Genomic DNA, 261,125 nt, shown 5'->3' on the forward strand with positions numbered 1-261,125 from the left:
GCTCCTTGGAAGGAAAGTTATGACCAACCTAGACAGCATATTAAAAAGCAGAGACATTACTTTGTCAACAAAGGTCCATCTAGTCAAGGCTATGGTTTTTCCAGTAGTCACGTATGGATGTGAGAGTTGGACTATAAAGAAAGCTGAGCGCCGAAGAATTGATGCTTTTGAACTGTGGTGTTGGAGAAGACTCTTGAGAGTCCCTTGGACTGCAAGGACATCCAACCAGTCCATTCTAAAGGAGATCGGTCCTGAGTGTTCATCGGAGGGACTGATGTTGAAGCTGAAACTGCAATACTTTGGCCACCTGATGCGAAGAGCTGACTCATTTGAAAAGACCCTGATGCTGGGAAAGATTGAGGGTAGGAGGAGAAGGGGACAACAGAGGTTGAGATGGTTGGATGGTATTGCCGACACAATGGACATGGGTTTGGGTGGACTCCAGGAGTTGGTGATGGACAGGGAGGCCTGGCGTGCTGCGGTTCACGGGGTCGCAAAGAGTCGGACACAACTGAGCGACTGAACTGAACTGTTTTCTTAAAAAAGAATTAAGAAACTTTCATTTTATAGAAAATATTAATATTATATTATTATACTAAAATACATTATTATATTAAAGTATAATATCCAATAATACATAGGTTTATATAATTCAATACATTATATATACCATAATGATAATGTTTATAATATGTTTGTGCTAAGTCGCTTCAATCATGTCCAACTCTTTGAAACCCAAAGGACTGTAGCCCGCCAGGCTCCTCTGTCCATGGGAGTCTCAAGAATGCTGGACTGCATTGCTGTGCCCTCCTCCAGGGGATCTTCCCAATCCAGAGATGAAACCCATGTGTCTTACGTCTCCTCATTAGCAGGCAGGTTCTTTACTGCTAACACCACATGGGAAGCCCAATGTTTGTAATATATATAATATAAAGCCCAATATTTGTAATATATATAATACAAATATATATTATTTGTATATATAAAATCTATTAGTTCTTTTAATTGGGGGAACCCTAACTAATACAAGAATCTTTCACTCCTCTGACTGCATCACATTTCTCTCGCACTTTATCTCTGTACAGATAAATATAGAGAGTGAAGGAAAGAGAGAGAGATTTATTTATTCTAAGGAATTGGCTCATGTGATTATGGAGGCTGAGATATTTCATGATCTGCCACATGAAAACTAAATACCCAGAAGGGCTGGTGGTGCAAGTCCCAGTTTGAGTACAGAAGACTGATATCCTGACTTGAAACCAGTCTGGCAAAGAGAGCAAATGCGTTCTTATGCTACCTTTTGTTCTAGTCAGGCCTCCAAGGAATTGGATGAGGCCCATCCACACTGGTGAGGGTAATCTTCTTTACTCAGATTAACAATTCAAAGGTCAGTCTCATCTCAAATACCCTCACAGACACACCTACCTACAATAATGTTTAACCAAATATCTGGGCACCCGTGACCCCATTATGTTGACACATAAAACTAACCATCAGTGTTCATCAGAGAGCTAACCCTCTTTTGCTGCTGGACTCTTTCTCCATCAGGTAAACAAACCCAGGTAAGCCTGCTGGAGGCTGAGAGACCACACGAAGGGACTGCAAGGCTACCTGTCTCAGCTAACATCCCAGGTACATGAATGAGATCCCCCTCAACAAAACCAAAGCAGACTGGCCCGCACAAACATGACAAACAATAATTGCTTGAAATTTAAACTATTAGGTCTTGAGATAGCTTTTTATACAACAAAAGCAAATCAATTTGCTAATTGGACACAATTTTATTAATAAAAGCTGATGTCACACTTAAAACCAAGGCCATATTTTAATCTATGCTTAATAAATTTCAGTCTAAGAAAATTCTAATCTATACCTACTGCTTGGACACAAAACATTTGAAATATGTAAAGCTACTTTCATTCTTTGTTATTAGCATCAAATGATTTATACAATTTTTTTAAATAACAGATCAAACTTTTCAAAAATCATAGTTGAGTAGTCATATAGAATGAATCCCAAGATTAAGTTACGAAAAATGGCAAGAAGCAAGTTAAATTTCATGTGAGTATTAAAAATATTGGAAATACCATTTCAGTTCTAAAATAATGACATAAACATTAACTTTAGGCACATTCAATATCAAATAGTAAAAGATTTTGTGATATAACTCATATTCTATAAAATTCACTACAGAGTACCATTCAGTGGATTCTAAAATATTAAAGTTGTGCAACCATTGCTACTCCTAAACACCATAATATGTCACCCCAAAGAGAAACCCTATACCGGTTAGTAGACATTGTCCTCTTCTCCCCGAGTCCCTGGCAACTACTAATCTACTTTCTTTCTCTACAGATTTGCATATTTTGGACATTTTACATAAATGGAATCCTATTATTATGTGGCCTTTTATATCTAGCTTCTTTCACTTAGCCTTGTGTTTAAGTTCATCCATACTGTAGCCTTTATTAGTACTTTATTTCTTTTTATTGCTAAATACTATTCTGCTATACAGATATGCCATATTTTGCTTATCCATTCATCAGTTTATGAGCATTAGGTCATTTCCATTTTTTAGTATTATGAATGATATTGCTATAAACATTTGTACACAACTTTTAATATAAATATATATATTGTCAAGTCTCTTGAATATAAACCTAGAGGTGAAAATGCTGGATCATATGTCAACTGTATTTTCAATATATTGAAGAACTTCCAAACTGTTTTCCACAGTGTCTGCACTATTTTTCATTCTGGTCAAGAATGTATGAGGGTTCTTGTGTTTCTTCATCCTTAACATTTGTTATTTTCCTTTTTATATTTTTATTATAACCATCCTAGTTGATGTGAAATTATATCTCATTTTGATTTTGAGTTCCTATCCCCTGATAACTAATGATGTTAAACATCATTTATATGCTAATCTTCCATCTGCATGTCCTCATTAGAGAAATATCTATTCAAATTATTTGCTCCTATTTTAATTAGGATATTTTTGTTTTTATTCTAGAGTTGCAAGAGTTTCTTATATATACTAGATGCAGCATTCTTATCAGATACACAGTGTGTGAATGTTTTATTCCGTGTGTGTGTGTGTTAGTCACTCAGTCATGTCCAACTCTTTGCGACCTCACGGACTCTAGCCCACCAGGCTCCTCTGTCCATGGAATTCTCCAGGCAAGAATACTTAGTGGATTGCCATACCCTTCTCCAGAGGATCTTCCCAACCCGGGGATCAAACCCTGGTCTCCCGCATTGCAGGCAGATTCTTTACCAGCTGACCTACAGGGACATCCTATGTTTTATTCCATACTGTGAATCATTTTTTCACTTTCCTGATTTTTTGAAGCACAAATATTTTTAATGTTGAGGAATTCCAATCTATTTTTCATGTTGTTCCTGCTTTTTGTGTTACATTTTTTGAACTATTGCTTAAACTAAGATCATGAACATTTACTCTGATGTTTTCTTCTAAGAATTCTATTACTTTAGCTCTTAAAGGTTTTATTCATTTTGAGTTAATATTTGGAGATACTGTGAAGCACAGTCCAATCTCATTCTTTTGCATGTGAATATGAAGATGTACCAGCTTCATATGTTGAGAACACTATTCTTTCCCTCATTAATTTTCTTGTCAAAAGTCAATTGACCACAGATGTGTGGGTTTACCTCTGGACTCTCAGGTTAAATGCTACATGATCTATGTGTCTATCCTTATGCAAATACCACAACTGTCTTTTTTACTGTAGGATTATAGTAAATTCTGAAATTAGGAAGTGTGAGTCTTCCAACATTGTTTTATTTTTTCAGGATTGTTTGGGCTATTCTAGGTCCTTTACATTCCTATGTGAATTTTAGGATTTGCTTGTGCATTACTGTAGAAAAGGGAGTTTGAATTTAATAGGGATTATGTAGATCACTCTATGGAGAAGGCAATGGCAACCCACCCCAGTGTTCTTGCCTGGAGAATCCCAGGGGCGGGGGAGTCTGGTGGGCTGCCGTCTATGGGGTCGCACAGAGTCGGACACGACTGAAGTGACTTAGCAGCAGCAGCAGCAGCAGCAGATCACTCTAAGGAATACTGCCCGTTTAACAACAGTAAGTCTTCCCAACATGAGCGTGGGATGTCTTTCTATTTATTAGGTCTTCTTTAATTTCTTTCAACAATAATTTGTGGTTTTCAGTGTATAAGTCCTGCACTTCTTTGATAAATTTATTCATAAGTATTTTATTCTTCCTGATGCAATTGTAAATAGAATAATTTTCTTAATTTCATTTAGTTTTTTTATTGCTAGTGTACAAAAATACAATTAAATTTTGTATATTCATCTTTTATTGTAAGCTTCAACTTCACTAAACTCTTATTTGTTCTAATACTTTGTGTATTTGTGTGTGTGTATGTGTATACTTAGTATTTTATATGATATACATTATCTTATATATTTATGATAATGTCATCTGCAAATGGAGATGACACTTCTTTCTTTCCAATCAGGAGGCTTTTTGTTGTTTTTTCCTGGCTAGCTGCCCAGGTTCATACATCTAGTACAACGTTGGATAGAATGGATAAGAGAGACATCCTTGTCCTGTTTTTTATCTTTCACCTTAACTATGATACTAGCTGTATCTTTCACTTCTTTCCTTCCAATCAGGAGGCTTTTTGTTTCTGTTGCCTGTCTAGCTGCCCAGGTTCACACATCTAGTGCAAAGTTGGATAGAATGGATAAGAGTAGACATCCTTGCCCTATTCTTTCTCTTTCACCTTAACCATGGTACTAGCGGTAGGGTTTTGCAGATGCCCTTAATAAGACTGAGGAAGTTCCCTTCAATTTCTAGTTTGCTGAATGCTTGACCCTGCAATAGTGTAGGATTTTGTCAAATGTCTGTTTTGTCAGATGTTCATCTTGAATTTTTATCTACTGTGATGATCATTTTTTCTTTATTCTCTTAATATGGCATATTACACTGATTTTCATATGCTGAAACAAATTTGCATTCTTGGGATAAATTTCACATGGCCATGGTGTTCACTTTTTATATATTTTGGACTAATTTGTAGGTTTCTGTTGAAGATGATGGTATATTTATTCATAAAGGACATTGGTCTGTAGCTTGCTTTTCTGTGATATTTTCTCTGATTTTGGTATCTGTGTAATACTGCTCTCATAGAATGAGTTGGAAAGTATCTCTCTTCTTTTTTTTTTTTTGAGGGGGATTATGTAAATAATTGGTGTAAGCAATATTTTAGATGTTTGGTAGAATTCACCAGTTTGCTTGATATTACTGAGCTAATTTTGTAAAGGCTCTGTTCTTTGTCATGTATGGCTACTGAAGTCTCTGTTCATTTATTTTAGGAATCAGTTATGATTGAGCAATTTTTTAAATTCCTGGAACCAATAAATCTACTATTCTTTACTGAGGAACTTTGTACACACGTTAAAATAACCTCCAACATTCAGTTTAGAGATGTCTTAGCTTCTACTTCCTGGTTGGCTGCTTCAAGGCCAGCCAGAGGTGAGAGCTTAGGACTTTCTCAGGTTCTTTCTGAGAATGCACACAGCTCTACACAAGTGCATGAACTTTTAGATTCCCAGGAATACATCCAAACTTTCCAAAGCCCCTATGGACACCTCATTTTCTTTTCAAGCTTTTCTGGTTAATCTGTTGTTTGTGTCAGCTGTTAACTGTCACCTCAGGCACTACGGTTTTGAAACATTTGCCTGTAAATATTTTCCATAAATGCCCCTTGAGGAGAGGCTTTTAGCACTGGGCAAGCTTGAGTCAGATCAAATACGAACAAGCTTTTCCAGTCAGAAAACCATCCAACACATCAAATAAGATCAATTCTTTGGAAATGCAGCTTTGAAAGAGCCCCAGCTCTGTCCTGCTTCCTCTACTATCGAGAATGCAAGCTCTTCTTCTTCAAGGCTACTGCTGAGTTGGGGAGTGGGAGGTTAGAGTTGCTATCCTTATCAATATTCGGTAATTTTTCTTGAATAAATGCTTCATAGCTTGCTACAAGCCTTTGGTTAATTTCCAGAGTTCTTAAAAAAAAAAATGATTCTATTTCATCAGTCTGTTGTTGTTGCTATTGTTGCATTTATGGAGGGATACATTTTTGGATGTCATTTTCACTGCACATCACCATTAAATTAACACTATCAAAACTTAACTAATATAGTACAGGCAGTTCACCAGTAATAACCTGTTATTTTATAACACTTCAATCTTGCACATTAACAGAGGGAATAATAAACTATAATTGATTAATTTAAATAAACAAAAATATGCTAGTGTGAATCAGGGTCTAAACTGTGAAACATGACTGCAGACAGTGACATAGGAATATCTTCTGCAAATATGAAGAACAATTAAATATAAGCTACTTGGGTGACTACTTAAGAAAAATCACTATCCAAGGGCAGGTCCAGGACCTTTAAGAATAAGTCAGAATTTTTAAAATTAGGACAACAAATTATAAGGAGCAGTTAATAAATTCAGAGTAAATTCTACTTGTAGAGTTAACAAGATGAAAATAAAGGCTCTTTATTAGAAACTGCATGCATAAGAACATTAAACTCACATTGTACTTAAACTCTCATCAAGGATGATTGATGATAGAAGAAAAAACCAAGAAGAAACATATTTTGGTGACTGTACTTCTATTTGCTGACACTACAGAAAAACCAAATCTTTACTACACAAAGAATGAGTTCAGAATGGAAAAACACTGAAGCATCTAAATTTGACTGTCTACTGTACTAAGTCAAAAACCAACTCAGAAAATTCTCTACATGAAAACAAAGTTGTTTGCTAATCATCATATTGGCAATTTTGCATTTTATTTCAGCTAGAGGTTTATTTTTAAATTTAATCTCCCCTGATTGAAATGAGGTTTTTTAAAAATCATATATTTCACATTTGTCCTCACAGCAATCGATGAAGTAGATGAGATAAATAGAACTATTCTGGGAGACACAGAATTCTAAATTAAATGATAAAATAGGTCTTAAAATGACACGGACTAAGTGCTCGTTCAGTTGGATCAGTATCTAAGAGGCCACTTTAATTTGATACCTTTGGGGGTACAGACAACAAAGACACTTAGTTAATGACTGTGCATCATTATAGAAGACAATGTAGAAGTGTATACAGAGCTAAATCTTACCTATAAAGTCATCCCAAACACCTAGCTTAACCAAGAGGACTGCGATCATCCTTCAAATTGTATCACTTGGCTTTAAAGAGCGGACGTCCCTCTGAGAGTTTGACTTGTCTCATGAGAGTGGATTAATTTTAATCTCACTTATCTGACCTCCCATGGCAATTACAGTCACTTCTACAACATGAACAATTTATTGTCCATTATTAACAGTTTTCTGTGTTTCAACATTGTCTTCATATTTAGATAATATGTTCCAGGAGTTCTTACATTTCTATGTCACCTTTTCTTTCCTCCTCTTCTCTCCTCTTTCACTCATGAGGTTTCCTTATTCCATTCCATGCCAGCTCTTTGCTGGGCGAAAAGTGCCTCAATGTTTCTCTCAAATAGAGCAATTCATTCAAACAGTTTTGAAACCCTACAATCTTACCTAATTAACTGAAAGAAACATTTCAGTTTTACAATGTTTCTATCCTGTCTAAATATGATTTTGAGACTGCCTCCTATTTTATTCCTCATTTTCAAAACCTCATTGTCCAGTCATGTGTCAAGAGAGGGTTGCCTGTTTTACCATCGCCATCCCTCACTGAAATACAGATTCTATCTCAACTATGCCACTGCAACAATTCACACTTTAAAGACTTCATCCAATGGGAAATTGCTGTAGCACTTGAAACTGACCACACTCGCTTTATTAAACATTTTTTCCCCCTTTGGCTTCCATGATACTAAATTGTCTTAATTCTTCTCAGCCTCCTTCTCAGACCCACCTCATACACTCAGTGCTTGTTTTCGTCTCTGATCTCCTAAAGTCTCTTCTGTTGTTATTGTATATACTCTTTTTTTTTTTTCTTTTTTTTTAATTTATTTTTTTTTTCATTTATTTTTATTAGTTGGAGGCTAAATACTCCACAACATTGCAGTGGGTTCTGTCACACATTGACATGAATCAGCCATGGAGTTACATGTGTTCCCCATCCCGATCCCCCCTCCCACCTCCCTCTCCACCCGATTCCTCTGGGTCCTCTTAATGGGTGATTTCATCTCTCCCTTGGCAAAACTTTGTAGTTTCAAATTTATGATTCCCAAGTAATCTTTAGCCAAGAATTTTCTCTAGGGCTTCACATCTCCATAATCAACTGCCTTCCGAATGTCTCCATTTCTATGTTTGATAAGATCCAAAATGTAATCCACTGAAAACTGAACTCACTTTTAGTCCCATCATTTCTACTTCCCCTCTCGCTGTCTGTATCCCAGTGAATGCTGCCACTGGACAGCAAATGTAACTGGATGCCTGCTCGAGTCCATCCTTGCCCTTTCCCTCCTTCTCAATAAAATCACAAGTTTGTTCCAGATTTTCACCCTCCTCCACTAGACCCCTGGGCTCTAGCTGGTGTGTCTTGATTGGTTAAAATGACTTCAAATCAATAATGATAGAATCATTTCCCTCGCCAATAAGTAGGTTTGTGTGAGCATGTGATAAAATTCTGGCCAATGAGACAAGAACTGAAATGCACGGGAGTTGTTTTCTGGAAAAGGGTTCTCATTTAATACAAGATACAGGAAGAAACTCCCCCCTTGGTTGCCCTTGAACTGTGTTGCCATGGATTGTTACCTGAAACTGCTAGGCATCCTGTGTTTCCAGCCAGAATTTGCCTAAGAATTTGCCTGAGGACAAACACATGATGCAACAGAAGACAGAATCAAAAGAATGGCAAAGAAGCAGAACTAGAGTCACATTCCTCAGACTGCTCTTCTCTCTCTCTCTTTTTTTAAACTTTTTCTTTTATATTAGAGTATAGCTGATGGATAATGTGACAGTTTCAGCTGCACAGCAAAGTGACTCAGCCACACACACGTATCCATTCTCCCCCAAACTCCCTTCCCATCCAGGCTGCCACATACCATTAAGGTTGCTTTTCTCTCGAATGGTGATTCAAACCAGTGGTTTTGGTGATTCAAATCAGTGGTTCTCAAACTTAACCTGCAAAAACTTCTGAAATAGATACTGCTCAATTCCAATTCCAGAGATTTTCATTAAGTAGGTATACAAGTGGGACTCAGGAATTCACATCTCTAACATGCTCCCAGCTGATGCTAGTGCTGTTTGTTCAAGAAATGCACTTTAAGAACCACTGAGTTAAAATCACTGACCCACGTTTCCGACCATATGCAGCCAAACACAGTTTAATGGATAAAGCTATGCACTTCACTGTCAAAATCAGAACCCTGTGTCTCATTCTAAGCTCTCTTTTCTCCACACAAACAATCTATCCCAAAATGTTATTCATTTTACTTTCTAAATATTTCCCATATTTGCAGGCTTCCCACCACGGTGAACATTGTTTTCTAGTTCAAGCCATTATCATCTCTCCCTTGGATTAGGGCAGTACTTCAACTAGCCTCTAGTCCCACCACTCTGTCCCCTTTAACAGTTCACCACCATCAGGGGAAGTTTTCAAAAATGCAAATTTTGTCATGTCTCATTTGCTGAAAGCTTCACAGAGGCTTCCCAGGCCTTCCAGTCCTGGCCCCACATTCCACAGTCTCACTCCTGGTCACTCTGCTTCTTACACTTGCCCACAACAGCTTTCCAGAATGTCTCTAGTTCCACAGAGTCTTGAGTTCACTGTGCTCTTGACTCCTCTGTACCTTTCATAGGCGCTTCTGTTCTCCTCCACCCTGGGCCCTTCTCTATTTGCACTGCACTTATTTATTTTGAATTAAAGGTTGTGTTCAGATATGTCTTTCTCAAAAAGTTTTCCCATGATCTCCCAAGTGTGGGTCTGAGATACCTCCCGCAAGCTCACACAACACTCTTTGCTTCCTCTCCGACAGCATGTTTCTTTATTGCCTTGTAGTGACCTATCTCATCAGCACATTTTTAGAGATCAGGGACCATGTCTATCTCATCTGCTTCATAATCCCTCACATAATGCTTAGGACCACACTGTCATTATCCTCAACCTCATCTTCTTCATCGTCTTCACCATGTCATTTTCCTTCTCCTTATCTGGCAAACAGACAGTAAGCTAAGGGCCTTACATATTTAATGTTCTACCTGCCATATTTTCCCATAAGGAAAATTAGGTTCAAAGACACAAAGCAATTCACTCCAGGAGGCAGTGAGCAATGAAAAAGCACAATTTGGACCCAAAAGGAATCTAATCCTAGAATTCCCCCTCCATTCCTCCTTCTTCTGGTAACGGTATGACGATGCCTGATTTTCTTCTAGAAAATCACCCCTTCTCCACCTCTTCCCCACCTCTCTTGCCAGAGATTTCAATTCTTCTATTGTCAACCATCTCCCCACCCCCAGCAGCATACCCACACCACATGTCTAGTGGCCTGTGAGAAGAGGCTTAATTGCAATTTGCCAGATGGGTGCAAAACCTGTCACTGGTCCCATTCCCAGTTCACCCAGGTAGCTCTTCACCACTTTCTGGGGAATGACTGGCCAGTGATCCTTTTCACTACACAGGTAAGACTGGGCATATATTGGAGAGAAAGGGCCATCCTTTCAAGTATTTAAGTCGTATGCCCAATCCAAACTCTGAAAACTCTAGGTTCTAAGAGGAAAAATAAGTGTTGACAGGCTTTTTAGGCTTAATAAATTAATAATGCTAATAGAAAAACAAAAAAATATTCTGAAATACAAAAATGAAAAATCCAGCTCTTCATAAAGCCCATCTCCAGGCCACTCCTAACAATAGCACACACATCAGTGGCTAATCTGTCTGGCTCTATGGCTTATGACAAATTCTGTGAACTCTTGAGTGCAAGGACTGTTTTTCATCCCTGGATGCCCATCACTGAGAACAGTTACTGACATAATGGTACTCAAAAAAAAAAAAAAAAAAAAAAAATGAGAAAGCTGTTGTGCATATAATCCAATGTTTTCATCAAAGGTCTCTTCTGTCTCAGCAAGATAGTTTTAAAGAGAAATTTGGTTGCATAATTTTGAACTTGAGTTTTAATCTGTCTGACCAGATGTTAGTGCTAGTATTTCAGAATTGAAATGAAAAGTTAAGTTGTCCTCGATTCTGTCACCTCCAGTTCTCTTGAGGCAGAGAGATTTACATAACTGTCACCCTGCCCATAGTCCAGCCAAACTTCATTTTGCTACCATGCGTGGCCCCTCTGACCCTGGAGTAGCCCTCTCTTATGCCTCAATCCACTTTCTTCACCCTGGGGCAGCCTGTATGCAGCCTCTCATTTTCTGCACAGGCAGGCATCTTGACCCCATTCAACATTCTCTGGCGCCAAGGCCACATATGATAGAGCAGCAGGAAGGGCAAGGTGAAGGACAGACCCCAGGGCTGGCCTGCCATCACTCCTGGTTCCTTAGCCAGGCAGCGGCTGCCCCGGAGAAACAGCGCGCAGATGCCTGGCAGCCTACTGGAACAATCTATTCTTGACACTGATGAATTTTTTTCTAGTCAGCACTATAATGAGCAGACTCAGAGCCTCAAAATTAAAGTTCCTGAGAAAAGAATATCCTGAAGATTGTTTGCCCTACATTACTGAAATTCGCCTTAATGGGTAGTGACTCAACCTTCTTTGTTCATTGCAAATGTAAACAGGGCTGATTTTTTAGGGTGTGCCTGGTTAAACATATTGTAGACACCCTCTTTATAAAGACTAACACCTGGTTAGAAGCTGCAGTTTATTTTGTGGAGAGTGTTTAGTTTTCACATAGAATAGCAATCGAGAAAGAGGTAGTTAAATGAGACTGACAGATGCAAGATCATGAGTGTCCTTCTAGAGCCTTCATTTTTACTAAAAAGGACATTAGCAGGACATTTGGCAAAATTTTGAGTGCAGTATGAAGATTAGAGGGAGGTAATGTATCATTGTTAATGTCCTGATTTTGATGGTTGTATTATGGTTATCTTGCGCATCTACCATATGCAAAAAAATGGTGAGGTGCAGAATAAAAAGGACAAAAATTGTCCCAGGTTGCTTACAGCCTAACAGGACAGATATCAGATGCATGTAAGATGACAGAAAATACAAAACACAATTCCATAAGGACCAAATATCACACAAGAACAATGGTTCTTGCTATTTTCTCCACCAATGACATTGATCCTAATACTCCTTCAAACTTTATGGAGGTTGAGACCCAAGTCACTGTGAGCTGGATCCAATTCCACTCCATTCTCCTCCATTAAAGGAGCAGGTGGCTTCACATTATTCTAATACTGGTTTTTAATTTATTCTAATTTAATTTTAAAAGGTAAATGAGGGACTTCTCTGGCGGTCGAGTGGTTAAGACTCCACTTTCCCAATGCAGGGGGTCTGGGTTCAATCCCTTGTCAGGGAACTACATCCCACATACCACAACTAAGAGTTCTCATGCTGCAACTAAAGATTCCACGGGCTGCAACTAAGACCCAGTGCAGCCAAATAAATAAATAAATATTCTTAAATAAAATAAAAGGTAAATGATTCACCATCTTGAGGACATCATCTCTAACTAATTCATCTCCAAAACAGTTCATTATTATCTCTCAGATTAACACAAACTAATATTTTTTTTGAGTATGGCTAATTGTTAAATGTGCTTCCTAGGGGGCTCAGTAGTCAAGAATCCACCTGCCAATGCAGGAGACTCAAGAGGGCTAGGTTCAGTCCCTGAGTTGGGAAGATTCCCTGGAGGAGGAAATGACAACTCATTCCGATATTCTCTCCAGGAAAGTGCTATGGACAGAGGAGCCTGCCAGGCTGCAGTCCACAGGGTAACAAAGAGTTGGACATGACTGAGCACACACACAATTTTTAAATGAGACCACAAGTACAAATCCCACCCTTCCCACTGTCCCCCCACCATTAAGAAGTATTTCCTGCCCACTCTAAGAGCAGCAACCACAAACCTTACCTAGTATAACAATTTGGGAATCTTAACACCTGCCACTTTCTCAATAGCTCTTTGCTATTGCTATCTACCAATAACACTGTGATAATAGATTCATGGACAACTCACGTTTACTGCAAAATTGTGGAGTGTGCTAGGTGGTGAGAGGAATACAGTTCCTCAAGATGCTTGTAGTTTAGAATAGGGAGATGATCAATATGACTGAACTCTTTAATACAGGCAGACAAAACATGTACAAAGTCCCTTTCTCTCCCTCATACTACAAGATTCGGAATTTTTCATCTCACCTTCTCTCTCCACTGACTTGTAACAGAATGCCACTCTCTCCCAGCAACCCCACTCCACAAACAGGCAAATTTCACTTCCCTTGTTTGGGAAAGTTCATTTTTCAGGGGCCAGGGAGACGTACTTTGTGGAGATAGCAGTTTTCCTTACTTCCCTGAGTGTATTTCCACATGTATAAGCCCAGGACATGCACACCCACCGGCCGAGTCTGGAGACAGGATGAAGTGTGATCATGCACATGGACACACCTGCAGTAGAAGGATTCCTCCCGGCTGTCTTTGCTTCCTCAGGATGAATAAGTCTGGGTCTAGGAATGCAGGGGACAAGTAAAAAGAAACTGGTGATGACAAAAACAGAAAAAGAAGGGAAGGTTAAAGACTCCTCTCTTCCACCACAGCTTTTTGCGCTCCTAACCCAAGTTCATTTCTTCAACTTCCACTCTTGGAGAACAGATAAGAACCTTCTGAATGCCTAGTCTTCTGTCTATGCAACAGAAGTATCAGGCCACCTGCTCAGGTCCTTTTCAGTATCATAGCGCAGGAGAGCAGGCTCACTGAAGTTGATGTTGATCTTCCTCCTGGGGACCTACAGATTTCTGAATTGATATCTTCTCAGAATCCTCCATATTCCTTATCTCAGCACCCTCCAGTGCTGGACCCCAAGCCATGGTCAGGTGCAAGAAGAAAGACTCCTCTGTACTTCCTGTCAAGCCACCTCAAGAGCCTGGAGTCCCCCAGTACATGGCCACCTGCTTGTCCCAGTGCCAACTATAGCTCTGAGCAGGATGGATGGATGGGCTGGATATTGGGACTAGGTGGAAAAAATGATGATACAACTATGTCTCATCTTTCCAAATTCATCTGCAAACTCTCAGTGATTCTCAGTTCTTGAATCTTCCTTTCTCTTTACCCACTTTCACCACACATGAGAGTTACTTGTATGACTTTCCCAACTGACTGAACTGCCTGAGCGCTTCTCACTCTTCTTACCTCACAAAAGCTAAATGAACCCTCCTTAGAGAAAGGCATAAAAGAAAAGGAGAGAGACACGGAGATGAAACCAGGAAGAAGGTGAAAGCTGGGAATATTCATGCAACATCAAATTTTGATTCATCAGAAGTGTACCTCTCCCTCTCCCTTGACTTCTACTAACATCAACCCCAGATCCCCACGTAACCACAGACTAGTTCTCCATTCTGGAGGAATGTCCCACCCCCAGAAGGACAACACCAGGAAATAGTTAATAAATTTCCGAGAAATCATTTTCAATGAATCAGATGGAGAAGGAGTTGATCAAGGACTTATATTTGCCTTCTTCAGAAGTTTCTGGGCATCACCTCAGGCACTCCTGAGAAAAGCCTTTATATAGTTTCTGAGCCAGGGTTTTTCTATGGTCCATTAGAATCTTTCCTCAGCTGTTTTAAACCCTTGATTCTGTTATTTTGGGCTATTTTGAGAGACTTAAAGTGTTTGGTTTGTTAAGTTGGGAAAGAAAATCTCACCTACTGTATTTTAGTGGTACTTTCCCCACAGCTTATCAGTTATTCCTTTATTTACCTTGCTTTTCTAGGAGAAATGTATAGAATTAAAACAAACTAAAGGACCAGCCTGTATAACTATTTCAGGAACCTCAAATTTAGAGCCAAGGCTCCAATCCTTACTCTATTAATAAACTACTTGCTGTGCAAATTTTGGGAAACAGTGACCTGTCTCTCTCATGAGGTTGTCCTGAGGAGCCTATTAGATGATATGTAAAAGTAGGTTGACAAAATATAATATGTGGTGTAAAAATAAGGTGTCATATTTAAAGAAGTTACTAAAACAAGAAGATAAATGCAAAGCCTATATGAAAAAAAAAAAACACATGAGACTTCTTTTTGCTTAGAATTGCCTATTTTCGCTAAATACTTTAAAAGACTTTTGGAGTAGGGGAGAGTTTCTGAATATTAAGTGCTTCTTTAAGAGATCTAAAGGGCTTCCCTGGGGCTCACACAGTAAAGAATCTGCCTGCAATGTCAGAGACCTGGGTTCGATTCCCGGGTTGGTAGGAACCCCTGGAGGAGAGCCTGGCAACCCACCCTGGTATTCTTGCCTGGAGAATCCCCATGGACAGAGGAGCCTGACAGGCTACAATCCATGGGGTTGCAAAGAGTCGGATGTGACTGAGAGCCTAAGCACAGCAAAAAGAGGTAAAAGTCCTCTGCTACCGTGTGACATTTGGATTGCATTTATAAGCAAATTTAACCTAGTAGGTGCTAGACTATGTTCTTTGGTGGTGGTGGTGGTTTAATCACTCAGCTGTGTCCGACACTTTGTGACCCCATAGACTATAGCCCGCCAGGCTCTTCTGTCCATGGGATTTCCTGGCAAGAAGACTGGAGTGGGTTGCCATTTCCTTCTGCAGAGGATCTTCCCAACCCAGAGATGGAACTGGGGTCTCTTGCATTGTAGGCAGATTCTTTAGCAACTCAGCCACCTGGGAAGCCCATGGTTTTCATTACTTGGCATAAATGTCCAAATCAAAAATTGAAGTGAAACTCTTCTCTCCAGACAATTTGATCAATTATTTCTTAGAACTATTTAGAAGTAAGGTATGACATAACCAAAAGACCAACTGGCTATGACTAACAGACTTACATCCTACATCAATGTAGGAAACATAATTGATTGAATAACTTGGGCTCAGAGTGGATATGAGAAGGTAGACTCTATTCATTTTTTTCTGTGCACAGAGCTTAGTTCATACCTCAGAATTTCACAGCACTGAAGTCACTCACAAGAGAATAAGATTCTTACTCAAGTGCTTAGGACTTTGTTCCTGCATCACAGCATAACCATGTAAGTCTTACCTCTCATCAATATATCCTTTTATCTCATACAGCAAACCCTTACATTTATTATCAAAAAACCACCATATAACACCCTTTATTCTATGTTGCTATTTTTTAAATGTGATGCTTATATTCTCAGACAGAACTACTTATTTTGTAGCATATTTTTACAAAAGTAAAAAAGATTGAAAACTTGTTTTTGGTGTATATATTGAAGACAAGTTCAATAACGTAGTATAGAGTGGACGCGTTTTCTAAAAGATTTCTTTCATATGTTCTTTGCAGACTGCCCAAGAAAACAGATAAATACTCCACCAAGTCACATCATATTATGAGTGATTTGATCACTGGTAGATTCGTCTAGTCAAGGCTATGGTTTTTCCAGTGGTCATGTATGGATGTGAGAATTGGACTATAAAGAAAGCTGAGTGCAGAAGAATTGATGCTTTTGAACTGTGGTGTTGGAGAAGACTCTTGAGAGTTCCTTGGACTGCAGGGAGATCCAACCAGTCCATTCTAAAGATCAGTCCTGGGTGTTCATTGGAAGGACTGATGTTGAAGCTAAAACTCCAATACTTTGGCCACCTGATGCGAAGAGCTGACTCATTTGAAAAGACCCTGATGCTGGGAAAGATTGAGGGCAGGAGGAGAAGGGGACGACAGAGGATGAGATGGCTGGATGGCATCACCGACTCGATGGACATGGGTTTGGGTGAACTCCAGGAGCTGGTGATGGACAGGGAGGCCTGGAGTGCTGCGGTTCATGGGGTCGCAAAGAGTCGGACACAGCCGAGCGACTAAACTGAACTGGGCTGGCATGCACAGCAGTGAAAATGCAGTTTAAAAAAATTAAATGCTGAACTTGTCGCACCCAGTCACCAGGCAAATATTATAAACACAGCTACTGTGATTTTTACCATAAGGAGGCTATTTGTCTTATTTATTTCTAGCTTCTAGCACAGAGTCTGATCCTAGTAACCATTCAATAAATATCTGTTTAATATAGTCTGGTAAAATAGAAATAGCCAGAAAAAATAGCTGGAAATAAAGATTATGGTAAGTTTTCCTCTTTGCTATGCTTTTCCTTCCTTTCTAGAAGCCAAAAGTGAATTCTTTATAGGTAAGTCACACCAGCAACTCCCTTACAGCAAATTTCCAAGTAACTATAAGTGTCCTTAAAAGGATGCATAGAAAAAGTCCCTGTTCACAGTGGTTAGAAAGCATGTTGATAAGACAGACCGCAGCTTCTGAAAAGGACATGAAGTAACCTGAGCCTGCACAATAGTCTCTTACCCCAGACCACTCTGTATACAACTGCTTCTTACAACACGGTTTGCAGGAGTCAACAGTCACCAAGGAAGAATAAAGTGAACATGCAACCATTTCTCAAAGCAAGTTATTTTATATTCTGTTAGTGTTTGTATAAGAGACACTTTCCAATTGCTCTCCAACTCTTCAACATAAGCACTGAACAATAAACCCTTGTATTTCATTTTCTAAACAAAACGTAGAGACTAAGAATCTATACTGATTGTGGAACTGATTCGTCCAATGACACTGAAATTCTGTCATTTTCTTCCCATCTCCCTACAAAGTGCTATAACCCAAGAAGAATTTTCAACTTGAGCATCATTATAACTTTAGGGGACATGGTAGATACAAATGACAAATCTGAATTAAAATGATAATATAGATACAAGGTCTGAAAAGCATTGTTTGTCTATTTTTAATTTGTTTAAGTGGATGTGCTATATGCTGTAAGGCCAGGAAGGAAACAAGTTATCATGTTACAGTCAGAAACTGGGCAAGTTAAAAGCTTTTGACCAGACAGGTATGGACCAAAAACATCCAGAGGAAGGTTTTTTTTCCGAGTTTTGAAAGTACTGGTGCAAGAAGAAAAGAGTACAAGAAACAACTGAACTAGAAAATTCAAAGATGATGGGTATAAGAGACAGTAATACAAAGAGGGTGTGAGAGAGAATAAGAAGATAGAAGAAAATCAGAGAAATATGTTCATTTTAACGTACTTCAAGAGTTTTAAGAATAGATACTTTGACATGGTAATTGTGTTTCTAGGAGTATAAAATAAAGGAATACTGCTAACTTTGAATTAATTCATAAGTTACTTTAATAAAAAAAAACAGAAAACAATCTTATATAAAGAAGGGAAATATTAAGTCAATTATGAAACACTAACAAGATGGAATATTTAAGATGTTTAATGTCTGCATAGAGTATTTCAATGACCTCAGGAATTATTGTGGCATAACATTAAAAAGAAAGAATAAAATTATAAATATAATATAATATCAACTTTGATATTAAAATATTTTATTTTTCTCAAAAATAGAACAGAAATAAAGTTTGAAGTAAATATTTTTAAATAGTGGGAAAAAAAGAGGTAAATATGTCCATTCCAAAGAGAAATTCCTGGGACCAAAGACAATGGTCCCATCTACTACACGGCCAAACAGTTCTTAGCATATCTTCAGATTCCCAGGAGTTGACCGTCTCATGATTCTTTGTCCCCAGCCCCTGCATCTACTCAAACTATTTACCCCATGTCAACTTAATCTGGAGCCCTCAGGATCAAGCATTATCATCAATTTTCATAAAAAATGACACTCACTTTGAACATTTCTGAGTTGAGTAGAAATCTAGTGATGATCTAAACCAACAGGGATGAATGACAGGAGAATGAATGAAGAGATAGAAATCCACTTCACATCATTTCTGCATTTTACTGGCCTCATTCCATCTTATCTGCTCTTTCTTTTCAGGACTTAACCATAAAATCTATTTTCCTGTCTTCCTGTTTGATCTTAGCAATGCCTCTGAAACCTCTGCACCAGCAATAATTAAGCATCTGGATATATATAGATTGAAGGGAGAGTTGTGGAGACTGACTTTCTACCAATAATTGCCAATGTTTTCTTCTACTTAAATTAAAATTTGAATATCATATTTTCACGTCATTGCAAATAACTTCTTAGGGATCTTATGCAGTCAATAAGATCTTATTTTCAAATAACATTTATGAATACAAAATGCTTATGATATGATAAATGAGGCATAAGGACATATATGTGATATGATAATTTATATAAAAGTTGTATACATTTATAGCCTTAAAAAAACAGAAAAATACAATAAAATATGTAAAGTATTTGGACAGTGAAATTGTATGCGATTATTACTTTCCCTTTTAGAGTCTTCGGTAGATATTTTATCATATGAAGAAGAATATTTTTCATACCAGGAAAAAATGTAACATATTTAAAGATGACTCAGGGTCATACTCAGTAAAATTGTTTTTATATTAAAGTAATATCTGATTAGTTAGAGTTACAGAAAGCAAGTTTTCCTTTAAATGTGAAATATTAATACATACTTCACTTGTCCTTGAAACTTAAGCCACTTGATTCTTTGAGATGCTACGGATTTGACTTCTCCTTGTGGCTTCCCTGCTGGTTTAGACAGTAAAGAATCTGCCTGCAATGCAGGAGCCCCGGGTTTGATCCCGGGGTTGGGAAGATCCCCTGAAGGGAATAGCTACCCACTCCTGTATTCTCAACTGGAAAATCCCATGGACAGAACAGCCTGGCAAGCCATAGTTTATGGGGTTGCAAAAAGTTGGGCATGACTGAGCACCTAACACTTTCCCACTTTGGGGAATTCAATCCTTTCCAGAATTTAAGTGATACACTAACTGAAAAGAAAGGGAAAGAGAAGAAGAAACTGTAAAAATAATATATGAACTAGAGATACAGTTGCATATAATTTTTAAAGTATTTCTTTCAATAAAAATTTTCATTATGAAGGATTTAACCAAGTGTTTTAGTTTGAAGACTTGGCTATGATCCTCTGAGGTTAAGTGAAATGATGGAATTCTACCTGAGGGCCAACTTTTTAAAAAGTTGCTGATAATGATAATGAGATGAATAAGAAAAGTTCCTGTCCTTAAGCACTTCATGTTCTTTTAGAGACACCAAGATGCTGGTAGGAAACCAAAGTTTATACAGTTTCTTTTTGCTTTGAGCCTTTAATTATAATAATGCCTACTTTTCACCTCTGAAAAAATATTGTTACTGCTTTGAAGGAACCATACCCAACTTCCTCCTCCTTCCTCCAGAAAAAAAGAATGTAAACTATCTCAATGATTTTTTTCATTCATTACATGTTGAAATGATAACATCTGAAATATAGTAGAATGAATAAAATACATTATTAAAATTAATTTCACCTTCTTAAACTTACTTTAATTAGGCTGGTTAAATTTTAAAAAATTATATATGGCTCACATTATACACTAGTACATGTTCATTGCACTAAATGGACTCAGTTTATTTCTGTGGAGGAAAAAATAGAGAAGACCACTTTTCAAAGCATATTTGTATAAAACATACTTAACACTTATGCTTCAATTTTAGTAGTCAATTAGGAGTGTCAGCCAAAGTGAAGAAGTACATAAGATTTAGCTAAAAAGGAATTGTGCATGAGCACTGAGAGTCTTTGTGACTATATTGTGATGACTGTATAACACAGTGGAAACTAGTGGCTCACTTCTTTTATCTTTGGGGGTAGAGTGGAAAAGCTCTTTTCCAACTTGGCAACTTGCAACTTGTTTTATAAGATTGAAAACAAGTACTTTATTTACAAAACCCATCAATAGATGCATTCTCACAGGTTCTATAATTTAGTCTTCTTCAAAGGATTATTAGATACTTTAAGTACAAATTCTACATCCATCTAGATATATCTTTATACCAGAGAAGAGCCTCTTATTATACACCCAATGACCACAAACACTGTAAGAATGAAATTAGCCCTTCTATATTCTCAAGAGTTGAATAAATCAAATTCTCTTCCTATTTGCTGTGAGTTAGTATTTGCAGTTTCTCAGTTAAATGTATGGAGTTCAGTGAAATGTCACTAGAAAGTTTAAGACTCACAATGCATTTTTTAAAAAAGACATTTTTGTTTTTCTCAGTATACTTTCATAGACATCAAGAAGGTATGTTTAGAATTAATAAATAAAAATTCAGAATTGCAACTTCTTAGAATTCCTCGCTAGAATACCTAGTTCAAGGCAGAATGACACACACCCATTCTCTTCCCACCTCAGGGTCCCACACACATGCACAGGCTGCTCCTCGCTCACATGTGGGCATTTCCACAAACAGCTCCTCCCTCGGCTGCCAACCCTGAGGTCTAGGAATAAACTGTAGAATTCCTCAGTCTCTCAGCGATTTTCTTCAGATTTCCATCACCTGATGTCTTATAACATTCCAGGATTTTTTGATGAACATATACCTTCACATCTAATATTTGCTAAACATTGTTTACTAAACATCTTTGGTTTTGTTTTAGCTTCTCAGGTGGTGCCCATGGTAAAGACTCCACCTGCCAATGCAGGAGACACAGGAGACACGGGTTCAATCCCTGGGTCAGGAAGATCCCCTGGAGTAGGAAATGGCAACCCACTCCACTGTTGTTGCCTGGAAAATTTCATGGACAGAGGAGCCTGGCAGGCTACCATGCATGGGCTGCAAAGAGTCGGACATGACTGAGCACTCACACACCGATAGCTTTGGTTATGTAGGATTTTATTTCCTTTCTTTTTATGTAACATAAATAATAACATATGTCGATCTTGAATTTGTTTCGTTGCTCTAGAATAAGTTTTGGCAATCTATCCAACTTTACTGTGATTTTGTCCTAAAAAACCATAGATATCATTGTGTATGTCAGATTGAATGTACAACAGACCATATAAATGGAACTCTGACGCACAATCTGAAGCACCCAGCTCAGGAAACCAACCCCTTAGCTAGAGTAACCAGTCCAGAAAGCCAGCCTGCTATCTGTAAGTCAACCTTGTTTGTTGTTACTTGTTGAGCTGCTAAGTCGTGTCTGACTATTTTGCCATTCCATGGACAGTAACCCACCAGACTCTTCAGTCCATGGGATTTCCCAGGTAAGAATACTGGAGTGGGTAGCCATTCCCTTCTCCAGGGAAGTCAGACTTGTAGGAACCAGCAATCAACTGACCCAGGGAGTCAAAAAACAATCTCTAAAACAGCCCCAAATGGCAAGAACTTGATTCATAACTGACAGCTTCCCTGTTATCCTGGTTTCCAACTTAGGGCTGACTAGAGGAAGCAAATAGGCACTCTTAAACAATCTGGGTGCTTCCCAGCTACTCTGGGCTTCCCCGGTAGCTCAGAGAGGAAAGAATCTACTGCAATGCAGGGGACCTCAGTTGTATTCCTGGTTCAGCAAGTCTCCCTGGAGAAGGGATAGGCTATCCACTCCAGTATTCTTGGGCCTCACTGGTGGGCTCAGATGGTAAAGAATCTGCCTGCAGTGTGGGAGACCTGGGTTTGGTCCCTGGGTTGGGAAGATCCTCTGGAGGAGGGTATGGCAACCCCGTGTAGTATTCTTGCCTGGAGAATCCGCATGGACAGAGGAGCCTGGTGGGGTACAGTCCATGGGGTTGCAAAGAGTCAGACACGACTGAACGACTAAGCACAGCACAGCCAATGGCATAGGATTCCCCAATCTTCTCAACCCATCTACAGCTTTCCTATACCAACAGTCTTCCATCAGAGCACACCTGAAGTCTTCCCTCTTATTCAGTATAAATCTTTCTGGCTCCTCTGCTTGTCTTTGAGTCTCTGCCAGACACAAGTACTGGTAGCCAACTCCTTTGCTATAACAAGCTCTGAATAAATAATCTTTGCTTGTTCTCATTTGGTTAGTCTTTATTCCCACACATAGCAGGCAATGATAGCTTTCATGCTTAATATTATTTATTGTAATGAAGCAGTTGGCAAATTTAACTCTAACACATGTTGGTTAATATTTATTTATTTTTAATTTACTGAATTAAGTAAAGAATTTAACAAATAATTATTTCATGTTTTACCACTAAAATTTCAGTTGGATTTGTTTCCTTTATAGAGCTAGCTGTGGCTCTAGTAAAAATGGAATTTAGATGGCTTAAGGAAAATATTCACAAGGTTTTATTCATTTCCAGAGTTAGCAATAAAAGCAAACTTCTCAACAGTAATTTACCCAGTGAATGACAGATTCTTTGAGTTCTGCACATACGGATGAGTCATCACCAAAGGATGTATCATATAGTGAAAAACAATGCTTATATCTATAAAGACTTTTTACATAATTTGCTTTAAAAAAGAATGTTAAATCTGAATATATAATTGATTTTGTTATTGCAAAAGCATTTGGTAAATGGAAGAAAACAGTGTGATATTTAGAGCGGTAGAATTCCAACTCATCACAGGTTGAAAATTAAAGTTCCCAGATATCTTCTTATAGTAAGCTGTTTATGAGGTCTGTGACATGAAGCTATTTTAAAATTCAGACCATAAATCAGAAGTAGTCATTTTGAAGACAGAAAAGGAACTGGTAAACTCTAATTCCAGTTTTTCTGTTTTCTGCAGATAGTAGCAAAGCATTTCCAAATTGCAACCATCTATTCTTCTCCCCTTCACTGAGTACACGTCTTTCTCCAGTCTCCCAAAACACTCCCAAAGTAATTTCTTCAAACTTTTCCTTCTCCCAGTATCCAGTAATTTCTCAAGGTGAGAATGTGAGATTTTCCATCAGAATCATCAGAAGGGGCCTGTCAAAATAAAGATTCCTGGGCTCCACCCCTGACCAACCGAATCAGAGTCCGAGGGAGTAGGGTCTGAAAAACGTGCATTTTCACCAGCTCTCCAGGTGCGTTGGGAAGATCCCCTGGAGAACGGATAAGGCTCCCCACTCCAGTATTCTGGCCTGGAGAATTCCGCAGACGGTATAGTCCATGAGGTGACAAAGACTCGGACATGGCTAGGCAACTTGCACGTTCACCAGGTTATCCCATTGCACATCTGGAGTAGGGGTTACTGTTTAAAGCAATGTCTACCTCAGAAGTCTCATCAAATCTCATCAAATATATATTAACATAATATATATATAATATACATATATAACATATATATATATATAAACCTTAGACTCATTTTTGAAATTGTTTGTTTCTCTAACTTCTGATAAGCAATATTTCAGCTAAAGAAAAATAAAACCAAATTTGTCATATTTTCCACAAAAGAATCTCCTCAGCTTCTTTTTATCAGTCTCCTAGTTACCAACTATTTAAACACTTAAAAATAAGAGTCACCTTAGGACAACCCCGACAGTCCAGTGATTAAGATTCTGTACTTCCAATCCAAGGGGCATGAGTTCAATTCCTGGTTGAGGATCTGAGGTCCCACATGTCATTCAGTATGGCCCAAAAAGTATTTAAAAAAAAAATCATCTTTGGCTTTTGTCCTCACACTATAAATCAAATTTGTCACCAATCATGTATCTTCTTCTTTCATTAAACATCTGATTATAGCCAGATTTTATCTTTAAGTCAATTGCTATTACCTGAGCCCCTACTATATGCTAGGAAGTGGTGATATAAAAGATCAGACCTGATCCTTGAGGAGGAAATGGCAACCCACTCCAATATTCTTGGCTAGGAAATCCCATGGACAGAGGAACCTGGTGGGCTACAGTCAACACGACTGCACAGAGCCGGACATGACTTAGCAACGAAAACAAAACAAAATAAAACCTGATCCTTGCCTTGATATGCTTACAATTGAACTAGCATGAGAATCCAACAAATAAATAATTCTCTGTGCTGAGTGCGTGTGTGTATGCTAAGTTGGTTCAGTTGTGTCTGACTCTTTGCGACCCCATGGACTGTAGCCTACCGGGCTCCTCTGTCCACGGGACTCTCTAGGCAAGAATACTGGAATGGGTTGCCGTGCCCTCCAGGGGATCTTCCTGACCCAGGGATCGAACCTGCATCTCTTATGTCTCCTGCATTGGTGGATGGGTTTTTTACTGCTAGCTCCACCTGGAAAGCTCCCTATGCTAAGTGCTATGGTGTAAACATGCCAAAACGATCCCTATGGGGTCTGTGAAAGGTCTAAAAAGGGGGAAACGTTTCTTTTCTGAAAGGTAAGTAGGCAGAGAGTGAGAAAAGCCCATTCAAGAGAGAAAAATGGGAGCAAGAACACAGTGATATAAAAAAGTGACATAAAAGTTTATATAGAATAGTTCTTTTTTCTAGTACATGCTAGGGAGTGATTGTGGTATAGCCATAAAGGTGAGCCTTGCCCAAGTTATAGTGTCTTATTTGACATGCCCAACAGTTTGGATTTGTTCTGTAGGCATTGAAAGTCACCAGAGGGCTCCATTTTCTTTGTAATCAACTTATTATATTTATGAAAAATATATATGTAGGAGTTTAAAAGTCATATATTATCACAAGGCTTAAAATAAAATCAGTATGTTCTCTATTCCATCCCTCTCCATCCGCATGTCCTACCTTTCTTATTTAAAGGTGCTACTCCTAGAATTTGCAACCATATTTCAATGTAAGATGGAGCATTGAAGAAATTTCACTGTGAAATAACAAATATCTGTGAAATTACAAACATCAGTATCACTGAGTCTTTTTTTTTCAGCTGATCTCTTCTGCAAGGAGAGGTTTTTCTAGTCGCCTGCCCAAAGGAGGAAGGGGAACCACGCTTGACTGTTAGTTACACAGGCTCTGACTCATTCATCTTATGTTCTACATACTTGACTTTTCTCTGGACAGCAGTTTCTGATGCTTAACATGACCAGAAGACTTCCTTTAATCTTAAGTTATGCCAATTACTTGCTATCAAATAAATTATTACATTAGTTTTAGCTTTATACTTTGAAGATTATAAGTTACCTAAATTATATATAGCAACTGTACCTAGTTTCTATGAGACAGATGAGGAAACTGAATAGAATTGCAGTAAGAGTGCAGACTGGGAAATGCTGAAGTCTTCTAATGCAGATGTCAGTAATCTATGGTCCATAGGCCAAATCTGCTTCAGCACTCACTTTTCTACAGTTCACAAGCTAAGAATGGCTTATATTTTGTAAGTTGTTCAAAAAAATTCAAAGAAAGAAAGAAAAAAGTGAAGTCGCTCAGTCGCATCTGATTCTTTGAGACCCTGTGGACTGTAGCCTACCAGGCTCCTCTGTCCATGGGATTCTCCAGGCAAGAATACTAGAGTAGGTTGCCATTTACTTCTCCAGGAGATCTTCCCCACCCAGGGATCAAACCCAGGTCTCCCACATTGCAAGCAGACACTTCACCCTCTGAGCCATCAGGGAATACTATTTCATGATGCAGAAAAATTATATGAATGTTAGCATTCTTTAACGTAATTTTATCATTTGCCAAGTTTTATCGAAATATTACAATGTTCAATTTTTACATATTATCTGTGGCGCCTGTTATGTTACAACTGTGTATCTGAGTAGTTGTGACAAAAACTGCATGGCTTACAAAGCCTCAGCTATGTCCTACCTGACTCTCTTTACAGAAAAAAATATTTACTGATCCTTTTCCTTGAACAATTAGTTGGAGCAATGTAAAGAGCCTCAGGTATGAGGATTAAGCATAGGTTATCTGGATAAAGAAAATAGATCAGTAGTAGAGAAACTGGGAGGAAATAAATTAAACTTGTTTTCTGCCTCAAGTTTTTTCTTCAATGATTTCTAGTAGTCATCATTCTTCTGGTTAATGTTAAGTCACAGAGCATTGTTGTTGTTCAGTCGCCCAGTCATGTCCGACTCTTTGTGACCCCATAGACTGCAGCAGGCCAGGCCTCCCTGCCCCTCACCATCTCCTGAAGTTTGCCCAAGTTCATGTCCATTGCATCAGTGATGCCATCCAGTCATATCATCCTCTGATGCCCTTTTCTCCTTCTGCCCTCAATCTTTCCCAGCATCAGGGACTTTTCCAGTAAGTTGGCTGTTCGCATCAGTTGACCAAAACACTGGAGCTTCAGCTTCAGCATCAGTCCTTCCAATGAGTGCTCAGGGTTGATTTCCCTTAGGATTGCCTGGTTTGATCTCCTTAACTATCCAAGGGACTCTCAGGAGTCTCCTCCAGCACCACACAGCACTAACCCTGAGCAAATTTAAATCATTAATATTTCTCCATGGAACTCTCCATTTGAGCTCCCCATATCATTACTGTCTATACTACTTACCAATATATCTTTAATTATCTGCATCAGTTCAGCTCAGTCACTCAGTCATGGCCAACTCTGTGACCCCATAGACTGCAGCATGCCATCCTTCCCTGTCCATCACCAACTCCCAGCACTTGCTCAAACTCATGTCCAAGGGCATCGAGTCAGAGATGCCATCCAACCATCTCATCCTCTGCCATCCCCTTCTCCTCCCGCCGTCTATCTTTCCCAGCATCAGGGTCTTTTCAAATGAGTCAGCTCTTTGCATCAGGTGGCCAAAAGATTGGAGTTTCAGCTCCAGCATCAGTCCTTCAAATGAATATTCAGGGCTGATTTCCTTTAGGATGGACTGGTTGGATCTCCTTGCAGTCCAAGAGACTCAAGAGTCTTCTCCAACACCACGGTTCAAAAGCAATTTTCGGTGCTCAGCTTTCTTTATAGTCCAACTCTCATATCCACACATGACTACTGGAAAAACCACAGCTTTAACTAGATGGACTTTGTTGGCAAAGTAATATCTCTGCTTTTCAATATGCTGTCTAGGTTGGTCATAACTTTCCTTCCAAGGAGTAAGCGTCTTTTAATTTCATGACTGCAGTCACCATCTGCAGTGATTTTGGAGCCCCCCCCAAAAAAGTCTGTCACTGTTTCCACTGTTTCCCCATCTATTTGCCATGAAGTGATGGGACCAGATGCCATGATCTTAGTTTTCTGAATGCTGAGTTTTATGCCAATTTTTTCACTCTCCTCTTTCACTGTCATCAAGAGGTTCTTTAGCTCTTCTTCGCTTTCTGCCATAAGGGTGACGCCATCTGCATATCTGAGGTTATTGATATTTCTCCCGGCAATCCTGATTCCAGCTTGTGCTTCATCCAGCCCAGTGTTTCCCATGATGTACTCTGTATATAAGTTAAATAAGCAGGGTGACAATATACAGCCTTGACGTATTCCTTTCCCTATTTGGAACCAATCTTGTTCCAGGTCCAGTTCTAACTGTTGCATATTTACATGCAAAGGACCAGTTTTTCGAACTAACTGTAAAGCTTTTGGTGTTTTTTGGTTTTTTTAAGGGAAACTTCTCTACCCTCTTTCATTTTCTTATATTTCTAAGACCTGGAATGAGGTTCTTATCTACCATGCTCATGAATGTTGAAGGTGATAATGATCTCCTTGTACTTTTTTCTTATAGGAAAGAAAATAAATCCTACAAAAAATATATTTCCAATTATAAGAATTCCAAAAAGACAGACTTTGATGGAGTTGAAACTTTCAGATGAATAGCACAGTCTGGGAATTTGGAAAGTATCCAATAGAACATGTGTTCTTTGGCTGAAGAGTTGATGAAAAGAGACCTTGAAGCTCTGTCTTGATTTCCTTTCTTTGGGACTCCAGCCGCCCCCTAACACGCACACACACACTCTTCAATCATTCCATCCTACTGTATTTGAAGTCAGAGAGAAAACTTTTTGACAGTGAAATGAAAGTAGAGGAGCTTTAAAATGAGCATGCGCTAAGATGTGGAGTGAAAAGAAAACAAAATCCAAAAATACTTCAGGCTTGTGTCTCTGAATTTCACCCAGGATTCTGAGGAAAGAGTGAGCTGCAGTTTTCATTTAATTCAATAAGACACCCATTTGGCAGGGTTAACCTTTTCCCTTTTGTGTCTTCATTGTGACTTAGTTGATACAAATTGCTTTCATTAGTGCATTAACAGGCTTCTGGCTGTAGTCTCAAATGGAACCTGTTGTAGGAGTTCAGTACACAAGTGGTCAGGATGCTGTTAACTGTAGTTTAACATTGGGAAGGAAGAGATGCAGGCTTATAAATGATTGCTGAAAGTGTCTGTCTGAATGGAAATTCTGGAACCTTAAGGGATCAAAACAGAATCATAGATCACACACCTTTCTAGTCTAACACAAGATCACTGAAGACCTTCTCAAACTTTCCTCAAAGACAGCAGCTATATACTGTATATAGGAAGGCCTGGTATATTTGATGCTAATATATTTCTCTAATGTGACCAAGTAAGAGTAAAGTTGGAAGAAATGGAAACAAAATGTGCTACATGGGCTGAAGGATTGACAAACGGAACACAACAGAACGCCTAAGGCTCTGAGACAGACTTTAAGGAGTGATAGGCCAGAAAAACAAACTGGCAATTTTTCAGAAATTATAATAAAGATTAAACTCTCATCATCTCTTCCCCCATAATGCCAGCCGACTGACGATGCAGAGATGCCAAACTGCTTTGGAGACAGTTCTCCTAGCTTGACTCACAAACAGAGGATGACATAGATCCAAGATGTTTGGCACTTTGCTACTAATTTTGGAACTCAGATGTAAGGAAATACTTCTTCAGTTGGCTCAGTAATCCCACTCAAAACACAGATTATAACAATGTATACATTGAGCATCCTCCATCTTCATAACAACTGAATATCCCTCATTATTTGAACCATGTCTAGGCTATAAATTACAATAATGAAGCTGAGAACATGGCATGTGCTAGGCACTTGGTAAATTTCTTTCCAACAAATGTATGGATGAACTACTAGCTAAATAACTGGAGGTCTCAGTATATGGCTGCATAAATCCTGTCAGTGCAGATAAAACAAAGCCTAAAAGAGTTATCACAGATAAAGGTAAATATTTTAAAGATGAGGTCCAAGCAGATTTGCTTGTAGTATTCTATATGGGAGAGTTCTCGGTGAACACATTTCTAATTGTGGTAGAAATATCAGCAGCACATTAGAGAGAAACATTCATTTATTTCTCATCCAGCAGACTTCACCAAATTAGTGTCTGTTCTAATCATTACTGTTTGATAGATCCTGTGTATTAAAAAAAATCAATGATTTCTCCTTGGAAAGAAAGGGATGTGGATATTGCTATGGAATCTTTCTTCTCTTCATTTGGGTAACATTTTTATCTTCTTTGGAATAACATACATCAAGCATCAGTTCAGTTCAGTCGCTCAGTCATGTCTGACTCTGAGATCCCATAAACTGTAGCACACCAGGCTTCCCTGTCCATCACCAACTCCAAACATAGCGTGGAAATATTTTTCATCATTTTATGGTGTGAATGGTACCTAGAATTTGGAAAATATGCTATTCTACGTGAAAGTTGAGGAACTTGCTTGAAGGTACACAGAAGAGTACAGACAGGACAAAATTATGTGTCCCAAGATTTTAATCTGACCCTAAATTCTTTTGCTCAGAATAATGCTCAGCACTAATCCTTTAATTCTGAGGAATAAATACCCATCTAATCTAAAAGCCACCTTTCTGAAATATCCTTTTATAAGCTTCATTAATTATTTTATTTCCACTCCTGGAAAATAACGCTGTTTCAAGCATGACAAAATCAAATGTATACAGGGGCCAGGCAGGTAAAACACATAAATGAAGTGATGTGACCAGTGGTAAGCGACCCTAAGCCCTGGTTTCTGGGAGATGAAGATGATGAGAACTCTGAGAATCTGGAGATTCAAACCCAACGTTGAGGATACAATTTTATAAGAGAGGGCAGAAATTCAGATTTGTGTACAAGGTTTTTCAGTTTCATTGTGTTTATTTGGGGAACTAATTAAAATGTAAAACACTGTCCAGGCCAAAACCGCAGACCAAACTAAGCATGTCTGTGGGCTGCATCTAGCTAGAGGGACAGCTCGCTTCCTTTTTATATTGCCAGATTGAGCTGCTGGGGGTATTTTGCTTTTGGTTTAGATTGGCTTCTAATTTATTGGCAATAAATTAAATTAAAGAAAGCACAGGAATGTATTCAGTAATGCCAACATAGATGGACTTGTACAGCCTCCCAGGATGAATACACAGCAGGAAAACACATTTGAAGTTGAGAGGTAGTGTTGTGTGCTAGTTAAGCATATTAACTCTGGATCCAGCTCTCTGGGATTTTTGACTTACCAGCCATGAAACCTTGGGCAAGAGACGTAATTTCTGTATGGCTCAGTTTCTCATCTCTAAGATGGAGATAATGACAGTTATCATGACAGTTACATGAATACACACACACACACACAGCACTCAAAATCTAAGTTGCGAGAATGCATGCTCAGTCACTTCAGTTGTGTCCAATTCTTTGTGACCCGATGAACTGTAGCCTAGCAGGCTCCTCTGTCCATGGGAATCTCCAGGCAAGAACGCTGGAATGGGTTGCCATGACCTCCTCCAGGGGCCCTTCCTACCCAGGGATCTCCTGCATTGGCGGGTGGGTTCTTTACCACCAGCTCCACCTGGAAGCCCAAAATCTAAGTTAGTGCTATCTACTTATTTGCTATTATTTATGAATCACAAATCATAGCACTGTTGAAAAGTAACAAATGTTTACAGGTCTATGTCGCATTAGACAACTGCTGACTCCACAAGTGGCCTCAGGAAACTTTCTTCCTCAGAACAGGTGTGAGAATCAGGCTGCTTGTGGTAAATTCCCACTATTTTGTCCTTAACACCAGATGCCACCACTTCTTGGAAATGTCATAACTGCATATTTCAATGAGAGGAAGAAAACTTTTGAAACACCAAAAATACTAGCAGTTAATAATATGTTATCTTTTCACTTTTCCCTTTTTTTTGGAGATCACCCATTTTAAAGTCAGAGACATTCTATTCTGTTCCAGAGTTGAAAGACAGAAAAATCAAAGGACTTTATTTTCCTTTTTCAGGTGATTGAAGCATGAAACTTATGACAGATGCTTGAGTTGGATAGAAGTTACCATGCTAATTCATTCAAGACTGTTTTCACATTCTGAAGGTTTTTGTCTTTTTAAAGTGCACCCCCCTCCCAATTTTTTGGAATGCCTAGAAATAGAGAAAACAGAAGGTCACATGATATCTTATCCATGTTACTGAATCAACTATATATTTTTTTTAATTTCTTTCATTTATTTGGCTGCACCAGGTCTTAGTTGCAGCATGCTGGATCTTCAGTTGTGTATGTGAGCTCTCCGCTGTGGCATGTGGAATCTAGTTTCCTGACCAGGGATTGAACCCCAGGCCTCTGCATTGGGAGCATGGAGTCTCAGCCACTGGACCACCAGGGAAGTCCTAATCATATATTTTTGAATAGCAAATGATGACACAAAACTCATTTTGTGCACAAGCACATTTGCTCACCAAAGAAATTGAAGGTACACTACTCTTTAAAGATTGCATAACTTTGCTTTTTATTTCCTATATTCCTGCAAAGAAATTAAAATTGCCAGGTCCACCATGTTTTTCATGCTATCAAATTCTTTCTTCCAAAGGCAGGAGAGAGAAGTGTGAACTCTCAGAAACGATGCTGGCCAAATTTATCAAGACTGAGAACATCTATTTCCACTCTGATCTTCTCAAGTGCTGCTAGGCAGTGGCCTGATGCTCATGTGAAACCCAACCCAGGAGCCAAGAAAAGCAGATGTACCGAAGCACAGAGCCACATTATAAGATGGAAGGCACATTAGAAATAATAGACTCCACACACCACCTAACCCTGCACTTAACAATGAAGTACCAATGCCCAAAGAGAGATGCAATTTACAAATGTGCAGCTAGACATCTGGGGGCTGGCAGACAAACCTAATATTGCCAATTGATTAAAATATTTTTTCTCTCCTATACTGTGTCTACATGTTTCTAGAAGTGTATTAAAATTAGAGATGTATAATGTATAACAACATTAACTGTTTTTCCTCTCAAAACTATTTGAAAATTATCAGTTTTTCTCAAATATGATGGCTGGATCACCTGTATGCAAATCACCTGATGTCTATAGAAATGCCAGATCCCCCAGCTCACTCCAGATCTACTGGGTGAGGAGGAGATTGGCTACGTGCACTTTCAGTACACAACTCAGGGAACTGTTATAAAAAATAAAGTTTGAGAATCGTTGATGTCTGTGATCTGCAATGTACATAATCCAGGTGGGATGGTCAGAATAAGGAAAAACATTCCTACTTAATTTATTCAAAAATTGATACACTTTAAAATCTCAAACTTGAGTGGTTAAACTTATTTAAGGAAGAGCTGTTTTATAAATTCTAAATGTGTTCTCGCCTATGTGTACTTAGTGATTTTTTCATAGTCACTTGCTCACCTGGCTTTGAATTCTGGGGAGGGACCCAAAATGAGTCTTCTTACTCAAAAGTCAATGAAAGCAGTTGGCTCATATTAGGTTGCATGCCGGGGTGCTTAGTTGTGTCCAACTCTTTGAGACCCCATGGACTATAGCCAGCCGGGCTCCTCTGTCCATGGGATTTTCCAGGCCAGAATACTGGAGTGGGTTGCCATTTCCTCTTCCAGGGAAATCTTCCTGACTCAGGGATCAAACTCCTGTGGCAGGTTCTTTACTATTGCGCCATCTGGGAAGCCCTATATTAGGTTAAGGAGTTGTATTTTCCTGCACTTAAAACAGACCTACAGCTCAAATTTAATACTGTTTCTGAAAGTAGAGCGTACATACAGGCCAGGGCATTTCAAACCCAAAGAATGGCATAGGAACTATAATCTAAAGATAATGCTTCTGTTAACACACTGCTTTTTTTTGTAAGTAGAAGTGTTAGTTGCTCAGTCGTGTCCAACGCTCTGCAACTCCATGGACTGTAGCCCGCCAGGCTCCTGTGTCCATGGAATTCTCCAGGCGAGAATACTGCAGTGGGTAGCCATTCCCTTCTCCAGGGGATCTTCTCGAACCAGGGATTGAACCTGGGTCTCCTGCATTGCACTCAGATTCTTTACTGAATGAGCCACCAGGAAAGCCCACTTTTCCTTTTAATTCAGTCCTTCATGTAAAAAGAAACACCGTAATTAAAATTGAACATTAACACAGGTTAGAGTTTAAATTGTATATCAAATTTAGAAACATGACAACTTTTAAAACACATTAAACCAGCAAGTGGCATTTCAAATACAGAAGATTCACAGACCAACTTTTAGAATTCGAACTTAAATTTGGCTCTCTTCTTTGTCCCTCAGCCACTATTTCCCATCAATATCATTCAGAAGAGATTTGGCACTCTATGGGTGAATTAGGGTGGGGGGTTTTTTGACATTCTAATTTAAGACCAAAAATAAACAAATTTTGTTTTAATTTAAAACAATAATGACTGGTAAATCCCAAGGATGTACGCTCAGTGTTTCATTATAAAGGAGCTATTTTTCCTTGTTTTCTGAAAATGAATATAATATTACATTGTTTTGGTATTCATATTATGGTAAAATCTCTCTATTTGTTACATTTCCAGGATGCATAGTTCATTTTTATTATTTCCACATTAAACTAGAGCTGTTTTCTTGATGACAGCTATTCCATTTAGACAACTAGATACTCGGCACTCTTATACCCCTGATATTTATATCTTTTAGGAAACAAAGATATTTAAAACAATAGTCAAAACTAATTTAACAACCATCTAGAAAAATGAAGGAAGTGAAAAGTATCTTTCTGAACTACTGTCACCAGTCCATTTAAGATGATGAATATCTATAAAGTAGGGTTCATTGTGCGCAATTTTCATCACTTTTTCCATGCATTGCTTTTATGTTGTCATATAAAGCTACAGCCATCTGTAATACTGTGACAGTTAGAACTGGACATGGAACAACAGACTGGTTCCAAATTGGGAAAGGAGTATGTTGAGGCTGTATATTGTCACCTTGTTTATTTAACTTCTATGCAGAGTACATCATGCAAAATGCCAGGCTAGAAGACTCACAAGCTGGAATCAAGATTGCCTAGAGAAATATCAACAACCTCAGATATGCAGATGATACCACTTTAAAGGGAGAAACCAAAGAGGAACTAAAGAGCCTCTTGATTGAGGGGTAAAGAGGACAGTGAAAAAGTTGGCTTACAGCTCAACGTTCAAAAAACTAAGGTCATGGCATCCAGTCTCATCACTTCATGGCAAAGAGATAGGGAAAAAGTAGAAAAACAGTGACAGTTTATTTTCTTGGGCTCCAAAATCACTGCAGATGGTGACTTCAGCCACAAAATTAAAAGGTGATTGCTCCTTGAAAGGAAAGCTGTGGCAAACCTAAATGCTGTATTAAAAAGCAGAGACATCACTTTGCCAACAAAAGGCCATCTAGTCAAAGTTATGGATTTTCTTGTAGTCATGTATGGATGTGAGAGTTGGACCATAAAGAGGGTTGGGTGCCAAAGAATTAATGCTTTCCAATTGTGGTGCTGGAGAAGACTCTTGAAAGTCCCTTGGACAACAAGGAGATAAAGCCAGTCAACCCTAAAGGAAATCAACCCTGACTATTCATTGGAAAGACTGATGCTGAAGCTCCAATACTTTGGCCACCTAATATGAAGAGCTGACTCATTGGAAAAGACCCTGATATATTGGGAAGGACTGAGGACAAGAGGAGAAGATGGTGACAAGGATGAGATGGTTGGATGACATCACTGACTTAATGGGCATGAATTTGAGCAAACTCCAGGAGATAGTGAAGGACAGAGAAGCCTGGCAAGCTGTTGTCCATGGGGTTGCAAAGAGTCAGACGTGACTGAGTGTGCACCCATGCATATCTAAAATTTTATTGGGAAATGAGGGGCAGAGGAATTCTATCTGATTGGCTGACATTTAGAAGAATTAAGACCAATAATAAACCAAAATGCAAGGATCCAAACCCTTCCATATCTGAATTGTTACATTAATGCAAAGAGATGACTTGCTGTGAAATTCTACACCTGGGATCACATTTCTGCACCTGGTCAGCCTCACACTTCTAATCAGTAATCTCTCCAAAGTTCATTCCAGATTAGAGATCAAAGCTAACATTTACTGCTACACATACCATTCTGTGGGCCCTTATTTTGTTCCAGGAGTTGTACTAAAGTCTTTACAATCCTATTAGCTTGTTTAATTACAAATCCCATTTTACAGTTGAGAAAACTAAGAGTCTGTGCCCTTAATAACTGTAGCACATAATTGGAAGCATCTTTTTTTGTAAATGTTTTATTTTTTATCCATTTATATTTGGTTACAATTCCTTTTCTTTTACTAAAAATATTACCTAGGTGAATAGACATAAATATATGCTACCATATTGCAGATAAATAATGTGATATATCTCTCTTAGGTTCCAAATGTAAACATCTGTATCTCTCTAGGAATGGAAAGCATGCTTTCTTATTGTTGTTGTTCAGTTGCTAAATTGAGTCTGACTCTTTGCAACACCATGGACTGCAGCATGCCAGACTTCCCTGTCCTTCACTATCTCCCGGAGTTTGGTCAGACTCATGCCTATTGAGTCAATGATGCCATCCAACCAACTCATCCTCTGTCACCCCCTTCTCCTCCTGCCCTCACTCTTTCCCAGCATCTTTTCTTATGTAAACAACTCTAGTGACTAGGAGTGTGATATCTTTGGACTGAGAAAGCATTCCAGTCAATCCTAGCGAGTATTCCTCTACTGCAGAACATTAGTAAGGGCTTGTTGTCTATAAACCCTTAACGTTCTCCAAGTGGACATTTGATAATTCCAATTCCAAGGTAAGCAGCAAAGAGATTATGATCTTTACTTTAGAGAGGAGATAACTGAAAGGAGGGGCTCTCTAGTCAACTGATTTACTCAAGATTATATAGTTAAATAAGGGCAGAGTTTTTTCTAGAACCTTGGCCTTCATGACTCATTCAATGTTTTTCCAGTAGAATGTCCCTCAAATAACATTTAACTCTCTGACTATTCAGCCTTTATAGCTCACAACCTTTAGGGATTTGATAATTTTTCCAGAAATAAACAACTTTATAAAGAATACAAAATTAAGCTGAACAAAAAAAAGGCATGGCAGTACAAAACAAAGATGTAATAAATTCCAAACCTATCATAAACAGTTATAAAAATATTTTCTGGAATATTGGATTTGAGCTGTCAAAAAATTTATTCTACTCTCTGAAGATGCGTTTTTTTTTTTTTTTTTTTTTGCTTATTAAAATCCTTGTTTTTCTGTGTTCTGTCTGTGGTTTTGTATCTATTTCTTTTTTCCTTTCTAAGGTCCTAAATTTTCATATTTTACAATTCTAGCATTGATATTAACCACCCATAGTTTTGTCTTTTAATCCAAATTCTCAGTAGGTATGACAAATATACTCAGTCCTGTCTTTGGGCATGTTTCAATCAGATAATGATAAATAGGGTTAATATATAAGCAAAAATATATAAATAAATATAAATATAAGTAATATATATATATGTAATACCACCGAAGTCCACCAAGTCAGGATAGCGGACGGGCCAGGCAAACACGCAAAACACGTCTACTATATGTTAATAAATGTTTATAGAACATTATCCTTGTTGCTACAATAAAGGAAAACATACAGCATTATGGATGTACATGAAACAACACTTAAACTAGACCAGAAAGCATAATGGAAAGTTCCTAGAGGGGTAATATATGAGCTGAGATTTGAAGGATGAATGGTCAATAAGAGTTCAGAAAAGATAAGGAAATTGTGTGTTTAAAGCAATAGAATCAACATGTACAAAAATAAGATGTATCATAGACTTTGACATCTTAAGGAACTGTAGGTATTGCAATATGAATAAAGCAGAGGTTTGGAAGGGGACAATAATAAGAAATAAATCTGGAGGGTTTAATAGGGACCAGATTAGAGAATATTAGTCAGGATCATTAAGGGGAGTGATTTTATCCAAGAAGCAGTAATACTCTTTTAAGGAATCCTTTAAGGAATTTCAGGATTATTAAAGGAATAATAATCCTTTAAGGAATTTTAAGAAGAGTTATGATATGGAAATGCTAATAATAATGTTAACAATGGCTAACTTTTTTGAGTACTGATATATTTCAGGAACCATGCTAAATGCTTGGGATGTACCATATCAACTAATTATCATAAGAATTCCATAAGGATATTATGAGTATCTGCATTTTTTCAGATGAAACCATTGAGATAGTACTTACTAGCTCAATAAAATCATAGCCTAGAATGAATTTGAGGGGAGCAAGATTAGAGATAGAAAAAGAAGGTATAGGTTGCTGCATGAATCCTAACCTTAGATGACTGGGACTTAATCCAAAGCAACAGAGAAGTGTAAGAAGAAGGGCTGGAGAGGAGAGTGATAAGAGAGTCAGAACCAAGAAGTCATTCAGATTCTATGTGGGCAAAAGGAAAAGAAAGCAGTGGATAAGAACTCCACGTGTAATGCATAAGTCATCTGGGATGGTAATGACGCCAGAAAGAAGCAAATTTGAAAAGAAACACGTTAGGCTTGAGACATCTGTGAGATACTAAGGTAGAAATATCTAGTGAGCACTTGAATATACAAGAAGGGTGCCCAGGAGAGGCACCCAAAAAAAGGTAATTGCTCAAGCAATTGGAAAATATTTCTCACTCACATGAAATTCTAGGACAAGTATTTCGGGCTGGTGGCTGGCTCTTCCTCATGCAGCTATACAGGGGCCCTGGCTGATGGTAGCTGTTCCGTGTTCAACTTGTGGTTTCTCTAGTCGCTCTGCTTAGAGAAAATAGTGGAAGTTTGAGGCCAGATATTTCCTCTTAAGCAAGGAAGAAGTTGAATATGTAACTTTTAATCATCTTCCCCAATGCTAGAACCATGACATGCCCATACCTATTGCAATAGGGCTAGGAAATGCAATCTTTAGTTTAGTGGACACAAAGCAGTTAAAATTCTACAATTGTGGAAGAAAGAACAGCTATAGAAGTAGCTGGAGAGTTTAGCACCATGGAAGTGAGTTAGATTACTTAGGAAGAATGTTTACAGTGAGAGGAAAAGAAGGCCAAGAATGGGATGGACAGATTAATAATCCTTTTCAGTCTATGCAAGAGCCATCAGAGAGATTTCCTTGTCTTTTTGTAGATCTTGAGTCACATTTCTTATATCTTGGCCCCCTGCTTTTTGAGCATTTGATTACCTGACTCTTATTTATTTCATAACATAAAATACTATGGCAAGAAATGACCCCATATTCCGTTACAATTTCAGGTTTATCACCCTCACCACCAACAGTATGCTGTAATCTCAACCATCTGCTTTATCTGTGGAGATCAACCAAAGCATATAGAAAGCATATTATAAAACATTTGTATAACAGATAATTTGTAGGACAATTAATATATTACCTACGCCAGGGTTAAAGGGGCATAAAGGGAATGAATGATGGTCAAATGAAATTTATCTGATGATCAGATGAAATTTCACAGGCAAACATACAACACAGTTTCAAAAAACTAAGTTTATAAGAAAAGAGGTATCAGATCTTGCTTGGCAACAGTTAACATAAAGACCTCAAGCTTTATTTGACTACAAGATCAATATGCAGGAACACTGGGCTACAGATGCTAAAAAAGTAAAGCAATCTTAGGCTTTAGTAGCTGGTTTGGCACACACAACAAAAAATGTTGGTACATAAAACATTTTACACTGCACAATTGGGAGTGCCATGCTAGCAATTACAATGTATATTCACCTTGAATTCCTCCTCTCCCTTCCACTTATATTCAATTAACATCAGTTCAGCTTAGTTCAGTCGCTCAGTCGTGTCCAACTCTTTGTGACCCCATGGACTGCAGCATGCCAGGCTTCCCTGTCCATCACCAACTCCTGGAGGTTACTCAAACTCATGCCCATAGAGTCAGTGATGCCATCCAACCATCTCATCTTCTGTCATCCCCTTCTCCTCCCACCTTCAATCTTTCCCAGCATCAGGGTCAATTAATATCAGGTCCCACCTATTCTACATTTTAAATATTTTTTGATCATTAGGATATTGAATTGGAATTGGAGATAATGAGTCTGAACTCATTTCTATAAATACAGACATGTATACACATAATGCATAGTATATAATTTTATAGGAAGAGGTATAAATAAACAGGCTAGGGCAGGAAAACCATAAAATAAGTCTAGAACTTTTCATTGTACCAGAAAGTACGAAACTATTAAAGTAGGGACATGTCAAAAAAGACAGAGGATCCAGCCTAATGAATATTAAAAAGAAGGGATGAAAGTTTGACAAGCATGAAAATACACAGTTTGAGAGTAATTGCCACAAGTTACTTATTAATGACAAAGAGAAAAAAACAGTAACTTTATAGTAAATTAACCTAAAAACACAAATTTATTAAAGTTATCAAGATTAATGTCACTCATAACAAAGGCAAAAATGATATTATGTGCTTCCTGATGTGATACCCTGAGAAAGACACAACATAACTGCTATGCTATTACAATAAAAAATATGAAATCTGAAGCTGATATCAGGAAATATCAAAGAAACCCAAACTTAGAATATTCTGCAAAGTTATTGGCTTTACTTTTTGAAACCATTAAGACTATGGGAATTCCTTGGTGGTCCAGTGGTTAGGACTGGGCGCTTTCACTACCAAGGGTGCAGGATTGAAACTGCAGAGGAGGAACTAAAAGCCTACAAGCCACGTGTGGCCAAAAAATGAAAAAAAAAAAAACAAAAAAAAAAACTCAAAACACATTAAGACTGTGAAAGAAAAAGAAAGGTTGAGGAACTGTTTAGGATTAAAGAAAAGGAAAGAAACATGACAATTAATACAACAAGTGATCCTGGATTGTATCCTGGGTGAGAAAAAAAAGCTACATTATTTGAATAAGTTGTGAACTTTGAACAAAAAAGTAAGAATTAGATAGAACATTGGACAAATGTTACATTTCCTGATTCTGATAGAGGTACTTTGGTTATGTAAGAGAAAGTCCTTAGGAAACACATATTAAAGTATTTGTGCATAAAAAGAAGATAGATGAAAAGAACAATACTGAAGTAAATGTGGCAAAATATTAAGAATTGTTGAATCTGGGTAGAGGATATAATAAGAGTTCTTTGTAATATGCTTTCCAACTTTCAGTGAGTAAGGAACTGTCTCAAAATTAGAAACTAAAAAAGTAAACTTCTGAATCTGACCCAAGTTATTAGCAATAGATTGTTTTCTAACTGTGATAAATATTTCCAATGCAATCTAGGAGGGAGATTCCATCTGCTATGTACAAAGAAAAAAAAAATGGAAAAGTATATAAAGCCTTTGGTTTACATTAACCCTGTTGTTCAATATGCCTATTAAAACATACCCTGTACCAGGGAAATCATATCATCATCCAGCAATCATCGGAGTAGTCAGCTTTCAATAATGGAATTTCAAAAACTAAGAAAAGTATAAAACTAGATGTAAAAGACTGTTTTAGGACTAAGAGATTTCAATGTAAAAATATGCCAAAGGTGTCACATTTGGGCATTTTCATCTTCAGCATGTGTCTGCTAGAAACAACACTGAATGCTCAAAAGAGAATTCTCAACAGAGTGCTTTTCTCTGTTATAATTCAATGTCACTAGTTACTGGATGAATTTTAAAAGATAGCACTTACATATTTTAGTATATTTGTATTCCTAACGAGGATGCTATGAATAAAATACTATTATCCCACTTTTACAAATAAAGAAACTTAAGCAAAGAGATGTTGACTAGCTTTTCAGAGTTCACCCGGTCTGCAAGAACTTGACCTGGGACTCAAACACTGTAGCACCACAAAAGATGTTACCATTTCTTCTTTCTCCTCTCTACCTCTAGGTAACTGACATAGAAAGACTCCAAAGGGACTTCCTATTGGTCCAGTGGTTAAGATTCCACCTTTGAAAGCAGGAGGAGTGGGTTCCACACCTGGTCAGAGCTCTAAGATCCCACATCCCTCAAGGTACGGCCAAAATTTAAAACCAATATGAATGACTGTCTGTCAAAATATAAATGAGCAAAACTGATGCAAGAAGAGAGAAAATAAAAAATGCTATGAGAGATGAAAAAGATTGTTAAACTTCACCTTTAAGAGAAAAAAAGGCTCTAAAGACACACATGTTCTAAGAGAGATTTTGTTCAGGCATGGTAAGTAGAAGAAAAGCTATATAGAGTTAGCAAAGCTATGCTCTCACCCAAGAGTGTCCAAAAACGTTATTCATACTGGCAAAAATACATTCGAAGCAAGCTAAATGTCCAACAATAGAAATTGCTTAAATGAATCACAGTAGTTACAATGAAATATAACATTTTCAGAGAATGCTAATGATCATAAGAAAATGAATGCCATAGAGTGATCATTAAAAAAGAGAAGTATACAGAATTATTTGAATAGTATGATTCACATATACAGACCTAATATTTAGTATGTGTGTGTGTGTGTGTGTGTGTACACATACATAGGAAAAAGGCTAGAAGGAAATAAATGTTTATCATGATTATTGCAGGTTTCAGAGGTTTACATTTGTGTAAGAAAGTGTTAGTCGCTCAGTTATGTCTGACTGCAAACCCATGAACTGTGGCCCACCAGGATCCTCTGTCCATGGAATCCTCCAGGCAAGAATACTGGAGTGGGTAGCCATTCCCTTCTCCAGGGATCTTCCCAACTTAGGGATTGAACCTGGGTCTCCCCATTGCAGGCAGATTCTTTATCCTCTGAGCCACCAGGGAAATATTTGTATATATTTGTGTACCTTATCATTTTTTCAAAGCTTTCTAATAGTTGTTTCTATTATTTTATAATTTTTAAAAAGCCAATAACCAACACTAAAAATTTTCAATGTAGTTTTTGAGAAGATAAGAAGGACAATCAATAATAGACAAGAAAACCTAAGATTCCTGGGAGACTGAGTCTACGTTCATCAAATAGGCCAGGAAGTGAAACCTAACCAGTTGAGTCCTAACCAATTGTGGGCTCTTTAAAGAAGAGATTTGGCGAGTCACTGACCAAAAGAGAGAGCAAAGAGTATGAGAGAATTTCAGTCTCACAACCACCCTCACGTAGGCTTCCAATGACACTGGTACCATCTTCTAAGTAAGGGATAGCAAAAAAAGTCAAGAAAAGTGTAGTGTATCCACTGTTTATAAAAATATTCAGAGAAAAAAATCAAAACTAATAAGTCTTTGAATTCAGAAATTAAAAAGAAATGAAAATAGAGCCCTGAGGTTATTCTGTACAATACTGTAATGGTGGATACATGGCATTTTGCATTTGCCAAAACCCATAGAATGTACAACATCACAAGTTAACCCTTAATGTAAATTGTGGACTCTGGGGCATAATGATGTGTTAACTTAAGTTTATCAATCATGACAAATGAGTCACTCTAACGTCGATAAGGAAGATGTATGTGTGGAGACAGCATATACGGGAACTCTCTGTATTTTCCACTTAATTTTACTGTGAACCCAAAGCTAGTCTAAGAAATAAAGTTTACTAAGTAAAAAATAAAATTTAAAAAATGGAATTTTCTTATAAAATCCACCTTTCTATGAAACCACTGAAGGAGATTTAATTAGATTGATTTAATTTGAATTGATTTAATCTTGTTGCATTGAATTGAATTTAATTATAATATGTGCCTCTATATTTTATGTCTACATTCCTTAGGAAGTAGGAAAATTATTTTTTGGGTGAGTGTGTACATGTGTGCATGTGCAAGTGTGTGGGCTCACATGTGGATACATAAATGATAGAACTAGCTACTAGAGATAACGAAGTTTCAAGGCAAATGTTTGCCCTTTAAGAAGGTGTGGAGTCTAGCAGAGAGGCAGACATGTAGTCAGGGCCACCTCTACTGATAAACATGCTGTGTATTGCATTAACTCCAGGGGGCTATCCACAGAGCTGACAGGGAAATGACTATTATAACTTGGAATTGCTTGTTTGTCCCACATAAAGTTACAAAACAAAAAGAAAGATGGGCCATGGGGGTATCTGTGACTAGGCACCCATTTCCTGGAGGCAGTGATGGAGGCTTTACAGGCCAAGTGACGTAGGACTTGAGACTAATATGAAAGATGGAGGGAACCTTCCAAGCATAAGCCAAAGCAAAATGGGGCAAGAGAATACAGTGTTCCATGTTTCTGGAAAGTAAAATGAAAGATGAGTAGAAACAAGATATATTGGAGAATTAGTAAGGGACAACATGGCGAAGAGTGAAAATTTTACGCTGGAGGCAGGGAGTGAAGAGATATGAAGAGCTTTGAATAAGGACATGATAAGATTAGGTTTTTATTTTAGAAAATAATCTTTCCTGGCAAGAAAGTGTTCCATACTAAAAGCAGGAAGCCAGTGAACTCAACACTACAATAAAATAAGGGCAAATAATGAAGATCCAAAGTAGGGTGAGTGGTGTGACAGGGAGGAGAGGAGGAAACAGACAAAGGGCTACTGAGAAGGCAGAATCCTGGGTATCTAACTGAAGGTGGTGGTGAAAGAGAAGATACACTCTCCTGGCCATGTGTCTGGAGAGGACCATAATTCAAAAAGATACCGACACCCCAACGTTCACCGAAGCACTGTCTACAACAGTCAGGACGTGGAAGTGATCTAAATGTCCATTAACAGAGGAATGGATAAACAAGGTGTGGTATATGTATGTACAATGGAATATTACTCAGTCATAAAAAGGAACAGAATTGTGCTGTTTGCAGAGATATGGATAGACCTAGAGATCATTATACAGAGTGAAGTAAGTCAGAAAGAGAAAAACAAATTTCATATATTAATGCACATATGTGAAATCTAGAAAATGGTATAGATGGTTTTATTTCAAAAGCAGTAAAGACACAGATGTGGAAAACAGATGCATGGATACCAAGTGGAAGAGGGGAGCGGTGAGATGAACTGGGAGATTGGGATTGACATATATACACTATTACCTATAAAATAGATAACTAACGAGAACCTACTGTATCGCATAGGCAACTCTATACAATGCTCTGCAGTGACCTAAGTGGGAAGGAAATTTTAAAAAGAGGGGATATATGTAAACATATCTGATTCACTTTGCTGTACAGTGGAAACTAACTCCACATTGTAAAGAAGCTATTGTTTAGTCTCAAAGTTGTGTCCAACTCTTTTGAGACTCCATGGACTGTAGCCCACCAGGATCCTCTGTCCATGGGACTTCCCAAACAAGAATACTGGAGTGGGTTGCCATTACCTTCTCCAAGGGATCTTCCCAACCCAGGGATTGAACCTGGGTCTCCCACATTGCAGGCAGATTCTTTACTGCTGAGCCACCAGGCAAGCCCTATAAAGCAACTATACTCCACTAAAAGTTAATTAAAACAATAAATAGAAAAAAAAAAATGAAGACAAACTCTCAAATGACTGCCCTAGCCACCTGGCTTGGTCACTGGATGGGCAATGATAGTCTTTTCTGAGGAGAAGAACATAAGGAAGGAATCATGATCGAGGGAAGAAATGAGAATGTTAATTCTATGACCCACCTTCCAGAGTAATGGAAATAAAAAATAAACAAATGGGACCTAATTAAACTTAAAAGCTTTTGCACAATGAAGGAAACTATAAGCAAGGTGAAAAGACAGCCTCCAGAGTAGGAAAAAATAACAGCAAACAAAGCAACTGGCAAAGAATTAATCTCAAAAATATACAAGCAGCTCATGCAGCTCAATACCAGAAAAATAAATGACCCAGTCAAAAAATGGGACAAAGAACTAAACAGACATTTCTCCAAAGAAGACATACAGATGGCTAAGAAACACATGAAAAGATGCTCAACATCACTCATTATCAGAGAAATGCAAATCAAAACCTCAGTGAGGTACCATTACACGCCAGTCAGAATGGCTGCTATCAAAAAGTCTATAAACAATAAATGCTGGAGAGGGTGTGGAGAAAAGGGAACGCCCTTACACCGTTGGTGGGAATGCAAACTAGTACAGCCACTATGGAGAACAGTGTGGAGATTCCTTAAAAAACCGGAAATAGAACTGCCATATGACCCAGCAATCCCACTGCTGGCCATACACACCAAGGAAACCAGAACTGAAAGAGACACTTGTACCCCAATGGTCATCGCAACTGTTTACAATAACTAGAACATGGAAGCAACCTAGATGTCCATTGGCAGACAAATGGATAAGAAAGCGGTGGTACATATACACTATGGAATATTACTCAGCTAACACAAAGAACACATTTGAATCAGTTCTAATGAGGTGGATGAAACTGGAGCCTGTTATACAGAGTGAAGTAAGTCAGAAAGGAAAGCACCAATACAGTATATTAATGCATATATATGGAATTTAGAAAGATGTTAATGATGACCCTATATGCGAGGCAGCAAAAGAGACACAGATATAAAGAACAGACTTTTGGACTCTGTGGGAGAAGGCGAGGGTGGGATGATTTGAGAGAATAACCTTAAAATATGAATAATACCATATGTGAAATAGATGACCAGTCTAAGTTCAATGCATGAAACAGGGCACTCAAAGCCAGTGCACTAGGACAACCCCAAGGGACTGGATGGGGAGGGAGGTGGGAAGGGGTTCAAGATGGGGACACATGTACACCCATGGCTGATTCATGTCAATGTATGGCAAAAACCACTACAATATTGTAAAGTAATTAGCCTACAATTAAAATAATTAATTAATTTAAAAAAAAGAATGCCTGTGTGGTATCCACATAGAAATGTTCTGCTGACAACTGGATATTTGGATAATTTGCATTGCGCTGACATGGAAAAACCATTGCCTTCAGGACCCTCTCTATTTGCTACATGGACACACACGAGAGGACCATGCAACGTGCAGAGGGAGGTGGTCCTGTCAGCTCGGAGACGACGTTCACCCCAGGAGCAGGGAAAGACTGATGCTGGCCCTGAACCAAGGTCAGCAACATCCTCTCTTTTAAGGCATCCTTCTTTTGCTGCGGGGCTGCTATTCTGGAGCATGCTGGCAGGATAGAGCACGCGTCACCTCTCAGCTCAGAGGGGTACTTAGCTAGTGTCTTCATTCGTGCAAATGATCCTAATGAAGCTGAGTACACACACAGTGAGATTTTAAAACATCCAATGAAGAAAAACAAATAAACCACTTGTTCATCTACCTTGCTATATGAGCATCAAGACACACATTTATTATCAATAATATTACTGAATGAAGCCCTCTGGTAGGCATTCCATAAAATTATTAAACACTGTCCATCATCCCAGAGATTCCAGAGAACAACACTTCAAATATAAAAATGGCAAACAGAAACGCAACCCTCAGTTTTAAAGTTAACCTTAGAGTTAAACATGAACAAATACATAAATGTGTAAGTATGCAGTTTGAAGAATGGGGACCTCGGAGTTGTAGGCAAAATTAAACAGAGAGAAACAGCCACCTCCCTTCCAAACTACTAAGAAAAACTTCAGTAAGGACACAAAACTTTTATGTAGAATGATGAGTTTGGATTTCTGGGACTAGGAGAACTAGCAATATAAAAGAAATCTCCTGGAAGGGTTTGTAGGAAGGGGTGGGACAATCTGATAAAAGGAGAATCATGTCAGTTTTCTTGGGGAGAGATAATATGTTGGATTTCAGAGGCAGAGAGTGGGGATCCACGTTTAAACTTTCAATGGCAAACCATTTTGATTACTGTTACTGACATAATGCCTGCACTTAATAGTATTTGTTAAATTGATCTATATAAGTTATGAGAGTGTATAAAAGTTACCCTATATTGTGGCTTATTTGATAGAAGTAAAATTCAAATTACATCAGTTTTCTTATGCATTTTTTCCCAGGGTTAATTTGAGTGTTGTTACCTCTATTGTTGCAAGTTTCCAGTTTTCAAGTATAATGACAATGTGCTTAAAAGTGCATATTTTAGCAATTAAAAATACACTTCTATTTTAGGTGAGAAAAATAAGCTGACAAGAGGGACTCTTGAACAACAAGGAAATTATTTTCATTCAAATATCCTTAGTAATTAAAAAGTAAAAAGAGACTAAAAGAATTCATAACATGTTCTGTACTATATTTCTGCCACAAAATATTGGTACAATGAGCATTTTTATAACTGCAACCAAAGAACTTTCACCACTGGGAACTATTGGGGTCTTCTCTTGTGTTGTTGGAAGAGGGTGTTTGTTATGACCAGTGCATTCTCTTGGCAAAACTTTATTAGCCTTTGCCCTGCTTCATTTTGTACTCCAAGGCCAAATTCACCTGTTACTCTGGATATTTCTTGACTTCCTACTTTTGCATTCCAGTCCCCTATAATGAAAAGGACATTTTTTGGGGGTGTTATTTTTAGAAGGTCTTGTACATCTTCATAGAACGGTTCAACTTCAGCTTCTTCAGCATTACTTGTCGGGGCATAGCCTTGGATGACTGTGATATCGAATGGTTTGCTTAGAAACGAACAGAGATCATTCTGTCATTTTTGAGATTGCATCCAAGTACTGCATTTTGGACTCCTGTTGACTATGATGGCTACTCCATTTCTTCTAAGGGATTCTTGCCCACAGTAGTGGATATAATGGTCATCTGAGTTAAATTCACCCATTCCAGTCCATTTTAGTTTGCTGATTCCTAAAATGGTGACATTCACTCTTGCCATCTCCTCTTTGACCACTTCCAATTAGCCTTGATTCACATTGCCTGGACCTAACATTCCAGGTTCCTATGCAATATTGCTGTTTACAGCACCGGACTTTGCTTCCACCACCAGTCACATCCACAACTGGGTGTTGTTTTTGCTTTGACTCCGTCTCTTCATTCTTTCTAGAGTTATTTCTCCACTGATCTCCAATAGCATACTGGGCACCTACCGACCTGGGGAGTTCATCTTTCATTGTCCTATCTTTTTGCCTTTTCATACTGTTCATGGGGTTCTCAATCACAAGAATACTGAAGTGGTTTGCCATTCCCTTCTCCGGTGGGCCACATTTAGTCAGAACTTTCCACCATGACCTGTCCGTCTTGGGTGGCTCTACAAGGCATAGCTCACAGTTTCATTGAGTTAGACAAGGCTGTGGTCCATGTCATCAGATTGGTTAGTTTTCTGTGATTGTTGTGTTCAGTCTGTCTGCCCTCTGATGTTGAAGGATAAGAGGCTTATGGAAGCTTCCTGATGGGAGAGACTGACTGAGGGAGAAACTGGGTCTTGTTCTGATGGGTGGGGCCATGCTCAGTAAATCTTTAATACAATTTTCTGTTGAAGGGCGGGGCTGTGTTCCCTCCCTGTTAGTTGACCTGAGGCCAAACCATGGTGGAGGTAATGAAGATAATGGCAGCCTCCTTCAAAAGGTCCCATGCATGCAATGCTACATTCAGTGCCCCCAACCCTGTAGCAGGCACCGCCAACCCACACTTCAGCCAGAGACTCCTGGACACTCACGGCAAGTCTGGGTCAGTCTCTTGTGGGGCCACTGCTCCTTTCTCCTGGATCCTGGGGCACACAGGTTCTGTTTTAGCCCTCCCAGGGTCTGTTTCCCAGTCCTGTATACGTTCTGGCGAAAGTATGGTGGGTTAATGGCGACCTCCTCCAACAAGGGATATGCCATATCCCAGAGCCCCTGCCTATATTCTTTGCAGCCAAAGACAGAGAAGCTCTATACAGTCAGCAAAAATAAGACCAGGAGCTGACTGTGGCTCAGATCATGAACTCCTTATTGCCAAATTCAGACTTAAATTGAAGAAAGTGGGGAAAACCACTAGACCATTCAGGTATGACCTAAATCAAACCCTTTACAATTATACAGTGGAAGTAACAAATAGATTCAAGGGATTAGATCTGATAGAGTGCTTGAAGAACTATGGATGGAGGTTCAAGACACTGTACAGGAGGCAGTGATCAAGACCATCCCCAAGAAAAAGAAATGCAAAAAGGCAAAATTGTTGTCTGAGAAGGCCTGAAAAACAGCTATGAAAAGAAGAGAAGCAAAAGAGAAAGCAAGAAGGCAAAGGAGAAAAGGAAAGATACCCATTTGAATGCAGAGTTCCAAAGAATAGCAAGGAGAGATAAGAAAGCCTTTCTCAGTGATCAAGGCAAAGAAATAGAGGAAAACAACAGAATGGGAAAGACTAGAGATCTCTTCAAGAAAATTAGAGATAACAAGGGAAATTTTCATGCCAAGATGGGCACAATAAAGGACAGAAATGGTATGGACATAACAGAAGCAGAAGATATTAGTAAGAGGTGGCAAGAATACATAGAAGAACTATACAAAAAAGATCTTCACAACCCAGATAACCATGATGGTGTGATCACTCACCTAGAGCCACACATCCTGGAATGCAAAGTCAAGTGGGCCTTAGGAAGCATCACTATGAACAAAGCTAGTGGAGGTGATGGAATTCCAGTTGAGCTATTTCAAATCCTAAAAATAATACTGTGAAAGTGCTACACTCAATATGCCAGCAAATTTGGAAAACTCAGCAGTGGCCACAAGACTGGAAAAGGTCAGTTTTCATTCCAATCCCAAAGAAAGGCAATGCCAAAGAATTCTCAAACTACTGCACAATTGCACTCATCTCACACACTAGCAAAGTAACGCTCAAAATTCTCCAAGTCAGGCTTCTACAGTACATGAACTGTGAACTTCCAGATGTTCAAGCTGGATTTAGAAAAGCCAGAGGAACCAGAGACTAAATTGCCAACATCTGTTGGATCATTGAAAAAGCAAGAGAGTTCCAGAAAAACATATACTTCTGCTTTATTGACTATGCCAAAGCCTTTGACTGTGTGGATCACAATAAACTGTGGAAAATTCTGAAAGAGATGAGGATACCAGACCTCCTTACCTGCCTCCTGAGAAATCTGTATGCAGGTCAAAAAACAACTGTTAGAACTGGACGTGGAACAACAACTTTCCAAATAAGGAAAGTAGTACACCAAGGCTGTATTTGTCACCCTGCTTATTTAACTTATATGCAGAGTACATCATAAGAAATGCTGAACTGGATGAAGCACAAGCTGGAATCAAGATTGCTGGCAGAAATATCAGTAACCTCAGATATGCAGATGACACCACCTTTATGGCAGAAAGTGAAGAGGAACTAAAAAGCCTCCTGATGAAAGTGAAAGAGGAGAGTGAAAACGTTGGCTTAAAACTCAATATTCAGAAAACTAAGATCATGGTATCTGGTTCCATTACTTCATGGCAAATAGATGGGGAAACAGTGGAAACAGTGGCTGACTTTATTTTTGGGCTCCAAAATCACTGCAGATGGTGACTGCAGCCATGAAATTAAAAGACGCTTGCTCCTTGGAAGAAAAGTTATGACCAACCTAGACAGCATATTAAAGAGCAGAGATATTACTTTGCCAACAAAAGTCCATCTAGTCAAAGCTATGGTTTTGCCAGTAGTCATGTACGGATGTGAGAGTTGGACTATAAAGAAAGCTGAGCACTGAAGAATTGGTGCTTTTGAACAATGGTGTCGGAGAAGCCTCTTGAGAGTCCCTTGGACAGCAAGACGATCCAACCAGTCCATCCTAAAAGAAATCAGTCCTGAATATTCATTGGAAGGACTGATGCTGAAGCTGAAATTCCAATCCTTTGGCTATGTCATGCGAAGAACTGACTCATTTGAAAAGATCCTGATACTGGGAAAGATTGAAGGCAGACAGAGAAGAGGATGACAGAGGATGAGATGGTTGGATGGCATCACCGAGTCAAAGAACGTGAGCTTGAGTAGACTCCAGGAGTTGACAATGGACAGGAAGGCCTGCCGTGCTGCATTCCACGGTGTCGCAAAGAGTCGGACACGACTGAGTCACTGAACTGAACTATCAGTGTAGAACAGGTTTTGCAAAGCATAGCTTGTAATCAGAAATTTACCAGGCTAGAATTCTTTTATTCCTTGCAGACGTTAGTGATAATATTTATTTTAAGAAGGACTTAAAAGCGACTTAACTTTGTAAACTTACAAGTCAGAAGAACAACATACACTTGACCTTTAGAATTGAATACGTTTTTAAATCTTCCTCAATCTGACCTGAGAGGGATTCACTTCTTGTACTCCACCATATGCCAAATAAAAATACTAGCAGTAACAAAATTGTTTTGATTGAGCATGTACTGTGTACAAGGCATTGTTCTAAATGTGTTTCGTGGGTGGAGTAATCTAAGTGTCAAAGTCCCAGTGAGGAGGTACCTTACATGATGGTAAAAGTATGGACTATCTAAGGCTTTAGGCCCTGAAACATTTTTACAAAGGTTGCTCAGTCGCTCAGTCATGTCCAGCTCTTTTACAACCCCATGGACTGTAGCCCACCAGGTTCCTCTGTCCGTGGGATTTCCAGGGCTAGACTACTGAAGTGGGTTGCCATTTCCTTCTCCAGGGGATTTTCCCACCCAGAAATGGAGCCCTAGTCTACACCTCCTGCATTAGCAGGCAAATTCTTTACCACTGGGCCACCTAGGAGGCCCCTTTATAAAGGCTAATTAATATGTTTGAAAGTGAAACTGTTAGTCACTCAGTCTTGTCTGACTCTTTGCCACTGCATGGACTGTAGCCCATCAGGTTCCTCTGTCCATGGAATTCTCCAGGCAAAAATACTGGAGTGGGTTGTCAGGCCCTCCTTTATGGGATCTTCCCAACCCAGGGACAGAACCCAGGTCTCCTGCATTGCAGGCTGGTTCTTTACCATCTGAGCTACGTGTTTGGAGTATTAAGTTAAGAAACTCAGAAACATAAGAATGTTTCTGAAGGGATTTCCCTGGTGGCCCAGTGGGCAAAGAATCTGCACTCCCAATGCACGGGGCCTGGGTTCAGTCTCTGTTCAGGAATCTGGATCCCACATGCCACAACTAAAAGATCCTGCATGCTGCAACTAAGACCCAGAGCAGCTAAACACATTAATCAAGGCTTTTAAAAAGAATGTACTACAGGAAAGCCATGGTAATTGTACTTTAAAGATTTTTAATGGAGAGAAGAAAATTTAGCAGATGAAGAGTGAAGAAATTTTACAGCTGAGTCAGATTTGACCTTGAAGAAGAATTCACAAGGAAAAGGATATTGAAAGAAATGGGGAAAATCTGGTAAAAGATAGGGACTAATCTTGCAAATAAAGCTGAAACAACACATGTTCCCTCATAATCCTGGCTTCTTGTTTGTTTCGTTTGTTTTTTTTTTGTCATTCTATAACTTGGGCTAGGCACAGAGTGTGGGTAGAAGAAAGGGTTTTAGACAGAGCATCCAAGAAACTGGGTTTTCATCTTTACTCTGTCATTTATTGACTGTGTGACACTTTACAAGTCACTCTTCTCTGAGCTTTATTTCCTCACTCCTAAAATAGGGGCAATGCTATGTAGGTATTGTGAATATTAAACAGATAATATGCTTTTAAAAGTGTAAAATGCTATACAAATGAAGGATATTCTCTACATTATTTTCAGGTTCAGTTACTGAACATAATTCTTTCTTTTCTTGATCCTTCTTTTCTTGTTGGCGTAACAAAGTATCTTGGCATCAGCTTAGTATTCCGTTATGCTAAGCTTTTGAAATTCTTAAGTAGAAAGGCAGTTAGATGACAGAACGCAAAAGCATTTCTGAGCTGGAGCAGGACTAAATTCCTGAGCCCACACTTCAACAACCCCTTGACTCAGGTCAACAAGTCTCAAGTCAATAGAATTCTTCGGCCAACCCAGTCCATCACCCATCAGGGAATCTATTCTTGGTGGATGGCTCCAGGCAAGGGATAAGCCTGAATTTGGAATCAGACATAATTAAACAATAGGTAGTACAAATGACCAGCTGAACAAGTCTATGTTGTGGTAAGATATAGTTTATTTTCTGATCATAGTATATACCTCTTGGAGCAGTTTAGGTTAATAGAAGCTTACTGTATATACTTTAAAAAGTGAAAAGTGAAAGTTACTCACTCAGTGGTGTCTGACTCTTTGCTATCTCATGAACTGTAGCCTGCCAGGCTTCTCTGGAATTTTCCAGGCAAGAGTACTGGAGTGGGTTGCCAACTCTTCCTCCAGGAGATCTTCCCGACCCAGGGATTGAACCTAGGTCTGCTACATTGCAGGCAGATTCTTTACCGTTTGAGCCACCGGCAAGCTCTAACCCTTTTCCTCACTACCCTGTCCTGATGAACTGAGCTATAACAGTATCCTGAGGTTTGATATAGCACAACAGTGCATAGGGGAAGCAGAGGTAGCCAGTCTGCCTCAGAGTTACAGTGGTGATGGCTGGAATCAGTGGGAAAATATCATATGTTGTGCTCAAAGGAGTGCCGTTACCCCAGAGTCAGAGGTAATGGCAGAAAACCATGTAATGTGTCCACTGGGGCAGAACAAAAGGCTGAGCCAAGATCTGGAATAAAACAGGACAGAGCAACTGAGTCTGCAAGGTGGGAATCCAGCCTAACAGAATTATGATTTGTTGTGCCGACATGCAGTGTAGCTTTACTGAGAGAAGGTACAGCTAAAGAGTATGGTGGTCCGGTGGCTAAGACTCCAAGCTTCCAATGTAGGAACACTGGTTCAATCCCTGGTTGGGGAACCAAGATCCCACATCCTGCAAAGTATGGTCAAAATAAATAAATAAATAAAATGTTAAAATAATGAAAATAAAAAGTTTTTCAAAAGAAAGCATATAACTAGAGTATAATATATGTGTGCGTATTTATTGGTGTTGCTTTCATTTGGTTTTTGGTTTTTTCCTAATGTGTTGAATCAATATCTCCATACATAAAACATTTCAGTAAATAATTAATTATGGATTATTGATAATGCATAAATAACACCAGCATCAGGCACCATCACAGCAACATCACTCAGACCACCAACTGTGATGCTGAACCTTAGGATTGTTACCATCTTTTGAGTTTTCTAGTTGTTTGGATTGTGAGCAATCAAGAGTCCATGCAACATTTTCCAAATTACTGATTTAGAAAATTCATTAATCACAAAAAGTAAATAAAAAGTCAGTGCTAACAAAGGAAAAATCACAAAGGCAGAGATAGTAAAATATTAGGAGGAATGGTGTTTATTCCAGTCCTTGGGTAGAAAATCAACTAAAAACTTTGACAAGTGAAGTGAAATAGGATGAAAATCTGAGAAAAAAGATAACTGACTGCTGGAGAATGGTGAATAAAACCTGGGAGGAAAGTCAAAGTCAAGGTGAGTTAACAGAATATTTGCTATGATGCTGGTTAAAACTTTGATTTTGAATCTTAAAGTTTTCACTGATGAGGTATATCCCTAAATTCTAATCAGAAAGGAAGGGTTGAAGAGTTATATATAAGCATGGGGAACCCTACTCTTCCCACACCCTCAGATGGAGTGCAGAATTGGTGAAAGGCACCACACAAATGTAACTATTCAATATCTTTCTGAGTATCTTCTTTGTCCTTTGGCTCTCTTTAAGTTTGATGATCCACAAGTGAAGAACCTGTGCTTCTTGAAATTGAGCAAAACCCTGTGGGGCCCCTCCAAGTTCAAAGGTCCCTCCATGTCCTCCCCCTCTTACATGTAGAAAAGCTGAGGTCTCCCAAGTCTCCTCTGAGTCACCAAAGAGCGAACTCAAGCAGTTAATGATTAGAACAAGAGAGTCACAGAATCCTTCCATGTTTGATGCACATTCTTGAGTTGTTTCACAGATACCATAACTGCCACCAGAAGGAAAGAACTAACTGCATGATGACCAGACTATAGCTATGACATAGCTGCTCCTTCTGAATCTGTGGCTAGCACAATTCCAAGAAACGGCCTTAAGAGAATGGGATTAACAGTAATCTGTATTTTTGCGGGCATCAAAATAACTGTGGCTTGTACTGCCTGTATATGTAAGCAAACACTAAAACTGCCAGCAAAGAAATGCTGCAGACCCCTGTCAGCATCTTCCACTCTAAGAATATGATGTCCTATGTCAGCATGAAGTTATAGAAGATAGACCTTCACGCATAATCCCATACAAATGTAGTCATGTTTGACTCTGGGGATTTGTAAGCAGCTCTTTGCAGAAGGCTGTCTTGTCACATCACTAAAGCTATATTTTAACTAACTTTCATATAAGATGTCCCCATGCTTAACTAACTTCTGGCCCAAGCACACCTTTCAAATATTTTGCACACACAACGCCTCACATAACCTGTTAATTCTTTTCTTAGATCAAAGAGGTAGAAATGAAGAATAAATGCTTAACAGATGACTACAACTTTTCCCCAGCTTCCTCTTTAGTAATCTGGAGAGCAGACTCTGGGAACAAGATAGCATCGAAAGAAGGCTCACAAGGAGTCAGCACTTGCATGCAATGGCAGATGGCAGAGAATCTGATGCTCTATTTTAACAATTCACTGAGATTATTTTCCCCTTTTTCCTTTAAAAACTTTCATGGCTGTACAGAATCTTTAGAGTTGGTTCTGGGACACAAGCCTGCCTTCTCCCCAGGTTGCTGACCTCCTGAATAAAGCAAATTTTCCTTTTCCAACCAACACTTGCTTCTCAAGTATTGGCTTTTGAGTGGTGAGCAGCCGAAACTGAGTTCAATAACATTCCGTTCCAGGTGAGGTCCAGAGAAACTACAAGCTTCCCAGAAAAGAAAGCATCCACCCCCATCCAGTTGGTGAAGCCAGGAAAACAAACATATCAGGATGTAGGCATGGGAAGGCTGAGAAAGGTTCCCTGGTTTGAGGCTCACAACTGGACAAAGGATGTCATATTAGATGGGTATAGCATGGGCGCTGCTCCCTATAAATCTGTTGATACATGGCTACATCTCAGCAGATGCAGGGAGTAGAGTCAGGCTCCTAAGACCATCTCTTTGTCCTTTGAAAGACTGTGATTTATTTCCTGTGTTGAAGACCTGGTGAGTCAAACCAAGGCTGACAAGTCAACATTTCTCTTTCTCCCCCAGGGCAGCATCGAGAAAGGGGACAAAAAGCAAACACCTTGGAATGACTGAGTTTACAAACTTATGGTTGAAAAAGCCCTTAGTTTACCTGAGCTCCTGAGACTAATTTTCCACATTAGCTTCAAAAAAATGGTGGGTGAGCTTCAAGTCAGAAAATAATTTTATCATTTGAAGATGAAGAACATTTCACTCTCTTATACACCGTGAACTTTGTGTCTGCTGCTATAATAATCACGTTTCAAAAGTTCCTCTTTCATGGATCTCTGTCCCTTTCCCAAATCCGCTCCTGGATAATTATCTGGCTGCCACCAAAGCAACAATCAGAGCTGCATGGTGGCCAAGAAAATCTCAGATCCTATGTTTGCTAATTGGACATAACAATTCATGCTCGGGGGCATCAGGCAAAATGAGACTTACTCTGCCAGAATTGTTTCGGCTCCCATTTTTTGGTTAGCATCAATAGCTCATTCCAAGTTTTTTGATCCCTAAAGCTACTTTCTTGGCAAGTAGCACCCAGTTACCTACCCAAGTATAAGAAACGCTCATTCTGCTATATCTGGAGAGACCAGAACTTTCTGTGGGAGAAGATGAGGATTTGTAGCTGGGTAGATCTTTGTGCTTCTCTGAAACGTGATCACTTTGGAATTAATAAGACCAAGTATGAGAATTAATTCACCAGGAACTAGAGGTTATAAACAGATGACAATAGTATTCTGGCATATGATCTTTCCTTTTAAATATCCTATAAACATAAATCATAGCTTGTAGATCAAATTACTGAGAAACAAATAGGTCAATGATATAACTTAAGGTTTAATTCATTAAAATTTGAAAACTTTCAGTTCTTCAGTTACAAAACAGAGGTTCAAATAATCAGCTCTGCCTGGTCTCTGTAGTAGATGCTTAGGTTATAAAAGAGTATTGGGGGAAAAAAGAAAATCAGATTGAGTCTTTAAAGGATTCTTGAAGATTTCAATTTTTTCCTCTGTATACAAAATTTGAAGCAGAGAAAGTGACCTAAAGAACTTCAGTCTTGTAGAACTCCAAATAAGTCAAGGTTCTTTGATTTTAAGAATAGTAGATTTTTCCTAAAAGAGATTAGTGTGAAGTGTACTGACAAACAAAACTCACATTTCTATTATTTTTTATTTTTTGGTTTTTGTTTGTTAGTATTTACTATCTAATTTGATCTCTATAGTATGTCTCATCTTTTTCCCACTTCACAAAGGGACATTTATAATATGAGGGGGTTAAGTGACAAGCTAAAGGGTTATTTGGCTTGTATTAGAAACAAGAAGGAAGTCCTGCCTTCTGGCCCAGAGCCCATTGATTCATTCTGTCTCAGTCAACTGTTGAATGCCCCAGGGACACAGCAGAGATGAAAACAAAGTCCCTTACAAATAAATGCATAGTGTGTAAGGTAATGAGTAGGCTTGACTTTGCCAGGATTACTTTGGCTTCCATTTTTGGGTTAGTCCCACTCCCTCATTCCAAATTCTCTGACCCCCAGAGCTACTTTTCTGGTGAATCCTCCAGAATTCCCAGTTCTCCACGCAGGTATAAGAAACACCCATTCCATAATACCTGGAGAGGCCAAGGCTTTCTGTGGGAGAAAATGATGGTTGGCAGCGGGACAGAGCTTTTTGTTTCTTTCAAACTTGATTATTTTAGAATGAATAAGAGCAAATATTAGAATTCACAATTAATTAGAATTAAATAGAGCAATTAATTAGAATTAATTCCCAAGAAACTAAAAGTCTCTTCCAAAAAGGGAAAAAAATAAGGAGTCTGGAGCAGATATGGGAAGTACCAGTGTGTATGGTTGTGTGTGTGTGTGTGTGCGCGCGTGTGCACACACGTGTGTATGCATGCACACAAGCACATGTGTGTTTGGCAGGGAGGGAGGGGTGAAACATGGGAATGGATCACATAAATATCTGAGGAAAGAGAAATATTGGCCAGAGGTCGGCTAAATTCAGCTCACCACCTGCTCATGTAAATAAAGTTTTATTGGAACACAGCCACACTCATTCGTTCAGTGTCTATGGGTTTCTGCACTATATTGGAAATGTTGAGTCATTGTGACTGAGGCTGTATGTGACCCATAGAACTGAAAACATTTACTCTCTGGCCCATTAAAGAAAACATTTGCTAACTCCTGGTTCAAGCAGAAGAAAAAACAGGCGCAAAGCCCGTAAGGCACAAAGTGTGTTTGTTGGGTTCAAGGATTAGTAAGAAACCAAGTGGGGTGAAGGTGAGTGAACCAGGGAAGCATGAGATGAGATAAGGACAGAGCGAGCTTGGACCCTGCAGGGCCTTTCTGGGCCACTGCATGGAACTCTGATCTTTATTCAGAGTGAGGTGGGAAACTACGGGAGGAGGTTGAGTACCCACAGACATACTCTGACTTACATTTTAAACTGATCACTTTTTAAAGAATAGATGAAAGGGGGTGAATTTGGTATATACTGAAAAAATCCAGGTGAAAAATTATTCTGGCCTGGACTAAAGCATGAAGTTGGAAATTGTGAGAACTGGTCAAATTCCTAATACATGAATATACTGTCAAGAAAGTTTTGATGGGATTTTTTGGTAAACTTGAAACAGAGATATGTGGTCTGTATGGGTGTGTGGTGGGGGTAGGTAGGGAAGCAGATGATCCAAGATAACTTACGTGGGCCTGTACATCTGGGTGGACAGTCACCATTTACAAAGAGATGATTATGAGGGATATAAACTGTAGATTGTGGCTGGAAGTGAAGAATTCAGTTTGGACAGTAAAATTTTAGATGTCTTTTGAATATTCAAGTGGCAATGTCAAGAGGCATATATGAATCACATCTGGAGTTCAGGAGAAAGGTTTGAAACAGACATACAAATCTGGGAGTTATCAATGTTTAAATAAAGGTGAAGTCACAGGAACAGAATAAGATCACCTAGACAGTACCTACAGACATCCACAGAAATTTATTTGAATAAAATCCTAAAGGATGATGCTGTTAAAGTGCTGCACTCAATGTGGCGGCAAATCTGGAAAACACAGCAATGGCTACAGGACTGGAAAAGGTAAGTTTTCATTCCCATCCCAAAGAAGGCAATGCCAAAGAATGTTCAAACTACTGCACAATTGCACTCATTTCACATGTTAGCAAGGTAATACTAAAAATCCTTCAAGCTAGACTTCAACAGTATATGAAACAAGAACTTCCAGATATATAGTTTGGATGTAGAAAAGGCAGAGGAACCAGAGATCAAATTGCCAACATCCACTGGATCATAGAAAAAGCAAGGGAATTCCATAAAAACACCTACCCCTGTTTCATTAACTATGTTAAAGCCTTTAAGTATGTGGATCACAACTGTAGAGATTTCTTAAAGAGATGGGAATACCAGACCACCTTACCTGCCTCCTGAGAAATATGTATGCAGGTCAAGAAGCAATAGTTAGAACTGGATATGAAACAATGGATTGGCTCAAAATTGAGAAAGTACTATGTCAAGGCTATGTATTACCCTGCATATTTAATTTATATGCAGAGTACATTATGCAAAATGCCAGACTGGATGAAGCACAAGCTGGAATCAAGATTGCCTGAAGAAATATCAGTAACCTCAGATATGCAGATGATACCACCCTAATGGCAGAAAGTGAGAAATTAAAGAGCCTCTTGATGAGGGTAAAAGAGAAGAGTAAAAAAAAAAAACTAACTTAAAACTCAACATTCAACAAACTAAGATCATGGCATCTGGTCCCATCACTTCATGGCAAAGAGATGGGGAAAAAGTGGAAACAGTGACAGATTTTATTTTCTTGGGCTCCAAAATCACTGTAGACTGTGACTGCAGCCACTTGCTTTCTGGAAGAAGTTATGAAGAACATAGTGTATTAAGAAGCAGAGACATCAGTTTGCTGACAAAGGTCCACCTAATCAAAGCTATGATTTTTCCGGTAGTCATGTATGGATGTGAGAGTTGGACCATAAAGAAGGCTGAGCACCGAAGAGTCAATGCTTTTGAATTGTGGTGCTAGAGAAGCCTCTTGAGAGTCCCTTGGACAGCAAGGAGATCATACCAGTCAATCCTAAAGGAAATCAGTACTGAATATTCATTGGAAGGACTGATGCTGAAGCTGAAGCTCCAATACTTTGGCCAACTGATGCCAAGAGCTGACTCATTGGAAAAGGCTGATTCTGGGAAAGATTGAGGGCAGGAGGAGAAGGGGGAGACAGAGGATGAGATATTTGGATTATATCACTGACTCAACGGACGTGAGTTTGAGCAAACTCCAGGAGATAGTGAGTGACAGGGAAGCCTGGCATGCTGCAGTCCATGGGGTTGCAAAGAGTCAGACATGATTTAATGACTGAACAACAACAATTTCAACGTATGTGACAGGTTTTGAGCTAAGAACTTTGTATATTTTTTCTCTCATCTTACAACCCTCTACTTGGGTTTTCTTTTACATATGAGGAAATGAACACTTAAGTGAGCAGTCTGACATGACCTAGCTAGTGACACAAGCCAGGTATGCCTGTCTCTGTGATAGAGTCCTCTCTGCTCTGCCAGGACATAAGGAACAGGAAGACAAGAGTGAGCATCAGCTCTGCATATCTGAATACTAAAGGAGGCATAGAGTTTCCCAAGTAGGCTACCCAGTAACACAAAATTATCACCAGATGGGCACCTCCGCTCTAAGTTTCAACTGCAGTGAGAGCCTTCTTAAAGGAAACCACTAGGCTGGTGAACCACGATAACGCTATCATGGAACTTCCTTCTCAACTTCCTGAATTTAACAAACTCTCGCATCATGAAGAAGCAGAAAATTTCTCGTTTAAGACAGATTAAGAGGCTGACACTGCAGAGGAATGCATGCATCAATGTCATGCACTGCATCATAGGCAAGCTGTGGGTTACTAAGGTTAGATGTTCTTGCAGAACACTGGACAAATCCATTAAGTCACAGGAAAGAAACCTCATGACTGAAAACTGAATATGAACCATTTAAAACAGCACAGAGACAGAGGCTATTACTCAACAATAGATCTGACCCATGATGTTACTGAAATCCTTATAGCATCGTTTTAATCCTCACAAAGAAAAAGTTTCTTGGTTGACCGGTAATCTCAAACTTGATCTTGCTTCCACTGGCCTCACGGAAGTGCAGTCATTCAACTTAACATGGAGCATCATGCCTCTGTCTTCCTACAGGCCTGGGCTGAAAGTAATCATTTATTTTACCCCTACAGAAATCAAAAGAGGTTCACCTCTCCATTTTGAAGGGTGAACAGGAACTAACCTATGTGTGCAAGGGCTTCCACTTACCCTAGTTAGGAAGCCACACCTTGAGGTTACACCCTCTTTATGGTTATGAGGAAACCAAGGAAGGGATGTTGTGTTTTGGGGCCTGCTGAACAAGATTGTCTTGGCAAAAATATTTAGGTCATGCTGGTCTGGATGAAACCTAGTCAGAGGTTTTGGATGAATAATAGGGAACTGAGTGATTCCAGTGTCTTTCCTCCTCCACCCTTCATGTTTTCCAACCCCAGGTGTTGCTTTCACAGAAACCCATCCTCTGGGACAAGGTACCATAGCGATAAGTGCATACCCAATGGGAGGGCATTATTAGTATGGAGGAGTTTGAAATGATATACAGTAATAATCCTCAGGAGTCAAAATATGCATTTGGCATTGATGTCTGTCATTCCTTTTACGGATTTTGCTTATCACTGAACTGCCATCTTATTGAGTGCCATAAAAGCAAGTCTGTCATGTTTGTATTTCCCATAACGCTCAGCAAAGTACCTGTCACCAACTGGGTACAGAGCAAATCTTTGTGAAATGAACACCAGTCATCACCCTGCTGGCAGATAAACAGAAGCACCAGGATTCAGACTCCTGATCCTGTCTTCTGGAAACCGCACCAGGGCAGCACTCTTCTGTCTCTCCCTTGCTCTATAGACTTTAGACATTTTTCTGTCCTCAACATCATGATTATTATCTCTCTGGATGTATTTATGAGCCAGGAACAAACAGAACTAAACCACTACAGTGTACATAATCATGTTTCTTGTTCCTTCCCTGTGAAAAGTATTCTTTGTGCTTCCAGCCTGTTCACTTTTTTTTTTTTTTCTGATTAACTGAGAGGATTAGGTGAGTGTCAGAGAGAAGGGAGTAGATGCTGCATACAAGAACATGTCTAAGTGGATTGAGGAAGGGGGATTTGGAGACAGTGAGTAAGCTATCGAGCAAAGGCTAGGATTTCTAAGGAGAGAGGGATCTGGGGTATTGGAAAAACTGCCATGAGGTGGGGAAGAGCAGCGGGGCATGTATAAATAGGTGAAGAGAATGTCTTGTGCTGAGTGTTTTACCCTCCATCAAAGTTTGTCTTAAGAAATCATTCAGGAAAGATCAAATTCCAAGGCTTCAAGAGCTAGGGATATGTAACAGTTTGTAACATTTTGGTGTACTGACGTGTTAGTAGGTTATTTAATGGGATTCCCAGGAGGTCATTTGTGTGCATGTTGGCGGTGGGGGGACATAGTTGGAGACAGGGGACAGGTAAGGTAGAGAACAAAGCAGTGGGGTTGGGGGTGGAAAAAAATATTAACTTTAACTGCTTTTCAAAGCTTACTCAGTTTCTATAACATATTAAATGTGATTAATTGCATAAAGTACAAACTTTATGGTTAGCTCTTCAGTCCACAAATCACAATATGAGAAGTTATTTACAATAAGATTTAAATCCTAAAATAAGATACTGTAATTAAAAATTCCAGAAGCATTATTTCTCACCTCAAATATGGCCCCATTGAAGGACTATCATTCCCACTGTAGAAAGATAATTTGAAATATATGAGAATTTATTGAGGACCTGATTGCTCAGTGTCTAATTTTTAAGAATCTGACAGTATTTCTCTCTTATATTTCTGAATGCCTCACATTTTCTGTTTAAGTGCTCACTTGGTTCAATTTGTATTGTTTTGCACTTCCCTTGAACTTCAGTTCAGTTCAGTGGCTCAGTTGTGTCCAGCTCTTTGTGACCCCATGAACTGCAGCACACCAGGCTTCCCTGTCCATCATCAACTCTTCGGAGCTTGCTCAAACTCATGTCCATTGAGTCAATGATGCCATCCAACCATCTCATCCTCTGTCTCCTTCTCCTTCTGCCTTCAGTCTTTCCTAGCATCAGGGTCTTTTGCAGTGAGTCAGTTCTTTGCATCAAATAGCCAAAGTATTGGAACTTCAGCTTCAGCATCAGTCCTTTCAATGAATAGTCAGGACAGATTTTCTTTAGGACTGACTGGTTGGATCTCCTTGTGATCCAAGGGACTCTCAAGAGTCTTCTCCAACACCACAGTTCAAAAGCACTACTGTGGGCAAGCCTCCCCTTGAATAAATGGAGTAGCCCACATAGTCAACAGAAGTCTGAAATGCAGTATTTGCATGCAATCTCAAAAACAACAGAATGATCTCTGTTCATTTCCAAGGCAAACCATTCAATATCACAGTAATCCAAGTCTATGCCCCAACCACTAATGCCAAAAAAGTTGAACGGTTCTGTGAAGACCTACAAGGCCTTCTAGAACTAACACCCCCAAAAGATGTCCTTTTCATCACAGGGGACTGGAATGCAAAAGTAGGAAGCCAAGAGATACCGAGAGTAACAGGTAAGTTTGGCCTTGGAGTACAAAATGAAGCAAGGCAAAGGCTAACAGAGTTTTGCCAAGAGAATGCACTGGTCATAGTAAACACCCTCTTCCCAACAACACAAGAGAAGACTCTACACATGGACATCACCAGATGGTCAACACCGAAATCAGATTGATTATATTCTTTGTAGCCGAAGCTGGAGAAGCTCCATACCATCAGCAAAAACAAGACCAGCAGTTGACTGTGGCTCAGATCGTGAACTCTTATTGCAAAATTGAGACTTAAATTGAAGAACATACGGAAAACCACTAGACCATTCAAGTATGACCTAAATCAAATCCTGATTAATTACTGATCAATTTTCTTTCCCTTGAACTTACTGATCTTTGTCTAGGCACTTTTGTATTTAGTTTAATGATAATCTTACAAATAATATTAAATAGTAATAGAGGTAATCCATGGAATAATGAAGCCTCCTTAATATCTGCCTAATCTATTTTTCTAGAAAGGCCAGAGGTTGACAAAGAAGATCACAACATCGTGGATTCTGCTTGTTCCCAGACAAGGCTTGTTTATTTAGCTGATGATATTTGTCCAGTTCACACAGTACAAATGGTAACTGGAATTTCTCCAGAAGTCATAAATGTGGAAATTAAATTGCAACACCACTCTTCTAAGTGCTCAGGCTGAAAATGGGGGCATTATCCTTCCCTCTTCTCTTTCTTTGATACCCTCCCTCATTTCTGTCAGCAAATCTTGGCTCTACCATTAACACATAATTCAGAGTCAGATCCTTTCTCACAGTAACCACTACTTTTAACCGTTCCAAGCCACCATTTGCTTGCTGGGCTACTGCAGTAGCCTGTTAACTGTAGGGAGAATTGTGAGTATAAAGTAAAAAGGGCAGTGAAAAATGGCTACAATATCTCTACATTCCTATTTGGGGCAGGTTGTACCTAAATTTCTGACCAGAATATTTGATTGCAAGAAACAGAAACCTATTATAACTCATGAACACAAAGAAAGAAAATATTGCCAGATTTCCCAAGGAATAACGATTGGGAACTGGAAAGTCAGGAATGGAGACTTTCCACCTCACTAGAGTTACTTCTCTGGTATAGTTTGTGTGTCTGCTCGGTTCTCCTAGGTTCCATAGATGTCTGGGCACTCTCAGCTTTAATCCCAGCTCTACATGACTTCTTAGTTTGAGGCTAATGGACAGAGGAGCCTGGTGGGCTGCCATCAGAGTTGGACACGACTGAAGTGACTTAGCAGCAGCATCTTTATGACTCAATTCCAGATTCCCAGAAGAAGGTGATCTCTTGGCTTGGCTTACTTCAGGTGTCTGCCTTTGAACCAATCAGTTTAGACCAAGACACATGGTCATGGGATCAAAACAGAGGTGTCCAGTTCTAGCATTTTAGCAGGGCCTAGGGGACCCATTCAGAAAAGGGGGCATGAACCGGGCAAACTAACTAATTAGCATCTCTACTGCAATTTACGGATAATTTAAATTCAATATTCTGTTAAATGGTGTAGTGAATCAATTATTGTCATGCACACATCCTTTGGGACTCAATAAATGAAAATTAAGTCAATACAAATGAATGCTTAGCAGGTGAGGTAGACTTTGTCTACCTTCCAGAAAGCTTTTGCCAGTAACATAATTTCTTTTTAAAATATTTATTTTCAGTTTCTACTTTATTCATCTCAATCAGCATCCAGCTGCCCCTGTGAGACCAATAACAGAGCCTTTGTTAGCCTGGTAGCCTTTAAACAAGATAATGAAGATGGGCAGATTCAGCAATGTTATGAATTCTTGGTCTTTGACCTTTCATGCCAAATAATTGAATAAGCTGCCTTTCTTCCTATGTATCAATTTTTTTTTACCTTTTAATTTCTATTGAATTAATTGAATATTGCTTAGAGCTGTCCTGACTCAGCTAAATGTATTAATAATACAGCTATTTATAATTTGTCAGTGGTATGTAGTATTACGTCATCATCTCCTGGTCCATTCTTCAATAAGCAGGTAAGAAAGAATTCCATTTGGGAGAATATCACAGAAAGCCAATGAATTCTCCCAAAGGCAGAAAGTTATTCAATTGTTTGGAATCGATACACTGACTCATTCAAGCAAACAAAACAAGAATAAATAAATAAAATTTTGTTGTGAGATTACTATGGGTAAAACTAACCTATGTGCTAAATTTTTTAACGAATAATATAAATTATTAAATAAATAATTTTTTAGTCATTTTTATTGTAAACTTTAAATTTCTAATTAATTTTAATTTTAAAATAAAATCCTAATTTAAAACCAATTGATCAGTTGAAACTGATAAGAAGTATCATGAGTTTGAGGATCCCTTATTTCATCTTTGCCATCACAAAAGTAGATATTTGGGAGTGTTGTTGCTTTTCACCTAACAGAATTCTAGATATGTCTCTGAAAGAGGAGAAGATGGATTACAAGTGTACAAAGCTAACCTACAGTAGCAGATATGTCAATATTCATCTTAAATTGTTTAAAGTTTACATGTCCTCTAGGAACCAAAGTTTTGAGAATGTCAGGATGAGTTCATAATCTGATGAGAGGGATGAAGTGTAAAAATCAAAACAAAATTCCAAAAGTCCCCACCCCTTAAATTGGTGGGATACTGGCCTAAACTGGTGATCTGTTGAAGTCCCTTTCTCCCCAAGGACCCTGATAGTAGTTTTTCCATTTTACTATGTGTACCTAAATTAGTGCAAACTTTACATTTTTCTTCCCCAGTTTATCCTCCAAAACCCAAAGAAGAAGGTAGTATTAATCTCATTTTACACATGAGGAATCTGACCCTTAGGAAAAGTAAGGAATTTGTCCAAGGTTGCCCATATTACCAACGTCTGGATTGAAATCCATGTCTGGCAGACAACCGAGTCTAGGATTTTTCCACTACTCCACAAAGCCTCTCAGCAAGAAATTGTCCCTTCTCCAAAGAGTTTCATAATCCAGTGATGACAAATCATCCAACAGATATATTTTCAAACTAGGTGAAAAGGTGGATCATAAAATTCTGTGGGGAGGTGATCTCTCTGTTTTGCAATTTACTCCTATGGAGATATACCTATTTTTTTAAAAGCTCTCCAGGTAATTCTGACCCTCTTTCAGCTGGCTTCTAATGCTTTTCTCCCTCCTCTTCACCTAGCCAACTCCTCCTCACCTGGACTCAACTATGATGAGTTCCCCACCTGCAGGTCTTCTCCTGCCTTCTGCTAACCCTCTTCAGTCCCTCTCTTGCATGATTCCCTCAATGAACTCATCACATTTTTTCACAGTTATTTATTTAGTTCAGGTTTGCTCCCATTTCACTGCGGAGCTTGTAGAAAGCTTTGAGTCTCCAGTACCTAGCAAAGTGTTCGACACTCAAAAAATGTGTTTCACAGAACTAAATCAGTAAACAAAAATTTCAGAGCCACTTAGAAATAGCCTGAAAAAATCTTAAAATTTGTTTTTATCGCTGGTTACACCTAGTGAATTAACTAGGTAATTCAATAAATATTCAATAAATGTTAAATTCAATAAATATTAAAACAATTTTTATAGATTTCAAGTGTGAGACATCGTTCTTGGATGCGGAAGTTCCAGAGTACTACATTTCCCGAAATTCCCGAGGCTCACTAGCCACTGGTTTGTTGACTGTTCTTGACAGCCTGTCACATCAACCAATACCCTGGCGAGAATTTCCCTGCACCGAGCGGGAGGCGACCAATCACAAGGAAGAGGGCGGGCACTTCTGATGGTTCAGAAAACCCTCCGTAACTCAGAAGCGTCAGGGGCTGGCAGTTGCTAGCTTTGGGAAAGTGTGCTTCTTCCCACTCCCACCTCACGAATTAGAATTCATCTTTATGGTTTCCAAGCTTTTCTTTACGTTTTTCCTAGTTCCCACTCCTTCCTAATCAAGTACCTCTGCTTCCCATCCGCCTTTCCGTGTTAAACTCACTCTCCGGAAAAGATAACCGCAGCGTGAATCTATCTTTTCAAACTTGAGCTAGGCATTTGTCTGTGAGCATCCAAGTGAGACTGTGACAGTGAAGCAATGGAAAGATTCGAGAGAAAACTTCCTTCTTTCCCCTTTTCTCCATGCAAGAGTGAAGAAGCTACTGGAGATTGCTTAGTGGACAACAGCATTACAGGACTGATTGAAGATTCTGACATGAGTGCCCGCGCTGTTTACTTCTACCCTCGCTCCCGCCCCCATCTCCACCACCTTAGCGTGCGGACTGAATCCAGGGCTGGTGTGTCACTGGTTGGGGCAGACATCCAGCCCTGGAGCCGGTTCCCTTTGGCAGCCTATCCCCTTCTAGCAGCTACCTGCCAGGTCCACGCTTTCATCCTACCAACAGTAAGAGCTTCAGGAAAGAATTCATTTCCCTCCCACTAGGTTCATCTTCTTTCCTAGTACCTTTCTAAGTCTGTCATATTCTTGCATCAGAAATAACCGTTGTCTAGACGCTCTCTTTCCAAAATCCAAATCCAAATTAGTTCAAAACAAAGACCATCAATAAAGCGGCAACAATCACTTTGCAGCCAGCAGCCGGGAGTGTGTGCCTCGTTAAAGGGTGAGAATATAAACCCTCGCTTTAATGACCGATTTTGAAATAAAGGTTTCCTGCTGCTTGGTAGTCATCAACATTTTTACTACCCCAGCTGCAGGAGAAGCAGCTGCATCCTCTGGCAGGGCGATTGAGATGGGAGAAATTTAGCCACGGTCTGGGATTTTCGCAGAGGATAATTTAAGCCCCAGCTCCACTCCGGCGGCGGAGGGGGTGGGTACGCGCGGTGCGCATGCTCAGCAGCCCGGCTCCGCCGAGGCCCAGCTGCCGCCACCGCCGCGGCCAGCGCTGTAACTGCGGCCGCCGCTGCTGCTCGGAGCGGGCGTTGGTGTCCTGTGCCGAGGCGCCCTGTGAGGCGAGACGGAGCGGCCGGGCGGGACTGCGGGCGGCGGCGACGGCGGTGCCTGAGGAGGGCAGCCGGGGCTCTGAAGGAGCGAGGGCGGGCCGACCCAGCCGCGTTGAAGCGAGGCGGAGAGCTCGGGGACCCACCCCGGGCGCCCTGCGTGCGATGCCCGGCGGGCAGCGGCGCTGAGCGGCAAGGAGGCCGAGCGGCGAGCGCGGACGGAGAGCCGGCGACCCCCGGGAGGAAGAGGAGGAGGAGGAGGCGGATCCGGAACGGGAGGAAGCGCTGAGGGACTGCGGGGGCCCGGGCGGACGACGAGCGGCGGGGCCGCGGGCCATGGACGCGGCGGCGGCGGGGGCGAGCCGGGGCGGCGGCGCGGCGCACAGTCAGCCCGCCGCCAGGTGAGGCTGGGCGGCGCGGGCTCGGGGCGCCGCCGCCACTGCTGTGCCGCCGGGCCGCGGAGCGAGGCGGCGGCGGCGGCTGAAGCGGCGGCCTCGGAGCGAGAGGGGTCGCCGGCGGGGCTTCTGGTCGCCGCTGCTCTCTCTCGTCGTCGCAGCATTTCCTGTTCGGATTATCTCTCGCTTCTCCCCAGCTGCCTCCTTCCCCTCACACTCCCACTCGCGCCTGTTCCTCCGCGTCCTCGGTCGAAGCTGCTCTCGGCCCGGGCAGGCTCCCCTCCGCCTGGGGACGCCCCTTACCTCGGCTCCCGGGGTACGGGGGAGCCCCGCCGCGACCATGAGGAAATTCAACATCAGGAAGGTGCTGGACGGCCTGACCGCCGGCTCGTCCTCGGCCTCGCAGCAGCAGCAGCAGCAGCAGCACCCGCCTGGGAACCGGGAGCCCGAGATCCAGGAAACGCTCCAGTCCGAGCACTTTCAGCTCTGCAAGGTGAACGGAGCGCGCAGCCCCGCGAAAATCGGGGTCGTTCTAGGGGCACCTCGGGCTTTGCGCCCGAGTGACAGGGCAAGAACGCCAATAATACTCAATACCGCGAATCAAGGGCTCGCTCCCCCAGCACACATTTGCTTGGTGGGCTATTTTGGAGATTGACATCATCTTACTCCTCTTTTCGTTGATTTTCACATGCGGCAATCATTTCAGGATTGCTTCCAACATACTGACCTTTAATTCGTATTCTTAATCTTAACGACTTTTATATTCAAGCATTTTGATAGATCTTTCACCGACTTCCAAGTTTCCTTTGGGAACAGTGTCTAACGAATGTTGTTTATGAAAAAGCTAGACGTGTTCAACTAGATGTTGGCTCATTTTTACCTTAAAATGTGGTAGGAGACCTGTCACATATGAAATCACAGGGTCTTGCTAGCCTTGTGTTTGGTGAAAAAGTTAGAAGTGGAATTTTTGCCTATTAATGGTACGGCAATTGCCATAGTGATGTGTAATTCAGAAAGAATGATGCAGCGAATTAATTCACCAGCTGCTCAATGAGAAATACAAACTTGTGTCGGTATTAATACCTGCCTTCTTCATAAATACCAGGCGTTCGTAAGTCAGAGTTTAAGTGTGTATATACTTTTTGCTTCAGTGTTCTAAAATTAAGGATTTAATACCAAAATGCAAAAATGGATGCTGGATTTATTTTCATTCTGTTATGGTTGCAACATGATGAGATAGATTTTTGCTAATTCCTTTGCTGAATCCTTAATTAATTATGAAGCGTTTCCTTAAACGTACTTGCATTTAGCATAGAAATAAAGTAAGGATGAAGTTATCACACTTGAAATAAGCATGAGTTGCAGTTTTGAATGAATTTATAGAATTTTGACCACTGCCAACTTTAATCATTTGTTCTCAGACATAATAGTAAAAAGAATGTTAAATTTTCTTCTAAAGAGTACCACTGTGATGAGAAAGTAGAAATGTAACACTGAGATCGATTTTTTTGTTGTTGTTTCAGTTTTTACTTGCATAAGTTTTTATGTGATGTAGAATTGATAGTTTTCATAGTTTTTTGAAAATAGCAGTGCATTTATGTGTGTTTTGTTTCGGTTATAATTGGGTCTTAATTGGTTCTAGGTTCTAATGTCTCTGTTGACTTTTCTGTTTTAAAACTTTGCTTCCTGCCCTGGTTGCTGTGATGTCACTTGCTCATGCCTAGACTGTTCGCCATGGATTTCCCTATCAACCCTCGGCCCTGGCCTTTGATCCTGTGCAGAAGATCCTGGCAGTGGGAACTCAGACTGGTGCTTTAAGGCTGTATCCTTTCATTTAATGTAATTGAACTTTTCCCCAGTCATTCTCTATTGCTGATTAGTTGCTTTTCCTGTGTAATTCCAAGGAAATGGTATGATCAGGTATTAATGTGAAATCCTGTGGTCGTGTTTCTCCCGGTGATGATACATACATTCAGGTTGTGTGTTGCCATGTTGTTTCTTGACTCTCAATTTATACATAGCTAAAAACATGTATCCACAAAAGAGTTCTAAAGGTTTGCTATAATAATTACTGTCTTTGCGAGAGGTAGAAGTTTCTAAGGGGAAATATATCTGCTTATAGTAGTGATCTGTTGGACAGACTGTTGAGGATGAAGCTTAAAGACAGTTGCACAAGGCACATTTTATTTGCTTTTTAAAAATATTGTTCATGGTAGATGTTCCAGTTATGACCTATTTATTATTCTATTGAATTAGAGATTGAATTTGTTTCTGACTTGATCATCTAGAAAAATTAGAAAACAAATGTAAATTTTATGTAGTTACAAAGTGTTGCTGTTTTCTAGAAGTTTTAGAGCATTTTCTTAGTATACTTCTCTATTTGCATTATACTGTCTTGATATGTTTTCCCATCATGGTCTACATTTGTGATGTATATGTAAATACTGTGAGGTTTACTATACTCTGAAGTATTAGTATAGAGAATATTTTTCCTGGTTATGCACGAACTATAATTTTATCATAGCATATTTTTCCAAATATCTACTCATTCTTCAAGATCATTTTTTCAGTCTGAACAACGGAGAATATTTCACAATTCCTCTCAAACTATTTAAACTTGAAGTAAAATTGTGTTTACTTTTACTGTGGCATTTACTTACATTGCCCTTATTTTTAAACTTAAGCCTGAGATTTTAAAAAGAAAATGCTTTGTTCACCATCAGCAGGGTATCTGCTTCCTATATATTAGTGAAGTAATATGTTGGTGATAAATAGGAAAAAAAAAAAAACACCAGATAATAAACAGAGAAGCAAGGAACTGTGCTCTCCACATTTTCAATTTATCTGCCTCCTGAGAAGGGGAGGGGGTGGGAAGCCTGCATTTGATTTAACAAGTATCTTGCACTTCCTTACCTTTCAAAGCCCTCATTTCAAGGTAGGGCTATATATGGTATCAGGATATGCCTCGTTTCCTTTGTGATTGAAGTGCCATGTTCAAAATACTGATAAAAGTTTTCATTGAATTGTGTTACTAAGTGAAGACTCTCATTCATAGTAAATATCAATAGTACACTCATACCTAGTAAAATGGTAATATCTGACCAGGCTAGATCTCAATTTGTGAGTTTCTAAGACAGTATGTCTAAATGGTTCTTGCCCAAATATCTAGTTGGTACTGAAATATTTTTTACTTCATTTGTTTAGATATTCCTATATCCAGTGATCAATACCTTTCTAGTCTAGGGTTCCTATTTTAGTCTTGTGAAAATGGGATTTAAATTTTGGCAGTGTGGGTACTAGTTGTTCAGCACAACTCTGTGTAGTGACAAAAGTAATGTGTTGTTGGATCTAGATGGACTGTTTAGAATGAAAAGCAAATTTTTTTGTTCCCAGAAAGAGTATCACCTGGACTCAAAGGGGGAAAAATGTGGAACTAAATTAGTTATTTTTAGATTATTTTGGTTTTCTTTTCAGTGGGTTTAATTTTTGCTATTTTCCCAATTGAGACCCAATGTGGTCTCAATTTTTTTATGTACATAACTGTTTTAACAGCCAGTCTGCTCCTTTTATAACTTAATATAATAAGTACTGCAAGCAAGGCTGACTTTATAAAACCAAATATTTTTCTTAAACAAGACTTTTTATCCCTAATACATTTGAGTAATTAGCATATTATTAATACACAAAGAGAGGTTAAAGTGTTAGGCCTAATGCTAATTGCCAAATGACAGCAGGGATCAGGTGTACAAAATCATCACTTATACCAGTCTTTTGCTTTTGTATGTGTTTAATAGTTAAATGCTATATGAAAAGTAAACCTATAATTTACATTTATACTTACTTTTTTAAAAACCTTTCTTACTATATTTAGAATGAAATTAAGAAAGGAGTTTACCAAATATATTTCTGCTTTCCCTTTTATGAGATTTATGTGAACATTCCAGAGTGATAAATTGGTTTGCCTACCTAGTCGTTCCTCCTGTTAAGTTTAGGTAGAAGATAAGCTCATGAGTTTTATTATGACTTTGATTTGTAGAAAATGACTAAGATCTTTTTATTCTTATATAATTTCTACCCTATGTCATTTAAATTTTGTTCATTTCTCCATTCTTTGTTTTGAAAGCTGGGCAGCTGTAGTTTATTTCCAAGCCCCTTACTGATTTAATGTGCAGAGTTATTCTAAGTTTGTTCTTTTGCCCTAGCTCTTTTATGTTTTTCACTGTTTTATTCAGTTTCTTTCAGTCCTTTGTAGCCTATAATACATTTGTTCTAAAAGATGTCTTTAGGACAGAAATATACTTGTAAATCAAAGTCTTTTCTTTCATTTAACTGTGGAGCAGAGTAGGAGATTTTGAAAAGTGGGATTGGGCTATTAGAATTTGAATTGCATATCTAATTTAACTAATAGAATATCTTCCTAAATGTTAAAGGACTATATTAAGTTCTGTTTTGAGATTAGGAAAAAAATAGGGAATTTACATCTGATATCTAATGTCTGTAGATAAGAACTGTGGAAATCTGAATCCTTAAATAGTGTCTAACCAATAATGAGGCAAGATAAATTGAATGTATTTGCTGCATTAATGTATAGCAAATGACTGATCTAATTATATAAACATGCTTTTTGTTCAGCCTTCTTGGCTTCTGGAGTGAATATGAAGTTGGAGTGAACTTGCTGGTAGGAAGCAGGAGAGCATAATTTTATATGCCAAGTCATGTAGTAGTGATTTAATTCTCCTCTTGCCATGTAGAAGTGGATGCAGTTTGATTCTTCCAAGTAATCTAGGCATCAGAACTGTTGGGATAAAATAATCATTTGTCCCCAAATGGAATACGTAAAAGGGAGAAAAATGGTTCTAACTGAAGAATGAAGGCATTGCTAGGAATGCTGCTGTTATCCTCATCTAGACTCCTGGTTTACTAGTATAATTTTGAATTACATCATAGTCTGTTGTAACCATGGTCTACCCTCATCTTATTTTTAAGGTATTTTTTTCTAAACACAATGAGGTCATTTTACATATGAATATTTCAAGGACTGTGCCCAAAAATGGAATTTCAAATTTATTGAAGTTTTGTAAAAATTCATGAGTTTTTTAAGTATCAGAATTATCAAAGAACCTCATTTTTGTCTTCCTGACTTGTGGAAAACATGGTCGGCAGTCTTTGCTTTGATAAGTTGTAGTCCTGTCTTTCAGTGTAAGGTTATTGAATGCAGAGTTACAAAAGGCTTTCTGTACATTGGAGTTCATTTAATAAGCACTTATTAAGGGTTAACATTTGATTATGAATTGTGCCCTTGTCTCTTGTTCATGTCTTGCCACTAAAGAATTATGTGTCCTTGAGTTTGGTTTTTGTTCTTTCTTTTAAAATGAAGATGCTGTATTAAATGGTTTCTTCAAGAAATAACTTTTTGATTCTAAGTAGAACTACACATAGTTGAAATTAGAATTATTTAGGGGTCTACTTCCCAGGTGGAGCTAGTGAAAGAACATCCTTGCCAGTGTAGAAGACATAAGAGACGCAGGTTTGTTCCCTGGGTGGGGAATATCCCCTGGAGGAGGACATGACAACCCATTCCAGTATCCTTGCCTGGAGAATGCCATGGACGGAGGAGCCTGGTGGGCTGTGGTTCATAGGTTTGCAAAGACATGACAAGTGTTTTAGCTGCAGCAGCAGCTACTGACATAACACAAAGTGAAACTGCAGTTGAATTTATTGCATTTGACATTTCTGCACATCAGTAGATGAGATTCAGAATGGTAGGAAAGAAGAAGTTGGAAAATTATTCTAGACTAACTGAGGTCAAAAGTAGAGAAAGGAGAGTTATGGTAGTTTGGAGGGATACTAAAGAGACTGGTTGAAATTGTGATCCTAATTGAGTTGGGAGAAATAAGGAACCAGTTGGTGGAAAAACTTGAGTGTCAACCTGAGTTACCTGGGTGTTGTTCAGTAAGGAATCACTGTAACTATGTGAGAGATAGGCTGTCAGGTAGACTTCGACATTTCGGATGATTAACAGGGCAGTGTGTCATGGATGAAAAGAATAGAACCAAGGCAACCTTAGTATGTAACTATTAATCCATATGGGTAGCAAAGTGGAACCCAAGCAGGGGAAGTAGAATGGGAACTGGGCAGGACTTGACAGCTTCTTTGTATCAGATCTTAGAGGGAGTAGCTGCAGATAAAGGTCTCAAATACTGCCCTGAGGCAATTACAAGACAGAAATGGAAAACTTGGTAAAAGAAGGTAGCAGAGTAGTATTGAGTTTGGAGTTATATCATCTTTTAGTTTATTCCTCTTGCCATTTTGAGAAGGTAGCCTAGACCTATTTTAGCTTAAGAAGTTGGTACAGTTTTATATTTGGTTGCCTTTGGGTTGGTCCCCAGTGATTTCTTGGATTTTGTCTTTGAGCCAGGGTTAAATCACTGTGAGCTGTTTGGCTTTGTCCCTTTATTCTCTGTCAGTGTCTCAGTAATGCTAACACTTGGGGCTGGATGATTCTGTGGGTTTGTCCAGCATGTTGTGGTCTGTTTGGTATCCATGGTTCCTACTTACTAAATGCTAGGTTACCTCTGCTGTCCGTGTGGCGACCCAGATGCCCTCACTTCCAGATGCTCCAGAGCAACTTCCAGATGCTCCTGGTTGAGAACCACTGCACTCTTGTCTTAGGTCTTCCACTAGTTAAGTTGGAGTAACCCTCCTAGCTCATGAAGTGAGAATCAGAATTAAATGCAATAGTGTAAATGTATAGTTTTTAAGAGCATGCCAGGACTGTTTCAGTGATTGTTCAGTATGATATTATTACAAATATGGGTTTTTCCTGTGGTTTTAATTTTCACTTCTTTCATTTATTTCAGCAAATGCTTGCTGAGAGGCAGCTCAGTGCCAGGCACTGTGTAGGAAGGCCTTAATTTCATTTACTTTTATAGCTGACACAGCCTTCGAAGAAAAGATCTTAAAGTACTATTTTTGTCTTTTTTAAAATGGTTGTGTTTCTTTCCACTACAGGTTTGCAAAATTGTTATTTAGGTGTGATAAGATAATATGTGAAGATTTGTTACACACAGTAGTTAATAAATGACTGCTTAATGATTTTGTACTATAAGTTAACATTGCAGTGTTTGACTTGCTGCTTATTAATTTTATTTTACAGAACTTAATCACAATGTTGAAAAAATTTGCAAATAGATGTTTGTTCAAAGTAGTTAAAAGTGAAATGGTTTAGCTAGAAACTGTTTTTTAAAAACCACATTTTTATTACTCTTCTTCCCCACCATCCTTTTTGTTCATAGAGGAATTCTAGTCATTTGAAATTCTAGCTGTGGAGGAGAAACAAGGACTTTGAAACACTTTTATTCCTCACCTCTTAACTCATTAAAGAGGACTTTGTATAAAAGGAAGAATGAGTACTGTGTCAGCTGTAGGTTGTGATTCTCAGCATGGATTACGGCAGCAGGAAAAAAAGACACATTGACTTTAGAAACTACCAGAAAAGCTGTCTGCTTGAAAGCAGTTATTTTACAATGAATTTCTTTCTTTTTTTTTTTTTTTTTTTTTTACAATGAATTTCTTGTGGAGGGGAAAAAAGTATGATAGAATGTGAATGGAACTGAAAAGGAGTATGTTAGTTACTGGTGAATCAAATTTGTGGTTGGTGAACACTTTCGTCTTTAAGTAAGATAGGTTTGTTTTTTTGTTATGTATTCTCTTTGTTTTCCATTTGTTTTTTTAGTATAACTTGCTTTTAAAATTATAACCTGACTTTGCCATTCTGGCAAAGAAAGGTAAAGGAATGTTGGAGGAATTACCTTATTAAAAGTTTATGTTCTAGTCTTCAGACTAATTTTGGATAAACTAACTAAAATCTCTAGGCTTTTAGTTTCCTTTTCTGTAAACTAGAAAATAGGGATCTGTGATTTCTAAGAGTTCTTCCAGCTCTATCATCTTGAATTTCTGCGGAGGATTTGGGAATGCTGTGGACCATATCTGTCTAGAGTATCTTCTGATTGTTTGTTCTGAGTACCTGTTACAGAGGGTGAAGTGTTGGACTCACTTCCATAGTGGGTTCCTTTACTTTTTACCCATTGACTGCATTCATAAATCAGCAGATACAGAGTTGTAATCTTTTGTTTACAAAAGGGAGCAGGGAATAACATGTGAAAAACATTTTTTTGTTGTTGTTGAAACAGCAGCTCACATTGAATAAGATGGTGAATTGTTGCTTTTCCTTGTATAATCAGTAAGTCCTCAATATGACATAGGAAAGTTAGGGAATTTTTAAATATTGTTAACAAAGTTTACTTTCCTTTCTTGAGTGTTAGTGGTCAGGTTGTAAAATTAAAATGAGATTACTTAAAAATAATGCTGGGTTCCTAATTATATGATTTTGTTAAATTTTATATAAGAAATTTAATAGAGACTAATTTCATTGACTTGCTAGCATGTAATTTGAATAGCAAATCTGGTAGTTGTATAGTAATTGGAATAGTAATAGCTAGCAATGTACATGTAAATAAGTGAACTATAGGGGTGATTATACTTAAAAAAAAGATAAGCTTTGGTTGTCTTTCTTTGACTTTAACTTCATGCACTGGAAGTGACACCTTATTTACAAGGAGGAAATTAATAATTAGAGTGTCAGCATTGATTTGTAATGTTTAAATGAGAATATCCTGTCCTGATTTGGTGCATTATCATCATTGGAAGGTATATTCGGTATTTTAAGATTGAAGATTAATGAAATGTCTTTGGTTTGAACTAAACAGATGTCTGTTTAAGGATATAGCAAAATGATACAGAGAAAAGGACCTTTGCCTATATACTATCTTTTAAATTTGGGGCTTCCCTGGTAGTTCAGCTGGTAAAGAATCCACCTACAATGCGGGAAGCGCTGGTTCGATCCTGGGTCAGGAAGGTCCCCTGGAGAAGGGATTGGCTACCCACTCCAGTATTCATGGGCTTCCCTGTGGCTCAGACGGTAAAGAATCCGCCTGCAGTGTGGGAGACCTGGGTTCTACCCCTGGGTTGGGAAGATCTCCTGGAGGAAGATTCTTGGCCTGGAGAATCCCCACGGACAAAGGAGCCTGGTGGGCTATAGTCCATGGGGTGCCAAAGAGTGGGACACGACTGAGCAGCTAAGCATACCTTTAATATTTGAATGCCTTTTGTTAAACATAATATAGTACTATAAAACTTTGGAGGAAGTAGAACAGAGTAACTGACTTGATTTCTATTAAATAAGCAAAGAATTCATAAAACTGTCATCGTCAAAGACTACCAAAAGGTACTTGATATATCTCCCTTGCCTTAGTCCCTTGTGAGATAAATCACTCTTAAGAAGAAAATAGTACCTTCAGATTTAAATACTCAGACTTCTTACTATGAAGATGTTCAGGCTTCTGTATAATGTCTTGTACTTTTAATTTGAACCCATTTCTGATTTTTATTTGTAACATCAAAGAAGAAAGACAAGTTAGTTATCTTCCATATATCATTATTACAACTTTTAACATTTTTGAAGAATTTAAAGAGTAGTCATCTACTTCTGGATTTGGTGATCCCAGTTGCTTTAATCTCTCACTCTTTTGCATTCATTTTAAAGAAATTTTGAATTCTGTTAATTGCTCCATTCAATGTGTTACTTTTGTTTTTTGGGGTTTTTTTTTTTTTTGGTGGGGGGGAGTGCTTGGGTGGAAGGAGGGTTAGGGGAAAGAATCATTGACACAGTGACTCCTTACTACTAGCGCTCCACAGTGGTCCATGTGTTTAATGATTCCTTTGATCTAGAATCCTTTTTTTTTCCTGTTAAAATAATTCTTTAAAGCTGAATGCTTTTTGTTTTTGTGATGTGTTTCTGGTTTTAATTTCATCCCTACTTCCACTCATGTAGCCGTCTTTTTCTTAATTCACCATTGAAAATCTAAATTTCTGTATTACTATCCTTTTATATGTAATATCGTGTAGTCATTAAGTATCTAAAAATAGACCTTTAGGAATTTATTAACTGTCAGAAATGTTATGAGAAAATGCAGTAGACTTCAAAGCAGTGCAAATTAGAATCAACCAGTATCCTCTGCGTTATAAAAAGTTCAGAAATTTGGACATTGGTCAGTATACAATTATAAAATCAAAACAGGAGGAACATGCAGATTCTTAAATGATTAGCTTAGTATGGTCTCTACTAAAGATCATATAAAAGATGAGTGTATGTGTGCATACAAATGAAATAATGATCTAAATCTTTAATTCAGGAGTCAGCAGATTTTTTTCTGTGAAGTGCTAGGTCGTAAATATTTTGCCTTTATCATCTCTGACCCAGCTATTCAACTCTCCTAGTGTAGCACAAAAGCAGCCATAGGCAGTATGTGCAGGAAAGAATGTAGATACTTCAGTATATAACTTCCTTTTAAAAATCAGGCAGCGGGCTAGATTCAGCCTGCAAGCTGAAGTTTGCCAATCCTTGCTCTAGTTTATTAGGCTTCGCTGCTTTTAAATTAGGGAGCAATGCTCAGGAAGGAATTATTGGGCTTCCCAGATGGCTCAGACGGTAAAGAATCTGCCTGCGATGCAGGAGATCCAGGTTCAGTCCCTGGGTTGGGAAGATCCCGTGGAGAAGGGAATAAATTCACTCCAGTTTATTCAGCTTCCTTGCTTTTAAATTATGGAGGAATGTTCAGGAAGGAATGACTACAGAGATTTTTATAGTTTTGTAAATTACACTTTCACACTCAATTTAAATTTAATCTTTTAGTCATAAATAGAAAAATACTGTAAAGAACCAATGATACTTGGTACCATTATATACCAAGTTAATTTATTTTCATAAGTATTTTTTTGACCCTGTGAAAGATGCATTATTTTTCTGGTGAATTATAATTACTATGATAATGAAGATGACTTATCAGGCATCCTTTGGGGACAGTTCAGTCATCAGTTCTATTATTGAAGTATTCAGCTTGTTTGAGACCTTTTTTCTTCCTAATTTTAATTTAAAACATATTGATATTTGTAGTTTTTTCTTAATATTTTCATTAATGTTACATTGAGATAAGTAGAAGCATTTAGATACTTTTAAAAATAAAAATGAATGTAAACATTTTGTTAAAGTATTGTGATTTCTTAGATGTCTGCAAATTTTGATGAAAAATAAATCATTTTCATTTGTGGAAGAAAACCTGAAAAAATGTACTAACAACAACTAAAACTCATAAAGCTCTTAGAAGTAAATTTATGTGCATGGTTACCTTCTTTAAGAGTCAGATAGGTTGCTCGCCTTTTCTTGGAATGAATATACGTGGTACTTAAATTAAAAAATTTAAATTTACTTGGAAAAATTTTTCTCGTTGTTCACTGTCTATATAACTTTTCACTAGCAGTAACTACAAACTTTATTCAGTAAATAAAGCTAATTTCTACTTAGTTTTACTTTTCCAACTGATGTTAATCCTTCTAAAGGTTATTATATAAAGACAAATGAAATGATGACATACTGAACATATGTATTTTTACTGGTGCTAATGATTTAAAAATGAACATTGATCTAGAATAACATTCCCTTAATCTGGGCATGAATACAAAGAAAAAAAATTAGCTAATGCTTTTGACTTTAGTACAGTCTTCATTGGGAAATTAGAGCTTTGCTAAGCACATGATGCTATTTGCAAAATAGTGTAGACTTAGAAATTATACAGTAGTTATTATTGAATAATGTTTTTTTTTTTAATTGGGGATGTTTTTATAACACATTTTGGTTGTGTTTCCCTTTCAATAAGGACTGTCTAGAACTTTTGAGCTTTTCCTGGTGAGGTTGTCTTTTAAAGAGTGATTAATCCTACCCTTTCTTGAAAGTACATAATCTTTTGTTGTAATAGCAGTACCTCGGCTTTTTCACAGCAGTACTCTGCCAAACGTGACTTAAATCTAGTGGCATCAACTATTGCAGTACTTTGTGCCAAATTGCTTTCTTTTTGTGCATGTGTGTGTATAATATGTATATATTAATATACATATATATTTTGTCTTTTGAAAGGAACAAAAAGTATTGAAGCAGATTTTCCATACTTGCAGTCTTTGTACTATATTTTTCATAATGTGTTTTATTTTTCTTCTAAAATTCACTTGGGCATACATACTTAAGAACTTAGCCATTAAGCATCTGAGAATGGATGCTGGGATAAAAGATTGTTACTTGATACATGAAAATATATGTTCCTTCTTGTTTCTTTAACCAAGACCACGATTATTTATAACTGTATTTCACAGATGACTGAGCAAGTGGTTCATTTGAAAGTATATTTATGTATCAAAAGCCATTCTAAAGAACTGCCTGTGATAGTAAATATAATTCATTTTGACCCCTTTAGAGATAGTCCTAACTCCAAAGCAGTAAATAATAAGATTGGATATTTTTCAACCACTCTATTCAAAAATAATAAACTCTTATTCAAAATAATAGTGGACGATGTAGCTCGAGACCTATTTCAACCAGTTAATGCTATAATTGGGGCTTCCCAGGTGGCGCTAGTGGGAAAGAATCCACCTGCCAATGCAAGAGACGTGAGACACGGGTTCAATCCCTGGGTCAGGAAGATCCCCTGAAGTAGGAAATGGAAACCCACTCCAGCATTCTTGCCTGGAAGATTCCACGGTTAGCGGAGCCTGGCAGACTGCAGTCCATGGGGTCACAGTCAGATGTGACTGAGCACAAGCCCCGTGCTGTGATTATACTTCATTCTCAATGCTGCCGTCACTGTGTGTGAATGTGCCACTCACAGGAAAAGCAGTCAGATAGCGTTGGACATTTACTGTAAGTTACTAAAAACTGTGTCAAGAAAGTGTTAAATGTTGACCTGTGCATCTTTCATGGTTAATTTTAGCACTTTGTTTTACTGTAGAAATAGTGCACAGTATAGTTTTGCTTAGGTAGCAGACTAGCAGAATGTTAGAATTGTGAGTAAGAAGTAAAAATTAGGTCCACCCTTATGAGAGTGTGGCTAGTTTCCCTTCTTAACGTATTAATTTTTTTGGTAGACTTTACTCTCCAGAGCAGTTTTGGCTTCACAGCAAAATTGAACAGACAGTACAGAGATTTCCTATATATCCCTGTTTTCACTTGGCACAGACTTCCCCATTATCAGCATCCCCCCCAGAGCAATACATTTGTTACAGTTGATGAACCTACACTGACACATCGTCACTCACAGTCCATAGTTATGTAAGGGTTTGTTCTTGGTATTATACATACAGTGGGTTTTGACAACTGGATATTGACACGTATCCACCTTTAGTATCATACTAAAGGTTCACTGCCCTAAACGTTTTCTGTGCTGTACCTATTCATCTCTCTCCTTCCCCTACCTCTTGGTAACCAGTGATCTTTTTACTCTCTCCATAATTTTGCCTTTTTTTCAAAATGTTACATAGTTGGAGTCATACAGTTAGCAGCCTTTTTAGATCGTCGTTCACTCAGTAATATGCATTTGAGTTTTCCTTATCTGTTAATAGAGAAGGAAATGGCAACCCACTCTAGTGTTCTTGCCTGGAGAATCCCAGGGACGGGGGAGCCTGGTGGGCTGCCGTCTGTGGGGTCACACAGAGTCGGACACGACTGAAGTGACTTAGCAGTAGCAGCAGCAGTATCTCTGAATAGTTGATAACTCGTTTCTTTTTTGTGTGAAATAATATTCCATTGGCTGAATGTACTGCGGTTTGTTTATCCATTCACCTACTGAAGGACATCTTTAGTTGCTTCCAAGTTTGGAAAAAGTAGGTATACACATCCATGCATGGGTTTATGTGTGGATATAAATTTTCGCCTCCTTTGGGTAAATACCAAGGAATCGGACGACCAGACTGTATGAGTATGTTTAGTTTTGTAAGAAACTGCCGAACTGCCTTCCCCAGCGGCTGTACCATTTTGTGTTCCCACCCAGCAGCGCGCAAGCACTATTTGGCTGCATGTCATCATCATCATTGTGTTGTTGGTTCTGAATCTTGGCTCTTCTGATCCATTTGTAGTGAAATCTCCTTGTTCTAATTTGCATTTCCTCCAGTGACCTATGTGGGGCATCTTTTCATATGCTTAAAAGCCATCTGTATATCATCTTTGGTGAAGTGTCTGTTCAGGTCTTTGGCTCGCTTTAAATTGGGTTGTTTGTTTTCTTACTGTCAAGTTTTAGGAGTTCTTTATATATTTTGGATGATGGTCCTTTATCAGTTGTCTTTTGCAAATCTTTTCTTTAAGTCTGTGTTTGTCTTATTATTCTCTGATACTGTGTTTCACAGAGCAGAAGTTTTAAATCTAGTTTATCATTTTTTTTTTCTTTCATGGATGGTGCCTTTGATGTATCTAAAAAGTCATTGCCAGATACAAAGTCATATAGGTTTTTCTCCTATAAGAATTTGATAGTTTGGCATTTTACATTTAGGTCTGCCATCCATTTTGAGTTCGTTTTCATGAAGGATGTAAGGTCTATGTCTAGATTAATTTTGGGTGGTAAGGGGAGGGGACGAGTTCTGTAGGCCTGTGTATATAGGTTGTAGTCTTTTTGTGAGCTTGTGCTTCGGGACTGTGAACTTCTCAACTGTTCTCAATTCCCTGCTCCTTCCATCTCCGCCAGAGGAGTTAGGGTGGCTGAAGAGGGTTGAAGTTGATTTCCCTTCCTTCAGGCCAGTTAGGCTCTGATAAACCCCCAGCGGTTTAGGCTCTGTTTATTGCTCCTGAGGGTAGACCGTGTTATGAACAGAACACTCCAGTATATTTAAAAATGGTTGCTTTTCCCTTTCCAAGAGGGCATTTTTCTCAGATAGAACATGGTAGAGCTCTTGGAGGTAAAACTCACAGAAGCATGGGAAATCGCCCCTCCCCATGACTGGGTCCACCTGGGGTTTCTCACAAACTTGTCTACGGTAAGCCTCCAGCAGTTCATCATCAAGTGCAGTCTAGGTTTTCGTGCCCCAGCACTCATTCCTGCAAACACATCTGCTGGCTGGTTCGTTTTGGTATGTTGTCATTCTCTGTATTGGCCTGTCTCTGCAGTTTTGGGAGCAGTCATTTGCCCTATGAATTCCTTTAAGTCTAAGAAAAGTTGTTGATCTTTAGTTTGTTCAACTTTTTATTTGTTGTTAGGATGAAATGACAGCTTGCAAGTGTCTTATGTGCTGGACCAGAAATCAAGTCTGTATTAATTTTTATAGGTGAAAAATACATGATCTTTATTTTTAAAAAGATGTTTAAATTGATGTTTGTCAAGTTGATGAAACTATAAAGTTAGGGGTACTGTATTGTAAAAGTGAAAATAATTGCTATTTGACAAAAATTTTAGTATTGTAAATACATTCAAAGTTCATTAAATATAAAATGAAATGTTCTTCACTATCTTAAACCTTGGTAAAGACTTAAGTTCTTCTTTTGAGCATATGCCTATCACATGGATTAGAACTAGTTCAGATGGAGGTAGCAAATTTTTAGAAGTTTTGAAAAGTAAGACCTATGATGAAATTAAGGGGATTCATGATAATTTTTCAGATTTTCTTTCTTCAAATGGACCAATTTAATTTGTTGTTCTTTAATCACTAAGTTGTGTCTCACTCTTTGTGACCCTATGGACTGCAGCAGGCCAGGCTCCTCTGTCCTCCACCCTTTCCTGGGGTTTGCTCAGATCCTATCTATCGAATTGGTGATGCTAACCATCTCATTCTCTGCCATGCCCTTCTCCTTTTGGCTTAAATGTTTCCCAGCATGAGGGTCTTTTCCAGTGAGTCAGCTCTTCGCATCAGATAGCCAGAGTAGTTATTCATTTATAAATATGCACCTTGTGTGTATGTGTGTGTCCATATCTATATGAATTTCATAGAAGATAATGCTTAATTATTCTTTTGCCACAAGGTTTTCCAGTTTTTCTCAGCCGTGGATACATATTAGAATGATTTGTGGAACTGGGGGGAAAAAATGAAATAAAACAATGCCCAAACATGTGCTTAGATTTCCTCTCTAGATAGAAAATTCTGATTCAGTGAGTCTGGCATGGAGTTTGACATTTGTAATTTCTTTTTTGTTTTAATTGTCCATGGCTGCTTATGATGTAGAGCCAGAATTAAGAAGGACTGGTTAAATGTTTGGTAGACATGCTAGTAGTATTTTTGGTGAGGCAAATGGTAGATAAGAAACACATTCAATACAGTGTACGTAGAGAGGATGTCATTTTAAAGCCGTCATAGCATCTTGAGATTTGTGGTATAACCGTGAGGACACAAGCTGACACTTTGGTTCTGTCATTGCCGTTGGAAACGGTGCTGTGAAACTGATGTCCGAAGTCTTTATGAAATGAAAAGGGACTGGAATTCTGGGTGTGCCTTACTCATCTTCCTAGCAGTGGATCACTGGGCATGAGAAGCAGTAGTTAAAGACCATGGAGTCTGATGAAGAGGTTGAAAAGCCTGGTCTTAGACTTGCAGGTGATCCTTAAACTGACCAGTGAGGGAGGCAGGGGAGCGGTTCCCAGGTGAGGATGCTGCAGCACACACAGGTTGTCTTAGTTATCACGGCTCAGTTTACGTATTTCCCATTTTTTTTCTGGTCATCTGCTACCTTTAGAACTTTCTTTGAGAACAGATTGTATTTATTGTTTGCCCTTTTATTTGTTGCCCCCATTTATTCCTCATAACGGTACAGAATAACAAAGAATTGAAAGCTTTCACGTGCAACGTGATTTATGTTCACACAGAGTAAATAAATAGTAGGCTAAAGTTCATCCTCTTTTCATTTTCAGAATCCTTTTGTCAATATTCTTTGACCACACTATGGTGGTATTTGGAATTTATCTTTGTTATTGAAAAATAATCACATTACAGTTTAAGATTTAGGCCATTAAAAGTAAAGATCATCCACCGACTTTTTATTCACAGAATAGTATGCTGGTTCAGAGTAGACACCTTGAAGGCTTACTGGAATACTTAAAGAGGTATGAATTACCCTGTTTGCTGAAAGTCTAAGGATGTACTAAAAGAAGTGGTAACAGAAGTCAGTGGAAATCTTCTGGGTTTCTGATGGATTCAAATGCTGCTCCTGGGCTTCGTGTTTTTAACAGCGTCAGGGAAGAACGTTTACTCTTAAAAGTGTTTCTTGGTTTGTTGGCAGAATATCTGCTCAAAGTTACACTCACAGAATGTTACATAATTAAACATGGGATAATTTATTAGTGACTGATTTATGAGTTCATGAAAAATACGGTTATCCACATCCTTGTTTTAAGCATATGTTTGCAGCATATAAATGTATTTTCAGATACTGCACGGGATATCAAAGTCCTCCAGTTGCTTTCCAGTGTATTAATATGCCAGTCTTCTGTTTCTGATTGCAAAATTGAATATGTCCCTTCTGTTGCCGTTGGAACAATACTGATACTTTCTTTGACTTTTTCTTTATTGACAAGAATTGATGAACAGATTCTCTAAGAAGATAAATAATTTAAAAGATCTTAATAGTTTACTAAGTACAGTATGTAGCACTGATCATTACCACATTCTTCGTAAAAGTAGAGGTTGTCAAAGCGTGTGTATAGCACACAGTGGCAATGATGGCAGTAAAGTTTGCCGAGGAATTATTCTTTCAGAACGTGTAGACTGGCTGAGGTCCCATTGCCTGCTGCTTTTACTGTTTTTTATTCTATTTTGCTGACAGTACAGTGGAAAAATCCCAGAAGAAAGAAGAAGCAATAAGAGGAGCTATTGCTATGATGGTAATACCGACCTAACAAATGACTGGAAGGTCAAATGAATAGGCTGGAAAGATAGATTTCCTGGAATTTTGAGAGCTATAATCAACCCTAAAGACAATCTAGTCTAGTCTCCTGATAGAAATAAGAACTTTGAACGTGTTTCTAGTATCCTATACTTGTGGTTGACTTTCTGAAAAATGTGCTTAATTTTACCTAAGAAGATATGACAGGATGTAAACAGGTTTCTTAGATTTTATAAAGTCATTCATTCATAGATATTTATTAAACACCTGCTGTGTGCCAAACACTATTGCAGGTTTTGGGAGTGCAGAGATAAGATCACCATATTCCTATTACCTGAAACTCTTAAAAGTTTAGGTAGGCTGTAAGGAAGGCTTTCAAGACTTTATTGGTTTTATGGTATTTACTTGCTACTAAAAGTTACATTTGGTCTGGTTTTATTGTTTCAGACTAGTCTGACTTTCCTGGTCTCAACTGTAAGTGTTTCCTCTATATTCTCAGTTTTAAAATGACTTGAAATAAGTCAGGTGATGTTTAGATGTGAAAATTGGTCCTTTCTTTTGGGAAGTGAGGTTTGATGATGGTGTGTTTGTGTCTGTGTCTCTGTATGTCCTGGAGTTATTAATAGACTGCATAAGTTCAAACCCCAGCTTCCTTACTAACTAGCTATATGGCTTTTGGTAACTTATTTAACCTTGTGTATAAGTTTCCTCATTTGTAAAAATGGTGCTTATAATAGAGGGTACTCTTTGTAAGGTAATACATATATAGTGCTTGACACATTGTTTTCAACAAATGTTAGCTACTGTGATGATAATTATGATGTACTTACCTCTTTACTCCCTCTATTTCCAACCAAATATATATGTCTGTGTGTGTGTGTATAAAACCGTTTAGGCAACTGAATGAATGCTTATTTTGAATTTAAATTTGGTACGGTAGTATAAAAGTTTCTACTAGATCTAGTCATTGTTTTTGCTTATCTGTCCTCTGTTCTTACGTATGTCTTCCTGATTATTCTTCATTAATAGCTAGTTTTATTATATTACTTATTCCTGTAAATATTTCTTCCTCCCCCCCCCCCCCCCCCCCCCACCGCCCCAATTGCTTTCTTAGAGGATTCCCTGCAGGACATCTGGTCCTATCTAAAACATTCATAAGATATTTGGTCCATGCCAAAAGCTTCTTGCATTTGGTCCTGTCTAAAATGTCCATGAGCATACTTGATCTATGCAAAATGGTTATGGACAGGACGCAATTTCAGGAACCTTATGGTGTGGACCCAGTGTCTTAATGGTCATTTGAGACAGGACTCAGTGTCTACTCACCTTGAGGGTCATGTCTAAATTCAGAGATCGTGTCTGTATTCAGAGACCCTGCTCCCCATCAGACAGCCTCATCTTCTGCAGTTCCTCTTCAGGAGTCGTGCTGGTTGGTGCTTGTCTGGACAAGAACCACGAGTGCTGCTGTGCAGGAAGTGTCTGGCATATGTCATGGGTCAGGTATACTGTTGGTTTAATCCAGAAACAAAGATGACTGGTAGGATTAGGTAGATATTAAAGCCTTTGATAGGTAAGCTGTAGAAAAATTGAGACTAAAGGTATCTAAGGTAGGAAGATTGCAACATTTAAAAAAATACATTGGAGTTCAGAATTAGAAGGTAAGATAAATTGACACAAAGAAATATCAATGTAGCCTTATCTCAGCTGTACTTTCTAGTTGTGTGACTTGAGAGAAGTCATTTTCTCTGTGCTTCAGTTTCCTTATCTATTTATGTGTGTGCATGCTGTCACTTCCGTTGTGTCTGACTGTGTGAGACCCTATGGACTCTAGCCCGCCAGGCTCCTCTGTCCGTGGGATTCTCCAGGCAAGAATACTGGATTAAGTTGCCATGCCCTCCTCCAGGGGATCTTCCAGTCCAGGGATCGAACCCACATCTCATGTCTCTTGCATTGGCGGGTGGGTTCTTTACCACTAGCGTCACCTGGGAAGCCCCCTTATATGTTTATATGAGGGATGTTTTATATTCTTCATGGTTGTGAGGATTGAATGAATTAATATGTATACTAAGTTTAATATAATGCCCAAAGTACAGAAAATGCTGTCTGTTTCCTGTTATTATATGGAAATTAATAGATATTTACATTTTAATCTGTATTCTAGTATATTGTAAGAGACTGGTAACATTCATTGGTGACATAACTTAACACAGTTACAAACATATTTATGTGGTTCTTCGTTATATTTTTAGCCTACGGTATTTAAAAATGACACTATAGGAATGAAAAATACTAGTGAAAAGATAGTTGTTTCTAAAAGCTGTATTCCAGATGACATATGTCTACTTCTCGGATTTGTTTACTGACTTGGGAAAAATTGGGTGCTCTATAGATCAACTGCCTTTTCTTTTACTTTAAATGAAAGAAAAAGACTAGGGCCAGAATAAAGTATATTAAATACATGTAGTTTGGTTCTGTACATTGCTGTTTTTAACTTTTTTTTTCTAGAAGAGATAGCTGTCTTATTTCTTTTAGACCCTAAATCTCTGAGATTTCTGACTGTCGACAGAAAGTAGCTGATTAGATTGATGTGTAATCTAACTCTAAATCTCAGCCTTAGTAAATAGCCTGTATTGAATATCAGGCCATCGAAATACTTGTCTGTTGTATAACTTTATCAGTTGCTATAAACAGCCCACACGTACCATAAGCTCCTTAATGAAATCCGTGACAGCTTCGGTCGTCCAGGGGTAGAATGCTACTGCCAGCATGACAGTGGGGCTGCGGTGATCCAGCTCCAGTTCCTGATAAACGAGGTTAGTGAGCTGCTTTGATCTCTCCTGCTTACCTGTGAAATAGGGCCATACCCCATCTTTCAGAGTTCTTGCATGCAATTACATTTTAATATTTGAGCAACACCAAATTTCTTGTAGGCCAGTGCTAATAGTTATACAGTTTAAGGCATCATCATGGACAGTTACATAAATAATGTAAGATGTTTCTGAAAACAATGTTGAAAATAGAATGGCATAAGGTAAGATCTTTTTGGTACAATGTGCTGCATTTAAATTTTATTCCATGGATATTGAAAGTTACGTAACATATAAAAATCTGCATTAATTTTTTTCAAAGATTGATCTTATTATAAATAACAAAATGTACTTCTTGCCAGTGAGTTGTTTTGAAATACAACCAGGAAACCAAAATCCATTAGACACTGGTTATTGTCCAGAGTTCTTGCTGTATCACTTATTGGGTGAAGTAATTGATGCCTTTCTTTGCAATACAGTGTAAAGTTGGGAGGGAACTAGAGATACATCATTTTATTAGCAGAGTAAACAATGTGTCTGCAGGTTTTAAACAAGTTTGAGCAGCTCTGACATAGATGTTTTCAGATGTAGGGACAAGCAGGAAAAGTTGGTCATAGAAGAAAAGCAGATTACTCCAGAAAAGATTCTGCTATACTTGGATATAGGGTAGTTTGTGGGCATTCTTTTTGCCCCTGGATCCTTGGGTTCCATGGAATGAATGTTTAGATGTAAATAAGAGAAAGAAAATACTTTTCTTCATATCAGAGGATTTAAGTGAGGCAGTAGGGGATATACAGAGCTAAAGAGGGTGATATAAAGATTTTAGTAAAACTAAAAAGGGTAATATATTTTAGTAAAACTGTGATCCAAATGATACACAACTGTGTAGGTGTTTCAGGGTCAGAGGAAAAAATTTCAGTATTCAATTCAGTATTCTGTGTAAGATTGAATAATAGGCTTTATAAAATGTTAAGATACACATAAAAAATCACTGTAAAAAGTTGTTGAATCCATGTGAGTTTTTTTCCTTTTTTAAAAATAATTATTATGAAATAACTAGAATGGCCACTAGCTTCAAGATAGAGACCCTATGTACCCTCTCCCCTTTCCCCCGTAGTAATGTTTTACGTAACAGTAGTAAAATATTAAGCCAGGAGAATGATATCAGTACTATTAACTAGACTGCAAGCCTTGTTTCGATTTCACCACCAGTTCCTACACTCTGATTGTGTGTCTGTGTGTAGTTTCGAGCAGTCTTACTGCATACGCACATTTTATGAAATGGCCAACAGGAACAAGGTACAGATCAGTCCCAGCACATAAAGGCGTGCTCTCGGGCTGCCTCTTTATACGCGCAGCCCTTACTGCTCTCAGTCCCTAATACTTGGCAACCGCTCACCTATTCTCCATCTTTATATTTGTGTTAAGATCTTTTTTTTTTTTCCAAGCAATATAAACAACATTGCAAGTTGATTAACTATGCACCTAAATTTGGTCTCCCCCGGTAGCTCAGTTGGTAAAGAATCCACCTGCAATGCAGGAGACCCCGGTTCAAGTCCTGAATCAGGCAGATCCCCTGGAGAAAGGGACAGGCTACCCACTCCCGTACTCTTGGGCTTCCCCTGTGGCTCAGCTGGTAAAGAATCTGCCTGCAATGCGGGAGACCTGGGTTTGATGCCTGGATGAGGAAGATCCCCTGGAGGAGGGCATGGCAACCCACTCCAGTGTTCTTGGCAGGAAAATCCCCATGGACAGAGGAGCCTGGTGGGCTACAGTCCCTGGGCTGCAGAGAGTGAGACACAAGTGAGCAGCTAAACACAGCACGCCTGGGTTTTGGAAATCTTAACTAGTCGATTAAAAATCTTACACTCTTATTAGTTGATTATAAATCTTAATTGATCTTAAATAGTCATTATTCATAATGCAGGATTGTTTCCTGTAGAATTTATCATAAAGTTCTTTGATATTTTACATGTTTAAATGTTACACTTTAAGTACTTGAAAATGACAGTTTTAAAACATGCTTAGCAAAATATGACTGTTAAAATGGGAATGGCTATGGAAATGTGAAAATTGGGAGTAGCTGTTTACTTTCAGTTTTGGAAAACCATTATGTAGATAAATGAGCCACCATAGGCAGTCAGCTGTGTTTTGTCTCTACATCTTCTTTTCTTCCTTGAGATACTGAGATGGGACAAACATCTTGGGAAAGAAGATGACCTGGTCTGAAACTATGGTGGAAGTAAGAAGGAAGAGTACAAATGTTCGAAACTCTGAATCCTTTGATTTTCCGCTTCAGAGTGATGAAGATGCTTTCTAGTGAAAAGGAGAGTATGTGGACTTTTAAGTACTATTGGGGCAACAGGAGTAGTTACCCAATAGAGTAGCCCTCATCGAATTTCAGAGGTGGAAAGAACTTCATGAGATCATTGAATGTAAATCGTCTTCAGAGCTATTTTAGTTCTCTTGGATAAATGAGAAACTCTTCCTATTTTAAAAGAGAGATTTTAAGATTTCTCATCGTAACCTGAAGGATTGGAATTGCAAATCTTTTTTGAAATTAAAATAAGTTCTTCATGTTGCATCTATTGTCTTATGCTCTGTTAGATGAAGACTATCTTCTTCCTCTTTTGAGGAAAAACATTGATATGTCTTAATAAATCAATCTTAGTCTATAGATTTTTTTAATCCAATTCACACATCAAAATCACTGCTGGCTATTTAAAAAAATAAATCTGCAATGGTTCTTGCTCTAAAAATTCTGATTTGTCAGGTCGGAGGTGAGACTGAGTCCCCTGCATGATTCTCACATGGTGCCAAAGGTTTTCTTTTTCAGACCTGATATTGTTTAATAGTTTTGACTATTTTAACTTTCTAAATTAGTCAGATTCTTCAACCCTTGGACTCTGAAATCATAGAGAGCTGAATGCTGTCTTTGTTTTCCACATCATTCTAGTAGAATTATGATATAAGCAGAGTACGTTCATTTGTCTTAAGCCAAATCAAAGTTACTTCATACCATATATTTATCTTTTAGTCAAGGGAGTATGTATGATAAGGACAAAGTAACTTATGGTCTGACTTCTAGTTTTATATAACTAGTTGTTGATAACTATATCCAACTAGATCCTAGTATCAGTTCAGTTCAATTGCTTAGTCATGTCTGATTCTTTGTGACCCCATGGACTTTAACACGCCAGGCTTCCCTGTCCATCAACAACTTCCAGAATTTGCTCAAACTCATGTCCATCGAGTCAGTGATGCTGTCCAACCATCTCATCTTCTGTCATCCCCTTCTCCTCCTGCCTTCAATCTTTTCCAGCATCAGGGTCTTTTCTAATGAGTCAGCCATTTGCATCAAGTGGCCAAAGTATTGGAGCTTCAGCTTCAGCATCAGTCCATCCCAATGAGTATTCAGGATTGATTTCCTTTAGGGTTGACTGGTTTGATCTTCTTGCAGTCCAGGGGACTCTCAAGAGTCTTCTCCAACACCACAGCTCAAAAGCATCAATTCTTTGGTGCTCAGCTTTCTTTATAGTCCAACTCTCACATCCATACATGACCACTGGAAGAACCGTAGCTTTGACTAGATGGACCTTTGTCAGTAAAGATCCTAGTATACTTTTAGTTTATAAGATATTAAATTGCACTTTAGTTAAATTGTTGAAGTTTAAACATAATTTTTATACATCTGTATACACATAATACACTCTTCTACGTCTGCTGCTTAGAATTTGGGTGAGGCAAATGTTTCTCAGAACTAAAGCTAACATTGGCAAAAAGTTTTGAAATTTGAGAAGGAGATTTTTTGGCAGCTCTTTTAGTAGCATTAATGTTTTTAAATATATTCTATGTAAAATATATTACACTTTATTTTCAAGGGAGCTCTTGTGAGTGCCTTGGCTGATGACACCTTACATTTATGGAATTTACGTCAAAAGAGACCTGCCATACTACATTCACTTAAATTTTGCAGGGAAAGGTAAGAATTTCCTCAGTTATTTTATGTATATGCTATTTTATACTTCTTGAAATTTTTTGAATATTATTCTTTAATTTTTTGTGATGGATTTTGTGTACAATCTAAAAAATAATTCAAAAACTTAAGCTGCTATACAGTAAAAAGCAAGTTTCCTTCCTTTTCATACCCATCTTCCTCTACAGAGGTACCCACAGAAATTTCTTTTGTGTCCCTCTAGAACTATATAAATACATAAGCAAAAATCTCTATATATAGCTTTTTTATTTGCATAAAGGTAAGGCATTACATATTCTCTGTGTAACTTGCGTTCATTTAATAAAGCTGATCGATTTTTTTCATGTTGCTGTGTTTAAATCTTCTTTAGTCATTCTTATAACTGCATAATACTTCATTGTATGGAATTGCCATAATTTATTCAGACTGTCTTCATGAATTAGCTGGAAGTTTGATATATCTAAGACTGGGTTTAATATGAATGGACATTTCTATCATTTTCAATTTGTTGTTAATTATGCTCTGTGATGTTACATATTTCTGTGTCCGCTTAGGCAAAGTATATCTGTAATATAAATTTGTAGCAGTGAAATGACTTGGTTATAGAAATCTCACATGACTTGTGAATTTTGTGGGTGATTGAAAGGGCTTTTCACTCCCAATTTTTTGTTAAACATTCTCCCATATTTTTTTAAAGTTCTCTTAAAGCTGCATTTTTGTGCTTAAACTTTGATTCATGTGGAACTTACTTTGGCATGAACTGTGCATAAGGAGTGCAGTCTCCCCTCCCCATTGTTTATGAAGTGTATATTTTGGTGTGTATATGTATTTTTGCTATGCTGTGCTTAGTCGCTCAGTTGTGTCAGACTCTTTGTGATCCATGGACTGTAGCCCACCAGGCTCCTCTGTCCATGGGGATTCTCCAGGCAAGAATACTGGAGTGGGTAAGCCTTTCCCTTCTCCGGGGGACCCTCTCAACCCAGGGATTGAACCCAGGTTTCCCACATTGCAGGAGGATTCTTTACCATCTGAGCCACCAGGGAAGCCCCAAAATACAGGAGTGGGTAGCCTGTCCCTTCTCCAGGGGATCTTCCTGACCCAGGAATCGAACTGGGGTCTCCTGCACTGCAGGCGGACTCTTTACCATTTGAGCTACCAGGGAAGCCCGTGTGTGTGTGTGTGTGTGTGTGTGTGTGTGTGTGTGTGTGTGTGTGTGTGCGTGTGCCATTTGAGCTACCAGGGAAGCCCGTGTGTGTGTGTGTGTGTGTGTGTGTGTGTGTGTGTGTGCGTGTGCCATTTGAGCTACCAGGGAAGCCCGTGTGTGTGTGTGTGTGTGTGTGTGTGTGTGTGTGTGTGCCATTTGAGCTACCAGGGAAGCCCGTGTGTGTGTGTGTGTGTGTGTGTGTGTGTGTGTGTGTGTGTGTGTGTGTGTGTGTGTGCCATTTGAGCTACCAGGGAAGCCCGTGTGTGTGTGTGTGTATATGTGCATGTGTGTTAAGGTTAAGAAATCTGAATTGAGCTAGCGTCTGAATGCAGTGGAGTTAGTGTCAGGCCGTGTCTGTGAGAAGGTAGGCATTAGACTCCACAATCCATGTCCAAGAATCAGGCCATGCCCCTGACTTGATAAATGTCAATCCATTCAGGTTATATAAACTGATCAGTCTGTTTGTGAATTTGGGCTTCTGCCCACAGTGGCCTTCCAAAGTAGACAAGCTAAAGAGGCTGCTGGGAATATAGCATAGACTTTTCTAGCCAACACCAGAGCATATCTGTACTGTATGCCAGACCAGAGCTGGCAGGTGGTCAGTAGCATAGTTAGCTACTGGGCTCATCTTGTCTGGGAACATAAATCCGTAAATGGCTTGGAGTCGTGGTTCTACTACTAGGACAGGGGCAAACATGGTAGAAGAGTTTATGGAAGGAGGGAGCGATGAGATAAGCGAGAAAGAGCAAGGCAAAAGTCAAGGTTCAGTTCTCTCCATCCAATGGGAGTAGAGCCAGCCTGTCAGCTTGCTGGGCAGAGTTTCTTAGTCTTTTTGCCAGTGGGATCTCAGAAGAGGCTCTCCAACAGCCTCAGACGCCATTGGGCTGGTGAAAGTAGTGGTGGGCATCTCAGTACTCATCTTCTTCGTGTCGGTCTCAAAGCACCTGTTGGCAATGGCAGTGTAGGTATATCAGAGTTGTTGTCAACCTAGTGCATTTGTACCCTCCAGAGGGCATTTGACGCTGTCTGGAGACATTTTTTGTACACCTGAATAGTGTTGGGTGAACAGCGCTACTGTTACCTAGTGGATAAAACCACGGTTACTGTCAAACATATTAAAAAGCACAAGACAGTCCCCCACAACAGAGAATTATCTGGTCCAGAACATCAGTAGTGTCAACGTTCACAAAAGCCTGCACTCTAGCACATAAAAGTGATATCATTTGATCACCGTGGGGTGCTCTGCAGGTTCTCTTAATCCACTACCCACTGAAGGGATTCTTCCAGGATTAGAATTCTAGTAGAAGAATACCTCTGATAGTTCATTTACCAGTGGCATGCCCATATTGCTCACTGGGACACAGGAATGTGGCAGTATGTCATCCAAGTTCACAAACGTACACTGCAGGTTATCATGGTAATCTTCATGCAGGAAGGATCAGGCCTCAAGGAGTCCCGGAGTGGTCAGAGTCCCATGATTGTCTGGTATGTAGTAAAGTCTCCTCTGTAGTACCCCTAAGGTTGGTCTCCAAAAAATTCTGATAAATGTGGATAAGGAACCGTAAGCTAGTCGATAAGGTGCCTATAGGCACATATATTGACAAACGGGTGGCACCTTTGTGTGAAATATGAAAAAGTAGCCCTTTTTGGTGGTTACAACTTCAGAGTCCACCATTCCTCTCCTTCAGTTCAGTTCAGTGGCTCAGTCGTGTCTGTCCTTTGTGACCCCATGAACCGCAGCACGCCACGCCTCCCTGTCCATCACCAACTCCTGGAGTTTACTCAAACCCATGTCCATTGAGTCGGTGATGCCATCCAGCCATCTCATCCTCTGTCATCCCCTTCTCCTCCTGCCCTCAGTCTTCTCCAGCATCAGGGTCTTTTCCAATGAGTCAGCTCTTCACATCTGGTGGCCAAAGTACTGAAGTTTCAGCTTCAAAATCAGTCCTTCCAGTGAACACCCAGGACTGATCTCTTATAGGATGGACTGGTTGGATCTCCTTGCAGTCCAAGGGACTCTCAGGAGTCTTCTCCAACACCACAGTTCAAAAGCATCAATTCTTCGGTGGGTGCCATTGTGCAGGGTGCAGCCGATACAATTGTATAGTGAAGTGAAATCGCTCAGTCGTGTCCGACTCTTTGCAACCCCGTGGACTGTAGCCCTCCATCCGTGGGATTCTCCAGGCAAGAATACTGGAGTGGGTTGCCATTTCTTTCTCCAGGGAATCTTCCCAACCCAGAGATCGAACCCAGGTCTCCCAAATTGCAGGCAGACTAAAAGTTACAAATCAAACCAACTGATGGAGTTCCGCCTTTTCAGTTCTGTAATACACTCTGCCCACCTCACCAGTAGAAACTGGTTGGTTCTGATCAAAGTTCAGCTTCCCCTCAGCCTTTATTAGTGCTCTGCCTAGTCGCTCAGTCGTGTCTGACTCTGCAACCCCATGGATGGTAGCCGGCCAGGCTCCTCTGTCTGTGGGATTCTCCAGGCAAGAATACTGGAGTGGGTCACCATGCTCTTCTCCAGGGGATCTTCCTGACCCAGGGCCTTTATTAGGACAACAAAAAGCAAGACACTGTAGCATGGGTAACTTGGTGCTTGAATATTCTCTTTGGATGAAATCCTCTAGGATGCCACAGACTTCTATGAAAGCTGTTGTACCTCAGTGCTGAGAAATGGGCCCAATGCCTCATGGTAGAACTTTGTTGTGTTCTCTTGAGAGTAAGGCTTCCCTGGTAGCTCAGAGGTTAAAGCGTCTGCCTCCAATGCGGGAGACCCAGGTTTGATCCCTGGGTTGGAAAGATCCCCTGGAGAAGGAAATGGCAACCCACTCCAGTATTCTTGCCTGGAGAATCCCATGGATGGAGGAGCCTGGTAGGCTACAGTCCACGGGGTCGCAAAGAGTCGGACACGACTGAGCGACTTCACTTCTTCTTCTTCTTGAGAGTAAAGTTCAGATTTTCTCAAATGGTAAGAAGGGGCGAGGTGGCATTTGGGAGTCTACTATTCTGCAGCATCTGGTTCCAGGTGGGGAGGGGAAGGCATACTACTATGCCTACTACAATTCTAGGAACCTGCCCATGGTGGTAAGACTTATTCTGCCCCTCATCCTGAACTCTGTCATTTACGACTTTTGACTTTTCATCAGTTCAGTTCAGTTCAGTCACTCAGTCGTGTCCAACTCTTTGCGACCCCATGAATCGCAGCACGCCAGGCCTCCTTGTCCATCACCAACTCCCAGAGTTTACTCAAAACTCATGTCCATCAAGTCGGTGATGCCATCCAGCCATGTCATCCTCTGTCATCCCCTTCTCCTCCTGCCCCTAATCCCTCCCAATATTAGGGTCTTTTCCAATGAGTCAGCTCTTCGCATGAGGTGGCCAAAGTATTGGAGTTTCAGCTTCAGCATCAGTCCTTCCAATGAACACCCAGGACCGATCTCCTTTAGGATGGACTGGTTGGATCTCCTTGCAGTCCAAGGGACTCTCAAGAGTGGAGAAGTCCAACACCACAGTTCAAAAGCATCAATTCTTCTGCACTCAGCTTTCTTTATAGTCCAACTCTGACATCCATACATGACCACCGGAAAAACCATAGCCTTGACTAGACGGACCTTTTTTGGCAAAGTAATGTCTCTGCTTTTTAATATGCTGTCTAGGTTGGTCATAACTTTCCTCCCAAGGAGTAAGCGTCTTTTAATTTCATCGCTGCAATCACCATCTGCAGTGATTTTGGAGCCCAAAAAATAAAGTCTGACACTGTTTCCCCTGTAATCTCTGCTCTGATGGAAGCCTTCTGTAGGAGCAGCTGCCCCAGGCAGGAGGAGGGATGGAATCCTATGATTTCCTGCCCATCCTTCCATCTCCCTCATTTGCAGATATTGGTTCTTTTCTTTATATAACTGCTTCGTGTTCCGTTTTTATGTCCATATCAGTCAGGGTGGTCTGGTATTATAAAATACTCTAAAAATCTTAGAGTTCAAGGAACAACAGTTTATTTTTACTTAGGCTATATGTTCTTTGTGGATTTGCTGGAACACTCTTTATTATCATTATCATTTTTATTCCAGAATCTTGGCTGAGGAACAGCCAGTCTTTACAGCATTACCAGTCAGTGTAGTGAAGGGAAGAAGAATATAGAGAAGCATACTTGGCTCTTAAAACTTCTGCCTGGACGTGATATATATATTTCTTCCATTCTCATTTCTTGAGCCAGAGCAAGGCACATGGCCATCCCTAGTTTTACTCATCTAAACCAGAAGAAGAAGAGCTGGAATATTTATGAATACTTATAACTATCATGCTGCTGATTTTTATTATTGACATTGAAGTACAATAAGAAGTAACCTAGTTAGTTTTCCCCTCATTCCACGATGGATTTGGGCTAACTTAATAGTTACTCTATTTCATCTTTATGCTATGTATTTTTATTCTGAAACTAGGAAAGTCAGCAAAAGTATGAAAATTTTATAAATCTATTTTATTACATTCTGGACAATTGTTAAATGCTTCAAACGTGTTATTGTAATATAGTCTTATTTTAATAAATAATTTAAATTTCTACTAAAATAAGAATATTTCATAGGAATTACAATGGTTTAATTGTAATTTTTCATAATGTGGATTTTTTCTGGTTTTAACTTTTTGAAATTATGCTATAATGTTTGGCTGCTAAGTTGTGTCTGGGTCTTTTGCAACCCCATGGACTGTGCTACAATATACATAACAAAAAATTTACTATCTTAACCATTTTTAGGTGCACAGTTCACTTGTGTTAAGCAATCACATAATGTGGATATTTTGATAAGATTTCCCTTTTATGATTAAGAAAAAAATGCAGAAATTGAAGTCTCAAATTTTGGTTTAACTTTATGAATTTAGACATCACATCACTGCTTTGTTTGTTGGTTTTGGTAGAAACTTTGAATTTGACGAGTAACATTCTATCTGGAAGTTGCCTTATCAGACTATGTTCAATTTAGTTTCTGTTTTTTTGTCTTTCCCTTAAAGAAAGTTTAATTGGGAGAAAGTTGTGCGTTTATAGTTAACTACAACTATCTGCTAATCTTTTTTCATTACCTTGAACTATGATGGCCAGGATTCCTTTTTTAAAAAGTTTTTATTGGAGTGTGATTGATTTGCAGCGTTATCTTAGTTTCTGCTGCACAACAGCTTCTCTGTCTACTTACATCCCTCCGTCTAAAACCTCCCTCCCATTTGTCCCCTACCCCATGCCTCTAGGTCATCACAGGGCACCAAGTTCAGTGCCCTGTGCTATAGAGCAGGTTCCCACTGTCTGTTTTACACATGATAGTGTATGTATGAGCGTGACCAATATTCTTAACTACATTTTTTCATAATGGTTTTGAAGTAGCAATATATGAAACATTTCAAGATTAAAGAATAAATTTATATATCTATGCTTTCTTGTGTTGGATCAGTTATTCTCTTAGTGAAATTTCAAAGGCTAGAATTTTTCTCCATAAATATATTAGACACCTCAATAGCCAAGTCTTTATATTGAAACTAAAATATTTGTCTTAAAGATATGTTTTCTTTTATCCTAACACTCTGATTTACAGTTTACTCTCTGATTTAAAGCTTTTCCATTTGATGATAGATATATATTTTTGGAGAATAAAATAAGCATGCATTCTAAGCTAATGGTTAGGAAAACATAATATTATATGGATTGATAATCCATTAATCAAAATTTCATCTTAGCAGTTATCAGTGGAGCATCAGTGACCAAAGTCCTCTAAAGAAAAGAAAAAAGTAACCAATAATAAAGTAACCCATTCAGATACCAACATAGCAGTAGAGAGAGTCGATGCCTGTAATACTTTATGACTGCTGCCATAGCATCGGATTTTGTTAGTAGCATCAATAAAATAATGTAGTGACAACAACTTATTTGTCTCATTATATTCTTATTATAGTATTACCTAAATACTGTTCCTTGCATATTTACGAGGCTTAAACTTTGCTTAGTTTGCACAAGAACAAGGCATGGCTATAAAAGAAAATTTGGCTGGATATCGGCCCTCAAAGTCTCTAGTAGAAGTCTTGCAAATACTTTAAATTAATTCCTTGCACATATTTAATGAGAAAAATATCATAATATCAGAACTGATTCTATACCTGGAATTACAGTTTTTGTGGTAATTGCAAAATATCAGCAAAATATTTTCCTTTGAAAACAGCTTAATGAAAAGTATACATTCTTGGATTTGAGAGCAATTTCGTGAGAGGAAATTCATAACTAGAACAAAGGAATGGAATGAAAGCCAGATCTGTTAGGAAGGCAGGCAGAGAGACCTACCACTCTGGACCTAATTCTAGTCCACAGAGAGAATTGCTTGCTCATATAGAAATGATGAGTCACCTTGGGAATTCTCAGTGTAGAGAACCACACACTGAGACAAAATTTAAAAAGGAAACAGACATTCCCAGTGTGCAGAGAAAAAAACAGTTGTGGACTGGTGACCTTGAGACTGTAAAAGTCAGGAAGTGTTGGATAACTTCCTAGAGTAAATTTATAACTAAGGAATTCTGACAAAGAAATTGAGTCAGCCAAAGAGACTGATCTACTTGCACCAGGGGTTTATAATGTACTCAGGTGACATGGGAAAGAATCCACTTGTCAATGCAGGAGACACAAGAGACTCAGGTTCAATCCTTGGGTCAGGAAGATTCCCTGGAGAAGGAAATAGCAACCCTCTCTAGTATTCTTGCCTGGGAAATGCCATGGACAGAGATGCCTGGCGGGCTGCAGTCCATAGGGTTGCAAAAAAGTCAGACACGACTGAGCATGCTTGCACGCAGTTGCAAAAAAGATATAGAAGGAGAGGATCCCTGTAACAAATACCTAAAAATGTAGAAATCACTTTGGAATCAAGCAGTAGGTAGAGGTTGGAAGTATTTGGGGAAACATGATAGAAAAGCCTAAACTGCTTTGATCGGCTGTTTGTAGGACTCTGGACTCAGAGACTGCTGCCAGAGAGAGCTCAGAAGGAAGAGAGGAACATGATTTCGGAAACTGAAGGAAGAAGTTCATTGTTCTATAGCAGCAGAAAGCTTAACAGAAGTATCTCTTTGTACAATGTTTAAATATTAACTTGTATATTTAGCTGAAGAGATTTCCAAGGAAAGGCTTAGAAGTGTGATCTGACTTTTTCTTGCTGCTTTATAGTAAAATGCAAGAGGAAAGGAATAAATTGAGAGAAAGAATTTTTAAATGAACTAGGACTTGATTTGAGAAATTCTTAACCCTGATCTATTTGGCACAAGACTGCTTCTGAAAGTGTGGCATAGGGAAAAACCTGAGGATGCGGCTGAACAACTTTCCACTAAAAATCTTCTGTAGAACAAAAGGTCACAGTATTTAATTACATAAAAAGCTCTTTTAAGAGATTGAAAGTATGCCTTAATAGACCTTCTCAACCAATCTAGACAGCCTGTAGAAAGTTTGAGTATCATTCTTGGGCCCTCTCAGCAGGAGCCTAGATAGAGAAGGTATTGCCTCCAGAAGATTTGTGGTTATGACTTTTTCTAATGCAGAAAACCCAGTGAAAGGTATTCAAGTCCACAACTTTCTTGAGAAAATTGTATAAAAGAAATATTGCCAGCTTGGACCTAAAGAAAGTACAGAATGAAAGGAGGCTACAGCAAAAGTACTTGGCTGTAAACAAGTGCTACCTTTCATGAGAAAGGATGATTATGAGGGCAGAACTGGGGTACATGGAGGCTTATTCCCAGGCCTTGAAGCCTAAGAAAAATCCAACATTTGGCCAGTTGGACTTCGGAAAGGTTATGGACTCATTTTCACCTTCCTCTTCCCCCCATTTTGGACAGGAATTCCTACAATGGTTATGCTATGCCTGTTAAACCATGAATGCTTGAGGTGTTGGGGGCAGATAGAAACAGGGGAATCTCTTTTCTCTTGAAGGCATGACCTTCCATACAGTTACTGTGTGGGAGATAGGTTCCAACAGGGAGAATCTTCAAATGAAAAAAAACAGGAGTGTTTGCTCCAGGCTAACTTGATATAATCTTTACTCCTCCCACTAATCCAAAACTTGCTAGGTTGTTTGATTATCCTTCAAATGCTATTTGGTCCATAGGTCCATAGCAAAGCTTTTACATTTTTTTTCTTTTTTTGTAAAAAGAGTGAAATGGGATATTTCTTTTTCCTAAACCAGCATGCGTGGGAGTTTAAGCACACTTCAATCTGTAATAATCTGGCAGTGATTTTCAAGATGAAGATGGTTTTATTTTTCATTTTTCTGCCTTATTGTATTAGCAAGAATTTTAAGGACAGTGTTCAATGATATTGGTGACAGCAGGTGGCTTTTTCTTGTTAATAATTATAATAGTACTGCTTCTAGAGTTTTATTGTTAGCATAAGGGAGGATGTTGATTTAAGATAAGAGTTTTTCCCCTTAAGAATTGTTTGTCAATTATGAAAGTTAAAGAATCCACCTGCATTGCAGGAGACATGGGTTTAGTCCATGAGTCGGGAAGATCCTCTGGAGAAGGGAATGGCAACCCACTCCAGTATTCTTGCCTGGAAAATCCCTTGGACAGAGGAGCCTGGTGGGCTACAGTCCATGGGATCCCAAAGTTTTGGATACGACTGAGCAACTAACACTTTTATGGAAGTTGCATTTTAATTTAATACCTTTATAACATTTTTAGATGACTGTGATTTTTCACCTTCTCCCTGTGGATTTAATCTGTGACATTAATAGATTTCCTAACACTAAGTTTTGGAGTTTTTTTGGTGGAGAAGACAGGAGAAAACAGAACAATGGGAAGAGAAGTAATGATCCAGAGGCATAAGTGAAAAAAATTTTGTGGAGTTAAAATATCTGTGTCAGGAGTTAGTCCGTTCAGCCTAACTAGTAGAATTAGAAATACCTTAATGAGCTGTGTTGTAACACTGTCAGCTCAGAATGAACTCAAAAAATTTAATGCTTATCTGACACTAAGCCCGCACCAGTCTCAATCTTTAAGACTGTTGGAAAGCTGTGAAGTTAAATGTGTCTTAAATGTGTAAGAGTTACTGCTAAAATAGAAAATATATAGTATTAAAACCATTAGAGAAGGAAATAAAGAAAATAAATAGGGGTCAGGAAAAGAGATAAAATGTTTAGGAAAAAAGATGTTTAAGGAAAAAAAATTGGTTCAACTAAATCAGTAATCAGAATCATTTAGTATTCAACTAAGTCAACTACTGAAATTTGGGGGTTTTGAGACTGGATTTAAAAACAGCAAAATATAGCCGTTAAACTGTTTATAAAAGATAAACCTAAAACATAATTACACAAAATTTGAAAGTAAATGGAAGGAAAAAGGGAAAAAAAGCACAGATCATGCAACAAAGGTTACAATGTTTATAGAAATACCACTAGCAAAAATAAAAACTTTATTCCAGGAATAAAAGAAAAGTTTTAACAAATGGAAAGCTTCACACTAAGGAATACTCAAGTTTTAAAATGCCACTCATCTCCATGTCTATAAATTCAGTACTGTTTGAATCAGAATTTTAGCAGTGTTGCTCATTGGACTTAGGGTGATCTGCAGTACATTTGGAAAAAAGAAAGTCTCAGAGCAACCAAGACAGTTTTGAAAAAGAAATAATGAGATAATGGGATTTATTTATTAAATATCAAAAATCATAAAAGTAAAGATTACAATGGTTCAGTAATTACAAGGGGAAAACAGATGAATCAAAACACAGTAAATGGACTCCAGAAATTTGTATGTGAAGAGAAAGAAAGATACACACATGCTTGATATATGACAAAGGTGTCATTGCAAAAAAAAAGGGTGCTGCAGTAAGCAAAAGAGATGCTGTGATGGCTTTTATCTAAATGGGGAAAAGTGGTCCCTACTTCATGACTAAAATAAATTGCATGCCAGTTAAAAACCTAAATGCAAAATGAACAAAGAAAATGTAAAACTTGAAAGAGAATGACAGGAAATATCTGTAAGACCTGAGCAAGGTGTCCTTAAATAGCATAAATAAAAAACACAAGCTAAAAATGAAAGGATTAGAAGTTCTGTACAACACACTTACCATAAAGTTAAAAGTCAAACCTCATTCACCAGGTACTGATGGATAAGAACGGGAAATTCAGAACAATTTGTACAGTACTCTTTTTTTAAAACAATGACTCCCTCCCCACTCCAAATTCATGTTGTCTTGTGTGTATTTTATGAACATGGAGCAAAAATATGGAACAATATGCTGTTCCAGGCTATTACTATGACTTACGGAGAGAGTACATTTTAGAGAAGATGAACATAATAAAAAACTATTAAATGATTTGAGATAAGTACATAAATGTACAAATAGAGTAGTATTTATGCACGTGTGTATGCAGATATATATATTTATATAATATTTATGCACTTTTGTGTGTGTATGTATATATATAGAGAAAGAAACTTCTTCAGTAATCAAGCCATAGATTGGAAGATATTTAGAGTATGCCCTTTACTGTTTAAGTAATCTAATATAGAAATGGAAAAGTATAGTTAACAGTTGCACATGAGTTGTTCATTCACTAAGTTGTATCCAACTTTTGCTTCCCCAAGGACTACGGCATGCCATGCTTTCCTGTCCTTCACTATCTCCCAGAGTTTCCTAAAAGTCTTGTCCATTGAGTTGGTGATGCCATCCAGCCATCTCATCCTCTGTCACCTCCTTCTCCTCCTGCCCTCAATCTTTCCCAGCATCAGGGTCTTCTCCAATGAGCCGGTTCTTCTCATGAGTACCAGATAGCTTTTGTTTATCATACCGTTTGTTATATAATAATACTTTCACACCTTCATTCCTAAAGGTGAGTAATACTATTAAAAACAGAACTATAAGAAACCCAGAAACCCTCCATACAACAAGGAACAGTTTTTTTCAGATGTTGTTTGTTATTTCTGTAGTTGACATATACTGTTTTCTATTTGATAGTCACTGTTTTACTTACTGATGCTCAGTTTTTTGACATCCATTGATGATGTTAAGATCTCATTTCACAGGAAGGGTTATTAATAGCATGATTTATTTGGACATATTTCCAAGTTCTTAAATGTTTTGTAAAAATTGAGATGTAATTGATAAAGAATATAGTAAATCAATACAAATGTAAAGTGACCTTCAAAGATCTCTGAGGCTTATTTTTCAAAACTTTTATTACATTTTACTTCTGTGTTACAGATATGATGAAGATTTTTTTTAAAGTAGCTGTGACAGTTTATCAGAAAAGATACGTGGGACTACAAATAGAAAAGAAGTCCTTTGGACAGAGTTATAAATTGCTTTCAGCTGACTCTGCTGTTTCGAGAATATTTGAACATTTCCATGTTCATTAATGCACACTTAAATTTTCATCTAATAACAGGACAGTATAAGGGACAACTGATTTAAGAGAAATCAAATAACATTTGCTTTTTTATTTTCTTTTGCATCAATTCACTTGATAAACAATGGTTAAGATTCTGACTCATGCAAATACTATAATAAATTCTGGAGAGCCATGGAAGTTATAATTGTCTAAGGGAGATGGAATACCTAATTACAATGCAGTGGAAAATGTGATATAAATGTAGTGAAATTTTCTTATGAAATTATAAAGATTAAAATTAACCAGAAAAGGGGTGTATCATCATGTTTGGGGAATTTTAGATAAAGCATTACAAAGGAGCCCATATGAACAGATTTGTAGGGTTATTAGGAATTTTCTACAGTGACAGAGGGGAAAGGGAATTTCCATTATGTTCAGATGTTCTGATTTATAAAGCAATTTCACATGTTTCAGGAACTATATCTTGTTAGACATTGTTAGGTGTATAGTCCATAGAGGATAATTTTGGGAAGATGAACAGTCTACTTCCTGAAAAGCCATGTATGCAATTATAAGAAAGTTATTTTCAACCTTTTTCCAACTTTTAAATCATTAAATGAATAATGTTGTCTGAACAAGATATGTTATTAAGTAGGTATCTTTTAGTCACTTTATACTATCGTATAGATAAGTAGCTGATTAGGTACATCTCTTTGCTGTATTAGCCAGGGTTCAGCATAGGAACAGAAAGCACTGTAGATATTTTTAGCATAAAGGAATTTAAGGATATAACTGTTTATAATATGTTTGAAAGTGTGCTGACACTGTTAAGTTTTAGAACTTACTGTTACTGCCGTACAACTGCCTCTTGCCATGTAAATCTCAGGTATGTTGTTTATGTCCCCGTTTCTTGGCCATGGGGCATATGGGATCTTTGCTCCCCGCTCAGGGATCGAACCTGCACCCTCCGTGTTGGAAGGCAAAGTGTCAACCACTGGACCAGCAGGGAAGTCCCCTGGTCTCTGCCACTCTTAACCCTCTTAGTGCCTCTTAGACCTCAGGTTTCCATGAACATTCTTGTCAGCAGAAACAGCAGCAGAAAAGTGGTCTTCGCCTCACTTCTACCCACAAATCTTACGCACATTCAGTTAGTAGAAACATAATATCATCTAGAATTCCAGCTGCAGGACAGTCTGGCAAATATAAGTTTTAGCTTTCTAGCATTTCAAAGACAAGAAGGCCCATAGGAGGATATGAAGAGGATGCTGAGTAGCAGTTGACCAAATCCAGACTATAACCTCCTTTCTCGGACATTTATACCACAAAGTGTCAGTAAATATTGCCTAAGAAGCATCATGGTAGAAGATAGGAAGCCATTAGAGTCTTTCAAGCAAGATAATGGTGTCTGTGACCTCTCTTTGCTTTGAAAAGATAACTCTTGGGGCAGCTTGGAATTGATTTAACAGTCAGTGGTAATGGTTTAAATTAGGCCCAGGCCACAAGGCTAGAGAAAGAGTAAGTCAAGAATATCTGATTGTTTTGTTAACTAACTTAATAAATTCTCACAACTTTTTATAGTTCATTTGTCCATTTAATGAATATTTGCTGAGTATTAGGTGCATGACAGTGTATTATTTGCAAAGACTGTAAAAGTGATGACATATTTCTTGTCATGTTGGGCTGATGGAATGGTGGTCTAAGCATGTAGAGGAGCTTATTGGCTCATATTTCTTTCTATGGATTAAATTGTAAAGTTGTAATTATCTGTGTCTTATGCCCTTCTTTATGGGTGGTTAATTTCAATATAGGAGGCTGTGTGTGTTCTCCTGTTAAAGAAAACTGGTAATAGTAAATCTTCCTTACAGTGCTTATTGACTACATAGTATTTGACAGATTGCTGCTAAGGATAGTGAATAGAATATTTGTATCACTCCCTAACAGTTAACATATTGCACATTTTTTTAAAGTTCTTCAAGCAAATATAAAAATTGTTGTGTTCCCAGTAATGCTTTGTGTACATTAAATATATCTATGTGTAAGTTCAGTATAGGGAGTTAGAATACAGCTCCATTTAGTGACACACTGCAGGAATTCAACTTTATTATCTGTGTATTTCTAATGTATTAGTTTCATTCACACTTTTTATTTTTTTGGCTCAACTTGTTCATTTTAAAGTTTATTTTCAGCCTCAAGTTAATATGCCATTCTTATATAACCTTATTAGTGTTTACTGAGTTTTAATGTTTTCCATGTAGTCTCAACTATATGTATTATTATAAATTGTTTTTGGTATAACCTTTTCCCTTAATAATGTCAGCACATAAACTTAACTTGGTCTCCTGGTATTAGTAAAAATTGAAGTCACTGTCATTTATTATGATCTTTATCACCTGAAAATAAAAAACCTTTATGATAAAAGTACATGAAAAGCAATAGTTATGAATTTGATTTTAATCACAGATAATGTTTTAGCTTCATGATAAATACACTTAACATTCCTAAAAAGTTTTCCTGAGGCCTTTTTAACATAAATCTAGAGCTTTAAGAATTGGTTTGCCCATGTTTTACGACTTCATTTTCAACTAAAAATTTTAGTTGTATAGATTATATTATGTAATAGACCAATTATCTATTCCTGCGTATCAAAACATCCCAAAATTTAAGAGCCTGAAATAATGATTATTTTGTTTGCGTACCATCTCTGCATCAGCCACTTGTGTTGGTCTTAGCAGGAGTCGTTTTCTCCTGCAGTCGATGTACCACACTCATGTGGTTGCTCTACTGACTTGAGTGATCTAGGCTTGCCTTATTCACATGTCTGATGGTTGATGCTTGCTATGGACTGGGCCATTGTCTCCAAAAGTTTCTTCTGGATTTAATCACATGGCATCTGGGTTCCAAAAGTGTAAGGAAGAGGGAAGCCCTAATGTGCAAGTGCTTTTCCATCTCCACTTGTGGCACAACAGCTAATGTTCCATTGCTCACTGCAAGTCACATTACCAATCCTAGCGTTAGTGTTGGGGAGGCTATGCAAGAGAGAGCGAATGGTGGGTGGAGATGAGATCTTCTGGAGCTATCACTGTCGTATTTTCCATATGTGATATTTGGTTCATTGTTGAAACCTTATTTCCAGCATTTTTCACGTCTTTGATCTGAACTCTTTTGAAATGATTGTTCAGTCCCCTTTGTTTCATGACTACTTTTACTGAAAAAAATTAGATTTCCATCATGGATTGCTTTCTTCAGTCCAGTCACTCAGTCGTGTCCAACTCTTTGCAACTCCATGGACTGCACCACGCCACGCTTCCCTATCCATCACCAACTCCTGGCAGTTGCTCAAACTCATGTGCATCGAATCGGTGATGCCATCCAGTCATCTCATCCTCTGTCATCCACTTCTCCTCCCCCTTCAATCTTTCCCAGCATCAGGGTCTTTTCCAGTGAGTCCTTTCTTCACTTCAGGTGGCCAAAGTATTGGAGCTTCAGCATCAGTCCTTCCAGTGAATATTCAGGACTGATTTCCTTTAGAATGGATTCCTTTTGGATCTCCTTGCAGTCCACAGGACTCTCAAGAGTCTTCTCCAACACCACAGTTCAAAAGCATCAATTTTTTAGCACTCAACTTTCTTCATGGTCCAGTGCTCACATCCATACATGACTACTGGAAAAACCATAGCTTTGACTAGATGGACCTTTGTTGGCAAAGTAATGTCTCTGCTTTTTAATATACTCTATCTAGGTTGGTCATAGCTTTCCTTCCAAGGAGTGAGCGTCTTTTAATTTCATGACTGCAGTCAACCATCTGCAGTGATTTTGGAGCCCAAGAAAATAAAGTCTGTCACTGTTTCCACTGTTTCCCCATCTATTATTTCCCATGAAGTGATGGGACCAGATGCCATGATCTTAGTTTTCTGAATGTTGAGCTTTAAGCCAACTTTTTCACTCTCCTTTCACTTTCATCAAGAGGCTCTTTAGTTCCTCTTCTCTTTCTGCCATAAGGGTGGTGTCGTCTGCATATCTGAGGTTATTGATGTTTCTCCTGGCAATCTTGATTCCAGTTTGTGCTTCATCCAGCCCAGCATTTTGCATGATGTACTCAGCATATTATATAAGCAGGGTGACAACAAACAGTGTTGATGTACTCCTTTTCCTGTTTGGAACCAGTCTGTTGTTCCATGTCCAGTTCTAACTGTTGCTTCTTGACCTGCATACAGATTTCTAGGAGGCAGGTAAGGTGGTCTGGTATTCCCATCTCTTTCACAATTTTCCACAGTTTATTGTGATCCACACAGTTGAGGGCTTTGGTGTAGTCTGTAAAGCAGAAGTAGATGTTTTTCTGAAATTTCCTTGCTTTTTCGATGATCCAGTGGGTGTTGGCAGTTTGATCTCTTGTTCCCCTGCCTTTTCTAAATCCAGCTTGAACATCTGGAAGTTCATGTTGAAGCCTGGCTTGGAGAATTTTGAGGTTTACTTTGCTAGTGTGCGAGATGAGTATAATTGTGCAGTAGTTAGCATTCTTTGGCATTGCCTTTCTTTGGGATTGGAATGAAAACTGACCTTTTTCATTGCTTTCTTAGATTCATTAAATAACAAAAATCTCTCTCTAAATGTACATATCAGACAAGTACATAATATGTGTGTATAGTTTTCAGTATGCCAATACATGTTATTCTTAAGTAACCAATTAATATAATTTTTCACCAATTTAATTATTTGAAAAAAAGCTTCCTTAGCTATATATCTTAATTTCCAGCAGAGAAGACTAAGATTCTTACTTTGTAACAAGGAAATAAGGTCATGTTTGTATAACAAATTTAAAGGACACTAGCCCCAAACCAGGCTTCAGCAATATGTGAACTGTTAACTTCAAGATGTTCAAGCTGGTTTTAGAAAAGGCAGAGGAACCAGAGATCAAATTGCCAACATCTGTTGGATCGTTGAAAAAACAAGAGAGTTACAGAAAAACATCTATTTCTGTTATGTTGACTATGCCAAAGCATTTGATTGTGTGAATCACAATAAACTATGGAAAATTCTGAAAGAGATGGGAATACCAGACCACCTGACCTGCCTCTTGAGAAACCTGTATGCAGGTCAGGAAGCAACATTTAGACCTGGACATGGAACAACAGACTGGTTCCAAATAGGAAAAGGAGTATGTTAAGGCTGTATATTGTCACCCTGCTTATTTAACTTATATGCAGAGTACATCATGAGAAACGCTGGGCTGGAAGAAGCACAAGCTGGAATCAAGATTGCTGGGAGAAATATCAATAACCTCAGATATGCAGGTGACACCACTCTTATGGCAGAAAGTGAAGAGGAACTAAAGAGCCTCTTGATGAAAGTGGAGGAGGAGAGTGAAAAAGTTGGCTTAAAGCTGAACATTCAGAAAACTAAGATCATGGCATCTGGTCCCATCACTTCACGGCAAATAGATGGGGAAACAGTGTCAGACTTTATTTTGGGGGGCTCCAAAATCACTGCAGATAGTGGCTGCAGCCATGAAATTAAAAGACGTTTGCTCCTTGGAAGGAAAGTTATGACCAACCTAGACAGCATATTAAAAAGCAGAGACATTACTTTGCCAACAAAGGTCCGTCTAGTCAAATCTATGGTTTTTCCGGTAGTCATGTGTGGATATGAGAGTTGGACCATAGAGAAAGTTGAGCGCTGAAGAATTGATGCTTTTGAACTGTGGTGTTGGAGAAGACTCTTGAGAGTCCCTTGAACTGCAAGGAGATCCAACCAGTCCATCCTAAAGGAGATCAGTCCTGGGTGTTCATTGGAAGGACTGATGCTGAAGTTGAAACTCCAATACTTTGGCCACCTCATACGAAGAGCTGACTCATTGGAAAAGACCCTGATGCTGGGAAAGATTGAGGGCAGGAGGAGAAGGGGACAACAGAGGATGAGATGGCTGGATGGCATCACCGACTCGATAGACATGAGTTTGAGTAAACTCCGGGAGTTGGTGATGGACAGAGGCCTAGCATGCTGCGATTCATGGGGTTGCAAGGAGTTGGACACGACTGAGCGACTGAACTGAACTGAACTGAACTGAGCTCATTATAGTAAGTCAAGTCTAGTTTGTGTTAACCACCAACTTCATATTTTGGTAACCTACTGATTAAATTGCCCCAAATTTTAGAATCTTGCATTTCTTCGTAAAGCATGTTGATTGACTTGCTTCATTTTAGTAGTGCATTTCAGGGAACCTTAATTTCTTTTGGCCTTTCCCTAAAGCACTGGCCTGGTATTGTTTTGTTTGATTACAACATGGAATTTTATTTTTCTCATTATATTCCTAATCCAACATGTTCGTGAAAATTTGCTAGTTAAGACATTATCAAGTTAATTGTGATTTTAAAAAATTTGACTTTCCCCCTTCTCAATTGACTTAACTAATCATGGTAGTTTTGGAACAGAGTAAGTTTTAAATTTGGTGGGGCATTGTACAAATATATATACCCTTATGGTTCATATTGTTTTTAAGTATACAAGACTCATTCCAGGGATAATATTAAAGTCTTTGTGCCAGATCAGTAAGTAAACATTTTAAGTTCCTTCATAAAATGTTAAGCATTAAGTAGGATAAAGATTAAAAGATAAAGATGCTTAAAATTTCCCAGCAATGTAAGTTGGTTTTATGGTTGACTGGAGGAAAAAAAAACCTTACTATGGTAACTAATATTGAAAAAGTGAGTCTAGGGAAAAACTCTAGATTTTTTTCTGAACAGTAAAGAATTTGTTCTGACTTCATTTCTTTAAATATTTGAGAAACACCTGTAGTATGGTGTTGCTGTGGTAGGAACAGAAAACATTGTATCATATATCCAAAATCTCTACCCTTAAGGAGATAAGTTTAAACTTTGTAAACATATTACTTAAATGATGTTGTTAGTATTAAAATCAAAGGTGGATCATGTAATTGTATTAAGCCAGTAACTACTTTTTTGAAGAGTAATGGAAAATGGCAAAAAAGTACAGATCAGGAAGTTGGATATTTCTGTTTTTGTTTTTTTTTTTAAAGTCCAACTTATGATTTTGGCTTATTTATTTTGAAATTATTTTTGAATTTTCAGAATGTTTCGGCTGTACTCATGTTTCACTTTAGGGCACATTTCACATGAGATAGTTTATGATATTAAACGCATTGTTCATTTTGTACATGGCATGCTATTCGTGTGATTTATTTTCTTCATGTTGTTAAAATTTGCCTATACCTTCTAATTAGTAGAGTAGCATTTAGTTTTTCATAATAATTAGCTAACATTTATTGAGCACTTACGTATGTCAAGGCCCCATTTTAAGCATCTCCTGTGCTTTGTCTATTTGATCCTCAGTCACTGAGGCTCTGCTGCTTAGAAACTGAAGCTCTGAGAGATTGAATGGGTTCCTGAAGGTCATGCTAGTGAGTGTTGGAGCTGGAAGTTAAATCAAGGCAGTTTAACTCCAGAGCTTGTTGCCTAAGTAGTAGAGTGACAATCTTGTTTTCATAATTCCTAAAACCACACAGCTCTGAAAAAAATTTTTATAAAGCTTGATTTAGGTATAATGGACATATAGTAAACTGCACACATTTAAAGTGTTCAGTTTGATAAGTTTTGACACATATGTGTACCCATGAAACTGTCACCATAATCAAGATAATGAACCTGCCCATCATCTCAGAATGTTTCCTGTGGTAATCCCTCCCGTCTTCTGTTGCTGGTCCCTACCCCACAATTCCAGGCAAGCTCTGACTTGTTTTCTGTTACAGTAGATTAGTTTGTATTTTTCTATTGCATATACATTGTATGCAGAACCATGTAATATATCTTTTTTGTCTGGTTTTCCCTCATCTTCAGTACTTTGAGATTAATTGGTATTGTTGCATATATGGTTTATTTTTATTTACTACTGAATAATATTCTAAGTACATAACACATAAAATACTATTCTAAGTATATACGTTTGTTCATTTACCTGTTGAAGGACCTTTGGTTTATTTCCACTTTAGGGCTCTTGCAAAGTCGCTCTGAACGTTTGTGTACAGGTCTTGTGTAGACCTGTACATACGCTTCCTTTCTTCTGATTTAAATACCTAGGAATGGCATGGGCAGTTCATATGGTGGGTGTACATTTAGCTTTTTAAGAAACCACCCGTGATTATAGGTAATAACACTGTGTTATATATTTGAACTTTTTGGAGAGAGTAGGTACTAAACGTCCGCATCACAGAAAAAAATTTTTTACTATACCTGTACCTATGGATGATAACTAGATTTATTGTGGTAATCATTGCATAATATATACATATGTTGAAGTGTTATGTTGTACACCCAAAACTACTTTTATATGATGATTATGTCTCAAGTAAACGCAATTGCCAGAAATTATTCCTCAAAAATAATCAGTGCGTTCACCAGATGTTAGCGCATAAAGAAGCTGCCTGCCAGAGCAGGATATGTAAGAGACATGGGTTCAATCCCTCGGTCAGGAAGATCCCCTGGAGAAGGGCATGGCAACCCCACTCCAGTGTTCTTTCCCGGAGAATCCCATGAACAGAGAAGCCTGGCAGACTACAGTCTATGGTGTCGCAAAGAATCAGACACGACTAAATGACTTAGCACCCACATACTACCATACTCAGGAATATCCTCTGGAGAAGGAAATGGCAACCCACTCCAGTATTCTTGCCTGGAAAGTCCCTTGGACGGAGGAGCCTAGTGGGCTACACCCTGTGGGGTCACAAAGAGTCGGACACGACTGAGCAACTAACACACCACCATACTAGGTAATACACAAAATACTCATTATGTACCTTTCTAAAATGTGGAAAATTCTGAACCCTATGTAGTCCTAAGTTTTTGTAAAAGTACTGTGGACTTACTGCCTGTGGAGTAAGGTGTGTCTGCTTAGTTGCTCAGTCATGTACGACTCTTGGAAACACCATGGACTGGAATCCACCAGGGTCCTCTGTTCATGGGATTCTCCAGGCAAGAATACTGGAGTGGGTTGCTATACCCTCCTCCAGGGGACCTCTCCAACCCAGGGATCAAACCTGGGTCTCCAACATTGCAGGCAGATTCTTTACTATCTGAGCCACCAGGGAAGCCCAAAAAGTAATAAGACGCTGTGTTTTTTTGATTCAGTAGTCATTTCTTTGCTTTGTTCAATTAACACATAAATCCTTTGGAAAGATGACATGCTGTCATATAAAACACTTAACAAAAAATTTAGATGATGAATCTTAAGTAATTACCTATTACCTTTGGGAAATAGTGAGACCATGAATTGCATGTATTTGAAGTGTTTTCATCTTGAAGTTTCAGTGTGATGAAATTATGTTAATAGGAATAACAAATGTTTGGTATGTTACATCTTGTCTAATGCTTAGTGTCAGTTCAGCAGTGATTATCTTCATTGTATATTATTTGAAGGGCTATTCCATTAAAATCTTAAATAGTATATTTTGAAAGACACAACACATTGTCTGAAAAAAATGAGTTTATATGGTTTCATAACATAAAAGGACAAGGTAGGTTCCATTCTTTACCTTGTAATCAATTGAGCTTATATAGAAAATGTTTGAAATTGTTTGAATGATTATAAACTTTAATTCATGCCTATAAATTTTTATAATGTGTCAACGAAGATCATCGGAAAGAGATCGTTTGAACATATTCCAATGTCATTATCTAAGCCTGAGTACAGAGGATCTTTGCCCTCCAGAGGCTTACAAGTCAGTGAGAAAGGTAGACTTTTATAAGGCAAGCCAGATAGAAATACAAAAGTATTGGGATATCAATTTGAATGAAGGTAGTATTTTAACTGGATCTTGAGCAGAAGAAAATTGTGAGCAGGAGGAGCATTTTGCATGGAAGGAATAGTCAGCACAGGTTTTGAGATGGATTCGTGTGTTTAATAACTTCTGAGGAATATGATAGTGCCCAGAAGTGATGAGTGTTAGACTCAGTTTGTGGCTTCACAGATTCAGTTTCTGATGTGCCTGAAGTAACACAGTGGATTTGAAATAGCCAGATATGAAACACATACTAATGTCAAACTCATCTTTTCTCTGTTATGCTATTTATTTCTGTAGTGACTTATATTTGACATTAACATAGAATTAGCATAATTGAATATTAACTGCAGTGAGGTAAATATGATGGTTGTATCTTTTTTGTTTCCTAAATTGTATATATCAGTATTACTTCTCTGACACAGTTAATAAAATTTACCAGATATTTTTCTCATTTCCTTTGGATATATTTTGTTTTGCAGGGTTACATTTTGCCATCTGCCTTTCCAGAGTAAGTGGCTCTATGTGGGCACTGAACGAGGTAACATACATATTGTCAACGTGGAGTCCTTCACACTCTCAGGCTACGTCATTATGTGGAATAAAGCCATTGAATTGTGAGTTTGAGCAAATATTGCATATCTGTTTCTACTCTGTAGGCCTCAGTTCAGCTGCATTCTTACCTGTATGACTTCTTTTTCTCTGAGTAAATATTAATGGAGCTTTTTTTTCTAAGCATAATGCAACTTTTCTTATTTTTGATATGAACTGTAGAATTGAATGACATACCCCAATTGGAGGCTAGAACTGAGTAAAATAAAGATAGCAGTCATTTACTGAAATGTTTTCAACCCTTGTAGATATATCTTGATTTTCTAGTCATTATTTCTGTTGTAATGAATGTGTTGTATGCAATTTTTGGTTGAGAAAAAAAAATCTTAACTTTTTTTCTTTCAGGTCATCTAAATCTCACCCAGGGCCTGTTGTCCATATAAGTGATAATCCAATGGATGAAGGAAAGGTAGATTGTTTCAAATAAATATATTTATTATTTAAATGCATGAATTCCAGTATTTTTTAAGTATTCAAACTATTCTGGAATCACACTTACTCTGCAAATTTGAGATTGCTAACAAAGGTTGTATATCATATAAACAATTTCTTATTTATAGATTATAAGGAACAAGTGAAAGAATTAAAATCACTTACATTTTAAAGAAGAAAACCCTAAAACAAGTAAAATTTAATAAATACAATTAAAGCTTATTAACTTGTTTTTTGCTTATTTGTAATAATTCCCCCGATTCTCTTGATAATCCAGAGAAAACCTATTTTCTTCTGATTTTGAATTCTTTCTTATACTTTGTAGTTATACAATTTTTATAATACTTATCACATAACACCTCTCTCTCCTAAATTTTTCTTCATAAAAATCTCAGGTTAATCAGTTCACTTCACTCACTCAGTCATGTCCAACTGTTTGCAACCCCATGGACTGCAGCATGCCAGGCTTACCTGTCCATCACCAACTCTTGGTGCTTGCTCAAGCTCATGTCCATCGAGTCAGTGATGCCATCCAACCATCTCATCCTCTTTCGTCCCCTTCTCCTCCTGCCTCCAATCTTTCCCAGCATCAGAGTCTTTTCCAGTGAGTCAGTTCTTTGCATCAGATGGCCAAAGTATTGGAGTTTCAGCTTCAACATCAGTCCTTCCAATGAATATTCAGGACTGATCTCCTTTCTGATGGACTGGTTGGATCTCCTTGCAGTTCAAGGGATTCTCAAGAGTCTTCTCCAACGTCACAATCCAAAAGCATCAATTCTTCAGCACTCAACTTTCTCTATGGTCCAACTTTCACATCCATACATTACTACTGGAAAAACCATAGCTTTGGCTAGACGGACTTTTGTTGGTGAAGTAATGTCTCTGCTTTTTTATATGCTGTCTAGGTTTGTCATAGCTTTTCTTCCAAGGAGTGAGTGTCTTTTAATTTCATGGCTGTAGTCACTATCTGCAGTGATTTTGGAGCCCCCCAAAATAAAGTCTCTCACTGTTTTCCCCATCTATTTGCCGTGAAGTGATGGGACCAGATACCATGATCTAAGTTTTTTGAATGTTGAGTTTTAAGCCAACTTTTTCATTCTCCTCTTTTCACTTTCATCAAGAGGCTCTTGAGTTCCTCTTCCTTTCTACCATAAAGGTGGTGTCATCTGCATATCTGAGGTTATTGATATTTCTCCCGGTAATCTTGATTCCAGCTTCATCCAGCCAGGCATTTTGCATGATGTACTCTGCATATAAGTTAAATAAGCAGGGTGACAGTATACAACGTTGACATACTCCTTTCCTGATTTGGAACCAGTCTGTTGTTCCCTGTCCAGTTCTAACTGTTGCTTTTTGACCTGCATACACATTTCTCAGGAGGCAGGTAAGGTGGTCTGCTATTCTCTTTAAGAATTTTCTACAGTTTGTTGTGGTCCACACAGTCAAAGACTATTTTATTAACCAAAGTTAATATTAACCAGAGGCTCATGTTAATAGGTATTTTTGAAAATAATACTTTTTATACTCGAAACCAGTTCCATGCAGTCATTACCTAGCTGTTGTTAATTTAGGTTAATACCCTGAAAAGCAATAAAATTTAGTTTAGGTTCTTTAATACACTAAAAAAAAAACAGTAAAATTTTCATTTCCATGAATCTCTATTTCATAATTTAAACCAGTCTCAGTTCTATTTAATTATGTTTTTTCTACTTATAAAGTTTCATTATAATTAGTTTGCATAAATACCAGGAAGTTAATCACTAGCAGAAATCAGTGAAATGAAACTTCTGGATTTTGTGAAGCAGTTTACTCAGGTTTTTCCTTTCCTTAATTACTGGGAGTGGTGATGTCTATATGTTGTTTTAACACTGTTCTCTTATTTGACACTGGGAAAACAAAAGGATGGCTGTACTGTACTGTTTGGAGCTGACTTAATCATGCCATTGTATGTTTTGAGAGAAACTTTCCATGAAGCAAGTTACAATAACCTGTATCTTCACTTATTTATTTTTGGTATAAGATAATTGTCTGAAAGCCAGCCTTTAGGTAGGTGACCTGGTAGAAGAGTTGGAAACTTGCGTTTCTTTTACACTGACTCAGTCACTGAATCATTTCAGTCCTTCCACTGCAGTGTCTCTTTGCTGTTCAGTCTCCTTCCCACCACTGCAGTTCAAGGCATTCCTACCCAATCTTGAGTCATCTCCAGATCAGTCTTCCTGGAGTGCCATTTTAATCTTGTTCTCCTGTCCCAAAGCTTTCAGTCGTTCTATATTGTCAAACAAACAAAGCAGTGTTTCTGTAAAACATAACCCTGGGTTTCATTATCTTTGAGAACAACCTTACCTGAACACTGTGCTGAAGCAAATAGTTACTGTTGCCCACATGTGAGCTGGTCTTTACTATCTCCATGACTTCTTTATGGAAGACCTTTTGTTCAGAATTCCTTCTCACTGTTCTTTCTCTGCTAAATTCCTACTTACATCTTGAGGCTCAGATTAAAATAACGTATCTTTCATGATAATCTTTCTTGATAATCCTGACAAAATTCTTTCTGTCATTTCTAAATTTATTAGCACCTAAGTTGTGCAAGTTGTACAGTATTTACCGCATATTGCTTTGAATTAGAAATGTGTTATCTCAACTCCCCTGAGCTTGAAGGACTCCTTGAGCACAAAGATAGTATTTATGCAAGTTTATATTTCCTATAGCACTCAACATACAATAAAATAATAACTGTTCAGTATGTTTGTGCTAAGTCACTTCAGTCATATATGGCTCTTTACGACTCTTTGGACTGTAACCCGCCAGGCTCCTCTGTCCATGGGATTCTCCAGGCAGGAAATCTGGAATGGGTTGCCATTTCCTTCTTTGGGGCATCTTCTCAACCCAGGGATCGGACCCACGTCTCTTACGTCTCTTGCATTCACAGGCAGTTCTTTACCACTAGCACTGCCTGGGAATCCTGGTTCAATATGTATTTAATTGAAAAAATTTATGTCATCCTCATTTTTTGAAACGTGGCGTTATATTGTCCTCCTTAGTTCCCAGAATTAATCTCTTTCAGACATTTTTAAGTATTAGGGTGCTAGAACAGATGATATTATCTAACTTTTGGTTTCTAATAGAAAAATTTCCTTCACGCTACTGATTCCTATTTCTAAAGATCTCTTTGACATTGTGTCACTGAAAAAAGAGGTAAGGTGATAGGACGTGTTCTTCCAAAGCTAACCTTATGGTGGATGATGCTGCCACATTAAGCACAGACCCTGGCCCAAGAAAGTTAAGTGTTCATGTCAAATTCCTTACTTAACAGTAACAGTAATAACTACCATTTATTGACCCCTACTTTGTCGGGCCCTGCTTTCCACTTTATGTGCACTATTTTTATTTGATCCTCCCAACAAATCTTAAGTGAGCTGTTTTCCCTGTTTTATAGATAATCAGGCAGATACTTGATCCAGTTACGTATTCTAGAAGTACAAGGCTAGATATTGGTGGAGCTGGGATTTTGAATAGTGATTTCTCTGATTCCAACCTCAGAGTACTCTCTCTCCATTATGCTACATTTCTTCTGTAAGATTTAGATCACGTATTAATGTGAAGAGCTGTATCAGCATACCTGATGAATGCTTTTTATGAGAGAAAAATTCAAAGAAAATTCATCAACAGTACTGTTAAAAAATTAACATTTCTAAGAGTTATAGATTCTAGTGGGAATAATCTTTGAATTTTCTGTTCATAAGTACCACATCCTTTAGTTCTTCTATTTTTTACTGTTTAGGAGATTACAGGGGTTAAAGTCTAACTTGTTGGCACAGATTTCTGATATTTGTAGGAAGGTAGAGCTGGCTGGAGGGGTTAAAGTTTACTATAATCCTCTTACGTTGTTAACGTCTCGATGGGTAACATATTTAAGTTGAATAATTACTGTTGGTAGATCTGGGCCTAGAATGTAAGTTACCTGTGTCCTGAACAATCCAGTATTGTTTTACACTATACATAAAATTCACACTACACATTGATTCTTTTTTTTTTTTTTTTAGTTTCAGAGTTCATTTTTTTTTTTTCATGTTTCACTCACTATTTTTTTTTTTTTTTATTAGTTGGAGGCTAATTACTTCACAACATTTCAGTGGGTTTTGTCATACATTGATATGAGTCAGCCATAGAGTTACACGTATTCCCCATCCCAATCCCCCCTCCCACCTCCCTCTCCACCTGATTCCTCTGGGTCTTCCCAGTGCACCAGGCCGGAGCATTTGTCTCATGCATCCCACCTGGGCTGGTGATCTGTTTCACCATAGATAGTATACATGCTGTTCTTTCAAAACATCCCACCCTCACCTTCTCCCAGAGAGTTCCAAAGTCTGTTCTGTATTTCTGTGTCTCTTTTTCTGTTTTGCATATAGGGTTATCATTGCCATCTTCTTTCTAAATTCCATATATATGTGTTAGTATGCTGTAATGTTCTTTATCTTTCTGGCTTACTTCACTCTGTATAAGGGGTTCCAGTTTCATCCATCTCATTAGAACTGGTTCAAATGAATTCTTTTTAATGGCTGAGTAATATTCCATGGTGTATATGTACCACAGCTTCCTTATCCATTCGTCTGCTGATGGGCATCTAGGTTGCTTCCATGTCCTGGCTATTATAAACAGTGCTGCGATGAACATTGGGGTGCACATGTCTCTTTCAGATCTGGTTTCCTCAGTGTGTATGCCCAGAAGTGGGATTGCTGGGTCATATGGCAGTTCTATTTCCAGTTTTTTAAGAAATCTCCACACTGTTTTCCATAGCGGCTGTACTAGTTTGCATTCGCACCAACAGTGTAAGAGGGTTCCCTTTTCTCCACACCCTCTCCAGCATTTATTGCTTGTAGACTTTTGGATAGCAGCCATCCTGACTGGCGTGTAATGGTACCTCATTGTGGTTTTGATTTGCATTTCTCTGATAATGAGTGATGTTGAGCATCTTTTCATGTGTTTGTTAGCCATCTGTATGTCTTCTTTGGAGAAATGTCTGTTTAGTTCTTTGCCCCATTTTTTGATTGGGTCATTTATTTTTCTGGAATTGAGCTGCAGGAGTTGCTTGTATATTTTTGAGATTAATCCTTTGTCTGTTTCTTCATTTGCTATTATTTTCTCCCAATCTGAGGGCTGTCTTTTCACCTTACTTATAGTTTCCTTTGTAGTGCAAAAGCTTTTAAGTTTCATTAGGTCCCATTTGTTTAGTTTTGCTTTTATTTCCAATATTCTGGGAGGTGGGTCATAGAGGATCTTGCTGTGATTTATGTCGGAGAGTGTTTTGCGTATGTTCTCCTCTAGGAGTTTTATAGTTTCTGGTCTGACATTTAGATCTTTAATCCATTTTGAGTTTATTTTTGTGTATGGTGTTAGAAAGTGTTGTAGTTTCATTCTTTTACAAGTGGTTGACCAGTTTTCCCAGCACCACTTGTTAAAGAGGTTGTCTTTTTTCCATTGTATATCCTTGCCTCCTTTGTCAAAGATAAGGTGTCCATAGGTTCGTGGATTTATCTCTGGGCTTTCTATTCTGTTCCATTGATCTATATTTCTGTCTTTGTGCCAGTACCATACTGTCTTGATGACTGTGGCTTTGTAGTAGAGTCTGAAGTCAGGCAGGTTGATTCCTCCAGTTCCATTCTTCTTTCTCAAGATTACTTTGGCTATTTGAGGTTTTTTGTATTTCCATACAAATTGTGAAATTCTTTGGTCTAGTTCTGTGAAAAATACCGTTGGTAGCTTGATAGGGATTGCATTGAATCTATAGATTGCTTTGGGTAGAATAGCCATTTTGACAATATTGATTCTTCCAATCCATGAACACGGTATGTTTCTCCATCTGTGTCCTCTTTGATTTCTTTCATCAGTGTTTTATAGTTTTCTATGTATAGGTCTTTTGTTTCTTTAGGTAGATATACTCCTAAGTATTTTATTCTTTTTGTTGCAATGGTGAATGGTATTGTTTCCTTAATTTCTCTTTCTGTTTTTTCATTGTTAGTATATAGGAATGCACAGGCCAATATCACTGATGAACATAGATGCAAAAATCCTTAACAAAATTCTAGCAAACAGAATCCAACAACATATTAAAAAAATCATACACCATGACCAAGTGGGCTTTATCCCAGGAATGCAAGGATTCTTTAATATCCACAAATCAATCAATGTAATACACCACATTAACAAATTGAAAGATAAAAACCATATGATTATCTCAATAGATGCAGAGAAAGCCTTTGACAAAATTCAGCCCTCATTTATGATTAAAACTCTCCAGAAAGCAGGAATAGAAGGAACATACCTCAACATAATAAAAGCTATATATGACAAACCCACAGCAAGCATCACCCTCAATGGTGAAAAATTGAAAGCATTTCCCCTGAAATCAGGAACAAGACAAGGGTGCCCACTCTCACCACTACTATTCAACATAGTGTTGGAAGTTTTGGCCACAGCAATCAGAGCAGAAAAAGAAGTAAAAGGAATCCAGATAGGAAAAGAAGAAGTGAAACTCTCACTGTTTGCAGATGACATGACCTCTACATAGAAAATCCTAAAGACTCTACCAGAAAATTACTAGAGCTAATCAATGAATATAGTAAAGTTGCAGGATATAAAATTATACATTGATTCTTAACTGTTATCTTTTTCCATCTCTTTCCTTATTCCTGAAGTTCCTCTCTTATGTCCCCCATCAGAAAATGCCATACACATGTCCAGGATGCTTAGAAGGACTAAAAAGGGTAAAGGAAACAAATACCAGTTTTTTCCCAGAAGGAGTATGTATTACAGATGGTCAAGGAAAGGAGAGTTTATGTTAAGAAAATTAGCTATAGTTCCTACCAAGATGTAAATCTGTTTTGTTAGTTTCAGTGACTTGGTCTTCTGAGTGCCCCTTATATACTGAAATACACTAAGTTACTATTTAGTGAAAATTACTGGGCCTGCCTCCAAATTCATTCATATCTCCAGATTATGTGAATGATTATTGGCTAGTTGCTGATTATTCATGTACTTATTAAACAAATATTTATTGAACATCTACTGTGTGTTAGACAGTATATTAGATACTAGAGATGTCTGTAGAGACTAGAGATGAAAATGCACATATTAATATAGGAGAAGGAGCATCTTTGTCCAGAGGAACTGGGTAGGCTTACCCAAGGAAGCAACACCAAAGGTGGATAAAAAGGAAGGAGGTTACAAGCAGACAAAACACTAAGATTTATAAAATGCAAGTGTAGACAGTAGGCAGTTTGTGAGGCAAGAACATGGATTTCATTTTGGAACTTATTTATTCACAAAAAATGGATTAAATACCTATGTCATATCAGACGGTCTGTCTTATGTTAGAAGTATAGTAGTAAACAAGATAAAACCAATTCTTGTTAAATAAACCAATGTTATAGTCTGCAAGAGAATTCAGATAAAGAAAAGGACATTATTAAATTGTAGAGTGACCTTTCAGGCTAAAAAATGTACAAGTTGCGGTTGGAGCAAATAAGAAGGGTGCTGACTTACATTTGGTAGGTCAAGGAAGGCTTCCAGGAGGAAGTGATAGCTAAAATGACCTGAAGGATTAGTAGGATTAGTCAGGCAAAAAGGATGACTTCAGATGAAGTGGTCCAGTTAGGATGCCAGCATGTGCAGAGGCTGTGTGTAAAGGTAAAGACAGCATGTAGAGGTAAGAGAGCATGACCTGAAAGATACACTGGAATGCACTGGGTGATAGGAATGTGGAACAGCATGAAGCTGAGGGGTTAAGCAGAGGTCAGACCATGATATATCTTGTAGGTCAGATTGTAAACTTTGGACTTGATCCTAAAAATAAGCATAAGGCATTAAAAAGTTTTAAATAAAAGCATACATTACATGATCAGACTTGTATTATAGAACTATCACTCTAGCTACGATATGGAATGAAGTAAATAAGGAACAAGACTAGCAAGTCAGAGAGACCAAAAGCGAGAAAAGAGATCTTTGTGTATTGAACCAGGAGAGATGTATTGGAAGTGGAAAAAAATAAATTGTATGAGTGTAATTTTTAAATTACTTGATGATTTTACCTGGTGGGAAAGACACTAGGATTGAGGTTGATGCCAAAGTTTTTACTTGAGCCTCTTAAAAAATATTTTTAAAAATACTGAGAAAGCCTCTGTAACAGGAAATAGAAGAAAAAGACAGTAGGGAAGAAAGTAATGAATTCACTTATGGATATATTTGCTTTGAGGTTCTTGTGGAATAAATATGTGAACATGTGACCATTGGAATTATAAGTCTGAATCTCACAAGAGAGGTCTAGGCTAGATATAATTTGGAACTAATCAGTAGATGAATAAATGATACTGCCTGATAGTGTGTTAAATTAGAGAAGTTTGTAAACTTTAAAGCACATGTAAATTTTCATTTTTATTAGTACATTAATGAATGGAAATGTGCACTCTGGACTTCAAAATGGTACTGTTTTCATTTTCAATAATCAATTGTATGATGTATGTTGAAATCAAAGGCATATAAATATGCAATGCAGTATTTGCATATGTCATCCATGTAATTAGCGATTAGCAATGCAGATGTTTAATGATGCTATAATTTTGTACCCAAAGCGTATGAATAATAATAGTTATCTTTATTGTCAGCAAGTAAATGTTTCATATGATTAATGTCAATCCTAGGTAATGTAGCATTCTCTTTTATTACAGCTTTTGATTGGCTTTGAATCTGGAACAGTAGTGTTATGGGACCTCAAGTCAAAGAAAGCCGACTATAGATACACCTACGATGAGGTAATAACATTATTTTTGTCATTTCTCCAGTTCAGAATGGCTTCTCTAAGACTTCTTTAATTAATGACTTTAGGCAATCTTTGTAGTTACTGTAACACACAAATTTTTGCACATGTATCATATAATATATTCACATAGCTCAAAAGATACAAAAATGATCTCACCGGCTCCTGTCATTTGGCCATCCAATTCCCTTACCTCATCCCAATGTTAGTTTCTCACGTATTCTTCCAGAGGTATTTTCTGCATTTACAAACAAATTAACAAATGTGTGCTAGCTTTTTATTTTATACAAATGATAGTGTACTGGAAATATTTATAGCTTGCTTGCTTTAGAATCCAGATAAAGATTGTGATTAATAAAAAAAAGATTTTTATTGCCTTCAGATTTCCTATAAGTTGGATGGTTTAGTGAGATGACCAAATTTAGGTTCATTTTTTGGTTTTGTTTTTAGCAAGACTACTTCTTAGATGATGCTGATGCTCTTCTCCCAGATTGAACATTAGTGTCTGTGATATTAGCAGTCAGTTATGTTCAAGGCCTAAATCCATTACCACGTAGTTTTTGCACAGTAGAGAAGTTCTAATTTTATAATTCCTTCTCTATCGAATATCTGGGATACTTATGTAAAGAGAAGCTTCTCACCTGCTCTTTTGATTATGTAGTTGTACAATTTGGATAGGAAAGGCAGGATAAATGCTTATTTCTTCTTATTTCAGTAAAAGGGGCTGTTCTGTAGTAATCTTAATGATAAGCATTTTGATCTTGTTTCCCATTTCACTGTGTACTAAAAGATTTAAACATTATTTCATATGCTTCAGTACACTAAAGTTATTAGCCTTATTGATTTTCAAATTGTCCCATCTTTCATCAGTGAATCTCTTCCATTTGTTTCCTAAGTCCTTTGATAATAGTCTTAGCTAGCTTCCTTGCCATCTGTTATAATAAAGCATACCTATTAAACTTGAATATTTCTGTCCCAAATTTAGAGTATCTTTTTCCTGGAAACTGGGTTCTTTCGGTGAGAAATGGTGTCTGGTGACCATAATTTGGGTACCAGGAGTGTTCACAGTTTTTAATTCAGAGAATAGATCTAGGAAATGTGTAAGTGGTTTTTTTGGTTTATTTTTAAGAAATGTCATGTGTTCATATTGATGATTTCAGTTAGTCAAACAGATTACATTGAGTAACTATAGCAAAACTGGGAATACTTTGTAAATGTCTGCATATTATCTTTATAAGCTTGACCGAAAGAGAATTTTGTTTGTTTCCATAACTGTATACTTTTTTTTTTTTAAAGCCTTTTGGTTAGTAAATACTCTGTCATTTACCAGTCAAGATCTTAAAATTATTTTAAGAGAGTATTTTTAATAAAGAGTTCTTGTCATTTCTCTGGAAGCTTTGGCCTGTAGAACTGTTTCTTGTGTCAAAATGAAAGCATATTTTAAGGATATTTGACTTTTTTTATTTTGCTTTTGTAATTTAAATAGTTTTCTTGGCTTTAGCCACTATTGAATCACAGGGAATTTACCCTCTTAGTTTAAACAAACACACTGGGAAAATATATGTAAGAACAGTTTATAGAAATTAACAGTATAGAACAGGGATTCCTTAGGGGGAAAAGGTGAGCCTTTCAATTGCATTAGCTTATGGTCTGGAGAGATTTTCCAGGTCTCATTCCATGAAGGGAGGTGGGCAAGGGGGAACCTACATTAAACCCAGCAGTCTCCCTGAATTAAGGAAACAGAATTGGGAAATGAGGAAAGATATCCATAACTGATAAGACAAGGTAACAGAATGTAGGGACCTGCCTTGTGAGAGAGTTTTAAAAATCCACAAGGAGCCCTTTACCTTAGTCTTAAGTTGAACTGAATAATGATTAGTGCATGAGTGTGAGGTTTAGAATAGATCCATTGGAAAGGAGTAGGTAAAACAGTTCTCATAGCACACACAGGACTAAGAATAGGTCATATTCCCAACAGAACAGAGAATGCTTGTAATGGACAGGGCATCACGAAGCATACTCAAAAAGGTATTGGCCTTGTCGTAGGGACAGACTAGCCCTGCATTAAAGACTGGCTTAGCTAGCCTAACAGAGCTTAAGCAAGTCTTAAAAAGTCCAGGCTGTTTCCAAGTAATTTAACTACATACCAGAAGAAAAAGTGAAAAGTATTTAAAAGAGTATAATTGGGCTTCCCTCGTGGCTCAGTGGTAAAGAATCTGCCTGCCAATGCAGGAGACATGGGTTTGGTCCCTGATCTGGGAAGATTCACACGTGAGTGAAGCAATTAAGCCCTTGCCCCACAACTTCTGAGCTTGTGCTCCAGAGCCTGAGAGCTGCAAATGCTGAAACCTGCACACCCTAGGATCTCGTGCTCTGCAACAAGGGAAGCCACTGCAGTGAGAAGGCGGCACACCGCAACCAGAGAAAAGCCTGCACCGCAGCAAAGACCAGCACAGCTAAAAACAGAGAGTTTCTTTAAAGCTAATGTCCTGACTTATCAGACTGTTCTCCTAGAGACATTTGATAAAAAATAAGAGTATAATTAATATATACCTACATATCTGCCATTTAGGTATTCTTCATTCCTTTGAGTAGAGCCACATTTCCATCTCATATCATTTACCTTCTGCATGAAGGACTTCTTGTAACATGTCTTATAGTGAAAAATCTGCAAATGATGTCTTCTTTGAGTCCTTTATGTGTGTAAATGTGTTTATTTTACCTCTGTTTTTGAGAAGATATCTTTGATGGATATAATCCTGGGTTGACAGTTTTTTCTCTCAGAACTGTAAAGGTATTATTCAACTGCATTCTTACATTGTTTCTAAGGAGCTATCTGCTGTCATCTTAATCTCTGCTTTTCTCCATTTAACCTGATCCCCTCCCTGTCCCCACCATCTGGTTGCTTTTAAGGATCTCTTATCATTAAAGTTCCAGTTTTAAGCAATTGAAATATGATGTACGTTTATGTAGTTTTCTTCAAGTTTCTTCTGCTTTGAGTTCATTGAATTTCTAAGCTATCTATGTATTCTAGAAGTTTATAGAGTTGAAAGTTTTCATCAGATTTGGGAGACTTTGGGTCATTATTTCTTCCAATATATTTTCCATCCATAGGCTCCCTCCTGAGACTCCTATGACACACATATTAGTCTTCTTGAAGTTGTACCACAGTTCTCTGATGTTCTGCTTATTCTTTGCCCATCTTCCGCATTGAGTAGTTTCTGCTGCTGTGTGTCTTCAAGTTAATCACGCTTTCTTTCTGCTGTATCAAATCTGTTGGCAAACTCATCCAGAGACAATTTTTCATCTTAGACATTTTTCATCTCTAGAAATTCCACTTGTGTTTTTGAAGGCTTGTATGTCTTTCCTCAACATTTTCGTGTTTTCACTTACCTTTTAGAGCATGTGGAGTCTGTTTAAAATATTTGTTTTAATATCCTTGTCTGCTGATTCTCTCATAGGTATCATTTCTGAGTCTGTTTCTATTGACTACATTTTCTTCTCACTTTGCATCGTATTTCCTGGTTTCTTTGCATGCCTTATAGATTTTTGTCACCTGTCTTGAAGTTCAATATGAGGTATTTTCAATCAGTCTTAATTCTAAATCTGCATTCTTGTCTCCTAGAATTTTAGTTAATTTATAAAATTTGTTCTGAACAGTCAATGCAACTAGTTTTTCCAGTAGGCTATTGATTTTATAATTACTTGGTAATTTATGTTTAGTTATTGTTTATTCTAAGAAACTACAAGAATGCATTCTGTTTTCTTGAACTTGTCAATAATACATAATCACTATTATATTTTTATCATGCTCCCTTAAGGAGTAAATAAAATTTTGAAAGTTAAAAGAGTGTTAGAACCAAATTAAATCTCATTTTTTTGGCAGGACAATTAAGTTATGGGAATTTAATGTTAACATATGGACTTCAGCTTGGGAAATAAGAAAAAAGTTGATATGAAAAATTAATTCCAGTTCCAATTATGAACAACTTGGTGTTTAAATAAGTTTTGTTTTTAAAGGTGGAATTCTTTACCCCTCTTCTGTAGGCTATCCACTCTGTTGCATGGCATCATGAAGGAAAACAGTTTATTTGCAGTCATTCAGATGGCACCTTGACTATATGGAATGTGAGATCCCCTGCAAAGCCTGTGCAGACCATAACTCCACATGGTAAGAATGGATCCCTTTTAAACACTACCTAAATTGTGATGGACAGAAAACTGTTTTGAGTTAGCGTTTGGGTTTGTTTGTTTTTGATGACAAGGATGAGTTCTATTTTGAATTTAAAATTTTAATTTAATTTAAAATTGCTATATTTACACATATAGAAATAATTTGTGGCAACTGGGTGAATGAAATCTTGAATAACTATATTTGCAGTTGAGATTGTAAATTTGAGCTTTCAGAAAATGAAAGTTACAAAATCTTCTGAGTAATTTTTCTCCAATAGTCCAGAAAGTTGATAATTTTGTAAGTGAGGTAAGACTTATTTTGAACTTTTGTCATCTTAATATTATCAACTGCAGATTGCTAATCTGTATATAATATGTATTGAACACTTGGCACCCTACAGAAGGTAATTTTATACCTTAAAGTATTGTCTTCAGAATCCCCCAAATGACCCCAAGTTTGATTCACTGGGAATACTCATGGGACTCAGCAAAAGGATGCAAAGTGAAATCAGCAGAGGGAAAGGCACAAGGGATGGAGTCTAGAGGAAGCCAGGCTCAAGCTTCCAGCAGTCTTCTTCCAGTGGAGCCACATAGGAGATGCTTGATTCCTCTTGCAAGGAGTTATTACCACATGTATGAAATGTCCTCTACTAGGACAGCTCTCCTGAACCCGGATGTCCAGGGTTCGCATTGATGTCAATCTATACGCACCCTCTGCTCCAGTTAGCATGTACCAAAATTTCAGACGCTCAGAAGGAAAACAGAGATTGGTCGTAAACCGTATTGTTTGTACAAGTAGTACAGACACCGTGTGCCACCCTTTTCAGTCTGGGAGTGGTGGACGCTGTCCTGGAAGTCAGGTTACCAGTTGTTAACCAGGAGAGCTAATCCTGCAAGCTGCCATTTCTGGGGATAGTGATCTCAAGCTGATGTGTTAACTCTTGGTCTACAAGTAATGTATATAAAATTTCCATGAAAGTTTTATTAGAGTGGCTTCCCTGGTGGATCAGATGGTAAAGAATCTGGCCTGCAATGTGGGAGACCCGTGTTTGATTGATCCCTGGGTCTGGAAGATCCCCAGGAGTCTTGCCTGGAGAATCCCATGGACCGAGGAGCCTGGCGGAAGACAGTTCATGGAGTTGCAGAGTGGGATACAACTGAGTAACTAACAGTTTCACTTTTTATGAATAGTTTATGAAGGACTTTGAATTCTGGATGAGGCCTGGAAATTTGCATTCCTTTATTAATCTGCATTCTCACGATTCTACGCTAAGAAATGCTTAACCAGCAAAGTTAGGGAAATGAACTGTTGGTTGCATTAGTAGCATACAGAAAGAGTATTTTTATAGTTATGTCAGTGTTTCATTGTTCACTTTAAAATATGACTGCCCATATTCTTTAAAAATTGGTACATTCTGAATTATTGCAATGTAAAAAATAAACAGATTAAAAACATACTTTATCTGTAGCAGTATGAGTTTTTAGACTTGCTTGTTTTGTGGTAAAAATAACAATTCTTTTAGCCACATATTGTAATATATTTTACCACTGTGTTTTGGTCACAGTCAGAGACTCTGCTGGAAATGTACTTATTTTATTTTATTTTATTTTTTATTTTTTCATTTATTTTTATTAGTTGGAGGCTAATTACTTTACAATATTGTAGTGGTTTTTGCCATACATTGACATGAATAAGCCATGGATTTGCATGTGTTCCCCATCCCAACCCCCCCCTCCCACCTCCCTCCCCATCCCATCCCTCTGGGTCTTCCCAGTGGAAATGCACTTATTTTAAATTTGCTACAGTTCTGTTTACGTGTACCTCCAGGAGATAGCCCTTTTCATAATAGGTTCCAGTTTTCCCTGATATGTTTTTGTTCTTCCTTCTGTTAGTGCCTAAGTCCCTGATCTTTGTGGTATTCCTGAGTATTTCATACATTTTAGACTCTCCTATCCCCACTGGAATCTAGGAATTCAGAAAACCAAAGAAGTTGATGATTAGTTTAGAAACCTTTAATTTCAAATCCAGAAAGAAGTATAAATAATATTGAAGATAGTAGAAATATGTATATTGGTTTTAAAGTTTTATCTAAATTTTCATCTTTTTTTGTAAGTATAGTTCAAAGAGGTTTTTTTTAACCACCTGAGAGTAAGTTGTCAGCATATTGCTCATCAGCATATTGCTCAATCACCCTGAAATAGTTCAGTATTAGTATCTTACAGAGACATTCTCCTATATCACCAAGTTTTGCCTTTTGTCAAAAGGGTCTATATGCAGATTAGATTTAGCTATCATGTTTCCTCAGTCTGTTTCAAACTAGAACTCTTCTTGAGCCTTTCCTTGACTTTCCTAACTGATAAATTTTGAATGTTGCAGGTCAGTTATTTTATAGAATGTGCTTCCATTTGGTTTTGTCTGATGTTTTTTGCATGATTAGATTCATGTTGCGCATTTTCAGCCGTACCATCTCAAAAGGATTGCTGAGTCCTTTTAACATTGTTAAGTGGAGCTTGTGTTTGATTTGTCATGGTGGTGTCTCATACCCTGATTCCTTGATTAGGCTTCTGTCTACTAGGTCTTTCCATTATAGCATTATTTTTTCCTTTTTGAAGTTAATAATTTTTTTGATTTGTTAACTGTAATCAATAAGTATTTTGATTTGAAGGAAATAGTTGAGACTTTATAAACATACTGTTCCTCATCAAAATTTCTACCCCCTGGTTCTAGCATCTGTTGATGTTTCTTGGATGGATTACTTATTACTGTAATGGTTGCCAAGTGGTGATTTTCCTATTTTAATCTTGATTCTCTTTTAATACTAAAAATGTAAATTCTTGAGAGCAGGCTTTTAGTAGTAGCATAATTAGATTTCTGCAGAGTTTGTAGTATCTTAGTAAAAAAGGCAACCATACACATATATGTGGTATGTAGTTTTTAGTATACTAAATATCTACTCTGATGGATTAAAATTTAGGGATTTTTTTCATTACTATCCATATTGTGGGCTCTTGCTCTTCCTTTCCTACAGGTTATGGTAAATCATGGGGTTTTTTCATATCTAAACCCATGTAATGTAATAATTAAGTATCGTATTCTTAAAAACATTTATAAGCACTACCTTGGTAATTGATTGGAACTGATTGTACTTTTATTCATTCAACAAATATTGGTTCTACCATGAGATAAGTACCATTCTATACCTTGGATCAAGTAAGCAAAATTTAAGTAAATGTACTTGAAAATTATGACATGCTATATACAAATGTGATTATAACAAATGTAAATTTGGATATCTCATTTACTTGGTAGGATAGCACAAAAGATACTTAGATAAGTTTTCCCCAAAATATATTTTATAATACTGTTTCCTATGTTAATGAGTTATTTGGTGAAAAAGCATGTTATGATCAAAGAAGTTCTAGAAATGCTGAAATAAAGTTAAACGTTTTCTTCCTTGAAAGACGTCTTAGATTTCAACGTACACTATGAATTTCTAAGAGGGAAAATATGTATAAGCATACATATGTATATACAATTGACTCTTGGAAAGAGCAGAAAGTCAGGGGCAGTCATTGCTGCATAATAGATAATCTACACATAACATCAAGTCAGCCCCCAGTATCTGTGGATACAAATCCGTGGATTCAATCAACCACACACAGACTGTGTAGTCATCTAGTATTTACTACTGAAAAAATTTTGCCCTTAAAGTGAACCCACGCAGCTCAAACTCCTGTTGTTCAAGGGTCAACTGTATATTAATTATTTGTGTCAGTTTATATATTTTATGTGGCTTTTCCTAAATTTACTTGACTCTAGCATCTTTTATTCACAGAACATCTTACAGTACTCTAGTGTTCCTCAAAATAGCACTTTGAGAAATGATGGCCTGGTGCTTGAACTATAATTGAATTATAGGTTCAATATTCAGTTTACTCTCAAATGGAATCATTCATTGCCAGAGTTGTTAGATAGTGGATTCTTATTCTGAGGGTCGTGACAGTTATCTAGACAATGATGATAAAATGGCCAGGAAAGGAGAATAATTTGAATTCACTTAAGACAATTTTCTGATATAATGTTGGATAATTTTATGTGTATCAAGATGGTTGACAGTTGTATTTTTTCAGAAAGTTTCTATTTGGGTGTCTGAAATTAATCAACCAGTGGTTTTTTTACTAAAACAAAAAATGATATTTCCCTTTAATCTAGTTTTTATGATTATCAAAGAACACTTTCCCAGTAATCAGAAATCTGGAATGTAATTCTAGCTTTGCTGTTTGTGAAATACTTTGTAGAAATAATTACTGTTTTCTGGGACTTAGTTTCATCATATGTAAAATGGAAGGATTGAATGGGTGATTTTTAAGGTATAAGTTTTTTGATTATGTGGAAATCAATGAACCAGGATTAGAGAACTTTTATTAAGGGTTGCTAAAGGGAAAAATAAATTCATACTTCACATAAATAAAAGTGAATTTATAATATTCTAAGGATGTGACATATTAAAAATTATATTAATCTACTTTTAAGATTTACTTGAAGCCTAAAACACTCAATGAATCATTAATCCATACTGCAATTCCTTAATGTATTAATAGTTCATTACAAAAGTTTTTTCCCCAGTTTTTATATTTTTGAAAGAATTTGCCAGACTCCACAGAGTATACTCAAATAAGGCTTTTGTTTAAAGGCAAAGGATACTGTGCAGCAAGAGAAAAAGAATGTGTGTGGCATTCTAAGAGATATCCCCTGTGAGTCTCCCACCCTGCTCACAAGGACTGTGCTCCAGCCCCCAAACTCTGGCTTCTGAAGAACTCCACAAGAAACTCTCAGAGTGATCCTTTAAATGAACAAGCCAGTATTGCCGGTTAGGCCAGTTGCCAGCCATCCAAAACTGCTACACCGAGAGTCACCAAGGGGAGTTTGGAGAGTTTTGGATCTTGAAGAAACACATCATAAATCCCACTGCTCTTGGCCATGATCCAAAAACCCGCTGGTCATCCGTCCAGCTATAAATCAGCTCTCTCCACACTCGTCAAGGAAAGAACACCTTCCCCATTTCAGATTAATGTTATTAACAATGTGATTCTCCAATTTGAATCATCTTATTTTCTAGAGCATCATTGTTCAGTAGAAATATGAGATCTGCATGTGTAATCTTAAATTTACTAGTGACCATACTAATAACAGTAAAGAAGTAAAATTAATTTTAGTAACATATTATTTACCCCAAATATGCAAAATATCACTACTTCAGCGTGTACTCAGCATACAGAATTGAAGTATTTTGCATTCTTCCTTTGTACTCTTTGAAACCTAGTGTATATTACAGCACATCTTAACGTGGAGTAGCTACATTTCAAGGGGTCAGTAGCCATGTGTGAGTGGTGGCTGGCTCTCATACTAAGTAGCCCACTCTTGAGTGAGCCTATAGCTGCTGTGTAACAACAAATGTGTTCTACATTCTAAGTGGCATTCTACTTCCCTAATTAGAAACTAGGGAAGCACTTGTTTTTTTGACAGCGATCCTCATTAATTTGTTAATGCATCTCATTCATCCGTTCATTCATTCAATAGACATTTATTGAGCCCCTCCTCAGTACCGGAGGTTAAATACTAGAAATATATTGCTCTTGGAGAACTCATAGTCCAGTGAGTGAAAATGATATATAAACTAAAATACATACAATGAGTGCTGATAAAGGCCTGCATAGTATGATGTAGAAACAGAAGTAATGAGTATGTTTTAGGTGAAGGCTATAGGAAGATTTCACAAATTCAGGCTGGATGAACTTGGTCTTAAAAGGATCAGTGGGGAGTTATAAGGGCAGAACAAGGTTATTTTAGTCAGAAGGTACAAAGACATAATCAAAAGCAAGGTATTTTTGGAAAACCGCTAGTTTAATATGACCAGTATTTAAAATTCCTTTGAGTGAATTAGTCAGAAACTAATAACTGCATACAGAGGCAAAAATATGCATTATAGTATGCTAAAGAGTTTGGACTTCATGAAGGGAGACCTAGGAAATGATTTCACAGTGAGAAACATAAAATTTATATTTGGAAATACCGCTTTGATGGTAGTGCATCAGATGAGCCAGGAGTAGAAAAGAGAAGCCAGTTAGGGTGCTATGTCAACAATAAATAAGGACGACTTCAAATATGACTATAAATGGAAAAAAGTGGATATAAAGGAATAAAATTCCGGAGTTAGAATCAACAGGACTTTGATTGTGTCTGAGTAGTTTTGGGGATGTGAGAAATAGGGCTTAGTAAGAGACATGAAGAAATCACATGTTACATGGAGATTTGTATGATTTATTAAGTCAAGTTTTATATTTAACCAGATCTTTTCAGTGATTTATCAAAGTAGTTCACAGGTAGTTGAAAGAGTAAGTACAAGTTTTTCTACTGAGGTGACTCAGTAGTTAAGAAGTCAGATGACAGTTAGTGGTGAAATCCAGTGATCCTCTAAATGTCCTTTAGTTATACGAGCTTTGTAAAATCTTAGCTAGTGCCTTATTACTTGATTTGACTTAGAAAATGGTTAGTCTAGGATTATCAGTTCAGTTGCTCAGTCGTGTCCAACTCTTTGTGATCCCATGGACTGCAGCATGCCAGCCTTTCCTGTCCATCACCAACTCCTGGAGCTTGCTCAAACTCATGTCCATCAAGTCGGTGATGCTATCCAACCATCTCATCCTCTGTCGTCCCTTCTCCTCCTGCCTTCAATCTTTCCCAGCATCAGGATTATAGATGAATAATCTAGAACATGAGCAATAATCAGTGACATAATTTTAAAAACCTGAGTTAAAAAAAAAGATCAGAGTATGCAAATCAAAAGAACTCACTAATTTCCAAGTGAGACTAATGAAGGAAGATCACTATAAAAACTGCAGCATTTTTACTTTACAAAGATAATGAAACTACTCTTAACATCCATGCAGGTGGTGACAGAAAGTATTTAAAGAATTAAAAATCAGGCTGGCTTTACATTTTATTGTAAGTATAAATATTGGACACAATAAAGTAATAACAAAAGACTATTGAGCAAGACAAAAGTTAAGAATTTTGTACCTGGCTAGGTTTTATGCAAGATATATAAGCTCAAACTTAATGAAGTCTCACTAAATATTCCACCCAACGCCTGCCCTTTTTTCAGGATTGTTCCAGCCAGTGAAAGATTGCTGGTGAATATTGAAGTAGATTAAATTGAGTGATATCTGAATGACTGTTTTGCTTCATAAAATAAAATGCATGCAAGGTAATTTTTTTAAATAAATGTAAAAATTTTACTTCTAATCTCAAATTATATCAGTCTGCCACTCCTACTAGAACTTTGGGTGGTAGAGGAAGGCTGAAGGTCTGATGGTGGTCTTCTTCAGAACAGACTTTTAAATTCCTCACTGAAAGGCCATATATCTCTCAACAGATTGAAATAGAGGTTGGAATTCTCAGTTTGTTCCTTGTACAGCACAAAGGACTAGTTTTCAGATTTAAGACTCCTTTTTCCCACACCTTTTTTATTTCCTCATTCTCTCTCCCACCTCAAAAATCCAGTCTTCTCCCCTGGCAGTCCTTTCCAGCTTCTTGATCTGATGTCCTCTGCGTAACTCTCTCACTAGTCACTTGGTTCTAATAAATTAGGATGCAAGAGGCTCAAGGTTCCATTGCAACATTATTTTCTGCATAAAGAGGGGAAGAGATGTTTCCCTAGGATCTTAAGGCAGGAGTAGTATATGCTCTAAGACCAGTTGACCGGTGTGTATTTATGAAAACTTAATGTAATAAAGGTGAATTTCACATTAGTGGAGAAAGCTCCAGTGGTTCAGTGAGAATGCTGGCATTTTTTGTTGTTTAGTTGCTAAGTTGTGCCTGACTCTTTTGTGATCCCCATGGACTGTAGCCCGCCAGGTTTCTCTGTCCATGCCATTTCCCAGGTAAGAATGCTGGAGTGGGTTGGGATGCTTCCATCTTCCCGACCCAGGGATTGAACCCACGTCTCCTGCATTGCAGGTGGTTTCTTTACCACTGAGCCACCTGGGACACCAGTGCTGGCAGACACATAACGATATCACAGCTCATCACGTTATACACTTCAAATACTTGGTCTTTATTGTCTGGCAGTTGCAGGTCAATAGAACTACACAAATAGTGCTGAAACTATTAGAGAAAAAAATCTTTCCTTCACCAAAGTATACTTCAGAAAATTAATGTAATAAATGAAACTATAAAGCACTTATAAGAAAATGCTTCCCAAAGTTGTAATGGTATTTGTGTGGGAAGAACTTCCTAACCGTGAGACCACAGAAGTAGTGACCAAAAAATGATAGTTTTTTATACACATAAACATACATACATATATCATTGTAATAAACAGGATCATATAATACCAGCCTCTTCTCCATAAACCTTCCTCTACATTAGTAGCCCCTTCCCCTTTCCTGCCTCACCAGATAAGCTATGTCAAAAATCTTGCAGATGTTCTTCCAAAATACATATATTTCTAAAATCATACATATTTATAGGCACATATAAGAGCATATGAGATTTTTTGGTCGTTGTTTTACATAAAAATAGAATTACATTATTCTTTCTTGCATCTTGCTTTTCTTAATCCTCTGTACTTGAGGAAAATCCCTCCTTTCATCTGGCATAGCTCTCAATTCCTTTATTTTAATGCTTGTGTATCAACCAGTTGTTTGTCTCACAGTTCTTCATAATTTATTCAGCCATGCCTAAATGATGGATCACTACAAATTATGCTGTAGTGATAAATTTGAGACTTTGAAGCTGTATTTTCAATTTCTGATCACTACAAATTATGCTGCCTTTACCTTTCTTGTACATATTCAATAGGAATTGATCATTTTATTCCTATGGAATAAATGCGTAAGAATAGAATTGCTGCTCCTCAAAATGGACTAGTTTTATATATTTCTGTTTTTCATAAATGCTCTCAGCCTGCTTTTCAAAAAAACTGTACCCTTTGCATTTTTACCAGCCATTTTATCTCTGTTCCATTGTTCTTGCCAGCAGTGGTATTATAGCTTATTTTACTTTCTGCAGCGGTAGTACAGTTCACTTTACTTTTCTTACTTTTTTTTTTTAAACTTTGAGTTTGCTCAGGGTCTGAGAGTTGGCCAGAGATGAATGACAGGGGCCTTTTCCTTTCCCAGGTCTTTCCTGGGCATGCACACTGCCTTAAGTACAGCCTGGAGTATGTCTAGTTCTTAAGGATTTTTTTAAAAAAATTCCTGCCCAGCCTCTTATTTGCCTCAACTAAAACCACAGCCTTAGCCAGGTACCTACCATATTGCCAGCATATTATTTCTGTGATGCCTGGAGGTGGGGCTTTTGGTCTCCCTGAGCTGATGTCTGTTGTGTGAAATGAAATTGCCGCAACATTTTGGGATTAGAGTTTTTCAGGAAGCTGCAACTGAGGATAATGTACTGATTGGGCTCTAGGGAAACTGGTTTTAATGGAACTGCAAATAAACTTCAGTCCTATCTCTTGGCTGATGCTATGGCCTTTTTATGGCACCATGCCGTGAAGCTGAGGAGCATAGGGGATGGAAATAGCCCTTCATCAAAACATCCCGGGCCCGCCCCCCCCACCCCGGGTCTTAACAAGGTTCGGTCACTTCCATTGAGTAGACAGTGTTGTGCTCATTTTGTGGCTTCAGTTCTGAAGTGATTACCCTTAGTTATTTTGCTAGTATTTCAATTTTACTAAGTGAGTGGGTTCACAGAGGTCTCACTTGGTCACTCCAGAAGTCATCTCCTTTTCAGTTTCTTTAGCAGTTCATAGGCATTGAGTCTGTTGTGTGAACTTTAAGGTCATTTTGTCAAAATTCAAGTACAGCTGTTATATTCTAATTCCATTAAATATATAACTTAGTTTTGGAAGAAGTGCCATTTTAGGATTTTAAGTTTTCTTAAATGGAAGCATGATTAGAACTGATAGACTCAATTATTTAAATGTACACTTCTATGCAATTTTTTTTAAATGTCTTAGAATTCACAAGTGACACTAGGAAAAGTGGTTGCAACATATGGACACAGTGTTAATGAACTTTGAATGTTAAATTTATTTTTAAATATAAAGAAGATAAAGTATAACCATGGGTAAAAGGTATAAGCTATTTTTAAAGAAGAAATACAGATGACTAGAAAGCCAAAGAATTTTCACAGAGATTAAACAATACACTTAGCAAATCAGAAAAAAATAATAGCGTTGTTCAGGAAAGGTAGGACAAAGTACTCACACGCTTTCTTCATCCTTTCTGGAATACAGTTCTATCTAAATATCTCTTTTCTTGGAATTAATCCTAAAGAAAAATCATTTTATTCACTTATTAAATTGTTATTGAGTGTCCACTCTGTGCCAAACAATGTCACCATGGATACATAAACAAAAAAGACATACACACTTAAAAATCTTTGCTTTCATGGAGTTTACATTCTTGTTGGTGAGGCAAACAGCAAACAAAAGAAAATTAAAAATACATTAGAATGAGCTAGTTCCTGGGAGGAAAAAGCTGGGAAAGAGGATAAGAAGTGTTGGGTTAGCAGTGTGTGTTTGGGACCTTCACTAATAACATAATGGTGACACTGTTTAAGAAACAGGAATTAGTATATCTTATTTTCTTTTAACTTTTTCTGAATTGTTAATACAGTGAACATGTAAAACTTGATAATAAAAATCAACCTTTTTAAAAATAATCAAAATTCTTTAACAGTATGAGTTTGACACATTTTACAGAGATTGGTTTACTTTAGCAGTCTTTTGGACATTACAATGGATGGATTTTACTTTAAGAGAGTAAATATATTTGACTTTATTAGCAGAGGGATTAATTTTGCAGCCTGTCACTTTGGGTGAAAATATGATTTAGACTTATTTTCCTCAAATAAGCTATATTAAAACTTGAATTCATTTAGAAAATTGAAATCCTGTTTTCCATATCTCTAAAACATTGCAAATACTGAGTTTCTCTTACTAGAATTTTATCACAAATGTTGACAAGTTATTCATTGTATTTACTTTTTAGCACTGGATTTTAGACACTAAACTGATCATTTAAAATATCTTATTTTGTATTAAATACTTCTTTCAAAATCACTTTAAAATATTTCATGGTGGATTTCATTATATTTCATTTTATAAACTATCAATGTATAAGAATTTAGAGTAACTTAGAATTTTAGAATTTAATGCAGGAAACTATATTTTAGGAAAACAGTTAAAGGATGGGAAGAAGCCAGAACCGTGCAAACCTATCCTCAAGGTGGAATTCAAAACGACTAGATCTGGGTAAGATTTTATTTCATTGACAATATTCATTGTATACAATTACTGAAATAGCACTGAAGACTGTCATTACTTTTAAAAGCCTGCTTTAGAATGGTCCAATGAGTTTTTAAATTTTATTCTTGCTTTATTTAACAAAATAACTAAAAGGGATAATTTCAGGATAAAACATTTCATGTGTTCTCTGTCTTTAGTAGTTTTACAATGTATCTTGGAAAGCTTGAATTACTTTTCTTGTCAAACTTCATATGTTCTGTTAGTCTTCAATAACAGTGTTTATTCACTAGTGAAAATTGTGGAATAAGCAATGAAGAAAAAAACTTAAAATTTAGCCTGTTAATACAATATGTGTTAATTATGTAATTTATATGTATTCACAAATTAAACCTTATTTTAAGAATATTTGACAATTTCAATAATAAGTACAGCTTAATATTAAAGGAAGAGTGTCAGTTGTATTTGAATAGATTAATTGACACTGTGACTCAGGGATAAGATTTGTATGGTTTTTACAATTTACATATCTTACACATAGTTTTTTGTATATCTGTGTGTGTGCATGCTCAGCCGTGTCTGACTCTTTGTGACCCCAGAGACTGTAGCCCTACAGACTCCTCTGTCCATGGAATTTTCCAGGATACTAGAGTGGATTGCCAGGGGATCCTCCTCCAGGGGATCTTCCCAATTCAGGGATCAAACCTGCCAAATGTTACATTTTAAAATATAATAATGAAAACAAATAAGCATTTCTTTAAAGATTCTAACCCCTAAAGGAGACCCTTTATGTTCAAGTTTTCTAGGAAAAGTGTATGGTTTTATAAATTACTAGAACTGTGTAAGAATTTAGGTAGTGTATATAGTGCAGTGGTTCTCAAACTGTGACCCCCTGGAGCAACAGAGGGCAGCAGTCTTGGATGCTAAGTCGCTTCAGTCGTGTCCGACTCTGTGTGAACCAATAGATGGCAGCCCACCAGGTTCCCCCGTCCCTGGGCTTCTCCAGGCAAGAACACTGGAGTGGGGTGCCATTTCCTTCTCCAATGCATGAAAGTGAAAAGTGAAAGTGAAGTGGCTCAGTCGTGTCCTACTCTTTGCGACCCCATGGACTGCAGCCTACCAGGCTCTTCCGTCCATGGGATTTTGCAGGCAAGAGTACTGGAGTGGGTTGCCATTGCCTTCTCCAGTCTTGAATGAGAACTCATTAGAAATGTACATTTTCAGAATTCACCCCAGATCTCTGAATCACAAAGTCTGTGTTGTGTGGGTGGAGCCCCGCAGGTGGTGTGGGTGGAGCCCGGCAGTTGTTGGGGGTGGAACCCGGCAGTTGGTTCTCACTAGATCGGCAGAATGCACACTTAAATTTAGAACCACTGGGACATTTTTTTCATATGCCAGTTTAGAACCACTGGTTATTATAACTGGCTGGCTTTTCTTTTTAATCTGTTCTTTTCTCAGTCTAATTCGAGTCGACCTTTCTTCTCGAGAGTTCAGTTCAGTCACTCAGTCGGGTCTGACTGTTGGCGACCCCATGGACTGCAGCACGTGAGGCTTCCCTGTCCATCACCAACTCCCGGAATTTACTCAAACTCATATCCGTCGAGTGGTTCATGCCATCCAACCATCTCATCCTCTGTCGTCCCCTTCTCCTCCCGCCTTCAATCTTTCCCAGGATCAAGGACTTTTCAGATGAGTCAGTTCTTCACATCAGGTGGCCAAAGTATTGGAATTTCGGCTTCAACATCAGTTCTTCAAATGAATATTCAGGATTGATTTCCTTTAGGATGGACTGGTTTGATCTCCTTACAGTCCAAGGGACTCTCAAGAGTCTTCTCCAACACCACAGTTCAAAAGCATCAATTCTTTAGCACTCAGCTTTCTTTATAGTCCAACTCTCACATCCATACATGACTACCGGAAAAACCATAGCTTTGACTAGAGGGAACTTTGTCAACAAAATGTGTCTGCTTTTTCATATGCTGTCTAGGTTGGTCATAACTTTGCTTCCAAGGAGTAAGCGTCTTTTAATTTCATGGCTGCAGTCACCATCTGCAGTGACTTTGGAGCCCAAAAAAGTAAAGTCTGTCACTGTTTGCATTGTTTCCCCATCTATTTGCCATGAAGTGATGGGACTGGTTGCCATGATCTTAGTTTTCTGAACGTTGAGTTTTAAGCCAGCTTTTTCACTGTCCTCTTTCACTTTCATCAAGAGGCTCTTTAGTTCTTCTTCACTTTCTGCCATAAGGGTGGTGTCATCTACGTATCTAAGGTTATTGATATTTCTCCCGGCAGTCTTGATTCCAGCTTGTGCTTCATGCACCCTGGCATTTCTCATGATGTACTCTGCATATAAGTTAAATAAGCAGGGTGACAATATACAGCCTTGACGTACTCCTTTTCCTATTTAGAACAACTTTGTTCTTCCATTTCTGGTTCTAACTGGCTTCTTGACCTGCATACAGATTTCTAGGAGGCAGGTCAGGTGGTCTGGTATTCCCATCTCTTGAAGAATGTCCCACAGTTTGTTGTGATCCACACAGTAAAAGGCTTTGGTGTAGTCAATAAAGCAGAAGTAGATGTTTTTCTGAAACTCTCTTGCTTTTTTGATGGATGATCCAACAGATGTTGGCAATTTGATCTCTGGTTACTCTGCCTTTCCTAAATCCAGCCTGAAAATCTGGAAGTTCATGGTTCACGTACTGTAGAAGCCTGGCTTAGAAAATTTTGTGCATTACTTTGCAAGTGTGTGAGATGAGTGCAATTGTGCGGTAGTTTGAGCATTCTTTGACATTGCCTTTCTTTGGGATTGGAATGAAAACTGACCTTTTCCAGTTCTGTGGCCACTGCTGATTTTCCAAATTTGCTGGCATATTGAGTACAGCACTTTCACAGCATCATCTTTTAGAATTTGAAATAGCTCAACTGGAATTCCATCACCTCCACTAGCTTCGTTCATAATGATGCTTCCTCAGGCCCACTTGACTTCACATTCCAGGATGTCTGGCTCTAGGTGAGTGATCACACCATCATGCTTATCCCAGTCATGAAGGTCTTTTTTGTATAGTTCTGCTGTGTATTCTTGCCACCTCTTCTTAATATCTTCTTCTTCTTTTTTTTTTTTAAATTTATTTATTTATTTTATTAGTTGGAGGCTAATTACTTCACAACATTTCAGTGGGTTTTGTCATACATTGATATGAATCAGCCATAGAGTTACACGTATTCCCCATCCCGATCCCCCCTCCCAATATCTTCTTCTTTTATTAGGTCCATACCATTTCTGTCCTTCATTGTGCCCATCTTTGCATGAAATGTTCCTTTGGTATCTCTGATTTTCTTGACGAGATCTCTAGTCTTTCCCATTCAATTGTTTTCCTCTCTTTCTTTGCATTTTCTCAGAGTAGAATGAAGAATCTTAAGATTGCTGTTATTTCTCTTTAATCCTCTTCAGCCTTCCTCTGGGACCCAGAAGACGTACTGTGCTCAGACAAAAGGTTGAGTGACCTCCAAGAGGAATAGCATCTGTTTAATTGACTCTGGCATCCCTCACTGTGTGACCTTTGGCACTGAGTTCTTTGACTTCTTTGTGCTGGTTTCCATTTAGGACATAGATGTGATAATAGGTCAAAAGTTTGTTGTAATGAATTGAGTGAGATTATCGCGTATTCAAAACATTTCACACAGTGCCTGGTACATCATAAACTTGCTATAAGGGGTTGCCCTTATTTTTTTGGGAAACCTCCTACCACCAGTTGCCTTTTTTTTTTTTTTTTGCTGTATTTGTCTTGTGGCAAAAGTATGTGAATAGACAACAAGACAGCGATGGAGGGTGGGGTGGGGAACCAGAAAAAAAAAAAAACCCTGTGCTTGTAATACAACATAAAATGAGTTGTCTAAACATTTAAACTAACAGTGCTGCTTGTCCTCTGAATTATCTAATCATGTTAACAGCTGTGGTTTGGCAACAGAGGCAGACATCCTGGGAAGATTTTTCTCTTTGTGTGTTCTACCTGTTGCCACGTTCATTCCTGTATATTGGGAGTATTTATAAGTTCCTGATTTCTTCAGGATGGCAGGGATAATTCTCCTTTCATAGGATCAGACACAGAAGGCAGTCTGACCCTTTTATATGCATTCACAGTGGTGGTTTAGTCGCTAAGTCATGACTAACTCTTTGCAACCCCATGGACTTTAGCCTCCTCTGTTCATGGGATTTCCCAGGCAAGAATACTGGAGTGGTTGCCATTTCCTTCTCCAAGGAGTATTCCCAACCCAGGGATCAAGCTCAGGTCTCATGCATTACAGGTACTACCAGTATGCATTTGTAGGTGCTGTTAATACAAGATAAATCAATAGGGTAGCCATCTGGTAACAGTTCTCTCCAGCTTTCCAGTGTCTTTTTCCACCTGGGATAAAATTTTCAATAAATTACATGAGCTCTTTCCTTGACTCCCTGACTCGTTTCCTTGTGATAGCTCCCCAGAATTCCAGTATGTACCCCACACTGAGAACTGCTGTACCGAGAGAAGGCTCACCTCCTTTAAGCAAGCTGGGCAGCGCTCAGCCTTTCCTGTCCCTGGCAAGTGTCTTGGGCAGGTGCCCACAGAATATGTTCTGTCAGTTTATGTTGGCCAATCACCAGATTTTGTTAGAAGGGCTGTCCTCCCCTGCTCCGGATCTTCCATGTCGTCTTCTCTTTACCTGGAAATAATTAGAGGCTGAAAGATTCCCTCACATCCTCTGTAACTCCGCATGCTTGTCACTGCTTTTCAGGCTGTCTTGGCCATGCGGACTGGATCACGTCTGCTAGTAATTACTCTCAAAGCATGCTGTATTTTTTCCTTTCTAAAACTTATATCTGTCATTAGTGATGAAATTATTTACTTAACGCATGCCTTTCCCGTTAAGTATTCCGCTTGATGAAAGCACAGGACATAGCTGTCTCACTTTTAATTGTCCAGGCACAGCACTACTGAACATAAGGCAGAAGATAGGCAGGTGTATAGAAAAGTGCAGCCATGAAGAATTAGCTGTTATCAACGATAAGTGCTAGCTGTTACTTTTAAAAGTAAACTCTGACAGAAAAATGAGTCAAGATGTTGTGTGCCTTTTATTTTTCTAGTAAAGCATATATTACTCCAGGAGAGACAAGATTTTTCCCTTACATAGAGAACAGTGACAATTTAATTAATGTAACATTTTAATAGCACTTTTATTAAAGACATGCAGCTGTTGTTTACATGTGCTGTGCTTAGTCACTCAGTCGTATCCAACTCTCTGTGACCCCGTGGACTGTAGCTTTCCAGGCTCCTCTGTCCATGGGAATTCTCCAGCAGGAATACTGGAGTGAGTTGCCATGCACCCCTCCAAGGCACCTTCCCAACCTAGGGATCAAACCTAGGTCTCCCACAGTGAGATGGATTCTTTACTGTCTGAACCACTGCCCTCGACCAGTTCTAAATAAAATTTCAGAAGTTAAATGGTAAGTCAATTCTGTTGAAGTTATTTCTTTGAAAATCTAATGTGACTCAGGTGTGAAGTCGTGCAGCCAGTGGTGCTTGACCGGTGAGTGTGAGTGAGCAAGCTCTTGAGCCAGACCTCCTGGGTCCAAGTCCGGCCTCAGCTCGCCACTGGCGTGCAGTCATCAGCTAGGCTTCCTGTGCTTGTTCTTTCTCTGTAAGATGGGAGTAATGGTAGTATGTATGTCAGAATTGTTGTGAAGATTAGAGACTTCCCTGGCAGTAGAGTGGTTCGTACTTTGCCTTCCAAAGCAAGGCATGTGGATTCAACCTCTGGTCAAGGAGCTGAGGTCCCACATGCCTTATGGCCAAAAAAGCAAAACATAAAACAGAAGCAATATTGTGACAAATGAATAAATAGTTTAAAAATAATTAAATTTTTAAAAATTTTATGAAGACTAAACAACATATATAAAGCACCATTCATAGTACCACCAGGTTGCGGGGAAGCTTCTCTTGTTAGGGAACCTAAAAGTGAATATTACCACAGTCAAATATGGCAGTTACATTTGGAGAAGCATATCTAAGAGATTAATTTAATCCCTTTTGTCATAACACATGCTATGACCAGCCTTTTGTGCACAGGGCCAGAGAGTAAATACTTCAGACTTTACAGATTGTTTGGGTCTCTTGCAGTTATTCAGTTCTGCCACCATAGTCCCAAAGCAGCTGTGGACAACTCATAAATGAATGAATGAAGAAGTGTTACAATAAAACTTTACAGACTTGAAAATTTGAATTTCACATAATTTTCACAAAAATTCATTATTTTGTGTGATTTTTTTTTTCAACTTTTTAAAAGCATAAAAACCATTCTTAGTTTGCAGGCCATACAAAAACAGACAGTGGGTCATGGTTTGATGACCCTTGATAAGCACACATCCACACACATGATATATTTGTTAACCTTTAAGAAAAAGTTGTTGGGATTTTGTGTTTGATTATTCCCTTACTCTTTCCCTCACTCCCATTCCTGGTGCAAGAACGTATTTTCAAGTAGTTTTGTAGGTATGGTGATTTAATTTACTGAGTGGGCTAAAAGCTGTAGGTAGATTACCTAAATAATATAAAATACCAGATTATAATAAAAACTCAGGATACACTGGTGATATTCTGGTTCTAAAAATATCTAAAAATCTATTTTGGTAACTCCCACAAACTTGATACCACGGAGTGCCACTGCTAATAAGGCTGTGTTTCTGATGAGAGAATCCTAATTCTGTGAAGTCCCAAAACAAACTCCTTGTGCATGAAGTAATTTCTCCAGAACACGGGCTCACTTTTTATGATTTTTAATCCTTCCAAACTTTTTTTTTTGCTGGAAATTGATTTTATTATTAATAAGTCACATGATACAAAAGGATAAGGATATTCAAGTGGAACTTAGTAAAAGGGCAGGCAGAAAAAGTTAAGGCACAGTGGAGGCATAGAAAACTGGAAAAAGAGGCTGCAGAATCAAAACAAGTAATTTGTGTACACACACATACACCCCCCACACCCCTCAAGCCCCCAGCCCATCAGATAAGAATTCACCTGGCATTAAAACAGTGAGTGGGGCCAGATCACCTGAGGGCTGAGGCCAGGGAGTACTCCAGGAGAGATTAGCTTGTTCTTAAATAACTACATCTGTTAACACTCATACTGGTCTTACTATGTGTGTGCTGCCCGACACTGTTCTAAGTGCTTTACACATATGTATTTAATCTCAGCAACTACCCTGTGAGGTAGGTATTATCTTACAGATGAGGAAACTGAAGCAGAGAGGTTGAGTAACTCACCTAAAATCATAGCTGAAAGAACCCAGAATTAAGTCTGTACTCTTAACTGTACTGCTGCCTACTCTGTTTGCATTAATGGCCAACCCCCACAATCATACTTTACAGATAGGTTGAACACTGAGAACAATGTTTTGGGATCCAGGTATGGTAATAGTCTTTCAGTTCAGTTCAGTCACTCAGTCATGTCCAACTCTTTGCGACCCCATGAACCACAGCACACCAGGCCTCCCTGTCCTTCACCAACTCCTGGAGTTCACCCAAACCCATGTCCATTCAGTCGGTGATGCCATCCAACCATCTCATCCTCTGTCATCCCCTTCTCCTCCTGCCCTCAGTCTTTCCCAGCATCAGGGTCTTCTCAAACAAGTCAACTCTTCGCATCAGGTGGCCAAAGTATTGGAGTTTCAGCTTCAACATCAGTCCTTCCAGTGAACACCCAGGACTCATCTCCCTTAGGATGGACTGGTTGGATCTCCTTGCAGTCCAAGGGACTCTCAAGAGTCTTCTCCAACACCACAATTCAAAAGCATCAATTCTTCGGTGCTTAGTTTTCTTTATATTCCAACACTCACATCCATACTTGACCACTGGAAAAACCATAGCCTTGACTTGACAGGCCTATGTTGGCAAAGTAATGTCTCTGCTTTTTAACATGCTGTCTAGGTTGGTCATAACTTTCCTTCCAAGGAGTAAGCATCTTTTAATTTCATGACTGCAATAACCATCTGCAGTGCTTGGGAGCCCAGAAAATTAAAGTCAGCTTCTGTTTCCACTGTTTCCCCATCTATCTGCCATGAAGTGATGGGACCAGATGCCATGATCTTAGTTTTCTGAACGTTGAGCTTTAAGCTAACTTTTTCACTCTCCTCTTTCACTTTCATCAAGAGGCTCTTTAGTTCTTCTTCACTTTCTGCCATAAGTGATGGCAGATGGTGTCATCTGCATATCTGAGGTTATTGATATTTCTCCCGGCAATCTTGATTCCAGTTTGTGCTTCCTCCAGCCCAGTGTTTCTCATGATGTACTCTGCATAGAAGTTAAATAAGCAGGGTGACAATATACACCCTTGACGTACTCCTTTTCCTATTTGGAACCAGTCTGTTGTTCCATGTCCAGTTCTAACTGTTACTTCCTGACCTCCATACAGGTTTCTCAAGAGGCAGGTCAGGTGGCCTGGTATGCCCATCTCTTTCAGAATTTTCCACAGTTTATTGTGATCCACACAGTCAAAGGCTTTGGCTTAGTCAATAAAGCAGAAATAGATGTTTTCCTGGAACTCTCTTGCTTTTTTGATGGTCCAGCGGATGTTGGCAATTTGATCTCTGGTTCCTCTGCCTTTTCTAAAACCAGCTTCAACATCGGGAAGTTCACGGTTCACATATTGCTGAAGCCTGGCTTGGCGAATTTGAAGCATTATTTTACTAGCGTGTGAGATGAGTGCAGTTTTGCAGTTAGTTTGAGCATTCTTTGGCATTGCCTTTCTTTGGGATTAGAATGAAAACTGACCTTTTCCAGTCCTGTGGGCACTGCTGAGTTTTCCAAATTTGCTGACATATTGAGCGCAGCACTTTCACAGCATCATCTTTTAGGATTTGAAATAGCTCAACTGGAATTCCATCATGTCCACTAGCTTTGTTTGTAGTGATGCTTCCTAAGGCCCTCTTGACTTCACATTCCAGAATGCCTGGCTCTAGGTGAGTGATCACACCATCGTGATTATCTGGGTCGTGAAAATCTTTTTTGTACAGTTCTCCTGTGTATTCTTGCCACCTCTTCTTAATATCTTCTGCTTCTGTAGGTCCCTACCATTTCTGTCCTTTACTGAGCCCATTTTTGCATGAAATGTTCCCTTGGTATCTCTAATTTTCTTGAAGAGATCTCTAGTCTTTCTCATTTTATTGTTTTCCTCTATTTCTTTGCATTGATCACTGAGGAAGGCTTTCTTATCTCTCCTTGCTATTCTTTGGAACTCTGCATTCAAATGGGTATATCTTTCCTTTTCTCCTTTGCTTTTCACTTCCCTTCTTTTCACAGCTACTTGTAAGGCCTCCTCAGACAGCCATTTTGCTTTTTTGCATTTCTTTTTCTTAGGGATGGTCTTGATTCCTGTTTCCTGTACAGTGTCAGGAATCTCCGTCCATAGTTCATCAAGCACTCAGTCTGTCAGATCTAGTCCCTTAAATCTATTTTTCACTTCCACTGTATAGTCATAAGGGATTTGGTTTAGGTCATACCTGAATCATCTAGTGGTTTTCCCTACTTTCTTTAATTTAAGTCTGAATTTAGCAATAAGGAGTTCATGATCTGAGCCACAGTCAGCTCCTGGTCTTATTTTTGCTGACTTCTCCATCTTTGGCTGCAAAGAATATAATCAGTCTGATTTCAGTGTTGACCATCTGGTGATGTCCATGTGTAGAGGAGGAGGGTATTGTTGGAAGAGGGTGTTTGCTATGATCAGTGCATTCTCTTGGCAAAACTCTATTAGCCTTTGCCCTGCTTCATTCTGTACTCCCATCCCAAGTTTACCTGTTACTGCAGTATCTCTTGACTTCCTACTTTTGCATTCCAGTCCCCTATAATGAAAAGGACATCTTTTTTGGGTGTTAGTTCTAGAAGGTCTTGTAAGTCTTCGTAGAACCATTCAACTTCAGCTTCTTCAGTGTTACTGGTCAGGGCATAGACTTGGATTGCCGTGATATTGAATGGTTTGCCTTGGAAACAGAGATCATTCTGTCATTTTTGAGATGGCATCCAAGTACTGCATTTTGGACTCTTTTGTTGACTATGATGGCTACTCCATTTCTTCTAAGGGATTCCTGCCCATAGTAGTAGATAGAATGGTCATCTGAGTTAAATTCATCCGTTACAGTCCATCTTCATTCGCTGATTCCTAGAACGTTGATGTTCACTCTTGTCAACTCCTGTTTGACCACTTCCAATTTGCCTTGATTCATGGACCTAACATTCCAGGTTCCTATGCAATATTGCTCTTTATAGCATCGAACCTTGCTTCTGTCACCAGTCCCATCCACAATTGGGTATTGTTTCTGCTTTGGCTCCATCGCTTCATTCTTTCTGGAGTTATTTCTCCACTGATCTCCAGTAGCATATTGGGCACCTACCAACCTGGGGCATTCATCTTTCAGTGTCCTATCTTTTTGCCTTTTCATACAGTTTAATAGTCTTTACATATTTTTTAATATTTACATCAATGAATATATCTTCTCAGTTCCTCATTCGTAGAGCCCCTGCTTTTCTCTGAACTCTTGCCACCCAAGTACTGTTCAGCAGATGTTCCCTATTCATTCTCTCTCCTCCACCTCAGTTCTAGCTAAGCCATAGCAACAAGAAGAGAAACTCATTTGGATAGCACACCCTCATTCCAAATCAAAAGGAGTTTCCTTTGTCTTGTTCAGTCACTCAGTTGTGTCCATCTCTTTGCAACCCCTTGGACCATGGACTGCAGCATGCCAGGCTTCCCTGTCCTTCACCATCTCCTGGAGCTTGATCAAACTCATGTCCATTGAGTCAGTGATGCCATCCAAACATCTCGTTCTCTGTCATCCCCTTCTCCTCCTGCCTTCAATCTGTCCCTGCATCACAGTATTTCCTAATGAGTAGGCTGTTCACATCAGGTAGCCAAAGTATTGGAGATTCAGCTTCAACATCAGTTCTTTTAATGAATATTCAGGACTGATTTCCTTTAGGATTGACTAGTTGTATCTCCTTGCAGTCCACGGGACTCTCAAGAGTCTTCTCTAACACACAGTTCAAAAGCATCAGTTCTTCGGCACTCGGCCTTCCTTATGGTCCAACTCTCGTATCCATACATGACTACTGGAAGAGCCATAGCTTTGACTAGGCAGACATTTGTTGGCAAAGTAATGTCTCTGCTTTTTAATATGCTGTCTAAGTTTGTCATAGCTTTTCTTCGAAGCAGCAAGTGTCTTTTAATTTCATGGCTGCAGTCACCATCTGAAGTGATTTTGGAGCCCAAGAAAATAAAGTCTGTCACTGTTTCCCCATCTATTTGCCATGAAGTGATGGGACCAGATGCCATGATCTTCATTTTTTGAATGTTGAGTTTCAAGCCAGCTTTTTCACTCTCCTCTTTAACCTTCATCAAGAGGCCCTTTAGTTCCTCTTCACTTTCTGCTCTCAAGGTGGTATCATCTGCATATGTGACGTTATTGATATTTCTCCTGGCAGTCTTGATTCCAGCTTGTGCTTCATCCAACCTGGCATTTCTCATCATGTACTCTGCGTATAAGTTAAATAAGCAAGATGGCAGTATACACCCTTGATGTACTCCTTTCCCAATTTGAAACCAGTTCATTGTTCCATGTCCGGTTCTAACCGTTTCTCCTTGACCTGCATACAGGTTTCTCAGGAAGCAGGTAAGGTGGTCTGGTATTCCCATCTCTTGAAGAATTTCCCACAGTTTGTTGTGATCCACACAGTCAAAGGCTTTAGTGAAGTCAGTGAAGCAGAAGTCTTAACAATTCTTACATGCTTACTTGAGATAAAAATAGCATCTTAGATCTTACTGTTCTCAATACCCTTACTTAGCTGGCTTGGCTTTCAAGCACCACAAGGGAAAAATTAGTAGATATAGTGAACATTTGTTGCTTGCTTACTATGTGTCAGATATTCTCCTGTGCAATTTGAATGTATTATCTTTCATAATTCTCCTAGCAGCACTATGACTTGAGTACTTTTATTGTCTCCATTTAGGATTATAGGTAATGAGCCGTGGAAAGCTTAACTAGCTTGACCCATGAAGCAGTAGAGCGGATTTTGAGCCCAGGTTGACCCCAGAGCTGGAGCTCTTAATCAGTCTACTGGACATGCTCACAGATAGCCTGGGTTAGGATTGGATTATACTAATCCCTCAAAAGTCACTCAGTTCACCAAGAACTGCATCCTTTTTTATATTTGCTAGCTTATCAGATTGACTTTTTAAATATATTATTAAATCGTACTTGGTACATAATCACACTTATGTGAGCTGAGGAATCTGTCTGTGCCTCTTTAGCCTGGATAACTTAATGCAAGTAACCCTAGCTACTCATGACCAGAGAGCTTTGTAGGTTGCTTCCAGGCTGCAGATTTAATTCTAACCTGATGATGCCCACTTGGTTTTTATGGTATCCATGCATGGTCATAGCACTTGGTCATATACCCATGTTGTGGAAAAATCCACAAGCAGATTTATATTTAATTGTACCTAATGGGAAAAGACCTTTCTGAATCCACAGATTCTTAAAATTTCAAATGTCTCATCAGATAACCTTCCCTATTTACTTGTTACTTTTACAAGTAAAGTTTCAATCAAGTCAGCAAGTTTCAATCTCAAATTGGCTGATTTTCATTTTATTACTGTCTTCAGAGACATTCTTATGACCCACTGCAGGTTTATCTATATTATTTTCATTCTTTCAAAAATAAAACATTCTCTCCTAATCTTACTCTTTAAACCTTATACCTAACAGTATAAGTTATTATTCACTTTCTTGATTATAACATAACTTTTGACTTGCTGTGCCTTAACATTATTGTATAATCCCGTGTAGCTAAAACACTGAGACTACTGGATTGATAGCTGTTTCTTCTGACATCAGAAAACTTCATTTAGTAGCTATATAAGTATATGCTCAAGATTGGGTTTTGTCCATGTCATCTATCAATTTAAAGTACTAAGATTTTTCTATTTTTAAGCATTTTTATTAACATTTAATTTATTACAGCTAAATTAAAATTATATCCATATTTAATTGAGTCTACTGATATCCAAATCCATTTTTCTGTCATTAGCAAATTTTACTTGTTAACTTTTTTGGAAAGCAGATGTGTTATGAAGCCTTAGAAGTGTATTTAACCAGTGGCAGTTGCTAAAATGGAGGTGATGTTGCTTCAGTATAAAACAGCAGCATATACCGGATGGTTCTCTGACAGCTCAAAACCCTGTAGCACCAATGCTCCCAGCACTAGTGTTTTACCTTGAAAGATGCTAAAATAAAATAGAAATGAAGACTAGCAGACTCTAAACAGGGCGAATGGAAATTTAAGATAATCATAATCTTGAAGTGTTTCTAGGAAAGAGTAAGCAAGCACTGTTTACTTCTGTAGAAAGATAACAGAAGAAAAGTTAGGAGATATATATTGTAGGAAAGATTAACTTGTAAAAAGGCGCTTGAGTAGTATTTCAAACATGAACCAGAATGTGGGGATGTTAAAGAAAAAGATATGAATGGATTCATAATGGAAAACCCTCATGTAGAACATGTATTTAGTGAATTCACCAGTAGATATAAGTAGCAATTATGTGTCATCAAGAAGAGTAAGGTGCAGATTTTTTTTTTTTTATTTGAGAGTAGAAAGCAGTATTTATTTATTTTGGCCATCGTGCATAACATGTGGGATGTTAGTTCCCCAACCAGTGATCAAACCCTTGCTGCCTGCATCAGGAGCGAGGAGTCTTAACCACTGGTCCACCATGGAAATCCCAAGATGCAGATTTTTATTTTCACTTTAAATTAGAGAAGACCTCCATATGACTAATGGCAGAAAAGTAAGAGTCTTTGGAATAGGAGACACTGAAAATGAAATACGTTTAGAAGAAAGTTTTAGAGTGGATTTCTCATAATGATTCCAAAGTACAGATGGAGAAGATAACCTTCTTTCTTAAATTTTGAAAGCATTTTTATTTGATTATGTGATCTATTCTTTCAGAAAAAGTTTTTGGCGTCGGACATGACTTAGCAACTAAACAATGAACAAAACCAAACATCTTAGAATCATATGGATTTTAGATCCTGAAATGGAATACTGGAGTAGGTGAATAAACAGTGATGATAAGATGATAAGATGATGATAAGAATAAACAGTGCGGCAGAGGGGAGTGCGCAGGTTTGGAGAATGGAATGAAGCCAGGGAAACTAAAGGATGGAAAAGAAGAATTCTTAGCCCCTGCCACAGTGACTTCCACACACAAAGCACTCAGTAAAATGATAGTTGAATGAATGAAGCATAATAATATCATGACTTAATTTGCTTTTTCTTGAGTGATCTAAAAAGCAGAAAAATTTTCAGCATAAGCTACATTTTAGCAGTACTTTAGTGCAAAGAATAATAACGGATATGGAAATGACATTAAAAATTGGCAAGCCGTTCAGATATTTCACAGGAAAAAGGCACTTTTAAAAAGTTTAATTAGTCACGAAAACTTGGTTCCATTTTAACCACTGTTATTATCTTATTCTCTGAACTGTTTTTGGAAGTATCTAGATTATTTTTTTTTAAATTTTTGACATTAAATAAAATCCTAACAAGAGAAACAGGACCTGTAATTCCACTATTCTGAAACAATTTTTTTCATGGGTTCATTTTCCCTAAGTCTTTTTTCAAATGCATATCCATTTTCACTTAACTTTATTCTTTGAGGATATTCAGTTTGGTAGTCTTTTGTCCTCTTACTCTATCTAAAATATCCTAGTTTTATCAATTTTTAAAATTGGTTTCAAAGGCTGTATGGTTTACTCAGACATGCCTACCTTTTTTCAAACATTTAGTTTTTCACATTATAGATAATCAAGTTATGATATTACTAATATAGTAGTGAACATATTCTCTCGTGATACTATAGAGAATTCAGCAGAAGATTTTTGCTGATTTTTTGTTTCTTTACAGTAAATTTCCAGTGGTAAAATTTTGAAGATAAAATCTTTCTAGGAACCTTGACAAATAGACACATTTCTTTTTGAAATTACACTTTAAAGAAGTATAAAATATAATAATTTCATAGTCTTATCAATGCAGTATGACTTTGTTTTTAATTAATTTACTACCTTAAAATCAGCATTTATGCTTTAGAATTTTCTTAAAAATTCTCTAACCATAATGTGAACTCCTAAATGAATGCTGTTAATGGAAAGGCAGCATGCTGTCATAATTGGGGGTTGAAGTTAAATTTATTTCTATCTGCAGGCAAAGCAGCAATGATTCATAGAAACTTTCCAATTTAGTTTTTTGTGTTTGTCCAGCTAAGCTTTTATGTTTTCACAGGGACCAGAAGTTATTCATAAACTTGTCTATAGTTTTGAATATGTATTATTTATTAAAATACACAGTTTTATTTCAAACCTAATCATTTTCAAAATTGTTGCTTTTTTGTTATGGCTGTTGAGACATTGCCTACTGCCTCTAGTTGATTTTTTCTACTTTGCCTACTACTGAAGTTCATTCTGAGCTCTCCTACAGTTTCTTTTAGGGCCATGCTCCCTTTTCCTATAAGTTGGTTCTCTGTGCATAGTCGCTCAGTCGTGTCCAACTCTTTGCAATCCCATGGACTGTAGTCTGCCAGGCTCCTCTTTGCATGGGGATTCTCCAGATAAGAATTCTGGAGTGAGTTGCCAATTCCTTCTTTAGGGGATCTTCCCAACCCAGGGATCAAATCCAGATCTCACACATTGCAGGCAGATTCTTTACCTTTTGAGTCACTAGGGAAGCCAAGAAAAAAAAAAAATTGGTTCTCTAGTGCATTCTTAAAGCCTTATGTATTATTGAAGCTAATCTAAGGGCATATTTCCCATCTTTACTCATCCTAATCTACAATTTTTCCTGTCCCTAAAATGACCTCACTGTGATCTGTACATAGACTCAGTGTCTTAGTTGATGTTTCATTGGTTGTTGTTTTTGTTCAGTTGCTAAGTCGTGTCCAACTCTTTGTGACCCCATGGACTGCAGCAGCATGCCAAGCTTCCCTGTCCTTCACTGTCTTCCTGAGTTGGCTCAGATTCATGTCCACTGAGTCGGTAATGCTATCTAACCATCTCATCCTCTGCTGTCCTCTTTTCTTTTTGCCTTCAATCTTTCCCAGCATGAGGGTCTTTTCAAATGAGTTGACTCTACGCATCAGGTGGCCAAAATATTGGAGTTTCAGCTTCAGCATGAGTCCTTCCAATGAATATTCAGGACCGATTTCCTTTGGGATGGACTGGTTTGATCTCCTTGCAGTCTAAGGGACTCTCAAGTCTTCTCTAGCACCACAATTCAGAAGCATCAATTATTCAACACTCAGCTTTTTTCACAGTCCAGCTCTCACATCCATACATGACTACTGGACCTTTGACTATATGGACCTCTGTCAGCAAAGTCATGTCTCTGCTTTTTAATACGCTATCTAGGTTTGTCATAGCTTTTCTTCCGAGGAACAAGTGTCTTTTAACTTCATGGCTGCAGTCACCTTCCACAATGATTTTGGAGCCCACTACTTGGATGTTTATAATATATATTGATATTAGCTTGCATAATTTAGGTTATATTTTCCTAGAAGACAACAATAAAATCCATGTAAGACTATTTGCAGTAAATGACCTTTAAATGTTGTTTTATAAATAAGCTTTGAAATTATACTTGTGACACTGTGAACCTCATATATGATTCATTTCATCATAATTTAATTCCATATGGCAAAGACTACATTAAAAAGTTTAGATTTCTTTTTGGGAAAAAAAGAAGAAAGTCTAATTGTTACATAGTTGAATTTTTCTATGTATATTGATAGTAGAAAAAACCAGAGTATTACACGATATGAATTACTGTTATGTCCTTATAAATCTTATGTAGCCTAATGAATCTGTGTATAAAAACTAAAATCCCACAGCACAAGTTTTGTGGAATTTGTATGGTTAGGATAGGTCTATTAAACTCTGTATCTTTATCTCATTGATTTACCATATGATGCTTACTGTTTTGCTTTCTGTTTAACTTCACACTACAACTGATGCTCTGTCCTGAAAAGCACAGGTGGAGAAAAGTTATGTTGCCATTGCAGGGCAACTTCATCATACTAGCTTTTATTATCATTATCAGCCTTTATGGGCTACTAGAGAGTTACTGTAATTCTTCTGAAGTTTTTATGGTTCATGAAATTTTCAGTTCATAGTAGCACTTAAGGAAGTTTTTGCCTCCAAGGTGGGAATGGTGTTCTGAGATCCTATTTCCCTTTCATAATTAAGCAAGGACTTTAGAATTCATGGATTTTTCTGCCTTTATCTTTAAATTTGTGATTTGTGGGCAGTTATTTAAATGAGAATTTCAGATATTAGAGGACCAATGCTAAATAACTCTTGAAAAGTCTTAAATGATTAAGGAAGACTTTAAAATTTGACTAGTATAAACAGAAGACATTTTCCTGGGTTAGGTGGATCCCCTGGAGGAGGGCATGGCAACCCACTCCAGTATTCTTGCCAGGAAAATCCCCGTGGACAGAGGGGCCTGGCAGGCTACAGTCTGTGGGGTCACAGAGAGTCTGACATGACTGAGTTGACTAAGTACAGAAGTCATAGGACTTTGATAAATATCACTAATCTAATGGTCAAAAGAAGATAATTTACAGAAGAATGCCACTTTATTTCTTTGTATTGTACTAATAGAATCCGCTAATAAACCCAAGTCCACTAATAATACCTTTTTAAATTATAATAACATTTATATAATTATATAATCTCTTAATAATTATTATAACCCATTACCTGTTACCACCTTTATTAAAATGAAAACCTGTCATTGCATATTTTCTTTTGTGTGGGCTTAATTTTTAGGTGTATACTAGCTATCCACAAGCTAATCTCAGAATCCTTTACACTTTTAATTATGAAGAACCAAAAAGAACTTTTATTTTTGTGGGTTTTTATCTTTTGATATTTACCATATTAGAAATAAAGTTCAGAATTTTAAAAATGTGTATTAATATATTTTAAAATAACTTTAACATTCTAAAAAAATTAGGGGAATTGTTTTATTTTGGAAATCTCTTTAACGTCTAAAATAATAAACTACAGCTCTTATACTATTCCTTGGAAGGAAAGCTATAACAAACCTAGACAGCAGATTAAAAAGAAGAGACATAATTTTGCTGACAAAGGTTGTTACAGTCAAAGCTGTGGTGTTTCCAGTAGTTATGTATGGATGTGAGAGTTGGACCATAAAGGCTGAGCACTGAAGAATTGATGCTTTTGAACTGTGATGCTGGAGAAAACTCTTGAGAGTCCCTTGGACAGCAGGGAAATCAAACCAGTCAATCCTAAAGGAAATCAACCCTGAATATTCATTGGAAGGACTGATGCTAAAGCTGAAGTTCTAATACATTGGCCATCTGATGCGAAGAGTCAGCTCACTGGAAAAGACCCTGATGCTGGCAAAGATTGAAGGCAGGAGGAGAAGGGGGAGACAGAGGATGAGATGGTTGGATGGCATCACCGGCTCAATGGACATGAGTTTGAGCAGATTCCAGGAGATGGTGAGGAGCAAGGAAGACTGGCATGCTGCAGTCCATGGTGTCTCAAAGAGTCGGACACGACTTAGTGACTGAATGACAACAACTTTCATACTACTACTCAGATCTGCTCCCATTTTCTCAGAACAGTGTTGGACATTTCTTTCCATGGTGCTAATAGTACCCCTTTTAATAAACTAAAGCCCTAGGGTCAGGATGCAAAATTTAAAAGTAGTCATTTTACTGCTTCATCAAGGACACTTTAAAGTGAGGGAAAAAAGAATCCTCCTTAACATGTGGAGGTAAAGACTGTAACTAGTAGATTTTGGTGCCACTGTTTTGATTGATGCTGATTCAGTTCAGTCTGAGGTGCAGGAGTTTTATTCAATTACTGTTACTCTTGTGCCATCATATATCAACATAGTAAAAAAGGCAAGTGATGTCTTAATATCACAACGAAAATAGTTTTACCCTTAGTGATTTTTTGGAAAGAGTCTTGGGAACCCCTAGCAGTCATGGACCATAGTAAGAATCACTGTTGCATGTCACATAGGCATTTAGAGGACTTATCAAAAAGGAAATATTTTGAGATACCATATTTTTATTACCTTAAAGGATGTGTATTAAATCCAATTGCTCTTAACAATTTAACATAACAAAAATTATAATAAAATATTTGACATAAAATTAAAATCTTGTATTTTATGCAAATACTGTAGTATAACAGACCCACTCTAACAAAACTGTATTATCATTGTTAAATTAGTCATGAAATGAACAGAAACTTGTTTAAATGTTACCTTCTTTTATTTTTACTCCAAACTCATAACTTTATCTGTATTAGCAAAAGATTCTTAGGGTTAGTCACTAGTGAAACACGGTCTGGAAGTGACTCCCTTGGCTCCAAAGGGTCCTCTTAAAATTGGCAGTTGTACAAATGTGAACTGGAAATATAATTGAACATCATCTTCATCATACTAGCAAATTATCTCATTATCATAGTGATTTATTCTTATGGTATCCAGGTATTTCTCTGTTCACTCAAATAATACCTTGATGAAAACTTCTTATAACTAAGCAGTAGTTCTCTTTTTATCAAAGAGTTGTTCTTGTAATCAGCCTCTCTATCCATCCAGGCCCAGCTAAAGAGTTCTGTGGTTTCTGATTGTAGTCTGCAGAGTGTAAGGATGTGGGGTCTTATAGTGAGATCCTTAATGACACTAAGTCAGTCAGTGCCAGTCATTAGGAGGCTCAGCTTTCTGTGCTCCACTATTCAAAGCGTGATGTATGAATCAGTCCACTCTGCTAAGTGATCTGACACAAAATAAGTACAGAAATCAAGAGTAGAGTGTAGAAACTTCAATCTCATTTGACATTGCCACATCTACACACACTTTAGTTGTTGTTTTTCCTTACAAAAAGCATAGATTTCCAGTGAATTTTAAAATTTTTAAATAGTTCTTGACCACAGATCGTTTGAGCAACATTTTTTGCCCATGCCAGCCACATGCCAGAATCTTAGTTCCCCCACCAGGGATCAAACCCACACCTTCTTCATTGGAAGCCCCTGGATTGCCAAGGAAGTCCCATTTCCCTGTATTTTCAATTTTATTTTCTTTTTTGCTTCCTGGCCCTTGCATTAAATGTTCACATTTTTGAAACCTTTGTTTTTGCTTATTCCATTTTGATTTCTTGGCTCAAAAACTCTGTGGAAGGAATTCACTATCACTTGTTCCGTGTGCTTCACAATTTGTGTTCTACTCTAACCATGTGTGCGGGTGAGTCTAATTTGACACCAAATAAGAGGTCATCATTGCACAAATTTCTCTTAGACTATTCAAATTAGATAATGCAAATTTACATCTGAAAGGTGAACTAAGAATCTGAGAAATATGATATAGTCATAGTGAAGTTGCTTAGTCGTGTCCAGCTCTTTGCTTCCCCGTGAACTGTAGCCCACCAGGCTCCTCTGTCCATGGGATTCTCCAGGCAAGAATACTGGAGTGGGTTGCCATTTCCTTCTCCAGGGGATCTTCCCAACCCAGGGATCAAACCCAGGTCTTCCACATTGCAGGCAGACACCTTAACCTCTGAGCCACCAGGGAAGCCCCATATGATATAGGGTCTTATAAAAATTAATAATTATTTATTAATGCAGTCAGTAATAAGTGTGTGTTTGGACTTTGTGTTAAGCTCTGAGATTAGAATGGTAAGGATAAGGTATTTGTTACCTGGTAGCTTTCAAGAGCTAAGGTACAGCTCTGCTCACCAAATGTAAAGTGTTACACCACTCCAGTATTCTTGCCTGCAAAATCCCATGGACTGAGGATCCTGGCGAGCGCATGGGGTCACAAAGATCAGACACGACTGAGCGACTAAGTACCACACAGCACACAGCTCTGAAATAGAATGGGGTATCTTCATTTGGAAAAACTTGGGGAATTTGATAAGATTAGTAGTATAAATCAATGGCATATGAGATTATGTATTTAGAACTTAAATTCCAATCTTAAAAATATTTAGGAGTAGTGAATAATATAGGTAAGAGTACTAATTATGCAGAAGAGTATCAGAATAGCACAGCAGTTGTTATTTCAAGCTGCTTTAGACAGTGCTTCTCAATGTTGTTGTTGTTGTTTAGTTGCTAAGTTGTGTCTGACTCTTTAAGACCTCATGGACTGTAGCCCACCGGGCTCCTCTGTCCATGGAATTTCCCAGGCAAGATTACCGGAGTAGGTTGCCATTTCCTTCTCCAATCTGACTGAGATGCGGGGCTTCTCCTACAGGAGTCAGTAAGTCTAGTACCAGTGACCAGCTGAGCAGTAGGTTTAGTGATGTTTACAATGTATCTGACAAAAACATTTGGGGATACCTTGCCTAGGGCCTATGAGTACAGGGGTTAGATACCATTCTGTGTCCTGAAGGAGCTCACAATATAAATGGAAAGTAGATAATGAAAATTCGGTGTGGAAATGCTGAGAAGAGGTATGTGGAGGGTGCTTAGGAACACAGAAAGGGCATCCAACTCAGGAAGGATGGGTCAGGAAAAATATGGATTGGACTGAGTTTTAAAGGAGAAATAGATGTTCAGTTCAGTTCAGTCGCTCAGTCGCGTCGGACTCTTTGTGACCCCATGGACTACAGCACGCCAGGCCTCCCTGTCCATCACCAACTCCCGGAGTTTACTCAAACTCATGTCCATTGAGTCGGTGCTGCCATCCAGCCATCTCATCCTCTGTCGTCCCCTTCTCCTCCTGTCCCCAATCCCTCCCAGCATCAGGGTCTTTTCCAATGAGTCAGCTCTTCACATGAGGTGGCCAAAGTATTGGTGTTTCAGCTTCAGCATCAGTCCTTCCGATGAACACCCAGGACTGATCTCCCTTAGGATGAACTGGTTGGATCTCCTTGCAGTCCAAGGGACTCTCGAGAGTCTTCACCAGCACCACAGTTCAAAAGCATCAATTTTTCGGCACTCAGCTTTCTTTACCATCCAACTCTCACATCCATACATGACCACTGAAAAAACCATAGCCTTGACTAGACGGACCTTTGTTGGCAAAGTGATGTCTGGTTTTTAATATGCTCTCTAGGTTGGTCATAACTTTGCTTCCAAGGAGTAAGCGTCTTAATTTCACGGCTGCAGTCACCATCTGCAGTGATTTTGGAGCCCAAAAAAACAAAGTCTGACACTGTTTCCACTGTTTCTCCATCTATTTGCCATGAAGTGATCGGACCAGTTGCCATGATCTTAGTTTTCTGAATGTTGAGCTTTAAGCCAACTTTTTCACTCTCCTCTTTCACTTTCAAGAGGCTTTTTAGTTCCTGTTTATTTTCTGCCACAAGGGTGGTATCATCTGCATATCTGAGCTCATTGATATTTCTCCCAGCAATCTTGATTCCAGCTTGTGCTTCTTCCAGCCCAGCGTTTCTCATGTGGTACTCTGCATATAAATTAAATATGCAGGGTGACAATATACAGCCTTGACGTACTCCTTTTCCTATTTGGAACCAGTCTGTTGTTCCATGTCCAGTTCTAACTGTTGCTTCCTGACCTGCATATAGGTTTTTCAAGAGGCAGGTCAGGTATTCCCACCTCTTTCAGATATTAGCCCAACACAAAATGAGGGGCAAGTATATCTCAGGCAATGAACAACCAAACGTTATTGTAAGAATATAAGTTGGAGGTTATTAGGGCCAGAACTCATGTTGACTAAGAAGGTGAAATAGAATATGGTCAGGTTCTTGAGTTCGTTATGGTGTAAACAGGATGTGTTTGCAAGATTTGGGGTCATGTCATCTACCATGTATTGCTTTACTCAATGTGTTGCAACCACGGTGGCCTTTTAGTCCCTCAGGCGGCCCAAGCTCACTCTGGACTTGAGGTCTTTGCGGCGGTTATTCCTGCAGTCTAAGCTGTATATCCGTCTCTTCCAACCCCGAGATCTTCAATCGGCTGGCTCCTCTTCATTCTGATTCCAGTTCACCTGTGGTTACTTTAGGGGCCTTTCCTGACTGCTCTGTTTTACAGTAGCCCCTCTAGGCCCCCCTCACATTCAGCACTCTGCCCTGATTTATTGTCTTCATACTTGTCACAGTGTGTTAACTGTCTTGTCTAGAATAAGCATGAACCACCATTTTATTCCCAGGAGTACAGGTGAATGGGCAGTATTATGGGACTGAGTTGAGCAAATTGGTTATACAGATGACTTCTTGAGTAGAAGAAATGAAGAATGCTTAACCTGGAAACACAACTTCAGCCAAATCTATTGTCAAGGCCAGCCTCAGGAGCTTAATCAGAGTCAGGAAGCGTGTAATTTTCTGAAGTGTCTAGCCTCTTAAAAATAACAATCAAAATTGCAAAAAGTTCAAACTAATACCTTCCTAACCTAGATGGCTTCAAAGGGCAGGCTCTTTAATAAAACTTATATTACTTCCAGACCTTATTATAACATCAAAAAGCATAATTTATTTAAAAAAAGGTTATCCACATCCACAATTCACATGTTATCTAGAAGTAATCTAGATTCCTAGAACTTTGAATATAATTCCAAATGTCAACAAAACTCTTGAATTTTTATAGTTTTACATGTCAAATGTTAAAATATTTAATTCAATTTTATCATTGTATTTAAGACTGGTTTCTTCTGGTAAAATATTTATTTCCTTAATGTTTATGCCTCAAGATTTGGGACATTAAGTTTGTAAGTCAGGTGATTCCTGCCTGGCAAACTGTTGTGATTTTTTAAAAACATCCCATAAGATAAGAAAAAATATGCATACACATGCATTTATTGCTGAATTATGGAAATTTTTATTATTATGAAAAAGAATATTACCTTGATACTCCTTCCAAGCTATTTCTTATTCGTGTATTTTTACCCATAATTTTTTGTTGCTGTTTTTTTCTCCTAAATTTACAGAAGAAGTATAGGCATTTACAAGGCCACTGAGCAAACACATAGTTGCCTTTTGAGGACAAACTTAACAAAATGCCATGGTGTTGTTTAAACCATGTTAAGACTTTTGTCTAATAAACTGATTAAAAGTAAATCATTACATTTACTAATGACTAATAAGGAGACAAAGTTATAGGACTCAATAGAAGTGTCAAAAGGGCAGTTGATAGATGTACATGGGAGTTATAGTTCTGAGGATACCAACCAAGCTTCCAGGAGAGAATTAAGCATTACAGAAAATGATTTGAGTGACCATTTTTTCAGTTTTCTCAGGGGTGATTTGTGGCTAGTACATGCTTGATGCATCTTTGAGAAGTTAATTCATTGCATATAATGGGTGCTTTAGGGTATTCACATTCTCTCTTAGAATTTTCTGTTGAGAAGGTCTGGTTATTAGGATTGAAAATAATGGCAGTACATTTAAAAGATTTAACAGGAGAAACCCAGGGAGAACTTTTTGAAAATTGTATAAAGAGGATAAAGGAAAAAAAATATAGGGACCAAAAGGAGATATGAGAATAGAATGTGGTCAGTATTCATACACACTGTAGATTAATTTTTAAGAATTCACCTGGTTTTTACCTATTGCAATTTAAAAATCTACATGTGAGTAATCAATTAAATGGTGCCTAAAAAATGTTAAAATTTAAGATTTTATTATTTTACTAAAAAAGAATTTATGATACAGCAAGAAGATAGACTCCAGTATGCTGTTTATAATCCTAACTGTGTATTTTATTTCCAGGGAACCTTTTATTATTTTATCAGGAGGCTTGTCGTATGACACTGTAGGAAGAAGACCTTGCTTAACAGTAATGCATGGGAAAAGTACTGCAGTGCTAGAAATGGACTACTCAATTGTTGACTTTCTGACGCTGTGTGAAACACCGTACCCGAATGGTAAGTGTTGTATCTTTAAAATTCATTCTCTATAGATATCTATTATTTAGAGCAAGACCTCCTTGTTTTCCGAGTACTTCACTTATCCCATTGTGCTGATTCTTCTGGGGAAGGAATGCTGCCTTCCATAACTTTATAAATTTTATTTGAGAAATTTTGTTTAGTAAACTGTGTCTGTTTCATTCTACATTTTGGTAGCAAGTGCCTCTGAAGGGTAGACAAAACTGTCCACATTAAGAACAACTTAAAAATCCTCTAAAAATCTGGTGTGTCAGTTACAGTTTTCCAGAATAACAGAACCAATAGGAGATTTTAGAAGGTGAATGAGAGCAGAAGCATGAATTTATTTTAAAGGAATTGTGAAAATGTACTGCCGATTTAAAACTTCAGGAAAGAGTTTGATTTGCAGTCTTGAATCAGAATTTTTAAGGCAGGAAACTCGGGAAGATTTCTGAGTTGCCATCTTGAGGCAAATTGCTTTTTTCAGAACACCTCTTGTCTTTGTTCTTCAGGCCTTCAACTGACTGAATGAGACCCACCCAAATTATCTACAATTTTCTACTTTACTCAGAGTCTACTAACTTAAATGTTAATCACATCTTAAAAATGCCTTCACAGCAACATCTGCACTGGAGTTTGACCAAACAAATGGGCACCAAAGCAGACACAAGCTAACACGTGAAATTAATCATTATCATTGACATGTTATTATTTCAGGGGAAATTTAGCTTTTATTTACAGCTAATTGAGATATAAATATATAATGCATTTTATAGTTGATATGCACATAGAAAATACCCAAGAAAGAGTTATAATATTATAGTGGTAATCTAGTGGATTTCTATGAGATCCAGTAATGAGAGCTGTTCTTAAGGGTATTCAGATTTAAATTTGAGATATGTTATTCATGTACTGTCTTGGACTTTGCAATACCGTGGAAGGTACTGAACTTGTCTAACTCATCTTTACAAAACAAATAATTATTTATGGTGTATTATATAGATTTATCTCATTTAAAACATACTGCCCTTACATTATATGAAGTACAATATCAGAATGTTAAATATTTGAATGAAACAAAATAAAAAACCACAGCAACATGTTTTGTTATCTAGTTTGCAGTCCTCTTGCATATTTGTAACTATTGTTCATGCCTTGTTTTCCTGTTCCAGATTTTCAAGAACCATATGCTGTGGTTGTTCTGCTAGAAAAGGATTTAGTACTAATAGACCTTGCACAAAATGGGTAAGAAATAAAATCTGGTTAACAGTTACTTTAGTATGTGGTGAAGAAAGAGTCTCTTTAGGATTGACTGTTTCATTTCTTTGAAAATGCTACATTTATATTCATAACCTGGACTCCCTTTTAGAACTACAGATACACATTTCTCATTACCTGCCAAATTTCTCCATTATGGTACTCATATAGAAATCCAAGTTTATATCAAAATTGTTGAATTTCTGAAATTTTTTATGATTCAACCTAATACTTGAATACCTTGAAAGTGAAAATGAAAGTCACTCAGTCGTGTCCAACTCTTTGTGACCCCATGGACTTGGACTATATGGTCCATGGAATTCTCCAGGCCAGAATACTGGGGAGTGGGTTGCCTAACCCTTCTCCAGGGGATCTTCCCAACCCAGGGGTCGAACCCAGGGTGGATTCTTTACCAGCTGAACCACAAGGGGAAGCCCAAGAATACTGGAATGGGTAGCCTATCCCTGTTCCCCAGTTCGATTCCTGGGTTTGGAAGATCCACTGGAGAAAGGAAGATCCACTGGAGAAAGGAATAGGCTACCCACTCCAGTATTCTTGGGTTTCGCCTGTGGCTTAGCTGGTAAAGAATCCCCGCCAGGTTCGGTCCCTGGGTTGGGACTATCCCCTGGAGAAGGGAAAGTCTACCCACTCCAGTATTCTGGCCTAGAGAAGTCCATAGACTGTAAAGTCCATGGGGTCGCAAAGAATCAGACATACATGACTGAGCAACCTTCAACTTCACTTCACTTCACCAGTCTTGTTACTCTTTTCTTTAAATCCCTGTGGATCTCTGTTGGTTTTTTATGTAAAAACAGTTTCTCAGCCTGCTACTCTACATAGAAGGGATTCAGCGTACATTTCCAACCTGGTACCTGTTCTCCAGGAAAACTGAACAGTGTCAAACAAGCATCACACGTCCATGTCTTTTCTTACCTAGCTCCCAGCAGCTGAAACATTCCACGTGTGTCACTGCCATCAAAAATCCACATAACTTTCAAAGCAGCCTTCTTTTCCTCTTCAAGCTTTTCCTATTCTCTCTTAACCAGATATATCATAGCTGACCTGTAAATTCTCACCATAGCTCCTGTGCAACTTTTTGTGGTATTTCCAACATTCTGCTTGTTCTAGATTAGATGATAGCATGTTTACTTATAAATTTCTTGAATGGAAGGACATTGTATTACATTAGTTGTATTTCCTGAGAGATAATCATTAAATATGGTTTTAATGATTTTCCCCATTCAGTATTTCTGGATTGGGGGCAGTTTTGCCCCTCAGGAGACGTTTGACAATGTCTGTGTAGACATCTGTGGTTGAGGGGAGGGGTGCTGCTAAACATCCTCAGTGCACAGGGCCGCCCCGGTAATAAACTGTCTAACCGACAATGGGAGTGGTACTGAGATAGGAAAACCCTAAGTGTAAGTGAATGGTATTACTTACCTTACTTTAAGGCATTCCAAAATTCACATCAACTTAGTGCGTGCTAACTGCAATAATGATTTTTTTTTCTTCTTGAAAATAACAAGACCATGTCAAACAAAGGAATTTAAAAACATTAACTCTCAGTGATAGCCCTAGAATAGCCTATTATTAAATAAGTTTAAATATGTTTTTCATTGTTTCATTAATCATAGGTAATCATTCATTAACAAATGTTTTTTCTTTTCCTCTTGTTAAAGATATCCTATATTTGAAAATCCCTACCCTTTGAGTATACATGAATCCCCTGTTACATGTTGCGAATATTTTGCTGATTGTCCCGTGGACCTTATTCCTGCACTTTATTCTGTTGGAGCTAGACAGAAACGTCAAGGCTACAGCAAAAAGGTATTGAACATGAATTTTACTCTTTACTTTACATTTCAGTATTTTATACTTCTCACCTTAACGTGGTTGATAGTGATACCTTTTCTAGAGAAATTAAAAATCCTTTCTGGAAATGAAATATGTTGTTTACTATTGTCATAAATATTTTATGAAGATACATGCTATGCTTGGAAATTGCTTTACACAATAATCTTTTCTTACAGGAATGGCCCATTAATGGAGGTAATTGGGGCTTGGGTGCTCAAAGCTACTCAGAAATAATTATTACAGGGTAAGTAAAAGTCTGTTTTCTCCTTAAAAAAATATTAATAACTAAATATAATTAGGACTACATGAATATTATTTAGTTAGGCAGGTAGTACTTTTCTTTATACAGTAACATCATAAGTAATAACTTATTGTATAGAACCTATGAATTTATCCTAAATTTTACCTTTTTCCTCATTTTGGTAACTATGTTTAAGTAACAATATATCTAACTTCAAAGAAAAAATTAGTGTAAATTTTTTCTTCAGCACATTCTTAATTCATTTGCTTTTCACAGGCATGCGGATGGGTCGATTAAGTTCTGGGATGCTTCTGCGAGTAAGTATTCTGAATATTATTTGTTACATCCTATGCAATTATTGCTTTTATGTAATCTGTTTTGTAATAATTGCATAGCTAACATTTAATTTGAAATTTAGAGGCTGTAAAGTTAATGCTTGATTTATCAAGTATTTGAGTAGAATTTATAATAGATGAAGATATTTGAAGGATGTTAATTCGTAAATCAAGAATAATTCTCAGCAGAAATACTCAAATCCTTTTTTCAGTATTTTTTCAAACCTTCTCTTCCTAACTCAGAGATAAGAGAAGAGAGAATATGTTTCAAATCAACATAAATTTGTTGAATAATTTTAGTGTCTGATTCTAAACTTATATCATGAAAGTTTATGCTCTCTATGTGAATTATATACAGTGGTTACATTAGCCAAAAGGAAAGAATGCTTTGAATGACTAGTGTACAAACACTACTAATTACTAAATTAGAATCCAGTTAACTCAGGGTATATTATGTTTCATCATGAAGGAGTGTGTTAGATAATAGTGGTACCTTTCTGAGAGAAAATAATTCTGTAAAGCAAAATATGTGCTTTATTATTTTTATTTATGCTGTTATCTTTTTACAAAATCTTTTTACTCCTTTTTTTGATAATCTAAATTCATCATGATGGTGATTTTTTTTTAAATGAATACAATGAGTGTACCTTCTTTGGTCGATGAAGTGCAGTGAATACATTATGTAAAAGAATAAGAGAGAAATATAGACATAGGAATAAAAATACGATTCAAAAAACAGGCTGTTTTTCTGATGTGATATATCCCCTTTTATTCTTTTTGTACTAAGATATTTTATCCTTTTTTTTTTTTTTTTTAGTAACTCTACAAGTATTATATAAACTAAAGACATCTAAAGTATTTGAGAAGTCAAGAAATAAAGATGAGAAGCCAAACACAGACATTGTAGATGAAGATCCATATGCCATTCAGATCATCTCCTGGTGTCCCGAAAGTAGAATGCTGTGCATAGCTGGAGTTTCAGCTCATGTCATTATTTATAGATTCAGCAAACAGGAAGTGATTACAGAAGTCATTCCGGTAGTTGTCTCTGAATTATTTTCAATGTCAAATGCCTGACATTTACAAGTTTTCAAATCACTTAGGAGACTGTCCGTACTCATTTTTAAAACACCTCAGTATTTACATTGCATTTACCTTTTGTGAAGAAAAGGCATATTTTTATGTATATCTTTTTACTGAACATTTATTTAAATCTTTAAATGCATTCTGTTTCATTTAAGGAAAGGATATAAGTATGAGCCTAATCTAATTTAGCATTAACAGGAGTGCCATAAACCCTAAAATCAAAATGTGTATGTGTGAGTGTACTCGCACACAAACACACAATCATTTTTAAAAAGCTGAGTCAGAAACATTTTTTTCTTTGTGAAATCTTTATCTTTAGTAAGCTCACTAAATTTTTCCTTTAAAAATGTTCTTTCCACTTTAGTGTACATGTGTGTATGTATAAACTAACAAAATGAACAGTAATTGTTAGGAGAGGGTCAACTGTCTTATTTTACAACAGATGCTTGAAGTTCGGTTGTTGTATGAGATAAGTGATGTGGAAACCCCGGAGGGTGAACAGGCTCCACCTTTGCCAACACCGGTTGGGAGTGCCAATCCACAGCCCATCCCCCCTCAGTCTCATCCTTCTACCAGTAGCAGTTCATCTGATGGGCTTCGGGACAATGTCCCTTGTTTAAAGTAAGTTAAAGAAAAATACAGATGGTTTGGAACTTACCTCTTAATTTAGATAAATTAGTAAAGTTAAGTAATGTTTTCCCATGATAGAGTAAAATGACATAACTACTTCTCTTTCTGCATTTCACTGTGGTTAATCCAACTCAATGTTTTTGTGGCACCAAGAGGAATATGATTGCATTCCATGATTTTATCCTTAAAGTAATATGATTTGATCTCTAAGCCTACTGGTAGAGCAGCATGGATCTTTCCTCTGTATCTAGCTCATTCTTCTCAATCCATCATCATGTTTTAGTCGGTTTATATGTGGATCAAATGTACACGTAGACTGCTTTCTGGCGTTCTGAAAATTCTGTTTTTTCAGCCTTTAGAGATACAGTTGTTCGGTAATCATTTTTTTTCTTTTTCTGAATCTTCTTTAATATCACAACATTGTTATGTAAATGCCTTTATTGTAGAAATCCAGATTTAATGCATTTTGCTTTTCTATAGGAGTAAATTGGACAAAATTTATTTTTACTTTTATATTATTGAGTGGTTAAAAGTTTTAAAGCATCAGTTCAGTTCAGTCACTTAGTCGTGTCCAACTCTTTGCGACCGCATGGACTGCAGCACACCAGGCTTTACTGTCCATCACCAACTCCTGGAGCTTACTCAAAGTCATGTCCATTGAGTTGGTGATGCTATCAACCATCTCATCCTCTGTCATCCCCTTCTCCTCCTGCCCTCAATCTTTCCCAGCATCAGGGTCTTTTCAAATGAATAAGCTCTTCGCATGAAGTGGCCAAAGTACTGGAGTTTCAGCTTCAACATCAGTCCTTCCAATGAACACCCAGGACTCATCTCCTTTAGGATGGACTGGTTGGATCTCCTTGCAGTCCAAGGGACTCTCAAGAGTCTTCTCCAAAACCACAGTTCAAAAGCATCAATTCTTCGGTGCTCAGCTTTCTTTATAGTCCAACTCTCACATCCATACATGACCACTGGAAAAACCATAGCCTTGACTAGACGGACCTCTGTTGGCAAAGTAATGTCTCTGCTTTTTAATATGCTGTCTAGGTTGGTCACTTTTAAAGCATATGAGCCTTAAAAATGGCATAGAAAGAAAACAAAGAGTTAAAATCACTGAATGATTTCATGAAGACTATGATTAAAAGTATTATATTTACAAAGAAGTCAATTAGGGTGTAAAGAGAAGACAATTAAGGTCATGACTAAAAGTGGTTGTGGAAAACGTCAGAGATTCAATACAAAAGTTGGGGGCAAAAGGCAGACTGTAGTAGATTCAAGATAGGGTAGTCAGAAAGACAGTTTGCATTTGTTAAAAGAACCAGTCTTTATACTGTTTTGACTTTAGGTCTACTAGAACCATTACTGAATAGTTCAATAGTTGCTGAGGAGATTGTCTGCATCATCAAAAATGCATTCAACCAGAGATAAAGCAGATTTTTTTATATTACAATCACTCATGATATAGAGCTATAGAAAAGTACAGCTTTTTAAATCTTCTTTATGTGCTTACTTAAATTTGAGATTGTGTTCTATGCCAGTGGTTCTCAAACAGGGATGATTTTGCTCCTCAGAATGCTTGGCAATGTCTGGAAACATTATTTGTCACAACAGGAAGGAGTGCTACTGGCATCTACTGTGAAAAGTGAAAGTCGCTCAGTCATGTCTGACTCTTTGCAATGCCGTGGCCCGTACACTCCATGGAATTCTCCAGGCCAGAATACTGGAGTGGGTGGCCTTTCCCTTCTCCAGGGGATCTTCCGAACCCAAGAATCGTACCAGGGTCTCCTGCACTGCAGGCGGATTCTTGACCCGCTGAGCTACCAGGGAAGCCCGGGCATAGAGCCCAGGGTTGATGCACGACATCCCGCCGTGCACAGGACAGCGCCGCACAGCGGGGTTAGCCAGCGCAGGGTGTCAGTGGTGCCGAGGGTGGAGGCTGGTCGGGCCTTGGAGCATAAGCGTGGAGGCGAAGCGGCTACTTTCTTAGAGAGGTCTGAGGTTTCTTCCCTCTTCCGCTCCCCCTACCCCCACTCTCTCCCCTCCTCCCTACCCCCTCCCCTTTCCTTTCTATCCCATGTGTATATATACACACATACTTCCTTTCTGCCACAGTCTGGCATATGTTTAGATAGAATGAGACTCGGAAATAAAAGAATTCTACATCTTTCCCTTTTGTTACTTACTCTGTAGTACTTTAAACTTAAATTTGTAAAATTTACATTAATGTCACTTCTGATTTTCATGTATATTTCTCCTGTTTTTTGTTTAATTTTTATAAGCATATAAAGTAGTTTGAGGTTTGATTTGGTAACAAGTTTGAGATTTTTGTCTAAAATCCACATATTCACTAGTGACTTTTAAATCACAGGCAATTTGAATTATATATATATTTATATTTTTTTTTTTACCATTTTAATAGTTTTCAGGTAAATGCAGTTATTGTTAACTTCACATCGTTTTAGTCCACAATCTCAAAAACCAATTTTAAAAGTCAGAGATATGTGAAAATAACTAATACTTAGATTTTGTTTGTTTTTTGTACAAATTATTTTTGTACTTCGTTCAGTTGTGTTTTTTTTTCCCATTGATTTACAATGTTATATTTCTGCTGTATAGCAAAATGATTCAGTTATACCCATATATATGTTCTTTTTTAAATATTCTTTTCCAGTGTTCTTCATCATAAGATGTTGAACACCGTTCCCTGTGCTGTACATTAGGCCCTTGTTGTTCATTCATTCTGTGTGTAATAGCTTACATCCGCCAACCCCAGCCTCCCATCCATCCCTCCCTGCACGTAACTGTCTTTTGAAGAAACTTTTTAGAAGTAGCTGTTTGATTTTGTTTTTAAGTATTTTCATTGTGCTTTTGCAGGGTATTAGTCAAATCAGACAAATCGTTTTGAAACTGCCAGGCCTCCAAACATTATTTTTAAATTTAAAATACGTTTGTACAAATTATGGAGCTTTTCATAAAAATAAGTTCTACCCTTTGTCTTTAAAAAGGAAACAAATTAATATATTAAAAACATTAAAATGATAACTTTCATATAACCATTATACACATTAAACATAATGCCCACCCAGCCCTCATTTTGTATTTTTAAAATCTAACATATGTCATCATTTCTTGATTCGATTTCTAATTTTTTACCAGTTGAGGCTTTTTCAGCATGTTTGACTGTTTAAAGTTATTTTTACTTGAGAATGTTTTTGTTTCTTCATACTAAGTAAAATAAAAATTCTATGACTTCTGTGTGTCTTCATCACTTACATCTAAAATGTGCCCATATATGCCTATCTGAAATTATCCCTGAATGCCTGTTCCTGCTCTTAAAAATCTTAGTGTGAGTATATAAGTGTGAAAGTCACTCAGTCGTGTCCAACTCCTTGCAAGCCCATGGACTGTATAGTTCATGAATATCTCCAGGTCAGAATTCTGGAGTGGGTAGCCGTTCCCTTGTCCAGGGTATCTTCCCAACCCAGGGATCGAACCCAAGTCTCCAGCGTTGCAGTCAGATTTTTTACCAACTGAACTAGGAGGGCAGCCCTGAGAATCTAAGGTGCACATAAATATGCCAGAGGGAGAATGGATACTTCGTTGAAGCTTATTTAACTCATACAGGGAGAAAATAGCACACTCGGATTCTGTAGGCTGTGCTTGTGTCAACAGAGGCTGTCTCTGGTGGAGATGAAATGCTACTCAGTCTTTATTTTTGTCTTTTGAGGTGGATGGCTGTGGCTGATCAGTGGGTGTTTCCCAGAGGAAAATTATAACTTCTGCTTCAGCCAGTGTGTAGTTCCGAGTGTATTAACTTGCAGACTTTGCACAGGCAGTTGTGACTGCAACTCAGCTCATTTTAAGAGTACCCTGGGTGATTCACATTTACTCCAAAACTCAGACAGCATCATGACCCTTTGCTTACCTGGACTGAGTCTAGCAAATATGACAGCAAAAGGTCTGGTGTTGTGGTGTTCTTCATGGAAGTACCAACTGAAAGATCCAAAGGGTTCTCTGAGTTTAGTGTCAGGAGGTTAAACATGGAATAGACTTCCAGCTGTCCTTCTTTATACATTTAGTCCAAGGCAGAAGCCTCAAGAATCATTAGAATAACCAGGCTTTGTGTATGTTTTACAAGAACAATTACTGGAGAGTCTGTGCAATCAAAAATGTCCCCACCTTAAAGTAAAAGTAGATTTTTTTAATAGTAAAAGTAGTCACACAAATAGCTCATATTTTATAAAATTTTAATCTTCCAAATTCACTTGAAATTTACAAGTAATAAAGGTATTAGCTTAGTAACTTTATTCCTTAGAAAGTCTCACATTTATAAACAAACCCCTCCTTCACTCCCTCTAACATGCTTATAACAAGTTGAACCAATATAAGTTTTGTGTGAACTCACTCAACATAAGTGAGTATAACTGTTTGCTGAATAGTTCACTTGAAGACCCCTACCATCCCCTCAAAGTTAACCACGTCTTCTTCTGAGACTGGCTCTTCATCCTGACATCTTTTTTCTTTTTCAAAACTTAGAATCACTGTCTTCTTTTTCTCCCCTCCTCCGCCTCTAATCAGCCTGCAGCTCGTTCATTCATTCCGTAAATATTGAGTACTTCATCTGCTGGAGTATTAAAAGTAACAGCAAGGTATCTACCTTAATGGAGTTTATGAACCTTTTTGAGACTTAGTTCATGCGTTTCAAATCTGCCTTATTATTTTGCATCACACGAATCACAGGAAGTTCCTCATGAGTCTTCTTATTCTACTTCATCTTGTGAAGTTCTACAGTTAATCTTCCCAGAATATTTCTCCTAAACCTTCACTGGCTTTTAATTCTTTAATAATGAAAATGTATGCCTTTTGCATAATTTGGCCGTTGAAAAACTTCTCTCATAGGTACTCACAGTATCTTTATACTGTGATTAAGTAGTAATATTCCCACTTTCAAACAGGAAGACGTTAAGTGGCAGAACCAAGACTCACACTCTAGCACTTCAGAGCCCTGAGTTCTTTCTACCAACATCAGACCTTTGCAGCCAGACCTCACAAACCCTCCTAAGTCTGGCCCTGACCTATCTCGCTATAGTGACCTTTTTTTTTTTTAATTCTTACTATTACTACACATACCTTCTACTGTGACCAAACATACACACTTGTTAATCTTTGTGGCTTTCCTACTTCTTTATCTTGTTAGCATATTTTTTTGCAAAAGCAATTTTTTGACACTATCGAGCCGTTTTCGGGGGAATAGCCTATGCTATCAAGGGGCTTCCCTGACAGCTCAGTTGGTAGAGAATCCTCCTGCAATGCAGGAGACTCCAGTTCAATTCCTGGGTCAGGAACATCCGCTGGAGAAGGGAAAGGCTACACACTGCAGTATTTTTGGATTTCCCTGTGGCTCAGCTGGTAAAGAATCTGCCTGCAATGTGGGAGACCTGGGTTCAATCCCTGGGTTGGGAGGATCTCCTGGAGAAGGGAAAGGCTACCCACTCTAGTATTATGGCCTGGAGAATTCCAGGGACTATAGTCCATGGGGTCACAAAGAGTCGGAGATGACTGAGCGACTTTCACTTCCCTTCACTTCTATGCTATCAAAAATACTACCAACTCAAAGTAGATTTTTTTAGTAGTAAAAGTGGTTATGCAAACAAAAATAAATTGCCCACATTTTTTATACATTTTCCTTAATTCCTTATGTTTTAGGCCAGTTTTCATCTACTTATACTCTACCTTTTTCAAGTTTTAAGTCTACTCTTCTGTCTTGGGTTTTTTCTGCAACTTGATTCTTTTTCCTCTTAGACCTAGAGTGCAGCTTCTCTTTGTTCTTCTCTCCATCCTTCCCTGGTCTTCTTTCATTCTTCTCTACCCACTCCCTCCTTCTCCCCTTTCACTTCTCCCCTCCCTCCCCAATTTATATGTAGAACTTATCTATGATTTGTTGCTTATCTATGTATTTCATCTCCAACTGGATTAAATGATTCTAGAGGACAGGATTCTGATTTTTGCATTTTTATATCATATACTTTCATATATAAAGTTATTTTGTATAGTTATTGATGGATGACTTTATAATTACATAGGCTAATAAGATAATTGAAGATGTGTTAAAAGGCAACATGTTTTCCTTTCTTACAGAGTTAAAAGTTCTCCACTTAAACAGTCTCCAGGTTATCAGACAGAATTAGTTATACAGTTGGTGTGGGTGGGTGGAGAACCACCACAACAAATAACCAGTCTGGCAGTTAATTCTTCCTATGGATTGTAAGTATAATTTATGTATTTCTGTGTCTCTTCATTGTATTCCATCCATGCATTTTTATATTTTTAAAAAAAGAATGGGTGATCCTTATTATATCACTTAAAATGTTGTATAAGCGTCAATGTCAGATCAAATTCAGTGTTTATTTGGAACATAATTCTGTTCTGAATAATTTACTCTGGATGTGCTTATTACTACTTCCTTATCTAAAGTTAAATATCTCATGGGTCAGTGAATCTGTCCTCACCTTGATATACTCTGAGAAATAATTTCCTTGTTAATATTTGGTATAAAAAAGTCTAACATCAACCCAGAAGACTATGTTCTAAATTGATTCTGTAAATGTTGAACCATAGCTGCATAATTTATTCTTTCTCCTTCCATAGTTAACTTGTAAAAACTGTAAAGACATAGTAATAGCTTAGTAAAGTATTCATCTTTACTTCAGGTGTGTTTTTATTTATCAGTTCATGCCTTCAAGTGTATGGTGTTCATAGTACATACTATTTATTATAATAGGAAAGAATCATAAAGTATTTACTTTTGTTTTAAAAATCAACACTGTCTGGCTTCCTGGTGGCTGAGTGGTAAAGAATCCACCTACCAGTGCAGGAGACACAGTTTCAGTCCCTAGTCTGGGAAGATCCCACGTCCCGCCCGCAGAGTAACTTGTGCCCGCACACCACATCTACTGAGCCTGTGCTCTAGAACCCAGGAGCCTCAGCCACTGAGCCACGGACCTCAGCCACCGAAGCCTGCATGCGCGAGAGCCTGTGCTCTGCAACAAGACAAGCCATTGCAGTGAGAAGCCACGCAGTGTAACTAGACAGTAACCCCCGCTCACCACAACTAGATAAAAGCCCACGCAGCAACAAAGACCCAGTGCAACCACAAATCAATCAATAAATAAAATTATTTTTTAAGAAAATCAGCATTGTGATAAAAGAGAAACCACATGCCAACTGTTTGGTCCAGAGCTGTTTATCTTGTGTAGGTCATGTCTCCTTCCTTGCTTCTAGCCCTAAGGACTCATTCCTCTTCCTTCTTCCTTCCAATAGCTACTACCACCTACACTATCTCTTGCATTTGTGCATGTAGATAAGACTGGCTACAGCCTGAAATAGTCTTCTCTAATGTCTTTTATTTGCTGTCCCACAATGTGGAAGTACAGATGTTCCTTTTTTTTTTTTTTTAATTTTTTTATTATTATTATTATTTTTTTTCCAGTGGGTTTTGTCATACATTGATATGAATCAGCCATGGATTTACATGTATTCCCAATCCCGATCCCCCCTCCCACCTCCCTCTCCACCCGATTCCTCTGGGTCTTCCCAGTGCACCAGGCCGGAGCACTTGTCTCGTGCATCCCACCTGGGCTGGTGATCTGTTTCACCATAGATAGTATACATGCTGTTCTTTTGAAATATCCCTTTTTCTTTAGTATTTTGCTGCTCACAGCCATAACAGAAACAAACTGGAAATAAGAAGCAATAGAATGTTTCAAAGGAAGTTGCAAATCAGTTGCTCACAGTCCTGATTGGGTTCACAACTATACTTTGTTTAGGCTTTTTCATGTATTTTTAAAATTTGAGCTAGTTGCCGAGACTTTTTTTTTTTTTTTTGCCGAGACTTTTTAATGTGAAAATCCGTATTTAGAGCTTTAATTGAAAAGTTCGATTATCTAGCCCGTGTCTCCATTCCTGGTCGGCCGTAGTCAGCAGGAGCGGAGGTGAAGCTTCCCCTGTTTAGATGAGTTGTTCACTCTTCAGGTCACCACAGTCCTTAGTCGGCGTGTTTTACTTACCTATATAGCCCCTCTGTGTATGTTAGTTTTCAACGCCTGGCTTACGGGATCTTAAATGAATAAAGTTCCTTCATTCATAGTTGCTTTTATTCATTGTTCTTCATGATTGAGAAAGTATTTGGAATACTCCAAAGGGAAGCCTCCGAGATCTATGCTTTCTGTGTTTTACCCTTGACCTTACCAAAAGTAACCCTAGTTACCCTATAACTTTTCCAAAGATATAATGCCCTGTTCCCCAGTAGAAATGAATGTCTTCCCCAAGGGGTTCAAAATAGTCCAAAAAAATAGATGTCACATTGCTTAGCATGGGAATTTATGTCTTTGGTTAAATTTCAACTCCTACATCAAATTTTTTATGTTGATTTGTATACGTTGATACGGAAGATCTGCACAGCTCCATCAGAAGGCATATGTAACCTGTATTTGCATGTCTGTAATAGTGTTTTGTTTCAAAAGGAATTTTCTTAAAGGTCCATCGTGCTTTTTTAGCCCTGTAGACTACTTTTTCTTCGTACTATTTAATTGTGCTAAAATGTTTGTTCTTTTCCTATTCATAGGGTAGTTTTTGGCAATTGTAATGGTATTGCGATGGTTGACTACCTCCAGAAAGCAGTACTCCTCAACCTGGGCACTATTGAATTGTATGGCTCCAATGATCCTTATCGGCGAGAACCCCGATCTCCCCGTAAATCTCGACAACCTTCAGGAGGTAAAAAGAAAGAAATCCTGAGCTTTAGGATTTCCATAAATGCCAACTTACTTCTGTGAATATAAGTACTTCCGTTAGGTAAATAGCTTATCTGATTGTATCTGTTTGTATAAACTGTCAAAAAAATAGTAAAAGGTATCAACCTCCTTTTTTGTTTTGTATTGTTATTAGTTTATGCATTTGTTTTTAATATTCTAGGATTTTATTTAACATTGGGAAGGAACCACGGTTTCAGACTTCTTTAGCTAAATTACTATGACAGGGAAATTTATCTCATTACAGAACAAAAGTTAATTTCATAGTTCTGTCCCTTTTACTGTTTAATAGTGTGAGACCAGCAGTTTATTGTTTTGAGTATCAAAGGAATAATTTCCCACATGAAAACAAAATGTATATGCAAAAGTGAGTTTGAACTCTGTGAGATACAGCATTCTCAGACAGCTTGGATTCAGTGCAAGCCCAGATCCATTAAAAATTCTCTCTATAGCATTCTTTTGTGTTTGCTAGGTAATTAATCTCATTTTAAATGTTTCAATACTAATGCCTCATGGAACACATATATAGTTAGCTGTTTATACTAGTATTCCTCACCTCTTTTTTTTTCCAAACCTCATGACACACACAGAAAATGACATTGGATCTCTGGCATGTAGACATATGTTAATGGGGCCTCCAGTGGTGGTAACTGGTCTCTGGGCTCCAGACTCCCCAGGACCTTCCCAGGGGCACCAGAGATTCAAGAAACTCCATCTGTGGCAGATGTAACCTAACCTGTTTGCAGAATGCCACTGGGAGCCCTGTTCTACATCTCCTAACTCAATCTCTCTGAATTAAAATTCTTTCTGATACTCATTTCTCAGTTGCTTTCAGGACATTTTTTGCTGATACTAAATAATTCTCATAATTCATGACAGAAGAAAAGAAAAAGATGATGGGATATAGACCTTACTGTCACTTTGGCAATAGTTGAATATTTTTTTCTATTTTTGTCTGTGTGATCATTTTGTCATGTGTTATCTTCAGCAGAAATTGTTGTCCCAACCATACCATTCTAGTATCTTTGTCTCCTTTTTTTTCTTTTGCTTTTCGTTGCTTCACTGAGGCATGCTGATTGTGACTTCTTGCATGTGCGGCGTTTCTAGCTTATATTCTGAATCTGTGAAAAAACTCCGTTCTTCTTTTTTAAGTAAGTTATTCATTCCACGTCAGTAAAGTCATGACAGTGTATTTTGTCTGTAAAACTATTTTTTTCTCATTTATTTTTAAAAGAGCCTATTAAAGCATCTATATCTAAAATAACATACTCATTACTTAAATTCATCTCATAATATACATATGAAAACAGCTACTGAAATATTTGTGTTCCAATCCAGTTTCTTTATTAAGCAAAGAAATTAATATATAGTGTCAGAAAGTTAAACATTGTCTTGATAGAGAAGGAGCAGTAAAAGTTTTATTACTCACGAAATTAATTTCTTTTCTTGTTAGTACCTCATTATAACTTACATAAAATTACTAGAAATTAAATGCCTAAATTCATCCAAGGTTAGAGACCAATTCTGCCATGTGATTTTAATTTTTTTCTTGCATTCCATTGCATCCTATTTTATTCTTTAATAAGCATTATTGTATTATTCATATTATTATTTGCTTCAGTTTATATTGAAGAGTTACACATTTAGGTACAGGAGAACTACTTAAGTTTTTATCACTTTAAGATGTTACTGTTGTTATGCTCACTTGAACAATATTAAGGAGAAAGAGAAAGATAAATATTAAGAGAAAATTATTTTAAAACATACTTTAACATTTTAAGAATATTTGTGTCTTGTTTCTAAAATATTTCTATTTTAAATAAAACTAAATATAGAATAATTGGTACTAAAATTCTTTGATTGCATTGATGCAAAAAAGATTTTTTGCTGAAGTGTATATTTTAGCATATATTCTTGAAGTGAAGCCCAAATACCATGAAATTGTTCTTCTGTCTTTCATAATAGATCAGTATGAATGGAGAAACTTTTTTTTGCTACTACTTGGTGCTAATAGGTTTTCATAAAGAATATGATGGCACTCATGAAATTATTTTATGAGATAAAACATTGTCATTTAAGTATTTTTTAGCTGTGTTAAAATACAATTGAACTAGTTGACTAAAATATCTACAGTATTTTCATAAATAAAAATTATGAAACTCTCACAGGGTACAAGTAGTGAAGTATTTCAACTAAATGTATATATCTGCTGATTATCGTGATTCTGTTGGGTTATTGACCAGAAAATTCAATTGGGTTTTTCTATACCATCTTACCAGGTAGTGCAGTGGTAAAGAATCCACCTGCCAATGCAAGAGGCAGAAAAGACGTGGGTTCCATTCCTGGGTCGGGAAGATCCCTTGGAGTAGGAAATGGCAACCTACTCCAGTATCTTTGCCTGGAAAATTCCATGGACAGAGAAGCCTGGCAGGGTACAGTCCATTCATGTCTCAAAGAGTCAGACACCCACACACACACACACATACCATCTTATGGAAGAGCCCAAACAAACTTCAGCCAGCACAGTATTAAAACAGACCAAATTCTCTACCCTCATGAAGCTTACATTATACTGGAAAAGACAGAGTTTGAAAAGATACGTAGTATATAGTAAGTTACATAGTAGTGCCAAAGGAAAAAGTAATTAAATGAGGGGGATTTGAAATATCGACAAGGGTGTTACATTTTAAATAGAGCATCTTGAGCAAAGATTTAAGGGAGACAGCTGTTCTCCATGAGGATGTCTGTAGAGAGAACATTTCAGGTAGACAGTAGCAAGTATAGTGGCTCAGAAGCAGTGTAACTGGTGAGTTCAAGGTTACAGTGAAGGGTCAGTGTGGCTGAAGCAGAGAGAGTCAGGGAGACGGTGAAGTAGGTAGGAGAGGAAATAAAGTCAGAGAGGTAATGGGATACCCATAGTCACATAATAAATACCACAGTCATGTACCATAGGATCATATGCATCAACCAGTGTTCTTGGACTTTACTTTAGCTTTTACCCTGAGTCATATGGAAAGCGTGGAAGGCATTTTTAGCTTATTCCAGAATTTAATAACTAAATTATTCCTATCACACTTGAATTTAGCTTCCTAAATGATTCCTTCTAGGCTATTTTAAGAATGAAAATTAGCAACTCTTACTACATTTTTTTGGGCTCCAAAATCACTGCAGATGGTGATTGCAGCCATGAAATTAAAAGATGCTTACTCCTTGGGAGGAAAGTTATGACCAACCTAGATAGCATATTAAAAAGCAGAGACATGACTTTGCCAAAAAAGGTCCGTCTAGTCAAGGCTATGGTCTTTCCAGTGGTCATGTGTGGATGTAAGAGTTGGACTATAAAGAAAGCTGAGCACCGAAGAATTGATGCTTTTGAACTGTGGTGTTGGAGAAGACTCTTGAGAGTCCCTTGGACTGCAAGGAGATCCAACCAGTCCATCCTGAAGGAGATCAGTCCTGGGTTTCATTGGAAGGACTGATGCTGAAGCTGAAATGCCAATACTTTGGCCACCTCATGCGAAGAGTTGACTCATTGGAAAAGACCCTGATTCTGGGAGGGATTGTGGGCAGGAGGAGAAGGGGACGACAGAGGATGAGATGTCTGGATGGCATCACTGACTCGATGGACATGAGTTTGAGTAAGCTCTGGGAGTTGGTGATGGACAGGGAGGCCTGGCATGCTGCAATTCATGGGGTCGCAAAGAGTCGGACACGACTGAGTGACTGAACTGAACTGAACTACATTTTTATAGAGTTCAGTTGCCCTTCAGTCGCTAAGTTGTGCCAACTCTTTGTGACCCCATGGACTGTAGCACACGAGTCTCTTCTGTGCTCCACTGTCTCCCAGAGTTTTCTCAAACAGTTGACAAAATACCAAATTATTTTTCTTCAGTACCAGGCTCATTGTAATACTGGAATATATTACCACTATTTATTTACTTAGTTGAGGAATATGAGATCGGTGGTATTTGTCTTTCTTTGCCTGACTTGCTTCACTTAGCATAATATCCTCAAGGTCCATCCACATTGTCACAAATGGCAAAATTTTATTCATTTTTATGGCTGAATAATATTCCATTGTATATTTATAACTCTTTTTCGTCTATGCATCCACCAATGGACACTTGAATTGTTTCCATATAGCTCTACTGTTTAAAGACCTGCTATCTTAAGGTTTTGTCAAGAAAAGATTTGTTTATATATATAGGTATTATGTCAGAGATTAATACGTGCATACCTATAATTAACCTATCACTGTAGAACTCTAAAGACTAGTTTTGCTTTTTTTCTAGAATCATTAGTTTGATGAAAGTTAAAAAGAAAAAACAACTGTCATTCAAAAGCTTCCTATTCAATGAAGACAGTAACACACAATTCAAAATAGAAGACACTCCTCATAAACCCAATTCAGTACTCGTGTGTGCCGAGTTGCTTCAGTCATGTCTGATTCTTTGTGACCCTATGGACTGTAGCCCACCAGGCTCCTCTGTCTGTGGAATTCTGCAGGCAAGAGTACTGGAGTGGGTTGCCATGCCCTCCTCCAGGGGATCTTCCGAGCTAGGGATCGAACCTGTGTCCCTTACGTCTCCTGCATTGTCAGGCGAGTTCCTTACCACTAGCGCCACCTGGGAAGCCCAATTCAGTACTCAGCATTCTCTAAATGTTACTGTAAGAGGTCTCTTAGGGACAGTGAAGATTGTGACGTTATGTCTTTTACCAGAGGAATAGAAAGGCAGATACTGGTCATAACGTGCACATATGTTGATTTCATACCTGATAACATCTGAGGCCTAGGCATGCAGCTTTTGTCCATTGTCCAGCTATCCCCAGCTCCCTGGCCACAAAGTCCTAGTTGGCATCTTCCAATAGAAGGCTGTTTCATCTACATTGGAAATCTGTTGGCTGGTCTAGTCACCTTCATTAATTATCTTACTAGACTTCTTGGATAACTTGCTGCCTCACTTTGTACTTCTGTGTTGTGGAGATGGCTTCTGTTCTTAATCCTTACTAACCAGCCTCTTCCAGCTTCAGCGTTTATTGCTGCTTCCATACCTCTCTCGGTCTTCATAGAATTGAAGAGCGTTAGGGCCTTTCTCTGGATCGGGTTTTGGGTTAAAGGGATCCTGTGACTGATGGGATCGTCTATCCAGACCACTGAAGCTTTCTGCCTGTCAAAGAGTAAGGCCATTTCACTTGATCATTCATGTGTTCATTGGAGTAGCACTTTGAACTTCCTTCAAGAACTTTTCCTTTGCTGTCACAACTTGGATAACTGTTTGGCTTAAGAGGCCTAGATTTCTAGCCTTTCTGAGTTTTTGACATGCCTTCCTTGCCAAGCTTAATTATTTCTGGTTTTGGATTTAAAGAGAAAAGAGAGTGGCTGACTGACTCATCCTTTCACCTGAACCCTTAGAGGCCATTGTAGGGTTATTAACTGATGTACTTTCAATATTGTGTCTCAGGGAATAGGGAAGCCTGAACAGAGAGAGAGAAAGATGGGAAGGGCAGGTCAATGGAGCAGGCAGAACACAGATGTTTCTTAGCTAAGCTTGCTATCTTATGTGAGTGTGGTATGTGGTGCCCCAAAACAATTAAAAATAGTAACATTAAAGATCATGATCACAGATCACCATAGAAAATGTAATATTTCACATTTTTTTGTTATTATTATGAGAATTAACCAAGATACGACATAGAAACATGAAGTGACAAATACTGTTTAAAAAAATGGTGTCTGTAGGCCATCTCCATGCAGGGTGCCCACAACCTTCAATTTGTTTTTCAGAAAAAGCCATTTCAGCAAAATGCAATAAAACAAGGTATGATTGTATTTTAAATGTTGCAAATTTTGTGGTACAAAATATTTTCTTAATTATTTTCAGTAATATTTAAGGGAGTATATTTGAAATATACCTAGCGGAAACAACTTTGAGATATGAGTTGAAAGTCCCTATGATGTAAAAAAAAATTACCAAATTTATTACCAAGTATTTGTTCTCCCTCAAGAGAAATCTAATAAGCAGTATAACAAATGCCCTCACATTGCTGACTTTGGACAAAATCCTGTTATGTCTAATGTCCTTGAAGAACAGCAGATTGAAAATTGTTACTCATTTAACAGATGACTGCTGTGTTAGTTTTAATATCAGGATGCTCCTATATTCCTATCTCAAAGCTACTGAGCATGATATCAATGCCAGCATAGTCTGATAACCTGCTGAGTTTTTAAAAATGGACTGTCATTAAATATGTAACATAAATAGGAGGTACAGCTGCACTTACATAAACTTGTGGTATGACCTGGTCTGCGTTTTGTTTTTCAGCAGGTCTGTGCGATATTAGTGAAGGGGCAGTAGTCCCAGAAGATCGCTGCAAATCTCCAACTTCCGGTAATTTCCTCTTTATTTTATTAATAGTTGTAGTGCTACAAAAAATATAATGTGCCAGATTTTTATAGATAAGCATTTAAGATACACCTACATGGAGCTTTTATGTTACCTATTTATTCTTAAAATTATAACTATATTCTTTGCATTCTAATTAAGTTATAAGAAACACATTAGATAAAAATCTACAGGTATTACCTGTTGAGAGTAATGCAGGTGTTTACTTAGCTTTCTAATATTTACACTTTTGGGGGGGAAATAGATCTTATTTCTTACCATTGGATCAGAAGTTTAGTTATCTACAGTCTTGTCTTTGCTCTTGGTAGTCCTGGAGTCAGCTGGTAAAATAGTGCTCTAATCCTTGAATAATGTCTGTTTAAATGTTATGAGAGATTTTTAACATTTATTGTCTAATGGTGACTGTGGACAGTTAGAATAATTGTAGACTAGTTATATTTGGTTTTGATTTTATCAAAGTAATATATAATTTTATAGCTATATTAGAGCATTTGTCCTTTGTTATCCAAATATTGGTCTTAGGTAACCTATGTATATGTTACTATTTCAGAGGAACATTACTTTTAATTCTCCTTAATTAAAATTAAGAGGATCCTGAATTTATTGGGTTTTTTTTTTTAGTGGATTGAAAATTTGCTAAAATTTAATAAGTTTAACTTCATATTTTAACAGACGTGTTTGAAGGCTGGGAAATTTCATCAGCTTTCTCCTGGAAAGACTGTTCTTAGCTTAAAGTAACACTGTTCATAGACAGATTTTGATTTTCCATAGGTAGTTCTACTATATCGTAAATAATTAAAGAATAGGAAAAACTGAAGTGCATTTTACTTCCTCATATTTCATTTGACCATTTTATTAGTTATAGGACCGTGAAAGCTTTTGTGAGGTTTTCTTTTTAAAATTGCATTTTCCTGATATTGCTCAAGCTAACCATTTCTTCTCTTAAAATATATACATCTTCTGGTTTTCTTATTATTTAAGTTTCGTATTTAAGTTCAGTCATTACACTAATGAAACACATGGAACTATAATATATATACTATCATATATTATAAGATTAAGGCTAAACATTGGTAGCATAACACTGAACAAATAATGTGGAGCAGTATTACTTCCCGTCTTACAGGACAAAAGCTATTTCTGATATAATTTTGAATTATAATATCTCTTTAATTATTGCTGTTTTTCCTCCAACTATATACAGTACTATTCTGATCTTCTCACCTTACCTCAAGGCCATGTGAATGTAGTTATCAGTATGTTAAGTCTATAAACCAAACTGGATAACATGGACATGTGATATATTGTCTTTTAATATATTAAATGACCATCAGATGTGTTTTAACAAGATTCAGTCAAAGTACATTAATACTCCTTTTAGTCCTAAGGCATACTTTCAGTAGGTGCGTATAAATAACAATTTGAAATAACCCAACAAGAGGTAATTGTAGATAAATATGTAAATATACTTAAATATAAGTAGATAAATATAAAAAGTGCATAGTGGCAAAAAACTCCAGATTCTCTCTTTTGTACCAGAGCAACTCAAACATCATTGAGCATTTTCAAATATACTGTGCTCTTTGGTTCATATGAAAAGACTCTATAGTTGTAACAGGCAGAATTTTATGACACCAGGCATTTTTCAGGTGTTTGAAATGCAAAGTAAAACTTGTGGCCTCAGAAATTATTGATAAACCACAGATTCTTATCTTTAGACAAAAACTCTTATTTAGTTTAGCCTTTGATTGTGCTCTGGAAGTTTGAAGAGTTTTTGAAGAGTCACATCCATTCATGCATACCAGGAAAGACCGCTGTTAGAAAAGCAAACCAAACTGCTCCTGCTAAGTCGCTTCAGTCGCGTCCGACTCTGTGTGACCCCATAGACGGCAGCCCACCAGGCTCCCCCATCCCTGGGCTTCTCCAGGCAAGAATACAGGAGTGGGTTGCCATTTCCTTCTCCAATGCATGAAAGTGAAAAATGAAAGTAAGTCGCTCAGTCGTGTCTTAGCAACCCCATGGACTGCAGCCTACCAGGCTCCTCCGTCCATGGGATTTTCCAGGCAAGAGTACGGGAGTGGGGTGCCATTGCCTTCTCCGAAACCCAAACTAGTAGGCAATAATTGTACCTAAAACATGTTTTATATACCAGGAGCTAAATGTTAGTCATGCATGAATATTAAGAACTATCATAGAAATCAGAATAAACCTCTGGATATAGTTACTAGAAAACAATGTTTGTATTTATGAGAGAAGAAGATATGCATAAAAAGTGAGTTGGAAGTTCAACTGAATCACAAATACTAAGAAGAGTATCTCTATTATAGAAGATGAAAGGTAGTCAAGTGCCCTTTATCACAACTAATGTGTTCATTTGAAATAATACATATAAGTAAGGAGAAAATTTTTGAAAATTTTAAATCCCATAACCAAAATTTGTAATCTGAACAGTTTAGCCAACTAATATCATCTCTATTCAAAAACATCCTGAGAAAATCCAAATTACGAGTATAGTTTTCCCTTTCTGTTTATTTTTAAATAAAGCAACAATACCTCTGAAATAGAAAATTCTTGCCATCCTGAATTAACATAGAAAATTATTTCTGCCATCTCTGTTTGATCTTTATTTCAGAGAACTCAGATTGCTTCACTGAGCACTTCAGTAATGTTGGGATATTTTTAGTACTGTATGTATGTATGTATGTATGTATATGTATATATACATTTCAAATTGAAGAAAACACAGGGCCACATATTATGACATGGTGACCTCAGGAGTTTCCATGTACCTTAGAGAAAAAAAAATTTAAAGCTATATGTATTTTCTGTGTTTGTTTAATCATAGTAATTTGTAAAATATATTCAAGTAGGAAATGCTAAAAACATTTTTGGAACTTTTTCATAAGCTATCATGGAAGTTATGACAACTAGTAGTAGGCATTTTCAGTTAGCGGGAAAAAGATCTGCTTCTTTTACTTACGTTTATGGCTTATGTTGCCTATTTTTCTGTTGGAGTTACTGAACATTTTTATAATTTTATATTCATGTTAGGATATGCTGTCTTGCTATTACTCTGATATAAAATATATCAAATAAAATAAGTATTAATTTTTGCACGTTCATGTGATTATATAGTGTCAGAGATGAATAGTATTTTAAATTATATATAATATCTTCTCATAGCCATTATCCTCTTTAAATCTGAATTATATTTATATGAGAAAGGAGGGCACTTATTTGTATTCATTGTTTCCTGTGTGATATTTTTTGATATAGACTTTATGAGGATCTATAAATGCTATTTAGCAGCAATAAGGTAGTTTTAGAAGAGTAATTTTTATGAGACTATTTTAGAAGTAATTGGCTCCTGCCCCAATGTTGACAGGTTTTACTTGTTCTGAGAAGAGACGTCAAGGATATTTTCCACCTGGCCAAAGAAAGAAAGTATGATTTTGTGGGGAAAGGTCAAATTTCGACCTTATTTATTAAGGTTCAGTACTTTCATTGGGATTAAAGGAAATCAGCACAGAAGAACCGCTGTATTTAGTTCGTTATATTCTAGACATTCACTTCTAGCAAGAAAGCTTCATTCGTTCAGCAGATGTTTATTTAGAGATTCCTACAGGCAGAGCAGTCTGCTGAGTCCTAAAGGGATGGAAAGATCAATCAGATGGGGTCCCAGCTTCTCACTTCAGCTCAGTGAGAAAGGCCAAATGTGTGTAAACTCAAAATATAAGCTGTTAAGTGATTAACATCATAAGAAAAGTAACAGGTAAACTTTTACAGGAATTCTGAGGAAGGGAAGTGATTTATAAGCTGAAGAGATTTTGAAAATTTTAATGGCTATCATTTGAAATGTCTTTTAAAGAATAGATAGTTTGACTCTCATAGTCAACTAGAATACTGCTTAGAATTTCCTTTATAAAAAAACATTTGTGTTAGAAGTTAAAGAAATACAATGAAAATTTAGAAACATCTTTTTAAGAAAAAAAGACAAATCTCAATTATAAAAATATTAGATAAGCTTATGGAAAGTCACAGTCGAAATAAAATATTTCATGCCTCATTAAATTTAAGTGAATATTTGAACATACCTAAAATTATAAGTAATATCCTCTGTATTTTTAAAGACCTGTATGGTAATAGTACAATTTATATAAAATTTTAAAGTTCGTATCTAGAAAGCTAACTCTAAAATTAACCTTACCAGGATAGTATTTGTACAGGATTCTGTGTGCCACTCAGTCAGTTCAGTCGCTCAGTCGTGTCTGACTCTTTGTGACCCCATGAATCGCAGCACGCCAGGCCTCCCTGTCCATCACCAACTCCCAGAGCTTACTCAAACTCATGTCCATCGAGTCGCTGATGCCATCCAGCCATCTCATCCTCTGTCGTCCCCTTCTCCTCCTGCCCACAATCCCTCCCAGCATCAGGGTCTTTTCCAATGAGTCAGCTCTTCGCATGAGGTGGCCAAAGGATTGGAGTTTCAGCTTCAGCATCAGTCCTTCCAATGAACACCCAGGACTGATTTCCTTTAGGATGGACTGGTTGGATCTCCTTGCAGTCCAAGGGACTCTCAAAGAGTCTTCTCGAACACCACAGTTCAAAAGCATCCACTAGATAAACCTTATTCAGTTAACTAATTTCAAGAATTTTTACATTTTATTTCACAAACAGTTCCTTATATTTTCTTTATCTATTCTCTAACTTACAATATATACGAAGATTTTGCCAAATACTTGTATCTTATGGAAAAATTATTATAGGTTAGAGTTAATATATATACTAGAGGTTAGTCTACCATGAAAAATAATGTATTACTGATTGCTATTGCTACTGTAATATTATATGAATTTTTATTAAGTATATACACAGTATTTTCTTGTGGCCAGTAGTGTGGGAACTTATCCTCGGTGTTACCAGATGACTTTGTTTGTACTTTTTCCTGTGACAACTTAGTGTTTGTGACTGACTGTATGCCTGTTCCTTCCATTGTCTTCATTTGTGTAGGTTCTTCATCACCCCACAATTCAGATGATGAACAAAAAATGAATAATTTTATAGAAAAGGGTATAGTATCTTTAAAGTATTTTCTTTTAATTACATTTAATTCATTTAGTTTACTTTGAATAGATTTTGACATTTTTATATCAAAATATTATTTTCAGTGAAGATCAAAAGCAGAAAGTTTTCCAAGATGGTAGCCAGTGATATAGGTAGGAAATAGACATTTCTATTTTGTTTCTAATCCTTGCTATATGCAATGCTAACTCAGCATCAGAAAATTATCTAATGCGTTGCATTTTGTATATATTAATTTGTTATTCCTATGCTAAATGATAATCTCTTGGGCTATGTTTCTTCCATACTCATTGGGACAGTAATTATTAAAAATCAGTTAAATTGGGGTTGCAATTCTTCCTCTGACTTAACCGTGTGAATTATTCTATTAATTTTTATTTTTGCTTATTTTAAAATAAAGCAGGGTTCAATTTGTGACACAAGTAGTACAATTTTTTACTCCAAGGTTGTGAATTTTTTTTATGTATTTGTATTTTTTCCTGCGTTTACTCTCTCCTCCTCACATTATTAAGACTCCAGATTTCAAGGAAATGGTTCTTTGAAAGATTGACATTTAGGCTATAATCTCTACTACCCTTGAGTTAAATAGGAATTTTCTAGGACTCTTACCACCCAAGTGAAAATGAGTGGTACTTTGAAATTAATTACTCAGTCCAAGATTTTCAAAGTTTCAAGTTGGGGGATAAAATACATAGTTAAATTTAGGGATATAATCCAAATAGGATTTTTTAGTCATAAAAATTTGAATTTTGTCTGAAGATTTTTAAAAGCCAGAGAAACACCATTTTACTAAAAGAGAATACATTTAATCTTTGGTTTAAGTCCAAAATTTTTATATTATTAATATTTATTTCCCCCCAAACTCCCTCCATATATTCATTGAATTGTATTATATTAGATGAATTTCTGGGTAGCTGGAATAGATTTACTTTTTTTCAACTCAAAGTTTTATATGTAGTAAAATTAAATTTCAAAAACTCTTAGAAATAGCACCATATTGTCTGTATGTTGTAAATTGAACCCTGTTTAGTCATATTAACATTGGCTGACTTTTAGCACCTGTGGTCATTTTTTTGAATAAGGCGATTTATTCTTGGGCAAAGGGCACTTCATTTATGGGTAATTGATTGCTCACTTCTTTGTATTTGTGGTACCTTAGTGAATCATCAGATAATATTTCAATCACTTTCATTAGCTACGAGCACTGTTGCGTAATTCTTTTTCAACCAATTTCCTTTTTAGTATATACTATCTTAATAGTACTTTAGAGGTTCTTTTACTTTCATATAATTTGAAAAATTTGAAGGGACTTTGTATGTACAATTTATCAAAGAACTTGCAACGTTTAATTACTTAAGAATTTTGCCTTATGTGAAAGTTACTTTGTATATAATTAAAATTTTTGAGTAATTTATCTGTTTGATTTTTGATCCTGGGATTATGTTACTTTGTTAAATGTATTGACTCAATTTTCATTTTTTTCTGTGTAATGAATATATAACATGGAATATCTATCTGAGTATGATTATTTGAAAGACTTCAATTAATTTCTTAGAATTGAGAATATTATTGGAAGGATAGTTCTTTGGCAGCATTAAAAAAAAAAAGCAAGAATGTTATCAACAAGTTTTTTTGTCATGCCAGCTTCTATATTTTTGGGGAGACATGTTAACTTTCTTCAACTTTTCAAACTTATGTTAGTTACACAGTTATACGTAATTATTTTTCACTTCCAGAAACCACAGTTGCAGTTGTGGTTTATATATGTCTGTATTTGTTTTCAGTTAGATTCTTTCAGTATTTTCTATTGACGTATAATTGACTTAAACTATCAGATTAGTTTCAGATATACAATGTTGAATACAAGATTTCAACATTTTAATCATTACCCACCATACAGAGTTATTACAGTATTTGTGAGTATGTTCCCTGTGCTATACATTACATCCCTGTGACTTACTTTGTAACTTATATTTTTATATTTCCAACATGTATCCCAAGTGATACAGAAGAAAAAACGTACTTCTCCATTTCTTCTTCATTTTCTTATTCAATCCACTCAGTAACCTCTTAGCTACTTACTGTTATTTCCCTGTTTTACATATGACAGCAATGTCATGAGTGTACAGAGCATCTCTTGGCTACACAGCCGGCACATGTCAGAGCCACAGTGGACACTGAGGTTGTCCAGCTCCACTGTTCGTCCTCTTCAACACTGGACTGTGTTACCTCTTAAGGAAATTTACTGAAGCCTGTGAGGATTCAAAGACAAATCTGTCATATGACTTATATCTAGACCATCTGGTTATGACCCTGTTTTATCTACATGGTAACCTGGAAAAGTAAAAAGATGGCTCATAATCAGACTCTGTCTAAGCTCTAGCTCCTGGGTGCCATCACGGTACCCATCACCCAACTGAAATATACAGTGCCTGGAAGTCCACCTTTATCAAAGAGCAGACTCGAGTGAAAGTAACAGGCATCAACAGTAGAGTTCCCTGACCTGTCTGTCTGAAGCCTGGCTTCATTGTTTCCTAACTGACAGTTAACTCAGGTAAATGACACTGACAGTGAGGTCTTTGTTCATGCATAAGAATAACAGCCTAAAAAGACATAACTGTAGTCTTGTGAATTAACAGTAAAAATACAGCACAGTGTACCGTATAATGCAGCTGTAGCATCCCTATGCATATATTGTTTTGCCTGTTATGATTAATTTTTGTTACTAAAAATCTTAATGGCCAGTATTTTAAAAATCAATAACTTTCCCATAGCAATTTCTGTAAATCATTTTGAAAATAAGATTGGTTAGCAATTTTTTATTCAGTATTTAAATTTTATAAAATTTCAGAAATATATAAAGCTTTTTGTTATTCCAAGCTTATATAAAAATAGTCCTAAAATATGTATCTTTGTTAAAGTATTAAACAAGTTTTTCATGATATACTTGTGAATAAAATATGGTCCAGATGTTAGCATTCTTTGGTAGATTTTGATTAAACTTCTCTAAAGATTATTCCTATGAGATTATTCTATCTCATTATGAGTACTTTATTCAGAAAGTAGACACCTAGCTCTATTCTGTAGTCTCTTATCCTGCCCATGTCCCATTTTATTACTAATATCCATATAAAAGGAATGAAAGTGTGAGGAGGAAGTACTATTGGAGATTAAAGAATAAAGAGTCAGGAAATAAGGTCACTTAATTAGTGCTGTGCCAAAACAAGCAGAAGTAATAGCTCTATGTAATGAGCACCTCTAAGTTCTACATATTACACTAGGCGTTTGTCATATGGTATATGTTAATATAAGAAAGATAATACCTGCAGGGCCCTTTTTAATTTCTCAAATTTCTGAATTAGCTGTTACTTTGGGAATGATTGGTTTTCTTGCTTAGCAAAAACTGAAGTAAGTTTTGAAGTCAGTTTAAATGAAAATAATGTCCAGGTGCTGTTTTCATGAGTTCTCCTATACACGTGTACATGCTCAGTTGCTCGGTCGTGTCACTCCCTGCGGCCCCATGGACTGTTGCCCACAAGGCTCCTCCTCTATGCATGGGATTCTCCAGGCAAGAAGACTGGAGTGGCTGGCCATTTCCACCTCCAGGGGATCTTCCCAATCCTGGACCAAACCCACGTCTCTTGAGTCTCCTGCACTGGCAGATGGGTTCTTTACCACTCTGCCCCCACATGTGTCCCAGTTACTCCTTTTTTATATTTAAGTGTTCTAACAGACTTAAATCTGTTCTGAATCATATTTTAAATCGCTGACTCATTAAATCCTACATTTTAAAGCAATTCAGCCCTTTTATTTTTCAAGAAAAGAATTTGAGCCTCAAAGAAGTCAAATGCATATCCAAAGTAATATCACATGGTAATGACTTAGTCAAGGTCAGAATCCCAGTTTCTTGATCCTGTACTACAGCATGTCTCCGCTTTCATAATGTGTGGCCTCTTCTTGTGCTCTCTTCCCAATTTCGTTTATGTTTACAATTTGAAAAACAAGTTCTCAGAGGTTTGTTTGGAATTTTCTGTATGAATTTGAAAAGATACGTATGAAATTAAGTAGAATTTTTTTTTGTTTTTTGTTTACAATTTTAAGATTTTTTTATTTTGTTCTAAGTAGAATTTTAAGTTTTAAAATTATTCTAATTTATTATAAAACAAATTAGTACTGATATTTCTAGTTTATATCCCCCAATATTCATCCCAAAATGTGGTTGCTACATCTGTAGAAGTTCATCTTTATATTTAATCCTCAATATGGCCATTGAAAGAACAGAAGCTTGTCTTGAAAGAGAAGATGAGTCAAGTATTCATTAAAACCCCTTTTACAGGTAACTTTAATATTTTCTACTTTGAAAAAAAGATTATTATGTAATATTAATACTTACCCTTACTTGGTCAAGAACTAAATTTCACAGACAGGTACTTTAAAACCATTGTATAAGTCAGAGTTCCTCTAAATGAATTTCTTTTTCTTTTTCAGGATGACTAAAGTCTGAGGACTTTGGCATATCATGTGTTCAAACTCTAATTCTGCTTCTGACTGTATTTTCTGTCAAATTTCATAATAAAATCTGCTCAACAAAGTCTGTGTTTTATATACCAGTACTTACTGTATATGTGTCTATAGAATCATCTTTTTCTTAAATTCAAAGCCTATACAGTGATCTTTCTAGAAATAACTTGCTGTTTGCTTCCTAACATAAAGAAAATTAGTCCAAATTAAAGTTACATTACTGAAATATTTTTTGTCAACAGTTGTTTGACCAGAACTATTAATATTAATGTGGCGATCTATTTTATGTCATTACTTACTGTATTTATTTGGTAGAGTTGCCATAGAAAAATACCGCAAACTGAGTGGCTTAAACAATAGAAATTTACTTTCTCTAGAATGGTTCTGGAGGCTAGAATTCCAAGATCAAGGCAGTGACAGGTTTCTGTGTGTGTGTGTTTCTGTTTTCTCCTCTGAGGCCTCTGTCCTTGACTTGCAGTTATCTGCCTTCTTGCTGTGTTTTCACATAGTCTGTCTTCTAGGCGCATGAACCCCTGGTGTGTCTGTGTGTCCAGATTTCTTCTTATACGTGCCTATCAGATTGGATTAGTGTACCCACTTAGTGGCCTCATTTCAACTTAATCACCTCTTTAAAGGTCCTGCCTCCACATAGGTCACATTCTGAAGCCCTAAGTGATGCTTAAGGCTTCAGCATACCAGTTTCGGGGAACAGTTCAGCCCGTGGCACTTAACTATGTTAAGTTTGTTTAATGCCTTCTCTAGGAAATGCTATGAGATGTCTTTAATTATGATGATATCCTGGATGTTATATTTTATGAATTTGTGAAAAGTACATAGAGATGGGGAAAATATTGAAGACAAAACCTCTAGGAGTTCAAGAATTAAGAGAGCTTGTAATAATAGCCAGGTCTTTACCAGGCAGGTATTAGTATCTCTTTAAAATTTCTCCTTCATTTTAGGTAATCGATAAGTGTCTTGTATTTCCAAAAGTTGTCTTTTTGATTAACAAGCTTATATTTAATTTGTCCTCTTTTTTCTTTATCGGATTTCACTTGTGAAGAAATTCAGCTTCTTTCTAAAAATTCCAATGACAGCTTTTGTTTATATTTTCATTCATTGTCATGTTTATTGAACATGCACACTAAGAGCTAGACACATATACATGGATGCAGTATTTTGCAAAATAGATTGCTCCCAAATTAGCAATTTATATTCTAGCATGGGAGGTAGAAATGGATATTATTAGTTCTAATAGCTATTAAAATAATGTGTGATAGGAGAGTTTCTATTTCTTGGTCCCATTTTCCCCTGGGATCACTTGCTCTATCCTACAAGCTGATTTTTAGTCTTTTTTTTTTTTTTAAGTTCTGATTGCTCTTATTTAATATGCATACATTTTAAACATTATCCTTGAAAAGAGCTGCATTGGATCTCTGCAGGTGAGAAAAGTGATCTTGCCACTTTATTCTAACTATTGAACCTTTCTCGATAATAAAGATCCGTTTGCTTTTTTGGCATCTTCTTCATAGTGTCATTAGAAGAAGTCATTTTACCTTGTATTGTGGGTATGTTGTTTAATATAAAAGTCACATTCTAAAAAGCAGAAGTTATAGTTCTGTTTTCCTTTAAGAAATTGTCCTTAGAAAAATAAAATGTGAAACACAGTGGGTAGAGAAGCTAAAGGAAAATTACAAAGCATCTGTTTAAATTCAGAGAAGCAGTAAGAATCTCTGTAACAGAGAAACTTTTCTTTGTAAAGAACTAAAAAGCATCAACCATGACAGAGCTGTCATCTCTAATATAATGGTCCAGCCAATCCCCTTGCCTCAAGATTTGCTTTTCTTCAACATCACGCATCTTTCATTGGTATTGAAACCACTATTGCAGACATGATTATTGTGATCAAGTATAACTTCATTATTCTTTCCAAGCAAATGCAGCTCTTTACTGCTTAGTTCAGCCAGCCAGCTTGATATTCTCATTCAGATTTATAAAGAGAGAGAGCAGAGATGGGTTAGCAGCCTGCTGAGATATATCTCTGACTGCAGTTTTCTCCAAATTGAATAAACTTCTTTACTGCCATTCCATTGTTTCTACTGTGGACAAAGGCATAGAAAATGAGAGCTATTTTATAGCTTCTAGTGACAAAGGATTTCAAAACAAGAAAGGTACTGGGTTTCAGGGGCAAGAGTTGAAGAATACACAAATGAAGAAGAGAAAAACAGACAATTTGCCTTCCAGGAACTCATTCAGATGATATGTTTTCAGTTTGAAGACCTCATTGGAAGCTGGATAACTTCAAAGCATGGACAGAAGTTTCTTTGCCAGGGTGATAAAATCAACTGACTAGATAACTGTGTTGGCAAGTGCTTCTGAGACTCCTGAAAAGTAAAAATATGATCTCCAGGAAGTGCTGGATAAAGTCTGCAGCTGCTTGCTCATAAATTTACAAACAGGATACAGTTTGTAAGCAGGAGGATTAACTATAGGTTCTCCAGAGATGGATCCCCCTCTTGTGGACCGCCACCATGGAGGCTGGCTAAACAGACCTGAGAACAAAGATATTCCTCAGAAATAGTTACCAAAACTGAAAGATAGAAACGTTTGGCCTAAATTTAGGTTTGGAACCTAGTGTCTCACAGAAAACAATAGTAAAACTAGTAAAAATCCATGCGGCTCTGATTTCTAGTCATTGAGCAATCCAGGACTGTCATCCTCAAGAGAAGAAAGGACATGAGGTGAGCCACACGATTGCCCCAGCTCTCTCTGACGGGAGAGTACTTTCCTGTTGCCCTGCAGAGTGATTCGAACCCAACTGGAATTGTAGCCTCAGTAGGCTAAGGAGGAAGAAATGGAAGTTCTGGGCTGCTAAAGTGACTTGAACTTGTGAGGGTGGACACCGGAGAGAAAGGAACTGCTCCAGGGGGCATTCCTAGAAGTCTTGTGTGTAGGTTCAGTGTAGGTCCTTGCCTTCGGCCTGGGCCGCATGTGAGCTGGTCGAGACTCCACCAGCAGGCCTCAGGCCCCTGCTGTGAGGCTGAGAGCTGCCCGCTGACACGAGAAGTCATGTGGTGCTAGGAATAGATGTAGTGAAACCTTGCTGATCACCTCAGTCATTCTGTTGAAATCCCAGAAAGGCCACTTATTAAGAGTAAGGATCACTTCTTAGCATGAAAGCCGTACCCTAAAACAAAGTTCTAACTGATATAGACCCACCCTAATAAAGAATAAAACCAAGAGTGATCAGAAGGATCCACCAGGAATTTAACTGCATGACAGACTAAAACTCAACACCTGTTAAGGTTGATGATATAATCCATACTCAACTTCAACATATTGTCCACTATTCAGTCAAAGCTTATGTCCACATTCAATCAAAAGGTCCTGGGCATGTGAAATAAAGATTCAAAATCACAAGAAGTATTGGGTTGGCCAAAAAGTTCAGGTTTTCTGTAGGTGCTTATGAGAAAACCCGAACTAATTTTTTTGTCCAACTCAATATGACCCATAATCAAGAATTTTAAAAATAATTCAATAGAAACAGACCACAAGCTGGCCTATATGTTGAAATTAGCAACCAAGAGTTTTAAAACAGCTGCTGTAATATGTGCAAGTACTAAAGTGGGAAAGTGGTCATAGTGAACAAGATGGAGAATATCAGCAGATAAAATTAAAACTTTAAAGTTGAAATACTACTATGGAAAAATTCAGTATCTGAAATGACGTGATCAGTTCATCAGCTGAGTTTAGATGGAGACTACAAAAGAAAGGGCTAGGAGCCTGAAGACATGAATGCAAATTATACAGGAAATGCTGAGGAATTAAATCTTTTCCCTCCAGCACTTCCCCTCTCCCCTTCCTCATAAACATATCTTACTGATTACTCAGATTGTTTCTCTTTCTACAGTTAGATATATATTGAATTTACGTTTTGAAATGAACTTAAAAAAGATTGAGCTTATAGTTGTACATGCCATTCTATATTTATGTCCTAAAAATTGTTTTCCATTTTGTTTTTTTAGTTAATTAGGGTAGAATTGGAATTTAATTCCTGTAGAATTAAAGAAATATTGGGCTGTTTACAAGTATATTAATGGCTCATATGTATAACATTTTACAGCTTATGAAAACTATTTCACTTGTTTAGTATTAATAGTAACTAATGTTTATCAGCTCTACATTGTGTCAGATATTGCGCTTAAAGTTTTGCTTATGTCTTCTTATATAATCTTCAAAACTATAAAGTTGGCATTATTATCCATCTCTGTTTTCCAGGTGAAATTTGAGGTTTATAGAGGCAAAGTGGTTGGCATAAGGTCACACACCTAGTAGTTCATTGAATTAGATACACGGTACTATCTGGTCTGATTCCAAATCCAGTCCTAACCACCATACTTGACATTTCATGTTTTACAAAGATTTTGAAGCTTATTCAAGAATTGTTTGCTGTGGACTTACTGTATCTACATATGGGTTTCTTGAATTAATCTTGTTTCCTATCTTGAAGTTACTTGTAGTCTAGGGACCTTAATGCTCCACAGACCAGCATCTCCTGGGAGCCTGTTAGAAGTACAAGAATCTGATTTAACAAGATCCCCAGATGATAGATATGCACATTCAACATTCAATATTTATAAGCACTGGTCCTAAAGATATAGAATAACTTAATCATATCAGAGTAGTCAGGTCTAGAGGGGCATACACATCTGATTGTAAAAGGGTATCTTTAGACTATACCAGGCTAGTTTTTCTCCTTCAGTTATTATGTAGATATTATTTATCAGTCTGTGTACATTGTACCTATGATTTGTAATAAAAACTTCTAACTTCTTTCAAAAGTTAAATGTTGCATTTTAGAAAATGTTTAGAGTTGGGTAGACTTCAGTTCAGTCGCTCATTCATGTCCGACTCTTTGCAGCCCCATGGACTGCAGCACGCCAGGCCTCCCTGTCCATCACCAACTCCCAGAGTTTACTCGAACTCATGTCCATTGAGTCAGTGATGCCATCCAGCCATCTCATCCTCTATTGTCCCCTTCTCCTCCTGCCATCAATCTTTCCCAGCATCAGGGTCTTTTCAATGAGTCAATTCTTTGCATCAGGTGGCCAAATATTGGAGTTTCAATTTCAGCATCAGTCCTTCCAATGAATATTCAGGGCTGATCCCCTTTAGGATGGACTGGTTGGATCTCCTTACAGTCCAAGGGACTCTCAAGAGTCTTCTCCAACTCCCCAGTTCAAAAGCATCAATTCTTCGGCTCTCAGCTTTATAGTCCAACTCTCACATCCATACATGACTACTGGAAAAACCATTGCTTTGACAAGGTGGACCTTTGTTGGCAAAGTAATGTCTCTGCTTTTTAATATGCTGTCTAGGTTGGTCATAACTTTTCTTCCAAGGAGCAAGCATCTTTTAATTTCATGGCTGCAGTTACCATCTGCAGTGATTTTGGAGCCCAAAAAAATAAAGTCTGACACTGTTTCCACTGTTTCCCCATATATATGCCATTCAGTGATGGGACCAGATGCCATTTATATGAGATCAGCCATGATAGATTTCATTTGGCTATTTCAGTTTTCTGTTACTTTTTATGCTTTAACTGAGATTAAGTCTGTCAAAATGGGATAAGACTGATTCGTATATTTGACGCTTTGTTGTTTTTTGAAAGGATGCTAATTAGATTAATGAATCTTAGAAATAAAAACCTGATTTCCCCCATCCCTTCCCACTTTGCCTAATGCCGCTTCCCTAACAATGAATTTGTCATTTTTTTAGATGTGGAAGTTATGTGCTATGACTGGATTTCTCTTTGTTTACATGGCGCCCTTATGGACTAGCAGGGTCTGTTCTTTAAATATCTCCTAACCATCCAAAATTTAACCCCATATACACATCCATGTATTAACACGCAAATGTGTATTCAAAATTTCACTTAGAAAGCACTGTTCTGTTACGCATGCACTGCCACTAACAATGGATGTAGTAAAACACCTAACTTTAAAGCACTTCATAGATTTAGGCAATAACTGAGGATGGAAAGTGAATTCCAGTAAGATTTTTACATAGACTTTTTAAATATTCTAATCTCAAATAGAAATATCTGTAGTTTACATTTTTGTAAATACTCTAGACTGAGCATGGCTTTGATTTTTTTTTGTTTTTGTTTTTTACTAAAATGTAAATAGAGATGTTAACATATATGAAGAAATGGATGAGCCAGATACTTTGTGATGTAATCAAAGACTTCAGTTTGATGTAGGTTTGTCCTATATTCAAGATACTAACTTTAAAAAGAATGAGCCCAATAGCTGTGAAGATGAGGAGATGGAAAGATTGTATTATATCACATATCCAGACTAAGTCTTATGCCTCTTGTTGTCCTTATCTGCAACATCTTCTTTCTGAGAAATGACTGCTTCTCTTAAAAAAGCCTAACCCTTTCCTATGAGCCTAAGAAATAATTAACAGAATTTAAAAGGCTTCCTTGAAGTGAGAGCTTCAAGCACTCAAAGATATTATATCAAGTAAGTACAAACTTTTTGAAAAGCTGAAAATAAGATTTACTTTCCACCCATAACATTATTAATTATATTTTAATTATCTTAGTCTCTAGATTTAGTAATGAAAACATTCACTCCTATCTTGAAGATCAATTGATAGAAATAAGAATGAATCAGATATTCTTCAGAACTTTAAAAGTGCATTTTATTTTTCAGCAAAAATGTCAAGGAAGTTAAGCTTGCCTACTGACCTAAAGCCTGACTTAGGTAAGTAAAATAAATGAAAATATGCAGTAGTTAAAAATCTCTTTAATGGGAAGACAAAAAAGTCAGGAAATTTAAAATGACCATAGAATAGATTTTCACTGAAAATTAAGTTTAAAATGACTGTTTAAGGAATAATAGCCTTTTGGATGTCATCTGTATATTATAAAATAATTATAAATGTAAGCAAACCAAAATAATATGTTTACTCAATCCTCTCGTAAAGTATCCTTTAGATACTTTAAACAAAATTCAGTGTAAGATTAAAATGTATGTGATTTTTTAGATTAATTTCTATTAGCCATCTGAAAACTTATCTTGAGCACTATGATTTATTAACTTATTTTTATGAGAGTAATATTTTCAAAATATATGACTGGTTTTCTGTATTACAGTGAATCTCATGTCAAGAATCAATATTACTTTTTGATGATAAGTTGGGAAATATTTGTTTCTCTGTAGTACTTTATATACAACCTATCCATTAGGAAAGCAGAGTGAATATATCTCGCATATTCCTTTTGTTTTATATCCAGCTCCAAAACAGCTTCCTGATATTCCAGAATAATATTCCAGAATAGGGAAAAATGATGTTTCAATAAAGATTTAAAGATTTCACATAGTACATATAAAGCAGATTTCTTTTAGAAATTTCTATTGCTTTTATTTGAATAACTGCATATGGATGGTTTCACCCATGTTGTCTTAGAAACTAGATTTGCTCCTTTGTATTTGCTCACCCACCTCATCTTCTCACTTTTAATTCTCTAGATTCCTTGACTATGTTTTTATGTATAGTAGAGACTTAGATATTGGTCCATCTCACCTTACTGATTTTAGCATTTCCAAACCATGGTCTTATCTCAGTTGTGATAGAAAATGTGTTACTATGAGTAGGCATAATACCATCCACTGTCATCAGGAAGAGTTTCCATTCCTGAACATAGGAAAGACAGTCCGGTAGGGCCCTGTAGTAACACTGGTGTTAAGGGACCCAGAGAAAGTTCTAGAATGCAGGATAACGTGTTTTGAGAAGAGGGTAGTTCCCTTCGCTATAAAAATAAAATATGCAATTTGAACACAAGTGTATCTGAAGCTAACCTTATTCATTTTTCCTCCCAACAAGAGTATCCAGAGTTTTCTTCAGACTCTTAGAGTCCCAGAATTTCAGTAACACTAAATACTATTAGTTTAATTTTTGTGACACTGTGATTTTGTGTCATTTAGTATCTACAAATCTGAGAAAACACAAGTAGGAGTACTTTTTTAAAATCAGTAAAATATGATATCAATTTAATTTTAAAAGAATATTCACACTTAGGTACTATTTAAGTATTTTAATCAAAGTATGTGCTGGGAGAAGGCGAGGGTGGGATATTCTGAGAGAATAGCATTGAAACAAGTATACTATCAAGGGTGAAACAGACCACCAGCCCAGGTTGGATGCATGAGACAAGTGGTCAGGGCTGGTGCACTGGGAAGACCCAGAAGGATGGGATGGAGAGGGAGGCAGGAGGGGGGATCAGGATGGGGAACACATGTAAATCCATGGCTGATTCATGTCAATGTATGACAAAAACCACTACAATATTGTAAAGTAATTAACCTCCAACTAATATATATTAATACATATATTATGTATATATATTAATTTATATATATAATAAAAGTAAATGGAAAAAAAATAAACAACAAAGCCATATTGTACAGCACAAGGAAATATAGTCATTATTTTGTAATAACTTTAAAGAGAGTATATCCATAAAACATTGAAACACTGTATTGTGTACTTGAAACTAATATAATACTATAAATTAGCTGTACTTCAATAAAAAAAAAAAAAACTCAGAAGAAAAAAGACGAAGTGTGTGCTCCGTACTTTTATAGATTACCTTTTTTTATTCAGCTTATCTTTTACTGTGTGCCCATGTATTTCAATGCCCTAAGCTAATTGCTACTTAATATAATACATGCATTGAAACAATACCTATATTGCCTAAATAATTTCCCTTTAAGGTCATCATGCTACTGAACTATTTTTTGGTAGAGATTCTTAACTGTTAATTATTTTACACTGGCCAGAGGCTTCCCTTGTGGCTCAGCTGGTAAAGAATCCGCTCACAATGCGGGAAACCTGGGTTCGATCTCTTAATTGTGTAGGTCCCCTGGAGAAGGGAACGGCTACCCACTCCAGTGTTCTGGCCTAGAGAATTCCATGGACTATAGTCCATGGGGTCGCAAAGAGTCTGACGACTGAGCGACTTTCACTTTCAGAGAGTCACTGGGGGCAAACAACTATTATCGGTAGGCTCAAACTGCCAAATGTTGCCGTGTAGTGGTAGTAACAATTCATGAACTGCTAAGATTCTAACTTGTTTTCAAATGGTTCCAGACATGTAAAATTAGCAACTTAGTTTTGTAAGTTCAAAGTTGATTCTGATTCAGTTCATTTTCCCATATTGATCTAGCTATAGGAGTTTCTTTGATAACCTAATTTTTATAGAGAAGTCATATAATAAAAATGCAGTTGTAGTTTATAAACTTTATATCGTTAGTCTATTAAATTAAAATGTTTTGTTGGCCTGTGAATTAACATTTGAATTAAGATTGTTGTGAATCACCTATTGTAATTTTAATAGATAACAGTAAAAGCTTTTATGCAGCTTAATTTTTATTGAAATTCACAATATCAGATTTTCTTATATATTTTTAATAGAATATGTATATTCTTATATATTTTCTTATATCACTGATTTACATTTACATTTATATCACTAAGTCCCAACTGATAATATAGGTCAGTATGTGTGTTCACCTTGTATGTGTCTGTCTTATTAAAATATTTTTATCAAAAGAAAATAAATTTTAAATTTCTGTTATTTTATTGTAATAACTGTGGAAATCTGAAGAGTTAAGATTGGCATCACTGCCATGTTACACTTATCCAATAATGAGCTGTCATTTGTTTTATTTATATTAACTAGTTCTTTTCTCCTGTGTCATAATCGGTAACAGGAAGCACAATCCCAGGCAAAAGAAGAGCATTTTTAGAAACTATAGTTGGAAATAATCCATGTTGCTGTCATAACTAGTGGCTTTATTATTTTCTAGGCTAACTATAATCGAAATTATGTTGTATATAATTATTTGGGGGGAGAATTTTTTTAACTTATGAATCCAAATTTGACCATAAGAAGCTTTTGTGGAGGTGTAAGTAGGATTCAGTAATACCTTTTTTAATTCAATGAAATACAGTTTAGAAAACTTGAACGTGTTTTTCATTTTTCACAGTATTATGAAGTCATTTCCTTCACAATAGCATTGAAAACATACAAGTTGAGGAATGACTTATTAGATGTGAAGAGTAGAAGCTACTGGAAAGTTTACTATATCCCAGTAGTGTAGCAGAAACGCATTGCTCTAGATACTTGGAACTCTAGGTCTGTCTTCAGCAAGTATCAATTGACTACTCTCATATGCAAGGCACTATGCTAAATTCTGCAGGGAGTCAAAAGCCCTTGTTCTCAAGAAATTTTCAGTCACATTAGAACAAGGCCCAAGACATGTCAGAAATAAGTACAGAACAAATGTGCTATTAGTGCCATGGGGGAGATAAAAAGCTATCAAGATTCAAAAGAGAAAAACTATAGATGGTTTTAGGAATCAGGATAAACTTCATGAGGATGACAGTACCTGAGATGGAGAATAAATACCATCTAGGTGGGTAGCAATCAGAAAGAAAAAGCATAGGCAAGTGCCAAGTATGTTTGGAGAACACTGAATGGCTTGGTTTATTTCCCACAGTGAACTGAAGCAAGGCAGCACTGGCAGAAGGGGCCAGGATGGTAGGCTGAAGATGTTTTGTGGAGAATTTTATAAACCTGAGTAAGACTATAAAAGGAACCATTGTTGATTTTTAAGGTAGAGGTGATAGAATTAAAAGTGTACTTTGTAAAATTTGTGTTGTGATAGAACAATGACAGAGTGAAGGTGGGGAGGTCTCTTGGGAATTGTAGATAAAGGGTGATAAAGGCCTGGAAAGAAGAAGATGGAAATATTAGAATAATGTAGGACTTGTCATCCCATCAGAGATATACAGTTAAAGTGAAAGGGAAGAACCAAAAATGCAACTCATGTCAAATGTTGTTCCCGAGGAGAATGGGGTTGCTGTCAATATAAGTAGTACCATTAGAAGAATTTAGAGACTTGGGGAAATGGTGTGTTTTGATTTTGCCTAGTGAGCCATAACAGGAAAAAATTTCATGGAGCATTTGGAAATGCATTCCAAGAGAAAAGGGGCCAGAGCTTGAAACAAACTTAAGATTGGTCACAGAGAGGAAGGTAACTGTAGAGAAGAGAGGGCTTATTAGTAGAATTTATAAGTATCCCTGAATATACCTGGGATTGGGTTAAGAATGAGCCAGGTGCTGGTTGTCCAGGTTAATGGAAAATGCCTTAGTTGAATGTTGATTCCAGTTAAAATAGCATTTAAGAAAAATAAAAGCTAAATGTTCGTGGATGAAGGCTTTCATATGGACAGATTTGAAGAAAAAAAGTCCATCATACAATAAATTTGAATGTAGAATCAGAGTACTTATAAATGCATTTTTTTAAGTCTAGAAAATTGAAAATACCAACTTTGCTAGTACTGCCTAATTGTGAACTATATTATAACAAAGGAAGAAGCAGCACATGAGAAAAGATGGTGGTGGTGGTTTAGTCGCTAAGTCATATCCTGTTCTGCGACTCCATGGACTGTAGCCTACCAGTCTCCTCTGTCCACGGGATTCTCCAGGCAAGAATCCTGGAGTGGGCTGCCATTTCCTTCTCCAGGTTGCCATTTCCTTCTCCATGAGAAAAGGTAGTAATGACTACAGTTGGAAAAGCAGCCAAGATACCAGCAGAGAGCTACACCAAAACTGCAGAGGTCATGCATCCGAAAACCCCTTGGCTGCCCCCAGCCCAGTTCTCACAAGTGTGGATTTTTCCCTTTGTGTTTTATGTATGAGCAATGGGCAAAATTGTTAGCATAAAAGTAAATTGTTTTTCTTTTCAATTAAAATTAAATATGCTGTAGATTTTTCTCTTTTTGCAGATTAATTATTTGACAAAATTTATAACAAACTAAATGGGCTTCCCTGGTGGTTCAGACATTAAAGAATCCACATGCAATGCGGGAGACTTGGGTTCAATCTCTGGGTTGGAAAGATCCCCAGGAGAAGGGAGTGGCAACCCACTCCAGTATTCTGACCCGGAGAATTCCATGTACCATATGGTCCATGGGGTCGCAGAGTTGGACACGACTGAGCGACTTTCACTCACTTATACCAAACTAAAAACATGATTATTTTATAACTTGAGTAATCTCACAGCATTTTAAATCATTTCAGACATAAAAGATAATTCCTTCAGCCGATCACGGAGCTCAAGTGTAACCAGCATTGATAAAGAATCCCGGGAAGCAATCTCTGCTCTTCATTTCTGTGAGACTTTTACTCGAAAGACAGATTCAGCCCCTTCCCCGTGTCTGTGGGTCGGCACCACGCTGGGAACAGTGCTGGTCATCGCACTGAACCTTCCCCCAGGAGGAGAGCAAAGGCTTCTTCAGCCAGTGATTGTGTCTCCGAGCGGTATGTATGCGCTGCTGCTGGACTGCCCTTGAAAGTTCGCTTTACTATAATTTAGTAGAAGCTTTTGCTTTTCATGTTTGAATCAGTCTAAGAATTCTGAATGGAGATAGTTACAGTCTTTTGCTTTTAATTGAAGGAATACATGGATTAAGATTCCAGAATATCATTTACTTATACAGCCAATCAAGTTTTGCATTTTTTTAAATGTTAGGATCGTGTCTAAAATGATTACTACATAAGAAAATGAAAACAAAATACTGTTGTTCTGTCGCATTCTAGGATACCTTGAAATAGTATGTTCTGTAAGCAGAAGGATGGTACATATTTAGTTTTAGGGAAAAAACAGAACAGTTTTTTAATACACTTAGCTACTTTTAATCTCTAAGTGTGAAGTCTTAAGATCGTCTTTCTTCTTTGAAGAATTAGAAAAGGCAATTTAACAAAAAATTTTAAGGAGAAAAAATTTATACTCTTCCTATATTAAAAATGAGAGGAAAAAAGAAAGCATGATTTTGCTCTCTAGTATATTCCTTGTTTATATATTATACATATAAATTTTCTAGTAGCCATATTAAAATGGCAAAACAAACAAGTGAAATTAATTTTAGTATAACCAATTTCATTTAGCCCAGTCTATGCAAAATGCTAGATCATTTTAGCATGTAATCAGTATTTTTATATTATTGAGTTATTTCCTATATTTCACTCTTACAGCATGCCACAGTGTGGACGAGCCACAGTTCACATGGCTAGGCGCTGGGCTGCGATATTGGACCTTGCAGCCCTAGATGCCATCTACTTACATTCAACAGTAGTACATTTGCCAGGTGTGGATATGAGACCTAGCTCTAGACATCCCAGCATTTATCAGTTTGGTTACACTTACTGAGATCTTTTTCCAGATTCAGATGTCAAGCTTGCGGTTTGAATCCTGTCAGCGAGCCAGTGTACAATTTGGTTCAGTATATATTCTACACATTTTTGAGCATCTAGTATGTGTCAGGGTTGGAATAAACATATTTACTGTCTGGAGTAAAATGCTTTTTATTTACTGAAATTGCAATTGTAGGTACGATATTGAGGTTAAAGGGGGCGATCCTGAGAATGGCCTTCCTGGACTCCACAGGCTGCCTAGTGCCACCTGCACATGAACCCTGGAAGGAACACAACGTCCCTGAAGAAAAGGATGAGAAAGAGAAAGTGAAGAAAAGAAGACCTGTCTCTGTATCTCCCTCCTCTTCTCAGGAAATCAGTGAAAACCAGTATGCAGTGATATGTTCTGAAAAGCAAGCAAAAGTGATCTCATTGCCAACCCAGAACTGTGCTTACAAGCAGAACATCACAGAGACCTCATTTGTGCTTCGTGGAGACATTGTATCGTTAAGCAACAGCATCTGCCTTGCCTGCTTCTGTGCCAATGGACACATTATGACTTTTAGGTAAGAGGTTTTTATTTGTTTTTTAAACACAAACACAGCATTTTCTCCCCTCAGAACATAACATTGCAGAATTGTATTCAGTTTGGAAGAAGTGCTTTTAATTTGCTTACAGTCATATACACTGAGAATTTATTTTCATTCAGTTACTAGTGAACACATACATGAGGAAAAGAAGTCAGTTTTATCTCCCACTCGGGTACACTAAATCATGAGGTTTAGAAGGTCCCTGCCATTTTTACTTCCTGTAGTATTTGTTCAAAACTAAAGCCTACTTGTCCGTTAACAAGTTTTTCATTGTATTCTCAAGTTTGCCGAGTTTAAGGCCTCTACTGGATGTGTATTACTTGCCTCTTACCAACATGCGGATAGCCAGAACGTTCTGCTTCACCAACAACGGGCAAGCCTTGTATCTTGTCTCACCCACAGAAATCCAGAGACTCACTTACAGTCAAGAAACCTGTGAGAATCTTCAGGTAGGTAACAAAACTATCACTATCATTTCTTCAGAGGTAAAATATTTTCTAAGGTCCCTTATATTATCCATCCCTTCTACTCCATGAGAAAATTCAAAGCTTTTCTTGAGAATTTGAGAGCATATGCTTTGATATTGGTAATAAAGTATCTTCATCAGATTCCTGTTATAAGAGGGACTCCATCTCATCATTCCATATTTTTTCTCGCCAGTGTTGTCAAAGAAATACAAAATACTACATCCGTTTTATACCACTCTCCACACAGAATAAATATCTATTATATAGAAACAAAAGGAAAAATCCTTTTTAAAGACATATGTTGAATGTATGACAAAACCCACTGAAATGTTGTGAAGTAATTAGCCTCCAACTAATAAAAAAAAAAAAAATGGTAAAAAAAAAAAAAGACATATGTTGATGTGAAAATAATTATATCTATTTTAGGACAAATGTCATTCCTTCTCATATACTCTATATTCAAAGGATATATACACATTATCAGAAGAAATAAGATTTGATAATTTTCCTCTAAATATTTTTTTTGATCTATTTGTGAGAGATTACACAATCTTTATAAAACTGTATCTTTTAAAAGTATTGAGTGCTTTATGTGCTTGTATATTTGTTGGAAATGATCAGTTTAGCTTGAACTTTTTAAATAAAAGTGCTCTTTAAATATTAGAGCTAAAATATTCATTGATATTTAGAGAAACCATTACCTAAGGGAACTTTATTGTGGAAGTTTTTAGTTAATTAGCCATGTTTTGCTGGTTTATAAATTTTAATTTGTGACTTATTTTTAGAATATGAGCTTTGGAGTCAAGAAGTATGAATTTAAGTCCTAGCTTTGCTAGTTACACAGTTATGTGACCTGAGACAAGTTAGTATGTCTGAACTTCATTATATTTAAAATGAGGATAAAAATATCTAATGTCATAGGATCTGTTGTGAATTAAAGGAGACAGAACACATAAAGTTCTTACCAGCACAGTGCTCAGTAGAAAGTATGTGCGATCACATGTTAGTGGTAGTATTTCAGTAAGCTAGACTATACTAGAAGCATGCTCCTGATATTATAAACCCTGAGAGTGAAACAAAATTATAGTTATAACTGTACTACAATTAGAACTGTATTCTGGTAGCTCAGCTGATAAAGAATCCACCTGCAATGCAGGAGACCCCGGTTTGATTTCTGGATCAGAGAGAGCCCCTGGAGAAGGAACAGGCTGTCTACTCCAGTATTCTTGGGCTTCCCTGGTGGCTCAGGAATCCACCTGCAATGCAGGAGACCTGGGTTCAATCCCTGGGTTGGGAAGATCCCCTGGAGGAAGGCATGGCAACCCACTCCAGTATTCTTGCCTGGCGAACCCTCAGGGACAGAGGACCCTGGTGGGCTCCAGTCCATGGAGTTGCAAAGAGTCGGACACAACTGAGCAACTAAGCATATGTACCTAAAAGTTAAGTAGGAACATAGAAGATATAAAGACCAAAATTGAACTTCTAGAGATGAAAATGTATAGTGTTAGAGATGAAAAATATACTGGATGGAATTAACAACAGATTAGACATTAGAGAAAAAAAGATTAAGTAACTTGAAAGCATAGCAATAGAGAAAAACAATTGAGTGTTTACACTTGGAAAATTTATAGCACTAAAACATCTGTATTTGAAAAGACATGACATGTATGCTCTGTCATGTCCGATTTTGCGAAAAGAAGTTCTCATCAAATCAGTGACTTCAGCTTCCACCTTAAGAAACTGAAAAAGAAGAGCAAGTTAAACCCAAAGTAAACAGAAGAAAGAAAATAGTAAATATCCAAATGGAAATCAGTGAGATAGAAAACGTCAGTGAAGTAAAAAACTTGATCTCTGAAACCAATAAAATTGATCTCAAGCCAGACTGATTGTGAAGAGAGAAGTTAGAAATTTACCAGTATCAAGAGTGAGAGAAGTGACTTCTGTAGATTCCACAAATGCTAATTAAAATGGATAATAAGGAAATACTATGAACAGCTGTAGGCCAGTAAATTGAAAAACTTAGGAAATGGGCAAATGTCATGTGAGACATGTATTACCAAAGTTCAGTCAAGAAAAATATAGATAACCCAGAGAATACTAAAGGAAAATTGAAGTTAGAGACCTTGGACAAAGAAAATTGAGGCCTCGGTGGCTTCTTTTGTGAATTCTATCAACATTTCAGGAAGAAATAGTACCAGTTCTATATAAAACTCTTTCAAAAATTAAAGAGGGGAAATGCTTCCCATCTTGTTAATGGTATGTTCATAGAACATGTTACCAAAACCAATGATTTTAAAATAAAGAAAATTACATATAGATCAATATTCTTTACAAATATACATGTTAAAATTCTAAGCAAAATTTTAGCAAATTGAACCTAACAGTATATCAGATGGATAATTCTGGTCATGATAATTCATAATAACCAAATAGGATTTATCCCAGGAATGTAGAGTTGACTTCACATTTATAAATCAATCTATGGAATTCACATTAGTAAATTTAAAAAACAAGAAGCAGTTGACAAAATTCAGCATCCATTCCTGACTAAAAAAAGTCACACAAGGTATAAATGGGAACTTAAAAGGCATCTAGGAAAATCTACACCTGATGTAATACTTAGTGTTGAGATAGTGCCGTGAATATTGGTGTTTTCATTTTCTTCAGCTGTATACCCAGGAGTGGAATTGCTGGATCATAAGGTGGTTCTAGGTTTTTGGAGAACAGTTTTCCATAGCGCCTGCACCAGTTCACGTTCCCACCAGCTGTGTACTAAACTCCCACCAGCAGTTTCCTTCCCTCCACATCCTTCCCAGCATCTGTTATTTGTGGACTTTTTGATGATAGCCATTCTTAGAGTAGCCAAGATATGGAAGAACATAAGTGTCCCATCAGCAGATGAATGAATAAAGAAAATGTGATAGATAAATAGATATACACACACATATACATACATATGATGGAATGCTATTTATCCAAAGTAAGAATTAAATTTTGCCAGTTACCTATATAGACATGGAAGGTATTATGCTTAGTGAAATAAGTCAGAGAAAGGCATACAGTGTATTATCACTTATATGTGAAATCTAAAAAATAAACAAATATATATAGTAAAACAGAAACAGACTCACAGGTATAGAAAACAAACTAGGGATTACCAGTGGGCAGAGGGAAGGAAAGAAGAGCAATATAGGGGTGAGAGATTACAGCTATGTATGAAATAAATAAGCTATAAGGATGTATTGTACAGCATGGGGATTATAGTCAATATTTTATAATAATTTTATTTTTTTAACTTTTATTTATTTATATAAAATAAATAAAATTTATTTATAACTAAGACCTGCTCCAGGTCTTAGTTCTATCTTCGTTGTAGTATGCAGGATCGATCCTTTAACTGCAGCATGTGGGATCTAGTTCTGTGACCGGGAATTAAACCCGGGCCCCCTACATTTGGGAGTACAGTCTCAGCCACTGGACCACCAGGAAAGGCCCAATTTTATAATAACTTTAAATGGAGTATGATCTATACAAATACTGAATCATTATGTTGTACATCTGAAGGTAATAAAATGTCAACTAATAAAATATTACAGTTCAGTTTAAGAAAAAAGTGATAAAGCATATGCATTGACTCATTCGTGAAATTAGTTTCCTATATTTTATCACTTATTTATTAACACAAATGACAAATGAGATACAGTTGTCTAACATCAGACAAGTATATTTGCTTCTGTACCTTCATATTTTAGAGTAGTTTAAAAGTTCCAGACATTGTTTCAGATGTATTACTATTACTAGATGTAGAGAAATATCACAGATAATACAAATCTATTTAGATTTTACCAACGTTTATTAGTCGTTAAAGTTAATTGTTCTAAAGAGTATGTTTATCATAATTAAAATTTTTATTTAAATACAAATGAAAAGTATTTAAGATACTATTCAATGGTATGGAAATACATACTTTTTGTAACATCAGTATTCCTCTCCAAATCCTAATACTAACCACAGACTGTGCAGACTCTTTAAGAAATGGCCAATTTTAAACTTCCTTTAAAGATTTATGTTCACAGTGTTAATCTAAAGATAAATGACTTCATATTTTCTAATTTGTTTCATCTCCATATGAAAGGAGATTTTTCTATTTAATGTAGACATCACTCAGTGTCTAATGTTGGCATTTTGTGTTATCTTTAACTCATTAAAGATAATCTTCCTTATCTTTAATCCTGGTAACATTCCTGAGAGGTAAGTATTAATATTAGTTCTTTATAAAGTTAAGGAAACCAGTTCTCTGAGAGACTGGTTTGCCTAAGATCCCTCTGCATGTAAAAGGCAGAGGTAAGAATCAAACCCAGGTCCATGTGGTTCCAATTTATACTCATCCCAGTACACTATAGTGACTCTTAATTTACAACTATAATCTCTGCATTTTAAATATCCTACTTTATACTTATAAAATTACATGATCATTAAACACTAATTAAGAAGAGTAAACCACAATTCTGAAGTGAGGTAAATTTGAAAGAGCATATTTTTATGCTGTGACTCTATATATGTCTGTATATGTCTTACTATTGACTTAGCATAAAAGACATTCAAATGGTAGCTGTTTGCAGTTTGTTGTATCAACTTAATAAATGCAGTTTAAATTACAATCTTCAGAATATTGTATAAAAAAGATTGGAAATATGTCTAAAATCACCTCTGTTATACAGGCAAATGTAAGTTTGAATTAAATAATAGGTATTACTATATTCTGTGGTGGATTTTAACAGGTTTGATTTATTGACTTTAGGGAGTTTTTCATTCTAGTTTTACTCCACTTTATAGAAATCCAGAGGAAAGAAAATTTAAATGTAAAGCCTTCAATCCACTTCAGCCTTATAAATGAAACTCTGTGTTGTATACCGTTAACATTATCTCCTTCCATTCATAATCTGGTTGGGGAGAAACTTTAATATGGATATATCTGGGAATTCCCTGGTGGTCAGTGGTTAAGACTCCATGCTCTCCCTGCTGAGGGCCTGGCCTCAATCTCTGGTCAGGGAATTAAGATCCCACAAAACAAAAAGTGCAACCAAAAAATGAAAAAAGGAAATATGAATATATCTAAAAGTAAAATCTTGGGACATCCTTTATTAACTTGCTTAGCCCAGCTCTAAGAAAGAAACTCTAAAAAATACATATTTTTAGCTCCAACTATAATGTAATATCAGACAGAACTACCTGGAACCAATCGTGTACTTGTCATTTCTATCATAGCTACTTCTCTTTACGGGGCAGAAATGCAATCCCAAGCCTCGCTATACTTTTATTTTGCTTTTAAAGGTTCCCAGAGTTGCCTTGTAAATAATATTACTACCATCCTTCTTTTATAGAAACTTCTCTTCTCTCTTTATGTCTCATCTACAAAGTCAGTAAAATGTCAGCAGTTTTTCTGGTCTGCTGACTTACCTTTACCATTTCTGTACTCTGAAGAATATTGACAAAAATTTCAGGAAAATATGACAGTTTAGAAAGAAGCCTTTCCATCTCTCAGGCAGATTTCTGGAATTCCAGGTGTATGTTGGCATAATTCTGTTCCCAGCATATGTTTATGAAAAAAGATGTGTGTCTTTCTAAACTACTAATTTTCTGACTCAGCTATCATTACACTAGACTTTTCAATTTGCTAATGTATTTTCTTCTTTCTAATGTAAGAAGACCTAGTTATTAATACAGTTACCAATTTTTGATAATACGACTTATAGTTATATGAACACTTTATCATAAAGATTGGACTCTCCTTACAGTTTAAGCTTAAATCATCTTTGCTTAAAATGTGAAGAAAGTAATCTAGCCAAAGTGGCAAACAAGTTACTCTTAGTCAAGTTAATCTTAATAACTTATGGTTTGACAAAATCAGACTGTTCTAGATCTGATCATTTGAAATGTGCTCATTAATTGTGAACCTCAACAGCTAATGTTATAAGTTTTAGTTAAAGAGTTTACAGTGCTGGTTTTGTGGTTATAGTTAGTGTCCCTGAAACTTTAACAATTACAATTTGTTTTGATTTTAAAGGAAATGTTGGGTGAACTCTTCACTCCTGTAGAAACACCTGAAGCACCAAACAGGGGATTCTTTAAAGGCTTGTTTGGAGGTGGTGCACAATCTCTTGATAGAGAAGAACTGTGTAAGTTGATTTATTTAATTTGGATAATATATCTATAAAACAAACATTCAAGCCATGTAAATTTTTCTTATGTGTATAAATTTATGTTCACCTTTTTCCTCTCTGTCACGACAATTGATGGATCCATCTTTTAGCAAAATGCATAAAATTGTTTTCTGCCATATTCTAACTCAAATCAGGGGAATATTTTACTCAGCAAATCAAAATCAGCATGGCTTCAGGCTAAAAAGGAATAAGCGTTAAGTGAGTAATTTGAAAATATGTTCTAGCTTTCGTTAAATATGATTTTTATTATTATTTTAATTCTGTAATGGACTTCAGTTGATAACATTAACTTCGAAAAAGTTTTTATGTTAACATTTATTTTATCTTACAAAACCTCTGGAGCTACTCTCATTGCACTTAGAAGATTATTTAAAATGTAAAGTCTAGTTCATGTACTATCTTCCATAGAATTGGCACAAATTGGAAATTGGTCCTTGAATGAACTAGTAAATCAATGCATGTTTCACCTTTCTTTCAAATAGGGGCTATTAGCTATTTTTGAATTATTATTTTCTTTTATTCTTTGTTTTTTACTAGAATATACTAGAATTTTCCTTTTCTGTTCAGTTTACTAGAAAAACTGTAAGATTAAATATTAGCAAATAAGAGTGTAGTACAGTTTCATTTTAAAAATTTATCCTAATGATTGGTCAGTCATCTTGGTAATGAGGATTGGTCAGTTTTAATTCATTTAAAAAATGAAGACTGTTCTTCAAGTCATGCTGCTAAGTCGCTTCGGTCGTGTCCGACTCTGTGCGACCCCATAGACGGCAGCCCACCAAGCTCCCCATCCCTGGGGTTCTCAAGGCAAGAACACTGGAGTGGGTTGCCATTTCCTTCTGCAATGCATGAAAAAGTGAAAGTGAAGTCGCTCAGTCATGTCCAACTCTTAGCGAGCCCATGGACTGCAGCCTACCAGGCTCCTCTGTCCATGGGGTTTTCCAGGCAAGAGTACTGGAGCGGGGTGCCATTGCCTTCTCCATCTTCAAGTCATGGGGGACTGATAATTTAGAATAATTGATAAAGCTGTACAAGATTAATTGATAAAGCTGTACAAAATTCAATTTTTATAAACATCAATGAGCTAACGATATAATGAAGACAGTATACATGGGGAAAGGTGGTAAGCATTGCAACCTGAGGCCACTTTTGCCCTGGAGTACTTTGCTAATCTAAAGCAACAAGCTGAAATTCTGAACTGTGTTAGGACCAGCGAGATAGGCTCGCAGAATTGGCTCAGGTGGCAACCCTGATAAATAACGCGTCCTCTTTGAAAGGACCCCAAGGACCAAGGGCCATAGCTTAAGAGTAAAACTGATGTGAGCATATACACAAATGAACATTGAATCAACTTATCAACTCGCTGCCCCAAACTCTGTAATTTATTCTAAATTTTATTTGGGAATTCAAAGGTCTCACCTCTTCTGTTTACCACTATACTAGAGTCTTTAAACCAGGGCAGTTAGGCAAAAAGAGAAGATAGTTGGCATGCAGTTGGAATGGAAGGAATGAAACTGTCTCTCTTTGCAGTTGACAGCCCTGCCTATAGAAAATCTTAAAGAAACCACACACACACACACACAGTGGTTCTAACTACTGGTGGTTAGGACTCAGCTCTTTTCACTGCCATGGCCCTGGGTGCTCAATCCCCGGTTGGGGAACCAAGATCTTGCAAGCTGCACTGTGTGGCCAAAATAAATTTTTAATTAAAAAATTAAACACATTCTAGGCAATAAACAAGTTCAGCAAGATTTTAGGATACAAGGTCCATATAAAGAATCAATTGCATTTCTATACACTAGCAATGGAGAAACCAAAAATTAAATTAAGGAGTTTCATTTATCAAAAAGATGAAATACTAGAACATACACTAAAAAATATGCTAAAAAATTCAAACATTGTTTAAAGAAATTAAGAAATAAATGGATTAATATCTACATTCATGGATTGGAAAATTTAATATTGCTGAGATGGCAGTACTCCCCATGTTGATCTATATGTTCAACACAATCCCTGTCAAAAGTCCAAGCCGGTTTTTTGAAGAAAGAAATAAGCAGTTTCTGAGATTCATATGGAAATGAAAAGGATTCAAAATAGCCACACAAACTCACACACAAAAAATTTTTTTGTAAAGAAAAAAGATCCGAGTCACATTTTGATTTCCAATGTTGTTACAAATCAGGAATCAATCAAGATAGTGTGGTACAGGCATTAGGATGGATACATAGACCAATGGAAAAGAATTGAGAGCCCAGAAATAAGCCCATACATGTATGGTCAATTGATTTTCTACATGGATGCCAAGAAACTTCAATGGTGAAAGAGTGGTCTTTTAACAAATGGTGTTGGGACAGTGGATATCCACATGCAAAAGACTCCGACTCACACCATACACAAAAATTAATAACTCAAAATGGATCAAAGACCTCAATGTAAGAGCTAAAACTATAAAACTCTTAGAAGAAAACCTAAGTATAAATCTTTGCGACCTTAAATTACACAGTGGTTTCTCAGATATAACACCTAAATCAAAACCAACCAAAGAAAACAATAAATTATGTTCCAAAATTAGAAGTCAGAAAACATAATGATATCTATTGAGTCTAATAGCCAGAGTGTTAAAAAAAAAATTTCTTAAAATTTCTTTATTCTTCAGTTCAGTTCAGTTCATTCGCTCAGTCGTGTCCGACTCTTTGCAACCCCATGAATCGCAGCATGCCAGTCCTCCCTGTCCATCACCAACTCCCGGAGTTTACTCAAACTCATGTCCATCAAGTCGGTGATGCCATCCAGCCATCTCATCCTCTGTCGTCCCCTTCTCCTCCTGCCCCCAATCCCTCCCAGCATCAGGGTCTTTTCCAATGAGTCAGCTCTTCACATGAGGTGGGCAAAGTACTGGAGTTTCAGCTTCAGCATCAGTCCTTCCAGTGAACACCCAGGACTGATCTCCTTTAGGATGGACTGGTTGGATCTCCTTGCAGTCCAAGGGACTCTCAAGAGTCTTCTCCAACACCACAGTTCAAAAGCATCAATTTTTCAGCGCTCAGCTTTCTTCTCAGTCCATCTCTCACATCCATACATAACCACTGGAAAAACCATAGCCTTGACTAGATGGACCTTTGTTGGCAAAGTAATGTCTCTGCTTTTTAATATGCTGTCTAGGTTGGTCATAACTTTCCTTCCTATTCAACAATAAAAAGAGAAATAGTCAAATTTTAAATGGGCAAAGGATTTGAATAGACTATTCTCCAAAGAAAACATACAAATGGCCAATAAACGCATGCAAAGATGCTCAATATCATTTGTCATTAGAGAAATGCAAATCAAAACCACAGTGAAATACCACTTCACATTTACTAGGATGGTTGTATTCAAAAAGATGATCTTCTCAAGAATATGGAGAAATTGGAACCCTTACAAGTTGCTGGTGGAAATATAAAATAGTATAACCTCTTTGGAAAACTACAGCAGTTTCTCAAAAAGTTAAACATGAAGTTACGTGACCCAACAATTCCATTACTAAGTGTACACCCAAGAGAATTGAAAACGTGTGTTCACACAAAAACTTGTACAAATGTTCATAGCAGCATTAGTCATAACAGCCAAAAAGTGGCAACAATTCAAATGTCCATTAACTGATGAATAGATAAACAAAATGTCACATATCCATATCCATACAATAGACTATTACTCAGTTATTAAGAAGGATGAAGTACTGCCACATGCTACCATATGATTGAATCTTGACATTAAGTGAAAGAAGGCAGACACAAAGGCCACACAGTGTGTGAATCATTTGTATGAAATGTTCAGAATAGGAAAATTTATGGAGACACAGGAGATTATCGATTGCCAAGGACTGAGACGAGGGGGAAATGGAAAGTGACTGCTAATAATCATGCAGGTGTTTGGGTGTTTTGTTTTTGAGTAATGAAAATGCTTGAGAATTAGTAGTTGTACAACCTTCTGAATAAACTTGAAGTCACTGACTTGTTTAGGAGCAAATGTTATGGTGTGAATTACATTTCTAAAGAAGGAAATGTGTGCTGAAGTACGAGGGAATCTGACCTCAGTTTTCAACAGAATTTTGAAGACTTGCAGTCATGAGGCTGTTAGGTCATGAGGGTCTAGGTTGCAAAAGGAAAGAAAGCAATAAATTCCCCAGATCTGTTGAAGACAAATGTGATCTATTTGGTAAGCAACAAGATAAATGGATAGAAAGAAAGGAATGTGGTTATGTACAACTTTTGGAGACTGAAAAGAAATACTGAATAAATTCTACATTTTTCTTCTAAGCCGAAGGATCGTATTTCAAGTGTGAGGAAAGTACAGAGTGAATAAAACAAATACATAAATTTAAATCTGTGTCTTTGAATTTAAATATCTTTAATTTATCTTTAATTTTTGGACACTTAAGAGTGATTTTTTTTACTGTTACTAAAGTGGTATCAGTATACCCATCATCCATTCCAACAAATAATTGTCACTTTTTTTGCTCAAGTTCTACTATATGAACTGGAATGAAATATTTATTAGTGTATGTTGCAGTTCTATATACTTGAAAAGTATCTAAAAGTTAATTGTTAAAACAAGCATGATAAAATACATAATTATTACAAAGTAAAATATAAAAATACTTCAATTATATTGTCAGTCCAGTGTGTTTTAATGCTATCAGGAGATAGAATTTTATCTTAATAAAAGTTTTCATTTTCTGGGTTACTCTTCCATGTATCAAATCATTCAGTTGGAGAATCGTCCTCAGGAAAGGCTTCAAGGAGTCTTGCTCAGCACATCCCTGGCCCTGGGGGCATTGAGGGTGTGAAAGGAGCCGCATCTGGAGTTGTTGGGGAACTCGCCCGAGCCAGGCTGGCACTCGACGAGAGAGGGCAGAAACTCAGCGACCTGGAGGAAAGGACTGCAGCGATGTTATCCAGTGCAGATTCGTTCTCTAAACATGCTCACGAGGTATGTCTGTCAGACAGATGCCTAAGCCAAAAAGGCTGGACACAGCAAGTATGAAAATTGTGTTTTTATATCTGTTTTATTTTGACACATAAATTTTCTTCTCATATCCTCAGTATGGTTGCAAATTCCTAAATTTTGCCACTAGAGGGAATCATTACAAGACTCTCAGTAGCCTTGGGTCTCTTAACTGAAGATTATGAATTTTGAAGGAACCTGCTCCCCCTTCAGGCTTGTTTTAAACAAAACCAGTGGCTTTGCAGTAGTTACTCAGGGAATACAATAAAAACAAAGCTAATTTTCCTAAATTCCTCAGATTCTACTACTAACTTCTCCTAGAAAAGAAAATAATTTGTCTCTTGATTCTTTAGGTAGATTTAATCCAGTGAAGCGATACTAAATGTGTCTGTAGACCAATTCACGCAGAGGAGTAATGTGCATTTTTGCAGTGAATTCATCTTGATAAACGAGGAAGCTGTGGTGGAGGTTAGAATCAGAGACTATGAGTTAAGGGAGCCCTAATTGGCCCTCTTACAAATACTCTTTGTTAGCCAGAATAACACCCTTGAAAAACTGGATTTTTTTTTTTTTTAACTGAATTTAAAGTCTGTTAGGTGGAATGGGTACATGTTTCTCATTTTGACAGGTCTGCCACTCCCTGATACTTTATACTGGGCTACTTCTCACATTTACTTCCTAGCCTAGCCTTCAAAGACGTTTTGCTTTTATTACCTGAAGACACCATATTAAAGTTGTTTTTACATTTAAGTACCCAGTCTGTCAGTAATAGCTCTTCTTTAAACTTTAGGTCAAAAGCCATCTCTTCCTTGCTCAATAATGTTGACAGCTAGCATGTATGAAAGAGGTAACTTGGCCTAAGAGAGATTTTTCCAGGTTTTCAAAGAGATTTATGAGTCCTTGTATGAGACCCACACACCTCAGATAACCGCTAGTGCCGTCACATCTAAGTCAAGACTTATGTTCACATAACTCTGAACCTGACTGTGATTTCTAAGGCATGTAACATTTCAGTCAGCCTCAGAATGTATCTACGGTCTAAATATTTAGCCAAGAGCTCAATCCCTAGCTGTTAGCTTTTCCCTTCTACCAAATGTTCCTCAGCCATATTTGAGAGTATAAAGAAGACAGTACGTTGAGTTGGTTAAATCATGGGTTTTTGGATTAGACTACATGGGTTCAAATCCCACTTTCATCACTGTGTTATCTTGGCTAACCTCTTTAAGCCTTAGTTTCTTCATTTGTAAAACAGGGAGACTAACAATGCCCAGCCCACAGAGTTGTTGTGAGGATCAAGTGAATCCATGCAGGGAAAGTGTGTTATACAAGTGCATGGCTCAGAGTCAGCTACTCCGCAAACTGTAGATGGCAGCAGTACTAATTTCAGCCTTTCCTTCTCCAGGTTCTTTCAGTGTTCTTTTTAATTCAGTTAAGAGAACTGAGAGTTACTTATTTTTTAAGTTATTAGCTTATGTCACCAAAGAATGCGCTGAGCTAAAATTTACTCATATCACGTCTTTTAAGAAACGTGAGGACCTGCTATGCCCGTCTTCATACAGTCTTTTTTTCCTTGAAACAGAACAGTTCTTATTTCTTGCGTTCAGTATAAATACTGAATATTAAAAACTGGAGAATGCTTCAGAATAATTTAATGTTTCAGAAAACTACAGAAACCAGTTTGTAAATGTTATTCTGGCATTGTTAAAGCGTGTTTCTTTCTTGTTTTCTCCCCTTAGATGATGTTGAAGTACAAAGATAAGAAGTGGTACCAGTTCTGATAACCGGAAACCCAGCTAAAGTTCAACGTCAGCCAGAGGGAAGAGAATTTTCCTTTTTTGTGTTATTGATTTCACTCTAGGAAAGTTAACAAGAAGGGATGTTTGTCACTGGATACTGCTCTTTCCTAGCACAATCACGCCCTGTCTTACCTCAGTCGTGTGGCTTTAACTGAGGCGTGCTCACACACACTCAACGAGGAGTAGATGGTGCGGGCCAGCTGTGAGCTGACAGTCTGGGAATTAGGATGGTGGTCACACGTTACAAACGAAGAAACAGAGGGATTTGAGGAGACATGGCAGGGACTATTCCTGGATCATTCCTGTATTAAACTTTCACACGCCAACAGATTCTGTGCTGTCCTATTTGCCATCAGTGTTTGACCTCTTTGAGGGAGAGGCAGTAAGTCAGAAGTCTCGAAGCTGAAACAGTTATGTCTGTGTCATCGACTGAAGTATAAACTGCTGTCTTGGACTTTCCCTCCCTTCAACTGACTGGTCATCAGTATCATTAGTGAAGAAAAAAAACAAAAAAACAAACTGTTTGTTACCATATCTTTAGACAGATAAGCTGAATGGTGGGCTTTAAATAATAAAAACATACACATAGTTGACTTGTGTATGGGCTACTCTTGGATTCTTGTTATTGTATACTTGTGTTTAGTCCATATTTTGTCAAAAGCAAAACAAGGCGATACATCACTTTTCATTGAAAAGAAAAGTGTAGAGCATGACTGAACTGCTCATCATTCTGGGAGTTTCCATGTAGTGACTGTGCGGTGTGGAAAGTGAGAAAAACCTCCATTGTGCTGAGGAGAATACTTCAGTGTCTCTTGTCATTGTGCTCATTAATTCAGCTAAAGGTGGATTTGACCAAAATACTTACCGGTTAAATTTGTGGAGATGTTGAAATCGGCTAAGTTTTTAATTTTGCTTGAATTTTTATAAAATGTTTAACCCAATGTACCTTTGCATTGTTTGATTAAAACTGCTTTAAAAAATGTTTCATTATTTCAGTAAAATGTTCAGCTCCCTTTAAAAAAAAAAAAAACAACACCCTTTATTTGCTAACAGTTCCAGTACACTCAGGTGATGAGGTAATTAACTCTTAGTGCACATGCCGTCGCATGGAAAAACTCAAAAGCATCCATTCTCAATAATTATCTAAGAGTCTAGTCTGACCTACAAAGTATTTTCTGTAGAAATATACTATAAATCTGTACGTGTCCTTTCAAGGTTTTGAAAAACCGAAAAGGAAAATACATGCGTTTTGGTAATTAAATTATTTCTGTATTGGAGGATAAAGCAAATGAGACCATCAGTGGACAGTAAATGACTGGTACCAAAACTGCACACACAGTCAGAAAAGAGATAATGGGAATGGACCTGGAAGTAGGTAAGCTCATTCTGCAGGCTCATCTGAGATTATTACCGATCGTTCTGAAAGCGACAAAGGATGAATAATCTAGAAGCATTATACTTAATGAAATTTAAAATATTTTCTTCTACAAAAGAAATAGTTTAAAACCATTTTCTTTTGTCATCAAGAGATAATCAGAGCACAAATTGATAGCAAACATGATGGTTGTTTTTCTATTCCATACAATCTAAAGGTATATATAGAACACCTTAATTTCACAAGTCTGTCTTGCGTTTTTCCTCTTTACTCTTTTCATTGATAAAGCTCTTATGTTTACATTTTATGACGTGCACTACGGGATATGAAAGTTTACATTAAAATTTACTTTGTCATTAGGGAGGGATTGAATATATGTGATAGAGATGATTGATCAAGCCAAAAGAAATATTTTTAAAATACAGTCATTTTCAAAAGTTTTTGAATTTGTAGGAAGACCTATGAGTAACATTTCTGTTTAGTTAATGCCAGCTTTATGATGAACATGTAGCAGTTTACAAATTGCTTAATTTGTATCATATATAATCTAATAAACCCATTGTTCCATGATATGTCACAGGAAGTTTTCAAAGGCCATTTTTTAAAGGTACAGTTTCGTGTCATCAGTAAAATCAGTAGTTAATGGATTTGAAGTTGAGAAGCACTAACTAAAGTGATATACATGAATGGTTGGTTCCCCATTCATGTGTAAGGGCACATTAGCTCCAATTATTTGATTTGCTATGTTGTTTTGTGTTAATTGTATATCAACTTAATTTTTATATCAACTGTCATTTTTCCTGTTGTATATAAAATGAATCAATCTTGTAATTATTTTCAAATAGAGAAGTAGATACATTTACCTGAGGTGGATTTTATAAGAAAACCTTGAATCAATATTTCGAGTTATTTTATTTCATTTTTAAATTAACCTACAAATTATGCACAGCAAACTAGAAACTCACGTAGGATTAGAAAGCTTGAAGTATTTTTGAAAATAGGAAATAAGCTTCTCAGAGTTATACTTGATTCAGTCTGTAGATAAGAGACAGTCTGCAGTAATAACTAACCCAGGGAATTTATTGTAATTTGAGAGGTAACATCTCTATTTTTTTTCTAACACAAAAAGTTATAGTCACCAGCAAGCCAAGATTTCAGGAAAACAAACCAAAAAAAGTCAAAATAGAAAATATTAGAAAAATGAAAGATTTTTGTGCGCTTCCACCATATCCTCAAACATTATTTTTTGTTGCGTGTGTCCTTGACTCTAAAATCATTGAAGTATTCGTTGATTAGCAGTCTGTCAGTAGGAGGTGGTTTCCCTATATGTACCACATAATCTGGTTCGTTTCACTTTTCAAACCAAAATCCATATGTATTTGCTTTAGAAGTTGATTTGAAACTTTCTGATAACTTCTGTATATTACATCATTTGAAGTTTTGCATCATCTTAATTCCCTTGGTTTGCATTTCAATTGTACTGTTTCCAAAAATGGTTATAGATATAACTGAGCTATTGCTAACTTCTTAATTTGATTTTTTTATGGATGTGAAAAAATGCTGCTAATTGTCTGTTATTATGTGTAGTATATGACAATTTAAGTACAGAACTTTAAAGAAAGGTATATCTCTTTTCCTTAGAACTTTTTAATTGTAGGTTTCTCTGAAGTTATTTTGTGTAGATATGTGTTTTAAACAAGTCTGAAAGTGTTACATAGTTTTTGATTACAGGAGTGATGGGAAAACAACTGAGGAAAGGAAAATACGTGAAAGACACCATGGACTTCAAAGTTTTACCCTGAGTTCTATATCCCATATATGTTTTGCTTAAGGCATTTTCTCATGTGACATTAGAAAAGCTATATCCAAAGGTAAATTTTGTGTGGCAAAGATTTATTTTACATTTTAACTTTTGGGATTTTGTTTGTTTTTGCAAAATAAAGAGCACTGAACTTTAAACTTGAATTTTTTCTGCACTTTTTTAGGTAAAGAAGACTTTTTATTGTCATTGAACTCACATTTCTCCATTCAAATCAAGTGATACATATGTATAAAACATACCAAAATCATGAATATGCTGCTAGTTTAAACAATTAAACTGATCATAGTTTTAAAACCTTCAATAAGGTTTTATATAGTTTTCAAGGATAAAAAATAGTAAAATCATTTGCTGTTTGTTTCAGTGTTCTAGGTCTTAAATTATTGCAACACTTTCAGATTTGTTTTAAGATCATACAGTAACATGTTATATTTATACATACTGCTAGAGAATATACTTTTAGTTTTAAAATGGAATTTTTATAAATGTATTCTTTAATTTTAAAAATGGTGAACTTGTTAAGTTTAAGTCGAAGTACTTAAAAAGTATGTATATTATCCATACAAAAAGTTATGTTTTACGCTTATAATAAGAAATACTGGTATCTCATATCGAGATACAATTAATTTTAAAGAATCATACATCATTCAAAAGTCTTCACACATGACAGGAAAGATACCATTCCTCTGGTTAAAAGAAACCCTCTATTGAGCATTTTCAAATATTAATTTTATTTTGGGGAAAATGCCCACAACAATAATTACAAGGTCTTTCTCAATACCTGCAGCTTGCTGTTGGATGCCTACCTTAACTATTGTTTTAAAAAATATATATATATATATATATTTAAAATAGTTTTCCAGATATTTTCTTCTACCTTTTTTAAAAATAAATTTCCAAAAATGAAAACAGAGTTTATGTATTTTTGTCAATGAAGGTTTTTATTTTGTAGTTTATAGAATTTGTTCCTTATCAGTTTGATACTTGATCAATATTCCTAGACTTTTTAATCTGTATTTACTTTGAAAAAGAGCATTTCTCTATCTTAAGTGTCCTCTTTTTGTTCTTTTCCCTTTCAGGGTGTTTGCTTTCTTGAATTGAAATTTATGCCCATAAATTTTTTTTTTTTTTCATTTGAAATGAATGTGAAGATACTGTTTACAGTTTTTGTTAATTATACTTTTCATCACTCTGATCAATTTCTTGTAAAGTGCTATGGGGATTTTTTTTTCCTGTGAATATTAATGATCTTAGTATACCACAGAAGTTTTAAAGGTTCTGTGGACAGAAAAGAGTGGTAACAATAACAAAATTAAAGGGATTACTTTTGCTTACCTTTCTCAGCTGAATTAAATGATTTTAATAACTTCCCAGTTATCAAGGTTATAACGTTGCTTTCTTCAGTTCCTAATACAGTCTTAAACTATTAGACACAACTCATTTACAGATGGAGTAGAGTGGTCCAGGACTATGTGTAATTGCTCTTTTTATTGCACTCTTTACATCAGAAAAATCATGAATGTCAGTTTTGCCAGTATTTCACAATGAGGCTTATAGGTTAAATTAAAATTTTATAGTGTATGAGATGTAAATAAATCAGTATTAATTTATTGTAGGTTGTTTGGCTCAGGCATTTAAAATGGATACAGGCTAATGACAATGGAATCCTATTTATTTGGGAGTTTTAGGTTTTTTTAATACACAATGTGTTTTGTGTTGTTTAAATTTTGCTTCCACTGAAGACAATGTAAGGAATTGGAAACAGATTCAACATACCAATAGAGAGTAAGTAATGCAAAGAGGGTAAATCATGTTTTAAATTTTTAATTTTTTTTTTTTTTTTTTGTAAATAAATGGTACTGTGATCCTTAGGCGTGACCTCTGCTTAACATGATAGAACTGGAAAAACATCTTGCTTTCTAGTTATACTATTGGTTCATTGTAAATGCAACACCAAAAACAATGTTAAAAAGAGCAAGATTAAGTTTTTCTAACACTGTCCACTTCAGGGGCAAGCATGCTTGATATAGAGCTCGAGCTTGTGTCCACCTTGAACTGTACATGCAGACAGTTTTCAGTTAATGCACTTTTTTTTTTTTTAAATCTTGCTCAGTCCAGTAACTATCTCAAAGGTGACTGCTGGAATATGCATTTTCAATATGATTAAAAAAAACCATCTCTGTGTACTGTTTCATTTTAAAAAAAAAAAAGAAGCACTATTGCAAACACGGAAAAATGTGTTAAACTTTGTAGTTATTTTGCATTCCTGTACTTTACAAACTGTCATCACAGCAAAAGGTTTAAAATTAGGTAATGAAATATTTTTGTAAATAAATACCGTTAAGCTGGTATTTTAAAAAATGTATTATAAATTAATGTTTCTGGAAAATGTTCATATATATGTATATGAATGTCTCTTTATGCTGAAGGGCTCTGATTGGGCAAAATAAAATAATCTCTCTGAAAACTAAATAAGCCCTTTTTTTCTGAAAAATTTCTTTTAATTTTTTTCCTCTAAATTGTGGAATTAATCCAGTAGTTTAACCTCAGCAAATAATGAAGTAGATTTCTACATCTGCAAAGGAAAAGTCAAGTTAATCAGATAATTCAGGTTAAACAAGCAATACTTAACTATCTGAACTGTTTGGTGAAAGTTACCTGCCCTTTTGTTGGGTGGGAAGTACAGTTAAGAGTGAGGGTCCTGACATTAGGTGGCAGCTGCAGATGAAAGCATCTTGACCTTGAGCATGTAGGACAATCCTCAGCATGTTGTCAAAATGCAGATTTGGGTTCCAAGTTTCTAAGGTGGGGTGTGACTTTGCATCTCCAATAGGCTCCCAAGTAATAACAGATGCTCTGGGCCTGTGGAACACACAAAATAGCGAGACTATAGATAGTTTCCGTAAATGGCATTTTGCTAGTTAATATTGTCAGTATCAGTGTCCCACCTACTGGTACCAAAAATGAACATCCCATTAATGAATATAGAACATGGGGCTCACAGAGGACTGACCATTCTTATCATTGTTTCCACTGCATTTTCAGAATAAAGATTTCTTATTAAATTGAAGGTTTATTTGATTTTGAAATCTGTATCGTCTTATTGCCCACATGGTGGCAGTCATGTCTCACCTTATTATCTCAGCCTTTAGGAAGAGTTTTCAGTATGGTGTAGCAACAGAAAGGTGCAGACTTTGCAAAGGTTAATTTTTTACGATTGATACTTTTCATCCAGAAAATTATTAGATACGGAACAGACAAAATATCTAAGTTATTTGTTATAAAGTGACGTAGATCATTTGGTAGTGATCCTCTACGTTATCAAAAGAAATAGTATTTTTTCCAGAAAATATAGGTGTAAAGTGGTAGAATTTTAAAAAGTAAAGAGACTGTCTTCATGTCTCTGTTCATGGCTTTTTAAAGAAGTTTAGGGTGTGTCCTTGCTTAAATGGTACAGTGCTTTGCACTGTTTTAGAAAGAAATATTCTTGTCATTGTCAGTCTTCATAGGCCTATTTAAGATGATTCTGATTTTCTTCCATTATTTTAAAAGACAATGTGACTGCTTGTGTAATAATACTTTTAGTTTTTGTACAAATGTTATCCTTTAAAGAAGAAAAAATCTCTCAAAGTCGTCATACTTTTTCAAATTTTAATTAACATCGATACAGTATATATTCACTCAAAATTTACGAAAATATTCTGACCTTTAATTTTGGTCATGGTATCTCGTTGTAGACTGTTTTAAAAACGAAACCTCATAGTTTTTTATCACTGTTAAAAACAACATAAAAGTTCCACAATTAATAAAAGCATTTTCAGAGAATATAGACTATGTCGTTACAGTATAGAAGTCTGAGAGCTTCATTTAAACGTCAAACTCAAGTATTTAACTTGTCTGTTGCATATTTGTCATCCATGGAAGACCAAGTACAGCTCTCAACAGGTATCCTGAGGGACAGTTAACCAGCAGTGTTACTATCCCACAGTGAGTGTGTGAGCGTGCGCACGTGTGTGTGAGAGTGTGTGTGTGTCTGCTCCCAAAGAGAAGACCTTTGTGCATCTCCCTGGTTGAATTTATCTCTGCATATTTGTCTCCCCCTTCCTTCCTCTCTCCCTTTTTCTCTATTTCTCTTCCCTCTCTCTCTCTCTCCAGTGCCTCTCACCCCAAATCTCTTTACTGTTTATTAATGTTTATTTTAACCAAGCACATTTCTTTGCCATTTTGGGTCCAAAATACTGTTGCATTGGCCAAAAATTCCGTAAGATAGTATGGAAAAACCCAAAGGAACTTTTTGGCCAATGCAATGTAAGTCCTTATATTTCTCAAGGTCCCCCACACTCAATATTGGGTGAATTTGTAAATAATTTTCATAAGCAATAATGCCATCCTTACTCCTTATTGTTATCTCCAGACATGCAAAAGCTCAACAGATAAAGTAAAAACAGTTTGGCACACAGAAGGCCTGTGTGGAGGCAGAAGTTTTTAAAGCATAAGCACTGGAGAGGTGCGCGGTGACAGAATGCAGCAAGGTGACAGAATGCACCGAGCTGACAGCCCTCAGGTCCAGCCCCGCCCTCTTCGCTAGAATGATTAACCAAGAAAGCACTGGCATTGCATAGGTGTAAAAACCAGAAGACTGCATTTAGAAAAGGTAGTAACCTCTGTGTTCCTTTAACAATAATGTGACTGCAGGTACCATTAGTCCAAGCAGCTGTGCCCAAACTTGAGCATCAGTGTCTCCTGGAAACCTTGATAAAACACAGACTGCTGGGCTGCATCCCCAGAATTTCTTGTTCATTAAGTCTGGAGTAATAAGAATTTCTATTTTCAACAAGTTCCCAGGTGATACTGCTGACTCACTCACCACACTTTGAGACGCCTAATCCAGAGCATGCTCTAGAAGCAGTTTCCCATTGACATCACAGATACTTTGGATGTTTCATTTACTATACTCTATAATGAAATTCATAGAGAATTGTTATCACTAAGTTGTGTCTGAATCTATGACCCCATGGACTGCAGCACGCCAGGCCTCCCTGTCCCTCACTACCTCCTGGAGCTTGCCCAAGTTCATGTCCATTGAGTCAGTGATGCCATTCAACCATCTCATCCTCTGTCACCCTTTTCTCCTTCTGCTCTCAATCTTTATTAGCATCAGAGTCTTTTCCAATGAGTCGACTGTAGATGATATACTTGCCTATATATGTAAATTTTTAAAATTGACATAATACAACATTGTAAATCAACTGTACTCCAATAAATTTTTTTAATTGATAAAATAGCCTAATATACTACAGAGGTATGAAATGAATGTGATTTATAATTTAAAAGTTGTCTTTCAATATATAAATCTTAAGGTTATACACTACAAGAACAACCACAACAAAAGGCCCCACAAATTTCCCAAACACTCCCAATAGGGTAGTCCCTCTTCTTCTACCTAGCGCTCACTCCCACACTCAACCACGAGAACCGCTGGCCCAGAGAATAAGACCAGTAGGAGGACCCGTTCTGAGGGGCTGTCAAAAATGTGTTCATAAGTGGCTCTGCCATGGTGTATGTAAGAAAGCATAGAGAAGCAGTCCAGGCTATTTCAGTGCTAGTTTGGATTTTAGTGTATTTGCATTAATTTCTCTTATAAGTTCGCTTCCTCTTTTACATTTAATCCATCCTTTTGAACTAGTCAGAGTTGGTAAGCAAGCCAGGTAAATTTGTGGCTGAAGCTCACAAATCTTAATACCTGATATGGTTCTCTGAACAAAAACTCTCCTTGGTAAGATGAGAAGTGAATCCATTTATAAGGTTCTATTATATAACTTTTCTAATGGTTAGTGGAGTGAGAATCTGTCGAGTCCGACTCTTTGAGACCCCATGGACTGTAGCCCACCAGGCTCCTCTGTCCATGGAGTTCCCCAGGCAAGAATACTGGAGTGAGTAGCTGTTCTCTTTTCCAGGGGATCTTCCCCACCCAGGGGTCAAACCCAAGCCTCCTGCATCACAGGAGGATTCTTTACCATCTGAGCCCCCAGGGAAGCCCAAGAATACTGGAGTGGGAAGCCTATCCCTTCTCCAGGGGATCTTCCCAACCCAGGAATCGAACTGGGGTCTCTTGCATTGCATGTGGATTTCTACCACGGATGCCCTCCTAATGGTTAGCCTACTGCAAAATTTTATTCCTCCTGATTAATCATGAAAACTCAAGGATTGGTTATTGGTTAAATATTAGCCAAGTGGATTTACCTTGTATTTCATGCCAAGTTGATTAAAAATGGGCCTTATATATATCTCCTTTAGGTGCGGGTTGACCTGAGTATGAAAGCCAGTCTTCTATTCCTAAGTTTAGCACTATATCAGTGACCTTTCCAAGTCACTCGACCTCCATTTGCCTGTTTCCTTATGTGTAAAACTAGGATGCAAACACTAGCCTTACCTACCTCACAGAGTACTTGTAGAAATATAATGAAATAATCTCTGAAAATGGTTAGAAAACAAAATTACCACACAAACACAAGGCTTTATGACCTTAAAAATATTAGTCCCTTAGAAGATCTGTGAATCAGAAATACATGTGAATAAGACAGAGCAAGTAGCAGACCTGGTACCACGATCAGCAAACAGGTAATATTAAAACTGCTACAATCAGGATGAAATCAATGTGATACGTTGTCTTTAATACAGTACCTAATGGAGAATCAGTGAATTTAATCATGTTTGAATTTAATAAGTCCCTTTAATTCAACCGAATTTCATGTTTGCAGTGTGAGACTCCAGAAAGCCAAACCAGGATGCATTTATGGCCAACTATCATCAAGATGTAGGATCAGATTAAAATTAAGATGTTGTTGCCTTTAAAAATAAAACAGCCAGTATCCCAGTGCCTGGCACTTTTTTGTAATAAATACAAATTTATAAACATCATATTTTTCTCCCCCACATAGAGAATAAATACTTTGGAGGGTTTAGTCATAGCAGATTTAACATATATTTTCACAGAGCATTTATAAAATATCACTATAAATAAAAATAAAAATTGTTTGAACTTAGGATGTTGCTTTCCTGTCCCTTTATTGTGCAGATTACCTTTCAAAGTCTTTGTTTCCATTTAGCAGGTAAAAGAGAGACTGGATCAGGTCAAGGTCCAAGTCCTTTTTTGCTGTTTACCAACAAAATGAACTTACGTTACTTAACCTTTTTTAAACACTTTCCTCAGATATTAAATAGGAATGAAAGCAGCACCAATTTATGATTGTTTTAGTGACTTCATGTGATAATGTGTAAGGTAACAGCAGAGAAACTTAGCTGTCGATGTACCCTCTGTAGCTGTAGAGATAGTGTACAGATAAGCACTGGCCCTGAAGAAGGCTGTTTTAAATCCCTTCTGCGTGATATGCATGGCTTTTAGCAAGTTATGAAACTTATCCATGCCTCAGTTTCCTTGTCTGCATGATGGTAGTGATTACTAATACAAGTGCTCAGGACAGTATCTGATGCACATAGTATTGCATTAAACTAAGGTGCCACTGAAAATTAGACGCCAGTATTTGTACCACTAACAACAATGCTAATAATCACATTTGCATAACCTATTCCTGATTTCCAAGATGTGAGCTATGTGAAAAAGAATCTAAGAATTGATAAAATACGGTAATAAGCTTTCAAAAGTTTACCATTTTTCAGAGAACTAGGAAATGAGACTCCCTCCGCTTATCCATAATTCTAGATGATCACCTAGGGGTGCAGGAAGAACTAAAAATTTCTTTCTTCAGTGTGTTCCTCCGCATAGATCTTGTTCACATGAACCTACTGAAGCAAGAACTCCCATGGCTTTGTCTCAGGCGAGGTGGTATTCCAGAAAGCACAACATGACAGATAGAAAATAATTTTAGAAGAATCCAACACTTAATTCAACTTTCTCAGAAGATGCTAAGAGGAACCCAACTCATAACACCAAAACTCTTCTCAAAGCCTTTTGCCTTTTGAATTTTTCATCGCTGCTTGCTCTCCGAAGACTTTCAGATGCTAAAAGCTTCTTATGTTTCCTCCCTCTCTCCCCTTAGATGCTAGCTCCCAGACATGCCTGAAGAAGAATGATCTAAGCTCTCGTCTCTCCTCCTGAGCCTCAGGTAAGATGCTGTCCTGTATCACTCTGGTTTCTGGACCCTCGGGGGGAGCTCTCCCAGTCTCTCTGCCTGGGGGTGCCATCCCAGAATCTCAGCTGTCAGGCCTGCATTCCTCTGAATTCCAAAGGGAAGTGGGGCCTCACTTCTCATTCCTCTTAGACCCTCAAACTTTTCAGCCAGTTCCATCTTTCCTCTGTCCTCCTTGGAGCTAATCCCTGAAGGGTGTCAGGCTCAGAGCCCTGCCTTCTCTCCCCATCCCAGCCTCTAAGATTCTCGTCTAATCTGGACAGACAGGAGAAAATCATAGCCTGCTTCCTGCTTAAGCCAGGACCTCAGTTCTTGACACTGAAATCCAAGTAACTATTTACTCAAATCCCCTCCCCCTGCTTTTGTTGCTTAAAAGCTGTTGTCTATACCATGAGCTCCAAAATTCCAGTTTGACATTCAAAATATTGGCTTTCTTTTAATTCAACAAATATTTCTTGGACACCAGGATGTGTTGGATTCTGTTCTACATATTAGATATGGAGAAGTGAACAAGATAGAACACTTCCCTGGAGTTACATCCGGAGACACTGCCATTAATCTTTCTATTTCTTCAGTAATAACAGTAACTTGAGGACAAAGATGGTAACATGCCTTTGCCACCTGAGTGAGAGGAAACAGGAATTTTGTATGTGGGGTGAGGGAATGCATCGTTTGAAAGATCGCCACACTATCGCACCAGAAATACTTACTAAGCACCTATTCTTCTCCCTACCTCAACATCTAATCCGTCATCAGGGCTTCCTTTTTAACCTCACAAACGATTTCCAAAATGATGCTCTTTCTTTCCTGCTCAATGATTGCCTCTACTTCAGCATCTTACTGGTTCTATTCCTAACTACTCTTCCTTTTTCAACCTCCTCTTTCTCTGGTATATTCTATCCCAGCTCCAGTAAAGCTGTTTTCTTTTTCAATTTCTCAGACTCCTCTGGTGATCGACCATGAAGTTCAAAGTTTTCATTGTCAGCCTGGCTCCTTAACTTTCTATGTTCCATGATTCTGGTACCATATACCATTCCAAACACATTTCCTGCCATTTCCTCCTGCCCTAACAACCCACGCAGTTAATTTTCCATGCTCTTGTTCATGCTTGGAATACCCTTCATTTCTTTCTTATCTCGGAAAAATCCCACTAATCCTTTATGGCTAAACCACAATGTCATTTTCCACTGGAAACTTGCCATGCGCCAGGAACGATGGATTGCTCTCTTCTGTCTGCTACAATCACCATTCCTCATACTACCAGTTGAGTTCTTATCAAAACGTGGTCCAGCTATTTGTCCATGCATCCATCGCCTGTCTAGATTATGGGATCCTTGAGAAAAGACCATTTTGTCCATTTTTGTAACTCCTCTAATATCTGGCATAATATCTGTCAAGTACAAGGTGCTAATTAATATTTGTTGCTAAACCCCAAAACTCAAGAGCTTTATCACATACAGCATATTTACACATATGCATAAGCTTTCAGAGATACCCACATGAACATATATTTTTATATATTTTGTATTTCATCTAATTTTTAGTATCTCTGTATTTCTGTTGTGAATGCTCAGTAGCTGCTATTTCTGTGGAAATTTCTCATTAAATATAAAATATGAAATTATCCTTTACTTTAAATGGACTAATATTCCATTCGAAGGCTTTTATAGTTCTGACATTTCTGAAAACTTGACTGGTTCCTGAAAGCTTATTATTAATTCCATAACACTTTATATTCTGTACTATGCATTATATTTAGTACTCTGTTTAATTTAAATAAGATTGCCTACATGGTCAATAAGTCACAAGTGAAATGTAAAAGTCAGCAGCAGGAATCTAGCAATCCCAAATCAAGTGATATGATGGTCTGAATTAAGTAATCAGATTCTTAAGTCTATTTCATGATCACTATGTAACTACTCAGAGAAGAACAACTAAATTTAGCTTTTTAGCTGAGAAACTAGAATGCTGTAATAACCAGGAGATTATTCTAGTCTTATTTCTCTTCTTTTTTTTTTTTTTTTGCATTAGTCTGTGAAATAGTTTCACATGGAAAGACTTGAGATCCTCATTTGAAAGTTCTAGTCTAAAGAAAGGTAAAGACTACAATGGAGTAAATTAATAAGAAGTGGCTTCATATGCTGGGTTAAAAACCTGATTTATCCCCCCCATCACCGCATTTCCTCTCCGATAACTGTAAGTTTGTTCTCAATGTCTGTTTCTGAACAGTCATTTTCTGAAATGTGGAAATTCAAGCAAGTGTGGGCTTTGGATATCATTGGAAGAATGATAAGAACTTGTGACCAGCCTGAGGAGAGGACAACTGTGGCCAATGAAACAAAATGGTGTGTAAAAACACTAACAGAAAGGAGGCCCAGAGGCAAGAAATGGACCCTTGTGGTTAAAACAGAAGGTTTCCATGAGGGTTGTGGAATGTGGACCATGAGAGGCAGCCAGTGGCCCAGAGTCATTGCATTGGTGAAGAGGTCAGGGCATTTGCATGACAACATCCTCAACTCTCTTCTTCCTGCCCATGACTGTCCTGCTTCTCTTCCCGTTTTTATTTCATTGCCTGGAATCTCTTTTCTCTTACCATTTCAAGTAGTCTGAATTGAATTTGGGTCTTACTCCCTATTTAGCCATATTTTTCCTATTTGAAGACTCATAGACTGAGCAACTTTCAAAGACAACTGAGTGACTTTCAAAGACCCATAGAAAATTCAGTCTAGTATCTGAAGGTGTATGAAGGAAGAGTGTTAGTCGCTCAGTTGTGTCTCATGCTTTGTGACCCCATGGACTGTAGCCCGCCGAGTTCCTCTGTCCCTAAAATTCTCCAGGCAAGAATACTGGAGTGGGTAGCCGTTCCCTTCTCCAGTGGACTTTCTGACCCAGGGATTGAACTCGTGTCTCCTGCATCACAGGCAGATTCTTTACCATCTGAGCCACCAGGGAATATTATGCTACATAAATCTGAAGATAAAGCAAATGTCTACTTTGTTGTAAAATATATACAACACAGTGCATTTCCAAGAGAGCTGACTTGAAACTAAGTCCTCACACTGAATATTTCATATATATTGTGCAGCTTACATTGATTAAAGTATGTATTTACTTACTTATTCATTCAACAAATACTTGAGCATATAATATGTACCAAGCAATACATTTAACCATCCACCTATGAAGATGGTTAATTAGACAGAGCTTCTGATCTCAGAGACTTGGAGGCAGCCACTAAAATGCTCCAGCAAACATCAAGAAACCTCTTTTAAGAGAGTTCTTTTTTTTAAATAGCAAAAAAAAAAAATTAAGATATAAAAAACAAAAACTGACAAAGGATGAAAAGATATAATAGAAAACTCATGGAACAGAATTGTAAGGCAAATGTAAAAATCAGGGAAGCTGAACACAGGTCAAGAGAAATAATCCAATGCGAACAACAGAGAGAAACATGATTGTAAGAAAGGATCAGAGCCTTGGTGATATCAGAAGAGTATCAAAACAAGTCTTAGATGGGGACTTCTCTGGCAGTCCAGTGGTTAAGACTCTTCACTTCCAATGCAGGGAGTACAAGTTCGATCCCTGGTCAGGGAACTAAAATCTAACATGCTACTAGGCCAAAAGAAACAAATCACCACTGCTAACAACAACAATAACAACAAAAGTTAGGTCTTAGATCTGAATCAGGAGAGTCACAGAATTGTGGTCACAATGGATCTTTTCCTCTCCAGGTGTAACCCTGAGGTGGAGGTTCCTGAATGTTCTTCGGGCCTGGAAGAAGGTCAGACTTTGAATTAGAAGTTTCATCAGCTTCCCCACCCCCACCCTTGCCTTCTCCTCTTTGCAAACATTTGTCTTCTTCCACTGAAATCTGACCTCATTTGCTTCCTGTTACCCACCTGCCCCAGAATCTAAATGTTTGGCACAACATTTACACTTCATGTTAATGGTATCCCTGCGTGCCTGCTAAGTCACTTCAGTTGTATCTGACTCTTTTGTGACCCTCCGGACCATAGCCTGCCAGACTCCTCTATCCATGGGATTCTCCAGGCCAGAATACTGGAATGGGTTGCCATGCCCTCCTCCAAGGGATCTACCTGACCAAGGAATCAAACCTAAGTCTCATGTCTCCTGCACTGGCAGGCAGGTCTTTACCACTAGCGCCACCAGGGAAGCCTGAAGTTATCCCTAAAGAGGTGCAAAAGTCCTGATTTTTTTCCATGAAGTCTGAAACTCAGAATGGAGCTGGGCGTATCCTGGCAGCCTCCCACTGTGCAGGAGGTGGGTTAGTGATCTTTCCTCTGAAGTCCTTTTATGAAACGCATGTGATTCCACCACACATCTTCCCAGCAAGAATCCCCACTGGATATCCCCATGGAGAACCCTGGGTTTCTCCAGGGACTGAAGCCAGCTCCCTTGGTAGGTCACATCCCTAGTTCCCGAAGTTCTTCCCCAATAGCTGATGGTAAACTGTCTTCTCTCCCGGTGGCTCCTGTGTGGTGCATCTCTGGGGTGCATGCATGTGGCAAGCTTTGCAGGTTTGCTCTACTTCAGGCTTTACAATGGCCAGATGGAGCAAAGCCCCCAATAGGTTGAACTCACTTGTGATCTCCCAGACTATGACTGCAACAGCCAAAACATCTAACCATTTTGTAGTGACTGGGAACAATCCAGAGTCATGGTGATCAGGGTTTATCTGTCATTTTTAAAATATAAACTAGAAATTATGCTCTGATCCTAATCCTAAAGGAAATCAACACTGAACATTTATTGGAAGGACAGATGCTGAAGCTGAAGCTCCAATACTTTGGACCAACCTGATGTGAAGAGCTGACATACTAGAAAAGACCCTGATGCTGGGAAAGATTGAGGGCAAAAGGAGGAGAGGGTGGCAGAGGATGAGATGGTTGGATGGCATCACCGACTCAATGGACATGAATTTGAGCAAACTCGGGGGGATAGGAGAGGGGAGAGGAGCCTGGTGTGCTGTAATCCATGGGGTCACAAAGAGTCAGACACAACTTAGTGACTGAACAATAACAATCTTAAACTTAGATTGGGCTTCCCAGATGGCACTTAGTGGTAAAGAACCTGCCTGCCAACAGAGCAGACACAGCACACATGGGTTCAATCCCTGGGTTGGGAAGATTCCCTGGAGGAGGAAATGGCAACCCACTCCAGTATTCTTGCCTGGAGAATTCCATGGACAGAGGAGCCTGGCGGGCTATAGTCCATAGGGTGGCAAAGAGTTGGACACGACCGAAGAGACTTAGCATGCACATGATACTCATATCAGTTACTAACACATTTACTTAGGCTTAGACAACACCATTCAAAGCATTCAAATCATTAAAGCAATTGCACAGGAAGCCACCTGAAGCCGCCCTGCCTTTCTCACTAACACATCTGGGAATTTGGCTCTCGGCCTCCCTCCTAGTCCTCCCCCGACCTTGCAGGGGTCAGTCTGACTTTGAACTCAAGACGGTATCCTCCCCTTCTCACCTCCTTCACTCCAGCCTTAATATCTTGTATGGGCCCTCCTTTATTGCACGTTCCCAAATGAATTGCCACGGTGTGAAATATATGTGGACATTTAGCTTCCTCTGCACAATTACCTCTTCAGTGCCTCTTCCTTCATGCTTTCCTGGCCTATTACTCACCCTCCTACCTCTGTGCTGCCAGCCGCCCTCTACTTTCCCCCCTTTCAGGTCATTTCAGAGCATTCCAACCGCTTTTTCTTGTAAGTCATTCCTTCTGTATGAGCTGTTTTTTTATTTCTTTTGTGTTTTTGCAAATGACTCTTTAGACTTCCACATTCAGAAAAGAGAGGAAAAGTCAACTCACCTTCATAATGTGCCAGGTGCTTCCCAATGTCCTCGGGTAATGCTCTCAACTCTTTTACAAGAGAGAAATGACTGAAGGCATGAGGAGGCCTGAGGCCCAAGGAAGGAGCCGTAATTGTCCTGGGTTGCACGGCTGGTAAGGGACAGAACTTAGATTTAAACACAGAATCTGTATGATTCCAAAACTCTGGTGGTCTTTTCATCCTACAGCACTGCCTCAGTGACATTTTTTTTTTTTTAGTATTATCACATGTGAATTTTTAAAATTATATTTTCTTATTATTGGCTCTATGTGGGATCTTTGTTGGGGCTCGGGTTTAGTTATCCCAAGCATGTGGGATCCCCGACCAGGATCAAACCCACATCCCCTGCATGTGGGTAAGGCAGATTCTTAACCACTGGACCACCAGGGAAATCCCAACACAATTGAATTTTAAGTAAAAGTTCCAAAGATACATTCAAATTCTATCAATAGCCCTCTGACAGACTCTGTATGGTACTATTTCAAACTACACATATGTGATCCCTTAGCAAACAATCTCTTAGAATCAGGAATTCTGGAAATGGGAAGGACCTAAGAAAGGACTCTTTATATTTGAGGTGCCCAGAAACACACACAAATTTATTATACAGTAAAAGACACAGTAAAACAAAGTCAAATCTAAAATTTTAAAAAACATAGAGAAAAGAATTTGCAACATATATGACAAGATAAAGTGACATTTCCAATGTACAAGAAGCTCCTATTAAGAAAATAATAACCCCAAACAAAAAAATAAATGAATAGGCATTTCACAGAACAGTTAATTCAAATGGCCAATAACCATATAAGCTGATGTTCATCTTCATCTATACTTGTGAAAATACAAAAGAAATGATGAACAACCAGTTATCTGTCAAACTGACACAGCTTTTAAAGAACAAGGTCCAGGCTGGGAAAGACTTAGGAACAAGGACTCTGTTCACTTGGGTTTCCCTGGTAGCTCAGTTGGTAAAGAATCTGCCTGCAGTGCAGGAGACTTCGGTTCAATTCCTGGGCTGGGAAGATCCACTGGAGACGGGAAAGGCTACCCAATCCAGTATTCTGGCCTGGAGAATTCCATGGACTGTAGAGTCCATGGGGTCACAAAGAGTCAGACACAACTGAGCGACTTTCACTCAGTTCACTGGCTATGAGGCTTGTAGCTGATCTGTTCCTTCTCTGCTTGAATCTGGGCTGGCCTTCAGTGAGTTGCTTGACAAATAGAATACAGAAGTGACTGAAAGAACTTGCAAACGATAGGTTGTAAAAAGACCTGCAGCTCTCGTCTGAGCCCTGAGACTGCCATATTGGCAACACCTCTATTTTGGAGATGACATTTTGGAGAAGAGGCTCTGAGAATACGTGAAGAGTAAGAGATGTCTGGCCAGCTCCCAACTGTGCATCCCCAGCTATGCAAGTCATCCCAGCTCTGGGTCCAAACGCATGAGGAGCAAAAACTAAATCATGCCCCCTAAATGCCACTCAAATTGCAGATTCATAAAGAGGGTAATCAATTGGTGGTGTTGTTAGCCATTAAGATTTGAAGTGGTTTGTAATAAGCAATGGACAACCAGAACAGGAATGAACTGCTACTACCATTCAGGAAAGTAACCTGGTAACACAACTAAAATAAAAATATAATTCCCTTCAAACCAGAAATATCACTCCTTGGAATCTATCCCAGGAAATCAAAGCACCAGTACACAGAATATATGAATAATAATGTTTATTGCAGCATTTTTGTTGCAGAATTAAAAACAAACAAAAACTAGTGAAAAAAATGAAGGCCCATCGCTAGTGGAATAGTGAATATACTATAATACATGCTTAAAAGGGATTAAAGTTTTATGACTTTTCTTAGAGGGATTTCCACAAATTAAAAGAGAAAGAAAAATGCAGAAAAAAATAGGTAAAACATGATCAGATTTTTTTGTTACACAAAGAGTGAGGGGAAAGGTTCCCGTATATATATATATATGTTTGTGTGTGTGTATATCCATACCATATTTCATTAAATCTAAAATTTCAAGACATATAGCAATTTCAGCAATGTTAAAATTCGAAAAAGATAAAAGGTGCATCTCAGATCTGATGTGATACAGTGTGTGTGTGTGTGTGTGTGTGTGTGTGCACGCACATGTTACACAGACTGAATAAAAGTGGAAAGAGACAGGCCAGTTTGTGAACACAGCTTGGAGGCCTGTGTTTGGGGTAAAGAGAAAAGGAGTAGGGTGACAAACAGGAAAGAAAGGCTTAATTAAAAAAAAAAAGAAAATATTCCATTTATTAAAAAAAATGTGTGTTTACAAAGAAACTAAACTGAAAAAAATGATTTATGTCTAAGATTAACTTGTGGGGATGCCCATGAAAAATGTCAGATTCAAAAAAGCAAATTATAAAGTGATAAACATAATATGTTTATATTTGGCCAAAACAAAACACTTACATATGATCATATCTTTGTGAACATTGTGGATACTCCAGTTTGGGCATGATTATTCTTTACATTGTTCCACTGTGACAAGCATTATCATTTTATGATTTTAAAAATAAAATAAGGACTTCCCTGGTTGTCCAGTGGTTAAGAACCCGCCTTCCAATGCAGGGGACGTGTGGGTTCAATCCCTCATCAGGAAACTAAGATCCCACATGCCGTGGGGACTGTGGGCCACAACTACTGAGCCTGCAAGGAAAGACCCCACATGCTTCAACTAAGACCCAGTGCAGCCAAATAAATAAATATAAGCAAATAAACATTTCTTAAAAAACTAAATAAAATTAAAATGGATAAAAACTGATGGGGCAAAAATGACAAGTTACTCTAAAACTAAAATAAATGTAATACTTTTATTTATGTTCCAAGTGTCCTTTTCAAACCTACCATTATTATTTCTGGTCCATAATGCTAATTCCCCAGTGACTGATTATAAAATTTAGCCAAGCAGTCCATGGGATTTGTGTATCTTAGTTTATTGTCACCATTCCTGTCACCATAATCACTTGGTTCAAATATTTTTTAAAACTACCATTAATCATTCAAAAATCAAAGGTTTTATTCACATTCTAGCACTGAAAAAAATTAATGTCATATTACAGTTAAGAAGAGATAAAGTAGAATTAAAGCAGTCCCCAAGCACACCTTAATTTGGGTGGGTTTTTTTCCCCACCCCCTGGAGGTAACTAAAAGACCACCAGAATCAGCATCAAGAGAACCCCATCACACAAGTGGTGTGATTTCTAGCTCTGCGTACCCATGAGGGTATCATTTCTCTCTCTGAGGCTCAGTTTTCTCATTTATAAAAGAAGGGTGAAAATCCTCAAGGAGTGTTAGGAAACCTAAATGAGAGGATGTGGTTGAAAAAATCTAAATTATGACTGCCATGTAAGAATACTTGCTACATTCCAAGTGTCGTAATAAAGATGCAATGGGAAGAAAAAAGGAGTGAGGATCAGAAACCAAAGGATTTTTACCTTCATCACCGTAGCTGAGTGCTCATGGCCATTCCAGATCATCACTCACGGCCTTAATTTTTTCAGCTGTCCAATAAGCGGGTGACAAGGTCTAATGACCTTTTCCAGTGCTTTATTTCTAACATTTAAAGGAAAAAAAAAAAAACCTCAAGAGTTAATATTAGAAAACTTTATAAATTTATTAATTTGTATTTCTTTTGGGGAAGAGAAGAATTCTTAAATTCTTTATTCTGCCCCCTAAAGCTAAATGGGTTTACCTGGTGGCTCAGATGGTAAAGAATCTCCTGCAATGTGGGAGACCTGGGTTTGATCCCCAGGCTGGGAAGATCCCCTGAAGTAGGGAATGGCTACCCACTCCAATATTCTTGCCTGGAGAATTCAATGGAGAGGAGCCTGGCGGGCTACAGTCCATGTATGGAAAAAAGTCAGACATGACTGAGAGATTAACACTTTCACTAAAGCTAAATATTATCTTAACTGAATGTACTTCAGGTATATTTAGGCATCAAAACCATTTCTGTAGTACTCAATGATAATGAAAAGGATTTCACAAGATCCAGATAACAAATGAAGACAAATGTTTCTATAATCCTCTTTCCATAAAAGTACACAATCTTCATTTATCTTCAGGGATGACATCTGTTCCTTTAAAAATATTTCCTTTATTAGACGCACTTTAGTGTCTGACTGTGCCTCTTCACGACTCTTACATCTATTATAGACTGTCCAGCCCTCAAATCTCTCAACTGAGACTCAGATCTGCTGACTCCCTGCATTCTTCCAGCTGATTGATGGACTTCTTTCTAATAGAGCTGCCGAAAGAGCAAAATGCACAAATTGTGCTTTGCCCCTATTATGACTCTGGTGCAATAGAATTTTTGTCAACTACCGTATTTTACTTCTGCCTCTGTCACTGAAATGCGTGATTTATTTTATAATTAATAGTGTTTCTAAATGAATATAAATAAAGTATAACTGATTTAAGCTAATTTTTGAGTCTTTTTGTCTCATGTTTAACTCATTCAACATCTCTCTTGCCACAGTTTTCAAGATAGCATTCATCTGCCAAAAATAGCCTGTGTCTCAGACTAGATACCTCATCTGTGATGGTTAATTTGCTGTGTCAACTTGATTGGGCCAAAAGGTGCCCAGGTATTTGATCAAACAAGCTGAGTGTATCAGTGAGGAGGTTTCTACTTGAGATTAATATTTGTATTGGCAGACTAAATGAAGTGGCTTTCTTTTTTAAATTTTGAAAGTCACTCAGTTGTGTCTGACCCTTTGTGACCCCATGAACTATACAGTCCATGGAATTCTCCAGGCCAGAATACTGGAGTGGGTAGCCATTCCCTTCTTCAGGGGATCTTCCCAACCCAGGGATGGAACCCAGGTGTCCCACATTGCAGGCAGATTCTTTACCAGCTGAGCCACAAGGGAAGCCCCATGCCTGCCCCTGAGGGGGTGGGATCTTCCAATCCACAGATCCCAGAAAAAAAACAAGCTGGGTAAGAGGGAATTTCAGAGCCTGATAGTCAAAACCAGCGTGTTGGAAGCTGAGGCTGAATACAGCTCAATCTCACACCGGTACTGAAACCACATATTTAATACTGAAGAGTATTTTTTAAGCAAAGAAAAATTCCTTGAAGTCAAGTATTATTCCTCATAGCGCACACCTTTTGCTACTTTGGTTTGGCCCACAATGCCTAAAGCAGTGTTAATACAGTGGTCTCCTAACACATCCCTAATCTACCTCCCCAGCAACCTCCCCAGCACCTTTCCTGACTGCCTCCCCACCCCCACCCCCGAACCCCACCCCCGAACCCCACCCCCACCCCACCCCCACGTTGCACTTTGCCACTCTTTCCCCTCTTCCAAGACCAGCTGCGATGCTTTTGCTTTATGAACTCGTCTTCTCCGCCCACCCACCCGCGGAAAATTCTCCCGGCTTGTTGGTGGTAAGTTTTTCTATCTTTGCATCAGGAATTGCCAGAGGGGAGTTTAGGGGCCGCTTCTGTCACCTGGAGCCGATCCATTCCGACCTCCCGTCCCCATGGCGACCACTCAAAGCGCTCCTGCCAGGAGCAAGCCGGCCGAGCCTGCGCAGGGGCCGCTCTGTCCCTCCCGAGGCGCCCGGAGACTGCTCCTACTGGTGCCGGGCTGCGGGGGTATTCCTTCCCAACCCCACTCCCACCTCCACTGTCAGCTCACCCCGTCCCCCACCCCGTCCCCCACCCTGCGATGACCAGCAGCTAGAAGCCTCTCTCTCACTTCACCACTGCCTTCTCTGGGGCTCCCCTTGACACGTTGTGTCCAATTCCCTTCCTCATGTCTTTACCACCCCATGAACTGTAGCCCACCAGGCCCCCGTGTTCATGGGATTTTTATTTTGTAGTTAAAAGAAATGACTTCCCTGGTGGCTCAGACAAAATCTTCCTGCAATGCCGGAGACCCAGGTTCGATCCCTGGGTAGGAAAGATCCTCTGGGGAAAGGAATCCTGGCAATCCACTCCAGTATTGCCTGGAAAATCCTAAGGACATAGGAGCCTATCTGGCTACAGTCCATGGGGTCACAAAGAATGAGACACAACTGAACGACTAACACACACACACACACACACACACACACAAATTTAAAATAGTTTTGTGTTAATCTTATCAACACAATTCAATCCAGGTTCTGTGTGTGTATACATGCAGCACACACATAGACAGAAATGTATACAGTATACCCAGTAGCCAAGAAATTAGTGTGTTTATTATTCGTATTAACAGTAGACAGAATGTGGTCATTCTTTTTTTCAAGTTGAATTGGATTTGCTTAACATCCGAACTTCCTTCCCTTACATCATCTTTCTTAAAAAAAAAAAAAATTATTTGTCTACACTGGGTTCCAGTTGGAGCATTCAGGATCTTCGGTCTTCACTGGGGGCATGTGGGGTCTTTAGCCGAGTGCAAACTCTTAGTTGTGGCATGTGGGATCCAGTTCCCTAACCAGGGATCCAACCGGAGCCCCTTATATGGAGAGTGCTGAGTCTCAGACACTGGACCACCAGGGAAGCCCTTGCATCCTCCTTCTGGACACAACTATTACCATTCTGTTCCTGGACTAGTCGTATCCAGTCATTAGACTTAAGTTGTGTCTTTTTCAGTTTTCTTTCCTGCTTTATTATCAAGCTTTGGAGTCTTCAGATTTTAGATCTCTCTTTGCTTTGTAATCATGTCCAACTCAGGTTCACTATTTGCAAAATAACTGAAAACCTAAAAAGCCTTCTGTGTTCAGGACTCTAAACTTGTTCCCTAAAACTTACCAAAGAAGACTTAGACGCATTCAGGAAGTTATTTATTTTTCTTTACCCTCATTCCACTTGACTGTGTCAAAGATGGAATGAAGAATGACAGCAGATCTACTCATAAAATGAGCTGAAAATTCAGACTGTGAATTCTGGCTCTGGCTTTGATGTTCACATATTTATAACTGCAGGAAAGTTATTTAAGCTTTTTCTCTGGTGTGTGACATATTTGTCAAATCATATAGGATTTATGATAAATGTCATGTGTGATATATGATAGATACTGAAAACTAAGCCTGGGCTTATCTGTTGAGCAGGATAGAACAATTAGCAAATTCATTTATTACAACAGTAGTTTGCAAATCCCAAAGAGGAACAGAATCATCTTTTTGACCTTTAAAAAATTCAGGTCGTTACGGTTCATCCCAAACTGGCTATAGTTGTTGTTTTTTTGTTTTTGTTTTTTAAAGATTTGTTTTATTTTACTTTCTGGCTGTGGTGGGTCTTTGCTGCCTGTGCACTCTCTCTAATTGCAGTGAGCCGGCTACTCTTCCTCCAGGAGCGCAGGTTCTAGGTGCGTGGGCTTTGGTAATTATGCCTCATGAGCTCTAGAGGATGGGCTCAGCAGCTGTGGTGCATGGGCTTACTTGCTCCACGGCATGTGTTATCCTCCCGGGCCAGAGATCGAACCAGTGTCCCCTGCGTTGCAAGACAGATTCCTAACCACTGGGCAACAAGGGAAGCCTCACATTTGTTTTTAAGGAGGTCTGCTCATGTAGAGGTAGGTGGGAAGAGCCCTAGAGTTGTAGGACAGGCTTGAGAACTGTTCCTGCAGTGGATACTTATCATCCATCTTTCAGAGAAATTAGTTCAAACTTTTATCATCCTGCCTAATTTATCAGTAACTAATGAAAGATGACCATGTTTGAATAATTGCAGACGTGCCAAATTTGGAACTCATGCTGTTCACAGCAAGCCTTAGGCTGTCAGTTTGCTCATGTGCACTTTCCTGGAACCAGACAGAGAGATTTTTACTTACACTAATTAATGATTAGTATTTGTTTAAAGTAAAACGGTAAGTAAGTGGTAGTAGGAGAACAGGGCTTCCCTGGTGGCTCAGCAATAAAGAATTTGCCTGCAATGCAGGAGATGCGGAGGATGTGGGTTCGATCCCTGGGTCAGGAAGATCCCCTGGAGGACAGCATGGCAACCCACTCCAGTATTCTTGCTGGGAAAATCTCACAGAGGAGCCTGGCAGGCTACAGTTCACAGGGTCACAAAAAGTCGGACTCAGCTGAAGCGACTAAGCATGCAGGAAAACAGGGTTGATGCTTTTCATCGTATAAGTTTCTGTTGCATATTTCAAAATCTCAAAAAAAAAGTCGAATGAAGTGAAATTCAGGCAAATTATTACATTGCCTAAAGGAATCTTTTAAGAAGAATCTCAGATATGAAAGTGTGCCTTTGGGTATTAGGACATAAAGAGGCTATTCACCAATCAACCATTTCTTAAATAACTTTGTGCCAGGAAAAAATAAAAATAAAAAAGATCACCCCGCCCCCACAAAGCAAAAATTTTCCTGCAAAAGATGAGTTCTTAAATTTTTTTCACCAGAAAATATCCCCCCGCCATCCTGCTTCTTTGTATATTTTTTTCCCTGCCATTTTCAAAATAGTAATGAGTTAGTGGCTTAAAGGGCACCAGGATTTTCATCTCTTCTGATACAACAGAATCATGGATTGTAGACCATATTTATGATAGGCAAGATTAGCTGAGTCAAATCTCTCAGGCTCTCTAATCCCTCATCCCAAATCAAGGGTTTATCTTGCAGCAACTCTGCACCTCTAATAACTATGTCTGTTAAAACTGGGACCTCAATCCATCTCTTGACTTATGGACATAACCGTTTTTTACAGTCGCAGAAATCTTAATGCAGTTTTTCTTTGGGCTCTGTTTTACACGTTACTTCCTAAACATCCCTAGAAATCACCCCTTCAATCTGAATTGCCTTCATGGGCCTTGAGGGTAAGAGGAATTGATGCAAGTATTCTGACTCACGCTGCTTATTTCCTGAGTAATAACGTCCTTTGTTTCTGACCCAGTCGTCCTGTGTCTTCTCTCAGCAATGGAACCCTGATTCGTTAGCTGGTGAGTAGTAAAATCTCAGAACGTTCACAGATCTTGACATCTGTCGAAATGAAAATAATACAATGAATAATGAAAACTGGAATGGTGGGGGAGAGAGGTCAATGGAAGTATAAATGTCAATCTCATTTTTTTGGTAGAGTAACAATAAATGCTATCTAAAATTAAAATATGTAGTTTTGAAAGGGAATAACTGTATTTGAGTGATTTTCATTATCTTATTTCTTATCTTTTTAAAAAGGAATATTTCTTCTTTTTTTTTTTTTTTTACTGTTAAGCATTTTCCTTTCAGTTTTGGTGAGATATAATTGACATACAGGACTGTATAAATTTAAGGTATACAGCATAATGACTTGACTCACCTTCATCATGATTATCACAGTAAGTTTAGTGAACATTCATCTTTTCAAAATTAAAGACATAAAAAAAAATTTTCCTTGTGATCAGAACTCCTAGGATTGATGTTCTTAAAAACTCTCATATACAGCAAACAACAATGTTAATTATAGTTATCATGTTATACATTACATTCTTAGTACTCATCTGTCTTATAATTGGAGTTTGTATTTATTGACCCCCTTCATCCAGTTCCCTCTACCCTCATCCCCCGCCACCTCTAGCAACCACAAATCGGTTTTCTTTTTCTGTGATTTTGCTTGTTTTTTAAGTATAATTGACCCATAACACTATGGTAATTCCTGTTGCACAACATATTGATTGGATATTTCTATACATTTCAAAATGATCACCACTATAAGCCCATATCATTCCCCTACTGATAAGTCTTAGGGAGAAAGCAAATCAAAGTTAACTGTGAAGGAGAGACCACCTGCTGAGTCTGGGAAATTTTTTTTTTTTCTTTTTGAGAGACTGATCCCCAAGACTTGTCTTTCAAACCATGCAGTTCATGATGATAATATACAAACCTGGTTCTGTAGACAGAGTTGCGGAGCCAGGACCCCACTGTGGTGATGTGTTTTACTGGCCTCTGAGAAGATGTAAGCTTCTGACGAGAGATTTTCCTGATGTCGAAGGCCCTGGGAATCATGAGAAGACCATTAGTGCTCAGAAAACATTTGTCCCATCCACCCGTGGAATCTGTGGACCTGGAGAAAGCCAGTTGTACTGCGAGAAATCTGCACGCACACCTCCCCCTTTCAACAAATGACTTGTATATTCCTTCCTGGTGCTGGTCCATTTCCACATTCACAGCTGGACTCATGTCATAAGACATCTGAGGCAATAGCCTCCAAAATGGGGCATCTATTCCTTGGGAAATGTATATGACCTAACAAGGAGGAGCAAAAAGAAAATATTAGATAGGTTGTTTGTATTTGCTGTTAAGGTTTCCATTTTTGTGATATTTATAATGTAAAAATCAAAATATACTTTCACATAGTACTGGGTGCTCCAAAGCTCTTTATTAATGAGGATGAATAGGGACTTCTCTGGTGTTCCAGTGGTTAAGAATCCACCATCCAATGCAGGGGACATGGATTCAATCCCTAGTCAGGGAACGAAGATCCCACATGCTACAAGACAACTAAGCCCGAGCACCGCAACAGCTGAGACCACGTGCCCTGGAGCATAAAAGCCACAATTAGAGAGAAGCCCATGTGCTGCGATGAGGGTCCTGCATGCCACAGCTAAGACCCAATGAAGCCAATAAATAAGGAGGGTGATAATGATAGAGCTATGGACTCCAAAGACATTGAAATAAGATGCATTTGCTGTTTCAAAAACCTGGCCACATTCCACTCAATTACACCTTTGGACTTCTCAGCTTTGGGGGCTCCTGGGCTGTCTGTGCCCTCTACACAAGCCCATAACCCCCACCCCCACCCCCAAAACACACACACTGAGATGCATCCAGTGCAGAGTAGATGAGGCCCCAAGGATGAGAATCCACCCTAAAGCATTGACACAGCCTCACAGTTTCAGGATCATTAAGAAATCATTAGCAGGGAGGGATTGCTGGTTTAAATTAGAATGACACTGATAGACTTATAATTAGTAGAAACAAAAATTGTTAATTAAAATTACATCTTATTTCCCCCAGGCATGATCTCTATTTGCCACTTGGTTGAATAAAAATAAAGTCTTTTGATACAAGTTGTCAACCCAAAAGAAACATTGGTAAAGGAGAAAAACATTTTAAAAGTTTCACTTTTTAAGGATGACAAACTACCTCCCTCAGAGCTCATGTTTAAATTAGACTGTGTCTTGATAAAAAAAAAAAAAATTTAACTTTTTTGTTGTATATTGTTATGGGCTGAATTTTGTCCATTCAAAATCCACGTGTTGAAGTCTTCAAAATAAGGACTCAGAATATGACTGTTCATGGTGATGGGTCTTTAAAGAGGTAATTGAGGTTAAACACTGTCACTGGAGTGGATCCTAATTAAGTCTGACTGGTGTCCTAACAAGACGAGGAGACTAGAGCATAGATCAGCGCAGAGAGAAAACCATGGAAAATACAGAAGAAGATGACCATCTGTTAATATTTACAAGCCAGTTAAAGATCCTTCCTTGATGACCCTCAGAGGAAACTAACCCTGCTGACATTGTGGTCTAACTTCGAGCCTCCAGAAACGCAGGAAAATAAATTTCTGTTGTTTAAGCCGCTTAGTCAATTTAGGAACACCCAGTACATTTTAGGGACACTAATTTCACCTCTTACTGAATTAACTTTCAGAAGTATCAGAATTCAATAGTCCATAGATTAATCCTGCCTGTAAAAATTTCCTCTCTCCTATCAGTAGTTAGCATATGACTTAGCCTATTGAATGTGTTAATAAATATGGAACAGCATGTTATTTGCTGAAAATTTTTATGTATCAAATTATCATCTGTGGTTCCAAGAGTGTACATCTTATCATAAATGTCATCTTCCTTTTCAAAATGATTCAGAACAATCTCTTTTTGCTACAGTTGAAAAACGTTCACATATGAAAGGAAAATGTGCACTACAAATGGTGTATACTCCAAAGTTATGTGTTCTTTGAGAGATCTGAATGCTTTCACATATCCATTCAGGACTTGAGATGTAAATTCACTGACAAAATGAATTTCATTTTCCCATGACTATAAATATAACTTTTGAAATACAAAGTTATTAATTGTCCTCCACTATCTCTTGCAATTATAGAGGTTTTCCACAAGTAGGTATAGATCAAAATGAATTGTTGCTGATGTCCACCATGAATACACTGAAGATGGTATATTTATTTATTTGTATTTGGTTGCCCAGGATCTTCTTTGCTGCGCACGGGCTCTCTAGCTGCAGCAAGTGGGGGCTACCCTCTAGCTGCAGTGGGTAGGCTTCTCATTGAGGCGGCTTGTCTTATGGAAGGACACAGGCTCTAGAGTGTTTGGGTTTCGGTAATTGTGGCACGTGGGCTCAGGAGTTGCGGTTCCTGGGCTCTGGAGCACAGGCTCAATACTTGTGGCAGACAGGCTTAGCTGCTCTGCAGCACATGGGATCTTCCCGGGTCGGGGATCAAGCCCATGTCTCCTGCATTTGCGGGTGGATTCCCTACCGCTAGCAGATGGTAAGTCTATAAGAGGGAAAAACGTAATACACAAGTTATAACCACGATAGTTTGCTGCTATGGGCTACAGGCTACATAGATGTTTCATTGTGACTCACGCTGTCACAGCCAAGAGAAAAACCAGCACAAGAGCACTTGTTTATAGACCTCAGGAATGACAATCCCTTTGTGCATAAGTCATATTCTAAAACAAATGATTCAACTCTCTGCTGTTTTTAAATCTTCATGAATGCTCAACACTCCTCCCAGGCAACATCCCCCTACATCTTGTATCTGCTGCTGCTTCTGCTGAGTCGCTTCAGTTGTGTCTGACTCTGTGCAAACCTCTGGACTGCAGTCCTCCAGGCTCCTCCATCTGTTGCATTCTCTAGGCAAGAACACAGGAGTGGGTTACCACACCCTTCTCCAGGGGATCTTCCTGACCCAGGGATCAAACCCGGGTCTCCTGCAGTGCAGGCAGATTCTTTACCACTGAGCCACACAGGAAGCCCACATCTCATATATTCTTGTATCGAAACTCACACGTATTGGGTTTAGATACAGGTGATTCATTAACATAATTTTATATTATATAGATACTTAGTCAAACATTTGTTAACATTTATTAATTTAATTCTGCAGTATTCCTTCAAGATATGAAATCTCTCTTTTTTAAAATCACAAGTATTTCATGGTACCATGAAAAGGTCATAGGCTCCAGCATCGTGTTTATGGTGTCCAGTGGATTAAAGAGTCCTGCCATGTTATAGGACCTTGCAGACCAATGGTTTACTACCATAACTGACTAGTTGGCTGTGTCTTATAGACTAATTCTTAAATTTTCAGTTTCAGAAATGGCTTGGTCAGTTCACCTAAAAGCAATTGGATAAATAGTACTGACAAGCAGTGGAGTGGTAAACCAGAAACATGATAGGATAATTTATGAAAAACACAATAATTCATAATGTTCACATTATCAATATGGCATATAATTATCTCTGGAGGGAAAATGACTTAAGTAAATTAAGTTTGGAAGTCAGATTATGAGTCATTCCTATACATCTAAGACTGAAGCAGATTTGTCTCTTTGGTTACCTCTCTTTACTAAGGAGTATCTGGCCCTATTAGTTGTCTAGGATACTTACCAACATTTCACTTGGTTATTCTGGTTTGAATAATGAATGTATGGCTAATTGTGTACAAACCTAACAAACCCTTCCAAAGTGGCTGCAAAATTTTGCATTTCTCTCAGCAGTGTATGACAATTCCAGTTATTCCAAATCCTTGTCAACCAATCCTTGGTATTGTCAGTTTTGTTTTTTTTAATTGTAGCCATTCTAATAGGTGTTTGATGGAATCTCATTTTTATTTTAATTTGCATGTCCTTAATCACTAGTGAGATTGAATATATTTTCATACTTATTTGCTGTTTTCATCTCTTTTATGGTCAAGTCAAATATTTTGCTCACATTTGCCCAGTATTTTGTTGTGGTCAACAGCAGATTCTGTATAAGTTTTGCTAGATCTATCCCTAAATTTTTCTGTTTTTGTTTTTGGAACTATTGTAAATGGTATTGTAAAAAAAGTTTTCATACATTTCTACTGTATAGGAAGATAGTTCAGCTGTATATGTTGACCTGGTATCTTATACTATGACTTCACATATGATTATTAGAGTATTTTTGTTTATTCCTTGAGATTTTTATTGTAGATAATCATACCATCTGCAAATAGGGCAGTTTTATTTCTTACTTTTCAATTGGTATGCTACCTTCCTATCTATCATCTATCTATCCATCCATATAAAATCTGTCTTGTCTTGTTGTACTACCTAAGATGTACTATGGTCAATAGTAATGGTAAGAGTGGACACCCTTGCCTTGTTCTTCATCATTTTATTTTTTCAGTTTCAAAATTTCAGCTTGGTTCATCTTTATATTTTCAATTTCTTTGCTGAGGCTATTTTTCTTTAATTTCTAGAATGTTCACAGTTGCTGGCTGGAATATTTGTATAGCTACTGCTTTCAAGTCTTCCTCAGATCCTTCCAATATCTGTGTCATATCAGCATTGGCATCTGTTGATTGTCCTTCCCTGTGAAACCTGTCCTGATTCTTCATCATCCCCCAAGGAAATCCCATACCCATTAGAAGTTATTTCCCATTTCCTCTGTTTTCAAGCCTGGTCCTAGGCAATCTACTTTTGACTTCTGTAAATTTTCCTACTATGAATATTTTATATTCATTCAATCAAGATAAATTTTATATTCATTCATTTATATTATATAATTTATAATATATAATATATATTATATTCATTTATAAATTTTATCTTCATTCAATTTATAATCATTCAATATAGTCTTTTGTTATTGGCCTCTTTCATCATCATTAGAGTATTTTCAAGAGTCATCCATGTTGTAGCATGTATCAGCACATCATTCTTTTACTGCTGAGTAATTGGAAGGACTGATGTTGAAGCTGAAACTCCAATACTTTGGCCACCTGATGCGAAGGGCTGACTCATTTGAAAAGATCCTGATGCTGGGAAAGATTGAGGGCAGGAGGAGAAGGGGACAACAGAGGATGAGATGACCGGATGGCATCACCGACTCAATGGACATCAGTTTGGGTAAACTCCAGGAGTTGGTGATGGACAGGGAGGCCTGGTGTGCTGCAGTTCATGGGGTTGCAAAGAGTCAGACATGACTGAGTGACTGAATTGAATTTTCCATTATATGGATAGAAACTATTTTATGCATTCATCACTTGATGGAAATTTAGGTTGCTTCTCGTTATTTATTATTACAAATAATGCTGCTATGAATACTGTATAATTGTTCATGTAAACATATGTTTAAATTTATCTTGGGTAGATACTTAAGAGTGGAACTGTTGGATCATATGGTAAATCTATGTTAATATTTTGAGAAACTCCCAAAATCATTTCCAAAGTAAGTCATTATTTTACAATTTCATTAGCATTGTGTAAGTGTTCCAAATTCTGCACATCCTCACAGTCATTTTAGAAATAAAGTCACATATCATTGTTGCTTTAATGCTCATTTCCCTGATGGCCAGTGGTTTTTTTTGCTGAGGACTGAGGAAATGTCTGTTCAAATCTTTTGCCCATTGTCACATTTCTTTTTATTATTATGAGTATTCTTTATATATGCTGAATACAAATCCTTTATCAGATGAATGATCAGGAAAATTTTTCTCTATTTATAGGTTGTATTTCATTTTTGTAATGTCCTTTGAAACATAAAAATTATAATTTTGATGAACTTATCTATCTTTTTCTTCAGTTCCTTGTACTTTTAATGTCATATCTATGTTTCATTCTAAGACTTTAAAGTTTTACCTCATGTATGGAGGTCTCTGAACCATTCTGAGTTAATTTTTGTAAATGGCAGAAAGTAGGAGTCCAGTTTCATTCATTTGCATTGTATATCCAGTTGTTGCACTCCTATTTGTTGAAAAGACTATTTTTATCTTGTTGACTGGACTTGGCATCCTTGCCAAAAAGCAGCTGACTGTAAATATGAGGATTTATCTGTGTACTTTTGATTCTATTCCACTGATCTGTTCTACCCTCTGCATCTACTCTTATTCTGGCTCCGCCCTGTCTTACTACTGTAACTTTGTAAAAAGTTCTGAAATAAGTAAATAAGAGTTCTCCAATGTTGTTCTTTTTCAGTACATTTTTTTCCTATTTCTATTTCATGTACCTTAAATTGACACCTAAATTTTAGGATCATCTTCTTAATTTCTTCCAAAAAAGCCAACCATACTCTGGGTTGCATAAAATCTGTAGATTCATTTGAGAAATATTGCCATCTCAACAATATTAATTCTTCTGAACCAAGAACTTGGGACATCTTTCCACTTCTTTAGGTCTTCTTTAATTTCTTTAAGCAATGTTTTATAATTTTCAGAGTATAAGTTCTATGCTTCTTTCATGAAATTTATTCCTAAGGATTTTGTATGCAATTGTAAATGGTACTTTTCTTCTTGCTTTCATTTTGCATGGTTCCACTGAGTTTTAACTTCAACATTGTATTTTTAATTCCTGAAAGTCCCTTTTGTATCTTTTTTCATAGTGACCTAATAATTCAAGGTTCAACATATATTCTTTTAACGTAAAAGGGTGATCAGATTTGGTATTTCAATATATGAAATCTCTGCAAGTATATTTTGCTCACCTATTCTCATCTATGTCTCTCTTGTAGAGATTTCTTTCCTCCTTTGTTTTTCCCTTTTAATTTCAGGAATGATGTAAGATATACCTTGAAAGTGTTCAGAGATCCTTTGGAATTGCTTCTGCCAGATCTTTGGGGACACCAACAACCCTTGATCACTTGGAATTAACTTTACCACCCGGAAAGTATGCATTTCTGTACCAAACCTACCTGAATGTTAGGAATCTTCTAGGGAAACCTGTGTTTCCTCTGACACCCAGAGCCAAATTTGAGATGTTTGCCAATGCTCTCCCTTCACATGGTGATAGTTCTCTAGCTTACCTTATTACTGAGGTTATCATTCTTTATAAGTTGTATTTTTACGTGCGGGATCAACTATACAAACCTCTACTCTGCTCAAAGTGCCAGGTTTTGTATGTGGCTCTTTTTTTTAAGGCCTCATACATTATTTACTTTTCAAATATTTATTTATTTATTTGACTGTGCCACATCTTAGTTCTGGCGTGGGGTATTGTTAGTTGTAGCATGTGAAATCAACTGGATCTCTAGTTGACCATGATCTAATCCAGACTCCTGCATTGGGAGCGTGGAGTCTTAGTCACTGGACAACCAGAGAAGTCCTTGTATGGGGTTCTTTAAATCCCAAATTCTTGTCCCCCAGAGATTGTCAAATACCATGGACAAACACCTGATTCCAGCACTTACATGCCACTCCAAATTCACACTTTATTATCATTTTTGCTCTTATTATTATTTGCTCTTTTCTATCAGATCAACCATGCATTATAAAATACTTAAAATTATATAGCAATTTTCCTTTCCTCTGAACATTTAGTCTGCAATATTAACTGCAGTGGATTTTAATTCATGTCTTTTTAATTTAACTCCAGCGAAGGTGGTGAACTTGATTCTGGTTCTAGAAACATGACCTTTGGTTAGTCTTTCTTTCTCTCTGTGTCTTAGCAACTCCATCTATAAAAAATGAAGAGGTTGGGCTAAATTATCCATATGGACCCTTTCAGCTGTAAATGTTCATGACTTGCAGATGCAATAATTCTTAATTTTGCAGAGACTTCAATAGTTATTAATCATGTAGTGGGAGGTTTTTTTACATTGCAGGGATAAGATTGTTTTACCCAAAACTATAGTTTTTCTCTGACCTGAGTGGCTCATTCACTTTCTCTCCTATAGTGGGAGTTCTTGTATTGGGGCCTGTACACCTGATTGATGACTATTATAATTCCACTTTAAAATATTAGAAGAGTAAAACAAAATACCCCAAATTAAAAAATTGTTTTTTTCCTTCACTTTTATTTTAATAGTACCCAGAAGAGGTAAAATAGCAATGACATATCCTTGAAAGCAAGATGTTCCATAATTACTATTAATGACTTTAAAATTTTATTTTATTTTGGCAGCATCAAGTGATTTGTGGGATCCTGGTTCCCTGACCAGGGATCAAACCCAGACCCCTGGCAGTGAGAGCAGGGGTCCTAACCACTGGACAACCAGGGAATTCTTCTAAAATTTTTTGAAATATGATTTGGCTTTCTTTAGAAGAGTTATTGGTTATAGAAATTCTCCTAAAATTTCAGATACCATTCAGAGATAACTATATATTTAGCCAATTCAACACTTTCAAAGCCGTTCAAAAAACAAGCCATAAATCGGCAGCAGGAATTGAAAAGGAAAAATCCTCTTGGAACAAACGCTATTTACTACCAAGAACCCATGAATGATAGAGAACAATATAAACCAAAAGGGTGTTTTCCTTCTGTCATTTGAAGTTGCAGGAGCAAGTCTGTATCCTTGAAGAAATGAAATGCACTGAGACAGCACGAGATACATTATTCAGTTGCTTGCTACATAATGTGATTTAAATTGTTTTGCCTTCCATTATCCTCGGCTCGTGGGCACTTAAGTTGAGGCAGATTTATGAGCAGTTCATAATTAACAAGTATTCCTCTCCAACAAAGATAGTAGCCTAATTTGGGGGGGAGATGGGGTCTTTCTCTCTGTCCCCACTGAACTTCTCGATCAGCACGTTTGCTTCCCTCCAGTCTATGACTCCATTAATTTCAAAAGCAAATTAGAATCTAGTCTTTTTAACCGTAGTTACTCCATTCAAATCAAAAGATACTTAATTAGTTTGCTTCTAGGATATATTAGTGTAATAACAGCATCTAGTATAAATGGTATAACAGGACAGTCTAAGACAAAGTGGGTTCAGAAAAGATTTCGAACCTGAATTATGACCAATGCCTGAAGGACAGCCTGGACAAAGTCTGATTCTAGCCTACATTTGTAAGACTGTCACCCGTTTATAAACCCTTAAAAGACCCATTTGGCCATGTTTGGTGGGTAACGAGTCAGTCCTGTGACACAAGTTAAAATTGGAAAGTTGTCTTCTCCAAGATGGTTTTGGCAGTCTATTTTCAACAAATATGAGGAGCTCCAGAAGGAAGTGATTTATCTAGTTTTCTTCCGCTGCCTCCCATGTGCCCACGCCTGGTACTCCAGGCCCCGAGGACCCCTTGTTGTGCCGGCAGAGCCACACCTGCACGGCGTGTGATGAGAGGAAGGAGGCTTCTGACTGTCGTGGTGTTGCTGTCCTCTCCGTCTCTACCTCGTGATCACCTGGTAGGACGTCCCTGGCCATTTCTTAAATTCCATCTTGCTTTGCTTTAGAAAGTGTGATGTACATCCTGCTGTGTGTTTCACAGGATGGTTTA

General features: G+C 37.5%; 1 protein-coding gene and 1 long non-coding RNA gene across 8 annotated transcripts; one reads left to right on the forward strand and one right to left on the reverse strand.

The window, feature by feature from the left end:
* Window positions 1-32,464: 32,464 nt before the first annotated feature.
* LOC133047115 (uncharacterized) lies at window positions 32,465-70,310 on the reverse strand. Of its 2 annotated transcripts, none has more exons than XR_009690660.1 (3): window positions 70,171-70,310; window positions 38,607-38,725; window positions 32,465-34,017 (listed from the first exon to the last, which is right to left on the reverse strand). It is a non-coding gene; the product is annotated as an uncharacterized LOC133047115 (long non-coding RNA). The 2 variants fall into 2 exon arrangements; XR_009690659.1 differs by having other exon boundaries at window positions 38,607-38,722; window positions 70,171-70,306.
* On the forward strand, window positions 69,940-228,188 carry STXBP5 (syntaxin binding protein 5). 6 transcript variants are annotated; one of them, XM_061130157.1, is made up of 28 exons: window positions 69,940-70,360; window positions 71,592-71,689; window positions 90,342-90,423; window positions 94,299-94,399; window positions 117,212-117,346; window positions 117,687-117,750; window positions 126,497-126,580; window positions 130,633-130,756; window positions 142,001-142,079; window positions 166,847-167,001; window positions 168,174-168,246; window positions 169,938-170,085; window positions 170,289-170,356; window positions 170,630-170,670; window positions 171,506-171,726; window positions 172,217-172,395; window positions 178,543-178,668; window positions 181,028-181,179; window positions 187,541-187,603; window positions 192,629-192,688; window positions 192,787-192,834; window positions 203,938-203,988; window positions 209,376-209,615; window positions 210,685-211,054; window positions 211,362-211,527; window positions 217,613-217,724; window positions 222,517-222,737; window positions 224,489-228,188. In XM_061130157.1, the coding sequence occupies exons 1-28, from the start codon at window positions 70,208-70,210 to the stop codon at window positions 224,528-224,530; spliced, it is 3,456 nt and encodes a 1,151-aa protein (XP_060986140.1). In that variant the 5' UTR covers window positions 69,940-70,207; the 3' UTR covers window positions 224,531-228,188. The 6 variants fall into 6 exon arrangements, with proteins under 6 accessions (XP_060986140.1, XP_060986139.1, XP_060986141.1 ...); XM_061130156.1 differs by having other exon boundaries at window positions 69,941-70,360; window positions 187,538-187,603; XM_061130158.1 differs by lacking the exon at window positions 192,787-192,834 and having other exon boundaries at window positions 69,941-70,360; window positions 187,538-187,603.
* Window positions 228,189-261,125: the final 32,937 nt, after the last annotated feature.

The sequence above is a fragment of the Dama dama genome, chromosome 26, assembly GCF_033118175.1.
Source record: "Dama dama isolate Ldn47 chromosome 26, ASM3311817v1, whole genome shotgun sequence".
Taxonomy (NCBI): Eukaryota; Metazoa; Chordata; class Mammalia; order Artiodactyla; family Cervidae; genus Dama; species Dama dama.

Excerpts from the sequence above, each read along its gene's own strand:
- STXBP5 (XM_061130156.1), top strand. The coding sequence starts at position 70,208 with ATGAGGAAATTCAACATCAGGAAGGTGCTGGACGGCCTGACCGCCGGC. Across the intron at positions 171,727-172,216 it reads TGATTACAGAAGTCATTCCG|ATGCTTGAAGTTCGGTTGTT; the intron begins GTAGTTGTCTCT and ends ATTTTACAACAG. Across the intron at positions 172,396-178,542 it reads GACAATGTCCCTTGTTTAAA|AGTTAAAAGTTCTCCACTTA; the intron begins GTAAGTTAAAGA and ends CCTTTCTTACAG.